General features: G+C 51.4%; 7 protein-coding genes across 8 annotated transcripts; 4 read left to right on the top strand and 3 right to left on the bottom strand.

Moving 5' to 3' along the window:
- The first annotated feature begins 45,420 nt into the window (after positions 1 to 45,420).
- LOC133346549 (charged multivesicular body protein 6-like) lies at positions 45,421 to 52,340 on the top strand. The gene is made up of 8 exons (XM_061558197.1): positions 45,421 to 45,620; positions 47,410 to 47,519; positions 49,296 to 49,383; positions 50,103 to 50,189; positions 50,583 to 50,648; positions 50,874 to 50,954; positions 51,626 to 51,689; positions 52,190 to 52,340. The coding sequence occupies exons 1-8, from the start codon at positions 45,552 to 45,554 to the stop codon at positions 52,279 to 52,281; spliced, it is 657 nt and encodes a 218-aa protein (XP_061414181.1). The 5' UTR covers positions 45,421 to 45,551; the 3' UTR covers positions 52,282 to 52,340.
- Positions 52,341 to 59,428: 7,088 nt separating this feature from the next.
- On the top strand, positions 59,429 to 108,617 carry LOC133346192 (brain-specific angiogenesis inhibitor 1-associated protein 2-like). The gene is given in 15 exon segments (XM_061557689.1): positions 59,429 to 59,529; positions 60,674 to 60,837; positions 67,157 to 67,232; positions 68,221 to 68,307; positions 91,915 to 91,976; positions 95,041 to 95,112; positions 96,240 to 96,371; positions 97,568 to 97,720; positions 98,397 to 98,580; positions 98,583 to 98,702; positions 100,364 to 101,117; positions 101,686 to 101,748; positions 102,946 to 103,057; positions 104,837 to 104,865; positions 107,870 to 108,617. Coding segments are annotated over 14 exon segments (1,962 nt in total). The 5' UTR covers positions 59,429 to 59,529; positions 60,674 to 60,789; the 3' UTR covers positions 107,940 to 108,617.
- A 7,093-nt stretch (positions 108,618 to 115,710) lies between these two features.
- Positions 115,711 to 131,009, bottom strand: LOC133346596 (membrane protein BRI3-like). Its single transcript, XM_061558273.1, has 3 exons — positions 130,723 to 131,009; positions 118,995 to 119,142; positions 115,711 to 117,506 (listed from the first exon to the last, which is right to left on the bottom strand). The coding sequence occupies exons 1-3, from the start codon at positions 130,784 to 130,786 to the stop codon at positions 117,374 to 117,376; spliced, it is 345 nt and encodes a 114-aa protein (XP_061414257.1). The 5' UTR covers positions 130,787 to 131,009; the 3' UTR covers positions 115,711 to 117,373.
- Positions 131,010 to 142,019: 11,010 nt separating this feature from the next.
- On the top strand, positions 142,020 to 153,213 carry SLC25A27 (solute carrier family 25 member 27). The gene is made up of 9 exons (XM_061558052.1): positions 142,020 to 142,350; positions 144,546 to 144,719; positions 144,996 to 145,080; positions 146,659 to 146,781; positions 147,082 to 147,194; positions 148,150 to 148,234; positions 149,187 to 149,279; positions 149,667 to 149,769; positions 150,957 to 153,213. Exons 1-9 carry the CDS (start codon positions 142,212 to 142,214, stop codon positions 151,026 to 151,028), a joined length of 987 nt encoding a protein of 328 aa, XP_061414036.1. The 5' UTR covers positions 142,020 to 142,211; the 3' UTR covers positions 151,029 to 153,213.
- Positions 153,214 to 154,225: 1,012 nt separating this feature from the next.
- Positions 154,226 to 162,551, bottom strand: ECSIT (ECSIT signaling integrator). The gene is made up of 10 exons (XM_061557782.1): positions 162,468 to 162,551; positions 160,504 to 160,674; positions 159,727 to 160,038; positions 159,138 to 159,498; positions 158,367 to 158,590; positions 157,560 to 157,617; positions 156,739 to 156,887; positions 156,205 to 156,307; positions 155,749 to 155,990; positions 154,226 to 155,292 (listed from the first exon to the last, which is right to left on the bottom strand). The coding sequence occupies exons 2-9, from the start codon at positions 160,615 to 160,617 to the stop codon at positions 155,767 to 155,769; spliced, it is 1,545 nt and encodes a 514-aa protein (XP_061413766.1). The 5' UTR covers positions 160,618 to 160,674; positions 162,468 to 162,551; the 3' UTR covers positions 154,226 to 155,292; positions 155,749 to 155,766.
- Positions 162,552 to 164,941: 2,390 nt separating this feature from the next.
- LOC133346092 (ubiquitin carboxyl-terminal hydrolase 36-like) lies at positions 164,942 to 186,443 on the top strand. Its single transcript, XM_061557471.1, is given in 21 exon segments — positions 164,942 to 167,217; positions 167,883 to 168,242; positions 168,628 to 168,858; positions 169,172 to 169,282; positions 169,735 to 169,837; positions 170,889 to 170,956; positions 171,582 to 171,652; positions 172,041 to 172,123; positions 172,674 to 172,785; positions 173,914 to 174,054; positions 174,522 to 174,622; positions 175,122 to 175,290; positions 177,449 to 178,186; positions 178,675 to 178,817; positions 179,093 to 179,818; positions 180,532 to 180,696; positions 181,053 to 181,239; positions 181,241 to 181,373; positions 181,802 to 181,939; positions 182,353 to 182,468; positions 183,537 to 186,443. Coding segments are annotated over 21 exon segments (4,029 nt in total). The 5' UTR covers positions 164,942 to 167,192; the 3' UTR covers positions 183,645 to 186,443.
- Positions 186,444 to 192,208: 5,765 nt separating this feature from the next.
- Positions 192,209 to 217,943, bottom strand: LOC133346526 (cytohesin-3). 2 transcript variants are annotated; one of them, XM_061558181.1, is made up of 13 exons: positions 217,025 to 217,943; positions 208,147 to 208,229; positions 202,761 to 202,825; positions 199,071 to 199,137; positions 198,191 to 198,309; positions 197,547 to 197,631; positions 197,339 to 197,447; positions 196,845 to 196,993; positions 195,775 to 195,887; positions 194,721 to 194,799; positions 194,304 to 194,375; positions 193,075 to 193,223; positions 192,209 to 192,342 (listed from the first exon to the last, which is right to left on the bottom strand). In XM_061558181.1, exons 1-13 carry the CDS (start codon positions 217,314 to 217,316, stop codon positions 192,264 to 192,266), a joined length of 1,461 nt encoding a protein of 486 aa, XP_061414165.1. In that variant the 5' UTR covers positions 217,317 to 217,943; the 3' UTR covers positions 192,209 to 192,263. The 2 variants fall into 2 exon arrangements, with proteins under 2 accessions (XP_061414165.1, XP_061414156.1); XM_061558172.1 differs by lacking the exons at positions 197,547 to 197,631; positions 198,191 to 198,309; positions 199,071 to 199,137; ... (1 more) ...; positions 208,147 to 208,229; positions 217,025 to 217,943 and having other exon boundaries at positions 195,778 to 195,887; positions 197,339 to 197,487.
- Positions 217,944 to 288,358: the final 70,415 nt, after the last annotated feature.

Raw genomic sequence — 288,358 nt, 5'->3', positions numbered from 1 at the left:
CCCCTCCATCCCCCCCCTCCGCCCCCCCCCCTCCATCCCCCTCCCTCCGCCCCCCCCCCACCCACCACGAGTTCGCACCACCGCTGATTCCTATCATCACTTCACTGCCTTCTCCCTCGTTTCGTCTCATCGCCACGTCACCGCTACTCATCGCTTTCTCTCTCTTACCCCCCCCCCACTACCCCCCCCCCACTACCCCCATCCCCACCGACCCCCCCCCCCCCCACAACCGTCACCACCCACAGGGCTCTTTCCCCACGCAACCTTTCCTATCTCCTACGTCATCGTGCGTCCCCATGAAAGGGGATTGTGAGCTCGGATTTTTCATCCTTTCCTTCATTATTAATAACTCCGAGCAAAGTGCGTAAACATCCCCTCCGCCCCCCCGCCCCTGACCCCCCCCCTCGCCCCCCCCCCTCGCCGCTCCCCCGGTGAATTATGAATATTTTTCCATGAGGTCCATGCTGAAGGCAGCGGCGCTACCTGGCCACCGACCTGACTGTCGTGTGCGGTGTGAGCGGTTTGTCATTGTTGCAATAATGTTTTCATATATATGTGTGTCATGTGTAAACTAAACGATTTTTTTTATTGACCATGTAAGGCCCGCTGAGTTGTGTAGCTCTTTTTTGTTCAGATGCGAGCTGGCCACACAAATGATAGCTCAGCGTAGTGGCGTATCATCACGTTGGAAATTTACTATAAACGCGTGATGCTGATTCTAGCGATGTTGATTCTAAACGTGGAAGGGAAAACCGGAGGACCCGGAGAAAAATCCACGTGACCGCAGGGAGAGAGAAAGAGAGAGACACCGCAAACTCCAAATATACAGCAGCAGGCCGTCAGGGTCAGGATCGAACCCACGACCTCCTGCATATCAGGCGAGGGAGTTAACATCTTTCCACCACGGAGTGTGTAAATGTATTCAAATCTTCGTGATTGATGATTGGTGCTGTTGTTCTTGTCAGTATTTGAGTGCCATCAATACAGAGAAAAAGGGCCCTTTCATATATACTGTACATGTCTGTCAGTTCAACAACAATTGGTTCAAGCGAGCCTGACAGCTGATGAAACACGGCGTGTCGAAACCAGTCTTCTCGCCTATAAACATCTGCCAGTTCTCCAAGACTTGGTTCAGGCAAAGCCTCGCTGCTGATGAGACATTCAATGTCAAAACCAGTCTTCTCGCCTATAAACATCTGCCAGTTCTCCAAGACTTGGTTCAGGCAAAGCCTCCCTGCTGATGAGACATTCAATGTCGAAACCAGTCTTCTCGCCTGTAAACATCTGCCAGTTCTCCAAGACTTGGTTCAGGCAAAGCCTCCCTGCTGATGAGACATTCAATGTCGAAACCAGTCTTCTCACCTGTAAACATCTGCCAGTTCTCCAAGACTTGGTTCAGGCAAAGCCTCACTGCTGATGAGACATTCAATGTCGAAACCAGTCTTCTCGCCTATAAACATCTGCCAGTTCTCCAAGACTTGGTTCAGGAAAAGCCTCACTGCTGATGAGACACTGAACGTGGAAACCGGTCCAGAGTTTTGGTGTTGAAAAGGCGCACTCCCAGAATGAAGGCCGTGCGCGTGTGGCTGATTGGATGTGTAAAAAATATATTTAACATTTTTAAAAAATAAGTGAAGCTTAACAGATGCGATGTGAATGATGCGCGAGGTGATGTCTGCTTATTAATGATCTCATCTGCAGACCAATTCAGCCTTAATAGGCGCTCGCTGACAGTCAGCACCTATGCGAGCAAAATAAATCTACGTATTCCTCCTCAATGGGCGAACGCGTGCATTTCTTATTGTAAAGTACAGTGAATACCATTAAAGCTCTTCAAACGTTTAAATGTATTCAGACATCAGACTTGCTTCTCCGCACGTGAAACACGATGTCCTTTCTTGCTCAGCAAAAAAAAAAACTTATTTCATTATTGGAAATAATTTCCACGGTGAATGATATAGATCCTAATTCAGTAACAGTCAGCCCGATTCTGCATGAGCCTTGCCACGCACGACACGACGGGGAGGGAACGAAAACGCGCAAGGCTTCGAGAAACGGAGAAGAAATTGATGCTCGAACGGCAGGGAGCGAGCGAGGGAGGGAGGAGTGACTGCAGCCTAGAGAAGATGGAAGACGTGAATATTGTGGTGGTGGTGGTGGTGATGATGATGTTTCACACCAAAACCACAGTTTTAGATTGGAGTTTAGAGAGTGCGCGTGCGTGTGTGTGTGTGTGTGTGTTGGTGGGGAGCGGCGTTGTAGCGGGTAGCGCGCTACGCTATGAACCCGGCGACCCGAGTTCCATTTCCGCTCACGGCTCCCCCATGGTCGACTCAGCCTCAAATGAGTACCTGGTGCGGTGCGTAAACATCGCCACTGGGGAGACAAAGGCGGTCGGGCGTGGTGCTAGCCACCCACACCCTCGTGTACCATTCCGGCCTTCATAGGTGTTCGCTAACAGCACTTTCCCCAACAGTCTGTTAAGGCTATACGGGGGATCTTTGTCTTTTTTTGTCTTTGGATGAGGGCGCTGCGCTATGAACCAGGCCACCCAGGGTTCGATTCCCGCTCAAGGTTACCATCACCAGCGACGATTATCTGCACCGGTCCTGGGGTTCTCGCCTGGGTCGACTCAGCCTCAAACGCAGCGTGTAAACATCGCCACCGGGGTGAGACAAAGGCGGCTGAGCGAGAATGGGGAATGGTAGCCACACCCAACAGCACGTGGTGGGCGTCATAGGTGCTGCTCGCTCACAGCACTTGAACCCAACACGTGGCTGCAGAGTTTGGTGGTACATGTTGTTCACGTCGTTTATTATGAAAATTCGGTCACAGTTTCTATGATCACTGTTTCATTGCTTTTATGGCTTTATTTTGGTGATTTTCGAAAAGTTTTTCAGTTTGGCCATGTTTGTTTGTTGTAGTACAGAGTTAGACTGATGGCCTTAATCTAAGTTGTCTTGTGGTTGTTGTTGTTTGACTTGCATCCCACTGAGATTTTTGCACACAGCGTTGGTGTACGGTGCTTTTTCTGCAATATTTTGCTGTCTTTTGTTGGATTTTCTGTTTGCGCTTAGTCACATATTCACTTTAAGAGGTTTTCTTGTTCACGTTTTTGTTTTTTGTTTGTTGCGGTTGCACCCGATTCAAGAGCCGAATGGCTCACAGGGCTATACCTAATAAATGAACTTGAACTATAACTCTTACGGGGGAGGGGGGCCTTTGTCTTTGTGGGGGGCCTCAACGATGAATGGGAAAGTAAAGCAGGTGTGGATGCGAGCTAATAGTGAGAGAGAGAGAGTGAGCGATTAGTGCCGTGTGTGTGTGTGTTCGTTTGTATCATTGTGTGTCGGTGTCACTGCGTGCGATTGCAAGCGAGAGAGAAAGAGAGGCGTAAACGCATGGCAGATGTAAGAGAGATAAGCGTTATACTAATCTCGTTCCACGCAAAGACAAAGTTCCCCCGTAAAGGCTTTGAAAGACTGTCGGGGACACATGCCGTTAAGGGGGCATCTACGACGGCCGGCACGGCACACGAGGTGCTGGGGTTTACGCACCGCACCAGGTACTCGTTTGAGGCCGAGTCGACCTAGGAGCTGGCCGGGATCGTCACTGGGTGTTGGTCGTCGGGATCTCGCCAGGTTCCTAGCACAGCGCGCCAACCGCTGCGCCACCGCTCCCCACATCTGGTCTCACGCGCCTACCGGATTATAAGACGCAACTCGAATATTTTGTTTACAAATACGGGTGGGAGTGGAGGGCGTGCGTCTTATAATCCGGAGGTTACAGCGCGCAGGCCAGGGAGTTCACGTCTCGCCCCCGCGGCGCGCCCCCTTGATACAACAGTGGATTGATCATGGATGGTCGTGATGGTGATGATGATTGTGGTGATGGTGGTGATGGTGGTGATGGTGGTGGTGGTGATGATGGTGGTGGTGATGATGATGGTGGTGGTGGTGGTGATGATGATGATGATGGTGGTGGTGATGATGATGGTGGTGATGGTGGTGGTGATGGTGGTGTTGGTGGTGGTGATGATGATGGTGGTGGTGATGGTGGTGTTGGTGGTGGTGATGATGATGGTGGTGGTGCTGATGATGATGATGGTGGTGGTGGTGATGATGATGATGGTGGTGATGATGATGATGGTGGTGGTGGTGGTGATGATGATGATGATGGTGGTGATGATGATGATGATGGTGGTGATGATGGTGGTGGTGTTGGTGGTAGTGATGATGATGGTGGTGATGGTGGTGATGATGATGATGGTGGTGGTGATGATGGTGATGATGATGATGGTGTTGGTGGTGGTGGTGATGATGATGATGGTGGTGGTGGTGATGATGGTGGTAGTGATGATGATGATGGGGGTGGTGATGATGATGATGGTAGTGGTGATGATGGTGGTAGTGATGATGATGGTGGTGTTGGTGGTGATGATGGTGGTGATGGTGGTGATGATGGTGGTGGTGATGGTGATGATGATGGTGGTGGTGATGATGATGATGGTGGTGGTGATGATGATGATGATGGTCGTGGTGATGATGGTGGTAGTGATGATGATGGTGGTGTTGGTGGTGATGATGGTGGTGATGGTGGTGATGATGGTGGTGGTGATGGTGATGATGATGGTGGTGGTGGTGGTGATGATGATGATGGTGGTAGTGATGATGATGGTAGTGGTGATGATGATGGTGGTGGTGGTGGTAGTGATGATGATGGTCGTGGTGATGATGAAAGTACGAGAATCACAGCCACCCTGCCCGCGTGCCCCCTGCAGTGATTCACGGGCGTCTTCAATCGGTGCGCGTGCGTCACGTCACGTGCGTCACGTACGGCTTTGAGTGGGAGCCGAGTGGGGAGAGAGTCACGCAGCGACACCGATGACCTCGCCTCGTCCTCCTGCTGCTGCTAGTCGCACAACAGTGAAGTAGCAACTACGTTGTCAGTGGTGTAGTGACTACATTATCAGTGACGTAGTGACTACATTAACAGTGGCGTAGTAACTACATTATCAGTGACGTAACTACATTATCAGTGGTGTAGTTACTACATTATCAGTGGCGTAGTGACTACATTAACAGTGGCGTAGTAACTACATTATCAGTGACGTAACTACATTATCAGTGGTGTAGTTACTACATTATCAGTGGCGTAGTAACTACATTATCAGTGGTGTAGTTACTACATTATCAGTGGCGTAGTGACTACATTAACAGTGGCGTAGTAACTACATTATCAGTGACGTAACTACATTATCAGTGGTGTAGTTACTACATTATCAGTAGTGTAGTAACTACATTATCAGTGGCGTAGTAACTACATTATCAGTGGTGTAGTAACTACATTATCAGTGGTGTAGTGACTACATTATCAGTGGTGTAGTAACTACATTATCAGTGGCGTAGTAACTACATTATCAGTGGTGTAGTAACTACATTATCAGTAGTGTAGTAACTACATTATCAGTGGCGTAGTAACTACATTATCAGTAGTGTAGTAACTACATTATCAGTGGTGTAGTGACTACATTATCAGTGGTGTAGTAACTACGTTATCAGTGGCGTAGTTACTACATTATCAGTGGTGTAGTTACTACATTATCAGTGGCGTAGTGACTACATTAACAGTGGCGTAGTAACTACATTATCAGTGACGTAACTACGTTATCAGTGGTGTAGTTACTACATTATCAGTGGCGTAGTAACTACATTATCAGTGGTGTAGTTACTACATTATCAGTGGCGTAGTAACTACATTATCATTGGTGTAGTTACTACATTATCAGTGGTGTAGTAACTACATTATCAGTGGTGTAGTAACTACATTATCAGTGGTGTACTAACTACATTATCAGTGGTATAGTAACTACATTATCAGTGGCGTAGTAACTACATTATCAGTGGTGTAGTGACATTACAGATGTGACGTCACCGCTCACTTGCCGTGCAAAATATATCCATTATTGCGCCACCCCCTGCCCCCCAAAATACAAAAGTCTATTTTTATACTTTTTGCATTGTGTACCGTCCGGAAGCTACCCACATGCCAAATGTCAAGTTTGTTGCATGTCGGGAAGTATGCTAAACATTTCGAACAGGCACACATATTCACAAATTTCCCTTTCGATTTAAAGCTTTCGTGACTGCAGGGATTCATCTTCTTGGTTCTTTCGGTAAAGTCACGTAGAAGGGCAGTAATATTATTTTATTACTTCCCTTCTACGTGACTTTACCGAAAGAACCAAGAAGAAGTTTCCCTTTTATATATATAGATAAACGACTACACCACAGACCGCATTCCATTCTCCTCCTCTCCCCCCTCCTCTTTTCCGAACAAAGATAGACTCGTCCATCTGATCAACTGACAAATCGCTGTCCGTGGTGCTGACGTTAAGAAAAAAACGCCACTTATTTCAAATTGTCTTGCTGTGGATTTCCCACCTGATGACGATTGCTTGTGTTGCAGTCGAAACGTCGCGATAATTTTATTGTTTTATATTTTTATTATTTTATTGTTTTCCTTCTACGTGACTTTACCGAAAGAACCAAGAATATGAATCCCTGCAGTCACGAAAGCATTAAATAAATAAATAACAAGGCTACACCAGCAGTTAGTGGCTCGGCAGTGCGCGTGTGGTGGGGATAAGGTGTGCGTACTTCCACACCTGCCAGGCGTGGAAGAGGAGACCAACACACACCCTCTGAACTACCTCCAGTGGAGCCGGCCATTGCAGGGTTGCGCCTAAGGGGCCGTCCATAAATGACGTCACGTACCTAGGGGGGTGGGGGAGTCAGACATTTGTGACGATGTGTGACGAGGGGGAGGGGGTGGTTTGAGAAATGTGACGTCACATCAAAATGCGCAACTTTAAATACACATAGACAACACGTTCTAAATAATTAAATAGACTTTTTAATAAATGTTTTCTCCGACAACATCAGAGTGCAGCGGCACATTAAATACGCACAACAATGACAATTAGTTTTAAGCGATTTTAAGCATGTTTTTTTTATTCTTTTTGGGGGGGGGGGCAAAGCTTTGTGACATCATATTTGAGGGGAGATCTGACTTTTTGTGACGCCGTGTAACGAGGAGAGGGGGTCAAAAATCGTCCAAAATCGCGTGACGTCATTTATGGACGGCCCCTTTGCGGTTCCTACACTTTGCGCTCCTATCGTGTTTCTGTATCGTTGGTTGTTGTTGTGGCGTTCGGACCGCGTGCCCCGACCGATCATCTGTGAAAGAGAGCTTGACAGCTCATCGGATTCATCCGGTATAGATGCACATTCTGATTCTGAGACCGAGTTAGGCATTCAAGTTGTTGTTGTTTCGATTTAAAGCTTTCGTGACTGCAGGGATTCATCTTCTTGGTTATTTCGGTAAAGTCACGTAGAATGGAAATAATAAAATAATAAAGTAAAACATATTTTATTATTTCCATTCTACGTGACTTTACCGAAAGAACCAAGAAGTTGTTGTTGTTGTTGTTGCTGTGGCTGTTATTGACGCTGATGGTTATGGTTTGACGCAATCCATTTCTAAATCCACCGCTTGCTGACGATTCCCTCCGACTCATCCTCATCCTTCCCTCTGCTCCCAATCAACCTCCTCCCCCCCCACTGCCCCCCCCCCCCCCCCACTGCCCCCCCCCCACTGCCCCCCCCTCTCCACCCCCGTGGCATTTGATCCCCTCGGGAGAGAGAGAGAGTGGAGTACGCACTGCGGGAGATGCCATTGGCTTCTATACATCACAGATCTCTCTCTCTCTCTCCCTCCCTTTACGCCTGGGGCGGTCGAGCAGAGTGTGGGAGGGGGGCAGCGAGAGTGCGGAGAGAGTGTGTGGAGAGTGCATGTATGTTGATCTTCTTTCGCACCGTACGTAGCCACGCGTAGCTAATCGGGAGGTGCTAGGGAAATGCGTTTTCAATCTGGATGATATCAAAAGGCAGAACGTTCCAGACGGCCGCAGAAGCGCATCTGGAAGCCACCGTCTTGATTCGATGGCTGAGCCAAACGCCTGCTGCTGCGATGACGAGCTGGCTGATGGTTTATGCTCGTTGACTACGTGCGGGGAGAGCGGGGAGAGCGGAGCGAGGGTGGAAGCCCCTGTCTCCATCGACTCGTCAGCTTGGCACGCTGTCAGCTTGGCACGCTCCCGACTCGCCACTCACTCGATCACCCACCGATCTGCTCATTAAACCGCCCCTCTCGTTCACTAATTCGCCCATTCATTAACCTGGCGACCAACTCACCCGGGCATTTGCATAAACACCCACACACCCGTCCGAGCAAAGGCAAAGATCCCCCGTATAGCCTTAACAGACTGTTGGGCAAGTGCTGTTAGCGAGTAGCATCTATGAATGCCGACACGGAACCAGAGAGGGGTGGGTGGCCAGCACCACACCCGGCCGCCTTTGTCTCCCTAGTGGCGATGTTTACCCACCGCATCAGGTACTGATTTGAGGCTGAGTGGACCCAGGGGAGGCCCAGAACCAGTTCAGATAATCGTCACTGGTGTTGGCCGTGAGCTGGAATCGAACTCAGGTCTCCGGGTTCGTAACACAGCACGCTAACCGCTACACTACCGCTCCCCACATCCACTCATTCACCAACAAACAAAAACATAAATACACGCACCCATCGACTCACTCACTCACCTACTCACCAATGTACCCACACACCCGTCCTAACATCCACTCACTCACCCACGCCCAACCCATAAACCCACCCACCGACTCACCCACCTACTCACCAATGTACCCACCCAGCCATCCGAACGTCCACTCACTCACCCACCGACTCGGTCGTTCCACTCATCCATTCACTCACCCGCTTACTAACCCAATACTCCCCCCGATCGCTCACTCGCTCACTCACTCACCAGCTTCCACTCATTCACCCACTTCGTTAACCGCGCACGATACCCGGCCACCCACTCATCTCACTCGGCCAACACCCGCGCACACCGATTCGCCCGCCCGCCCGACCGCCCGCTCGCACAACAAAGCAAATCAGGGTCCATATTCTTAGGTTTTTTCGGTTAAGTCACGTAAGTAAAACATCAAAATAAAAGACCTGTTCTTCACCCGAGGACGGCTGCTTGCGTTGTGGCCGAAACGTCGCGAAAATTATTTTATTATTATGTTTTATTTTTATTATTTTATTATTTCCCTTCTACGTGACTTTACCGAAAGAACCAAGAAGACGAACGAGAGTGTCACGTCTTTCGCATCGATCGGCGCGTGCAAAACAACATCGCAGCGCGCGAGTCTCGCTAAGGCTCGGCTTGTGTTACGGAGTCGAGAGCAACCGGCGCTTAAACCCTGCGAGGATTTCCCAAAAGATCATCTCCTCGATCCTCTCCTCGTGCCGTCGTCAATAAAGAGTCGCTTCTCCTGTCCCCTGCCGCTCTCTCTCCATCCTCCTCCCTCCCTCCCTCTCGCTACCCCCTCGCTCCTAACTCATCACCTCACCCGGCCTCTCCAAGGCCGATATTGATCCAGCGTGTTCAGCCTGATGATGATGATGATGATGCATCCTAATAAGGACGAGGAAATCCCTTCTGCTACTACTACTACTTATTCCTCCCCCTCCTCCTCCTCCTCCCACGCAGGAGCCAACGTCTTACTTCGCCTATCTGTGGGCAGTGGGGAGCGGTGGTGCAGCGGTTAGCGCAGCGCGCTACGGACATCGGAGACAAAGGTTGCCGGGCGTGGCATTGACCCCCCTCCCATCCCCCCATCGTTCGCCCTGCCGGACTTCGTACGTGCTCGCTAACGCCACTTGACCCCAACGTATTTGGGGGGGGGGAGGGTGGGGGGCGTCTTTGTCTTTGGTGCAGTGGTTAGCGCACTGCGCTACGAACCCAGCGCACGACCCGAGTTCCGTTCCTGCACGCACGAAACATTTGAATCGGCCTTTGCGCGTCCCATACCTCGAACGATTCAGCCATCAATAAATTATTCGTAAACCCGTTGCCGCGTGGCGCTTTGGCCACCCACCCACCCATCCCCCGCGTGTGCCGTGCCGGCCTTCATGGGTGTCAACTCGCTCACAGCACTTGCCCCAGTGGTCTGTTAAGCATATACGGGGGATCTTTGTCTTGTGTGTGGGGAGCGGTAGTTGTAGCGGTTGGCGCTACGCTGCGCTACGAAGCTGGCGACCCGGGTTCGATTCGCGCTAACGGCCACCGCTAGTGGCGATTATCTGAACCGGTCCTGGGTCACCCCCTCAGCCTTAAATGAGGACTCAGCCTTAAATGAGTACCTGGTGCAGTGTGTAAACATCCACACGAGAGAGAGAAAGGCGGCCGGGTGTGGTGCTGGCCACCCACCCCTTCGTGTGCTGTTCCGGCCTTCCTAGGTGCTCGCAAACAGCACTTACCCCAACAGTCTGTTACAGGCTATACGGGGGACCTTTGTATTTGTTTTGTCAGCAGGCATGGCTCTACCGTGTGTTGGCTGGGCTGCTAAGGCACATGCAATGATTCCACGTATTCTCTGCCTAATCGATTGCTTCCATTACGTTCACTCATTCTATCAATTACCCACACTGCTGCTTCAGCGAGTGGACCACACACACACACACACGCAGACACACACACACATACGTACACACACAGATACGTACACACACAGATACGTACACACACAGATACGTACACACACACAGATACATACACACACGCGCGTGTATTCTTATACTTCATTAAGCCCGTCTGTCCACGTGCAGGAGCTAGGGGGGGAGGGGCTAGTCCCGAAATGTCAACCCTTTTAAATAGGGCCATACATTAATAATATTGTATTTTGATGTTAGAAAATCCATGTACACCTATTTTACTTCTGCTAAATATCAATGCAATAGCAATGTTCTTGTTCTCAAGGGTAGAATGTTGGAGGGGTGGGGTGGTGGTGGTAGGGGGGGGCCTATTGCCCCCCACCGCCCACCGGCCCCCTCCCCCACTGCCCACAGCAAGGATCAACCGCTGCGTCACGTGACCAGTCCCTCCATCAGAGTCCTTGAGCAGGGGTCAGGTCAGGTCAGGACTCGGTGTGACCCGCAAGGCAAGGACCACGTGTGTTCAACTGCCTCGGCACGTGTGTTCAACTGCCTCGGCACGTGTGTTCAACTGCCTCGGCACGTGTGTTCAACTGCCTTAACACGTGTGTTCAACTGCCTCGGCACGTGTGTTCAACTGCCCCGGCACGTGTGTTCAACTGCCTTAACACGTGGATCTTGTGTATTTAGATATACTGTATTCTGGTGAAGTATGGGGGGGGGGGTTGGAGGGGGAGGGGGGCGTGTGCAGGACCTGGTTCAGGTATGACTCGCCATTGCTGTTAGCCGTATCCGAGAATCGATTGGAACTCGGGTCGCAGTATTCGTAGCGGCAGTGCGGCCACCATAGCGCCACCGCTCCCCCCCCTCCTCCCCCTCGCCCCGCCCCGTGCATAGATAAATATAGGGCATCAATTAAGAAGGAATGTCAATGGCCCATCACTTGGGTGATAATGGCATATGCATAAATAATGTAGGGGCAATGGGGACGACACCTGTACAAGAGAGCAAATACATCCCCGTGTCGCGATGATGAAGTCGAGGATGATCTGCAACGGTTGCTGTTATTACTACGACACTGATGATATCCGCGATCGGGAATCCAACTCAGGTCGCCGGGGCTCGTTTGCTGCGCGGTTGCGCTCGCCGCTGCGCCAGGGAAAACTCTGAAACGTCCGTAAACAATTCTTCACGGAGTTTATTTGCGACTTCATCATTCGCGAACGATCTCACGAAATGGTCCGTCCCAAACATTGGCCGTCTCGTGGACTGGTGATGAGTGGCACCTCTATGGCGAAGGCGCAGCGCTGCAATAGCTCGGCGTCGTCACTGCTGGCGGAAGGGGCCTCGACTGGGCAATGTCGCGATGAAGCAAATAAGTAGATGCTACTGCGCGACAGCGAATCTCGATGTGCACCCGCACGGTTAAACGCACCTCAATGATGTCACACGTGGTTAAATAAAGGATGCCAAAAAATAATGATTCTCCGCGGATCGCTCGGACGTCTAAGAAGTCATGGGAAATATTGAATCTCAATGGACTATCAATTAAAGCGCATGAATAATGAATCTCAAGGGGCCTCACGTGGTTAAATAAAGGGCAAGAAGACAATGCATCTCAGTGGGTTCTCAGATAGCCAAAGAGCAGTAAAAAATGTGTAATCTCAACGGAGTATAAATTAAGCGCTTATGAATAATGAATCTCAAGGGGTTCTCGCGTGGTTAAATAAAGGACTTAATTTATAATTAATCTCAAACGAGCGCACATGGAGGGTGACATAGAAAGGACGGAGAGATGCGCAGGCCTACAGATGACATTTCGAGAGAGAGAGAGAAAGAGGCACACGCCTGGATCAGAGAGCGCTCAGAGGCAGGAAAGTGTCGAGCAGAGGTCGCAAACGGGTTTTGATTCCTCACCCGTACCCGTACCCGTACCCGGCCGCACCAGGGTCGCAAACGGGTACCCTACCCGTACCCGGCCGGGTACGGGTAGGGTACGGGTATCGGGTACCTGATTGCGACCTCTGGGATGAAGCCATGTTGCAGGCGCGGCTGGGTTGATTCTAGGAACTTGAATTGTGAGAAGAGACAATACGTTGGGAAATGAATGACAAACGGTTACTCACCAGTGACTCACGGTCTACCCGTACCCGGCCGCACCAGGGTCGCAAACGGGTACCCGTACCCACGCCGGATACGGGTAGCCGGGTATCGGGTAGGGTACGGGTATCGGGTACCCGGTTGCGACCTCTGGTGTCGAGGCGTCGCGTTGACCATTCAGACGAGCGCTTAGCCACGGTTGTCTGCGAGCGGCTCGAAAGAAGTTCAACGTGCATTCATACGTACGTCGTGGCCTCTGCTCGAGACTAACGACGGAGCGTCAGCCACTGGGGATGGAACGAGCCCACAGACTGACCTGGCAGGCAATACGTCTTCCCTTACGTATCTGTCCCTCGACGAAAAACAATATAAACGGAGATTTCTTTATTTATCTGCACCTCCCTCCAGCCACAAAGTCTTCTGAGAGCGCACACATTCAGCAGCATTGTTGGTTCAGTGCAGGTACCGTAAACTCTGGATCGACTCCGACCATTTAGTGTCCGATCAGTCAGCCTTGCTTGAACAGCCAGACAGACAGACAGAGCGAATCTTAAACCTTACTTGGGCTTTGTTTCAACACGGAACACCGCCACCACCACGCAGTGGGTGCTCACTCTCGTAGACACGAGGAGGAACCAGGGTATGTTAACTCCCTCGCCTGGTATACAGGAGGTCCTGGGTTCGATCCCAACCCTGACGCCTGGAGTTTTGCGTGTCTCTCTCCCCGGTGGTCGCGTGAATTTTTCTCCGGGTCCTCCAGGTTTTCCCCTCCACATTTTGAATCAAGAACACGCGTTTAGAGCATTTGGCTGCTATACATTTCCACATGGTAAGCCACTTAACGGGGCTATCATGTGCGGCCAGGGTGCTTCTGAAAAGAGCTGACATAGCCCAAAGTCTGCGTTGTCAAGTGCGCGTCCCGGGGTATTGATCCCAACGCTTCTGCTGCCTTACCTGGTAAAATACAAATTTAAGTTTTAGTTTTAACCACAGACGAGCGTGAAATCAGCAGCAGCAACAGCCCCGCTGTGAAGTGCTGGCGGTATCAACAATTGGCTAAGCTCTGCGGTCCTATATATATTAAGGTGTTATCGGCCCAATAAATGTTAACACTTCTCAGAATTTGCAACAATACCACAATAAATGTACCTCCGGGCTCTGGAGACCACCTTGTTAAAATGCAAATAAATTTATAACATTTTTGACATGCGTTTTTCTGGATTTTGTTGTTGTTACTCTGTCTCTCACTGTTCAAAAAAACCTACCATTAAAATTCTAGATTGATCATTTCTTTGTCAGTGGGTAAACGTACAAATCAGCAGGGGATCAAATACTTTTTTTCCTCATTGTATATGAGTCCATGGGTCTACATGGGCGTCTATGGGTCACTATGTGAGGCTATGGGTGTCTTACTCTGTGGGTCTCTGCGTGAGTCTATGGATCACTATGTGAGTCTGTGGGTCACTTTGTGAGTTTTTGGGCGTCTTACTCTGCGCGTCTCTACGTGAGTCTATGGGTTTCTACGTAAGTCTATGGGTCACTTTTGAGTCTATAGGCGTCTTCTTTGTGGGTCTCTACATGAGTCTATGGGTTTTTATGTAAGTCTATGGGTCACTTTGTGAGACTATGGGCGTCTAACTCTGTGGGTCTCTGCGTGAGTCTATAGCTCACTATGGGAGTCTATGGCTCACTTTGTGAGTCTATGGGCGTCTATCTCTGTGGGTCTCTGCGTGAGTCTATAGGTCACTTTTGGAGTCTATGGGTCACTTTGTGAGACTATGGGCGTCTAACTCTGTGGGTCTCTGCGTGAATCTATAGGTCACTATGTGAGTCTATGGCTCATTTTGTGAGTATATGGGCTACTTTGTGAGTCTATGGGCCACTTTGTGAGTCTATGGGTGTCTTACTCTGTGGGTCTCTGCGTGAGTGTATGCCAGTGGCGTCGCGTGGTTGGTATGGTCTTTGGTGCAAGCAATGAAATGTCGAATTACTCTCCCACCCCGGCACCAGCCCCCCCTCCCCCCACCGCCACGCGCTCGTTACGGGTAGGTGGAGTGTGGGTGGAGACATTAGGAGCTCTGAAAAGTCAATTAGGAGGGGCGTCCGAGGCATTAATCAGGCGCACCAAGTGAGCCCTGATGAGAGGACGTGACAGGCAACCGCACAGCTGTAAGAGCAGCCCAGGGTAGAAAGAGAGGGGGGGGGGGAGAGGAAGAGAGAGAGGGAGGGAAGAATGTGGACATTGATTAGCATCATGCGTGTACAGGGCCGTACATAGCGGGGTTGGGGGGGGGTGCGGGGCCCGGGGCAAACCCCACCGTGCGGCCCCCCATCGACGCCTTCAAACAAAACCCGAAGTATCGCAGCTGACGCCGTGGCATCGAAATGTGCCGGTGGGTGGGGGGGGGGCAAAGTGCGGGGCCCGGGGCGATCACCCCGAATCGCTGTACCCTCTGCACGGCTGTGGACACTCCACGTGCTTGAGATGATTTCCAGAGGCAGCCTGTGCGGCAGTTCAGCTACGGTGACTCCACTCTGCCGATGTCGGGGAGAACCCGCTCTACAATCATCGCATCACTGCCACTGCTGCATGCTGCCAGTCAAATCTACGTTGGAGGTTGACCACAATGCACCTAAATTTCGATTTAAAGCTTTCGTGACTGCAGGGATTAATCTTCTTGGTTCTTTCGGTAAAGTCACGTAGAATGGAAATAATAAAATATTATTTCCATTCTACGAAGAACACAATGCACCTCTTCAGGAATTGCTGCCCCCACGGTCGCTTTGCACGGCGCACAAATGTCCGCGTGTGTCTCGTGTGAAACCGACGCTGCTGCTGCTGCGTTGCGTGTGCACGCATGGTTCTACTACCAACACATTGACACCTCCTCTCTTTAGCCCGGCCCAGCTCCACCCTCCACGCAGCACCGCTCCACCGCACTACATCACGTGCACAATTTAAATTTTGCCGCCCCCCCCCCCCCCCCCCAGTGATAGAGAAGGCAGTCAAGTCCCATCATGGGCTCTCTCCGTCTGCGCCAGAGGCAACGGGCAGCAGTTGGGGTTAATGGCGCAGAGGAGGAGGCGGGGGGGAGCAGGGATGGAGAGGGCGGAGAACGACAGAATGGGGGGGAGGGGGTGGAGGAGGGGATTCAAAGAGGCAGTGGAGGCGGAGGATGAGGGAGGTGGGGGGAATGGGGTTAGAGGAGGTGGGAGCGGAGGTGATGGAGGGAGGTGAGAATTGAGGAGGATTGAGATATGGGAGGAGGATGGTAAGGAAATGAAGAGTGGATGAGAGGAGGTGGAGAGAGAATGAAGAGCGGTTGAGGGGGGAGATGGATGAGGATGAGGGGTGAGATGATGGGGGGGATGTGGGAGGTTGTAAACATGGAGAGGGGGGAGGAGGGTATAGAGGATAAATGGGAAATGGAGGTGGTGGATGGGAGGGGGTGATGGGGAGATGGGAGATGGGGGGCGAGATGGGGGAGAATGTAAGAGAGATGGGGGGGGGGGGTGTAAGGGGGGGGGGGATGGGGTAGGTTGGAGAGGGGATGGAGGAGGGGGTGAAAGGGGGGAGGAGGAGAGAATATGGAGGGAGGATGAATGAGAAGCGGATGGAGGCAATAGGCCCATAAGGGATGGAGGGGGATTATAGGGAAGGTGGGGAGAGAATGGAGGGGTAATGAGAGAGGAGTGATGGAGACGGGGGGTAGAGAGGGGGATGGAGTGGAGGTGGGGGGGGGGGGTGGGGGGGGATTGAGAGTGTGATGGAGAGGGGGATGAAGTGGGGGGGGGTGGAGAGTGTAGTGGGGGGGGAGGGGGGATTGAAAGTGTGATAGAGAGGGGGATAGCGGGGGGGCGCGGAAGATCAGGGGGTGGAGGGGAGCGAGGTGAGTTGAGGGTGGAGAACAGAGAGGGCTGCAGAAGCTGCCTTGATCCCGCCACTGCCAATGTCAGCAGTGGCGGCGTTGGGGGATCGATATCCCGGGACGCGCATTGACAAAGCGGACTCTGAATTATAGGGAGGATATTGTGAGTTATGGAGCGTGCAGGGGTGGAGCGGTGGCGCAGTGGTTAAGCGAAGTGTCGCGATCGATCGCAAGCCACGGCTAACATCAGTGGCGAGTCAGATCTGAAACTATCCTGGGCCGCTCTTTTATCAACCCGCAGCAACCAGCGTGGTGAAGTATGGCTTTACAACCCCCCCACCACCACCACCACCACCGTGGGGAGAAACCTTTATGAAGCAGTAGATGATTAACAATGGTGTGTAAATTGTTATGGCTAGTATTGTGGTATTTACACGCTCGGTGTGGGTCTTCTAAAGACAAAGACAAAAGTCCCCCGTATAGCCTCTACAGATACTCTTGGGTTTTTTCGGTAAAGTCACGTAGGTAAAAAACAAGATAAAAAAAATAATTGAATAAATAATAGAAATAAAATCATAAATCACGACGTTTCGGAGGCAAAACAAGCTTCCGTCTTCAGGTGGAACCGTCACAGCACGATTGCTGTATCAAGTAAAGAGTATTATTATTTATATTATTTCTTCTATTATTTTTTATACTGTATTATTTATTTATTTTACCTACGTGACTTTACCGAAAAAAACCTAAGAGTATGAATCCTCTTCTTGGTTCTTTCGGTAATAAACATAAAACATAATAAAACAATTATCACGACGTATGAATCCTTGCAGTCACGAAAGCTTCAAATCTAGAGCCTCTACAGAGTTGGCGTTGGGGCACGTTGGTCTGCCCCTACTGCCCCCTACTGGACATCCGTAAAAAAAAACCACAAAAGAGCTTTGTAGCTCATCGGATTTTTCCCAGTGTAAATGCAGATGAACCTCATGGCGGTTTACACCGGGGTACCATAGTACCCAGGCTCTCGCATAATGTCCCCGTGATGCAGTAATTGTTAGTCTCTGTTGATGGTCGGCGACGCGGCAATCCACTCATCTTGACGAGCTGTACACGATGCAAAGTAGATTTTTTTCGATAACGGATTTTGTCATGTTGTTGTTCGGCGTTTCGACATCGCGAAGTCGTACCGATGTCGGATTGATTGGTACCCCAGTCGCGGAGTGAAGTACACCCCTGGAAAAAAGTAGTGTCCCAGAAATAAAATATTTAATTGCCTCGGCCCATTTTGTATTAGTTGCTTACCTCGGGGTACCGCCGTAAGGATCACATTCTGTATCCGAATTGGCGACATTTGAATCCGTCTCTGGGTCGACTCAGCCTTGAAACACGAGTGCGTGGCGCGGTGTGTGGCCATCAACGTTGGGGAGACAAAGGCGGCAGGGGGAGGGGGTGGGCAGGGGGGCTTTGCTGGGCACGCCATCTCCGTGCACGCCGAGAACACTGACTCCAACAGTCTGTTATCGAACGCTCGTCACAACACGCGGCATACCACTCGAGGGGGTCCACTCTCATATCCCCTCGTGGCCCGTCAACCCCGACCCGACCCCAGAGATTGACCCTAATGATCCGACGAGGGTTTTTCTTCCTCCCCTCCTCCATCCCCCATCCCCCACGCCCTCCCACGTAGCGCGATTGATTCATGAGCTGAGTACAATTCTCATCTCCTACCTACTGCAATGGATGTATTCAGTTGTGTGAACTCCACATTGCTATGGATGGATGGATGGGTGCGTAGTGATACTCTCACTCACTCGTCTACCCCACCCAGCTGCCCGCCCGACCGGTGACTCCCTCCTGATCTGCCTGCTCACCAGCTCACCACTCCCTCACCCTCCCACTCACCAACCCACTTAACCAGTCACGCGCTCACCTACCAGCACGCTCGCGCGCAAAAGCACTAACTCACCAACCCACTCATCCACCAACTCGCCCACCCACTCACCCACCCACCCGCCCACTCACCCGCCCGCTCACTCACTCGCTTACGCAACTACTCACCCGAGCAGTCGTTCATTCACTCGTCGTTCATTCACTCATTCACTCTATCAAAAACAAAGATCTCCCGAAAAGCCTCAACAGACTGTTGGGGCAGTGCTGTTAGCGAGTAGCGCCTATGGAGGTCGACACCGCACACGAGGGGGGGGGGGGTGGCCAGTACCATGCCTGGCCGCCTTTGTCTCTCTAGTAGCGACATGGTACTCATTTTAGGCTGAGTCGACCAGGGGAGGCCTAGAATCGGTTAAGATAATCGTCACTGGAGTTAGCCGTGAGCGGAAATCGAACTCGAGTTGCCGGGTTCGTAACGCAGCGCGCTAACCCGTTACACTCCCACCAATTCATCCTATCGTGCGCTCACTCACCCACCCACCCACGCACCCACCCACCCACGCACCCACCCACCCACTCACTCACCCACCCACCCACCCACTCACTCACTCACCCACTCACCTACTCACCCACTCACCCACTCACCCACCCACTCACTCACTCACCCACTCACCCACTCACCCACTCACCCACCCACCCACCCATTCACTCACTCACCCACCCACCCACCCACTCACTCACTCACTCACCCACCCACCCACTCACCCACCCACCCACTCACTCACTCACTCACCCACTCACCCACCCACCCACCCACCCACTCACTCACCCACCCACCCACCCACCCACTCACTCACCCACCCACCCACCCACTCACCCACCCACCTACCCACCCACTCACCCACCTAACCCGTTACACTACCACCAATTCATCCTATCGTGCACTCACTCACCCACCCACTCACTCACCCACCTAACCCATTACACTCCCAGCAATTAATCTTGTCGTGCGCTCACTCACCCACCCACTCACCCACCTAACCCATCACACTCCCACCAATTCATCCTATCGTGCGCTCACTCACCCACCCACTCACCCACCTAACCCATTACACTCCCAGCAATTAATCTTGTCGTGCGCTCACTCACCCACTCACCTACCTAACCCGTTACACTACCACTAATTCATCCTATCGTGCGCTCACTCACCCACCCACTCACCTAACCAGCAAACCTACATCTCTACTCACTCACTGCCAACGCATTTTACGTGTCTAATAATTGCGTGACTCACGAATCCACTCACTCATTCCCCCACCCAATAAGTAACTCATTCACCCACCCACCCACCCACCCTCACCCACCCACCCAACCTCACCCACCCCATCTATCCACCCACCCTCCCCTTACACCGCCTTCGGCACCGAGTGAATTGTATCACTCAACCGCACTCTGCTCGTACCTCATTTGCATATTCAGATGTTTATTTGCAAACAAGACTCGAGCTCTTCGCGTGGAATTATACGCAGTGCGTGCGGTCTGTGTCTGTGTGTTGGCGCGGGGTGGGGGGGGTGTTGCGGTGAGCGTTACGCTGCGCTACGAACCTGGCGACCCGGGTTCGATTCCCGCTCACGGCCAACACCACCGGTGACAATTATCCGAACTGGGTCCTGGGCCTCCCGCCTAGGTCGACTCGGCCTCAAATGAGTACCCGGTGCGATGTGTAAACATCGCCACTCGGGAGACAAAGGCGGCCGGGCGTGGTGTTGGCCACCCACCCCCCCTCGTGTGCTGTGCCGGCCTTCATAGGTGCTCGCTAACAGCACTTGCCCCTACAGTCTGTTAAGGCTACACGGGGTTCTTTGCGTGGCGGAGGGAGCGGTGGCGCAGTGGTTAGCGCGCTGCGTTACAAACCCGGCGGCCCGAGTTTCATTCCCGCCACCGCTCACGACCAAAAATAAGTACGTGGGCAATACCTGAATCGGCCTTGCGCCCGCCCCCCCTAGGTTGACTCAGCCTTAAATGGGTACCTGCTGTGTGTGTGAAAAGCAGCACTGGGAGAGACAAAGACGGCCGCGCGCGTGTGCCACAGGCTCTTTGTCTTTGTGTGGCGGGGGGAGCGGTGGCGCAGTGGTTAGCGCGCTGCGCTACGATCCCCGCTTGCAGCCAAACAGCAGCCACGACTAACCGAGCCCAGAGTCCTGGGCCTCCCTCCCCAAGGTCACCCAAGCCTCAAGTGAGCAAGCCCGGGGCTCGCGTACAGCACTTGCCCCCGCAGTCTTTTGAAGGCTATACGGGGGATCGTTGTCTTTTGTTGTGCGCGCGCGCGCGCGCGCGTGTTTCTGCTTTTCAACGCGCCCGTTCTCCGCTCATGCATATCAATAAGGTGAGTGACGTAATGGTTGCGAGTGCGTGTGGGGTTGGAGGGGTTCCTGTGCGGAGGAGGGATGTGGAGGGGTAGAGGGGTGGGGGGAAGGATCACGCAGGAGGCGGTGGTGGTGGGGGTGGGGAGGGGGACTTCCCTGGCTGTAACAAGGTGGTCACCGTTGCTGATTGATGACGGTGACGTTGCTGATTGATGACGACGACGACGACGATGATGCAACTCAAATTTAATTTGTATTTCAGAGTTTTGTGGGAGCAGAGTGGTGGCGCGGCGGTGAGCGCAGCCGCGCGGCGAACGAACGCGGCCGTCCGAGTTGGACTCCCGGTCACGGCTGACATCAGTGGCGCGTGATGCCGGCAACCGTTGCAGATCATCCTCGACTTCATCATCGCGACACGGCGCTGCATTTGCTGTCCCGCGCGGGACGGAGTCCCCATCGCCTCTCGCCCTGCATTATTTATGCATGTGCCATTATCACCCACGTGATCGCCCATTGACATTCCTTCTTCATTGATGTCCTATATTTATCTGTGCGCGAGGGGGGAGCGGTGGCCGCAATGGTTAGCGCACTGCCGCTACGAACGCGGCGAGCCGAGGTCGAGTTCCCTCTCTCGGTGCACGTGTATGCAACCCCTCACTGCTGCGCCCGGTACACATTGAAGGCTGAGTCGACCTAGGGGAGGTTCAGGACCGATTCAGATGCTCGTTCGCCGATATTGGCCATGAGTGGGAATCGAACTCGGGATGGCCCGGTTCGTAGCGCAGCGCGCCAACCACTGCGCCACCGCTCCCCCGATACGAACACACACAGAGGAATAAAGGCAAAGATCGCCCGTATAGGCTTTAACAGACTCTTGGGGCAAGAGCTGTTAGCCAAACGTATTAAGGCCGTGTGGTGTGGCCAAAACACCGCGCCCGGTCGCCTTTGTCTCCCCCAAATGCTGACGCTTACACGCCGTGCCAGGGACTCCTTTAAGGCTGAGTCGATCTACACCCACACACACACGCACATGGGGGAAGTTTCCAAAGAAGACAAGATCAAAGCGATCAATGAGACCCCATTATTTCCAAACAATTATACTACACGCCGTATACGCGTGTGTACGTGGGTGTGTGTGCGTGGGTGTGTGTGCGTGGGGAGCGGTAGTGTAGCGGTTAGCGCGCTGCGCTACGAACCCAGCGAGCCGAGTTCGATTCCCGCTCACGGCCAACATCAGTGACGATTATCTGAAACGGTCCTGCGCCTCCCCTAGGTCGACTCAGCCTCAAATGAGTGCCTGGTGCGGTGTGTTAAACATCGTCACTGGGGAGACAAAGGCGACCGGACGTGGTGATGGCCACCCACCCCCTCGTGTGCCGTGCCGGCCTTCATAGGTGCTCGCTAACAGCACTTGCCCCAACAGTCTGTTAAGGCTATACGGGGGATATTTGTCTTCGTAGTGCCTGAATAGTAACGCAGGAATTTAACTCAGACCCTTCCGTTTGCGAGTCGTTCGCACTTCCACTTATCCACCTGACCCGGTCATTTTTATTTCATTACATTGACAAATGTGTCTACATCCACCGCATATTTTATATATGGCTATATTACACATGATGAAACTTCCCGTGACTTAAAGACCACACAATCCCTAGACATTGCGGCCCGAATTCACTCTTGCCCAAGGCTGTTTCCGCACCCCCCCGCCGCCAGCCTCCCACCGTGTTATGTAACTTTCGGAGGGCCTGCCGGGGTAACGTGGAGTGACAGCGAGTGCTGGGCTGATCAAATATTAATTGAGACGAGAGCGACCAGGCATGCGCGCACAATCACGTGGAGTCCACACGCGCTGGCTCGTATCGCGGCAACACAAATGAAAGCGAGAGAGAGAGAGAGAACAACAATCCATCAGTTCCTGTAGAACTGCAATATCGGCACTTGTCTTTGGCCACCGTCAAAATAAAATTGAGCCAATGTGACCGACCGATTGACAGCAGCAGCAGCAGCAGTGATGCATTGAGATAGGAACCGTGGAGCGGATGCGTCCTGATTGGAACTCATCAGCACTCCGTGGTCCACCAATGTTTTCCGCCTCTGGGAACCATGTAACCTGTGTGGAAGAGCCCCAATTATGATGGCGGTGGGGAGCGCCAGCCATCTCAGCTGTCCCATAGCACCCGTGTCTGTGCCCTGACCTCCTGTCAGGGAGCCTTTGACACTTCGTGTATCCACATAGTTCAACGTGCACCTCGCCTGGCGCAAGCATCAGCAGCCCTTAGTGGAGAATGAGAGCTGGTGTGTGTGTGTGGAGCGGTAGTGCGCTGCGCTACGAACCCGGCTTCCAGATTCCCGTTCACGGTCAACACCAGTAGCGGCTAAACGAGTACCCGGTGCCACTAGGGAGACAAAGGCGGCTGGGCGTGTTGCTGGTCCCTCACTCACCTCGTGTGCCGTGCCGACCTTCAGAAGTGCTCGCGAGCAAGACTTGCCCCAACATTCTGTTAAAGGCTATACGAGAGATCTTTGTTGTACGTACTGTACGTGTGAATGTATGTTCCGCGCGAGGGTGTTTGTTTTACGCGTGATTAAATATTAACTTTCCAATTTTCTTCCTCTACCCACACTTCCCACCCAATGCGCCAACCCTAACCGTAAACCCAACCTAGATCTCTATGCCCCCCCCCCCCAAAAAAAGTCTCCAGTATAAAAAATGATTACGAGATGAAAGCAATGATTCCGCTCGATACAGACTCGGAGTTGCATTGACTGCGTTTGCGAAATAAGGTTATGCTTTGGATATAATATGAAATAACCTTAAGGAAAATAATCCTTTCATCTTCCAAACGACCACAGCTGGGAATTTGTTGTTGCAGTTATTTTATTTTATGTTTGCATTTTACGCTCTCCAATTATGTCCCAATAGTGCGGCTAAAGGCATCGCGTTGTGCACACGCTGAGAGGCAGAGAGAGAGGGGGGGAGAGGGACACGTGGATTTGAGAACGTCCGCAGGTAATAGTGGCGTCATCCCAACGTAACAAACAGACTTTCCGCACACATTCGTCAATAACGCTGCGTGTGCTTTTGATGTTAAGTTTCTTGTCCCCCCCCCAACCCCCGCGCCCGCATCTCGGATAAGCACGGTTGGCTACGTACGGTGCGAAAGAAGTCTAACGTACATACATAGAATCGCACAGAGACCCATAGCCTCGCACAGAGACCCATAGCCTCGCACAGAGACCCATAGCCTCACACAGAGAACCATAGACTCACACGGAGACCCATAGACTCGCACAGAGACCCATAGACTCGCATAGAGACCCATAGACTCACACGGAGACCCATAGACTCACACATAGACCCATAGACTCGCATAGAGACCCATAGACTCGCACGGAGACTCATAGACTCACACAGAGACCCATAGACTCGCACAGAGACCCATAGCCTCGCACAGAGACCCATAGCCTCACACAGAGAACCATAGACTCACACGGAGACCCATAGACTCGCACAGAGACCCATAGACTCGCATAGAGACCCATAGACTCACACGGAGACCCATAGACTCACACATAGACCCATAGACTCGCACAGAGACCCATAGACTCGCACGGAGACCCATAGACTCACACAGAGAACCATAGACTCACACAGAGACCCATAGACTCGCACAGAGACCCATAGACTCGCACGGAGACCCATAGACTCACACAGAGACCCATAGACTCGCACAGAGACCCATAGCCTCGCACAGAGACCCATAGCCTCACACAGAGAACCATAGACTCACACGGAGACCCATAGACTCGCACAGAGACCCATAGACTCGCATAGAGACCCATAGACTCACACGGAGACCCATAGACTCACACATAGACCCATAGACTCGCACAGAGACCCATAGACTCGCACGAAGACCCATAGACTCACACAGAGAACCATAGACTCACACAGAGACCCATAGACTCACACAGAGACCCATAGACTCACACAGAGAACCATAGACTCGCACAGAGACCCATAGACTCACACAGAGACCCATAGACTCGCACAGAGACCCATAGACTCGCACAGAGACCCATAGACTCACACAGAGACCCATAGACTCGCAGAGACCCATAGACTCACACAGAGACCCAAAGACTCGCAGAAACCCACAGACTCACACGGAGACCCATAGACTCGCACAGAGACCCATAGACTCGCACAGAGACCCATATACTCGCACAGAGACCCATAGACTCGCACATAGACCCATAGACTCGCACAGAGACCCATAGACTCGCACGGAGACCAATAGACTCACACAGAGAACCATAGACTCACACAGAGACCCATAGACTCACACGGAGACCCATAGACTCGCACAGAGACCCATAGACTCGCACAGAGACCCATAGACTCACACATAGACCCATAGACTCGCACAGAGACCCATAGACTCGCACAGAGACCCATAGACTCACACAGAGAACCATAGGCTCACACAGAGATCCATAGACTCACACGAAGACCCATAGACTCACACAGAGAGGTATATACTCACACAGAGACCCATAGACTCACACAGAGACCCATAGACTCACACAGAGAACCTTAGACTCACACAGAAACCCATAGACTCGCACAGAGACCCATATACTCGCACAGAGACCCATAGCCTCGCACAGAGACCCATAGACTCACACAGAGAACCATAGACTCACACGGAGACCCATAGACTCACACAGAGACCCATAGACTCGCACAGAGACCCATAGACTCGCACAGAGACCCATAGACTCACACAGAGACCCATAGACTCGCACAGAGACCCATAGACTCACACAGAGACCCATAGACTCACACGGAGACCCATAGACTCACACGGAGACCCATAGACTCACACAGAGACCCATAGACTCATACGGAGACCCATCGACTCACACAGAGACCCATAGGCTCACACAGAGACCCATAGACTCACACGGAGACCCATAGACTCGCACAGAGACCCATAGACTCACACAGAGACCCATAGACTTACACAGAGACCCATAGACTCGCACAAAGACCCATAGACTCGCACAGAGACCCATAGACTCGCACAGAAACCCATAGACTCGCACAGAGACCCATAGACTCACACGGAGACCCATAGACTCGCACAGAGACCCATAGACTCGCACAGAGACCCATAGACTCGCACAGAAACCCATAGACTCGCACAGAAACCCATAGACTCGCACAGAGACCCATAGACTCGCACAGAGACCCATAGACTCGCACAGAGACCCATAGACTCGCATCTACATCAGTGGCATCTCCATCTACAGGAGATGATACAAATGTTGAAGCCATTCCACCTGTTTAGTGTACACGCCGTACACAATGTTTGAAATCGACGGGAGTAAAGTTGGACTTACGAACAAATTGACGTTTGAACAGACCTCCAGAACCGAACTCGTTCGTAAGTAGAGGAATCCCTGTCCAACAAACACCTGGTGTACCCAGACAGCCCCCCATCAAAGGACGAGAGAGACAGAGCGCAAGAGCACGCCGGCCACTTTCAGGGGCCGTTGTTGGCAAATATTGGAATTGATGATGGGCTGATGGGTGGGTGGCAGGGCCGTCCATGGGGGCTTTGGGGGGGGTGCGGGGCCCGGGGCAAACCACACACGGTGCCCCCCCCCCCTACGCCTCCAAACTAAATCGGAAGCAGATTTGAAGCTTTCGTGACTGCAAGGATTCATATTCTTAGGTTTTTTCGGTAAAGTCACGTAGGTAAAAAAATTAAAATTAATAAAAGTTAAATAAAAATAAAATAAAAATCACGACTGCTGCATCAAGTGTTGATGCAGCAGTCGTGCTGTGATGGTTCCACCTGAAGACGGAAGCTTGTGTTGCCTCCGAAACGTCGTCATTTTTATTTTATTTTTATTTTACTTTCTTAATTTAAATTTCTTTTAAATTTTACCTACGTGACTTTACCGAAAAAACCTAAGAATATAAATCGGAAGCATTACATCTGACATCCTGATGGTGAAGCGCCCCCCACCCCCCCAAATCGCGGGGCCCGGGGCAGTCGCCCGATTCGCCGTATCCCAGGGACGGCTCTGTTGGGCGGTGCCGATGATCGATGGGTTTATTTTGTTTGTAGTGCAGTGGCGTCGATGTTGATGTTTGGGTTAAATGTAATATTCATCACGGCAAAACACTCCTGTGTGTATGAGCGCCCCAACCCCCCACGCCGCCCAATGACCCCACACCTACCTCGCCCCCACTTCCGTGCCCTCGTGACACGTGCAGAGTAAATGATGTGTGCGCACGACGCGTGTTTACAGACACGCTCAGAGAGAGACAGGCAAGTCCGCTCGCTCGCTCGCTCGAACGTCCCCCAAAGCGCACAAGCCCCTTCGGCAACAGGAACACAACTTCTCCGGTCGCCTCGACGCCCACCAATACTGGTCAACACACTTTTTTTCTGGCATAAGATATTCCAACGGTTTTGGGGTGCTGATTCCAAATCTGGCATCAGTTTTTGTCTATCACGTCAGGTTTTTGAGATGTCAAATATTGCATTTTCAATAAAAACTGCGGAAGAAAAATATTAAATAAATGTGGATATCCTCATAAAATTGTATTATAAACACACTATACTAAAAATACAGCACCATATTTTAACACTAAAGCAGTCACTGACTCGCAACAACTTGCAATCATAAGTGACAGAGTTAATTTCGGGTAAAATCAATGAAAATGGGGTATGCCGATAGCATAAAAATGAGATGTGATAGAGCAAATCTGAGATTTGGAATCAGCACCCTGAAATTAGTCTAAAACAGCTGCAAAAGTCCAGGCCAGAAAAAAAATATTTTTTTTGTTGACCAGTGCAATGCTCCGTGCCTCTGCGTTAGCAACAACAACAACAACAAAAGTGCATCCAAGTCCTCGTTTAACGCATCAGACGCGTTCCTCAAAAGTGCCGTGTTGGCACGAAAAACGCGTGAAGCGAAAAACTATTTACCCAGAAATAATGCAAGGGTAGAGTTTTGGCGATGCACGATGTGCTTGCTACTGCTGCTACTACGCGCACACTCCGCGAAATAGCGGGACAAAGAACTGAGGGTACTGTATGATTCCGCGTACTGTATCATACCGCTTGTCGTTTAGCTCAATAAAGCAGTTCATCGTCCACCCCATCAGATACTGTGTTGAAATGGGCGCGTTCCGCGTTATAACGGGCGCGTTCTGAATTATAACGGGCGAGTTTTGCGTTATAACTGGCGAGTTTTGCGTTATAACGGGCGAGTTTTGCGTTATAACGGGCGCATTCCGCGTTATAACGGGCGAGTTTTGCGTTATAACGGGCGAGTTTTGCGTTATAACGGCCGAGTTTTGCGTTATAACGGGCGAGTTTTGCGTTATAACGGGCGAGTTTTGCGTTATAACGGGCGGGTTTTGCGTTATAACGGGTGGGTTTTGCGTTATAACTGGCGGGTTTTGCGTTATAACGGGCGAGTTTTGCGTTATAACGGCCGAGTTTTGCGTTATAACGGGCGAGTTTCGCGTTATAACGGGCGAGTTTCGCGTTATAACGGCCGAGTTTTTCGTTATAACGGCCGAGTTTTGCGTTATGACGGGCGAGTTTTGCGTTATAACTGGCGAGTTTTGCGTTATAACGGGCGAGTTTTGCGTTATAACGGGCGGGTTTTGCGTTATAACGGGCGAGTTTTGAGTTATAACGGCCGAGTTTTGCGTTATAACGGGCGAGTTTTACGTTATAACGGCCGAGTTTTGCGTTATAACGGGCGAGTTTTGCGTTATAACGGGCGAGTTTCGCGTTATAACGGCCGAGTTTTGCGTTATAACGGGCGAGTTTTGCGTTATAACGGCCGAGTTTTGTGTTATAACGGCCGAGTTTTGCGTTATAACGGGCGAGTTTTGCGTTATAACGGGCGAGTTTTGCGTTATAACGGCCGAGTTTTGCGTTATAACGGCCGAGTTTTGCGTTATAACGGGCGAGTTTTGCGTTATAACGGGCGCATTCCGCGTTGTGCTAACAGTGTTCCGTAATGGAATAAGCGCAATTCTAAGCTTCGTCTTTGTGTCTTGGGACTGCGGTTCAAACAATATATACATATTTTCTCAACGCCCCAACAAACGCATTACATCCGAAACACGCTGTATTTGTCACAACATAATTATTTGGCTTCGTCGGTGAGAACATTGGTAACGAATCAACCTTGAAATCCATTACCTAACGCAGCGTGTTAACAAACAACAAATATCAACAAATGGGGGGGGGGGGGGGGGGGTTGGCAGAGGCGTGCGGGCGTGACGTTGACCACCCACCCCCTCGTGACCCGTGACGACCTTCACAAGTGCTACTCGCGATCAGCACTTGCCCCAGCAGTCTGTTAAGACTCGACGGGGGATCTTTGTCTTTGGTGAGGAGCGAGCAGAGGTGGCTAAGAGACCGGCGATGAGTCGTGACGGTGTTCGCTGGGAGTTTGTCATCACGACGAATGACTCATCCACTCAGACGCGGCATTTAATAACAAACACAGAGAGAGAGAAGCGTCTACATCTCCACACGGCCTCCCTATTCACTCTCCCTCTTCCCCTCTCTCTCGTCTCCCCCCCCCCCCCCCCCCCCGTGTCTCCAACACTGCCCGTGCGTCGCCTCCGCGCTCTGATGAGAACGCTTTCTAAACGAAGGTCACCAAACACGTTGGCGAGACGCAATGCGCCTGTCTGACTCCCCACGGCTGTCGCTCGACATCGAATATAGACATTGTTACGTTAGATTTGTCATTTTTTTTAATTCTTTATTAAATCCTTTATATTAAGTTCGCTTGCTTGCTTGCGTGCTTGCGTGCTTGCTTGCTTGCTTACGACCGTGCAAATCTTTCGGTCGTTTTTTAACCCACTTCCCGTCATCCAATCGAGCTGACATTTTGCACACAGACTCGTTGTGCGAGACAATTAATGTTCGTGAAATTTTTTTGTAACATTTTTTACACTGTTTAGGGAAAACAAATTAAATATTTAATTACCAATTGCTTAATGGTGGCAGGCATTCATCTGACCCATAGGTGGCAGCCATCTCAAGCCAGAGGACGAGAGGACTCTAGCCGCCACGCATATAAAGGATTTATAGTGAAAAACTTTGTTTTTACGGGTTATTAAATCCTTTATATTAAGTTCGCTTGCTTGCTTGCGTGCTTGCTTGCTTACGACCGTGCAAATCTTTCGGTCGTTTTTTAACCCACTTCCCGTGATCTAATCGAGCTGACATTTTGCACACAGACTCGTTGTGCGAGACAATTAATGTTCGTGAAAAAATTTTTCCTAAATTTTACACTATTTAGGGAAAACAAATTAAATATTTAATTACCAATTGCTTAATACTGGCAGACAATCATCTGACCCATAGGTGGCAGCCATCTCAAGCCAGAGGACGAGAGGACTCTAGCCGCCACGCATATAAAGGATTTATAGTGAACAACTTTGTTTATACGGGTTAATTTTTTTACACATCCCATCAGCCAAACGGAGTTTTGTCTCTGGCTGTGTGTCTTATTAGCGGCGAGGGTTTAAATGCGCAGCAAAGCAAATCCCGGCTTTTCGATATGCAGCGTCTCATCCCGTCTAGACAAGGATGCGCGTGGCCTGCCCAAACACAACTTTATTTCGCTACGACAAATTATGTTGGTGATGCTTCTTCTGCTGCTGCTGCTGCGTTGGCAGCGGTGCACAAGCACAGAACAAAGTGCAACTCGGCACACTCGTCAACAACAACGACAACTGTGTGTGTGGCCTTAAAAGAAAAAAAAACATGTAACAAGGGACGTTTCGGGCAATGGCCCTTCTTCGTAACGCAAAAATACGAGAGGCCGCACCTCCTATTAGCACGGTTGGACACGTACGGTGCGAAATAAGCCCAACGTACATACATAGACTCACACAGAGACACATAGACTCACACAGAGACCTATAGACTCACACAGAGACCCATAGACTCACACAGAGACACATAGACTCACACAGAGACCCATAGACTCACACAGAGACACATAGACTCACACAGAGACCCATAGACTCACACAGAGACACATAGACTCACACAGAGACACATAGACTCACACAGAGACCTATAGACTCACACAGAGACCCATAGACTCACACAGAGACACATAGACTCACACAGAGACCTGTAGACTCACACAGAGACCCATAGACTCATACAGAGACCCATAGACTCACACAGAGACCCACAGACTCACACAGAGACCCATAGACTCATACAGAGACCCATAGCCTCACACAGAGACCTGTAGACTCACATAGAGACCTATAGACTCACACACAGAGACCCATAAACTTACACAGAGACCCATAGACTCACACAGAGACATGTAGACTCACACAGAGACTCATAGACTCACATAGAGACCTATAGACTCACACACAGAGACCCATAGACTCACACTGAGAGCCATATACTCACACAGAGACCCATAGATTCACACATAGACTCATAGACTCACACATAGACCTATAGACTCACACAGAGACCCATAGACTCACACAGAGACCCAGACTCACACAGAGATCCATAGACTCACACAGAGACCCATAGACTCACACAGAGAGCCATATACTCACACAGAGACCCATAGACTCACACAGAGACCCATAGACTCACACAGAGAGCCATATACTCACACAGAGACCTATAGATTCACACATAGACTCATAGACTCACACAGAGACCTATAGACTCACACAGAGACCTGTAGACTCACACAGAGACCAATAGTTTGCTGTCTTTCCGCTGCAACTCCGATTAGCACGGTTGGCTACGTACGGTGTGAAAGAAGTTCAGCGTACGTATAGGCGAGAGAGAGAGAGTGGGTGATGAGAGTTGGAGACTTAACTTTTTCATACCGTGGGGCTTCGTCGTGTTTACATTTCTTACTTTTTATGATTTTTGTTTTGGTGACATTTCTTTAAAACAATTAATACATTTTTAATTTGCTTGGTAGTGGCTATAAATGAGATTTGGTCCTCATTTTCAAATACAAGTAACGTACATCGGTTGTGGGCTGCTGTTGGCATGAATGATGCAATACACTAAATGAAGGCATTACAATCTAAAGTGTAATTTTGATAACGATTCTTTTTCAATTATGAACAGTTACGCTAACAGCAAACTCCATGCACACATGCGTCTGGGTCGGCATCGAACCCACGACCTCCCTGGGTTCCAGGCGAGAGAGAAACCAATCTCACCACCACGGCGCATGCCCCATCAAAGCGATGGACAAGGTTTAACCAACCCCATTGATTTGCGGGCCATATCCAATGCTTTGCAGTGCCGGGTTAAGATAGTGCGGGGCCTGTAGCATATGTTCTAAAGGGTCCATAAATAAATAAAAAACACGTAAATATTAAAAAACACAACATTTTAGCTTGCATAGTAAAGTAATTGTATTTTTTCATTTTCTATACAGCCAGATAATACGACAAATCGCTCACCTTAAACACCCGGTCGTTCATAAAAGTTAAAGGCGGTATAGTACTATAGTAATAGAGCAAGTGCAGAATCACTGAACCGGAATTGATAGCTTGAAAGCATTTAGCGCGGGGCCCTTGACAATGCGGGGCCCGTAGCTACTACACATGTAGCTACTACATGTGTAGCTACTACATGTGTAGCTACTACATGTGTAGCTACTACATGTGCAGCTATTACACGTGTAGTAGCTACTACACGTGTTGTAGCTACTACAACTACAACACGTGTAGTAGCTACTACACGTGTTGCGGCTACTACACGTGTTGCGGCTACTACACGTGTTGCGGCTACTACACGTGTTGCGGCTACTACACGTGTAGCTACTACACGTGTAGTTACTTGCGCTACTGGGAACATCCGGCACTGATGCTTCGGATGATGTCACCGAACGCGATGCGTGTGGGTTGCCTTGAGAACATGTAAACGCGCATTGCGAAGCGTCACCGACACATCCCGTGCACATTCACGGATGCTCCTTCGTCGGCTCGTCCATCTGGCCCAAAACAATAAACATGCCCCCCCCCCATCCCCCGCCCCTCTGTTTTCTTCCATCGCGGAGTCTCTTGTAGAGCTCCGAGACGCTGCGTCGTTCGCACGTGAGCAATATTATCCTCCAAATCTCCGTGCGTTGTGTGGCAGTTCGACTGATGGCCTTAATCTAAGTTGTCTTGTGGTTGTTGTTGTTTGACTTGCATCCCACTGGGATTTTTGCACACAGCATTGGTGTACGGTGCTTTTTCTGCAACATTTTGCTGTCTTTTCTTGGATTTTCTGTTTGCACATAGTCACTTTAAGATGTTTTCTTGTTCATGTTTTAGATTTTTTGTTTTTTGCGGTTGCACCCGATTCAAGAGCCGAATGGCTCACAGGGCAAAACCTAATAAATGAAACTTGAAACGTGTACAGGCATGACACACACACACAGAGAGACTTAGATAACCAATAGGATTACATAGACTTACATAGAGATCCACATACTTAAATAGACTTAAGTGGGAGACCCGTACGCTTTCAAACACTCACATAGAGACCCATAGGAGGATATAGACTTACACAGAGATCCACATACTTACATAGACATAAGAGGGAGACTTGTAGGCTAGCATACACTCACACAGGGACCCACAGGATTACATCGACTTACACAGAGATCCACATTCTTATACATACTTACGTAGGAGGGCCCTTAGGCTCGAATACACTCAGATGGAGACCCATAGGATTACTTAGACGTCCCTATATTCTTTAGGCTCACCTAGACATCGTGACCTTTCATTCTGGACCATATCTAATTGAGTGCAGGATCTGGGTTTGAGCAGCGGGTAACGAAATTAATAGGAAAACTCCAGTGCACGAGCAGGAACAGAATTGGCGGAATTGAACCACCGCGCGCATCAATTGGCGGAGACGGAGCGATGGATTCCACGCGTGTGCATCGGCTGCGTGGATTGTTAGGGGCCGTCCATAAATGACGTCACGCACCTAGGGGTGGGGTGGGGGGGTCAGACATTTGTGACGATGTGTGACGAGGGGGGGGGGGGGGGTTTGGGAAATGTGACGTCACATCAAAATGCGCAACTTTAACTAAATATAGACAACACGTTCTACTTAATTAAATATACTTTTTTTTATAAATGTTTTATCCTACAACATCAGAGTGCAGCGCCACATTAAATACGCACTACAATGACAATCGTGTAAAGCTTTTGGAGAATGTTTTATTTTTTGGGAGGGGGGGGGGCAGAGCTTTGTGACGTCATATTTGAGAGGGGGTCTGACTTTTTGTGACACCGTGTTACGAGGGGGGGGGGGGGTCAAAAATCGTCCAAAATCGCGTGACGTCATTTATGGCCGGTCCGCACCTTCGTGAATCCTTTCGAAGGCCTGGAAAGGTGAGGGGTGGGGGTCAGCTAAATAGACAACGATACAAATGTAACGACGCAGATCGAAGGCAGAAATACTTTGAGGGCATCTCTTCATCCTTTACTCGCAATGGGGACTCTCCACCCTCTACGTTGTTTGACTTGCATCGCACTGGTATTTTTGCACACAGCGTCGGTGTACGGTGTTTTTTCTGCAATATTTTGCTGTCTTTTCATGGATTCTCTGTTTGCACTTAGTCACATGTTCACTTTAAGATGTTTTTTGTTCATGTTTTTGTTTGTTGCGGTTGCACCCGATTCAAGAGCCGAATGGCTCACAGGGCTATACCTAATAAATGAACTTGAACTTGAACACCATTATATAAATCTGTACACACACACACGACCGTCGATTGTCTGGCGGCACTAACTCAACAGTTGGCAGGCTGCCTGCCTAGCGACACCCAGCCATGGTGGTCACGTGCTGCCATGGTGGTGACGAACAGCGGCACGGCCAGGTGATCCACTCGCAGCAGCAGCAGCCCCGAGCTCCCTCTCAAGGCCCTCCTCTTATCCTCTTGGCGTGGCCTTGCTCCGCCCTCACCACGCCCCCTTTCTGGAACCTACCAGCAGGTGCCCGGGGCTTCCAGATGGCCCCATATGCATGAGCTTTGCCTTGACGTGTGTCCTGCCGTAGCTTGTAGTGTAGTGACACTTTGTAGACGGCGGCCAGCGCAATTGCACTACGCAAACAATTAAGTTTGGAGACGACGAGGAGTGGACTCTGCGTTGTGTTTCTGCCCTCCGGAGAAGTGGGGGGGCGACTAGACAACAGCTGATAACTTCAATGGATATTTTCTGGCAATAATGAACTGATGTATTGACTGAATGCCAGCCTCCCTATCAATACACACACATAGCCCATCCATCATTATCACCATCAGCAGCAGCCATGGTCAATCCACTGCTGGATGAAGGCCTCCCACCCCACCGCCTTTCGTTCACGGCCGTCGCTCTTGTCCCCGCTCTTCACCACGCCAGCTCTCACCATCCTTCCGATGGCAGCAGCAACAACAAATCCACACCGCGGCTTCGACTCCCGTCACGAGTCTCGGCCACGGGCAATCATCTCGGCGACCGTGGGGGCGCCACGGTGGCAAGGAGCTGTCAAATCCCTCGCCCCGCTATGAAGGAGGATCGTGGGTTCAATCCCGATCCTCGGGCCTGCTGTGTATTTGGAGTCTGCGTGTGTCTCTCTCCTCTCTCTCTCTGTCTCTCCACATTTAGAATCGACGCCACGCGTTTAGAGCATTCGGCCGCTATCCGTGTCCACGTGACGATAAGCCACTTCATTTGCGGCCAGGCAGCTTCTAAAACAGTGGGCCTTTGCCTCGTAAAATAAAAATTGTTTAAGAGATTAGTTCAGCATCGCTTCTCGCCACGACGTGTCCTGACCAAGAAGATCCACTTAAGTTTGCGTACCTTAACGGTCAAAATGACACAATCAAGATCAGTATTTAGACAGGAGGAGAAATCCAATGGAGGTCTGCAACTCAATGCTTCTTCACAGATGTCCAGTTCGTGGCCGGGGTCTCCAGGGCGTTGCATGAAACACACAAATGCAATACAGGATGCAAATATTAAGATAGAGGAAAGTTAAGCAAGTCACTAAAAGTGCATAATTAAAGCACGGACGTACAGATTGCACTTTACTTTACATACATTACAAATGCAGGCTCGGGCATGACAATAAAACAACACCACCAACAACGACGAACCAAGACAAAGATCCCCCGTGTAGCCGTCACAGACATTTGGGGCAAGTACCGTTAGCGAGTAACACCTATGAAGGCCAGCACGGTCTCCCCAGTGACGACAGTTATGCCCCTCCACGTGTGTGAGCACACACCAAGACAACGCGGTCCCCTTGAACGACGTTCCACCTTAAACATCAACCATCGGTTCGTCTCGACACCAGCGCGCGTCTCTCGAATCCGTGCCGATGTAATCATCATCATCATCGTCGTCGGCATCATCATCATCATCCACCTCGCAGCTGCAAAGCCACGTGCTGATTTTATCGCTTCATCTCTCACCCCCCCCCCCCCCCGGCGAAGGACCCTCCCAGACCCATTCTTTCCAAACGCATTATAAAAAAAAATTATAACAATGAAACACGCATACGTGAGTCATCCGCATATTTGTTTAATGGCAGAGCGAGCGAGCGAGAGGAGAGTGAGAGAAAAGGATCATAAAAATGTGGATAAAAAATGATGATAAGGAAACATTAATGCGAGTCCTACTTTAAAACTAAATATCAAGGACGGCGTGGAGAGAACGTAGCACGTGGCCCAGACATAGTCGCCCCCCCGCCCCCTACGGCGAGGAATGAAACATTCCAACCTGTACCGAGCACACGATAATAATGATGATGATGATGTTTTAGTTGGAAATATCGCGTCGTTAATCGTACAAATCTGCACTTCTCACAATCGCCGAGGAACCACAAACCCGAGCGTTGGGAGGCAGCTACCAAACAAGTGGCCACGCTCTCTGGCAGTCCTCCATATGTGAAGATTATTTTTTTGTTAGCCAATTCTAATTATTCGTACGATGGCAGCAGCAAACGGTGCTTCAGGAGATAAAATGCCAATATCAACGTCTGCTGCTGGCCGCGACGACACGGGGCTTCAGCGGAGAGATACAGATCGTGTCGTTTTAGTCTTCCTCCGTTGAAAGAGCGCACATGCCACAATGTGTGGATTTAACTGCGTGGCCACATCGCAAACTAATGAGTGGTTAACACGCGTGGGATAAAACCTTAGCAGCCGGAGAAAGCCCACGCGTGCGACGGGAGTGACACTGGGGCGCCACGGTTACTCGGAGATGTTAATTGCCTCGCCTGGTGTACAAGGAGGGCGTGGGTTGGATCCCGACCCGGACGCCTGCTGTATATTTTGAGTTTGCGTGTCTTTCTCCGCTTGGTCGCGTGTATTTTTCTGCGGATCATACTGTCCCCCCCCCCCCCCCCCCCACACACACAATTAGAAACATGCGTTGCTATTTTTCGATTTAAAGCTTTCGTGACTGCAGGGATTCATCTTCTTGGTTCTTTCGGTAAAGTCACGTAGAATGGAAATAAAAAAATAATAAAAATAAAACATAAAAAATTATTCTCACGACGTTTCGGCCACAACGCAAGCAGCCGTCCTCAGGTGGAGAACAGAGTCTGTCGAGAAGACAGACTCTGTCTTGGCAGTCCTCGACAGACCTGTTCTCCACCTGAGGACGGCTGCTTGCGTTGTGGCCGAAACGTCGTGAGAATAATTTTATTACGTTTTATTTTTAATATTTTATTATTTCCATTCTACGTGACTTTACCGAAAGAACCAAGAAGATGCGTTGAGATTGTTTGGCTGCTATACGCTTACACATGATAAGCCACTTCGTTGCAGAAGGGACGGATGATATTAGGCCGCACTTAGGCTATGCCGCCTTCTCCTGGCGAGGCAGGGTATGGCAATCAATGTATCGTTCCGGATGACCGCTGCAAAGTATGATCTTGAGTTTTGATTATAGTGTGCTGATCTTTAAAGGTGTACAGTGATCCCTCGCCACTTCGCGGATCAAGTTTCGCGGCCTCAGTGCATCGCGGATTTTTCGAACTGATTTAAAGGCCTCATTATACCTGTGCAGTAACACCACCATCATCATCATCATTCATCATCGCATTCATCGAACTGCACAGGTCTGTCATCGTCGTCATTGTCATCGTCATCGTCGTCATTACTGGAGTCAAGTCTCAAGATACTACTACTGTCATTGGTGAGTGTAGAACACCATAATACGTATCGTATGAGAGAGAGAGAGTGAATGTATAATATGAAGGTTTTATAATTAAATAAATTTACGTAAAAAATATATATAGTATAAATATACATATTTTAAACATTCTGGTACCCACACACACATATACGGAAATTCCTAGGGGGCCAATCCTACTTCGCGTATTTTCACCTATCGCGAGGGGTTCCGGTCCCCATTAACCGCGATAAACGAGGGATCACTGTATTGACAATTTTTGATTCTGCTACTGATACTCCTGCTGTTATGGAGTGACTCATGCAGCCAGCTATGGCTGCAAAGTTTGGTCGTACATGTTATGTATATCGCTTATTGTTAAATTTGAATCTCAGTTCCTATGATCACTGTTACATTGTTTGTATAGCTTTATTTTGGTGATTTTGAAAACTTTCGGTTTAGCCATGTTTGTTTGTTGTAGTACAGAGTTATCCTGATAACTTTAATCTACATTGTCTCATGGTTGTTATTGTTTGACTTGCATCCCATTGGGATTTTTGCACACAGCGTTGAAATGCGGTGTTTTTTTTCTGAAAGACGTTGCTGTTTTTTTTCCTGGATGTTTCTGTTGCGCGCAGTCACTTTAAGATGTTTCTTGTTCACGTTTTTGTTTTGTCGCGGTTGCACCCGAGTCAAGAGCCGCATGGCTCACAGGGTTATACCAAAATAAATTAAACTGAAACTGAAAACTTCCTCGAGTGTCGCTAAATCTGCGTGTGATCCACCAACGCTCGCTACTGCCTCCACACTGCCGGATTACAGGACACGTGTGCCACCGCATGGCTCTACCGAATAATTAGCGTGCTCGTATTTTAAGCGGAATATTATCCACACAATAAGCGGACACGCCGCCGGCTTGAGGACACAGTCCATCCAGCAGTGGATTGATCGTGACTGACAATGACCGCAATGACGACGCGCCTACTGATGATGATAGTTGGGCGGAAGAAAAAAAAATCGAAAGAATTTCCTGATGAAACAAAACCGAGAGCCAAAACCCGTTGATAGCCTACTTAGAAACGAGACCCATTTGGGCCATAGTTATTATATTGCTCGGATGTGTGGTGGTCTTTAATTCCCATCTTAATTACTTTATTACGATACACGTCCAGGGCGGGAGGTCGTGTTTGCCCAACGCAACGGGCGACTGTGGACTCTGCACAGAGCAGAGCACTTATTCCGTCACTCACGAATGAAATCATTAATCGTCGCCATGAGTCAGACTCGGTATTACCTCGCCCGCGCTCGCAGTCAAGAGACACGTGGACTCGCGTGTACGCGTGGGTGGTGGGGGGTGTGAGTCAATCAAATTTAGAGCGGTGGCGCAGTGGTTAGCGCACTGCGCTATGATGAACCCGGAGACCCGAGTTCGTTTCCCGCTAACGACCACGAACACCGCGGTCGCGATTATTTGACCCGCCCGTGGACATTCCCCTAAGTCGACTCAGCTTCAAACGAGAACCTGGTGCGGTGTGTAAACATCGCCACGTGGGGATACAAAGGCGGTCGGGCGTGGTAATTGCAACCCAACCCTCGTGCGTGTGCCGTCCCGGCCTTGAAAGGTAAACACTTTAAAGTATTTTTTTTTATTTTACCAGGTAAGGCCCACTGAGCTATCTAGCTCTTTTTCAGAAGCGACCAGGCCATCAGAGATGATAGCTCAACGAAGTGGCTTATCACGTGGGCATTTATCGCAGCCAAATGTGTTTCTAAATGTGGAGGGAAAACCCGGAGGAGCTGGATAAAAATCCACGCGACCACGGGGAGAAAAATACACGCAAACTCTAAATATACAGCAGCAGGCGTCAGGGTCGGGCTTGGACCCACGATCCCCTGTATACCAGGCGAGGTAGTTAACATCTCACCATCGCGACGCCCCTAAGGTGACCGCTTAGATAGGGAGGGGGGGGTCGATCTTTGTCTTGTGAGTCTATCACGAATCCTCTATAGACGTTTGTCAGTCCACTGTTGGATGAAGGGCATCCCTCACCCACCGTGCCGTCATAATCTCCCACGGCCCCGTGATGGAAAAATCCTACAGCCCATCGCGGTGTGCGGTGCCATCGAAGGTGTCATTACGGCCGGAGGCGATCATGTTGAGATGTTTCACACATCGGCCAGACAGACGGCGGCCTTAGTAGCCGTCATGGGAGTTATCTTCTTGGTTCTTTCGGTAAAGTCACGTAGAATGGAAATAATAAAATAATACAAATAAAACATAATAAAATAATTCTCACGACTTTTCGGCCACAACGCAAGCAGCCGTCCTCAGGTGAAGAACAGGTCTGTCGAGAAGACAGAGTCTGAATGAAAAAGTCATGGGAGTTGTTTGACTTGGCCATACATCACTGCGCTGGTCAGTGCGTGTTGGTGAAATGGGGCGGGGGGGGGCAGTGGGGGGGGGGGCACCCAGGCCAGGACCGGCTCAGATATCCCTGATCCTGATATTAGTCGCGGCCAGGAATCGAACTCGGGTTGTCAGGGTTCGTAGGCGGCTCAGCGCGCGAAGAGCTGCGTCATAGCTCCTGTGTCAATGATCATCAAACTCTGGACCGGTTACTGTGTCAATCATCACGACACGAGTCAATCATCCATAGATACAAAAGACAACGATCTCCCTATAGCCTTTCACAGGCTGCTGGGGCAAGTGCTGTTAGCGAGTGGAGCCTGTGAAGGCGGCACACGAGGGGGTGGATAACCACGTAGGGAGTTCAATTCGCCAACCACTGCGCCACCGCTCCGCTCGTGCAAGAGTCAGACCGCCCCCTGGCGTACGAATCGAAAATTCACCCGAAAATTGTTAAATTTGTCATTCGCACAGCAATTCGTTATCGTCGTCACCCCTACGAGCAAGACTTCATAAAGCCCGTTTGTAGGCCATGTGCAGAGTCACCTTGTGCACTAACACAGGGACAGCTTTCACGGGGGATGCCCTTTCTAATGTGTTGAGATGAGATGATGTAAAGTTGGCAGTGCGGAACCACAGGTGGTACATCTGCCAGTGATCTCAGTCCCTGGGGTTGATCTTCCACGAAGCTCGTGGTCCATCCTGAATCGCACCCGCACAAACCATGGCAGTAGATTCGGATACCCGATGCACAAATTGATCGTTAAAAACTTTCCAGGTGTGTGCCACTGCGATCATCCAGAACGGACCGCAACAACGTGTAACGAAATTTCGATTTAAAGCTTTCGTGACTGCAGGGATTCATCTTCTTGGTTCTTTCGGTAAAGTCACGTAGAATGGAAATAATAAAATAATAAAAATAAAACATAATAAAATAATTCTCACGACGTTTCGGCCACAACGCAAGCAGCCGTCCTCAGGTGAAGAACAGGTCTGTCGATAAGTCATTCAGACTCTGTCTTATCGACAGACCTGTTCTTCACCTGAGGACGGCTTTTGAGACTGAATGTGAAATCGTAGTCGTTGTTCTGCGTCTACATCAACAGCCGTACGAAAGAAAGTAGAAGAACACCCTAACACCTGATACCTGTCCCGTGTTTGCTGTTGTAACTTGCTGAACCGCCCAGACTGGACATCTGTCAAAAAGAACTTCATAGCTCATCGGATTCCTCCTGTAGTCTCCATGAAGTATCATGGGACCTTTTTTGCCAGGAAAAAAAGTAGGAACAAGTAAACCCGTAAAAACAAAGTTTTTCACTCTAAATCCTTTATATGCGTGGCGGCTAGAGTCCTCTCGTCCTCTGGCTTGAGATGGCTGCAATCTATGGGTCAGATGATTGTCTGCCAGTATTAAGCTATTGGTAATTAAATATTTAATTTGTTTTCCCTAAACAGTGTAAAATTTTGGAAAACATTTTTCACAACGAGTCTGTGTGGAAAATGTCAGCTCGATTGGATCACGGGAAGTGGATTAAAAAACTACCGAAAGATTTGCACGGTCGTAAGCAAGCAAGCACGCACGCAAGCAAGCACGCAAGCAAGCGAACTTAATATTAAAGATTTAAAAATAAGAATAGGTTTTACCCTTTCTGGCAATACAACAGGTATTAAGATGTTCCAACACCAAATAAGATTCATTTTGCAAGGAATCAAGTGTGCATTAACCACAAACAAGCATGCTCTGACAATGCATGTGTGGTGCAACGGCCTCGAAACCACTCTGCAAGCGACCCCCCCCCCCCTGGCCCCCACACTGAGTACACACACGCGCCACATTTAATACGCACTACAATGACAATAGTTTAAAGCGATTTGAAGCATGTTTTATTTTTTTTCGGGGGGGGGGGGCAGAGCTTTGTGACGTCATATTTTATGGGGGGTCTGACTTTTTGTGACGCCGTGTGATGAAGGGAGGGGGGGTTCAAAAATCGTCCAAAATCGCGTGACGTCATTTATGGGCGGCCACTTGGCCTACACCAGAGACAGCCTTCTTTAGGGCCCGATCTCCCCAGTGTCAGACCAGAGAACAACGCCGAAAGGCGAACAGCACAAGGACAATGCACGTGTCAGAGCATTTGTAGTTCGAGGCAAGGCCGTAGCCAAGGAGTCAACATTGGGGGGGACGAAATCTTCCAGGGGGTCTGGGGGTCCCCCCCCCCCCCCCCCCCCAGAAAAAAAAAATCTAAATTTGAAAACTCATTTTCTGCCAAGAATATATTTTTAAAATCCACTAACACATAGGATGGACTTTTTTTATTTATTTTTAACAATAATGTCTAATAGTGTATTATTGTATTACATTCCTCTGTTTTTTTATTTTTGACCTTTTCTGGTTTCATTGTATGTAATGGCAGAGATTAGGGATTAATAAAGTACAACCATAACCACAATCATATGAACAGAAATATATTTTTCGATTTAAAGCTTTCGTGACTGCAGGGATTCATCTTCTTGGTTCTTTTGGTAAAGTCACGTAGTTGGGAAGTAATAAAATAATAAAAATAAAACATAATAAAATAATTCTCACGACGTTTCGGCCACAACGCAAGCAGCCACTTTTCACCTGAGGACGGCTGCTTGCGTTGTGGCCGAAACGTCGTGAGAATTATTTTATTATGTTTTATTTTTATTATTTTATTATTTCCCTTCTACGTGACTTTACCGAAAGAACCAAGAAGAGAAATATATATTATAATTACGGCCTTGGTTCGAGGTGAGCAGCTCCATCATGAAGATTCTGAATTCCTGGCAGCAGCGGAGACGCCCACGTGGCCTCAAGGTGGCACCTCGCGCCGTGGTGATGTCACCGCCACGTGACGAATCGTCGTGTGGGCGGGGGTTGGTGGCGGGGGGGGGGTCACGTGACGACGAGGATCGCAAGATAATAACTTCGGATTTGAAGCTTTCGTGACTGCAACGATTCATATTCTTGGGTTTTTTCGGTAAAGTCACGTAGGTAAAAAATTTAATTATTTTACTTTTTATTAATTTTAATTGTATTTTTTTACCTACGTGACTTTACCGAAAAAACCCAAGAATATAAGATCTTCGTTTTATTTGTATATATATTTATACGTTTTTTTTTTTACATTTCCTATACTTTGCACCTCTTGCAGGTTTTTAACTCCTTTATATTAAGTTCGCTTGCTTGCGTGCGTGCTTGCTTGCTTACGACCGTGCAAATCTTTCGGTCGTTTTTTAACCCACTTCCCGTGATCCAATCGAGCTGACATTTTGCACACAGACTCGTTGTGCGAGACAATTAATGTTCGTGAAATATTTTTTCCAAAATTTTACACTGTTTAGGGAAAACAAATTAAATATTTAATTACCAATTGCTTAATACTGGCAGACAATCATCTGACCCATAGGTGGCAGCCATCTCAAGCCAGAGGACGAGAGGACTCTAGCCGCCACGCATATAAAGGATTTATAGTGAAAAACTTTGTTTTTACGGGTTATACTTATTTTTCTATTCTTGTAACGGTCTGACCTGCCACCTACTGGGCATCTGTGAAAAAGCTTTATAGCTCATCGGATTACCCCTGTGCTGTGGTTCTTCACCTGGAATGCACGCAGACCCCTGCGAGACATGGGCAGAGGTTTTTTTTTAAGAAGGTAAATCATCTCAAAACACGTCAGTTACAACTTAGTTTCAACGAACCCGATGTAATTATTAACATTATACATTTTTTTTGTTTTGTTTAAACGATTGAGAACCAAAGGGGTGCAAGGCTGCAGTAAATGTTAATGATGACTGGGGTTTCAATAAAGAATTGTGATTCTGATTTCTTGATGCCCGATTACGATCCCACCTCCCCCTGCCCCCTTCCCCCTCCCCCTGTCCCTTGCTCCTCCTCCTGCCCCTCCCCCTGTCCCCTTGCCCCTCCTCCTGCCCCCCCCCCTCGCCCTGCCCCTCCCCCTGTCCCTTGCCCCTCCTCCTGCCCCCCCCTCGCCCTGCCCCTCCCCCTGTCCCTTGCCCCTCCTCCTGCCCCCCCCTCGCCCTGCCCCTCCTCCTGTCCCTTCCCCCTCCTCCTGCCCCCCCCCTCGCCCTGCCCCTCCCCCTGTCCCTTCCCCCTCCTCCTGCCCCCCCCTCGCCCTGCCCCTCCCCCTGTCCCTTCCCCCTCCTCCTGCCCCCCCCCCTCGCCCTGCCCCTCCCCCTGTCCCTTCCCCCTCCTCCTGCCCCCCCCTCGCCCTGCCCCTCCCCCTGTCCCTTCCCCCTCCTCCTGCCCCCCCCCCTCGCCCTGCCCCTCCCCCTGTCCCTTGCCCCTCCTCCTGCCCCCCCCTCGCCCTGCCCCTCCTCCTGTCCCTTCCCCCTCCTCCTGCCCCCCCCTCGCCCTGCCCCTCCCCCTGTCCCTTCCCCCTCCTCCTGCCCCCCCCCTCGCCCTGCCCCTCCCCCTGTCCCTTCCCCCTCCTCCTGCCCCCCCCCTCGCCCTGCCCCTCCCCCTGTCCCTTGCCCCTCCTCCTGCCCCCCCCCCTCGCCCTGCCCCTCCCCCTGTCCCTTGCCCCTCCTCCTGCCCCCCCCCTCGCCCTGCCCCTCCCCCTGTCCCTTGCCCCTCCTCCTGCCCCCCCCCCTCGCCCTGCCCCTCCCCCTGTCCCTTCCCCCTCCTCCTGCCCCCCCCTCGCCCTGCCCCTCCCCCTGTCCCTTCCCCCTCCTCCTGCCCCTCCCCCTGTCCCTACCCCCTCGCCCTGCCCCTCCCCCTGTCCCTTGCTCCTCCTCCTGCCCCCCCCTCGCCCTACCCCTTACCCCCCTCCCCCCCCCAACACCGCTTTTAAAATCCATAGACCGGATAAGCGCATACCCGCCCAGGCTCGCGAGCAACGCCGTCGCCCCCAATTGGCTCAGGGGTCGAGGGGGCGGTCACGTGCTGCCGGCGGGGGGGGGGGGGCGTGGCGCTGACTCCTATGCCGATGCGCTATAGGGAAATGAAAGCGCGAGTTGACCGGGCGTAGTAGGAGGAAGAGGTGAAAAAAGGAGGAGGATTGGAATCAAGAAGAAGAAGAATAAGAGGAGGAGGAAGAAGAGGAGGAGGAGGGTGGAGAGTGAACGGTCTCCTTGTCATGGTGACGAGGAGACAATGGGGAATCTGTTTGGCAAGAAGCGCAGGGCGCCGTCGCGAGTCACCGAGCAAGACCGGGCGGTGCTGGTGAGTGGTGGTGGTGGTCGTGGTTGTTGGTGGTGGTGGTGTTGATGATGATGAGGGTGTGGTGGTGGTAATGATGGTGAGTGGTGGTGGTTGTTGTTGTTGGTGGTGGTAACGGTGGTGTTGGTGGTGATGGTGAGTGGTGGTGGTGGTTGTTGTTGGTGGTGGTGGTGTTGATGATGAGGGTGTGGTGGTGGTAATGGTGGTGATGATGGTGAGTGGTGGTGGTGGTCGTGGTTGTTGTTGGTGGTGGTGTTGATGATGATGAGGGTGTGGTGGTGGTAATGATGGTGAGTGGTGGTGGTTGTTGTTGGTGGTGGTGGTAACGGTGGTGGTGGTGGTAATGGTGGTGATGATGGTGAGTGGTGGTGGTGGTTGTTGTTGGTGGTGGTGTTGATGATGAGGGTGTGGTGGTGGTGGTAATGGTAGTGGTGGTAATGACATGGTGAGTGGTTGTTGGTGGTGGTGATGGTGGTGTTGATGATGATGACGCTGTGGTGGTGGTGGTAATGGTGGTGATGATGGTGTTTGTAGTGGTGGTAATGACATGGTGGTAATGACATGGTGAGTGGTTGTTGGTGGTGATATGGTGGGTGGTTGTTGGTGGTGATGGTGTTGGTGTTGTTGATGATGACGCTGTGGTAGTGGTGGTAATGGTAGCGGTGGTAATGACATGGTGGGTGGTTGTTGGTGGTGGTGGTGTTGTTGATGATGACGCTGTCGTAGTGGTGGTAATGGTGGTGGTGATGATGATGGTGTTTGTAGTGATTGTGAGTGGTTGTGTGGTTATGATGGTGTTTGTGGTGATGCCACGATTGTAGTGGTGGTTATGATGGTGGTGGTGGTGGTAATGGCATGATGGATGATCGTGGCTATGATGGTGGTAGTGGTGATTAATTTGTGTTGGTAGTGGTGGTTATGATTGGTGTTTGTGGTGGTGGTGTTGACATGATGGGTGGTCGTGGTAGTGGTAATGATGGTGTAGGTAGTGGTGGTGGTGACTGTGGTAGTGGTGGTTATGATGATGATGGTGGTGGTGGTGTTGACATGATGGGTGGTCGAGGTAGTGGTGATGATGGTGGTTGTAGGTAGTAGTGGTGGTTATGATGATGATGGTGTTGACATGATGGGTGGTCGTGGTAGTGGTGATGATGGTGGTTGTAGGTAGTGGTGGTGGTGACTTTGTGGTAGTGGTGGTTATGATGATGATGGTGTTGACATGATGGGTGGTCGTGGTACTGGTGATGATGGTGGTTGTAGGTAGTGGTGGTGGTGACTGTGGTAGTGGTGGTTATGATGACGGTGTTGGTGGTGGTGATGACAAGATGGGTGGTCGTGGTGCTGACAATGATGGTGTTTGTAGGTAGTGTTGTTGGTGACTTTGTGGTAGTGGTGGTTATGACGGTGGTGGTGGTGTTGACATGATGGGTGGCGAGGGTTCTGTGCCGCGTTGTGGACAGCCTGCGGCTTGCGTGGTAAACCCCCCTTACAAAAAAGTGGCCTTAAAATGTACAAACATAGGCAACATCTCGGGCAGGTGGCTCATGGACTCTGAAGAAGGGCCATAGCCCGAAACATCGCCTGTCCTTTCTGTATGTACGTCCAGCATCGTTCACCGCACGTAGCCGACCGTGCTCATCGTGCCAACCGATCATCACGGTCGCGCTACGCACGGCGCGAAAGAAGTTCAACACAGAGTTGCATCCAGAGCGGGCTGAGGGAGACTTCTGACACGTGGTGTACCCCTGCTGCCGCCCCCCCCCCCTACCCCCATTCCCGCGTGCGAGTGCAGCAGTTGAAGCAGCAGCGCGACAAGCTGCGCCAGTACCAGAAGCGGATTGCCCTGCAGCTGGAGAAGGAGCGCGAGCTGGCGCGCAAGCTGCTCCGGGACGGCAAGAAAGAGTGAGCGGAGGCGGCGGTGGGGGGGGCGGTGCGGTGTGTGAGGTGGTTGTGCAGTGGTGGAGGAGTGGTGCGGGTGCGCGGTGATGGAGCGCTGTGGTGCGGTGCGTGAGGTGACGTGGTGGCGTGCTGTCGGGTGGACTTGCGGTGGAGTGGAGTGGTGATGGAGCGCTGTGGTGCAGTTTGTGAGGTGGCGTGGTGGTGTGCTGTCGGGTGGAATGGCGGTGGAGTGGCGTGGTGATGGAGCGCTGTGGTGCTGTGTGTGTGCTGGCGTGGTGGTGTGCTGTCGGGTGGACTGGCGGTGGAGTGGCGTGGTGTGGTGATGGAGCGCTGTGGTGCGGTGTGTGTGGTGGCGTGGTGGTGTGCTGTCAGGTGGACTGGCGGTGGAGTGGCGTGGTGTGGTGATGGAGCGCTGTGGTGCTGTGTGTGAGGTGGCGTGGTGGTGGACTGGCGTGGTGATGGAGCGCTGTGGTGAGGTGGTGTGGTGGCGTGCTGTCGGGTGGACTGGCGGTGGAGTGGAGTGGTGATGGAGCGCTGTGGTGTGGTGGTGTGGTGGCGTGCTGTCGGGTGGACTGGCGTGGTGTGGCGATGGAGTGTCTTGGTGTGTAAGCGTGGAGCGGTGTTTAGATGTGGGGTGGTGTGTAGACATGGAGTGGCGTGGTCTGGTGATGGAGTGCTGTGTTGTGTGGGCATGGAGTGGTGTGTAGACGTAGCGTGGTTGTGTAGCCGAGGAGTGGTGTGCTGTGGAGTGTAGAGGCCGACCGAAACTGAATTTCTGGTTTCGGCCGAAACCGAAAGTAAAAAATTGACTTTCGGCCGAAACCGAAAGGTAACTTTTTGGCTTCGGCCGAAACAAAACTATGCCGAAAGAGGCCATTTGCCAACTTTCGGCGCCGAAAACGAAACCTAATTTCGGTCGGCCTCTAATTGTCAGACTTCGAATCTCGGTATGAACACGCGTGTAGACTGAAGCAAACGCAACACATCAAGCCAAGGCGGGCAGGCGGCTGGGAACAGACAACAGAGGCACTTTGTTGTCGTCCCGCCAAAGAGGCTCCACCCACGGATGGAGATGCAGGCTGCCGTCTGTTGACCGGTCGTATATACATTAGCAGACCGTGGTTGCGGCTGTAACCTCGCTCCCAAGCTGCTGCTGCTGCTGCTGCTGATGTGTGTGTGTGTTTGCAGCCTATCGCATAGGATTGCCTAGCGCCGACTGACCGGCCGATAGGCAGAGTGATAGACGTAACATTGGCGTTATATTCTAAAAATAGATCTTCGGTTGATGAATGACGACCGAAACCAGACCGAAAGTAAAAAATGGACTTTCGGCCGGAACCGAAAGTAAAAAAATCAAAAGTATGCCGAAAGAGGCCATTTGCCAACTTTAATGCGCTGAAACCGAATTTCGGTATGCCTCTAGTGGAGTGGCATGGTGTGGAGTGGCTTGTAGGAAAGGAGTGTAGTGGTGGTGTGACACGGGGTGTGTAGGCACGCTGCAGACGTGGTGTAATCTAGTCTGGCGCGGTGCTGGGAGATTCTTATAGAACCGGATTGAATTCACTGCCCGACGAAGCTCCCAGTACGTGGCGAGAACCCTGTGAAACACCGTGGCGAACGACACGCGACAACACGTCGGAAGGACGACGTGAAAATGTGCACAGCGCAACCTTAGAATGCGCGTCAAATTGTGGGGGTGGCGAGACCACAATCGCTCCTCTTGCATCGGTGCGTACTACGTCACGGTCTGCCCTTACCCTGTGCCTCGCTCCTCAACAGCAAAGCGATGCTTCTGCTCAAGAAGAAAAGATATCAGGAGCAACTCTTGGAGAAAACCGACACACAGATCGGAAATCTGGAGCACATGGTAAGGGTTTGGCAGAGCCCGCCGCCGGCATCGCACACGAACTGTGACCCTTAGTACAGCAATCCCCCCACTATAAGTTGCCACATTGTGTGTTCTAATAGGGTTTTTCTCCTTTTTTCTGGCAACAAAATTGATACCTTTTGCAAGGAATCATGCTTACATTAACCAAAGGAGGTCCCGTGATGTAGCGGCTCACCCCGAGCTCTCATTATTCTGATAGTGCATTGTCTTTGAACTGTGCGCCTTTTGGCGTCATCTGGTCGAACACCATATGAGACTAGGCTCTAAAGAAAGCTGTCTCTGGTGTGGACCAATCAGTTTCAAGGACAATGCATAAATTATCAGAGTATTGTTTTTTGTTTGCATTTCACTGCAAGTATTGTGGTTAATGTAAACATTATTTCTTGCAAAAGGTATCAGCTTTGTTGCCAGAAAAAAAGAGGAAAAACCCTATTAGTATATTTTGATACTGGCAAAGGAGGTCCCATGACACTGTGTGTTGTTTCAGGTATATATACATTGCTGATTAATTGAAGAGCACGTTTCCTTACGTGTGTCATTTTTCGCGTATGCGTTGTGCTGCTCCCCGTCCTCCTCGCCTTCCCACACCGGAGCTCCTCCTCTCTGCTGCTGCTGCTCATCTTGAGCCGTGCCCTCTGTCTTGAGAACTTCCGTTTCTCGGCAATCCCTCATTCCCTTTCGCTCGTCCCTCACCACAGGTCCAGGACATCGAGTTTGCCCAAATCGAGGCCAAGGTCATCGAGGGACTCAAGGTCGGGAACGAGTGCCTGAAGAAGATGCACGAGGTGAGCCGTGGCGTGAGAGGGGTAGCGCCCTCTTCTTATTCACTCCTCCTCTTCACTGCCCCTCTTCACTCCTCCGCCCAGTGGCGAGGGCCCCTCGGTTCAAGGGTGGCCGTCTTCACTTAGAGAAAAAAAACGTCCCTCGCGATTTGTGCCTGTGCAGCACTGCTGGCACAGCAGCACCACCACCGAATCGCTTGTTTAATCCCGTAGTTATCGACTGAGTTGTTGACTCGTGTGTTGAGGCTTGAAAGACCGAAAGAGCCCAAAGCTCAAATCGTGGAGAAGTATCACCACAGCGACGATAACGAGTGTGACGACAAACGGTGGCAGTGACGACAATAACGATGATGAGTGTGCGGTCCCTCCCATACGCCTGCATCACAACCCCCACAGATGATGTCGATCGAGGAAGTGGAGAGGATAATGGATGAGACGCAAGACTCCATCGACTATCAGCGGGTGAGCGAACAAACTGCGGCGTTTCGCATTCCCATCGGCACTTTTGCAAAACCGACGGCGCATCCGCGACACCGTCCCGTGTCGTAAAATCGGCAACGTGGCCTCGCGTCCCGCACTCCCGTGCTCGATGACGATGTTATTTTCTCGCTGGCTCGCGCGCGAGCGTTCCTGTCGGGGTCGGCTGACCGCGGCGACCGCCGTGTCCCGCTGCGATGTTCTTCCCAGCAAATCGACGACTTGCTGGCCGGCGGTCTCTCCGACGAGGACGAAGAGGCGGTGCTCGCCGAGCTGGACGAGATCACGAAGGTGCCACGTGCCGCCGCAATCGCCCCCCCCCCCCCTCGCTGGCTGGCTCGCTCACTCGCTCGCTCGCTCACTCACTCACTCGCTCACTCGCTCACTCACTCGCTCGCTCGCTCACTCAGCCGTTCGTGTACCGACTCTCGCACACACCCAAGTCACTTGCCGCCTCAATCACTCACACGCGCTGTCCCGCTCGCTCACCTTGCTCGCACACGCGATCGCTTGCTCACTCGTTGGCATGCTCGCTCGTTCGCCGGCTACCTCGTTCACTCACTTTGGCCATCACTCAACTGGCTACCTCATTTACACACTCATATCCTCACCGACACTCGCTCACCCTCTTGCTCACTCGTCGTTGTCGCATTCCCACTCGGGTCACCGCTCGCTCACTCGACCCACCACACGCACACATGTGTGGTCAATCAACATCTCACGCAGCTATAAGAATAGGTTTTACTCTTTCTGGCATTAAACAGGTGTTGAAATGTTACAAACACCAAACAGAAACCTTTTGCAAGGAATCGTGTCTGCATGACCACACGTACTTGCAGCGAGCACGCACCGACGTTAATCCTCGCCTGCTAATTAACTCGCCCGCCAGCGACACGCCAGTACGACCCGCTCGCCCGCTCTCACCCTCGCTCCTCTCGCCCTGTTGACGATGCGGTCGGCAGGACGCGGAACAGCAGCTGCCAGACGTGCCGGATGAGGAGCTACCTACAGACGAGGAGAGGGAAGGTGCGTGGCAGACGCTGCGCCAGCGCACACGGGCGTGCAGCTACTCGCGCGAGCGCCTACCCTCGTGTCACGTTGTAGAATGCACGCATTCCTATGCACGTGCCACAGACGTACTTACACATGCGCGTGCGCACGCAACGGCCGCCGTTCGCCATCCATGTGGCGTTTTACGTCACCAATGCGGCGCTTGCACCAGGCCAAGTGCGACTTGAGGCCGCTACGAGAAGTGTCAGTGCTGGGCCACGTGCCAACCACGCTCCGCCACGGGGTGTACACTTGACGGACATGCATGACGATAATGATGATTGTGGAGGATTGCAACGTGCCGCTTTTGCGTGCGCATTTGCGAATGCGCCTGTGCGTGCTGTCGCCTATATATTCTGGCCGGGCCTGTGTGCTAGCCACTCAGCCCCCCGCCCCCCCTCGCCCCCCACAACAGTCTACACGGCACTAGCGTTGTCTCTGTGCGTGCTCTCTCGATTCTCTGTCGTCCCCAACAGCGAGACGGGGGGAGCGAGCGAAAGCCAAGGGCAAGGCGGCGGCGGCGGCGAGCGACTCATCGAGGCGAGAGGAGGCAATGGTGGCATCGTGACCCAACGCTCGTTAAGGGGTTGGAGGGGCTATGGGGGGGGCTAAGTGGGGGGGGGGGGCTGTGTGTGGGACGGAGTGAGAGTGGGGGGCTAGGGGGGGTGGGGGGCCTGTGTGTGGGACAGAATGAGAGTGTTTTATAGGCAGCGATAAGGGCCATTGTGCCAGCCACGGTGTGATACGCGAGTGAACTGCTGTGCGCGTGTTCATTATTTCGTTGTCAGAGCGCCACCGGGGGTTTAATTTCCCACCCGATGCTTTCCAGAGCGCTGCAAGGCTTGGCTTGGAGTCTGGATTATTTTGCGTAAGGCACTACCACCAGACTATACGTTACGCCTATCTGTAATACTCCTTCATTGCCCTATAATCCTATGAACAGCTTTTTATAAACCTGATCACAGCCCACGTTTGTATAGGACTATAGGGGACACTAATATAAGATTATTATTGTACCCTTTATCACGATAATCGGACCGATATTGGGCGCCAAAATGATTCTCGGAACGGCGTTCTGGATTGTTCCGGCAGAACGTAATCTCCGTGTGTACATGCACATGCCTTTTTTCGTCAATCCACTGCTGGATGAGGGCCCCCGCTCCCCACGCCGTGTGGGTCGTGGGGTTTACGCGACCATACTTCACCACGCCGGTCAGTGCGGGCTGTGGTGAAGGTGCGTGGCATCGGCGTGGGAGCAGAGCAGTACGGTTCTGCACTGCCCTCTGCTGCCCACAGCGTGGCGCGTCGTGGCGATCACCCGCCACCCACGCGCTGCCCAGGCTCAAACCTTGCTTGGCTTCGAAGAGCCGACGGGTTTTCGGGCGCAAACCGGGTGACTTTGATCAGATGCCAGTTAGCATCTGCGTCAGCATGGCGCCTAAACTCTGCCCCTGTGACCAAAAACAAATGTACAATCTTGCAGTTCTTCCTCTCCGAAAGGCCCCCATCGTTCTCCCGAACAAAGTGCTACCGTCATCGCGAGGTGGGAAGATGTGCCGTCTCGCGCCGGAACCCTGTTGGCGGAGCGTGGCCGATTCCCGGCCTGACGTCGCTGCCGGAGGGAGGGGGCTTCCCACAACGCAGACTGAGATACGGTTTCATGATGCGGGTTTTTTTTTTGTTAGATCGCGTAAATATATAAATGTGTCATTAAACCTGCCACCACCCGACACAGCCAGGGTTGTCGTTCATGTGTTGCTTTCTCTCTTTCACCGCAGACCTGGGTTACAACAAGTTCTCAGTTGATTTTGTAATTATACTGGTAGGAACCTCCTGGTTACACCAGCCCACAGGGGATTATTGTGTTTGTCGTGCAGGGAGGGGCTGGGTGGGGAGGGGTGGGGCTGGGTGGGGAGAGGCTGGTCACCCCGTGGTGCCCTTATAAAACTCAACGTTTATCCTACTCACGCCGGCTTGTGCCCGCCCTCACAGTCGGGCATATTTGCGGAATACACCACGCCGCCGTTGACCCTGGCCATTGACCGAGCAACCCAACGTTCCTACCAGCTCCCTCCGCATGAATGTGTTTTTGTTTAACCAGGGTGAGAATTCGTGTGAGACCAGGATATAGAGTCATAGAGTCACATTTGCAAGAGCGACCTTGGTCACCAATTGTACAAAAACACAACGAACGGGGGGGAGGAGGGGGACAGAATTACAATAAAAAACGTGCACCATTTACAAACAAATGTACCGCCCGTCACGATGTCATTGTTGAGCCAGCTGCCAAACTGTGCACCACAAAGCAATTTTTTATCCAGCGGTTGTCAACATTTTTTTGGTATGGCGGGGGGCTCCCCCTTATCCCCCGCCCCCCTCTCCGTGTGCTGGCCTCCACCCACCCGCCGGAGAGAGAGACAGAGAGAGAGAGACTTTTGACTTTTAAACAACTTTTATTGCTGCCAGCAGCAACAGCACTGGTGGCGATTCCGATATGAAATTCACGGTCACCAGCAAACAAATAAACGCTATAAATCCACGCGCTGTGGCGATAAATGCACCGCGCACAACAAAGGAAGAAAAGTCACGTGGTGGTGGTCATTGCCGACGCCAGAGAGACAGAGAGAGAGACAAAGAGAGAGACAAAGAGAGAGACAAAGAGAGAGACAGAGAGAGAGACAGAGAGAGACGGAGGGCGATCGCAAGTCCTGGCCACCTCCAGTCGACGCAATGTTCGGCGTGCGGCGCGTCACGTGGTGTATCATCTGGCTGCGTCGTGGCACCAACATTTCCCCGCGCCTCCGAAATTTCTCCTGCACGGTGCCCATGCCTGCGCCGTACTTCTGAACAAGAAGAAGAAGAAAAACAGACGACGTTTCTTGCGCCCACCGGCTGAGGAAGCGCGCAGTTCTTGGCAAGGCAGCGATTTCGCTAGAGGGCGGTACACACTCGCTTCGCAGCGGCGTCCCGACAACACGCTGGGCTAATTCAGAGAACGGAGAGGGGGGGGGTGTGGGCCAGAGGTCGCAAACGGGTTTTGATTCCTTACCCGTACCCGGCCGCGCCAGGGTCGCTAACCGTACCCTAAATTTCGATTTAAAGCTTTCGTGACTGCAGGGATTCATCTTCTTGGTTCTTTCGGTAAAGTCACGTAGAAGGGAAACAATAAAATAATAAAAATAAAACATAATAAAATTATTATAAATTTTATTATAAACATAATAAAATTATTTTGTTTATAATAAAATTTATAATAATTTTATTATGTAAAATTATTATAAATTTTATTATAAACATAATAAAATTATTATGTTTATAATAAAATTTATAATAATTTTATTATGTTGTATTTTTAAAATTATTATGTTTAAAATTATTAAAAATTATTATGTAAAATTATTATGTTTTATTTTTATTATTTTATTACTTCCCTTCTACGTGACTTTACCGAAAGAACCAAGAAGATGAACCGTACCCTACCCGAAATGAGTGACAAACAGTTACTCACCAGTGACTCACGGCCTACCCGTACCCGTACCCGGCCGCACCAGGGTCGCAAACCGGTACCCGTACCCGGCCGGGTACAGGTAGCCGGGTATCGGGTAGGGTACGGGTATCGGGTACCCGATTGCGGCCTCTGGTGTGGGCCCTTGCCCCGCGCCTCCGATCAGAACACGGTTGGCTACGTACGGTGCGAAAGAATTTCAAAACCTTGGATTGCGAGTAACTTGGTCTGCGAGTGTTTTGCAAGACGAGCAAAATGTTTTAAATATTAATTTGATAAACGAGCGAGGTCTTGCAATACGAGTAGCGCGTGTATACGCTTTGTCTGCCGAGCGTCACGTGATCACAACTGATATACGAGTGCTTTGCATTACACAAACACGAATTATGCTCGCAATCCAAGGTTGTACTGTACATACAAAAACGACTTTTTTTATCTTCTGTTACCAGGTCACACGCGTTTACATTGTTTCGGGATTATTCAGAGACGGGGTGGGTGAGGGACTTCCCCCCCCCCCGCACCTTCAATTTGCACGGTTGGCTACTACGTACGGTGCGAAAGAAGTTGAAGCATACACACGTGTCTTTAGTTTACAAACCCCCATTGTTTGATTTACCAAAAAAAACGATAGCCCTGCTTATTTGTCGTGTGACCGACGGTAACGTTTCGGAATAATTTTGTCACCGTTGAAAATAAAATTAACCCGTAAAAACAAAGTTTTTCACTCTAAATCCTTTATATGCGTGGCGGCTAGAGTCCTCTCGTCCTCTGGCTTGAGATGGCTGCCACATATGGGTCAGATGATTGTCTGCCAGCATTAAGCAATTGGTAATTAAATATTTTTAAAGAATTCCCGAAACAGTGTAAAATTTTGAAAAAAAATTTTCACGAAAATTAATTGTCACGCACAACGAGTCTGTGTGGAAAATGTCAGCTCGATTGGATCACGGGAAGTGGGTTAAAAAACGATCGAAAGATTTGCACGGTCGTAAGCAAGCAAGCACGCAAGCAAGCAAGCAAGTGAACTTAATATAAAGGATTTAAAAAGCTGAGAAACTTCCTCGAACCACCGCCACCACCCCACCCGTGTCACCCGTGTCACAGCTGCTCCTGCCGCAAGGAGACCCGTGCGTTTTGGGTTGCGTCTGTCAGCCCACATTTCGGGCCGAACGTCGCCGCGACAACTCTGCTGCCTCCCCGAGTCGAGAGCCACCATGCCTGCGTGCCTGCCTGCCTGTGCCGGATGATCCTAGTAGCACAAGTAGCTACATATGTAGGAGCTACTACATATGTAGTAGCTACGGGCCCCGCACTTTCAAGGGCCCCGCGCTAAATGCTTTCAAGCTCTCAATTCCAGTTCAGTGATTCTGCACTTGCTCTATTACTCTAGTACTATACCGCCTTCAACTTTTATGAGCGACTGGGTGTTTAAGTTGAACGATTTGTCGTATTATTTGGCCGTATAGCAAATGAAAAAATACGATTACTTTACTATGCAAGTTACAAATTAGTGTTTAAGTATTTTTTTTTATTTAAGGCCCCCTTTATAACAACATCTGCTACGACAGGCCCCGGCACTGGCTTCGTCCGGCACTGCTGCCTTGCGTGCCGATGGCCAGGGTTGCGAGCGTTCTGGTGTCCGGGTCCACCCCCCACCCCCCCCCCGCGCTCACGGGAGTGCATCGTGCACAGAAACCCACAGCGGTTGTTCCTCTTCGTAATCGAACCGCGGCGGCGTCCGATGGCTATCGCTCCCCGACGAAAGATGATCAAATATTGAACTGAACGGCGCTTTTTTTCGCGCTCTCTCTCTCGCGCGCGCGCGCGTGATCGTTCCGTGTGTGCATTTTGTTTTCTGTGTATTGCTTTCATCGATTGGAGTCTCTCCCGAAAATGGCTTTCAACAACAAAAACTCGAGTAAAGTTTTCGACCTTTCAGAATCACAATCTTTGTTTATTCTGGAGGAATCCGATGAGCTATGGAGATTGTTTTTTTTTCTTCTTGGTTCTTTCGGTAAAGTCACATAGAAGGGAAGTAATAAAATAATAAAAATAAGACATAAAATAATTCTCACGACGTTTCGGCCACAACGCAAGCAGCCGTCCTCAGTCCTCAGGACGGCTGCTTGCGTTGTGGCCGAAACGTCGTGAGAATTATTTTATTATGTTTTATTTTTCTTATTTTATTACTTCCCTTCTACGTGACTTTACCGAAAGAACCAAGAAGATGAATCCCTGCAGTCACGAAAGCTTTAAATAGAGAGTGGTTTTGTTTTCTCACACAGATGTCCAGCCGAGGCTGGCCAGCGAGTTGTATCAACAAAACTTACAAAATAATCTCGTCTCCCCCACGTGGTGCGTTGCTGGTGGTGTTGTTGCAGGTCCTGTCATTCATTCCTCGTGGTGCCCACGTTGTTAGACGTTCAGAATTTTTTTTACCACCTGGTAAGGCCTACTGAGCAATATTCAATAGCTCTGTGTTTTTTTTTCAGAAGCGACCTGGCTGCAATAAATGTGTAGGGAAAAACGGGAGGCCCCAGAAAAAAATCCATGTGGTCACGGGGAGAGAGAGCGAGACACTTAAACTCCAAATATACAGCAGCAGGCATCAGGGTCCAGATCGAACCCACGACCTCCTGCACACCAGGCGAGGTAGTTAACATCTCTACGGGGAGATAGAGAGACACGCAAACTCCAAATATACAGCAGCAGGCGTCAGGGTCCAGATAGAAGCCACGACCTCCTGCATACCAGACGAGGTAGTTAACATCTCTACGGAGAGATAGAGAGACACGCAAACTCCAAATATACAGCAGCAGGCGTCAGGGTCCAGATAGAAGCCACGACCTCCTGCATACCAGGCGAGGTAGTTAACATCTCTACGGGGAGATAGAGAGACACGCAAACTCCAAATATACAGCAGCAGGCGTCAGGGTCCAGATAGAAGCCACGACCTCCTGCATACCAGACGAGGTAGTTAACATCTCTACGGGGAGATAGAGAGACACGCAAACTCCAAATATACAGCAGCAGGCGTCAGGGTCCAGATAGAAGCCACGACCTCCTGCATACCAGGCGAGGTAGTTAACATCTCTACGGGGAGATAGAGAGACACGCAAACTCCAAATATACAGCAGCAGGCGTCAGGGTCCAGATAGAAGCCACGACCTCCTGCACACCAGGCGAGGTAGTTAACATCTCTACGGGGAGATAGAGAGACACGCAAACTCCAAATATACAGCAGCAGGCGTCAGGGTCCAGATAGAAGCCACGACCTCCTGCATACCAGGCGAGGTAGTTAACATCTCTACGGGGAGATAGAGAGACACGCAAACTCCAAATATACAGCAGCAGGCGTCAGGGTCCAGATCGAACCCACGACCTCCTGCACACCAGGCGAGATAGTTAACATCTCCTAGCCACCGCGGCGTCTCTTCTACACTATCGCGTTTTTGTAACGGGTTTACTCGCCCCTACTGGACATCTGAAAAAGAGCTTCATAGCTCATCGGATTCCTCCTACAGTGTGAATAAATATTATAATCTTCTATTCAATTATCCCGGCTTAATCCCACTGCGACGTGGGATTAGCACAATGAGAGTTACACCACGTGCGACTCAAAGTATCGTCGCACAACAACAACAACAACACCCACCAATCGCCACGAAGTGGCGGTGACGTCACCACGGCGCCAGTGCCAGGCTAGGTGCACTTTTGAGGCCACGCGAAGTGCCGAAGGCTCGCTGACAGGAGGTCGTCACGGGGGACAGACCCAGCAAGGTACCGAGGTGACTGGCAGATGCACCAGCTGTACCCCCACACACAGACACAGACGCACACGGGCCCATCACCTCCGCACCCTGCATCTCCCTCACCCCTCCCCTTTCTCACCCCGCTCCACCCAGACCACCCAGCCCCTCCCCTCAATCCCCCTTTCCACCCCTGAATCCTTATCGCCTCCCTCCCTCTCTACCCTCCACCACCCTTACCGCCCCTCCCCCTTCTCACCCCTCCCCTCTACACCCACTACCACCAATCCCCCTCCCCTCAATCCTTATCGTGCCCTCCACCCTCCCTCTGAACCCCCCCCCTCCACCCCCTTTCTCACCCCTCCCCTCTCCACCCTTCACCACCCTTACCGCCCCCTCCCCCCATTTCTCCGCCTCCCCCCAGCCCCTCCCATCCACCCCCCCCACCAGCCCCTCCCCTCCCCGCGTCTCCCACTCCGCGGAGCGAGCGAGGGTTGGGTGAGTATCGATCTGAGCGGACCGCATGGAACAGGGGATCTGGGAGTGAGGCTCGGTCCGTTAGGTGAGCAACAGAACGCTATTTATTTCTTTGTTTGTTTGTTTCGCTCATGATGTGCTCTCTGCCCAAGAAGGGATATTGCCCGAAACGTCACCCATGATATGTTTGTTTAAGCTAAGGCCACGCGGTTTGAATGACGAAATGTTTTAGGAGTCGTGTTTTTTTGTTGTTGTGTCGATTGTGAATGCGCACCAAATGCCAATTTCGGCAGCATCGCCAATATCGTTTACCGCTGATTGGCAGTTTTTTTAAATAACAGATGGAGTTTGCATCACATTTTTTTCATTAGAAAATCATCATCAGCATCATCAGCATCAGAATATCGTGATTAGTGTTGGAATGTTCATCTTCGTAATTACATCGCTGTTAACGTCGTATATACCATACCATGTTTTCTGTTAAACAATTGTTTATTTTAAGGTGTGGTGCATTGTCTTTTGCAATATCGTCGACTTATAGTCATAGCATAATCATCTTATTGTAATCATCATAATCAGTATCCTCAGAATGTAATAATCAGTAAAGTCACCTAGGTATAAAATAACATTTTCGTCGTTAGCATATCATCAATAAAATAAACTTTTATTTTATACCTACGTGACTTTACCGAAAGAATCAAATAGTATCGATTCCTGCAGTCACGAAAGCTTCAAATCAAGAATGTAATCATCGTTTAATCGTTTTCGTCGTCATACCAGAGTCAACGCCACCATAATTTCACGATAGATGTTGGAATTTCCATCATAACCATCACCTCGCAATCATCATCACCATCATCGCAATCATCATCGCCGTCACACCGTAATCGTCGTTAGCATATCATCATCTTAGCATTATCACAAGCATCACCATCATTCAACTTCGCCGCCTCGAGCATCTCTGTGTTTGGTGTTCTAACGACTCCCGCTGTGACTCGTGTCTCGTGATCTGCCGGCACGCAGCTGAGTGTACTGCTAATGTTAAGTGTGCTGCTAATCGTAGTAGGTGTACTGCTGATGGTAGGTCTACTGCTATTGGTAGATGTACATCCACTGCTAGTTGTACTGCTACCTGTAAGTGTACTGCCTCTGCTGCTGCTGCCTGTAGATTGATGCACTGCTGCTTGTACTTGGAGTGCTGCTACTGACTGTGTTGCTACTGCTGGTAGCCTCTGCTTCCAAGGGAAGGTGGGAGGAGAGAGAGAATACTGGGCTCGACGCCTCCACCGAGACTCGAACCTACACCACCACAACCACCATCATCACCACCATCACCACCACCACCATGTCTCCAGTCGAAGAGGCTGCCAAACTGACGGAGAACGCCTATAAGGTGCGTGCGTGTGTGTGTGCGTGTGTGCGTGTGCGCGTGTGTGTGTGTATGCGCGTGTGTGTGTGCGTGCGTGCGTGTGTGTGACCTTCTTTATAGGTGCTCGCTAACAGCACTTGCCCCTACAGTCTACTAAGGCTATATGGGGGACCTTTGTCTTTGTGACCTCCTTGCCAGCAGCGAGCCTTCGACATTTCACGTTGCCTTAAGGTGCACCTAGCCTGGCACAAGTGCCGCAATTACGTCACCACAACTTAGTGGCTGCTGATGCTGTTGTATGTGTGTATTTGTGTGGTCGCTAACAGCACTTGCCCCAAGGCTGTTCAAGGCTATATGGGGGATCTTTGTTGTGCTTGTCAACGCAACACAGAAGGAAGTAGTGTGACTAGCACCACACCCAACCGCCTTTGTCTTCCCAGTGTTGATATTAAAATTCCATCTGGTGGCCGACTTTGGCTATCATCCGTAATGTACATCAATCATCACCTTCATATTATCACTATCAGCCGTGGTCTATCCACTGCTAGATGAAGCCCCCCCACCACAGCGTCATCACCACTCACAGTCTCACTCCTGCAACTGCTCACACCGTTCCATCTCCACGCAGGTCGCCCTTGGCTGGCATTCCATCATTCGTCTTGTTCATCTGCCATCATCCGTCTTGTTCATATGCCATCATCATCGTGGCCATCCCTTCTAGCCACGATGTGGCCTGCGGAAAGCCCACTTGACGCTCAACCAACTTGGGATAAAATCAGTACCAATTTGTGCGAAGTCACAATTTTCTTGTGTCTCATCAATGACGGTCCGTCACCTCTTCGTCGCTTTTCCATCGCTGCTACAATGGTTTCTTCATTTTACTCACGAACTTCACTCATTGATTCCTCCACCCGCTCACCACACTGCAGGTCACAACAACGCACTCACCCCCTTACCTACTCAACGATTCACTCACTCGCTCACCCGCCCATTCACCCACCCATTCACCACACTGAAGGTCACAACAACACACCCACTTACCCACTCACCCACTCACAATCCCACCCACTCACCACACTGCAGGTCACAAGAACGCACTCACAACCCCACCCACTCACCCACTCACAACCCCGCAGGTCACAAGAATGCACTCACCCACTTAGCCATTCACCCACTTACAAACCCACTCACCACACTGCAGGTCACAACAACACACTCACCCACCCACAACCCCACCCACCCACTCACCACACTGTAGGTCACAACAACACACTCACCCACTCCCCCACCCACAACCCCACCCACTCACCACACTGCAGGTCACAAGAACGCACTCACCCACTCACCCACTCACAACCCCACCCACCCACCCACTCACCACACTGCAGGTCACAAGAACGCACTCACCCACTCACCCACTCACAACCCCACCCACCACACTGCAGGTCACAAGAACGCACTCACCCACTCACCCGCTCACAACCCCATCCACCCACCCACTCACCACACTGCAGGTCACAACAACACACTCACCCACTCACCCACTCACAACCCCACCCACCCACTCACCACACTGCAGGTCACAACAACACACTCACCCACTCACAACCTCACCCACCCACCCACTCACCACACTGTAGGTCACAACAACACACTCACCCACTCACCCACTCACAACCCCACCCACTCACCACACTGCAGGTCACAAGAACGCACTCACCCACTCACAACCCCACCCACTCACCACACTGCAGGTCACAAGAACGCACTCACCCACTCACCCACTCACAACCACACCCACCCACCCACTCACCACACTGCAGGTCTCAACAACACACTCACCCACTCACAACTCCACCCACCCACTCACCACACTGCAGGTCACAAGAACGCACTCACCCACTCACCCACTCACAACCACACCCACCCACTCACCACACCGCAGGTCACCACATTTCTCCGTCTCCCCTCACCCCGCACCGCTTCACAATGCCCCCCGCCCGCCCCTTTACTAACAAACGTCGCTCAACTCAAGCAACGCATTCAACTCGTGGCCATTGCACGTCCGCTCGTGCTGCTTGTTGCTGGGCTCCTTGACGTTTTGGGCCAACGGGCCTGCGCTCAGCAACACAGCACGTGACTTATTTCCTTTTAAACCTCCCCGAACAAACCATAGCAACGTGGAATTGCCACTATTGTCGAGTGTGCGCGCAGGGCGGGTGGGGGTGTTTTTTGTTTCATCGTCAAGAGGAACCACTCGAAGAGAGCAACACTCCGAACTAACATCACGCTCTTCGCCCTAGAGCTGTTTGGGCTTTCCCCACGAGCCCTTTGATCAAGGGGGGGTTAAAGGCGCAGGCCCTGCAACGGCTCAGCTCACGCCACTGCTGACGGCTGGACGGCGCCTCCGCTACACGGGAGTCTCTAGGCGGAGTGTCCACCTCCTCTTCCACACCGACCAGACGCCTTGGAAGAGGTGGTGGGCGTCCCCGCACTTGACCCCACCACCACCACACGCGCGACCGATCCGATCTAATGACCGCGAAGTGCACGTTGGGTGGGCAGAGGCTGCGAGGTTGATTTGAGCGAGAGGTTGGGAATATTTAAGACGCGCGCAACCGATGGGTCGGGGAGACGGAGTTTAATCTGCGGCCGCTCGGCGCGCCGATAAGTCACCGCGGCATTGTCATCCCGACTTGATCATTGTCGTCATCGCCATCTGCCGTGTTGCTAACGCCGCTACAGCTCAAATATTCGCGTGCGTGCGTGGTGGTGCAGCGGTTAGCGCTACGCTGCGCTACGAACCTGGCCACCTCGGTTCGATTTCCCGCTCACGGCCAACACCGGTGACCGGTCCTGGGCCTCCCCTAGGTCGACACAGCCTCAAATTAGTCCTTGGTGCGATGTGTAGTCAACATCGCCACTGGGGAGACAAAGGCGGCCGGGCGTGGTGTTGGCCACTCACCCCCTCGTGTGCCGTGCCGGCCTTCATAGGTGCTCGCGAACAGCACTTGCCCCAACAACTTGCTGAAGGCTCTACGGGGGGACTTTGTCTTTGCCGGCGTGAGAAAGGGACGTGGTGCTGGCCACTTCGCACACAAGCACTCTTTAAATGAGGGGGTGACGGGGTGGGGGTGATGGACGAGGTGGAGAGAGGGGGGGGGAGTGTTTACAAGCCCCTGATGTGAGCAAGGGAGTTCAGTGGGCTGACACGTGGCATTCAGAAAGCAACAGTGGCAGCATCGTAAACATTATCAACATTCATATTATTAGGTTTTTTCGGTAAAGTCACGTAGGTAAAAAATTAAAATTAATAAAAGTAAAATAAAATAAAAATCACGACGTTTTGGAGGCAACACAAGTCTCCGTCATCAGGTGGGACCGTCACAGCCAGATTTGCTGTATCAAGTGAGGCAAAGATTCCAAGATACAAGATCTTAATTACAAGTTAATATTTGCCTCACTTGATACAGCAAATCTAGCTGTGACGGTCCCACCTGATGGCGGAGACTTGTGTTGCCTCCAAAACGTCGTGATTTTTATTTTATTTTTATTTTACTTTTATTAATTTAAATTTTAATTTTTTACCTACGTGACTTTACCGAAACAACCTAAGAGTATGAATCCTTGCAGTCACGAAAGCTTCAAATCTAGAATTATCAACATTCGTTTTCAGCAATCGTCAGCAAGAAGCAGCAGCAGCAGCAGCAATATCGGTGACGGTATCGGCAGAAACAGCACAAGAAGCAACGTTGTAAAAAGCTATCAACATTAATATCAACAGCAGCATCAAAACTCCCGATGTTAAATATCATCATGAGCGGTGGCAGCAAAGAGTACAGTACTGTACTATATAATCATGAATACCACGACCAACATCGCCATCATCACTATTTGGTGCTTTCGGTAAAGTCACGTAGGTAGAAAGAAAATAATAATTAAATAATAGCATACGACGTTTCGATTGCAACACGAGAAATCATCATATTTTCTTTCTACGTGACTTTACTGAAAGAACCAAATAGTAATTCATGCAGTCACGAAAGCTTCAAATCAAGTGATCATCATCACGACAACATCTCCCACCGGTTAGACTCATTGTCATAATTAAATCATCATCAATGCTTGAACCATTTCCAATTCCACCACCAGCATCACCGTCGTTTTCATCTTCATCACGATCAACGACAACCACCACCACTAACCACCACGACCACCACCATCATCACCTTCATCGCTTCCACCAGAACCTGGCCCATGAGACAAAGCAGGGCCTCGAGTGTGGATGAGACAAAAATCATTCTTGGGCCTCAGACATGAACGTGGGGGAGACAAAGGCGGCCGGGCGTGGTTATTTGCCGCACCAACCCCCTCGTGTGCCGTGCCGGCCATCACAGGTGCCACTCGCTAGCAGCACTTGCCCCTCCGTTAAGGCTACACGTGGGATCTTTGCCTTTATCATACATCACACGAAATCATCATTAGGTAAAGTCACTTAGAAGGAAAATAATAAAATAATAAAAATGAAACATAATAAAATAATTCTCACGACGTTTCGGCCACAACGCAAGCAGCCGTCCTCAGATGGAGAGCAGGTCTGTCGAGTAGACAGAGTCTGAAGGACTCTGTCTACTCGAAGGCAGACTCTGCCTTCTCAGACTCTGTCTTCTCGACAGACCTGTTCTCCACCTGAAGACGACTGCTTGCGTTGTGGCCGAAACGTCGTGAGAATTATTTTATTATGTTTTATTTTTATTATTTTATTATTTTCCTTCTACGTGACTTTACCGAACGAACCAAGAAGATGAATCCCTGCAGTCACGAAAGCTTTAAATCGAAAAATCATCATTAGGGTCACGGTGGAAATAATCGACAGTATACTGCAGATAGGCACGCGATGTCTCTCCGTCTTACGTCTAGACGTGTCTCCCCTTAAAATATATACTAGCCTGGCTTTACGCATCCCAGCAGACCCCACAGCCATCTCGGCTTACAACATTTCAGCAGCGTTGGTTCGGTGCAAGAAAAACTCCGGGCCGGTGATTGACATCCAGTGTCTCATCAGCAGTGTCAGCACTGGCGGAGCCAGTGGGGGGGAGGGTGGCACATGCCCCCCTCCCCCCCCCCCCCAATGATCCGATCGAAATCCCTAATTTCGATCGGATCATTGGGGTTTATTAGTAATACATCGGCATTTTGCGACCCCCACTGCCACTGTGTAGCATATTATTATTGTGTGCCTGCAGGGACTCTATGAGATCACGTCATTGAAATCGGAACTCTCCCAGAAAATTCGTTTGTAATTAAGAAATAAATGGAGTGAGCGATGTTGCACTGTTTATAACAACACGCAATGAGGAAGGGGCATTACCTGAAGCATCATCGCCTGCGGTATTGTTCTTGACGAATGTGTGCTGAATTTTGATTTAAAGCTTTCGTGACTGCAGGGATTCATCTTCTTGGTTCTTTCGGTAAAGTCACGTAGAATGGAAATAATAAAGCGTCATTCAGACGCTGTCTCCCCGACAGACCTGGTCTTCACCCGAGGACGGCTGCTTGCGTTGTGGCCGAAACGTCGTGAGAATTATTCTATTATGATTTATTTTATTATTTTATTATTTCCATTCTACGTGACTTTACCGAAAGAACCAAGAAGATGAATGTGTGCTGAGTTTGTGTTGTATTATTAATTATTAACTGTGCCTGTGCACCACCGCAGCAGCATCACCGAACGATTCGGTTTGATGTGCTGGTGCGAGTGAGCGAGCGAGTGAGTGAATGGATGGTTGAGCGAGCGAGTGAATGAATGGATGATTGAGCGAGCGAGCGAGTGAATGAGTAATTGAGAAAATGTAGTGGCTGGGCGGGTAGCTGAGTGGGTGAGCGAGCGAGCAAGAGAGTGAGTGAGTGAATTAGTGAATGAAGTTGTAGCTGAGTGAATGAGTGAAATTATGGGTGAGTGAATGAGTCGATGAAGTGGGTGATTTTGTGGCTGAGTGAGTGGGCGGGCGAGCGAGTGGATGATGCTGTAACTGAGTGAATGAGTGAAACACGTAACGGGTGGGTGAGTGAGTCAGTGAAGTGGGTGGTATTTGTGGCCGGGTGAGTGGGTGAGTGAGTAGGTGAGTCAGTGAAGTTGTGGCTAAGAGAGTTCATCAGTTAGCGGGCAAGTGAGTGCACGATACTGTAGCTGAGTTGAATGAGTGAAAACGTTACGGGTGGGTGAGTGAGTCAGTGAAGTAAGTGGTGTTTTGGCCGGGTGAGCGAGTACGTGATGTTGTGGCTTGCTGGCTGGCTGGCTGGTTGAGTGAGTGACTTTGCTCGTCAAATTCTGACCCCACAGACGATCATGGAGCAATACAATCCGTGCTTGAGGAATTTCGTGGCCATGGGCAAGTGCTACGAGAAGGCCCTGTCAGGTCAGTGTGTGTGTGTGTACAGAACACGTGTCACACAGCACGTGTACAGGATACACACACAACAGAGGCAAAGATCCCCCGGATAGCCTCAACAGGCTGTAGGGACCGGTGCCGTTAGCGAGTGGCACCTATGACGGCTGGCATGGCACCACACTCACTGCCCTTGTCTCCCGAGTGGCGACGTTCACGCACCACACCCGGGACCTCATTTGAGGCTGAGTCGACCTAGGCGAGGCCCAGGACCGGTTCGGATAATCGCCACCGCCGCTCCCCGCAAGTTGCACACAGTCACGTCCAGGGTACACGCACCAGCTCAGCTCGGAGCAATCGCCAGTGAACATCGTGGGGCCCTTACAAAAGGAAAACGTTGAGTTGGCCACGGTTCAGCGAACGGCGCCTTTTTCGCGGCACCCAAAATGAAGGAGGCCCGCCGCCCGAAACGTCGCCTGCTATCCGTGCATTTTTGTTGTTGTCGGCTACTCTTTGGGGCCACGCGGTGGCTCTTGCGAATGTGTCGAGGCTGTTTGGTTGTCAGCTGTCACGATGATTTGATAACAAAGCCCACACCCCCCCTTCGCCCCTGGTTTTAGCTTACACACATGTGTTGGGGGGGGAGCGGTGGTGCGGCGGTTAGCGCTACGCTGCGCTATGAACCTGGTGACCCGGGTTCGATTCCCACCTGTGACGATTATCTCAACCGGTACTGGGCCTCCCCTAGGTCGACTCGGCCTCAAATGAGTACCTGGTGCGGTGTGTAAACATCGGCACTTGGGGAGACAAAGGCGGCCGGGCGTGGTGCTGGCCACCCACCCCCTCGTGTACCGTTCCGGCCTTCATAGGTGCTCGCTCGCAGCACTTGCCCCTAGAGTCTGTTAAGGCTATACGGGGGGTCTTTGCCTTTGTTGGGGGGGGGCGAGGGGCAACACTGCTCAGCCGCCTTTGTCTCTCTCCGCCGCTCACCGAGTGTCTCCGTGCCGCCGCTCTGCAGGAGTCACCCACGCTGCCAAGGGGTACTTCGACGCGCTCGTCAAGCTGGGAGAGATCGCGAGCGAGAGCCAGGCGTCCAGGGAGCTCGGTGCGTACGTGGTGGGACGCGCGGGGCGGGGGGAATGATGGGCACGGACCCCCCTCCCTCTCACCCCCCCCGAGAGCGAATTATTGGCCTGAGTGGATCGCTGGGGGGGGGGGGGGGCTGAGTGGATCACTGGGGGGGGGGGCTGAGTGGATCACTGGGGGGCTGAGTGGATGATTGTGGGGGGCACACAGCCTCTTGAATGTACCCTATTTGTTAATACCAACACACGTACAGTCCTTCATCGATCCACTGCTGGATGAAACTCTCCAATACGCCGTGTCGGTCGAAAGGGCCGTTTGACCATACTTCACCCCCCTGGTCAGTGCAAGGTTTTTTTTTTTGGCGGATGGCCAGAAACCGACTCGGATATCGTTCGCCGCTATTTTGCCGTTCGTCGCGGCGGCGAGGAATCAAAACTCCAGGGCACTGGGTTTATCGCGCGCTGCGCTAACCACGGCGCCACCGCTCCCTGCCCAACGGTTGCTGATCGGGGTTTTACTTCCCCATTATCGGCCCGGGTGGCTCCAAGCGACTGTGCGAGCCGTTCGTAGCCAGAAGGCCGCGAGTTCCAATCCGGGTGTTTTTGAGGCGGGGTTCGCTCAGCCCATCTTCCCACCAGCTTCGACGGGGGGGGGGGGGGTCGATAAAATATGGACCGGTTAGTTGGGCAGAGATTGACAGCCAGTTGTCCACCGACGGGGCCGTCGACGGGCCATCAGCACCGCGGTGAGCCGGGAATTCAACTTGACTTTGTCACCTAAACTGGGCACGTGTGTATGGTTGGACTTCTTTTGCACCGTACGTAGCCAACCATTGTCATCGGAGGTGTGGGGGGAGGGCCACCGCCCCATCTCCGAATTAGCTCAGCGTTTTGTCGGGGTTGTATGGCCACAACCGCACCAGCACTGCCACTGAGGTCTCTGTATCGACACGGGGCTTCATGAGTCTCCGTATCTATCTCAGAGTCTGTATCTCTCTGAATGTTGAATTTCTTTCGCATCAATGACGCTAATAATCGGAGGGGCGGGGGTGGGGGTGGGACAACAATCTAAATGCTAAAAAGCAGTTCTAAAGAAATTGGTTTTCAATTTGGATTGAAAGGTGCACAGTGGCTTCACTAATATCGGATAGAAGAGTGTTTTGTACTGGTAGAAACCACCTGGTTCCCACAGCCCATAGGGGATTATTGTGTCCGTCCGTCCGTCGTGCATCCAAAAATGGGAGGGGTGGGGCTGGGTGGAGAAGGGAGGGTGGGGAGGGGCTGGGTGGGGACGGTGAGGCTCGGTGGGGCGTTGGAGGGGTGGGGCTGGGTGGGGAGGGTCTGGTCACCCTGTGGTGCCCTTATAAAACTCAACGTTTAACCTACTCACGCCGGCTTGTGCCCGCCCTCACAGTCGGCCATATTTGCGGAATCCACCACGCCGCCGTTGACCCTGGCCATTGACCGAGCAACCCAACGTTCCTACCAGCTCCCTCCGCAGGAATGTGTTGTTTTTCCAGACTGCCGTCGTCTTTGTCCGATGGTTCGCCTCCTTCCCTGTCCCAAGGTCAAGCCTGTCCCTCGCTGGGCCCTGGCCGGGCTTGTGTGCAACGGAACTCCTGCCCACCGCGACAAAAAATAATTAAATAAAATAGTAACGAACGCCTGCGTTGATATTTTTACCAAAAAGGAAACCGCTCCCTCTCGCACCGAAACGCACCACCAAGGTCTACCGCGTCGCTCAGCTAGCTCTCGAAGTGAACAAGCAACGCGCACTTGAGCACACGGTGGGGCCCACTGCCGTCGTGTTCGTGCGCGTGGCGGCGATGCGGCTCAGGCGCTCGATGTCGCCAATTGCCGAGGTCTGCTGATGCTGGCCACGGTGAGAGGGCTTCAGCAGAGAGAGAGAGAGAGTTTGTGTCCTGTCGCTGTTCCTCCTGCACAGACCGCAGTGGGTTGACTGTGTGGCTCCATAGTCATAATAAATGTTTTTGGGTTAGATCGCGTTATTTATAAATGTGGCGTAACCCTCCACTACCCGACACGGCCAATTAGTAAGATTTGTCACGTAAACAGAAAGTGTCAGCTGGTTACTAGTTCAGCACACCGGTGTATTGGAGAGTGATCCCACAACATTTACAATTCGTATTACCGTGACGTTTCGCCGGTAATTACAAGCAGCCTCATCAATAATAATGTATTTTATTTATCTGGCACTCTTCACACGCTCAAAGCACTGCACAGTAAACGTTTTCAATATTATACATACTGAAAATAAAACTATTGCATGAAAATAACAATGCACATGTAGAAAACATAAGGGGCAGCATTGAGAGCATTCAAGGGACAAATATATACTAAGTGAGAGAAAATTCAAGCCAGATTGTAAGACCTTTTGAACAGATGAGTTTTTAATTGAGATTTGAAGGCGCAGATTTACTCAGCGGATCTGATCTCAAAGGGCAGTGTGTTCCATAGCCCAGGGGCAACCGATGAGCGGGGCCCCTAACACCCATGGAGCGGAGGCTGGTGGGAAGAACAACGAGAGGACCATCAGGCGACAGTCAGATTTGTGGACAAAATCCTCCTTCTGTTTCGGTCTTAAACGCCAACCACTCTTGAACGCAAGCCCAGCGAGATCCGGCCACGCTAAGAAGTCATCTCGCTTTTGCCATCTCTCTCACTTTTTTGGGGTCGAGCCCGGGTGTTTCGCGGTTTCGCCTTAAAATGGCCTCTCGCCTGGCATTTAAATTTAACGAAAAAAAATCCTTCCTTGATTTAAGATTCCCCTTCTCCCTGTGCGGTCAGCGAAACTCGGCGCGAGCCGCCGTTATATTCCTTATTGGTCGGTCAGTTGTCGTCGTCGTTTTTTTTTCGGTTGAGTTCGCAACTCGGCATCTGCAACGTGGCAATTCGTCCGCCGCTCTTAATTTGTTCTGCAAGCTCCTCCGAGGGTCATTCTTGTGAAGCGGCTTACGGCCGAACTTCTCTCGCGCCACGTCAACAATTTACGATCGATCCAACGGAGCCACACGGAGGCCCATAGAAAGGCGTAGATTCAAAGAGATGCGTAGAGACACGTAGATTGAAAACGAACTTCTTTAGAACTGCCTTTTTGTCAGTGGGCCCCGCGTCTCTCCGTATATTTCTGCGCGCACTCTCGCGAGGTTTTTCGTTCGTTCGTGAATCGTTTTGTTGTGCACAAACGATTCACCGTTTCGCCCTTTCTCTCTCTTTCTACAGACAGTCGGTTGCTGCGCCGAATCGAGCCCTTTTGGTTTTTTGCTTCGGCGCACAATCAGTGCCCCCCCCCCCCCCTTCTCCCCCCTCCCCCCGGGGTGCCGTGCCGGACACCGCAGTGAAACAGCGCGTTTTATATTTAATTTGTTTTTTTTTTTGGATAATCGCCTATTTATACACATCCTTCCTTATTAAGGCCACGGCGCTGTTTTATTTTTGACGAACGCGTTGAGTTTAGTTTATAACTTGCTCTGCTGCTGTGAGTGTAACTCTTCATAGGCCACTCATTAAACAAATATAAAGAAATGAAATGGTCATCTGAAATAACTCGTTTACAAAAAAGAAATGTGGTTCTCATCAGGCCCAACGGTGTAAACAAGGGCATGATTCATATTCTTGGTTCTTTCTGTAAAGTCACGTAGAAGGGAAATTATAAAATAATAAAAATAAAACTATATAATCCTCTTTGGTTCTTTCGGTAAAGTCACGTATAAAGATAAAATAATACATTTAATAATAGCATACGACGTTTTTATCTTTATACGTGACTTTACCGAAAGAACCAAAGAGTAATTCCTGCAGTCACGAAAGCTCCAAATTTATGATCAATATAATCCTCACGACGTTTCGATTGCAACACAAGCAACCATCATCAGGTGTGAAAACCACAGCAAGAATATGAATCCCTGCAGTCACGAAAGCTTTTAATCGAAAAAGTGCACGAATATTGTTTTGTTTGTTAAGTTTTTCAGCAACATTTTTTCGATGCAGCTGGATTGGACAAAACTTCTTCCACCTTTCAACCAGACTCTGACCTCCCTTCTCTACCTGCTTCAAAGAGGGGCCCATTACCCAATAAGTCACCTCTTGCATATCAATCAACCATCATCGGCACGCTTTTCCCAACTGAATCTGTTCGCGGGGTGGGTGCGGGGGGGGGTGGTGGCAGCGACTCAGCCGAGGCCTCCATCCACGCTGCCCTGTCCACCACCTGCGGCGTCAACCCTGGCTCCCAAATCGACTCTCCCATCACCCCCCCCCCCCCCCCCCCACGGGGCCTTAGCTGCGCGATTGCCTCTGGTTCCTTTTGCCTGGAGTATGTGCTTCGAGCGTCACACACACACACAGTGTTGCTATTGACAGATGCGTTTTATCTTCTTGGTTCTTTCGGTTTAAAGTCACGTAGAAGGGAAATAATAAAGTAATAAAAATAAAACGTGATAAAATATGTTTTATTTTTAGTCGGTAAAGTCACGTAGAAGGGAAATAATAAAATAATAAAAATAAAACATAATAAAATGTGTTTTATTTTTATTCGGTAAAGTCACGTAGAAGGGAAATAATAAAATAATAAAAATAAAACATCTTTTATTATGTTTTATTTATAGAAGGGAAATAATAAAATAATAAAAATAAAACATTTTTTATTATGTTTTATTTTTTTATTTTATTATTTCCCTTCTACGTGACTTTACCGAAAGAACCAAGAAGATGAATCCCTGCAGTCACGAAAGTTTTAAATCGAGATGCGTTTCAGTTGACGATGATGATGATTTTTATAACGTGACACATTTTGCAGACAATTCGACAGCTCATAGGCGCGTCGAGCCAAGCTCAGGGATTCTCTAAAGCCCCGAGCCAACACACATCGAGAGAGGCCTGTAGGTGTTCATTGGCAGAGGTCAGAGTGCGTGCGATGTTGCGGATGTGCAGAGGGATTAGAGAGTCCCACGCCGAGGGGGCATCAGCAGAGAACCCACGTGAGGCTGTAACAGTGTAGTGTAAAGTGTAGTGTATAGTAGTGTAGTGTATAGTGTAGTGTATAGTAGTGTAGTGTATAGTGTAGTGTAGTGTATAGTGTAGTGTATAGTGTAGTGTATAGTAGTGTAGTGTATAGTGTAGTGTAGTGTATAGTGTAGTGTATAGTGTAGTGTATAGTGTATAGTAGTGTAGTGTATAGTGTAGTGTATAGTGTAGTGTATAGTGTATAGTAGTGTAGTGTATAGTGTAGTGTATAGTGTATAGTAGTGTAGTGTGTAGTGTATAGTGTATAGTAGTGTAGTGTATAGTGTAGTGTATAGTGTAGTGTATAGTGTAGTGTATAGTGTAGTGTATAGTGTAGTGTATAGTGTAGTGTATAGTTAGTTAGTGTATAGTGTAGTGTATAGTGTCGTGTATAGTGTATAGTAGTGTAGTGTATAGTGTAGTGTATAGTGTAGTGTATAGTAGTGTAGTGTATAGTGTAGTGTATAGTAGTGTATAGTGTCGTGTATAGTAGTGTAGTGTATAGTGTAGTGTATAGTAGTGTAGTGTATAGTGTAGTGTATAGTAGTGTATAGTGTAGTGTATAGTGTAGTGTTTATTAGTGTCGTGTATAGTGTAGTGTATAGCAGTGTAGTGTATAGTAGGGTAGTGTATAGTGTGTAATAGTAGCGTGTATAGTGTAATGTATAGTAGTGTAGTATATAGCAGTGTAATGTATAGTGTAGTGTATAGCAGTGTAGTGTATAGTGTAGTGTATAGTAGTGTAGTGTATATCAGTGTAGCGTATAGTGTAGTGTATAATGTAGTGTATAGCAGTGTAGTGTATAGTGTAGTGTATAGCAGTGTAGTGTATAGTGTAGTGTATAACAGTGTAGTGTATAGTGTAGTGTATAGCAGTGTAGTGTATAGTGTAGTGTATAACAGTGTAGTGTATAGTGTAGTGTATAGTAGTGTCGTGTATAGTGTAGTGTATAGTAGTGTAGTGTATAGTGTAGTGTATAGTAGTGTAGTGTATAGTAGTGTAGTGTATAGTGTAGTGTATAGTAGTGTAGTGTATAGTAGTGTAGTGTATAGTGTAGTGTATAGCAGTGTAGTGTATAGCGTAGTGTATAGTAGTGTCGTGTATAGTGTAGTGTATAGTAGTGTAGTGTATAGTGTAGTGTATAGCGGTGTAGTGTATAGTGTAGTGTATAGTAGTGTAGTGTATAGTAGTGTCATGTATAGTCTAGTGTATAGTAGTGTAGTGTATAGTGTAGTGTATAGTAGTGTATAGTGTAGTGTATAGTGTAGTGTATATTAGTGTCGTGTATAGTGTAGTGTATAGCAGTGTAGTGTATAGTAGGGTAGTGTATAGTGTGTAATAGTAGCGTGTATAGTGTAATGTATAGTAGTGTAGTATATAGCAGTGTAATGTATAGTGTAGTGTATAGCAGTGTAGTGTATAGTGTAGTGTAGTGTATAGTAGTGTATATCAGTGTAGTGTATAGTGTAGTGTATAATGTAGTGTATAGCAGTGTAGTGTATAGTGTAGTGTATAGCAGTGTAGTGTATAGTGTAGTGTATAACAGTGTAGTGTATAGTGTAGTGTATAGCAGTGTAGTGTATAGTGTAGTGTATAACAGTGTAGTGTATAGTGTAGTGTATAGTAGTGTCGTGTATAGTGTAGTGTATAGTAGTGTAGTGTATAGTGTAGTGTATAGTAGTGTAGTGTATAGTAGTGTAGTGTATAGTGTAGTGTATAGTAGTGTAGTGTATAGTAGTGTAGTGTATAGTGTAGTGTATAGCAGTGTAGTGTATAGCGTAGTGTATAGTAGTGTCGTGTATAGTGTAGTGTATAGTAGTGTATAGTGTAGTGTATAGCGGTGTAGTGTATAGTGTAGTGTATAGTAGTGTAGTGTATAGTAGTGGCATGTATAGTCTAGTGTATAGTAGTGTAGTGTATAATAGTGTAGTGTATAGTGTAAGTGTAGTGTATAGTGTAGTGTATAGCAGTGTATAGTGTAGTGTATAGTGTAGTGTATACTGACGTAAGGCTGTAACAGTTCGTGGGGAGTTGTTGTTGGTTGTGCTTTTCTACCACCGCCAACGCAGCAGCAGCGGTGGCGGTGGTGGCGGCGTCACCAAATAATTCCCTTGACTTCGAAAATCGGCATCGCTCTGCACGCGATTCCATTATTAGAGCATTTTGGAATTTTCCGTTTGTCAAACCCAAAAAAAAGTCTCAATGGCCATTTGCAATGCGCGTCACTCACTAAAAAATAGAAACGAACCCCACACACATATACAGTATATGCGGCACGCGGTTTGAACACTTTACGGTACTGCGGAGGACGGAGAAATTGTTGATCACCAGGGTCACGTGTTTTAGTTTCAGTTTATTAGGTATAGCCCTGTGAGCCATTCGGCTCTTGAATCGGGTGCAACCGCAACAACAACAAAAACATGAACAAGAAAACATCTTCAAGTGACTATGCGCAAACAGAAAAATCCAGGAAAAAACTGCAAAGTCTTCCAGAAAAAGCACCGTACACCAACGCTGTGTGTGCAACAATCCCGCACGTCTTGCCTGTCGACGACTTGTGATGCCCCCATTGATATTGCTGTGTCCGTATGAATGTATATTGCACTTCTTTCGCACCATACGAAGCCACGTGTGGTGGCCCAGCGCGTGGGTAACTCGCAACGCCTTAGAAGATTAGGGACCGCCACCGCCGCTTTGGAGACCAAACCCCGCGCGCATTGCTCAGTCAGCACCGGCTCCCTTATCGACAACCACGCAGCGTTTGCTGCGTTGGAGTCCGACCCGGCGACGCCGCCGATGACAGCTCTGGGCACGAATATCTTGCTGCTGCTGCTGACACCAGGAAACGCGCACGGTCGATTCAGCAACCATCTCGGTTAAAACCCGGACAGGTGGCAAACCCGAGACGTGCGGTCACCGTGGAAGAGTAGGCCAAGGTACCCCACGAGAGGGGGGCCTCTTTAGAGCTACCTCTAGTGGGGGGCTGTGTTTTCGAGAGCAATTATTAAACTTAAATTTAACCATTTTTCTTTTTCTTTTTGGTTCTTTCGGTAAAGTCACGTAGAAGGGAAGGAATAAAATAATAAATATAAAACTTAATAAAATAATTCTCACGACGTTTCGGCCACAACGCAAGCAGCCGTCCTCAGGTGAAGAACAGGTCTGTCGGGGAGACAGCTCGCAACGTCTTAGAAGCAGCAATGGATTCAGACGCTGTCTCCCCGACAGACCTGGTCTTCACCTGAGGACGGCTGCTTGCGTTGTGGCCGAAACGTCGTGAGAATTATTTTATTATTTTCATTTTTATTATTTTATTACTTCCCTTCTACGTGACTTTACCGAAAGAACCAAGAATATGAATCCCTGCAGTCACGAAAGCTTTAAATCGAAATGTATTTTATTATGTTTTATTTTTATTATTTTATTATTTCCCTTCTACGTGACTTTACCGAACGAACCAAGAAGATGAATCCCTGCAGTCACGAAAGCTTTAAATCGGAATTTGTATTTTACCAGGCAAGGCCCACTGACCTGTGTTGCTGTTTTTCAGAAGCGATCTGGCTATCACAAATGATAGCTCAACGAAGTGGGCTTATCATCATCACGTGGGAATTTATAGCGGCCAAACACTCTAAACGCGTGTTTCTGAATGTGGATGGGAAAAACCGGAGGACCCCGATAAAATCCACGCGACCACGGGGAGAGAGAGAGAGACGCAAACTCCAAATATACAGCAGGCATCGTCAGGGTCGGGATGAAGCCGACGACCTCCTGTATACCAGGCGAGGTAGTTAACATCTCACCACCGCGGTCTTGAAGGCACGATGGTGTGGCCCTGAAGCCAGTAGTTCAGGCTCTTGATTGTCAGCGTCCATCTTACTGATCCGTACGCCATGATGGGTCATCGTCCGCTGATTGAAAACTCTTTCCGTCTGGCACGTATGTTTATGAGTCTACGTTGAACTTCTTTTCCACCGTACTTAGCCATCCGCGCTAATCGGAGGTGCGGGGAAAAGGACAACGAACTAAACACAAAACGCAGTTTCAAAGAAATCAGTTTTCCATCTCGATTATTTTAAAGCACGTGGCTCCAGTGGTTTCCTCATTTTGGAAGGAAGAGCGTTCCAGACGGCCGCAGAAGCGCATCTGAAAGTGCGCGATGCGACGACCGCCTCCTCCGCTCGACTAGTTCGCCTGAAAGCCGCGAGGGTGGCCGTTTGAGTTCGCGTGATGATGTTTCAAATGCTCCTTTGACGAGATCAGCGAGGTGTCACGGCTCGCTTGCTGCAGGCGCTCTGCGTGTCCGCGAGCGAGGCCTTACGACGTCTTCGTTCGGTAACGGGAAGCCCAACGCGGCTCGGCGAGTATCCATGGCACGTTGCAATCTTCTTTATTTTTAAATCCTTTATATTAAGTTCACTTGCTTGCTTGCTTGCGCGCTTACGGCCGTGCAAATCTTTCGGTCGTTTTTTAACCCACTTCCCGTGATCCAATCGAGCTGACATTTTGCACACAGACTCGTTGTGCGTGACAATTAATTTTCGTGAAATTTTTTTCCAAATTTGTACACTTTTTAGGGAATTTTTTTTAATATTTAATTACCAATTGCTTAATGGTGGCAGGCAATCATCTGACCCATAGGTGGCAGCCATCTCAAGCCAGAGGACGAGAGGACTCTAGCCGCCACGCATATAAAGGATTTATAGTGAAAAACTTAGTTTTTACGGGTTAATTTTTTTGTCGCACGGCTGCTGATGTAGATGCAGAGCAACGACGACAATTTCACATTGAGGTGGTCAAGCCCAAATAACCGCGTCAGGAGCAAGCGGAGTCTGATCATCGCTGTGACGTCTCCTTCGTACCTTCGTATTTGTGGATCGGGCATTGCGTCGTTATAGGTTGTAAGATCTGTTCTGGATGACCACAGTCGCACCGCTGCTGGAGAGGGTATCCCGCATCTTCTACCTCCGTGGTTTGTGCAGTGGATGCGTTCAAGGATGGAACCATTCGCAGCTTCGTGGGAGATCAAATCCAGAGGATCTCCTGCGTTGGGTCCTGTCAATGAAATGCAATGAAGGTCTGAGAGCCGCACAGAAGTTCAGAGACACTGACCGCATTGGGCTGTTGGGCTCAGTAAGCGGTGGCCTCGGGCAGGGCTCAGCGCGGGCCAGACGGGGCGATGAACGATGGGCGAGAGCCGTGACCGAATTGAAGCCAAAGGTCCAAGTGTGGGGAGCACTCCCCAGAGTACGACCGACCACGAAGATTGGTGGGGGGGGGGTGATCACTTTCGGTGGTGCTGGCACCGTGTCCGCGGCATTTGAGATTCCACATTCCTATGACGGGGAGCGAAAGGGAAGGGTTTAAATCTGGGCTGGGTTCGGGGATTAACGCCACCGCCATGTGACTTGCCGTGGTTTTGGTGCGTGGGTTTGACGTCGCTCAATTGGCTCGGGCAGACGACTGGTGCACGAGGGGGGGGGGGGTGATTATTGCCCTCCACTGCGATGGGGGGGTAGGGGACGGGGGCGCGTTTGTTAGAGTCCTCGACACATTGCGGTACGTCCCAGTGGTGTAGTAACTACACTCTCAGTGGTGTAGTAACTACACTATCAGTGGTGTAGTAACTACACTTATCAGTGGTGTAGTAACTACACTATCAGTGGTGTAGTAACTACATTATCAGTGGTGTAGTAACTACATCATCAGTGGCGTAGTAAACTACATTATCAGCTCAGGGAGTTACAGCAACCTGTGAGGTGGGGCCCCCAATATTGTGATTTGTCTCGCACGGCCGCACCGAGGCTATTGTCAATCACGGCTCCTCCTGCCTAATCACGTCATTGCCCATGGTGCTTGTCAAGGGGGCCCCAATTCGTCGCTCTGGAGTGGGGGGCGGGAGGCTAAGGCACCTCCTGCCCCCCCTGCCCCCCACCGCTCGTTACGCTGCCGGAAAATCATCGGGAGCGCCACCAACCCCTAACCACGTGCTGCCGCTGCCATCGATCCGGTCCTGGCCCTCCCTCTCTCTGTGCGGGCTTCCGACGGAGTCCACAGAATGGAGTTTGAAAATCCTCCTCCTTCTGACCCATACGGCTCTCAACAAATCTCTTGACCCATTCTTCTCACCCCATCCTCACCATCCCCGCTAGCCGAGCCCCCCACCCCCACCGGACTTCTCGGCACGCTGGGGGGGCGTTGGGGGGGGGTGCCGTGTTTATCGATACGATACCAATTTTCTGGGTCTCAAGGAGGAGGAGGAGGAGGGGGGGCATTGCCCCATGTAATCTCTGTTTTATCTGACCAGGTAAGCTCCAACTGAGCTGTGTAGCTCTTCTATTTCATAGCTCAACCTCGCGACGTCTCGCCACGTGGAAAATTATAGCAGCAACCAAAGACTCTAAAGCCCATAGAGATCTTCTTGGTTCTTTTGGTAAAGTCACGTAGAATGGAAATAATAAAATAATAAAAATAAAACATCATAAAATAATTCTCACGACGTTTTGGCCACAACGCAAGCAACCGTCCTCAGGTGGAGAACAGGTCTGTCGAGAAGACAGAGTCTTTCAGACTATCTTCTCGACAGACCTGTTCTCTTTTAGACGCTGTCTTCTCGACAGACCTGTTCTCCACCTGAGGACGGCTGCTTGCGTTGTGGCCGAAACGTCGTGAGAATTATTTTATTATGTTTTATTTTTATTATTTTATTATTTCCATTCTACGTGACTTTACCGAAAGAACTCAGAAGATGAATCCCTGCAGTCACGAAAGCTTTAAAACCCATAGATATCCATAGAGACCCATAGAATAAACTACGTCGTTTACCAGGTAAGGACCACTGAGCTCTGTAGCTCTTCTTACAGCTAGCGACCTGGCCATCACTCGTTGATGGCTCAACCAAGTGCCTTGTCGCCACGTGGAACGTTATAGCAGCAGCAGCAGCCACATACTCAGTACTGAGGCCAGTCTGCAGGCAGTGAGAGTACTGCAGTGAGAGTACTGCAGGGTGAGTTCTTTGCAGACCGAGTGAGCTTATCTGGCGCGGGGAACTCTCGACGCAGTTGGGGAGAGGAGATAACGCGGCGGTGGGCAGCGCGGGCAGCAGATAAGGAAGGCCAGCCCGGAGTGGGGATGGTAACGATGGTGATGGTGGCAACGGTGGTGATGGTAACGATGGTGATGGTGGTAACGGTGGTGATGGCGGTGGTGTTGTTGCTCGTGGTGGTTGGTGGTGGTTGGTGGTGGTCGGTGGCGATGGTGATTCGTTTTTGGTGGTGATGGTGGTGGTGTTGTTGTTGCGAGTGGTGGTTGGTGGTGATGGTGGTGAGATGGGGTTGGTAGCGACGGTGATTGGTTTTTGGTGGTGATGGTGGTGATGTTGTTGCTAGTGATGGTTGGTGGTGGTGGTGGGGGTGAGATGGGGTTGGTAGCGACGGTGATTCGTTTTTGGTGGTGATGGTGGTGGTGATGTTGTTGCTAGTGGTGGTTGGTGGTGGTGGTGGTGATGGTGGTGAGATGGGGTTGGTATCGATAGCGATTAGTTTTGGTGATGGTGGTGATGTTGTTGCTAGTGGTGGTTGGTGGTGGTGGTGAGATGGGGTTGGTATCGATGGCGATTGGTTTTGGTGATGGTGGTCATGTTGTTGCTAGTGGTGGTTGGTGGTGGTGGTGGGGGTGAGATGGGGTTGGTAGCGACGGTGATTCGTTTTTGGTGGTGATGGTGGTGATGTTGTTGCGAGTGGTGGTTGGTGGTGGTGGTGGACGATGTTGGTGATGGGGTTGGTAGCGACGGCGATTCGTGTGTTGGTGATGGTGGTGTTAGAAGCCAGCGTTCTCCATTGCAAGGCCCAGCGGGCCACGGCGGGCCTCTGATGGCCTTTAGTGCGGCCCATGACATGCGAACCCCGACACTACACCCAGAGTCAAAACACCCCACACCCCACCCATCATCATCATCACCGTGTTGCTGTCAAACCTCACAATGGTTTAAAATGGTGTGGCAACAGTCCTCGGCACTGATGATGTCTTAATTATCGGCGAAAGTGGGATGATGTCCCCACGCCACACCTCTGAAACACATGAAGAACGCTGATCAAGAAAGAGGAGAACCTCTGATAACGTCTCCACCGTGTTCACGTGGTAATGAACCGGCAGAATTTTTATTTTTATTTTTACCAGGAGCAGGTCTGCCATGGACGCGAACGGCGGAATTTTATACACACGAGGGGCAAGCGGCGCAATGCCCCCCCCCCCCAAAACAAACACCTCTTGGCAAAATCCTCTGGCAATCTGGTTCAGCGGCTCGACGCCGTTGCATCGGAACACTGTTTTTGTTCAGGACCGGGGGAATCCGATGAGCTGTGAAGCCCTTTATTTTGTTTATTCACAGATGTCCGGTAGGGTTAGGGTCAGCAAGCTACAACAACAAACAATACAACAACAACAACAAACAATACAACAACAACAGACAATACAACAACAACAAACAATACAACAACAACAAACAATACAACAACAACAAACAATACAACAACAACAAACAATACAACAACAACAAACAATACAACAACAACAATACAACAACAAACAATACAACAACAAACAATACAACAACAAACAATACAACAACAACAAACAATACAACAACAACAACAAACAATACAACAACAACAAACAATACAACAACAACACAAACAATACAACAACAACAACAATACAACAACAACAAACAATACAACAACAACAATACAACAACAAACAATACAACAACAACAAACAATACAACAACAACAAACAATACAACAACAAACAATACAACAACAAACAATACAACAACAACAACAACAATACAACAACAAACAATACAACAACAACAATGCAACAACAAACAATACAACAACAACAAACAATACAACAACAACAACAACAATACAACAACAACAAACAATACAACAACAAACAATACAACAACAAACAATACAACAACAAACAATACAACAACAAACAATACAACAACAACAAACAATACAACAACAAACAATACAACAACAAACAATACAACAACAAACAATACAACAACAATAAACAATACAACAACAACAAACAATACAACAAACAATACAACAACAACAACAAACAATACAACAACAACAAACAATACAACAATGAAGGAGCACAGACTGAGCTTGTTCATTCCACGGCCCATTGTTTGGGTTGCGTGGCCACAACTTTATTTACAACTATTTCAACTATCTTCTTGGTTCTTGGTTCTTTCGGTAAAGTCACGTAGAAGGAAAACAGGCCTCGCGAGAAGACAGGCCCGTTATCCACCTGAAGACGGCTGCTTGCGTTGTGGCCGAAACGTCGTGAGAATTATTTTATTATGTTTTATTTTTTATTATTTTATTATTTTCCTTCTACGTGACTTTACCGAAAGAACCAAGAAGATGAATCCCTGCAGTCACGAAAGCTTTAAATCGAAATATTTCAACAATGTTTTACTTGACCAGGTAAGGGGCCCACTGAGCTATGGAGCTCTTTTGCAGAAGCGACATCGCTGTCGCAAATGTTTGCTCCACGAAGTTGGATTATCACCATCATCGTGTCGGAACTGATAACAGCAGACACATACTCGAAACGCGTGGTGGTGATGTTGATTCTAAATGTGGGGGGGGCGGATAGGGGGTAAAACCGGAGGACCCGGAGAAAAATCCACGGGGAGAGAGAGACACGCAAACTCCAAATATACAGCAGCAGGCGTCAGGGTCGGGATCGAACCCACGACCTCCTGTATACCAGGCGAGGTAGTTAACATCTCGCTATCGTACATTCTTTAATGTGTGTCTGTATCTCAATGGGTCTGCGTATTTCTCTGAGTCTCTGTGTACTTCCATTTGTCTCTACAATGTGCGTACGTATCCCTATGGTGTATACGATGCATACATAGAGATGCAGATACTCTATGTATGACCATGTCTTCTACTTCTGCTTGCGAATGGCAGCTGCGTTATGTTCAGCGGCTAGAATTCTCCTGCTGCCGTCCACAACGAGAGGGCTTTCGGAGTTCCTCCCGTTAGTTCTGCATATGGTCCATAGCACAACCATGAATGTCCTTGGTATTATTAGCTCGCGCGCGCCTGGTGATGTTTGTTTGATTTTGTGTTCTGTGCTCGCAGGAAGCTGCCAGTTTTTTTTGTTTCGGGAGGCGGGGGGGGGCGGTGGGAGTTTTATCGCCCGCGTTCTTACGCGAATTCGTTTCCTGAGTTTCGAGAGCGTTGCTCAGAAACGCATTCAAATCCCCGCCGCAAAAAAAATAAAAACCTCACCACACCCGATTTACTCACTACGTGGTTGCCTCCCCCCCCCTTATACATTGCCTCGGGAGGGGGGGGGGGCGTGTGGGGGCTCAGACGCCGGAATTCTCCGTTACTCTGACGGGGCTGGCAGGGGCTACAAGTTGGGTTGAGATGACCGTTCGTGAGTAGGGTCGGGACGGGTGAATTCGCGCTTAAAGGTTATTATTATCTTTTTTTATCTCACAACTATCGAATTATCTTAATTCTAGACTTGAAGCTTTCGTGACTGCAAGGATTCATACTCTTAGGTTTTTTCGGTAAAGTCACGTAGGTAAAAAATAAAAATGAAAATTTTATAATAAAAAAATATTAATATTTTTTATTATAAAAAAATAAAATAAAAAAATATTGTTTACCTACGTGACTTTACCGAAAAAAACTAAGATTTTGTATCGAATCATCGACACGACAAAAATGCCCAAGATATTCGTCACGTATATAATAGGCGACGTTTCGGGCTGCGGCCCCTTTCTGGATTTTGCCGCACCAACATCGTTTGTTATTGGCCGTGTTGAGTCGCTAACTGTGCTATCAACACAGCAGCAGCAGCAACATCACCAGATCGTTTTGCTTAATCACAATTAGACAGAGTGTGAGTGGAAATATGCATCGGTGCCAACATCCATCTTCATCACGAATATCCTCATCACCACCACCATCAATCACAAATATCCTCATCATCATCATCAGTCACTAATATCCACACCACCATCATCATCAGTCACGAATATCCTCACCACCACCATCACCATCTATCACTAATATCTTCACCACCACCGCCGTCATCGTCATGGCTAATATGCCCGTTGGTGCTAACAGCACTTGCCCCAACGTCCTGTTCAAGGCTATATGCGGGGTGGGGGGGTCCTTTGTCTTTGTGTGTGCGTGAGTGAGTTTTGTTGAAGTTGGAAACTCGTAAAAGCTGCCGACCTCGCCTCCTTCCTGCCCCCCCCACCGCCACTCACCCCCCATGAGAGTAGTGGGGCTGGGGGAAATCAGTGGCGTGGCTATTGAGTGTGCAGGCGGTGCAACTGCACGGGGTCCAACGCGCGCGAAGGGAGGGGGCAAAGCGCCAGGCTACGACGATGGTGGGGGGAGGGGGGGCGCGAGGGTGGGGGGGGAGGCATCGTGAGCATCGCACCAAGGCAAACTTCGCTACTCAGTCACTCGAATCGCCCATGGATGTGATTCCAAAAGGTCACGACCGCGCAAGACACCACAAGTCAGGAGGGGCATGTAACGGAAGAGACCTTCAGTGGCGGATCCATGGTGGGGGGGGGGGCGGTGGGGGTGGGGGGCACCTCCCCCCGCTATTTCCCCGACGCTGAAATCCCAAAATTTTTTTTGTGAAAATAAACTGGCATTGAAAAACAAAATCCAGACGTTTCACGACCGCCCCTGATCTCACAACACCCTCCACACTTTCGGAAGTTTTCGAGATCCGCCTCTGGTAGCTTTTGGAAGGCGACTTGACTGGTTCTTGTTTCGATTTAAAGCTTTCGTGACTGCAGGGATTCATCTTCTTAGTTCTTTCGGTAAAGTCACGTAGAAGGGAAGTAATAAAATAATAAAAATAAAACATAATAAAATTATTCTCACGACGGCTGCTTGCGTTGTGGCCGAAACGTCGTGAGAATAATTTTATTATGTTTTATTTTTATTATTTTATTACTTCCCTTCTACGTGACTTTACCGAAAGAACCAAGAAGATGGTTCTTGTTGTTGTTGTTGTTGGCCAGGGGCGCGATTGTTTGCGCCCCCGTGACTTCACCGCGCCTCGGATTAGCACGGTTGGCTAAGGTACGGTGCGAAAGAAGTTCAACGTTACATACCGTACCCTGTGGCGGCGTCGCTCACTCGCTCACCAAACGACTCAATCACCCACTCGTTCATCAACCAACTCGCTCACCCACTCGCTCACCAACTCACTCACCCACCCACTCGCTCACCAAATGACTCAATCACTCGCCCACTCGCTCACCAAACCACTCACTCACCCACTCGTTCACCAAACCACTCGCTCACCCACTCGTTCACCAAACCACTCGCTCACCCACTCGCTCACCAACTCACTCACCCACCCACTCGCTCACCAAACGACTCAATCACTCGCCCACTCGCTCACCAAACCACTCACTCACCTACTCGTTCATCAACCAACTCACTCACCCACTCGCTCACCAACCAACTCGCTCACCCACTCGCTCACCAATCAACTCACTCACCCACTCGCTCACCAACTCACTCACCCACCCACTCGCTCACCAAACGACTCAATCACTCGCCCACTCGCTCACCAAACGACTCACTCACCTACTCGTTCATCAACCAACTCACTCACCCACTCGCTCACCAACCAACTCGCTCACCAACCAACTCACTCACCCACCCACTCGCTCACCAACCAACTCACTCACCCACTCGCTCACCAACCAACTCACTCACTCACCCACTTGTTCACCAACTCACTCACCCACCCACTCGCTCACCAACCAACTCACTCACCCACTCGCTCATTCACTCACCCGCTCGCTCACCAAACCACTCACTCACCCACTCGCTCACCAACCAACTCACCCACTTACCCACTCGCTCACCAATCAACTCACTCACCCACTCGCTCACCAACCAACTCACTCACCCACTCGTTCACCAACTCACTCACCCACCCACTCGCTCACCAACCAACTCACTCACCCACTCGCTCATTCACTCACCCGCTCACTCACCAAACCACTCACTCACTCACTCACCCACTCGCTCACCAACCAACTCACCCACTTACCCACTCGCTCACCAATCAACTCACTCCCCCACTCGCTCACCAACCAACTCACTCACCCACTCGCTCACCAACCAACTCACTCACCCACTCGTTCACCAACTCACTCACCCACCCACTCGCTCACCAACCAATTCACTCACCCACTCGCTCATTCACTCACCCGCTCGCTCACCAAACCACTCACTCACCCACTCGCTCACCAACCAACTCACCCACTTACCCACTCGCTCACCAATCAACTCACTCACCCACTCGCCCACCAACCAACTCATTCACCCACTCGCTCGCCAATCAACTTATTCACCCACTCACTCACCAACCAACTCATTCACTCATTCACCCACCCACTCACTCACTAACCAACGTATTAATCCACTCATTTATTTTCCAAGTAACTCACCCACCCACTCACCGGCTCACTTACCAACCAACTCGCTCATTAACCCACAGACTCACTGACCCACTCGCCAAGAAACTCATCCGTTCACTCATTCACGTACCAAGTCACTGAGTAACTCACTCACCCACTCAACCACTAGAGTTGTGGGTCCTCTACGTTGAACTTATTTCGCAACGTTAATCGACAGTCGTGCTAATCGGAGGCGCGAGTTGCCACCTGTCCAGAAATTTGCATCGGGTTTATGTACCGAGATGTGGTACCGGCATCGCTGCGTCGAACTTTATCGCCATTTACTGCACGGTCTCGATAACAGACCTCACGCCGGCTGAGAAATGTAAAACTGCTTCCTTTTGTAATTCACCACTGAGCGATATAGATATTTGTCAGAAAACGACAGCTCAACGAAGTGGCTCGTCGTCGTGTGAAAATTTACAGCAGCCGGACCCTCGAAACGCGTGACGTTGATTCTCAAATGTGGAGGGAAATCCCGGAGGACCCGGAGAAAAATTCACGCGATCACGGGCAGAGAGACAGAGAGACACAGAGAGACACGCAAATTCTCAAATATACAGCAGCAGGCGTCAGGGTCAGGCTCGAACCCACGACCTCCTGTATACCAGGCGAGGTAGTTAACATCCCCTAGCCACTATGATGATGATGAGAGAGATACGCAAACTCCCAAATATACAGCAGCAGGCGTCAGGGTCGGGCTCGAACCCACGACCTCCTGCATACCAGGCGAGGTAGTTAACATCTCCTAGCCACCGTGATGATGATGAGAGAGAGACGCAAACTCCTAAATATACAGCAGGCGTCAGGGTCGGGCTCGAACCCACGACCTCCTGTATACCAGGTGAGGTAGTTAACATCTCCTCGCCACCATGATGATGATGAGAGAGAGACGCAAACTCCCAAATATACAGCAGCAGGCGTCAGGGTCGGGCTTGAACCCACGACCTCTTCCAGACCAGGCGAGGTCGTTCACATCTCCTAGCCACAAATCCGCGTGGTGTCCGTTCGGTCCGTAGGGGGGGGAAAGGTGGCCAGAGCCGAGATGGTGAGGCGTGACGGCACTGTTGATGGACACGATGTCACGTGCAGGGATGTTGATGGGAGCTGTAAGAGGGGAAGAGCGGGTGTGATGATGCTGATGGTGGGAGGGGATGGGTGGAGGGGGGGGTGATGTGGAGGGGGGGGCAGAGGGGGAAGGTCGTGGGGGATGTGTGGTGTTTACACGCAGAGGGGTGGCTCTCACACAGGAAGGATGCAGTGGGGATGTGTGGAACATGCAGGGATATACGAAGACAAAGATCCCCTGTGTAGCTTAACAGACTTGTTGGGGCAAGTGCTGTTAGCGAGCAGCACCTGTGAAGGCCGGCACGGCACACGAGAGGATTGGTGACCAGCACCACGCCAGGCCGCCTTTGTCTCCCTAATGGCGATGCTTACACACCGCCCCAAGTACTCACTTGATGCGGAGTCGACCTAGGGGAGGCCCAGAACAGGTTCAAATATTAACACACACACGTGTGTGTGTTTTGAGCAGGTATACTCAGCCTTAAAGAGCACCTGGTGCGGTGTGCAAATATAAGAACTGGAGAGACAAAGGCGGCCGGGCGTGGTGCTGGCCACCCACCTCCTCGTGTACCGTTCCGGAATTCATAGGTGCTCGCTAGCAGCACTTGCCCCACCAGCCGGTTAAGGCTATAGGGGGGATCTTTGTCTTTTTTTTTACCATTGGCGCAGTGGTCAGCGGACTGCCCTGCAAACCCAACGACCCGAGTTCGATTCCCACATCCACCATCAGTTTCAAATATCTGAAACAGTCATCAGATTTCGCTCGGTGCGTGCGGTGTGCAGTGAAAACAAGACAACAACAAAAATCGACCATCAGCACTGGGGAGACAAAGGCGGCCGGGCACGAACCTGCCCACAGCCGGCGTCTTTCACGTGCGCTGCCCAACAGCACTTGCCCAAAAAGCCCGCGTCGGCTACACGGGGGATCTTTATCTCTGCCCTCTGTGAGATTAAGACAAATGCCCCCCCACCCACCCACCCACCACCCCAGCTAAACTCCTCAGTAACTCCTTTGTGTGATTTTAGCTCGGGAGAAGTTTCACCTCTAAGTCTCCGTGTGAGCGTGACCCTGAATTCCCCCCGTCCCGATGACCCCCCCCCCCACCGAGCCGATAGAAGCAGATCCTGGTTACTTTTGAGAGCTCGGAATGTGCCAGGGCTGCCCAGCGGTGGCTCTCAGAGGGCTCGCGCGTGATGGCCTTGTCAGAGATGCTGAGCCAGAACCAACGAGGTTTTCTGCGTTTCGAATCCGGCTTCTCAGACCTCGGGTGCCAAAGCCGAGCGCGAACTGGGCTCCCACGTGCGGCGATTTGATAAGTCCGGTCAGCAACAACAACAGCAGCAACAACAACAAAAATCCATCGCGTTAAATTTGTACTCCTAGTTTTTTCGGTAAAGTCACGTAGGTAAAAAAATGAAATAAAAATTAAAAAAATAAAAATAAAATTCACAATTTTTTTACCTACGTGACTTTACCGAAAAAACTAAGAGCATGAATCCTTGCAGTCACGAAAGCTTCAAATCCAGCGTTAAGTTTGGTTCGACGCCGGATCCGGACCAAACAAAAGATGACGGCTCTGAGATTGAAACATCGGCGTCAAACGTCGTTCCCCAGACGGAGCTCTCCTCTCGTACGGCGGAGCGGATGGGCAAGTGCTGCCCCCTGCCGTGTGTGTGTGTGTGGTCTGGTGGTGTGGACCAGAGCGTCACTTGAAGAAGAAGAAAACGAAGAAAATGGATCTCAGAGGTAGTTTTGCGGTATCCGCTTCCGCGGGCCGTCCTCGAACACGAAGGGTCGCGCCGCTGTGCGAGAGATCCGAGACGTCTGGCCGGCGTGGAAATGTAGGCCAAGTACAGCTGCTGTCCCCCTTTAAACCAGAGGCCTCTTCCACAAGCAGTTGCAGGACTGCGCCATTACTTAGTTTGGCTAAATCCCCAGCTCTAGAGAGTTACTGCAGGGATGAGCCAGTTCATTTCGATGTAAAGCTTTCGTGACTGCAGGGATTCATCTTCTTGGTTCTTTCGGTAAAGTCACGTAGAATGGAAATAATAAAATAATAAAAATAAAACATAATAAAATAATTCTCACGACGTTTCGGCCACAATGTAAGCAGCCGTCCTCAGGTGGAGAGCAGGTCTGTCGAGTAGACAGAGTCTGAAGGACTCTGTCTAATCGACAGACCTGGCCGAAACGTCGTGAGAATTATTTTATTATGTTTAATTTGTATTATTTTATTATTTCCATTTTACGTGACTTTTCCGAAAGAACCAAGAAGATAAGCCACTTCGTTTAGCTGTCATGTGTGGCCAGGTCGCTTCTGAAAAAAAGAAGCTTATATCTCAGTGGGCCTTACCTCGTAAGATGAAAAAAAAATCAACCAGTTGAATTGTATTTGTACATTTTTGTTTCAAGATATTTATTGACCTTTCCTATTAGATTCGCACTCCCATCGTGCTTTTGCATTATTGTTGTACCGTTCTTACGTCGTGCCCATACTGGAGATAGAATGAAGATTGATTGACATGCGACTAACACCTCTGTAGCGCGGGGCTCGTGATGAGACGCACCACCACCCAGTGTGGCTAAGGGGCGATTGGAAGCGTCGCAAGAAGTAGAAGCCGTTCTCTGTAGAGGACGACTGAAATTCGGTTTCGGTTTCGCCGCCGAAAGTTGGCAAATGGCCTCTTTCGGCATAGTTTTGGTTTTGGCCGAAAGTCAATTTTTTACTTTCGGTCTGGTTTCGGTTTCGGCCGAAACCAGAAATTCAGTTTCGGTTGGGCTCTAGTTCTCTGTTGTGTCTTCTCGTCTGTGGTTGTGTCTTGTTGATGTTGCGTCTTATACCTACACTAGCATAAGTACCCGGCGTTGCCCGGATGAAAAATATATTTCTTAATAACCTTACATATATACACAGATGGGCTGCTACCCCTGCCCCCCCCAGCCACGATCTCCTCGGCCGCTGTGCAGTAATATGTACAGCCTATAGTGTGGTGGGGTGTCGAGGCCTAGTACCGTGCAGAGCCTCCGGCCTCGCCTAAATTGCCCACCCGGCTGAGGCTGGGTACGGGTGCCGTCCCCCCCCCCCCCCCCCCCGCGCTACAATAATACTGTCTAATCGCTATAATTTTATTATCTACCGACCCTATAATAGTAATTGCACACATTGGGGTGGGGGGGAGTGAAGAGGACGTGAAACTTTGATGAATTTACCTCAGAGTCGCGTGGTGGGTGTCGAGGCCTAGTACCGTGCAGAGCCTCCGGCCTCGCCTAAATTGCCCACCCGGCTGAGGCTGGGTACGGGTGCCGTTCCCCCCCCCCGCTCTAATAATACTGTGTAATCGCTATAATTTTATTATCTACCGACCCTATAATAGTAATTGCACACATTGGGGTGTGGGGGGAGTGAAGAGGACGTGAAACTTTGATGAATTTACCTCAGAGTCGCGTGTTAATGCGTGCGCATATTTTTAACGTGAATTAAAAATGGCGTCCACCCCGCAGCAAATGCGTCGCTACCCGTTGCCAGGGGCAACCGCCGTGGAAAACCAAACGGACCAATCGTGTCTCGCAAATCCCTCACGTTTCGTCCAATGAAACTGCGTATGGTCTGGCGACACACAGACAGACAGACACACACACAGACACACACACAGACAGACAGACCGACAGACAGACAGATTTGCGATTTTATATATATAGATGACTTTACCGAAAAAACCAATGAGTATGGATTCCTGCAGTCACGAAAGCTTCAAATCAAGATTCTTGTCTGTGGTTGTGTTCCATTGTTCGCTGCTGTGTCTTTTTGTGCGTGTTGGTGTGTCCTGTTCTTGTTGTGTGTTATTGTTCGTTGTGTATCACTGTTGTGTTGTATTATTTGTTGGTGTGTGTTGTTGTTGTTGTTGTTGCAGTCTTATTGTTTGTTGTTGAGTCTCGTTCTTTGACGTTAAATCTCATTGTTTGACGTTGTTGTTGTTGTTCAGGTGATACAGTCTTCCAGATGGCCGAGGTTCACCGGCAGATTCAGATCCAGATGGAGGAAGCGGTGAGTGCTACGCTTCTGCACGCGGCTTTCAGCCCGTAGTCCAGCACCGCTGTGGAGGCAGCAGCGGGAGAGGGGCTTGGTGGATCACCGCACAGACGCTGCGGAAACTCCCTGGCTCGCCTGGAGAAGGCGGCAACAGCAAAGTGCGGACTGACATAGTCTCCCCCATTTCGTGCGGGAGATCGAGCGTTTCCCCCTCGCACGCGTGGGGGCTACAGTTTACTCCCACTCGTTTGAGCACCCATTGGTTGGCCGCTAACACCTTCGTATAGAGAGGATCGCGGAGCTTGGGCAATTGTTGACAGCGCCCGCACACCGTCCGGCTGCCTTCCAGCTTGTCGGTGGTTCCTCGCCGATGTTGAGATGCTATTTGCGTGAAAGATTACGGCCGTATGGAACTAGACGTCGTTTATTATTTTATTTATTTTCATCACCAAGTTCACGAGTTATCGCAACCAAAGTCGTCGTCAATGTCATCATCAACAGCAGAAGCATGAACATCAATATCATCGACAGCAGAATCATAAACGTCATCGACGGCAGTTGTGATCATCATCGTCGTCGTCATCATAAACAGTATCAGCCGAGTGACTTGTTGAATCGCGATGAACATGATGCAACAAAGAATCCATTTGTGAACTCAACTGCGATCAGGAATTATTTAAAGTCGTCAAATCACTACGCTGGGGAGAGGGCCAAGTCACCAGAAGCATCATCACCATGACCTCATCATGACCACATTGTTACCTCATCATGACCAAATCGTGACCTCATCATGACCACATTGTGACCTCATCATGACCAAATCGTGACCTCATCATGACCACATTGTGACCTCATCATGACCAAATCGTGACCTCATCATGACCTCATCATGACCACATAATGACCACATTGTGACCTCATCATGACCACATCATGACCACATCATGACCTCATCATGACCACATCATGACCTCATCATGACCACATAATGACCACATTGTGACCTCATCATGACCACATCATGACCACATTGTGACCTCATCAGGACCACAATGACCTCATCATGACCACAGCGTGACGAAATCATGACCTCATCATGACCACATCATGACCACATCATGACCTCATCATGACCACATAATGACCACATTGTGACCTCATCATGACCACATAATGACCACATCATGACCTCATCATGACCACATAATGACCACATTGTGACCTCATCATGACCACATCATGACCACATCATGACCTCATCATGACCACATAATGACCACATCATGACCTCATCATGACCACATCATGACCACATTGTGACCTCATCAGGACCACAATGACCTCATCATGACCACATCATGACCACATTGTGACCTCATCAGGACCACAATGACCTCATCATGACCACAGCGTGACGAAATCATGACCTCATCATGACCACATAATGACCTCATCATGACCTCATCATGACCACATAATGACCACATTGTGACCTCATCATGACCACATCATGACCACATTGTGACCTCATCATGACCACATAATGACCACATCATGACCTCATCATGACCACATCATGACCACATCATGACCTCATCATGACCACATAATGACCACATTGTGACCTCATCATGACCAAATCGTGACCTCATCATGACCACATTGTGACCTCATAACCAAATCATGACCTCATCATGACCACATCATGACCTCATCATGACCACATGACCTCATCATGACCACATCATGACCACATTGTGACCTCATCAGGACCACAATGACCTCATCATGACCACAGCGTGACGAAATCATGACCTCATCATGACCACATAATGACCTCATCATGACCTCATCATGACCACATAATGACCACATTGTGACCTCATCATGACCACATCATGACCACATTGTGACCTCATCATGACCACATCATGACCACATTGTGACCTCATCATGACCACATAATGACCACATTGTGACCTCATCAGGACCACAATGACCTCATCATGACCACATAATGACCACATTGTGACCTCATCATGACCACATCATGACCACATTGTGACCTCATCATGACCACATGACCAAATCATGACCTCATCATGACCACATTGTGACCTCATCATGACCACATAATGACCTCATCATGACCTCATCATGACCACATCATGACCACATTGTGACCTCATCATGACCACATGACCAAATCATGACCTCATCATGACCACATTGTGACCTCATCAGGACCACAATGACCTCATCATGACCACAGCGTGACGAAATCATGACCTCATCATGACCACATCATGACCACATCATGACCTCATCATGACCACATCATGACCACATTGTGACCTCATCATGACCACATCATGACCACATTGTGACCTCATCATGACCACATAATGACCACATTGTGACCTCATCAGGACCACAATGACCTCATCATGACCACATAATGACCACATTGTGACCTCATCATGACCACATCATGACCACATTGTGACCTCATCATGACCACATGACCAAATCATGACCTCATCATGACCACATTGTGACCTCATCATGACCACATAATGACCTCATCATGACCTCATCATGACCACATCATGACCACATTGTGACCTCATCATGACCACATGACCAAATCATGACCTCATCATGACCACATTGTGACCTCATCATGACCACATAATGACCTCATCATGACCACATCATGACCTCATCATAACCACATCATGACCACATTGTGACCTCATCATGACCACAAAATGACCTCATCATGACCACAAAATGACCTCATCATGACCACATAATGACCTCATCATGACCACAAAATGACCTCATCATGACCACAAAATGACCTCATCATGACCACAACCAGATCGACATCACTACGATGACATCACAGCCGCATCATGCACACCACCCTCACCACCACCCTCACCACCACCCTCACCCCTACCTTCACCCAGGCCAGCTCACTCTGACTTCTCACCCTGACATCCCACCCACTTGCCCTGACCTCTCGCCAAACTTACCGTGACCTCTCACCTCTTGACCCCTTGCCCGTAATCAGATCAAATCTCTGCACATGGAGCTGCTGTCACAGCTGGAGCAGAAGTTGGATCAGGATGTCAAGTATGTGAGTGTAAGTAGATGCACGAGTGAGCACACGTGTGTGTGTGGGTTATAGTCGTGTGTGTGGGTTATCATGTGTGTGTGGGTTATAGTCGTGTGTGTGGGTTATCATGTGTGTGTGGGTTATAGTCGTGTGTGTGGGTTATCATGTGTGTGGGTTATCGCGTGTGTGTGGGTTATCGTGTGTGTGGGTTATCGTGTGTGTGTGTGGGTTATCATGTGTGTGTGTGGGTTATCATGTGTGTGTGTGGGTTATCATGTGTGTGTGTGGGTTATCATGTGTGTGTGGGTTATCATGTGTGTGTGTGGGTTATCATGTGTGTGTGTGGGTTATCATGTGTGTGTGGGTTATCGCGTGTGTGTGGGTTATCATGTGTATGTGTGGGTTATCATGTGTGTGTGGGTTATCATGTGTATGTGTGGGTTATCATGTGTGTGTGGGTTATCGTGTGTGTGGGTTATAGTTGTGTGTGTGGGTTATCGTGTGTATGTGTCGGTTATCGTGTGTGTGGGGGTTATTATGTGTGTGTGTGTGTGGGTTATCATGTGTGTGTGTGTGTGTGGGTTATCATGTGTGTGTGTGTGGGTTATCATGTGTGTGTGTGTGTGGGTTATCATGTGTGTGTGTGTGTGGGTTATCATGTGTGTGTGTGTGTGGGTTATCATGTGTGTGTGTGTGGGTTATCATGTGTGTGTGTGTGTGGGTTATCATGTGTGTGTGTGTGTGGGTTATCATGTGTGTGTGTGTGTGGGTTATCATGTGTGTGTGTGTGTGGGTTATCATGTGTGTGTGTGTGGGTTATCATGTGTGTGTGTGGGGGTTATCATGTGTGTGTGTGTGTGGGTTATCATGTGTGTGTGTGTGTGTGGGTTATCATGTGTGTGTGTGTGTGGGTTATCATGTGTGTGTGTGTGTGTGGGTTATCATGTGTGTGTGTGTGGGTTATCATGTGTGTGTGTGTGGGTTATCATGTGTATGTGTGTGGGTTATCAAGTGTGTGTGTGTGGGTTATCGTGTGTGTGGGTTATCATGTGTGTGTGTGGGTTATCATGTGTGTGTGTGGGTTATCATGTGTGTGTGGGTTATCATGTGTGTGTGTGTGTGGCTCGTTGCCTTCTCCCCGTGGCCGCGTGCAGCTGACGCTCAAGCGGTTCCAGGTGGAGCACCGCGCGCACTCCGACGGCGTGGAGAAGGTGCGGGCCGAGCTGAAGCGCGTGAGTAAGAAGAGCAGCAAGAACCCGGGGAAGTACCGCGAGCGGGAGTCAAAGGTAGGGGGAGACACCCAGCCCCAGCCCGTGATTAAAGAAAAACCGAATCGAACCCCTAACCCCCCCCCTACCCGCCGAATCTGATGGCTTAAACCTAAAGCCGTGAATCTCAAACGCTAACTCTGGCCCTGGTCTGAACACACACATTCACACGAACCCCAACACTAAACCCCTTTCATAACCCTAACCCCAACTCTAAACACTAACCCTGACCACAACAAAAACATCAACACTAACCCTGACCACAAAACTAACCCTGACCACAACACTAACCTCAACACTAACCCCAACACTAAGCCCCATTCCTAACCCCAACTCTAACCCTAACTCTAGATTTGAAGCTTTCGTGACTGCAAGGATTCATATTCTTAGGTTTTTTCGGTAAAGTCACGTAGGTAAAACATTAAATCATTGACTCACTTGATGCAGCAAATCTGGCTGTGACGGTCCCACCTGATGACGGAGACTTGTGTTGCCTCCGAAACGTCGTGGTTTTTATTTTATTTTACTTTTATTAATTTTAATGTTTTACCTACGTGACTTTACCGAAAAAACCTAAGAATAAGAATATCTAACCCTAACCCCAGCGCTCATCACAAATCTAACCCCAACCCCAACGTGAATCACAACACTGTTTCCAACACACTGAACCATTTCCTAAACCCAACACGAAACCCAACCCTAACCCAAGTCTGTCCAAGGCTACGTGCGGGGGGGGGGGCGAATATTTTGTCTGCGTGTGTTGCACCCAAAGGGGCCGCCCATAAATGACGTCACGCACCTAGGGGAGGGGGGGGGGTCAGACATTTGTGACGATGTGTGACGAGGGGGGGGGGGGGTTTGAGAAATGTGACGTCACATCAAAATGCGCAACTTTAAATAAATATAGACAACACGTTCCACTTAATTAAATAAACTTTTAATAAATGTTTTCTCCTACAACATCAGAGTGCAGCGCCGCATTAAATACGCACTACAATGACAACAGTTTAAAGCGATTTGAAGCATGCTTATTTTTTTTGGGAGGGGGAAAGGGGGGGGGGGCAGAGCTTTGTGACGTCATATTTGAGAGTAGTGGGGGGGGGTCTGACTTTTTGTGACGCCGTGTGACGAGTGGGGGAAAGGGGGGGGGGGTGGTCAAAAATCGTCAAAAATCGTCCAAAATCGCGTGACGTCATTTATGGACGGCCCCACAGGTGCTGAGCCACATGCAGATGCGCCACGCGGAGCTGCAGCAGTTTGTGAGCGACGGCTACCGCAGCGCGCTGGTGGAGGAGCGCCGTCGCTACTGCTTCCTCGTGGACCGCCAGTGCGCCGTCACGCAGGTGTTCGCACAGTATCACGGCAAGGTACGGCCGCTCGCAACAACAACAGCCACAACAACTATATTATATTCTTAGGTTTTTTTTTTCGGTAAAGTCACGTAGGTAAAAAAAAATTAATAAAAGTAAAATTTAAATAAATATTTTTTTTTAAAAAGCGGAATAATCGCAACTCGTAAACACCAATAGTTGTCGTGGCAAGCGGTGGCGCGAGAGCAGCTACCACACCAACAACCGCAACGGCAACAACAACAACAACAGCAACCACAACACTCGCAAACGCAATAATCGTGCTAAGATGGCACGAACAACTACCACACCAACAACGGCAACAACAACAGCAACCACAACAACACTCGCAAACTCACTAAGCGTGGCAAGGTGGCACGAACAACTACCACACCAACAACCACAACCGCAACAGCAACCGCAACAACAACACTCGCAAACGCAATAATCGTGGCAAGATGGCACGAACAACTACCACACCAACAACCGCAACAACAACAACAACCACAACACTCACAAACTCAATAATCGTGGCAAGGTGGCACGAACAACTACCACACCAACAACGGCAACAACAACCACAACACTCACAAACTCACAATAAGCATGGCGACAACACCAGCTGCTCCACCCGCAGCGAAATGCATCCTCCTCCCCCCCCCACCTCTTCTTTCTCCCCCACCTCCTCCTGCAGTCCAAGGAGCTGATGACCCACAAGATGGCCTCGTGGCAGACCTGCTGCCTGAGCGCCTCCACGCTGCCCCCCCGCGTCTCCGTGCTCATGCAGAAGCTGGAGGGCCCTCCGGCCGACGCCCCCGGGGAGACGGACGACCCCCACGTGGCCACCTCCTCGTCCTCCTCGTCCGTGACGAGTCCGGGCGGTGGCGGTGGGGGGGCCCCCCCGCCGGGGCCACCGCCCCCGTTCATCTCGGCCCCCGTGCCCATCGAGGCGGCGCTGCCCGTCCCGCCGGAGCTGGCGCCCTTCGTCACCGGCGCGCGGGTAAACGGGGGGCAGGGGGGTCGTTAATTGGGCGCCACGGCGGCTAGGAGATGTTAACTATCTCGCCTGGTGTACGGGAGGTCGTGGGTTCGATCCCGACCCTGATGCCTGCTGTATATTTGGAGTTTGCGTGTCTCTCTCTCATTATCATCACGGTGACTAGGAGATGTTAACTACCACGCCTGGTCTACAGGAGGTCGTGGGCTTGATCCCGACCCTGACACCTTCTGTATATTTGGAGTTTGCGTGTCTCTCTCTCTCAATATCATCACGGTGGCTAGGAGATGTTAACTACCTCGCCTGATATACAGGAGGTCGTGGGTTCGATCCCGACCCTGACGCCTGCTGTATATTTCCAGTTTGCGTGTCTCTATCTCTCTCTCTCTCTCCGTGGTCACGTGGATTTTTCTCCGGTTTTTCCCTCCACATTTAGAATCAACGTCACGCGTTTAAGGTATTTGGCTACTTCTATAAATGTCCACGTGATGAGCAATTTAGTTGAGGCATCATTTGTGACCAGATCTCTTCTGAAAAACTTCTCTATAGCTCATTGAGCCTTATCTGGTTAAATAAAAAATATAGTTAAATAGTTAGTGAATTGGTCATCACAATCCTAGCGTTGTTGGTGTTGTGAGGAGTGGAAGTGTGAACGCACTGCGCGAGGAGGTAGGTGGCCACCACCACGCCCGGCCGCCTTTGTCTCTCCAGTGGCGACGTTTACACATTGCACCAGGTCCTCATTTGTGAGTCGACCTAGGGGAGGCCCAGGACCGATTCAAATCAACGTCGCCGGTGTTGGCCGTGAGCGGGAATTGAACTCGGGTTCCTGGCTTTTGTAACCCAGCGTGCTAACCATTGCGCTTCCGCTCCCCATACAATTGTCGTTATATTCACAACCACCACGACCACCATCACTGCAATCGCTACCTCTTACATAACCCGCTGCTACCACCAGCGGCAAAGACAGCATCACGCCCGGCCACCTTTATCTCCTCAGTACTGACGTTTACACGTCATCAACATCATCATTTTCTATTCATTACCATCGTCCTCATCGCTGCCACTCCCCCAGCTGCTCTCTCCAGCCGTAAAAGGTGCTCGCTCACGCCCGTTTCCTCACTCGCTAACAACAACAACCGCCATTCGCCACTAAGTGGCGGTGACGTCACCACGACGCCTGTGCCAGGCCATGTGCACCTTGAGGCCACGTGAAGTGTCGAACGCCCGCTGGCAGGAGGTCACGGGGCAGACCCAGGTGCCAGGGGTCGACTGACTGAGATGACCGAGATGACTGGCTGATGCACCACCTTTGCCCCCTACTGTACCAACTTTCTGTGCTTTAGCCATCCGGCGCTCCGCTCGTTGTTGTGAGCGTCGCTCCTCCGCCCTCCATTGTTGTTGGAGGGCGACTGCCTCCAACTGCCCAGTAGCGTCCTTCACGAGCCTCCTCCACAGAGGCCGATCTTGACACCGCTGGTACCAGTCATCGGCAAGTCCACTCAGCTCCACATCCTCCTGTGCCACGTCACTCCATCTCTTCTCTAGCCCGTGCCGCGCCCATTTAGCCCCCTCGATCCACCCGCTCGCTCACTAACACCCGCTCGCTAACGCCCGCTCCCTCTCGCCACGCTCGCTCTTCCTTTCCTTACGTCCCTACCCAGAGGCCCGAGCCGCGGCCAGCGATGCGCCGCGAGCTCCCGGCCGTGCCCAACGGCGGCATCCCGGCGGCCGTGGCGGCGCACGCCAGGGGGGGCTCCTTCGGGGGCGGCTCCCTCGGGGGGGGCTCCAGCAGCGGCTCCGCCGGCTCCGTCGAGGAGGAGGTGGGGGCCCCGAGCAGGGGCCGGGCCGGGACCGGGGACCGGCGGGCACCTCCGAGGGCGACGGCCAATCAGGGGGGGCCACAGCAGCAGCAGCAGCAGCAGGGGCCCGACCTGCAGTACCGCACGCTGCCCGCCAAGCGCACGCCCATCGGCAGCACCGGCGGCGGCACCGGCGGCGTCGGCAAAGCAGGCGAGAACGGGCAACGTGCCTCTCCTCCGTCGCCCATTCTGTCCCTCGTCTCCGTCGCTCATTCCCTCGCCCTTCTCTGTTGCGTGTGATTCCCTCCGACCGGGTGCTCTGTGCGGTGTGCGGGGGGTCGGTGGACCGCGCAGGGAGCGCCGTGGCGGCCGGCGGGTCGCAGCTGGCGCGGTCCAGCTCGGCGTCGGCGGGCCTGGACTCGGTGGGGGGCGGTGGCGGCGGCGGCGGTGGCGGGTCGTCCGGTGCCGTGGGGACGCAGGTGGAGGCGCTGTTCCAGCACGTGGCCGGCGCGCAGGAGGGCACGCTGCTGAACTTCGACGTGGGCGACATGATCACGATGCTGGCGCCGCAGCCGCAAGACGGCTGGCAGTACGGGGAGAACGCGCACACGGGCAGGTGGGGGCCGCCGCCGTCGGCGAGTCCGTCGTCGTGGTCATCGTCATCGCCAAATGTCCGAGTCGCATAATCAATTTCATTGTCGCTGTCGTCGCCGCCGTCGTCGTCGTGATCAACGTTTGTTGTCATCGTCGCCGTCGCCGTCGTGATCAACGATTATTGTCGTCGTAGTCGTCGTAGTCATCGTCATCATCATCGCCGTCAGCTCTGTTGTCGTCGTTCTCGCCGCCGTCGTCGTTGTCATAACCATAGTCGCTCCTGCTATCGTAATCATCATCATTGTCATTACCACCATCGTCATCTTTATCATCGTCATCCTTGCTGTCATCATCATCACCGTTGCTCACAGTCATCGTTGCTGAGAACTGTTGAGGGGACATCGTGGCCATCATCGTCGCCGCCATCACCATCGTTGTTCACCGAGCATCGGCTGTTGAGGCATCTGCACCCCGCCGCAAAGGAAAACTTTATCTGCGATCGTCCCATTGTCACGGTGCAGTGGATGGACTGGGCCCGGGTCGTAGAAACGTAGCGACGCACGCCTGTCCTCCGCCTTGTCCCCCCGCAGGCGCGGCTGGTTCCCCGTGACGTACACGCGCCCGCTGGATGCGGACGACGACACCCACTCCAGGTGAGAAGCCCTCGCTCCTCGCGGCTCCGGGGGGACCCCAGAGAATGACCGAGTGGGTGGCGGCAGCGTCTCGCGTTAAGCCGCCGGATTTTCTGGGAGGCTCAACGGGGACACCCCGGAGAGGCCGGGGGCAGCCCCTCCCTCAGCCACGCCCACTTTCACGTGACCACGCCCACTTTCACGTGGCCACGCCCACTTTCACGTGACCACGCCCACTTTCACGAGGTCACGCCCACTTTCACGTGGCCACGCCCACTCAACCGCTATCCTCGCCTGTTTACAAATGAGTGCAATGGCCAACCACGCTGCATTCGCCTCGTGTTCCCGTCACTTACTTTTGACGAGTGTGCCGTCGGGTGGCAGCAGTCTGCCCGAGCGGGCTCGCGCCACGGGGTGTGGGTGGAATTCATTATCCAACATCGACTCACGTTCGCGTGGCCAATCGTTGGAGCTTTTCTCGCGCGATATCTATCCCGCTAACGCAGCGGTTCTCCTTAACCTGGGGTGCACGCACGGGGTGCGAGATGCCCTTTACCACGCACGACTTGTGCTTTACGAGTGTAATGACATGATGACACCTGCTGGCTGGGAAAGGGAAGCACGGGTACGGGCACCGCTAAGACAACATCCAATCTGAAAGGGAGAGGTATCTGTGGCGAAGGTAACAGGTGGGGTTGGCCAAGATGCTCCGGGAACCTGCTGGAAGGTTCCACGAGAGGGCGTGGCCGGAGGCGGAGCCTAGCTGCGCCTGGGGAGATGTAAGCGGGGGCGGACCCGGGGCTCGGGGTCCGCGTGTGGATTCTCGGCTCCTGGCTGCGTCGCTGCTCGCCGTCATATCTCTCTGTCGTCCGGCTACGTGGAAGAACTCCTGCGGAGTTTCCATCACCATCCTCGCCACGCCGCCAGCCAGCGGAGTGGCCGCGTGATCGGCCGTGTGTGTGTAGCCAGACGAGACGTGAATATCTAAGCGTTGTACTCAGAGTGAGAAGGATAAGGTTGGCCTGTGCTGTGCCCAGTGTAAGAAATCAAATAAGAAGTACCCTCTACACGACGTGTCGCGGAAGTCGCTCATTACACGAGTAAAGTTTTACTTGATTTGCACTAAAGGTTAAAAACCATTGCCCTAACACTTCGATGTACTGCGACCCCCCCCCCCCGCCCCGCTTGTCCGCCGTACCTCCGCTTGTCCACCTTCAGCCACGGGGAGCCTGACACCCTGAGCAGCGCCGGCAGCTACCACGAGGGCGGGGAGCTTCCTCTGCCCCCCACCGATTACTTCGCCGCCTCGCCCTACGACCCGGAAACCCAGGTGAGAGAGAGGCAACGCCGTTCAGGGGGTCAACGTGAACGAGCGGAGGCAAAGACCCCCCTCCCAGTGTAGTCTGTGAAGGCCAACGCAGGGCACGGGTGGAGTGTTGTGGCCGTGAAAACAAAAAACACCCCCGGCCATCTTTGCCTCCCCAGTGCTGACGCTTTTACACATCACTCCGGGTATTGATTTTAAGGCTGAGTCGACCTGGGGGGAGGACCAGGATCGGTTCATATAATCGTCACTGGCGTTGGTGGCCGTGAGCGGGAATCGAACTCGGCTCGCCGGGTTCGTAGTGCAGCGTAGCGCTAACCGCTGCACTACCGCTCCTAAAACACTCCCCAAAGACAAAAACAAAGAGCCCCCGTGTAGCCTTAACATACTGTTGGGGCAAGTGCTGTTAGCGAGCACCTATGAAGGCCGGAACGGCACACGAGGGGGTGGGTGGCCAGCACCACGCCCGGCCGCCTTTGTACACATCGCACCGGTACTCATTTGAGGCTGAGTCGACCTAGGCGAGGGCCCAATACCGGTTCGGATAATCGTCACTGGGTGTTGGTCGTGAGCGGGAATCGAACTCGGGTTGCCGGCTTAGTAGCGCAGCGCGCTAACCGCTGCACTTCCGCTCCCCACACACACACACACTAAGATAAAGATCCCCCGTATAGCCTTAACAGACTGTTGCGGCAAGTGCTGTCAACAACAACAACCGCCATTCGCCAATAAGTGGCGGTGACGTCATCACGACGCTTGTGCCAGGCTATGTGCACCTAGAGGCCACGTGAAGTGTCGAACGCCCACTGGCAGGAGATCACGGGGCAGACCCAGCAGGTGCCACGGGTCGACTGACTGAGCTGACTGAGATGACTGGCTGATGCACCACCTGTACCCCTACCGTGTCACACACACAGACGCACATGTACCGCCCCTGACTCTCGCTGTGTGTGATGCACTTCCTGCTCGTGATGCAAGTGAAGGCGACCATGCCGCAGGACCCTTCCAGGAAATTGACGTAAAAAAATAACGGAACGCAATTAAACTCTCCCGGACTTCCCAAATTCGCAACGACAAACAAACAAACAAAAACACGCGGCCGTTGCCCGAGCTGCTCATTGCGGGTTCACTCCCGCCACATCATCTCCGCGGGGCGCGAGACAAAATGAGCAGCGGTGGGTTGTCTATGCGAAAGTCGCTGGCGCCTGCCATGGGAGTGTGGAGTTTCCAATGCCTGCTCAGGGCCCGTTGCGTATGTATACGTGTACGGGGAGCGGTGGCGCAGTGGTTAGCGGACTGCGCCACGAAATCCGACGAAGAGGGTTCAATTCCCGCTCACGGCCACCCACGCCAGTGACGATTATCTGAAACGGTGCTGGCCCTTCCCTAGGTCGATTAAGCCTCAAATGAGTACCTGGTGCGGTGTGTAAACATCGCTGGTCGAGAGACAAAGGCGGCTGGGACACGGTGCTGGCCACCCACCCCCCTGGTGTGCCGTGCCGGCCATCATAGGTTCTTTCTCGATAACGGCACTTGCCCCAACCGCGTGTCAAAGGCTACACGGGGGATCTTTGTCCTAGTATGCGCAATGTGCGTATGAGCGATGGCCAGGAAATCACCGTGACGGCCCCACCAGGGATATCCGACAAGCCCTTTGGCAGTCGCGTGGACAGGGCTACACATTGCTGATCATCTCTAGTTTGGGCGGTGGCCGTGTCTCCTTACCCCTCACCATTGTACCTGTCCCCCCCTCTCCCCTTCTCGCCCTTCTCGTGTCTCCACCAGGAGGAAGATTCAAGCGACTCTGCCTTGAGGTGAGATGGACGCATGAGCAAGGATTTGGAGATGAGTTGATGTGTGTATGACAAACCATGGTGCAAGCGCTGGTCGCGAGCATCTGTTGAGGCCAGTAGGGGTGAACAGGGGGGTGATGTGGCCAAGACCACGCCTGGACGCCTTTGTCTCCCCCGTGCTGGTGTTTCCTACACCATACCAGGTATTCGCCACTGATGGTAGCCGTGGGTGTATGCCGTACTCGGGTCGCCGGGTTTGTTGGCACGGTGCGCTAACCACTGTGCCGCTGCTCCACTGCATGCGCTGTGTGCGGGCGGATGAAGCTCGTGCGGGGCCTGTAGCAAATGTTATGAAGGGGCACCTAAATTAAAAACATGCATAAATATTAAGACACGTAAATGTTTAACTTGCATAGTAAAGTAATTGGGTTTTTTTTTATTTTCTATACAGCCAGATAATACGATAAATCGCTAACCTTAAACACCCAGTCGTTCATAAATTTGAAGGCAGTATAGTACTATACAGTGAGGGAAAAAAGTATTTGATCCCCTGCTGATTTTGTACGTTTGCCCACTGACAAAGAAATGATCAGTCTATAATTTTAATGGTAGGTTTATTTGAACAGTGAGAGACAGAATAACAACAAAAACATACAGAAAAACGCATGTCAAAAATGTTATAAATTGATTTGCATTTTAATGAGGGAAATAAGTATTTGACCCCCTCTCAAATCAGAAAGATTTCTGGCTCCCAGGTGTCTTTAATACATGTAACGAGCTGAGATTGTGAGCACACTCTAAAAGGGAGTGCTCCTAATCTCAGCTTGTGACCTGTATAAAAGACACCTGTTCACAGAAACAATCAATCAATCAGATTCCAAACTCTCCACCATGGCCAAAACCAAATAGCTCTCCAAGGATGTCAGGGACAAGTTTGTAGACCTCCACAAGGCTGAAATGGGCTACAAGACCATCGCCAAGCAGCTTGGTGAGAAGGTGACAAGAGTTGGTGCGATTATTCGCAAATGGAAGAAACACAAAAGAACTGTCAATCTCCCTCGGCCTGGGGCTCCATGCAAAATCTCACCTCGTGGAGTTGCAATGATCATGAAAACGGTGAGGAATCAGCCCAGAACTACACGGGAGGATCTTGTCAATGATCTCAAGGCAGCTGGGACCATAGTCACCAAGAAAGCAGTTGGTAACACACTACGCCGTAAAGGACTGAAATCCTGCAGCGCCCGCAAGGTCCCCCTGCTCAAGAAAACACATATACATGCCCGTCTGAAGATTGCCAATGAACATCTGAATGATTCAGAGGACAACTGGGTGAAAGTGTTGTGGTCAGATGAGACCAAAATGGAGCTCTTTGGCATAAACTCAACTCGCCGTGTTTGGAGGAGGAGGAATGCTGCCTATGACCCCAAGAACACCATCCCCACCGTCAAACATGGAGGTGAAAACATTATGCTTTGGGGGTGTTTTTTCTGCTAAGGGGATAGGACAACTTCACCGCATCAAAGGGACGATGGACGGGGCCATGTACTGTCAAATCTTGGGTGAGAACCTCCTTCCCTCAGCCAGGGCATTGAAAATGGGTCGTGGATGGACATTCCAGCATGAGAATGACCCAAAACACACGGCCAAGGCAACAAAGGAGTGGCTCAAGAAGAAGCACATTAAGGTCCTGGAGTGGCCTAGCCAGTCTCCAGACCTTAATCCCATAGAAAATCTGTGGAGCTGAAGGTTCGAGTTGCCAAACGTCAGCCTCGAAATCTTAATGACTTGCAGAAGATCTGCAAAGAGGAGTGGGACAAAATCCCTCCTGAGATGTGTGCAAACCTGGTGACCAACTACAAGAAACGTCTGACCTCTGTGATTGCCAACAAGGGTTTTGCCACCAAGTACTAAGTCATGTTTTGCAGAGGGGTCAAATACTTATTTCCCTCGTTAAAATGCAAATCAATTTATAACATTTTTGACATGCGTTTTTCTTGATTTTGTTGTTGTTATTCTGTCTCTCACTGTTCAAATAAACCTACCATTAAAATTATACACTGATCATTTCTTTGTCAGTGGGCAAACGTACAAAATCAGCAGGGGATCAAATACTTTTTTCCCTCACTGTAGTAAGAGAGCAAGTGCAGAATCACTGAACCGGAATTGATAGCTTGAAAGCATTCAGCGCGGGGCCCTTGAAAGTGCGGGGCCCGTAGCTGCATATGTAGCGACTACATGTGTCACTACTACATGTGTAGCTACTACATATGCTACTCGGATCATCCGGCACTGGGCGTGGTGCTGGCCGCTGACCTCTTGTGTGCCTTTCCGCCCTTGACAGGGGCTAACAGCACTTGCCCCAACAGCCTGTTCAAGGCTGTACGAGGGATCTGTGTCTGTGTCTCTATGTATATGGGTGCCACGGTGGCGAGATGTTAACTACCTCGCCTGGTATATAGGAGGTCGTGGGTTCGATCCCAATCCTGACGCCTGCTGCTGTATATTTGGAGTTTGCGTGTTCTCACCGTGTACGCATGGATGTGTTTTCCGGGTCTCCCGGTTTTTCCCTCCACATTTTAGAATCAACGTCACGCCTTTAGAGTGTTTGGCTACTAGAAATCTCCACATGATGAGCCACTTGAGCTATCGTTTGTGGCCAGGTCGCTTCTCAAGAAGAAAACATAGTTTAAAGAGTAAAATATGTCGATAGTGTGTGTGTGTGTGGGGAGCGGTAGTGTAGTGGCTAGCGCGCCGCGCTACGAGCCCAGCGACCCGGGTTCGATTCCCGCTCACGGCCGACACCAGCGACGATTATCTGAACCGGTCCTGGGCCTCCCCTAGGTTGACTCAGCCTCAATTGAGTACCTGGTGCTATGTGTAAAAACATTGCCACTAGGGAGACAAAGCCCCACCCACTCCCTCGTGTGCCGCGCCGACCTTAATAGGTGCTCGCTAGCAGCGCTTGCCCCAACATTCTGTTACAGGCTATCCGGGTGACCTTTGTCTTTGTTTTGTGTGCGTGCAGGGAAAATCCTTTCTACAGCATTCATCTCAAGGCAACGGTCACGAATGATCGTTCAGCACCACACATGTGACCGGGTGGCCGGCTGCGTTTCCGACGAACACAGCAAGACTCGCACACACAGTCATGTGCATCGTTTAAACACACAAATACAAAGATCCCCCGTATAGCCTTGACAGACTGTTGGGGCAAGTGCCGTTAGCGTGAATACACAAAGACAAAGATTCCCCCGTATAGCCTTGACAGAATGTTGGGGCAAGTGCCGTTAGCGTGAATACACAAAGACAAAGATCCCCCGTATAACCTTAACATACTGTTGGGCCAAGTGCCGTTAGCGTAAATACACAAAGACAAAGACCCCCCGTATAGCCTTAAACACATTGTTGGGGCAAGTGCTGTTAGCAAACACTTATAAAGGCCGGTATGGCACAAGAGAGGGGTGGGTGGCCAACACCAGGCTGAGTCGACCTAGGGGAAGCCCACGACCGCTTCAGATAATCGTCACCGGTGTTGGCCGTGAGCGGGAATCGAACCCGGGTCGCTGGGTTCGTGGCACGGCGCGCTCACCACTGCGCCACCGCTCTCCGCAAAGACAAAGACGTACAACACACACGTGCATGAAGAGATCAACAAAGATCCCCGTATCGCCTTCAACAGCCTGTGAGGGCACGTTCTGTTAGCGAGCACCTATGAAGGCCGCCGCTACGGCACATGGGAGTGGCGGGTGGCCAGCACCACGTCCAACTGCCTACATATCAAATCAAAGACAAAGATGCCCAGTAGAGCCTGAACGGACTGCGTCTATGAAGGCCGGCACGACCTATACGCACACGCAGGAGGGTAGCGTCACAGCAGCGAGGAGGGGAGTCGCGACCTCCTCCCGGCAGTAGCGACAGCGCCAGTAGCCCCCGGCTGAAGCTCATCCTCGGCCATTAAGAGCACAGGCACGGCCTCGACCCCCTCATACCGAAACCTCAACCCTAACACGAGCCGTCGCCATGTGCCTACCCTTCGCCTAAACCCCAACTATACCCCTAGTCCTAACCCCTAACCCCATACCCTAATACCTAATTCCATCGCTAACTCCATGCTTAGCTTTATCCATAACACCAAGGCCAAATCCAGAACCCTAAACCCCGAATCCCATCACCGAACGAACAATCTTTGCGGGGGTTTTTGTTTCACAACCCCCTGCAATGAATCCGGGCAATTTTCATTTCTATCGCGAATTTTGCTCGCAACCAAAGGGTTCGACGTGGACGAACCGCGCGTATTTTACATTTTTTTCTCCACTAATTTTGTATTTTACCAGTTAAGTCACCGCTGAGCTGCGTAGTTTTATTTCAGAAGCGACCCGGCTGTCACACAAATGATAGCTCAACGATGTCGCTTAGCATCGCGTGGACATTCATAGCAGCGGCCAAATAAAATACACAGGCGTCGTCAGGATCGGGATCAAACCCCACCACCTCCTGTATACCTGGCGAGGTAGTTAACATCCTCGCCATCCGCGGTGTATGGACGCGACCTTCCGGACAGAGAATTTCGCTGATTTTACTTTTTTTTTAAACCTTCGCCGTGTGCGCGTGTGCGTGCGCGTGTAATTTAGGACGTAATATAAAGCACGTGTGTATGTACACACATACACATGCGTGTGTATTAATAGAATATGAGATGTTTAGCGTTGTGAAAGTTGCGTTTTGATGGAGAAGTGTTCACTCACTCACCCCTCTGCCAATTCCCCCCCCCCCCCCCTTTGCCTTGGCTCATGGACTCTAAATGCCACGTTCATCATGGGCGTCGTTTGACCATACTTCACCACGCTGGTTATTGCGGATTCCTAAAACAAAGGGGTGAAGGTACAGCCCTGCAATTTCTCGCCCACGCTCCTGTTGGCAGAAAGTGCCTTTCAGAGGAAGCTCTCGAGAGCACCCCCCTCTGGGGGGTATTTGGCCTACTCTTCCACGCTGGCCGAGATGTCTTGGAAGAGGTTGCAGATTGCTAACATCTCGAAATGCACAGGACGACTCATATATTGTGGCTACCTATATATACACACCGTGTCCGCTGGGCTGTCGGGCACACGTTTAAAGCTTTGTTCATGGGTCAGGAGCGCTGCAGTAAAGTCATTGGGTGTCGTCAATCGACTGCCGTTTAATAGACACGGGGGGCTATTTTCCTGAGAACCAAACTCTCTGTCCCAGTTGTTGTTTTGTTAAGTTTCGGGAAGTGAGCCGATTACACTTCAGTGGAGTCCAGACAGCCCTGGTAGTAGTAGTGCTGTGCGTGTGAGCTTCGTGTGACGGGCCCACTCAACGTTGGTTGCACTACTGCACGCGCGCGTCCATTGTGAGCAGCTAACATCTCTCTGCCCGCTTGTTGGGAAAGTCGACGTTACTGTGACGGGGACCTGGATATCCACTGCACAGCCACTCAAGACTCGACTGTAGCAAGCGGCTGTAAGCTCCGTCCAGGGTCGACCCCGGAGGGATGATTGATGATGATGGCAGTGATATTGAAAATGATGAAAGTAATGATAGTAACGATGACAAAGCCGATTAAAGCAACAATGATCGCGGTGATGGTGAAAATTATTGGGATGCTGCTGATATCAATGATCATGATCGCGATGGTGGTGACTTATTATAATAACACTGCCGATGATGATGACTGGTGCCTGAAAGTGATTCGGGAAATGACAGTGGTGGTGGTGGTGATGGCCGTAATGATAGCAATGATGATTATGACAATAACGACAGTCGTGATGGTTGCAGCGACAATAACAAATGTATGAATCGCGACGATGTAATGTAATGATAACAATGATGGTTATGCCAATGATGAGTGACGATCACACGGATGATTTCAATAATGGCAAATGAATAAAAAAAAAATATCGAATTTAAGCTTTCGTGACTACAGGGATTCATATTCTTGGTTCTTTCGGTAAAGTCACGTAGAAGATAAATAATAAAATAATACAAATAAAACTATAAAATTCTCACGACGTTTCGATTGCAACCCAAGCAATGATCATCAAGTGTGAAAACCACAGCAATATTTTTTTCTGTGGTTTTCACACCTGATGATGATTGCTTGTGTTGCAATCGAAACGTCGTGATAATTTTATTGTTTTATCTTATTATTTCCATTGTACGTGACTTTACCGAAAGAACCAAGATGATTTTAAAAAATGATTGTGATCATGACAGATGACAATGATATCAATGATGATGATTGTTATCATGCGAGGACTGACTATTCCAGGGCCATGCCTCTCACAATCAATGGCCTTCCTGTATCCCGTACAGTATTATTATGATTCAACACAGTTGCAGTCTCAGAAGACACAGAGCGTTTCTGTGCAGCTCTTAGCAATGCTTTACCAAGTCGGAACGCTTAATAATCGACCGCTTTGCGTGAGCGCTGTCGTTTCGCTTCGAGCTTTGTGTGCGCGCGTGAGCACCGTGCCAGCGAGCAGAGTCTGCGAGTGGCCTGCCCCCCCAATATAAGAGCGCTTTGCTTGCATTTTTTAAGTAGAGCGAAAACGAGGAGCGCGGATGAGCGGAATCACGGGATCATTGCGACGGTCAATCCAGCCGCTGGACGAACGCTTTCCCAAGCCCACTTCTGGGGTTATTGAGAGTCGTTTTGACCATACTTCACCATCACGCTATTGGTCAGTTGATGATAAAGAAGCCCCCCCCCCCTCCCCACACTGCGTAAGGAGACGTGTGGGATGTTGTGATGGATTGTTTTTGTTCCCTTCAAGGATTGTGTGGACTCGCGTTTTGCGTCGTATCGTCTTAAAGAGGATCAGTAAAGGTGTTTTTAAAGTGTTGGTCATCTTCTCCGCATCTCTCCGGCGTGGTCGCTTGTATTGTTTTTGTTTGCATTGGTGTTGTTACATTTAAAATAAGTAATAATTGTAAAAAAAAACTTTTTTCTAAACACGTTTTTATGAAATGTTCTAGTAATGGCAGAACTCCACGACTCCAGGAAGTGGCCCCGAAGCTTGCCACAACGTAAGGGGCCGTGGACAATTACAGCCAACGTGAGTTGAGCGTGGACAATTAGACCCAAGCCGAAACATAACATATAAAAAAGATTGATTACAAAACATTTTTTATGATAGAATATAGTATTGTCATCAGTATGACATAAGTATACCAAGTTTGCCGTCGATACCACATTGGGAAGTGGGTTAAAATTTAGTTACAATATTTGAGGATACAACAACAACAGACAGAGTGAGTTAAATGACAGCGTGTAAAAACTAAAAAAATATCTCTTCCGCCGTTGGTTGTAATCCCTATTACCGGCTTCGGCTGTCCTCAGCGTTGAGAGAGCGGCCCGCGGAAGCCGATACCCTAGAACTACCGCCGAGTCCCCTTTTTACACGCGACCCTTTTGCCAATCCACTGCTGGACTGAATGTCTCCCCCCCCCCCCACGCTGTGTCAGTGGCGAGTTGTAATCTACCATATTTCACACCACGTTGGTCAGATGCGGGTTAGCCAAACGTGAGTTTGAGGAGCATGGTGGTGGCCCTTGAGAGCTGTGGGGGGAGGGGGGGTGGTATCGGCTCGCCACTCACGTTGGCCACGAATCGAAATGAATTCCACCGGGGCTCGGGACTGCAACCCGCTCAACCACTGCGCCACCGCTCCCCGCGTGCGCGCGCGCCCGTTTACGCAATTTTATCAACCGACAATTCGTTGCCGTTCGCCCGTGAGCGCCGGTAGCGTCAACCACGGCGCTTGTGCAGGGCTGGGTACGCCCGGGGGCCACGTGACGTGTCGAAGGCTCGCCGGCGTGAGGTCACAGGACTGACACGTGCGTCAAGGGTTGTTGACCAGCGGCTGGAAATGAGAACAAATTACTCGTAGATGTGAGAAGACATTTCTCATAAATACCCCCCCCCCGCCGCCCCAGCTAGATGTGGGCCGTGCACTCGATGGTGGAGGAGCTTCGCTCCATTTTTTCGACTTTGTGCGCGTTTGTGGGTCTCTGTGTGAGTCTGTGGGTCTCTGTGTGAGTCTGTGGGTATCTGTGCGTCTATGTGGGTCTCTGAGTGTGTCTGTGGGTCTCTGTGCGTGTCGGTGGGTCTCTGTGTGAGTCTGTGGATCTCTGTGCGTCTATGTGGGTCCCTGAGTGCGTCTGTGGGTCTCTGTGCGCGTCTGTGGGTCTCTGTGTGAGTCTGTGGGTCTCTGTGCGCGTCTGTGGGTCTCTGTGTGAGTCTGTGGGTCTCTGTGCGTGTCGGTGGGTCTCTGTGCGTGTCTGTGGGTCTCTGTGCGTGTCTGTGGGTCTCTGTGCGTGTCTGTGGGTCTCTGTGCGTGTCTGTGGGTCTCTGTGTGTCTATGTGGGTCTCTGTGTCTGTTGGTCTCTGTGCGCCTCTGTGGGTCTCTGTGTGTGTCTGTTGGTCTATGTGCGTCTATGTGGGTCTCTGAGTGCGTCTGTGGGTCTCTGTGCGTGTCTGTGGGTCTCTGTGTCTGTGGGTCTCTGTGCGTGTCTGTGGGTCTCTGTGCGCGTCTGCGAGTCTCTGAGTGCGTCTGTGGGTCTCTTGTGTGTGTCTGTGGGTCTCTGTGCGTGTCTGTGGGTCTCTGTGCGTGTCTGTGGGTCTCTGTGCGTGTCTGTGGGTCTCTGTGCGTGTTTGTGGGTCTATGTGCGTGTCTGTGTGTCTCTGTGCGTCTATGTGGGTCTCTGTGTGTGTCTGTTGGTCTCTGTGCGCGTCTGTGGGTCTCTGTGCGTGTCTGTGGGTCTCTGTGTGTGTCTGTAGGTCTCTGTGTGAGTCTGTGGGTCTCTGTGTGTATGTGGGTCTCTGTGTGAGTCTGTGGGTCTCTGTGTGTGTCTGTGGGTCTCTGTGCGCGTCTGCGAGTCTCTGAGTGCGTCTGTGGGTCTCTTGTGTGTGTCTGTGGGTCTCTGTGCGTGTCTGTGGGTCTCTGTGCGTGTCTGTGGGTCTCTGTGCGTGTCTGTGGGTCTCTGTGCGTGTTTGTGGGTCTATGTGCGTGTCTGTGTGTCTCTGTGCGTCTATGTGGGTCTCTGTGTGTGTCTGTTGGTCTCTGTGCGCGTCTGTGGGTCTCTGTGCGTGTCTGTGGGTCTCTGTGTGTGTCTGTAGGTCTCTGTGTGAGTCTGTGGGTCTCTGTGTGTATGTGGGTCTCTGTGTGAGTCTGTGGGTCTCTGTGTGTATGTGGGTCTCTGTGTGAGTCTGTGGGTCTCTGTGTGTATGTGGGTCTCTGTGTGAGTCTGTGGGTCTCTGTGCGCGTCTGTGGGTCTCTGAGTGCGTCTGTGGGTCCCTCTGTGTGTCTGTGGGTCTCTGTGCGTGTCTGTGGGTCTCTGTGCGTGGCTGTGGGTCTCTGTGGGTGTCTGTGGGTCTCTGTGCGCTTCTTTTGGCCTCTGTGCGTGTCAGCGGGTTTCTCTGTTCGTCTAGGGGGGGGTCTACCTGTGAGTCGGGTTCACATTCCCACTCCCACCACGGCGTTCCTGACACATTTCCATCACTGGAGTTGACGCCGCACTGATGTCGACTGGCCGATTCATCAACTTGCTGCGGGTTTTTTTTTTGGTGATCCACCCGGCACCCCCCTCCTTTAATTATTTTTAGTCACTTGATCTTTAATTATTATTATTATTTATATTCACTTGATCTTTAATTATTATTATTATTTTTATATCGACGTGACTTTACCGAAAGAACCAAAGAAGACCCCCCCCCTCCCCGCTCCTGGTTGTGAGCGTCGCTCCTCCGCCCAAGCTTTGCTTCCGACAGATGGCGCCAAACTCGTGCGGAAGACGGAGAGAGAAGACAGAGAGATTGAAGAGAGAATGACCACTTCGAAAGGACGAAAACCTTCTCACACGCTGTGTTCGTGAACAATGGCGGAGCCAGGATTTTTAGGGAGGGTGGGGGTGGGCAACCCCTCCAGCAATGAAACATGATAGAGGAGTTGTTAGTGAGTAAGGAGTTGTGAGCAAGTGAGGGCTTGTCCTTTGCTTTTTATTCGACGCGTGTGCGGCGATGGCGCAGCCGTCGATCGAGGGTCGAATTCGAACCGCGTTGTGTGATCGGCATCGCGCTCGCTGAAGGTGAATGCCTTCAGGGATGTCGTGGACTGTATACGCAACTACGCACAATTCTGTGAGTCACTAATAACCGCTTTGTCGTTACTTATCGCCAATTATGGGCTCAGACTATTGTCCTATCATCTCATAGAGTCCCTGGCACACAATAATAATATGCTACACAGTGGCAGTGGAGGTCGCAAAATGCCGATTTATTGCTAATAAACCCCAATGATCCGATCGAAATGAGGGATTTCGATCGGATCATTGGGGGGGGGGGCACGTGCCACCCCACCCCACCAGTGTTCATGAGTATGTCTTAAACTGTTCGGAAAAAGCTTCGCCGGGGGGTTGGCCACCTTTTGCAAAGACCTCAACCCAGACATATTTCTCGGTCATTCCCAGATTTATCAAAAGCTGCGCAGTTTACTGCGATAAAGTTCAACGCAGCAATAACCATTACCAGGTCTGGGCACAAATCTATTCCCGCCACCTGAACGCCAGATGTACGTTGAACTTCTTTCGCGACGTATATCGCCAACCGTGCTAATCGCATGTGCGAATGCCCTGGATTGCCCGTGCCAAAACCCAGACCGGGCGGTGAGTTGAGTGGATGGGTGAGTTACCGAGTTCCAAAAGCACGTGGCCCAGCGTTGGGCTGAACTTCGCAGCCTTCCAGGGTGTGCTATGTGCGCGCCGACTTAGGAAACTCTCCTACTCCGGGCACATCGGCATTGTAACTCGCGTGACATTAAAAACAAATAAAAGCGTAAACAAAACAAAACCAATTAACGTAAAACTTTATTTATGACGGGAAAAAAAAAGCACTTCGAGACACATTCAGCAATTTCTTCCGGAATGAATACACGCGCAAGATGGTGGCCGAGACAACTTGGGTTGGTAGCTCTACTGTCGCTCACCTCCAGTTTACTGCCCTGAGCCAGTGGGAGGAAAATCCACATTCCCATGACGGGGGCCGGTCTCTACCACAGGACAACCGCTGTTCACTTTCCCCCCGCGCAGGGGTACTCGCATTATCGTCCTCGACACACCCAGGCAATCCAACGTGGGTGTGAAGTTGCGTTACTGAGATAAAATACTTAAAAAGCAGTGGTTTTTTTTTTTGGGGGGGGGGGGGGGATACGGTGGCCCCTCCAATCGGCACCACTGTCACCCCGACCCCCAAGCCCCTCCACAGGTCGCGAAGGCCACAACACAGAGGGGTCACAACCTCCTCGCCTCTGGTCGACGCGGTGTTAGCACGGCATTCGTTTCGCGTTATGTATCCGTGTGTGCAAGTGTGTGCGTGCATGTGTGTCCGTGTGTTTCTCACGCACACACAGATACTGATTCCCCCCGTATAGCTTGAACAGACTGTTGGAGCAAGTGCTGTTAGCGAGCACCTAAGGCAAGAATGGCACGCGAGGGGGTGGGTGGCCACCACCACGCCTGGCCGCCTTTGACTCATCAGCGGCGATGTTTACTACACACCGCACCAGGTACTCATTTGTGGCTTAGTCGACCTAGGGGACCGGTACAGATAATAGTCACTGGTTATTGGTCGCGAGCGGGAATCGAACTCGGATCGCCAGGCTCATAGCGCGGCGCGCTAACCGCTAGGCCACCGCGTTAAGTGACGGTAATGTCACTACAGCGACTGTGCCAGGCTAGGTGCACCTTGAGGCCACGCGAAAGTGTCGACGGCTCGCTGCTGGCAGGAGGTCTCGGGACAGACCCAGCAGTTGCCGTGGGTTGGCCGACTGAGATGACCGGTAGATGAAACCAGCTGTACCCCTGCCTAGCCGAGTGTTTCTCCCACAACAACAACCGCCATTCGCCACTAAGTGGCGGTGACGTCACCACGACGCTTGTGCCAGGCTATGTGCACCTTGACGCCACGTGAAGTGTCGAACGCCCGCTCACACACATAGATACACACATCTTAAAACCTAGTTTACCTCGGCTTGGCAGGGTTAAGCCTCGGCTAGATGCTAGCTTAAAGACTAGTTTAATCTAGGATAGACAGGGCTCGGCCTAGGCTAGATACTCGATTAAACTAATTTTAACCAAGCTAAGAAGTGCTATAGGCTGCATTAAACAACATTTTTTTTTCAATCTCAGCTAGGCAGGGCTCGGCTTAGGTGAGTGACTCGGTTGAACTAGCTTGACCCAGGCTGGGAAGTGTTATGTCAAACCGACTTGGGCTATATGCCGGACTAGACACTAGGCTATATCAGGCTGGAATTGGCTATGACTTAACACTGGGCAGCAACAACAACAACAAACAATGGTGGCTTGAGTGTATTGATTCAGGGCAAGGTGGCTCGGGGGGGGGGGGGGGGGGGGTTTGGGGCAGAGACACCTGGGCTAAACAGGGAGGGTGACCTGGGCTAGACAGAGAGGTTGACCTGGGCTAGACAGGGAGGTGGGCAGCCAGGCCGGTCCGCTAGCCCACGGTGTGACCACAACTGGCGCAACGCTTCTGGCGCAGAGCGTAGCAGCACAGGATGCCCAGGGGAAAGAAGCAGATGGCGAGGAAGATCCCGCAGCACGTGAAGTCGTCTTGCATCACGCCCATCCTGCAGCAAGGCACGGCATCATCATCGACATCGTCGTCATCAGGGCATTCACATCGTTAGCGCGACGACGCCCGCCTCAACGCGACATGAGGCTGGAAATTGGCTATGATTTAAAACTGGGCAACCACAGCAAACGACGGTGGCTTGCGTGTATTGATTCATGGCAAGGTGGCTCTGCGGGTGGTGGGGGGGGGGGGTGCAGAGACACCTGGAGCTATATGGGGGACGTGGGCTAGACAGTTGTTATCGGGGCGACGATGGCGAGCCAGAACGCGGCGCGTGAAGCAAATGGCTCCCGCGTGTTTCGGGTTGAGGAACACTCAAGGCCTTCTCGGGTGAACCTCCCTCAGCGAAGCGCAGAAGAGTCTTGGGCAAAAAAACGTTGAACGTACGGTTAGGACGTTGAGAATTCGGTCGTGAAATTCTCAAGCCGCCTCCGAGCTCCAAGTAGTCAGGATTCGATCAGAACGTTGGCACGTGTTTACGATGATTATGATGATGATGATAATAATAACAGCTTTGCAAACGTGACTATCTTATTGGGTGGTGGAGGGTTGTTGACAAGATTGTTTTTGCGTGAAACAAGCACCACGCGGCCCAAGTCAAAAAACAACCGTGGCTACGGAAACGTCGGCTCCTATCTCTGAAGTGTATCTGGTGAGACAAGGCCATAAGAGGCCAATCAGTTTCAAGGACGATGCAAATAATATGAAAGCATGTTCCATTTGCATGTGTGTATGGTCAATGCAGACTTGATGCCTTGTGATAAAGGGCTATTTGGTGTTTGAACATCTTAACGCCTCCGGTATTCTTGCCATGAAGGGTAAAGCCTATTATTTTTTTCATCATCATCACAAATGAACAAAGTTCAGGCGAGCCTGACTCTCCTGATGAGATACTGAATGTCGAAACCGGTCTGCACAAATTAACTTGCGCTAAACCAATGCTATGATGCACTTCTAGACGGCCGTGTGGCTGATGGGATGTGGGGGGGGGGGAATGTGTTAAGTGCAGGGCTAGATGTGTGAAGGAGGCGTACGGTCTGCTTATAATATGCTCCATCCTGGGTAGAGTTGCCACCTGTCCAGGCATTGGCATCTGTGTTCAGGTCGTACCGAATTCTGGTACCGGTATTGCGTTGCACTTTCCTGCAGGATGTATACCAAACTTGTTTCGCACCATACGTGGCCAAGCGCGCTAAATGGAAGGACACCACACAGGCTTGATAGACCTGGTGCCCCAGAGTTTAACTTCATAAACCGATGCTTCTGGATTAAAATCTGAGCCCCGGAAAGCCCATAGGCCGACGAACTGAACGCACGCGTCGATTCGCGCGTTGCGAGCACAAGCATCGATTTCAATGGACGACTCATTTTTCACGCGGCTCGTCGGGACAGGTGGCGGGGCCCCTGCTCCATCGCAACCAGTGTTGGAAATTCCACGTTACCATGGCGGAAGGCGGGGGGGGGGGAGGGGTGGGGTTCTCACCTGCAGGAAGGGCAGCTTCCGGCCATGATCACCACGGCCGGTGTGGGCTGAGGGCCCGGGGCGTACGCAGGGCCCGCTTGACTTGGGTAACCGAGGGGCTGCGCGGAGACGGGTGGATACTGGGGACCATACTGAGGGGGGTATGCGGCTGGGGGTAGGAGCGGGGGTGGGGGGGGGTGGGCGAGTGAGAGAAGGGGGGTAAGGGAGAGGAAACACGGTGCATAGATTGAGACGTTTTCAAAGCAGATACCCGACTCGAACCGCTTCAACGTAAATCATTCGGAGACGCTGCTGTCCGCCGAGATCGGCCGTACGGATGAAGCAGAAGCCACTTTCACGAGCGTTTATGTCCACGTGGGAGGGAGCCGGGGATCACGTGGAGAAAACCCACACATCGCGGGGAGAAGTGGGGGGGGGGGCAACATCCATTTAGAAGGCTTGGATGACATCAGCCCACACTTGGCCACGCATTCCCCCGGAGAGGCCAGGGGACCCGGCGCACCTCCTCGACGCCCACTTTGAAGGGAGTTTCGCAAAACACTTCCACATCCCGCTGCCTCTGGATTTTGCGGCGACACGTGCGGAGCGTGGCCGCCGCCGCCGCCGCCCCCAGGATCGCCGCTCGTGAAAGATCCGTCGGGTTTTTTTTTTGACTCTCGCTCGCTCGCTCCGGGGTCCTAATCGTGAGGATGCCACGCGCTAAACAAGGCGACGCTGTCTCCGCTAAAAAATGCAAGTTACAACTCGGAACAGAGGCGTCCTCTGTTAATGTTTTACCCCACCACATATGCATCTCCCAAAATTAAACCCCCAAGACGAAGATCCCCCAGCGTGTAGCCTTGACAGACTGTAGGGGCAAGTGCTGTTAGCGAGCGCCTCGTAAAGCCGATTTTTTTACACATCGCACCAGGTACTCATTTGAGGCTCAGTCGACCTAGGGGAGGCGCAGGACCGGCTCGGATAATTGTCGGTGTTGGCTGTGGGCGGGAATCGAAGTTGAGTCTCCGCCGGATTTCATAGCTCAACATGCTAACCACTCCACTCCTACGCACGCACACACCCACGCACAGAGATGCCCCGTATAGCCTTAACAGACTGTAGGGGCAAGTGCCGTTAGCGTTCACGCTCGCACGCACACGTTGCCCGCATGTGTGGACTTTATCTGGTTTCCTTGATCGACGCTGGCTTTCGCAACCACGAAACGTTTTCATATTTATGACAGCTGCCCGATGAAGCCGGTTGTAACTACCAGCGTGAACGTCCGCACGCGGTCGTTGATCATCGCGCAGATCGCTCTCCAACAACACACGCCTGGTGCTGCTACTGCTGCTGCTGCTGAAGCGATGATAATCTGGCACGTTTCTTCATCACGTGACAACTTTATATATTGGCCGTGGCGGAGGGTTTACGACGCAACAGTCTCACCATTGGAACCTCATTTGCCAGTAAAAAATATGATAATGGTTTTTTACTCTTCTATCTGGCAACAAAACTGAAAAAAATGTGTCAGATTTGTTGCCAGATAGAAGGGTAATAAAACAATTATCGACGCAACATCTGTGAAAAAGAGCTTTATAGATCATCGGATTCCTCCAGTATAAATATTTCGATTCTGACATTTCACTTACGCGATCTTAACTCAACTATCAATTGTGAATCATAAATTGGTTGAAAACTTTTTAAATAAAAACCAAATTTAGCCAGAACCTCCCAAAAAAGAGTCCTTGGGCTTTTCTGGACGAAGAAAACACTTATCATTTTGATTATTATTAGGTTATTATATTATCACATTTGACATGCTGTTAGCGAGCACCAATCAAGGTTCGATAGGCTCACATATGAGCTAGGAGGAATAATGGGGCCCACTCAGGCGCGTCATCAGCAGTATCATCAGCAGCAACATCGTTATCTTAATCTTCAACAACAACAGCAGTGGATTATCAGCAACGGCATCCGCATAGGCCAACAGCATTGCCAGCGATGCAAGCAGTGTGAACAGTATTAGCCACAGCTGTCATCAGTTTCTGAGCACAGGCCCCCAATAAAGTCTAATGGCCAGCAAACAAACAGTGCCATAAAAATTGGTGGTTTGCTCGGAAGCTTCGCTCTCTCACTTAACTTTCAGTCCGGATTCCCACCAGAGACCCCCCCCCCCACCCCCCACCATGCCCTTAACTCGCAACCGTTCTTACGGTTGTGGCGAGAGGGAGGGCTGAGGCTAGGGTCAGGGGTCACCGGAGCCCCACGCGGCCCTTTAAGGACCGCCATCTCGGATTCACCACGTGCATTGGTGGCATCTTGAAATATTGAGGCTTGTAGTTGACTAACAGAATTCGAGAACAATCGCTCTTCTTGGTTCTTTCGGCAAAGTCACGTAGAATGGAAGTAATAAAATAATACAAATAAAACGTTATACAATTTATTTTTATTATTTTATTATTTCCATTCTACGTGACTTTAATAAAATAATAAAACATAATAAAATTTCTTTTTATTATTTTATTATTTCCATTCTACGTGACTTTACCGAAAGAACCAAGAAGATGAATCCCTGCAGTCACGAAAGCTTTCAATCGAAACAATCGCTCTATCTGTGTTAAGTTGGTTGCCGACCCGGGCTAGTGTTAGGGCCATAAATGCTAGAGGTATAGTGATTGGATTGTGGCTACGAGAGCTAAGCGTAGTGTTGGGGGATATGGATAGAATTCATGCTTGGGTTGGAGCTCGTGTTGGGGTTAGGAATGAAGTTAGGGATCGAGTTTGGCCCAGGGCTAGGGTTGGTTTCAGAGCAGCGGTGGCCAACTGGCATCTCTCCAGCTGCGTGCGGCTTTTTAGTCCACCACACGCGCTCTATAGAAGGGGCGTAACGTATAACAGACTTAAATTTCGATTTAAAGCTTTCGTGACTGCAGGGATTCATCTTCTTGGTTCTTTCAATAAAGTCACGTAGAAGGGAAGTAATAAAATAATAAAAATAAAACATAATAAAATAATTCTCACGACGTTTCGGCCACATACTTGACAGCCGTCTTCAGGTGGAGAACAGATCTGTCTACTTGACAGACCTGTTCTCCACCTGAAGACGGCTGCTTGCGTTGTGGCCGAAACGTCGTGAGAATTATTTTATTATGTTTTATTTTTATTCTTTTATTACTTCCCTTCTACGTGACTTTACCGAAAGAACCAAGAAGGTATAACAGACTATCACAGTCGTAGCAAAGAATCATGTATCCCGTGCCGTGCCAAAAACTGTTAATATGTTTTCACACTTATATATCCACTTGGCTCTTTACGTAACTCGTGGGCGAGCACCTTTTGGTTCTTGGTCTGTTACGCTTCCGCTTACTAAACGTTTAGTTCACTTAGCAAATGGCTTTTTAAAATGTATTAATAATATTTGTATTTTAATGCTAAGTGTCTGCTGATCGTCGTCATGTACAGTGCTTCGAGATCCTTGATGACAAGCGCGATATCAATGTAATTGTTATTATTACAGGTTTCCCACCTCCTGGTCTAGAATTTGGGCACGGCTATGGCTATGAGGCTATAATCGCGAGGCGAAAGGGCAGAGGTCGCAAACGAGTTTTGATTCATCTTCTTGGTTCTTTCGGTAAAGTCACGTAGAAGGGAAGTAACAAAATAATGAAAATAAAACATAATAAAATAATTCTCGCGACGTTTCGGCTACAACGCAAGCAGTTTTAGCCAAAACGTCGTGAGAATTATTTTATTATGTTTTATTTTTATTATTTTATTACTTCCCTTCTACGTGACTTTACCGAAAGAACCAAGAAGATGAATCCCTGCAGTCACGAAAGCTTTAAATCGGGTTTTGATTCCTTACCCGTACCCGTACCTGGCCGCACCAGGGTCGCAAACGGGTACCCGTACCCATACCCGGCCGGGTACGGGTAGCCGGGTATCGGGTAGGGTACGGGTATCGGGTACCCGATCGTGACCTCTGCTATAGGGCTTGGGTTCAGCCAAGGGCTCGGATATACCATCTCGAGCTCGAGCCAGGGTTTTGGCTCGGACTTGGACTGAGGCTAGGGTTATGGTTAACACTTGAGCTATAATTAAGACTAAGGCTATATAGGATGAAGGTTATGGTCAGGGTTTCAGGGCATGGGTAAATTTAAGGCAAGGGTTAGGGGTTAAGACTGGGCTTAGTGATACAGCTGGGCATACGGTTAGGGGCTAGGCACATGATTTGGGCTATGATTAGGACTATGGTGCCAGGGATAGGATTATGTACACAGGGAAATTAGTTCCATTTTTGCAACATCTCCCTTGTGGGTTTTTTACGTTCATTCGTGTAAACAGATTCCAGCTGCTTGTTGTTAAGAGGAAGATATCCCGGTTTTTTTTAAATACCCCCACGCGTTACAAGGAAACCGGGTCCGCGTTTATAGGAATTCGGCCACGCGCGCAGAAACCCATTGGACGAGCCACGGGGCTAGTGGTTGACACAGTTTGCTGAGCAGCAGGAGGCCCGAAAGGCCCGAAACGTCAAGCGGTCAGCAACAAACAGCAACAACTGTCGAAGTGATGGGCAAGAGTGCGTAACAGAGGTCGCAAACGGGTTTTGATTCCTTACCGGTACCCGTACCCGGCCGCACCAGGGTCGCAAATGGGTACCCGTACTCGGCCGGGTACGGGTACCCGTTCGCTACCCGTACCCTACCCGAAATGAGTGACAAACAGTTACTCACCAGTGACTCACGGCTTAACCGTACCCGTACCCGGCCGCACCAGGGTCGCAAACGGCTACCCGTACCCGGCCGGGTACGGGTAGCCGGGTATCGGGTAGGGTACGGGTATCGGGTACCCGGGTGCGACCTCTGGTGCGTAACAACTCCGTGTCTTGAATTGAGCAAGGTTATGATAAAAGCTCGGGCAAAAGAGGGACGATCGGGGAGGGTTGGAAGGGGGGGGGGGAATTCAAAAGCAGGGCAGAGCAAGAGGAAGTAATATAAGTGTTTTGGACTTCAGTATTGTTGGTGAATCGGTGAGTTAAGTGTGCGAGTTAGTGCATGGGCGAGTGGGTGGGTGGGTGAATGGGTAGGTCATTGAGTGGGTTATTAAATTAATGGTTGGGTGGGTCAGTGTTGTTGTGACCTGAATTGCCACGGTGGCTAGGAGATGTTGACTACCTCACCTGGTATACAGGAGGCCGTTGATTCGATCCCGACCCTGACGCCTGCTGCTGCGGTATATTTGTTGTTTACATGTTCCCCTCGTAGTCGCGTCGTCCTCTGGTTTTTTCCTCCAAATGTATGATTGACATGAGGTTTAGAGCATTTGCCTGCTGCTATACATTTCCACATAAGCCACTTTGTTGAGACTTCATTTGTGGTCAGGTCGCTTCCGACAATGAGCTTTATAGCTCAGTGGGCCTTACCTGGTAAAATAACAAATAGTTTCTAGTAATCTCCAGCGAAACGTCACTTTTTTCACATTTTCTTGCTGCGGATTTCACACCTGATGATGATTGTTTGTGTTGCAGTCGAAACGTCGTGAGAATTTGTATTGTTTTATATTTATATTATTTTATCATTTCCCTTCTACGTGACTTTACCGAAAGAACCAAGAATAGAGTATAGTATTGTCATCAGTAAAACATAAGCATACGAAGTTTGCAGTCGATACCACATTGGGAAGTGGGTTAAAATTGAGTTACAAGATTTGAAGATACGACACCAACAGAGTGAGTTAATAGAAAGCGTGTAAACAGATTGTTTAAAAATATATTTTTATGATAGAATACAGTATTGTCATCAGTAAGACATAAGCATACGAAGTTTGCAGTCGATACCAAATTGGGAAGTGGGTTAAAATTGAGTTACAAGATTTGAGGATACGACAACAACAACAACACCAACAGACAGAGTGAGTCATCTTCTTGGTTCTTTCGGTAAAGTGACTTTACCGAAAGAACCAAGAAGATGAATCCCTGCAGTCACGAAAGCTTTAAATCGAAATTTAGACAGAGTGAGTTCAATAAAAGCGTGTATCTTCTTGGTTCTTTCGGTAAAGTCATGTAGAAGGGAAATAATAAAATAATAAAAACAAAACATATAAAATAATTCTCACGACGTTTCGGCTACAACGCAAGCAGCCGTCCTCAGGTGAAGAATGACGGCTGCTTGCGTTGTAGCCGAAACGTCGTGAGAATTATTTTATTATGTTATATTTTTTTATTTTATTATTTCCCTTCTACGTGACTTTACCGAAAGAACCAAGAAGATGAATTCCTGCAGTCACGAAAGAAGCTTTAAATCGAAATTTAAAAGCGTGTAATCAACATGAACGAGTGCAGTAGCGACAGTAGAGGGATACGGAGACGACTGTCTACCGGTGAGCGAGCGAGCGAGCGGCCGGAGTGAATCGGCGGATGTTGGAACAACAAATGCGGGCCCGCGCGAGGTTATTGGCAGTCGGGTGCTGAGAACGTGACCTTTAGCCTGCGAGAAGAAAAGCCTTTCTTCTTTTGCAGCTTTTGTGGTGGTGGTGGTGGCGTCTGCAAGTGTGCTTGTAGGGCACGTGCGTGGGAGGGAGTGGAGATGTAGTGGTCGGAGCAATGCGCACAAAATTAAACACAGTGACCTCGTCGATCTAGTTTATCAAGAAGGCTGATTTCTTTTTTAAACATTTATTTAAAGGTTAAGACCCACATTGTGAGCAAGAGGACAGTGTGCACCAAAAGTTTGCGCTGTACGCGAATGCTCCCACGTCTATGGGGCCGTCCATAAATGACGTCACGCGATGTTGGACGATTTTTGACTCCCCCCCCCCTTCGTCACAAAAAGTCAGACCCCCCCTCAAATGTGACGTCACAAAGCTCTGCCCCCCCCCCCCAAAAATAAAACATGCTTCAAATCGCTTTAAACTATTGTCATTGTAGTGCGTATTTAATGTGGCGCTGCACTCTGGTGTTGTAGGAGAAAACATTTATTAAAAAGTCAATTTAATTAAGTAGAACGTGTTGTCTATATTTATTTAAAGTTGCGCATTTTGATGTGACATTTCCCACCCCCCCCCCTCGTCACACATCGTCACAAACATCTGACCCCCCCGCCCCTACGTGCGTGACGTCATTTATGGACGGCCCCTATGCTAGCTGCTTATTATGGTGAGCTTAGAGAATGCCACGCACGACACGTACAGTTCGCTACTGTGCAGTACAGCACGCACGAAAACTATACGCACAAACGATGTACACACGAGTGCTGTACACACACAAACGTACACAGCAGTTGGCCAAACAGCTGCCAAATAACCCCATCGCATTATCCGGGGGCAACCATTGCGAGAAAACTTGGCAGGGCAGGGCCCTCCTCGAAAAATAATGGGTCACCATTCCTCGGCGAGGCTTATTTCGTTGTTGTTATTGTTGGGAAAACGCCACGTCGGCGTTGACTCGTTAACAGTCGAAGCCACTGGGAGTGAGAGTCGTGACATCACGGCCAAACGCACCTTGACCCCGCGGTGTTCTGTGAGCTCAGGGTTGCACGAACCCTCACAGAAATGTCCAGCAAAGTCGCGAAGCTGTTACCCCCACACCACCCCCTGCCTGGGTCCGAGACAGAGCCGTCCCTCCTTGGCTCACGATGAATCGGGGAGACTGCCCCGGGCCCCGCACTTTTGGGGGGAGGGGGCACCCCACGGACCCCGTTGTTCTTCGACGTAGGCGGGTTGGCACGCAAGCTGATTTGCCCTCAGGCCCCCCATCTCCCTATGGACAGGCCCTGGCCGGAGATAATAGGTGTCGCGCTGCACATTACTTCCATGAGCGAGTCATTCGTGATCGTGAGCTGCCGAGGGAAATTCCATCCGACCGGCGACTCGTGAAACCACCGCCTTTGTCCTTGTAGCGGTCGCACGGCTCGCTGAACTTTCCCGAGCGGAGGTTGCGATTAAACTCCTCCTCATTCTTGGGTACGTGGGTTTTCATAAGATGGGAGTGGAGCTGTTGTCTCAGCTTGGCGGAGCATGCCTCCGTCAGCCAGCGTTTCTGAGAAGCACTAAATTGCGTGCCCATTTCCGTTTGCGTTGAGTCGTCACAGGCCTGTTGACTCACGATGGTTCTAAAACCGGTTAGCCGGGTCCAAGGCTTTTGTGGGATTGAACGGGGTCACTAGTTGGACGCCCACCACAGCGGCAGGCACACCGTACGGATGACAGGCCGATGGCGAGTGGGCAGATATCAGCTCCACGGTAGGTCCTGGCATCAAGGACATGGGCCCGTATTCTTTATTCCATCGCTCCATATTCCGTATGTTCTCGCTTTGACCCGGCGCGTATCCATGAACAGCGTGTTGGCGATTACAAGCCCATGGGCTGCACAGAAGTCTAGCGGCCTCCTAACGTTATTGAGCCGATCTGGCCCATGCCTTCCAATCACTTTGGATTCAGCTACCTGCATGCACCAAAACGTACTGGGGCTTAAAAGTCACCCAACAAGATGACTTTACCCCGGGGTGCCACTTTAGCTGGCGCCTGGGACAGGTCATATAAGGCATCCGACTCATTATTCTGTCATGCATTCATCCACTGATGTTCATATTCGGCGGTTGCATAAGCCGCCAACGGCCACCACCGGCCACCACCAACATTCCCCACTTGTTGTTGATGGAGAGGTGGGATTCACGACTACCCCCACACACCCTCACCGCCACGCTCCGATGCACCGGCTCCTTCTTCACTTATTTGTTTAGATCTTGATTTAAAGCTTTCGTGACTGCAGGAATGCATACTCTTGGGCCTTTCGGTCAAGCCACGTAAATAAAAAACGCATAGATCGAAACGTCGTGATCTATTTTTATTTTTAAATCCTTTATATTAAGTTCACTTGCTTGCTTTGCTTGCGCGCTTACGACCGTGCAAATCTTTCGGTCGTTTTTTAACCCACTTCCCGTGATCCAATCGAGCTGACATTTTGCACACAGACTCGTTGTGCGTGACAATTTATTTTCGTGAAAATTTTTTTCCAAAATTTTCCACTTTTTAGGAAAAAAAAATTTCATATTTAATTCAAAATACCAATGTGATAAAAATGAAACTCTTACTCAAGAAAAACACATATGAATAATAAAATAAAACCGATGCCACGCATATAAAGGATTTATAGTGAAAAACTTTGTTTTTACGGGTTAATTTTTATTTACGTGACTTAACCGTAAGACCCAAGAGTCTTTGTTTAGACTTTAGCAGAATGGGTTTTTTTTCGTTGCCCTGGAGTTTTCGCGCTGGCCAAACCCTCGTGGTGAAAACCCCAGCGTGTAAAGGAGGGCCCCGAGGGGAGGCGCGCGTGTCCATGAAAGCCCCCTGGCCAAACTCTATTTGCTGGGGAGTATATGGGGGTGACAAACGGATACACGCATCACCACACGAAGGCGGAGATTTTACCCCGTATCGCTTTAAAAATCTGTTGGGCAAAGTGCTGTTAGCCAGAGTAGCACCTATGAAGGCCAACATGATGGTGGGGGGGGGGAGGTCAGTACCACGCCCGACCGCCTTTGTTTCCCCAGTGCTGATGTTTACACACTGCACCAGGTAATATTAAGGCCGAGTCGACCTAGAGGAGGTCGAGGACCGGTTGAGATGCTCGCCACTAATGTACGGTCGTGAGCGGGAATCGAACTCGGCTCACAAGTGCACGAACCACTACACTACCGCTCTCCCCCATATATACATACGCATGTATATATATACAGTATCGATAAATCCACTGCTGGATGAAGGCCTCCGCAAGCCGTTGCCATCCCTCGTGATCCTTGTACCGCAACAACAATCCACCGAGCAACCCGTGCACGACATCCCATCGCTCCGTCTCCGCGATGGACGTGCAAATGGGACGCGTCCCATCGGCCACCACCCCCGCCTGATCTCTGATCCACGTGTTCCTCTCTCTCCGTCTCAGTACAATTCCAAGCTTGCATCTCTCCATCTCTCCACGCTTCGTTGCGCACTTTTCCCTTTCTATTCGTTGATGTCCCGTGTGTGTTTGGGTTTTTTTAGAACGAAAGACACAAAGATCCCCCGTATAGCCTTAACAGACTACAGTATATAGGGGCAAGTGCTGTCAGCGAGCACCTATGAAGGCCGGCACGGCACACGCGGGGGTGGGCGGCCAGCACCACGCCCGGCCGCCTTTGTCTCACCAGTGGCGACGTTTCACCAACCGCATCGGGTGCTCATTTGACGCCGAGCCGACCTAGGGGGAGGTCACAAGACCGGTCAATCGCCCCGACGTGGCGGTGACGTCACCGCTAAGGTGCACTCGCATGTGCGAAGCAAATATGAAAGGCTGCCGCCGCGGAAAGTCAGACAAGGCCGTTTGGGTGACACGTGGTCTTGAGCAGCACCTGTGCAGGTCCGGCCCGGTGCACGAGCCCGCAAACCACGCTCGGACGACTTTCATCACTGCCCAACTGGCTGCTGTTTGAACACCGCAAATTGAATGCAGAGTCCACCTCGGGTCGGAGCCGTGCACCGTCGGTTTAGATGTGTTTACTGCGTTAGCCATGAACAATATGAAGGAAAAAATAACGTGGTTTTACGCGTTCAAACACCACGCAGACACGATGTTGCGAGGGATCAAGTCCTGCATTAACCGCGCGTGCTTTTGGTGAACATGGAAACAAAAACATGCTCCGATAATATACCTACTCTAAAACAATGTGCATACTTTGAAAGTGTCAACAACAACAACAACAAAAAGTCAGGTGATGTATCAAAGATGTTGGCTCGGAGCTGGAATTAAACGGAACGCGTGAGTTTGTACGCTAACCACTGCGCCACCGCTCCCCCCCCCACACACACACAGCTGTGCATAAACACAGGTACTAACCATGCACCAACAATATAACCTTTTCATGGACTTTCGTGGGAAGTGCTGTTAGCGAGCACCTATGGAGAGGCTTGCGATGCTAGGGGTGGGCGGACAGCAACCACGCCGGGCCGCCCTCGCGACCCCAATGCTGAGGTTTACACAACTGCAATAGTTTAAGGCTGAGTCGACCAAGGGGAGGCCCACGCAAACATTCGCCGCCGGAATTGCGTCACGAGCGGGAATCGAACTCGGGATTTTTTTTGTTTTCCTCCGGGATTCGTAGCTTAGTGCGCCAACCACTGCGCCACCGCTCCCCCACAAAAAACACACACACGCACACGCTTAGCCGCCTTATACCCCACGCGTACACACACACTGATACACACGCACAGAGACACGCACACAGAGACACACATACAGAGACACACACACACTCTCGTGCATCTACTTGCGGATCAGGGGAAGGGTGGTGGGAGGGGGAGCGGGAGAGGGGGAGAGGAGGGGGGTGAGGGGGGTATTTTGACCATACTTTATCAATTATGTACACACACACAGACACACACAGACACACGCGTGCATCCACTTGTGGATCAGGGGAAGGATGGTGGGGGGAATGAACGGGAGAGGGGGGGGAGGAGGGGGCGTAAGGGTGTATTTTGACCATACTTCATCAATTCTGTACACACGCACACAGCAGTGCACACATACAGACACACGCACAGAGACACACACACAGACACTCTCGTGCATTCACTTGTGGATCAGGGGAAGGGTGGTGGGGGGATTGAACGGGAGAGGGGGAGAGGAGGGGGTGAGGGGGGGGGCGAGGGGGTATTTTAACCATACTTCATCAATTCTGTACACACGCACACAGCAACCGTTCCCACTCCTCACCCTGCGGAGCATATCCTGGCGCCACGGGTGGCTGCGAGTAACCGTAAGGAGGTGGGGCGCTCATGTCTTCTTCCCTTTCTCTTCAGCGCTTCTCTCTCTCTCGTCTCCTGATGCCCCCTGTTCGTTGCTGGGCCCCGTTCTCCTGCCTCGTGTCTCGTCCTCCTCTCAGTCGGGTCTCTTGTCTCTGCCTCTCGAGTCCCGTTGCGTGTCTGCGACCTCGCGCCTCCTCCTCCTCCTTCGCCTCGCAACTGGCACGAGTGCAGCAGAAGCTCGCATCTGCACAAAAGCCAGATTCGATTATGGGCGCGGCTCACATTCCCCCTCCCATCCCTCCCACTCGCCCCCCATCCCTCCCTCCCCCATCCCTCCCTCTCGCCCCCCCTCCCCTCCCTCTTGCCCCCCCCCCCATATTTGCCTCTCGCCCCCCCCCCATCCTATCTCGCCCCCCCATCCCCCCCTCTCGCCCCCCCCCCCATATTTCCCTCTCGCCCCCCCATCCTATCTCGCCCCCCCATCCCCCCCTCTCGCCCCCCCCCATATTTCCCTCTCGCCCCCCCATCCCTCCCTCCCCCATCCCTCCCTCTCGCCCCCCCATCTCTCCCGCCCCCCCCATCCCTCCTTCTCGCCCCCCATCCCCCCCTCTCGCCCCCCATCCCTCCTGCTCCCCCCATACCCCTCCCGCTTCCCTGCACGGAGTCCGCGCACTCCGCCCTCTCTCTCTCTATCCACCCTCTTTCTCTTCCACCTCTCTCTCCCATAACGAGTTTACACCACCAGCAGCCCCTCCCCTCCTCCGCCCCATCCTCCTTCCCCCCTCCCCTCCTTTGCGGGGGGGGGGGGGTTAAGAGGGTTGGGGCACCATTTCCTGTGTGGGGAAGGAGGTCGGTCAGCCAGAAGCAGCGCAAAACTCAACATCGCGTGCCCGCGTTGTGCAGATGCGCGTGGAGCGGTGGTACAGCGGTTAGCGCGTTGCTGCTAAGAACCAGGCGGCCCGAGTTTGATTTCCCTGCTCACGGGCCACCACCGGTAGCGATTATCCGAACCGGTCCTGGGCCTCCCCCCGTAGGTCGACGCAGCCTCAACATGAGTACCTGGTGCGGTGTGTAACCATCAGCGCTTGGGGAGACAAAGGCGGTCGTGTGTGATTCTGGTTCACACCGCCCCTTCGTGCGCCGTTCAGGCCTTAGCAGAGATGCTCGCTAGCAGCACTTGACCCAACCAGCCCGTGAAAAGCTACATGGGGGCATCTTTATCTTTGCTTATGAGCGCCGGAATGTATCAGGCAGGGAGTGGGTTTCGTCATGAGGACTGTGCCACGAACGACACGGCCAACGTGAGTGGCGAGTGATCAAATACATTGTCCTTGGCATCCTCTAGGTCGGCTCAACCTTAAAAAAGTGCCTGATGCGATGTGGAAAATAGCATTGGGGAGACAAAGACACTTCCGATAAGCACTGTTGGCTACGTATATGGGGCCGTCCATAAATGACGTCACGCGATTTTGGACGATTTTTTACCCCCCCCCCCCCCCCACTCGTCACACGGCGTCACAAAAAGTCAGACCCCCCCCCCCTCAAATTTGACGTCACAAAGCTCTGCCCCCCCCCCCAAAATTAAACATGCTTCAAATCGCTTTAAACTATTGTCATTGTAGTGCGTATTTTATGTGGCGCTGCACTCTGATGTTGTAGGAGAAAACATTTATTAAAAAGTCTATTTAATTAAGTAGAACGTGTTGTCTATATTTATTTAAAGTTGCGCATTTTGATGTAACGTCACATTTCTCAAACCCCCCCCCCCCTCGTTCCACATCGTCACAAATATCTGACTCCCCCCCCCCCCCCCCAGGTACGTGACGTCATTTATGAACGGCCCCTATACATAACCTAGGTGTAAAGCTTTCGTGACTGCAGGGATTCATCTTCTTGGTTCTTTCGGTAAAGTCACGTAGAAGGGAAGTAATAAAATAATAAAAATAAAACATAATAAAATAATTCTCACGACGTTTCGGCCACAACGCAAGCAGCCGTCCTCAGGTGAAAACAGGTCTGTCGGGGAGACAGCGTGACTTTACCGAAAGAACCAAGAAGATAACCTAGGTGCTTACAAAACTACACTTGCCCCAACGCTCTATAAGCAATGTTATACCGGGGGAATCTTTACTTCTGTTCTTGTAATAAAAAGGTCGTAAACCGACTGGGCCCCCATCGTAGGAATGTGCAATTTCCAGCACTGACTCAGAGCTGCAAGCGGGAGATTAGCAATTCCTCATTGTTTAGTGGAGCAAAAATCTGACTGTTGACTTTATACGTGAACAAAAACGCAATTTGCACCATCGCTATGACTGTCGCTGTGGACTACAAGGGTGAAGACTCTCCAACCCATTGAACCGTAAAGTCAGCAGATTCGCTCGTAATTTTGGGGAAGTCCTGGGGGAGGTGGGGAGAACAGGGAAATGCATTAATACTCCGAATTACGTCTCCACCTTTTCAACGTCGTTTCACAAACACCTGGCCACCTTCATTAAGACCCGCACCCTATTTGCGTCGCTTCAACTCCCCTCCCCACTCCAACTGACTTCGCTTGGTGTTTGAACGCTCCGCTCTTCACAGCAGCCGCTTTACTACCCCTCCTCCCAGCCTCGGCTCTTGCGATCCAGCGTTGCCGCAACGATCTGGAACCATCATCGCTATGACTGTCGCTGTGGACTACAATGGTGAAGACTCTCCAACCCATTGAACCGTAAAGTCAGCAGATTCGCTCGTAATTTTGGGGAAGCCCTGGGGGGGGGGGGGGGGTGGGGAGAACAGGGAAATGCATTAATACCCCGACTTACATCTCCCATTTTCAACGTCGTTTTACAAACACCTGGCCACCTTCATTAAGACCACCACCCGATTTGCATCGATTCAACGCCCCCACACACTTACGTCGCTTGCGGTTTAAACGCTCCGCTCTTCACAGCAACCGCTTTACTACCCCTCCTCCCAGCCTCGGCTCTTGCGATCCAGCGTTGCCGCAACGATCTGGAACCATCATCGCTATGACTGTCGCTGAGGGCGAATCTCCAACCCATTGAACCGTCAAGTCAGCAGATTCGCTCGTAATTTTGGGGAAGTCCTGGGGGGGGGGGGGGGGGGTGGGGAGAACAGGGAAATGCATTAATACCCCGTCTTACGTTTCCCCCTTTTCAACGTCGTTTCACAAATATAACTGGTCACCTTCATTAAGACCCGCACCCGATTGGCGTCGCTTCAACTCCCCTCCCCACTACAACTGACTTGGCTTGCGGTTTGAACGCTCCGCTCTTCACAGCAGCCGCTTACTACCTCCCCTCCCAGCCTCGGCTCTTGCGATCCAGCGTTGCCGCAACGATCTGGAGACGCCTTGCCGACCGGTGATCCGGCAACGCTCACGAGCCTCGGTGTGTTTAGGAGCAAGCGCGGAGAACTCGCCGTTTTCTCAGTGGCTTTTACTTAAACGTTGTTTTTTTTTTTAAATCGTCTTTGCATTTTATTTCAGTGCGCAATGCGACGATACCCCCCTTGAGTGGAGGCGATATTACATTTAAAGTAAATGCGATTTAACTCTTAGCATCGTCCCTCCTGTTCTCGTATCCGTCGCTTCTCAGCCTTCGCCTCCACCCTACCCTGTGCACGAACTGCTTTGCGCCGCGCGTGTAGGAATGTCGCCGTCAGGTCGAGCATGACCTCTGGTGACATCCACGACCAGACTAGGCCATCCGCACCGCGTGTCTCTCTCTCTCTCGCTGCCTCTCGTAGCTGAGTTCGCGTGAGGCCAGCGGTGCGCTTGATGTTGTCCATCCGCCTCCTCCGAGGTCGACCCTCTGCCCCTGCCACCTTCTCCATTCCTAAGCAAAGATCGAATCCTCTTGGTCCAGAGGTCCTCACAACGGTGGCCAAGGTTTGTCAATTTCTGCTTCACGAATAGGGCCTCATGATTGCAGGCAGGGCGCACGAGTGCTCGGATTGTAAATGTTGTGGCTTGGGTCTCCAACACACCGGTTAGTTTTCGATGTAAAGCTTTCGTGACTGCAGGGATTCATCTTCTTGGTTCTTTCGGTAAAGTCACGTAGAATGGAAATAATAAAATAATAAAATAAAACAGAATAAAATAATTCTCACGACGTTTAGGCCACAACGCAAGACAGCGTCTAAATGAAACAGCACCATGCTTGGAGCGTATATTTAAGCTGGGTTGGAAGGGCGCCTTGACAAAATAATTTGCATATCAAGAGGAATTTAGCATATTTATGGTAAATGCAGGTATGTGATTAGTACTACTTATGCCCGTGCATTATGCAGGATTAGCAGCCGGTTAGTGCTGTACTAGTATACTACACTATACACTACACTATACACTACACACTAGTGCTGTACTAGTGACGAATTGGCCACGTTCTGTTTACGTGACAACCCTTACTAGTTGGCTGTGTCGGGTGGTGCCGGGTTTAACGACACATTTATATATCTACGCGATCTAACCCAAAACACCTCTGTTAGGGGGTACTACTGTAATAATTTACACTTCCATAACGACCCATCATGAACATGATTTACCTGGCGTGGTATGTACACATCAGCGCTGGGGAGACAAAGGCGGTCGGCCTTTATGTCGGCCACAACACCCACTCCCCCTCGTGTGCCGTGCCGCGGCCTTCACAGGTGCTCGCTATCAACACTTGCCCCGACATATTGTGCAGGCTATACAGGTGGTCTTTGTCTTTATTTTGTGCGTGAACACCACCGACTCGTGCGCCCTGCCAGCATTAGTAGGTGCTCGCTAAACAGCTCTTGCCCGGCAGTGTGAGTGACCTATACGGGTCGTCTTTGCTTTGCGTGAAAGGTTTGCAATGCGCTTTTTTTTACGATCAAAGGTTTTTGAGTTTTTTTTTCAATTATTTGCTTTATGTGCCTCCCCACCCCCCTGTTTCAATGAAATATTTCACGAAATATGTCACGCTCTGCTCTCCTCCTTCTCACCCCTTCCCTCTCTACCCCGCTTTAAATGTGCGTGTGTTCTTCGGAGTGTGTATGTGAATGTATGCGGGCGCGTGCGCGCGCGTGTAACGTGGTCCAGTGGTCAGCACACTGCGCTTTGAAGCCGACGACTTGAGTTCGACTCCAGGAAACGGCTAACACCAGTGCAAGCGGTCCAGAGACTCCCCGTAGGTCAACTCAGCCTTCAGACCTGCCACCATAAAGTGGTAAACATCACCAGGGGAGACAAAGGCGGCCGGAGTTTGTGTTCGCCGTTCGTGTCCAAAACAGGTTGCTCGCAAGCAGCGATTTCCCCCGACGCCTCCGATCAGAACGGCCGGCTATACGTACGGTGTGAAAAAAGTTCAACGTACGTACAACATGCTCTGCCGTGTCGCGGCACACCGAGGGTGGCACGTCCACCCAGGAAAAGCGGAAAATCGCCTTGATCTCGCCTACGGGAGCTGTCGCACGCCGTCACCCGTTTGGCAAGGTCATAAACGAGTTGCCCTGCGTGCTGTGCGCGGTTGTAAATTTCAGCATATCTGGTGAAAAGGGTGGCTATGCATCCGCGTCACTGGTCCAAGTCCATAGATCACAATCTTTAGACGTATACTCTGACTCACTTTACTACCCGGCTTCGCCCGAGACTTGGATTATTGTCTTGGCCATTCTTTGGTTCTTTCGGTAAAGTCACGTAGGTTGAAAAATAATAGATCACGATGTTTCGGATCGGCAACACAAGCAATCGTCATCAGGTGGGTCAACCAGCAGCAACAGAAACATCCACGATCAAACCAGCACCATCTACCTGAAGAAAAACAACACACCGTGTTAACAAGGCTGTGTGCAAAAATCCCAGTGGGATTTAAGTAAAAAACAAATAACAACCGAAAGACAATTTAGATTAACGTTATCAGGCTAACTCAGCACTTCAACAAACAAACCATGGTTTGTCCATACGGTTTTTTTTCCACAGATGTGACGTCACAGCTCACTTGCGGTGCAAAATATATCCATTATTGCGCCCCCCCCCACTCCAAAAAAAAATACAAAAGTCTATTTTTATACTTTTTGCATTGTGTACAGTCTGGAAACTACCCACATGCCAAATTTCAAGTTTTTTGCATGTTGGGAAGTATGCTAAACATTTCGAACAGACACACATATTCACAAATTTCCCTTTTATATATATATATATAGACTAGCTTTACTACTCGGCTTCGCCCGGGACTTGGATTCACCACGCCCGGCCGCCTTTGTCTCCCCAGTGGCAATGTTCACACACCACACCAGTTACTCGTTTGAGGCCGAGTCGACCTAGGGGAGGCCCAGGACCGGTTCAAGTAATCGTCACCAGTGGTGGCCGTGAGTGGGAATCGAACTCGGGTCGACGGATTTGTAGCGCAGCGCGCTAACCACTACACCACCGCTCCCCCCACACATACACACACGCGCGCGCGTCCATAGGTACACATACACGCGCTTGCTGCAGACACACACAACTTTCAGGCTGCGTACGGCAGTAAACGGCTCAAATAATAAAGCAGCAATGCTGCGCGAAGAACGCCTTAGACCTGCAACGCATTTGTATGGCACTTTACTCGCGGAGGGTTCGGGGAGGGATGCGTGACATCAGCAGGCACACTGCGTGACGCTTCCGCATGCGGGTGACATCACAGAAGTGACGTCACAGCTCACTTGTCGTGCAAAATATATCCATTATTGCGCCCCCCCCCCCCTTCCCCTCCCCAAAAATGCAAAAGTTTATTTTTATACTTTTTGCATGGTGTACAGTCTGGAAACTACCCACATGCCCAATTTCAAGTTTGTTGCATGTCGGGAAGTATGCTAAACATTTCGAACAGACACACATATTCACACATTTCCTTTTTATACATATAGAATAAGATAAGCGCACAACTGTATCTATCTGTGATGAACGCTGCACTTTCCGTCGTTTTCATGCAGGGGGCGCTGCAAACTTACGCGGCCCCTGCATGAACGACGGAGTCGCAGGGACAGACGTTCGATTACGTAGGAATCGATCTGCAGACGGCGGTCTTCTCGCACGGCCAACAGCTCCGTGTCACCTTATCTCGATCCCGCAATCCACAACGGGTGAAAGTCCGCATCGAACCGAACCCCCACCAAGGCCATCGACTTAACGACGAGAGAAAATTCACACGAAATATCCTTTTCAATGAAGTCTTCCGGATGTAAAATGAGAAAAAGCTTCTAATGAAGAAATACAATTATCTCATTCAAAACATAATACAATTCAAAGATGTTTCATTTTAAAACTTCAAAACGGAGCATCGGGTGCTTGCGTCAATGCGTCGTTCGTGTGCAACTTTTTTCGTGATTTTCCTGGCCGAATGCCGTAAATGGTTATGAGGGGGCGTCATAAGCGCCCCCAAACAACCCATAGTTTGTAATAGTCATTCATAAACAGCGTCTGGAACTCGGTGAGTGTAGGCCCTAACTAGAACGAGTTATATTCGAGGTGGCTGTGGTGTTTGTGTTTTATACGTGTGCTTGCGTGCATGTGTGTTGGGGCCGTTGATGAGCATCGTACATGCCAGTGCGCACGTGATCGTCTCTGTGCGCCACACCGGCCTGAAGTGAAGACCGAGACTCGTTTGTGTAACCAGGTGAGGACCGCCAAAGAGACCAGGGATGGGAGCCTCATTTTGCAAGAGCGACCTAAGGAGCATTAGTCTGCTGCTAGCAGGGGGCGACGTTTGCCGCTGTATGTGTAATCCCAATTGAGTGATTGGCAGTGTAAGGGTTTTTGTTTTTCACCCTGATGCCTGCACACAATGGCCTGCTCTTACGAATGACGTCAGGGGGATCTTTCTTCTTGTTATTCTTCTTGTTGTTCTTCTTGTTCTTATTCTTCCCCAGTACGGCTACCGATGTAGATGCAGAGCAACAACGCCAATGTCACATTGTTACGCTGGTCAAGCCACAGACAAGGCGCGTCAGGAGCAAGCGGAGTTGTTATCGCTGTGATGCCTCCTCCTTCGCCTGCGTGGGTCATCAACGCCCGCTGTGAAGCAGACGGCGCGTAGGTGTTTACGAAGGTTTACTACGCGAACCGCAGTAGTAAAACCTAAGGTCCTCCCTGAAGCGCCGACAAAATCAGCCTTCAAGACTGGGAGCAGCGGCGGGCGATGCCGACCGCCTAGGGGTGGCGCCGCTGCATCCACCGGGTTGCGGGTCCACGTCAAGACCCAAACGTCTCCCACTTCCGCCTGGGACCGCGTGGCGCCCACATCGCACAAAGATCTGCAGGATACACAATTGGACTTCTCAGCCACTTCAAGAGCCACCGCTAGACCTGATCGACGTCATCCTCGAACCTCGAGGGACTGCCGACGACGAGTAACCAGGGCGGCCGCTGGATTCGAACCGCGAAGCTCAGCAACAAGATGCAAACGCGCCACGTTCGAGATCCCATGACGCCACCGCAACAGTTACGCCGTTTGCCACGTTTTGAATCATTCACTTGGAATATACAAGGCGAGCGGCGACCCCCCCCCCCACACCCGGTACTGGGTAAAAACGTGGCCGGGCCCTCCTGAAAAGGTGTCATGAGACTCAGTGAAACTATCCTGGGTCAACAAGCGTGATAAAAAAGAGATATATATAAAAACAATTTAAGCCACTGAGTTAACATTTGTGAATTTCTCGGTGGGACAATTATTCATAATACTGTAGAGGTTTTTTGGGTTATTCTTCAGATGTGTACACGAGGTGGCCCACCCATTAATGGGGGTTGCTCATTTTCGAGCCACTTCAAAGCCACATTCATCACCTGTTGCCCCACTTTTGTTGTAGACACACCGTGTGCGTTCGCGTTTACTCGCCAAATGCGTCCATGTACGCACGCGTACGCCCACGTGCACCCACGATACATGTGCAGGAATATCCATGTCCACCCACGATCACCCATGCATGTGCAGGAATATCCATGTACACTCATGAACACCCATGTCCACCCACGATCACCCATGCATGTGCAAGAATATCCATGTACACCCATGAACACCCACGTATGCCCATGATCACCCACGTACGCCCATGAACACCCACGTACACCCACGAACACCCATGTACACACATGTACACCCATGAACACCCACGAACACCCCAAGGATGCGCGCGGATGTACGCGAGTTAAACCCGACGAGTTGAACCAATAAATCCCTTGGCCAATTGGCTGCGTGAAATCGGTGTCCTGTGCGCTCCCAGAGGGCCGTGTGTGAGAGAGGCATTTTTGTGCGATTTTTTTGTGTGTGTGTGTGTACGTGCAGGGACAGATATAATACAGTACGCATGGGGAGGATTTTGTTACTGTATCGTGCTGCGTGTTGGTTGTGTAACTTCCTCTGCTGCGAGATGACCGGGAGGTGAGATGGATGAGATTGGGGGGGGGGAGAGGGAGGAGAGGTCACGTGGTGTTCCAAGGAATGTTTCTTGTTCAGAGAAAGTATTTGGCCATGCTCCGTTTGGCAAGGGGGTGCACAAACACATGCAGCAACAACAACAAACCGCAACACGTGCAGTCAATAACAGCGTGGCCTTAAGATAACAGTGTATTATATAGTGGGCGACGTTTCGGCCAATGGGTCTTCTTCACAGCACCATAGGCCAGAGAGGGAGTAGAGTGGCCTCAACGGCGTGCCGTGAAGAAGGGCCACCCCACCGCCCGAACCGTCGTCAATTATACACGCCTTCTTTTTAAGGCCACGGCGTTACTGGCCGAACGCGTTGAGTACTTTTTTGTTCGTGTTTTCGACGAGGCGGGGTAGATACACGTGGGAGGGGAAGGGGGAGAGTGGGATGCGGGTTGGAAGGGAAGTGAATCTTGATCAGGAATACAGTTCTTGAATTGAGGGAAGCGAAAGTGGAAATGCTGACGCCACTGACTGCATGCGTGCCCGAGGAGATGCACACGTGCCAGTGTGCAGATACGTTTGTGTGCGTGCGTGCGTGCCAGCCATGTCAGTTTATTTATTCGGTATAGCCCTGTGAGCCATGTGGCTCTTGGCTCGGGTGCAATCGCAACAATAAAAAAAACGTACACAGAACATCTTAAAATGACGACACTCCACAGAAACATCCACGATCAAAACCAGCAAAATCTTGCTGAAGAAAAAAAACACACCGTGTCAATAAGGCTGTGTGCAAAAATCACAATGGGATTTAAGTTACAAAAAAGAACAACCAAAAGACAATTTAGGTTAACGTCATCAGGTTAACTCAGTACTTCAACAAACAAACCATGGCTTAACCGTACGTTTTTGAAATTAGCTAAATAAAACTATAAAAACAATGTAGCAACGGTGATCATAGGAACTGTGATTCAAATTTAACATGAGCCCTCTTCAGCAGTTTTTTCTCGCTGTGGCTGTCCCACCTGATGACGATAGCTTGTTGCGCCCGAAACGTCGTGATCTATTATTTTTCTACCTACGTGACTTTACCGAAAGAACCAAAGAGTATAGATATACATAACGTGTAGACACGCAAAAAACCGTTGTAGCCATAGGGGCCGTCCATAAATGACGTCACGCACCTATGGGGGAGGGGTGTCAGACATTTGTGACGATGTGTGACGAGGGGGGGGGGGGTTGAGAAATGTGACGTCACGTCAAAATGCGCAACTTTAAATAAATATCGACAACACGTTCTACTTAATTAAATAGACTTTTTAATAAATGTTTTCTCCTACAACATCAGAGTGCAGCGCCACATTAAATACGCACTACAATGACAATAGTTTACAGCGATTTGAAGCATGTTTTATTTGGGGGGTGGGGCAGAGCTTTGTGACGTCATATTTGAGGAGGGGGGGGGTCCGTCTTCTTGTGACGCCGTGTGACGAGGGGGGGGGTGGTCAAGAATCTTCCAAAATCGCGTGACGTCATTTATGGACGGCCCCACAGCCACCAGCAGCAGGACGGCGTGGGTCACTCGCTCCATGCCCGACCCACGCTTGCGGGCAACGGGAGCTCTCCGCCTTTTCGATTGCAACACAAGCAATAATCATCGGGTATAAAAGAAATAGCAACAAAAATCTAACCAGAAAACTATAGATAAAAGAAATAGCAACTATTTGTTGCTATTATTTAATTTATTACTTTATCATTATACGTGACTTTACCGAAAAAAAACAAAGAGTCATTCCTGCGGTCACGAAAGCTCCAAATTAAGATGTAATCTCCCCTCCGCCGTCGATGCCACGTCGCCCTCTACCGACGGACCGATCATCACGAGACTCGGCACGGCACGCACGACGCTCCGGGCGTTCGTGGTGCAACACTGCCCCGGCCGTGTGACATCACAGGAAGCGTGCATTTGGGGGGGGGTGGGGATAGACCCCGAGAGAGGGGTCACCTCTGGTCCCGCGCCGCCACCACCATCCTCATCATCATCCTCGTCGTCGACGTTAACTGCGGCCGCCGATTCAGGAGCTCAGCTATGGGGGAGGGGGCAGCCGTGCCCGCAGGGAGGTTGCCCATCGCTTCTTCCTCCTCCTCTTCGTCGTCGTCGGCTTCGCTTCACCCCCTGGTGGCAAAGTTCGCGCTGTCAGCCTGTGCCGCGGCCGTGGCCGAGATAGGTGCGGAGTGGCGGTGTTGTTCACGGCTGGGTGCTCTGCTTGCATGGCTGTCATTGCACGCGCTTCGAATCGATTATCCGCAAAGTTCGCAGATAGCGGGGCACGCGGTCCTGGCTGTGTGGCCGAGATAGGCGCTCTGCTGGGTTGACAGCTTTGGTGCATGACCACGATTGCATGGGCCAATTGCTTTTTCAGGGCGCCACTGTGGCGAGATGTTAACTACCTCGCTCGGTATACAGGAGGTCGTGGGTTCGATCCCAGACCCAGACAAACCTGGGTGTTTGGAATATGCATGTCGCTCCCGCCGTGGTCGCGTGGATTTTTCTCCGGGTCTTTCGGTGTTTCCCCTTCCACGTTTAGAAAGGCGCGTTTAGAGCGGTTTGGCTGCTATAAATGTCCACACGATGATAAGCCACTTCGTTGAGCTATCATTTTCGATATCCAGGTCGCTTCTGAAAAATAGATATATATGGCTCAGTGGAGCCTTACCTGGTAAAATAGAAAAAAATATTGAGTTTTTTAGTGATGCTGTTGTTGTACGGAGTGGTTTAGACATATGTGCTGCATTGCATGGCCAATGTTCTTTAGCATCGGTTTTTTTTTGTGTTAATCCGTGTTTGGAAATATTGTACTGCAGAGCAGCTGTGGCTGAGATGGATGGACGTGATTTGGCTCCTGACGCTGCTGCGTGGCCTTATAGTTGCACACGTGTCAATGTCCTCGTCCCCAACTTCATAAATAACCCCGTCAACACGCAACAGTGGGCCAGCTCTTGTTGACGTTCGGGCGACGTCCACCAACCGACGTCGGCTCAACGTTGCATGTTTACTGCGAATAGATTGTCGAGCGGGTTAATCATTTCACGGCTATAGGCGTAAGTGTGTACGTCGGTGGCGTGATTATCTAGCAATGCGCGCTGTACTCTGGACCCGGCCACTCGAGTTCAATCCCAGACCACGGCTAACGCCAGTGGCGGGTGAAATCTGACCCGGGACAGTCATTTCCCCCGCCCCCACTCCATCCAAAACAAAAAAAAACTCAAGCCACGCCAACAACCCGCAATAAGCAGCGTGGCTAAGTGTGGTCAAACAATCCCCACGATTATTATTGTTATTCTTAGGTTTTGTCGGTAAAGTCACGTAGGTAAAAATTTGTAATTAATAAAAGTGAAATAAAATACAAATAAAAATTACGACGTTTCGATTGCAACACAAGCAATCATCATCAGGTATAAATGAAATAGCAACAAAAATTCTAACCAGAAAAGCTTCAAATCTAGAATTATTATTGTTGTTTTCTTCTCTCCCCAAGCATTTGTTGCAGTGTAGTTGCTGTGTTTTGAAATGTTATCGCAGAGTCTTATGCTATTCTGTGTACCTACGGTGAGCATGAATATGACGGTCCATAAATGTTGCCTCGATACAGTGGACTCCACATTAGCCTTGCCAATGTTGCATTATAATCAAAGCAACTTTAGGACAGTCTATATCGCACAACATGCAACCATAAGTCAGAGGACCCAAGTTCGAATCCAGTCGATGTGAATGTATGCACGCAGGCCTCCTGACCATGGGTGTAGTGGTCACGAGTTGACCAGGCGGAGCGGGGGGGCCGTGTAGGACCTCCGCAATCTGTCTGAACTAAACTAAAAACTAAACTTGTTTTTATTGTACCAGCTACTGCATAGCTCTTGTTCAGAAGCGACCTGGCTATCACTAATGAGAGCTCAACGAAGTGGCTTATCATCGTGTGGAAATGTATGGCGTTGATTCTAAATGTGGAGGGAAAAACCGGAGGACCCGGAAAAAAATCAACACGGGAGGAGAGACACGCAAACTCCAAATATACAGCAGCAGCAAGCGTCAGAGTCGGCATCGAACCCACGACCTCCCGTATACCAGGCGAGGTCGTTAACATCTCCTAGCCACCACGGCACCCCTAACGGATCTCATCATCAGCTGGGTCCGGCTTGCTAAACATTCTGTTGAATCACGTTGGTGTTGGAAAACCAATAGGCCAACGGCTAAAACGCGTTTGTGAACACGCGGAGATGGAGCTCTGCTCGCGTTTGTCGCCTACGACGATCCACTACGACGGAAACGTCTAGTCGAGGGAGTCAACATCTCGCCCGCGCGTCTCCCACTCTCCCTCTGCCCAACTCTCTCTGCGTCTCTCTCTACCCCCCGGTCCGACAGTGACGTTCCCCCTCGACCTGACCAAGACGAGGTTGCAGATCCAGGGAGAGGCGCGGTCCGGTCCGGGTGGCGTGGAGTACCGAGGCATGGTGGGCACGGCGGTGGGCATCGCCAGAGAGGAGGGTGCCCTCAAGCTGTGGCAGGGAGCGACGCCGGCGGTGTGCCGGCACATCGGTAGCAAGGGGCCCACCGGAGCACCAGCCCACGCAGACCACCGCTGCCTGTAGCACTAACACGTGGCACTAACACGGTGGCACTAACACGGTAGCACACGCAGCAGCAACATCGCCCCCCCCCCCCCCCCTTCTACTGCGAACCCCTGGCAGGTGTCTCCTGAACACAGAGCCTTGAGACTCAGGGAGGCCTCCCTGGGTAAAACAATACTATTATAATCATTCTCATACCGTTCTCCTCTCCCCCCCGTTACCCCTGTTACACCTGTTACCCCAGTGTACACGGGGGGCCGCATGGTGGCCTACGAACAGCTGCGAGAACGCGTTCTGCTGCGCAGCGCGGACGGCACCTTCCCAGTCTGGTTTGTCCCGACGCTCCTCGTGAAACCCGCACGCACGCACGCTGTCGACCGCGAACGCCTCGCATTCACCGTGCACGCCCGACACCGCGACGAAGGGCGATCAAAATCCCGCCGTGGTCGCGAAACCGCCGCCGGCGAAATGTTCCCTCCGGTGGTTTTTATTCCGGCGGTGGCGGCAACGGCGGCGGCGGCGGTAGCGCGCGCCGGTCGCTGGCGGTGAGCGCTCGCGGCGCAGAACGAACGGTCGCCGGGGTACGGCGACGGTTCGGCCGTTTCGTGAAGATTGCGCTCCAGGACCCTTGCGAAGCTCGCGTGCCCATTGGCACCGCAGATGCCCGGCTCGCTCGCCGTCGCCCGAGATGGCCCCAAACGTTCAATAGACCGCGCTCATTCGGGGCTCGCTCGTGCCGTTATCGGCTGCTCCTCGCTCGTCGAGGGTCGGCGAATCGGTGCCCAAGCGAACCGATGACTCTACGAAGCAATCTACACACGCAGACGCGTTCTACACGTTCACCACCGTGCTACGTAGGTGAATAATAAACACGCTGCCTGAGCACAATTCACCACGTCAAAAACGTTATTCGCGTGCGTTTTATGCGGGCCACCCCTCCGCCCCATCACCCCAGGTAATCCAGAGTCAACCGCATTACACACGATCGCACTATCGACAATCCTCACAACTAAAATGCACTAATTGGACACAATCGTGAGAATCGTTCTTCAACTTTACCGGTGAGCTGAGCCGAAACGATCGTAACCCGGCGGCGCCGTTTAACGCTTGTGCGCCACTCGGCAAATTTAATTTCTTTGGGCTGTGTTGGATGGTGGAGGGTTTTCAACAACGCAAGTCTCGCCAGATCGTCACGTTATGGACCGATCCCCCAAAAATATATATACATAGCAGTTACGATTCATGATATTGCAAGCGAAAGCTTACGTATGGATGTATGTTGAATTTCTTTCGCACCGTACGTTACCAACCGTGCGAATGCCACCATTCACTAAATCAATGCATGAACGTGGGAACAAACTTTCAGTGGTTTCCCACCTACATGACATGCGGGACATCTCTCGTCTGCTGCTTGTGATTCTTAATATTATTATAAATAATAATGACACTGATAATTGTTTTTTACCCTTTTATCTGGCAATAAAACTGACACCTTTTTACAAGGAGTCATGTTTGCATTGACCACAATACCTGCGGTCGGAACGCAAAAAAAAACACAACTCTGATAATGTGTGCACTATCCTTGAAATTGATTGGTCCGCACCCGAGACAGCTTTTCTTAGAACCTAGTCTCACATGGTGTTGGACCAGATGACGCCAAAAGGCGTGTTTTTTGTTTGCATTCCGACCGCAGGTATTGTGGTCAATGCAAACATGACTCCTTGTAAAAAAAGGTGTCAGTTTTGTTGCCAGATGAAAGGGTAAAAAAAACTATTATCATATTTTGCTACTGGCAAAAGAGTTCCAATGGTGTAAATAATGACACTGTTACAGCCCGTTGTCGCATCACTCCGTGGCCTTTACCCCAAAAGCAAATCACGAAAACTGATGGACGTCCTCTGGTGCAGGAAGGCGGTGCTGGGGGGCATGATGGCGGGTGCCATCGGCCAGTTCTTTGCCAGTCCCACCGACCTGGTGAAGGTGCAGATGCAGATGGAGGGGAGACGCCGGCTGGAGGGCAAGGCACCCAGGTAACCCCAGCTGCTCGGACCGCTCGCTCGCTCGCTCAATCGCTTGCTCCCCCGTTAACTAACTTCAAGTCGTACGTGTGTGTGTATGTTGAACGTCTTTCACACCGTACGTGGCCGACCGTTGAACCAATGCTATTGAAATGGTGCACGTCCAGAAGACCGTATGGCTGATGGGATGTGAGAGATAAAAAAAAATACGTGGAGGGAGAGATGTGTGAAGGAGGCGTATAGCCTGATTATTTATGCCGTCCTGGGTAGAGGGAGGGGTATCGGCCTATAACGGGAACCGCGTGTCGGCAGGGTGCGCGGGGCCTGGCACGCGTTCGCCCAGATCCTGTCTCGGGGCGGCATGCGAGGCCTCTGGGCCGGGTGGGCGCCCAACGTGCAGCGGGCAGCGCTCGTCAACCTCGGAGGTAACAACACCGTTCCTCTTCTGGGTTCTTTCGGTAAAGTCACGTAGAAGGGAAGTAATAAAATAATACAAATAAAACATAATAAAATAATTCTATTATGTTTATTTTTATTATTTCTTCTTGGTTCCTTCGGTAAAGTCACGTAGAAGGGAAGTAATAAAATAATAAAAATAAAACATAATAAAATAATTATATTATGTTTCAAAATAATAAAAATAAAACATAATAAAATAATTATATTATGTTTCATTTTTATTATTTTATTACTTCCCTTCTACATGACTTTACCGAAAGAACCAAGAAGATGAATCCCTGCAGTCACGAAAGCTTTAAATCGAAATAAAACCGTTCCTCTCTCTCTCTCTTTTCTACGAGCCTCCAGTAAGTCACGTGACCTCCGCGTATGCCCCTCCCCCCACTCTGAATCCATTCCACCCCCCCTCTCTCTCCACGCCGCTACCGCCGCCCATTGTGACGACAGACGCTGCTCCTCCTTCGTGCAGCTCACTTCTTCTGCTCGCCCCTCCCTTCTCTCCCCCCCCCCCCCCTCTATTCCCTCCTCCCCTCTCATCATCTGAAGCAGTGGCTCTTAAGCCTGGGGTGCACGCACGCCCCCCTTCTGGGGGTGCGAGACATGGTCAGATCTTAGTAGTAGGTTTTTACCCTTTAAACTGGTACAAAACTGACAGCTTTGTACAAGGCATCATGTTTGCAATAACCACAACACAAGTAGTCAAAATGCAAACAAAAATAAACAACTCTGATAATGATAATAATATGCACTGACCTTGAAGTTGATTGGTCCACACCCGAGACAGCTTTTTTTAGAGCCTAGTCTCCATTGGTGTCATCTGGTCCGGTTGTTTTCGGTGTTCACACGCGGCGACGCTTCGACGCGTCGTCGCCTGCTGCTTCGCCCCTCACCTGCTCGCGTGGTGTCGCGACTTCTCCACAGATCTCACGACCTACGACACGGTTAAACACCTGCTGCTGCGACGCACGACGCTGCAGGACAACTGGGTTTGCCACGGACTGTCGAGGTGCGAGCGAGACTCCCGAGTGCTGGGCTCCAGAAATTTTCGTTTTTGTTCAGCGTCGCGTTGGCGAGATGTTAACCACCTCGCCTGGTGTACAGGAGGTTCATGAGTTCGGTTCCGACGCTGACGCCTGAATATTTATTTGCGTGTTCTCCCCATGGTCGCGTGTGGATTTTTGTCCGGGTCCTCCGGTTTTTCCCTCCACATTTAGAATCTGGCTGCTATAAATTTCCATGTGATAATAAGCCACTTCGTTGAGCTATCATTTGTGGCCAGGTCGCTTCTGAAAACGAGCTACATAGCTCAGTGAGCCTTACCTGGTAAAATATATATTTCACTCATCCCGTTCATCCGTGGGCTATGACCCAATCACCACAAAATTGCGCCCAGATCTCAGAAGCTAAGCGGGCTTTGAGCCTGGACAGCGCTTGGACTGCCGACAGCCATGCCTAATGATTGTAGGTGGCGGTGGGAGCAATGTGGTGGGCAACAGAGGGCAGTGCAAGAGGGCAGTGCAGCATAAACCATTGACGCGCTGTACTGCTATGCTGCATGCATTCACCATGCTGCACTGGGTAACGCGGTGTGTGCGTGTACGTCTGCTGTGTGTGCGTTTGTGTGCGTATGTATGTGTGCACACGTCTGTGCTTGTGCGGGGAGCGGTGTGGCAGCGGTTAGCGCACTGCGCTCTGAAACCGGCGCTCACGGCCAACTTCAGTGATTCAAGTCCCTCCTCTGGTGGACTCGAGCCTTAAAAATGAGTATCTGGTGCGGTGTGTAAGCATCAGCACTCGGGAGAGAAATTCCGACCAAGCATGGTGCTGACCACCCACCCCCTCGCGTGCCGTGCCGGTCTTCATAGGCGCTCGCCTACAGCACTTACCCCTCACGAGTCTGTGTCAGACTACACGGGGGATCGTTGTCTTTTGGTGTACGTCTGTGCGTATGGATGCAGTGTATTCTCAGGGTTAGTAGCAGCGACGATGAGTACACCCGCGGATGTCGTCAAAACCCGAATCATGAACCAGCCCACGGACCGGAATGGAAGGTGACTCTGCGAACGTGTGCGGCCCGTTTTCGTCAATCTGCTTGCCGGAGGAGGGCCTCCCCACGCCGTGGGGGTGTCATTTGGCCATACTTCACTACGCTGGTCAGAGCGGGTTGGTGAATCTGGGGGATTGTCGCTGCAACACCGCAGCACCCTCTAACAGACCTACAGGTCAATCCATCCCCAACGCTATCCAGGCTCAACCACTGCTGAGCGTTCGAGATCAAACCGCATTCTGGATGACGGGGTCATGGGCAGTTCCTACACACCCTGCCGTGGTATCGTTGAAAGCCAAAGACCCTCCCTAAGGCCTTTAACAGACCGTCAGGGCAAGTGCTGTTGGCGAGTAGCACCGGCGAATGGCCACTTGCCTCTGTGTGTGTGCAGGGGAGTCCTCTACCGCTCCTCCCTCGACTGCCTCACGCAGACGGTGAGGGCTGAAGGCTTCGTAGCCCTCTACAAGGGCTTCCTGCCCACGTGGGCACGCATGGTAATCATCGCATTCCCCGCACCTGTGGCTCGGGGGAGCCCGCTTGTGATTCCCTCGGCACACTAGAAAGCGCCTTAGAGCGAGCGCATCTCAGCTCAGGGGGTGCGGCATTCGTTCAAGGGGGGTCCCAATATTTGATTTGTCTTGCTCGGTCGCACCTAAGCTATTATATATCGTGGCCCTCATTTTGCCCAATCACATCATTATGTAAATTTTTGTTAGTTTAACACTCTTGTTGAAAACATATCTCATGGTGGTAGTCAAGTAGGCCCCAAACTCATAGCTTTGGCCACCAGGCAGGGGCCAAGGCACTTCCTGCTCCCACGCTCGTTACGCGACTGGCGTAAGTTTATTAGTAGCGACGGGGGGCGGTCATTGCCAGGTGTAAATTAGTAATTTGAATAATTTACGGTGTGGTTCGAATTTCGCGGGTATGGACCACGATGCCAGCACACAAATGGCCCACCCTCACGAACGACGCCAGGGGATCTTTAACGTCCAGTCCATTGAGAATCAGTGGACGGTTAATACGCACACCGCGATAATAACCAGGGCAGCCTACCGGATTCGAACCGCAGACCACTGCAACGCACGACCACTGGACCAGGGGTCGGCAACCTGCGGCTCTGGAGCCGCGTGCGGCTTTTGAAGGAAAGCTACTTGGTGAGGTTGCTTATTAAGGACAACCACCGTCTCATATTCACCACACGGTGCATCGCGGCTCTTGAAATATTGAGCGGGGTATTTACTTAATTGGACAAAAAATTTTTATCTTGTTATTTTGAGTTGCCGGCCCCATCGTGTGACACCTCTTGTTGAGTCATGCCATTGCCCGAACAGTCGTAAAGCTTTTCCTGGGGAAGACACGCAAACCTAACTTATTTACTCTCGTTGGAAGGCGCTTACTTGGAGCAAGTGTAAGAGCACTTTATTATGAGGTCGCACTCATCCACACACCAGGTGCTTTCCACAAATGAACCACAATACCTTTGCTGATATCGTCAAGGAGCATAAACCATCATCACGCGAATTCCCGGTCATCCTCGCAGCACCTTTTGGCTAACCATCGAACAAAGGCGGGTCACCACATCGCGAGCTTTCACATGCGCATCTGTGGTAAGTTCAACATACTTACATACACGTACGTTAATGCGTATTGCGTTCGTTCAACTGCCGCGTGCGTGCAGGCCCCCTGGTCACTCACCTTCTGGATCACCTTCGAGCAGATCCGCAGGCTTACCGGCGTAAGCTCCTTCTGAGCGTCGGGGGGAGGCCCCATCGCCCGAGCCACCGTCCTCCTCGACTCCGCTTCGACCCGCCTTCACTTTGCCTCGTCGCCGAGTCTCCGGACACCAGGCTCTCGTGGTCAGAGGATTTTGGCGACGGCCCCGCAAAAAGGAATGGTGGCTGGTGAGCGGCCCGGCTGTTCACTGCTGGGCCCCGTGCCCTCCCCGTGTACGACATGAGGTTCGTTGCCTAGTGGCAGCGTGAGACGCAATGCCACCTTGAGCAGGGGTGGGGAAACATTCTCCCAGACCGAGGGCATCCGAATAGGACATTCGAATACCTTTGGCAGGCAACCAAGCATTAAAAAAAAACGACGGACTAAGATCCTCCCATATAGCATTGAAAGACCATTGGGGCAAGTGTTGTTAGCGAGCATCTATTGAAGGCTGGCACGGTACACGAGGGGGTGGGTGGCCAACACCACGCCCTGGCTGCCTTTTTTCTCCCCAGTGGCGATGTTTGCACACCACACCAGGTACTCATTTGAGGCTTTATCAATCTAGGCGAGGCCCGGTATAGGTTCAGCAAATCTATACTGATATTAGCTGTGAGCGGGAATCGAGCTCGGGTCTCTGGGTTCGTAGCACAGGACGCTAAACGCTACACTACCGCTCCCCACCAAACATTAACACGCATGAACACAAACACTCCATTCAATGCATTAAGGCCCTTGTAGTGACAGAAGCAACTGAGCATGGCGCTAATATTGTAAACGCAGACTCATTGCCAGGCTGCGACTATTCCCTTCCACTACGTGATTAGCGCAGCTAAGATGCTTGTAACTTCCTCCAGGAGGAGGGCTGTGAAATATCGACATTTTGAGAAGTCAACCATTTTCAGTTTCGTTTTCCGTGAAATATGTAACCCGAACACGTGTTTTCTATCATTTACGTGAACAGAGCCAGTGTTTGCTAAGCCCTTTTTGACAAAGGCCTACCCACTCCGGTCGTGAGGGTTGTTTGACCATACCTCACCACTCTGGGTCAGTGCCTGGCAGTAATTACCTCAGTGGTCTACAATGTTCGATTTAACGCTTAAAGCAGTCAAGATTACTCGATGCACCTATTGAAGACAAGAAGTACAGCATTGCATAGCAATTTTACGCGTAAATGATAGCAGCAATATTCATAATTGCACATTGCAGTTAATCGCACGATGCATATTGTATTGAATGTAGCGCGCGTGTCATCAAGTGATATTTATTTTTGTAATTGTGATCATTCAAAGCCTCCGCCATCTTGGTTCCACTGCTTGACTAGCACTGACCAGCCAAAATGGTGGATTGTGGCTAGGGTTGCCAACTATCCGGGTTTTGCCAGGAACTTCCTCTTGTTGAGGAGGTAGCTGCTGTTCTGGGATGTTCTTTAAGCCATCCCAGGACATTTTTAAGTCCAGGTGTTTTGTCATTTGCCCAATAATAATAATGAACCACCACTTACGACAATGCATTTTCAGTGTTGAGAAATATTCTTCATATGTCCAAAGGTAGCAACTCTCGTTTTGATGAGCCGAGTAGTTAACACTATTTGAGAACTCAGGTGTGCAAATATAGTATTTAATATCTAGATGAATAATTGCTTTAATGTGATTTTGATATTTTTCTTTACATATTGATATTTAAAAGCAGTGACAATTTGGCCAATTTTCCATTGCCACATCCGCGCTGTGCCAGGACAGGAGCCAGAATTGTACGGGTATTTTTTTCCACTGGTTATTTGCCGTGCCGAGCCAGAAGCAAACTGTGATACCCGGGCCTCACAAGAATACCTCTGAATCTGTCCCGGGCCAAGCAGGGCCAGGGGCGGGGCAAAATGACGCATTCAATCGCGTATGACGTCAGTCAGTCGACTGTGAGGCCATAGAATCACTACAGCCGTCTCAATTCCGTACGGTTGTGCGTGACGACATCGTCACAGCCCAGCTACCGTGCTACTTGTTTATATGGCGGTGATTCCTTCTTCAAATAGTGTATAGCAATAACTTTTGAAAATATAGAGAGCTGCCTGAGCATGTGCCTTAATTTTCTTGTTGCCATCAAGACAAAATTATTTTGCGGGATGAAATATACCTCGAGTAATTATCACCAGCGTTATAATTGTATTTGATTTGCTTGTTATCCATAAAAAAAGTCTTGAAAAACCGTTCACATGTTTGCATTTGACCAATGGCAGAGCAGGGCAGGGGGGAGTGGGCGTGGCCTGCTTGTGGTTTTGGCGGGAAAACGACATCGGCTTCACCCTCTTTCCGCTGGCCGTCCAATCAGACGCCCCCATGTGTCCCCGTCACGACAGCAACGTCACTATGGCAGCAAGATGGGTTCCCGCGCAACCGCGTGGAGTACGAAGCGTCACTCAAGAATATCATCGCATCGTTTTAAGTAGTTTTTAGGATACCACGGTGGCGAAATGTTAACTACCTCGCCTGGTATACAGAAGGGGGTTCGATCCCAACCCTGACGCCTGCTGTATATTTGGAGTTGGCATGTTCTTTCTACGGGTTTTTTTTCTCCACATTAGAAACATGCGTTTAAGAGTATTTGGATGCTATGTCTACGTGATAAGCCACTTCATTGAGCGATCATTTGTGGCTAATTCGCTTCTAAAAAAAGAGCTATGGGGCCGTCCATAACGTCACGTACCTAGGGGGGGTCAGACATTTGTGACGATATAGACAACACATTCTACTTAAAGACTTTTGAATGTTTTCTCCTACATCAGAGTGCAGCGCCACATTAAATACGCACTACAATGACAATAATTTAAAGCGATTTGAAGCATGTTTAATTTTGGGGGGGGGGGGCAGAGCTTTGTGACGTCATATTTGAGGGTGGGGGTCTGACTTTTTGTGACGCCATGTGACTGGGGGGGGGGGGGGGGTCAAAAATCGTCCAAAATCACTTGACGTCATTAATGGACGGCCCCTATATAGCTCAGTGGGCCTTACCTGCTAAAATAAAAAGTTTAGTTTTTGCTTGAGGAATTATTGAATGGTTCCATGCTCAACCGACAACATGTGCGTTTTAATCGTTATCGATTGTGACGTAATGGGTGGGAAGACTGGGATTCTCCTGCACCGTGAAGTGTGGTGTGGTGTAACGGCCATTACTCGCGTCTGTACAATCACATTACAACCCAGCGTTACGAACAAGCAGACCAACCAGCAATAGGTAGAGGTTTCAAATACATTTTAATTTAGATTAAAATTATATTTTTACACTCACGAGCCAACAATATATTTCGAGTTGATGTATCACTAAAATACAACCCTATAACAATCTGGCCCATTGTCCTATTGTGCAAGGTTCTGCTTAATTGTTGAAAGGAACACATAACCCACGCAAGTTTTGTTCGGATTTTTAAGGACAATTTTGGATCTCGTTCCGATCACCAATACGGAATAAATGAACGCATCTTCATCGTCGCAAAAGTGACGTCACCCGATGCCACAGGGGCATATTGACGTGATCATCGTTTGTGACGGCGCAAAGTCGGTGAACAACTTAAACGCAACGTCACGGCGCCGCCTACGCGCGCCTCGACTTTGTTCCCTCTGTGAGTGACGTCGGCGGCACTACTCAAGACTTCTGCGGTGGAAACACAACTCAGTGGCCTCTTGATTCGTACCGAGCTGGATTGGCACGGCCCCGGCACGACTCGGTTGTGCAGTGGGAAAGACCTCGGTGAAGAGCTTGTGTCGTTTTTTAGCAGCTGTCTTCCCCTCTTCCTGATGACGAACGCTTGCGTTGCGATCGAAACGTCGTAGTTTTTTGTTATTTTTTGTTCTTTTCTTTGAACCTATCTACGTGACTTTACCGAAAGACCCAAAGAATAAGCTTACATTATTTTTCGTTTGTATTTTATTTCATTCCACCGTAGTCAGCCCCTTTAGCAAGCTGGCTTATCTGTGGCTTTACAGGTCCACACGTATGTTAGTGCCACCACGAGCCCACGTCGCCAGCCGCACGGGACCTCCAAAACCCACTTCCAACCAGGGGCATCGCAAATCTCGCAACAGGAGGCGGCAGCGGTGGTGGCTGGTGCACGGCGCCACCGCGCAGGCGTCATGGGGGCTGGGCGACCCGGTGCGTGGTACACAACCACGTGGCAAGCGCAGTGGTGGTGCTGGTGGCACGATTTGGCCGGATGCCTCCGTCAGCAACCACTAAGAAGTTCTCCCTCTTTACGGTGCCGTCGGCCATGACCGATCGGTAGCGGCTCCCGTGCTCTCGAGATGAGGCTGCACAAACAACAAATGGATTCAGTAAAACTTATCAAGAGTGGGACACAAGCAAGCCAGAATTCAGAGCAAGCCCGAACATTACCCGAAAAAAATAAAATAAAGAACATTTTAAATAAACCCCAAAATTCCCGCCGGATGTTAATTAAGCTGCGCACACTTCGAGACAGTGTGTGCGTGTGTGCACCGGCAATTTGAAAGCTGGTGTTGCACATGCAATGCCAACGGCACATTCCCAGAGTCCGTTGGCTCGCCCTTGAAATCTCGCGAGGACTGGCTTTGGGAAAACTCTGCACCAATGTAAATTCCACCTCGGTTGGCACTAATCCTCCTGCCAGTGGACTTAGCATTTTGTACGTTGCCACCACGGCCATCGCTGCCGCTCCACCAAGAGAGCCGCGATCTTAACAACCGTCCTTTAACTTTCCTCCGCATCGTAACATAAGATGACCTCACCTCCTCCGACCCTCGGCGTCACTTTGTCCGCTCTTCACCGGGACCCCCTTCGCTGTCGTTCCCTCGTCCCCCGTGGCTCCCACCGCCCGGCACGAGGTCGCTGGGCGTGCTCTCCAGACGGAATATGATGGGCGTGCGGCCCAACACAGGATTGGAGAGCTGCAGGCCCGAGAGCCAGTGCCCTAGTGTGGCCTGGTCACCACGCCCCACCATGCACATGGCAAAAACGGGGCCCTCCTCCACTGCGGGAGACACACGGGGCAAATGCTTACTCGCCTGCTCGCTCACCCGCTCGCTCACCCGCTCACTGCGACCGCCCGACAAGCAAAAATACGGCGAGATGAACCACATGGGGGTGGTGCAGATAATGGGGGAGGCGGTGGTCATGTGTTTGAGCGGAGAGGGCTCAGGCTGACGGGAGTGTGTGGTGACCGTAACCGGCAGGCAACCACTCACCCTCCTGAACATCGAAGGAAAAGTCATCGGCGAGGTCGAGGGTCAGGTCAAGGTCAAGCTGCAGGGGGTAGTAGAGGCTCCGCTCGGGGTCGACGGGGGGGTTCTGGGGACACATTGCAGTCGCTGGTGAACGGGCTGAGACCTTTGACTAGCTACACTCAAGAACCGGGTTTGATCACGGGCAGTGACCGAGACACGGATTTTAAAACCATGCACCCGAGTGATTCCTGCTCAGTGTCTCTGACCTCCGAGCCACCCGGTCACCTCTCAACAATCGATTCTTGTTGGTACCGCCCGATGCACGTATCGCTCGCCTAAGGATCGATTTTTTTAACCCACGGACATAAGGAACCGCGACGTGTCCCCGCAGCAGCCTCCGAACAAGATCGTCGTTTTCATTCAGAACCGTGCAGCCGCCCCAACCGCGTCCGTGATCGGTTGTGGGTGAGCGATGCTAACGAGCGACACAGCGAGGCGGTGTCTCATTAGAAGGGGGCGGGGGGTGGGGCGCACAAGATGCGAGACCGCTAGCACCTTCTCGTGGGGTGCGAGGGGGTCACCGCGGAGCACGTAGTAGGAGACGTTGGTGTCACGCAGCCACAGGCGCGACGGCCCCTCCACGTACACGGGCCGCTCGGGGCGGTGCCGCGACAACAACTCCTGCTGATCGGGAGTCTGGATGCCTGCACGCACGTGCCCGTACACATGAGCACACAATGTACACGCGTGTAAGCAAGGACGTACATTCTAACCTTACTCCCTCCCTTTGATACTGCTAATCCTGCATAATGCATGGGCATAATGACTTAAAACCCCTCGCCAAACCTCCTACGCATTTCACAAGTAGTACTAATCGCATATCAGCATTTCCCATGAATATGCTAAATTCCTCTTGATATGCAAATTATTTTGTCAAGACGCTCTTCGCCCCTCCATCCCAGCTTAAATAGTCGCTCCAAGCCTGGGGCGTGCCATTCAGACTCTGCCTTCTCGACAGACCTGTTCTCCACCTGAAGACGGCTGCTTGCGTTGTGGCCAAAACGTCGTGAGAATTATTTTATTGTTTTATTTTTATTATTTTATTATTTTCCTTTTACGTGACTTTACCTAAAGAACCAAGAAGATGAAGAAGGACGTACATTTCAAGGTTGCCACATTGTTGTAGGGTTGTCATATTTCCCCCGTACAACTTGATGAGATGCTCGCAGTTGATACATAAGTAACAATTTCAGGCCATTTCGAAGTGCTAGGCTTCATGTGTCCGTGGGTAGAATTAAACAAAGTCATGGGCCATATCTGGCCCATGGGCCGTAGGGTTCCCCAGCCCTGACCTACAGGATACATCAACGCCTTACCGACAATGTAGGGCTTGGTCACGTCACGGCCGTCTTCTGTGACATCATTGTACGAACTCTGCGGGGCAGACGGTTGCAACGAAAATTAACAGAAGCCGTATTTAAACGAGACAGAAAACACCAAGAATGTGCACGTACGTTGAATCGCTTTCCACCGTGTGAGGAACTATTTAATTTGCGATACGGAAGCCGATGTGTTCGGAGCCGTCAGGGTAAAATTTGATTGCATATTAGCAAATGGTTCATTCGGCTCTTGAATCGGGTGCAACCGCAACAAACAAAAAACAAAAACATGAACAAGAATACATCTTAAAGTGAATATGTGACTAAGTGCAAACAGAAAATCCAAGCAAAGACAGAAAAATATTGCAGAAAAAACACCGTACACCAACGCTCTGTGCAAAAATCCCAGTGGGATGCAAGTCAAACAACAACAACAACCACAAGACAACATAGATTAAGGCCATCAGTCTTACTCCGTACTACAACAAACGAACATGGCCAAACCAGTAAACTTTTCGAAATCACCAAAATAAAGCAATGAAACAGTGATCATAGGAACTGCCGGGATTTTCACAATAAACGACAAACAACATGGACTACCAAAACCCTGCAGCCATAGCTGGCTACTTGCGAGCAGTCACATGAGCATGCAAACGAGCGAGCGAGTGTGAAAGTCGATCGGGTGAGCATGCGAAGAAGCGTGCGAGCAATCACATGAGCAGGCCAACGAGGAATCGAGCAAACATGCTATCAAGCAGAGCTTTCAAAAGAGTGAGCGGGTGGGTGAGCGGGCGGCATCCTTGCCTGGTAGACGGTGACCTTGGCGTCAAGGTCGTCGGCCATGCGCGTGAGTGCGAGCGAGGCGAGGGTGACCGGGTCGCTGGGCAGCGTCACGGGCACAGGGTACGGGTTCATGTGCTTCATGCGTGGGAACCAGTAGAGGATGCGGCGATACTTGCGGTACGGGTGGCTTAGCTGCCCGTAGATCTGGATGAGCAGCGACCGCGTCTCCTTGTCAGGCATCAGGCCTGGGGGGGAGGAGGGGGTCAGGGGAAACCATTGGGGGATGTGGTTGGTGCAAAGTTTGAAGGCATGGAATTATCCATCGGTTAAAATATTTTGAATTAGAGTTATTTATTTTTTCCTTCCGATATTTTCCCCAATTATTCTCCAACTGTGCTATCGTTATCTCGTTACGAGATGAAGTATCCACTCAGCTCTCTCGCAGTGTTGTACAACCCTTCGCGTGTGGAAGCAGATATCACATAGCTGTCTTATGGGACTAATATTCATCACATGACAGTCGAACAAATGTTTTTAATTCTCAGTGTTGGGAATTAAACGAGTATGTAGGCAAGCGTCTGGTTAAGCGGGCAAGTGAGCAGGCTGATGGATGATGAGGCTAAGGAGCAAGCAGGAAAACCGACGAATCGACGATTAGGCAAGCAGACAAATCGGCGAGCAAATTTGTGAGCGGGAAAAATCTATTGATTGGCGATCAGATGAATGGACAAGCAAACGAGCGGATAGATAAGCGACCGCGCTCCTGCACGCAACGCCGCCGCCGACTCTCACCATAGTTCTCCATCTGCTCGAGCACGGCGATGCCGCACTGCTGCTGGCGCGGGTAGTGGTTGAACGTGCGCTGGATCACGTTGCGCGGCACGAACACCCCCTTGGGGATGATGTCGAGCAGGCGGTTGTAGACGGCGATGTCGCGGTGCACGCCGTAGTCGCGCATGCACCGCAGTGCCGCGTATACGAAGTCCACGTGGCCGCGGCGGCGTGGGTCGTCCCGGCAGAATGACTCGATGACGCTCGTGAACGCCGCCTTGGTGCGGCCGCTATGCCCCGCCGCGGCCGCCGCGGCCGCCTCAGCAAAATGGTGCTCGTAGATGGCGAGAGAGGTAGCGGAGGTATCGGTGTCAGCGCGGCCCTGTGGAGAGAAGAGGCAGCGACATAAGGGGGGAAAAAAAGTGATGGATGTAGGATGTGGGGCTTTGGGACAGGAGCGATGCAGCCTAACAACAAGGCCGAAGTTAGGTATCTTTGCCTTCGGGGACACGAACACTCAGCCACTCACACAATTCTGTTATCATCCGTCAGTCTACCCCCTCAACTCACCCGCTCAGCCATTCGTAAGATTGTTCGCGAGTCCGCCTACCTCTGTCGACTCTTTGCTCCAATAATATTGCTTCTGCTGCTGCTTCATCGCAAGCTCCTGATGCTCCTGCTGTTGCTGCTGATTTTGAGTCTGCTGCTGCTGCTCTTCCTCCTGCTGACTCTTCTCCTCCTGCTGCTGCTGCTTCTCATATTGCTGTTGCTGCAGCCGTTGGTGAGCTTCGTCGTCGCTTGTGACTCTGCTGCCGGCGCTCGAGCTGTCTGTGTCGGGCTGCGCCCTGGAGAGCCGGTGCTTCTGCAGCGCTGCGCGGCCGATGAACACGCTCCTGCAGGCGACGACCACGACGGTGGCAGCCTAACGGACACGGGCACGATCAATAGAGAGTCCCACGATGTCAATTATTTGTCGAGTTGCTGACTTGGCTAACTACTGTAAAGTATTGAAGAGATAGTTAATTCATAGCAGGCCCCAGTTCATTATATGGACCCCTGTGGTAAAAAATGTAGAAGAGCAAGGACTCCACCACCCCTCACTTCCCCCAAGGTAAGAATGCTTTAGGGTTATGGTTAGTGTAGGGGTTTGGGTGTCTATCCAAGGGTTCTTGCAACCCACTTCAAATTGGCTTTTGTCAATATTACAGCGCAAAATAGATTAGCTCCAAGTGTACTTACAAGTATGTGAAGAGAATAATGACCCATATTGGCAGGGGTGTTAATCTGCCACAGCAGGAAAAGGGTTTTAATAAATCATAGACTTTTGACGCCAGGGTCAGAATTCGACAGGGGTCAAAAATACTTTCTCACACTGTGACTCACGTACATGGGGCCCCGTGCTGTGACGTGAAGGGACCCCCACGGGCCCTGTCACGGCTGAAGCGGTGCGGGTCCAGACCCCAGCGAGCAGGGACGACAGCCCCCGTGTGTAACTCATCATCGTCAATGGCGACGTGGTAAACCCCTATTCGGCCTCATCAACGCGAGCAGCTCAGTCCTGAGGGTGCATACAGACACGTCCCTCCGTGTCACCACGCTGCATCGTGCGGGGTTGAACAGATACCACCTGCCACTGATGTTAGTCGTGGCCGAGAATCGAACTCAGGTGGTCAGGATAATGACATGGTGCAGAAGTCACTGCACCACTACTCCACACCCCATGTACAATATGTGACCGTAATTCACTCATGTTGGTCAGTGTGGGTTTGTGAAGTCAGGGAGCAGAGGACTTTACAGCAAAATTTATTTTGCCGCACTGCCCCCTTGTGCCCACCACACGGCAGAGTATGTACAGATTAACATAGATACCACTTAAAGAAAAAATAAACATTAGAAATCTTAGGACCAGAGCTAGGGCAGCTCGGGCTTCCTGCTTGTCTATGGTTTCCACACACAACAAAACTGCCCTTTGCAAATTATAAATGATCGTACTTATGAAACTAGAGAAAAAAACATGTAACTTCCAGGTCCCCATGTCTCCCACCAATATCAATAGACTAACACACGTATTTTAACACTATCTTCTGTAAGATACGGAGCAATTGATTTGACAAAGTTCAGTCCCGTGTTGAGAAGAAATGCGCTCGGAAGAAATCAGTGGGGTATCTATAAATGTATCACTGTCAATAGCGGGCCATTCATTTGTGCAATGCAAGTGTTTGTATATAGATCACACTGCGATAACCCCGTCATTTGTGCATTTGCGATCATCTGACATCACGAAGGTGCAGCGACGTGGTGGTGTCCGTAGGTGGTGGTACAATAAGTAAAACACATTATTTGGTGATACTGCGTTGGCCAGTGTGCGAAAACAATTTACAAAAACCGCAATTCATTCGTCAAGAACACTGTGGCGTTCACTGGAAAAGATAACAGGGAACGTTTCGGGTAATGTGCTGTGGCACAGTAAGTAGGTTGTTTCTGAGTGGCTCAAGTGTGTACGGTGAAGTTTGAGTCGACCCCATCTCACGCGGATGGTTTGACTCCAGACATACTGCGGATTTATCGCACAATCTCGCGGCCCCGTCGAGACGGAGGCGGTCAGGACACTAGATGTCAGTACAGAAAGTACCGCAGGACATTACTGTACAGGAACACCGCCCGATTAGGAATTATATCACAGGCGACGTTTTGGGCAATGGCCCTTCTTCAGAGCACGTAAACAGGTGTGCAAATAATTACATACGTTCCTTCTAAGGCTGTGTTATTGACGTATGCGTTGATTTGTGGTGTTGTTGTTTGTTGATTGTGCACCACCGGCAAAGCGGCATCGCCAATATAATTTATTTTAAGGGAGGGCAAGTAGGTACTGGACCGGTAGTGGGGTCTCCCACCCCCGACGCCTTCGCCAACCCTCAGCACCAGCGAGGTGAAGTATGGTCAAACAACGCCCGCCACGGACTGGTGCTGCGTCAATCATCATACACCCGGCAGTTTGATTTGACAAAAATGCCTTCCGCCACCAACAACGATCAATCCACTGCTGGATGAAGGTCTCTCTCCCAAGCCGTCGCATTGTTACTACTATTACTATTAAGACGATTGCTATCATTGACTAGTATTACATTCAAGAAGCTGCGAGTCTCAAAAATTGACGCTGGCTTCTTGCGAGCGAGCCAAAGGTCAGGGAGGCCTCGCGCAGGATGAGACTGCGAGTTCCCTCTCAAGCGGCCCCACCCTCCTTCATCGCCTCTCTCGCCTTTGCGCGACGAGGCGAGGAGCCAACGAGTTGTTTAGACTCGAAGATGAGGAATGATGATGATGATGAGGCGGGAACACGAGGACACTCACGCGGATTAGCAGGGTGGCATGGGGGCGGCCATGTTGTTGCCGCGCGGGGTTGTGGGTAGTAGGGTTGTCACGATATGACGATATACGACGATATCGCACGATACGATATATCGCACGATACGATATATCGCACGATACGATATATCGCACGATACGATATATCGCACGATACGATATATCGTACGATACGATATATCGTACGATACGATATATCGTTCGATACGATAATTGTGAGAATTGTTTTATTATGTTTTATTTTTATTATTTTATTACTTCCCTTCTACGTGACTTTAAAACATAATAAAACAATTCTCACAATTGTTTTATTATGTTTTATTTTTATTATTTTATTACTTCCCTTCTACGATACGATATATCGTTCGATACGATAATTGTGAGAATTGTTTTATTATGTTTTATTTTTATTATTTTATTACTTCCCTTCTACGTGACTTTAAAACATAATAAAACAATTCTCACAATTGTTTTATTATGTTTTATTTTTATTATTTTATTACTTCCCTTCTACGTGACTTTAAAACATAATAAAACAATTCTCACAATTGTTTTATTATGTTTTATTTTTATTATTTTATTACTTCCCTTCTACGTGACTTTACCGAAAGAACCAAGAAGATGAATCCCTGCAGTCACGAAAGCTTTAAATCGAAACAAGCAATCATCATCAGGTGGGAAACCCACAACAAAAATGTATTCACGAAGTTCATAGTTTCAGTTCAAAGTAATGCTGTGATTCACGCCGTGTGTGTAAAAGTACAATTACGGCTTGCACCGCGATAATCGTTATATAGCGATAATGTTAATATTGCGATAATGGCTATATCGTGATAATCGTTATATCGTGAAATTGAATATCGAAATTATATCGTGCGAGCGGGTGGCGGAGGCCCCCACCCCCTATCCCCCCCACCCCCTATCCCCCCCACCCCCTATCCCCCCCCACCCCCTATCCCCCCATACCCCCTATCCCCCCATACCCCCTATCCCCCCCCACCCCCTATCCCCCCCACCCCCTATCCCCCCACCCCCTATCCCCCCATACCCCCTATCCCCCCATACCCCCTATCCCCCCCCACCCCCTATCCCCCCCCCACCCCCTATCCCCCCCCACCCCCTATCCCCCCATACCCCCTATCCCCCCCCCCACCCCCTATCCCCCCCCCACCCCCTATCCCCCCCACCCCCTATCCCCCCATACCCCCTATCCCCCATACCCCCTATCCCCCCCCACCCCCTATCCCCCCCACCCCCTATCCCCCCCCACCCCCTATCCCCCCATACCCCCTATCCCCCCCCCACCCCCTATCCCCCCCCACCCCCTATCCCCCCCCCCCACCCCCTATCCCCCCATACCCCCTATCCCCCCCCCACCCCCTATCCCCCCCACCCCCTATCCCCCTCACCCCCTATCCCCCCATACCCCCTATCCCCCCCCACCCCCTATCCCCCCCCTTATCCGATTCCCCCCCACGACCCCTCACCCCCCACCCGATCACCCCCAACCGACACTCCCCCCTTGACCCCCCCACACCTGAACCCCCCCCTGAACCCCCCCCCCCCTCACCTGAACCCCCCCACCTGACACTCCCCTCACCAGACCCCCAGCCGACTCCTCCCCTTGACCCCCACCCGACCCCTCACCCCTCCCATCAAGTCGGATATCCGCAGCACGTGCGCCACGTCACGTCGGTTCACAATCACCCCCCCCCCCGTCTCCGAGGGCGGCCATCTTACGTGAGGTAGGCGTGTGTGGACAACGCCGCTGAGTTTGCGTGGCCCCTCCCCATCACCCGGATGACGTCACGGCCACGAGGGCGAATCAACGTTGGAGTGGTGGGGGGAGGGGTGGGCGAGTGCTTGGGCGGCTTCACCACCCTCAGGTAAGATGGCCGCCCGCGTGCTCCACCGATTCCTCTGACGAGACCTCGTGGGCGGGAGGCGCGCGTGGGAAGCATTCCCTCGTCTCGGCTTCCACCACCACCACCACCAACTCGTCCCCACCGCAACTCCTCTTCGTCACCTCTTCTCGGCAACCACCTCGTCGGGCTGGTTTAGGTCTTCAAGTCAAGGCCTTGGGCCAGCGTTGGCTACGGTGAGAGGCGCCTGTGGAGGGGTGTTGCGGTCCACGTTTTCGATTGCGGGCTGCTAGGGTGAGGGCGGCGGGGGGGTCGAGATGGATCTGGTTCGAGTCTGGATGTGAATTAGTTGGGTACGGATTGGAGCCTGGAACGTTATTAGTCTGTTGGGTGCTGTGGTTGGCTTGTGGATGGGTTCAGTCGCGGTATTAACAGGGTCTGGATCGATGGTGAGTCGGTCGGGTGTCAACGAGGAGGGCACGTGTCCCGCGGAGATGGAGCGATGAAATGACCACGTGTACAGCTGCCCCCGGTGTCCTCCTGCCACGCGGGACCACGAGGGGATGACGACTGTTTGGGGGAGAGATGCCTTCATCAGTGGGTTGATGATAATGATGGATGATGTCTGCTTGGTGTCAGGATGTGTCTGCTTCGTTTCTAAACGGGCTTCTGATTCGGCACGAGGTGGAGCTTGCTCGAGTTCAAGTTGCTCGTGAATGTTGTCTCGAGGTCTATATGTTCGGGTCTGCATAGCCAGCTAGCTCCGTATGAGTCTGCATGTGGTTTGTGTGTGGCCTGCCTTGAGTAGAGATGGGGGGTGGGTAGGCTGCTTGAGTCCAGATGGGTTTATCGTGATCAGATTGCATCAGAAGAATCGGTCTCGCTGCACATTCGGTGGCCGGAGTGATTCTTGTGGAGATCGCCGTTTCTCCAGAGAGAGAAGAAAAGAGATGAGAGAGAGATGATGGACGGGTGTGATGATGGTGGTGGTGGTGCTATCGGTGGCACTTGCCGTTACTTTAGCTTTGAACGTTAAGGAGTTCCGAATGAAGGGCAACGTCGCACTCGTTGTTTGTTGATTTGTTGTTGTTTCGTCTTCTTGGTTATTTCGGTAAAGTCACGTAGAAGGGAAGTAATAAAATAATAAAAATAAAACATTATAAAATCATTCTCACGACGTTTCGGCCACAACGCAAGCAGCCGTCCGTTGTGGCCGAAACGTCGTGAGAATTATTTTATGTTTTATTATTTTATTACTTCCCTTCTACGTGACTTTACCGAAAGAACCAAGAAGATGAATCCCTGCAGTCACGAAAGCTTTAAATCGAAATTGTTGTTGTTTGTTTGTTGTTTTGTTGTCAACAACAAATAATGATTTTTTTCGGCAATACATTTACAGCACTCGTGCGTTGTATACCCGAATGAACCGCCCACGTTAAATACGTTGCTGATAATCGTGGATAATAGGTACAGTGGGTTCGTGAAAGATGTTGTCGAACAACAATTAAACACGAGAGACTATAGCAATGCTGTATTATCACGGCATATTCGTGTGCCGGTTATAGATGGATTTTTTTTTACATCACAGGATCGCGAGGTGGGAAACGCCTTAGGTGAGACCTTCATCCAGCAGTGGATCGATGATGGATGATGATGATGATTATTATTATGGCGAGCACCCCTTAGTACAAAGAGTCTCTTATTTTAAGACCTACACGAAAACTGAGAACACATTCCGCACTATGTAGAAAACACAATGTGTAAAAACACAATGCGGAAAGCTACATTAAAACGTGTACAACGCATAATACGAATTTTAATAATAAACGCGTTAATGTATTGAATATTAAGGCAGTGTTTATATAATATACTTAATTAAGCCGTGACTATCACCAACTGCTTCCGGGTTTGGCTCGCCTCCTTTAAGGTTCCAGCATGGAAGGGAAAGTAAAACGGAATTTGAACTCAGTGATTTGCTCGACTGGGCCATGCTGCCATGGTGACACATCTGTCTGGAGATATTGACTACCTTGCCTGGTATACAGGAGGTCGTGGGTTCGATCCCGACCCTGACGATGACTGCTGTATATTTGGAGTTTATGATGTCTCATCATCATCATCATCACGGTGGCTAGGAGATGTTAACTACCTCGCCTGGTATACAAGAGGTCGTGAGTTCGATCCCGACCCTGACGATGCCTGCTGCTGTATATTTTGAGTTTGTGGTGTCTCATCATCACGGTGGCTAGGAGATGTTGACTACCTCGCCTGGTACACAGGAGGTCGTGGGTTCGATCCCGACCCTGACGATGCCTGCTGTATATTTGGAGTTTGTGGTGTCTCATCATCATCACGGTGGCTAGGAGATGTTAACTACCTCGCCTGGTATACAGGGGGTCGTGGGTTCGATCTCGACCCTGACGATGCCTGCTGTATATTTGGTGTTTGTGGTGTAACAAATCATCACGGTGGCTAGGAGATGTTAACTACCTTGCCTGGTATACAGGAGGTCGTGGGTTCGATCCCGACCCTGACGATGCCTGCTATATATTTGGAGTTTGCGTGTATCTACCCGTTGTCATGTGGATTTCTCAGGTTTTTCCCTCCGCATTGAGAAACGTGCATTTAGACTATTCGGCTGCTATACATTTCTACATGATAAGCCACATAATTTGGCTATCATGTGTGGCCAGGTTGCTTAAGGAAAATAGAGCTATACTGTATATAGCTCAGTGGGCCATGGTAAAATAAAAATAGTTTTTAGTTCATAGTCTCCTCTAGCAACGTTTTGCATTTCCCTAGCAATACTTTGCAAAAGCGACGAGCAACGCATCTGGCAAAACAGGACATGCAGATCGAGGAGCAGTTTGCAGGTGTGTGTTGAAGATTCTGTGCATGTGATGCTCGAAATAGTCTCGTGACATTTAATACCTGTCAACCCATACGGCTTTACCTGTATTCTTAGGTCTATACGGCGTACAGCCATTTCGATACGGGCAAAAATAAATACGCAAATTGTTCTACTTGTGTGTCTCTCCCTTGTGATGGGACTTTGTAGGATGAACGTTGAGATTTATAAGGCCACGGGGTGATCAATAAGGTCTGAATTGGTCTGTAATAAAGTAGTTACTGATCAGGCGTGGACAGGTTTGCATTTTTTCTTGAGACGACGTTTCACGATTTTGAGGTCCACGCCAAGGCTTATTTTCCTCACTGAATTTCTCCCAGGCCGCTGGTAAGACTGTAGTAGGATGTGAATACAGGACGGTACTGAATAACGTCAAAGCATATTTTTTGTAATCACTATTTTAATAAGAGCACATACACAATGATTTGTAATATCGCATTACAAATTGTTGTTGGGCTTTGAGACGTTCACCGTTTATCTAAAATAATTAGGATGTTTTTTTACATTCCAATTATAGTGACGGGAGCCACGAAGCAGTCCGTAAAGAGCCGCACGCGGCTCCGGAGCTGCAGTTCGCCGACCCCCGACCCAGACAGACCCGGCTGAAATGAACCCGACTGCTCTTCTCAGGTCCAAGCTTCGTGACAATGGCCATCGTGGAGCGTCTCAACGCGACCCTGAGGCCGGGTGGCGGCAGCGGTGGCGGCGGCGACCTCTGGTCTAACAAGGGTCGACGTGCGAGCACTGGCACGGACAGTGGCAGTGCCAATGAAAGCGCCGAACCGGACCTGGACCGGCTGCTGGCCGCCTCGGCCTCCCAGGTTCTCCGCTCGCGGTTGGAGTTCGTTCCGGCAGCTTCGAGCGGCGACGCGAGCTCCCGTCTGGCGGCGCTTAGACTCAAGTACAAACCGCTCGGACGCCGAGGGGATGCCGCCATCGCGCCGTCTGCTTCCTGGCCGGGCGTCAGCAGCACAAGCATCCCACCGTCAGGTAGGGGCAACTCTCCCTGGCGCAGGCAGTGGCCTAGTGGCAGTGTGGGACGACGAGGGTCGATTTGCACTGCGGATCGCAGAACTTAAAATTATAATTTTTATTGAAGGGGCGGTGAGTGGTGGTACAGTGGTTACCACACTGTGCTATGGACATAGTGACCATGGTTAATATCATTCTGTCACCAGTCACTCATCAGCTAATGCCTTAGCATCACCCCCCACCCTGAGCCACTGCCTGTCGGTGCAAATTAGACTAGAGAGCTCCCGATCTCGGGGATATGTTCATTGCAACTCTGTAGGTTTTTGTTGTTGTATAGTGCAGCTCTCTAACGTGTGTTCGGGTCGTGCCGCGTGTTGTTCGGCATGGTGTCCCATCCCGGCAGGCGGCAGTGGCAGAAGCACTGGTCCGGGCCCTCCCCAAGATGGGATCCCAGCCCCCCAGAAGGTGCTGTTTGCGGCGGAGAGGCTGGTGCTGACCTGGGAGCGGGTGCAACGGGTGGGCGCGGGCCTGCACAACCTGGGCAACACGTGCTTCCTGAACTCCACGCTCCAGTGCCTCGCCTATACGCCCCCGCTTGCCAACTACCTGATGTCGCGCGAGCACACGCGCGCCTGTGAGTGAGCCGCGCGCACCCGGGAAACACAAAGACAAAGATCCCCCGCTTTAGCCTTAAGAGATTGTTGGGAAAGCGCTGCTACTGAGCACCGATGAAGGCCAGCATGGCACACAAAGGGGTGCTAGCCACCCACCTCCTCGTGTGCCGTCCTGTCTTTCGATATTGTTTAACAGCACTTGCCCCAACTCTATTTTAAGGTTATAGGGGTGATATTTGTTTTGTGCTTGTTAGCAACACTTGCCCCAACAGTCTATTGAGGCTATAGGGGTGATCTTTATCTGTGTGTGTGTGTGCGTACTTGCGCCTACAGGCACGCAGAGCGGGTTCTGCATGCTGTGCATCATGCAGAATCACCTGGTCAAGACTTTCTCCAACCCCGGCAGTGCCATCAAGCCCCTCTCTGTGATCAATGACCTCAAGAGTGAGTGTGCAACCCCCTACCCCCACATCTCACGCCCCGCTTTACCTCCACTCTACCTTGGAATAGGTGGACTACCCACATTTTACCCCAGCACACGCGACCTGCCGATCGACTCCTCGATGTGGTGTGCACCCACGTATACTGCTGGATAGACAGGTGGTGGGGGGGGGAGGTAGGGGGGGTGGGATTTAATAAACTTAAAAAAACGCTCTCATTTAACTGCCGGCGCCGCGATGTGAAATCGAACCGGCGACCTCTGCACTACAATCCCAGCGTGGCAGCACACCCCACCCCCCCCCACTACGCTCGTGTCTCCATGCAAGGGGCTTTTCACGACTCGTCTCGACAGCGCGGTTGGGCGGGCAGGGTCGCGCATCGTGGTTTTGTTGACGCCCGCCGCGGTGTCTTGCGCGTTCATTTCTTTATTTTCCCCCCCTCCCTCTCCGCCGAAGGAATCGCGCGACACTTCCGCTTCGGCAGCCAGGAGGACGCTCACGAGTTCCTGCGCTACACCGTGGACGCCATGCAGAAAGCCTGCCTGAGCGGGCACACCAAGTGAGAGCCCTCGCCTCGCGCAGCAATACTGGAGCGTGTGCTCTAATGCCCTCTGCTATACCACGCAGCGCTACACAATGCATGGCCGAGGGGTGGAGGGTGGGGTAGGGGGAGACTTAATGACGTCGGCATGATGCAAGAATCCGGCTTACCGCTTACTGGATATCTGTAAAAAAAGATTTGTAGCTCATAGGATTCCTCCAGTATCAATGAAGATTAGGATTCTGAACGCTGTGGGATGTGGGTGACGTCACCACACGGATTTGCCTTTTGACTTCACCACCCTGGCGCACTTGCGCGACCGCTCAACAGCCAGCAAAACTCTTTTTTTCTCATAGTACGATGATGCCCTCTAGTTGCGCACACCGCAAAACAATAATGATGCCCTTTACCAGCACTGCAAAAAGGCCAACTTCTTCTTTGTATGGCCTATAGAGAGCACCTGTTAGAGGTTCACTTGTGGTGGATTCAGCCATTCTATTGCCTTCTCTGAGAATTGGTGAATTGTAGATATAATCACTCACCACTCACCCACTGATCACCTACTCACTCACCCATGACTTTCACGGGCACATTTGGGGCAGCGCGAGGTCACATGGTCCACGATTTGGAGTTCGTAGCGGAAGTCGCACACAGCAAGAGGAGAGAGTCTTTGATTCTCCACGTGTGCACCAGGTATCAACATCATCCGTGGATTGTGCAGATCTGGCTGACCGTTGTTTCCGTGGAAGATCGAAACTGGTGTATTGTCGTGCGTGCCATAATATAATCACAATTGTCATGGTTGTGATGGCACACAGCAATGCTGTAAGAGTGATTCTCTTTTCCGGCACACACATGGCGGAGGCCTTCATCCAACAGTGTATTGACGTAGGGTTGCAGTTGACATTCGTTATGAAACCAAATATAGTCACACTCATTCACCAGTTTCTGCCGACTGAATTTCAATTTAAAATTATCGTTAGCTTCCTCCCAATGTTTTTTTTGTAACTTGCATCTTGCAGTTGCTGCTGTGTTGATGTGTTTTTTATTTTGTGTGATATTTTTATAGGCTGGACAGGCAGAGCCAGGCCACCACACTGGTCCATCAAATCTTCGGCGGTTACTTAAGGTCAAGAGGTCAGAAGTCAAGACATTTACCTGCGTTGATCACGCACACACGCACGCATTTAACATCGCTTGTTTCTCTGCGCCGTCTCTGCGTCTGTCCTGAAATGCAAGGGGCCTGTTTTGCACCGTTTGGCAGGTAATGTGGCCCAGCGGTAGCTGCAGAGGTCCACGGTTTGAATCCAGCGGCCGCCCTAGTTAATTCTGCGGTGTAAATTGACCGTAATAATATTACTACTCGCCATCTGCTTCACAGTGGACGTTATAGATTAATTCACGTCATTCGCAAGAGTCGACCATCGTGTGCCGAAGTCACGGTCTAAAGTTGAAAAATTTGCCGCGAGTTATTTAATTGGAATCCCTACATCGATCGTTGCCTTCCTACTGTGGAAACTTGGAAGGACCCTCCTGAAAAAGAATCATGTGATTCAATGAGGCATTCCTGAGTAAACTAGCGGAATGATTAAAAAACCTTGCCACCTCTGCCCCTCCAGAGGTCAGCGCTTTTGGGTCAGAAGTCTGGCACAGGTACCCGATCTTAGAATTTGGGCCGAAATCCGGCCCTGGTCAGCACTGTGGACATGCGGCCTTCTTGCGTTTGCTGACACCGTTTCCTGTCTCTTGTCCTGCGCTGCAGTGAAGTGTTCAGTCTGCAAAGGTGTCTCGGACACTTACGACCCGTACCTGGATATCGCCCTGGACATTAAGGTGCGTTCAATGACCTCGGTCACATTAAGGGTGAACCATTCATGTGCGCGAGTGTGTGTGTGTGTCTTCCTCGGGCATGGGGAGCGGTAGTGCAGTAGTTAACGCACTCCGCTAACCACTTTTCCGCTCACGACCGATAACGGTGGCGAATATTTGAAGCGGTCTGGTCCGCTCCTGTTCCTTCAGCACTGCTTGTCTTGCAAGTTCTGGTGGGATCGGGCACATTCCAGGCAACTTGGTCATAGACACTCACATTGGTATTTGATGAATCGATGACTTATTAGCTGTCTGATTGATCCCTGACCTGAGCTACCTTCCGGAATAATTATCGCTTCCTTTGCTCCATGTGTCTCTGCTCCCCCCCCACCAACCTGCCCTCCTCCCCTAGCATTCGAGTGACGTGGTCCGAGCCCTCGAGCATTTTGTCCGGCCCGACTTGCTGTCCGGAGACAACGCGTACATGTGCCACCGGTGAGCGAGAGTCCACGCGCCAGGACAGGGAGCGGCCCCGTCAGCTGGGGTTGGCCCCAGAGTAGCGAACTTGCGTGGTCTCGCACGCACGCACACGTTGTTCGCCAGATGCTCTGGTGGAACGGCAACTTTAGCGAGGGAAGCGATAGACAATTTTGTACACAATATAAAAAAACACGGTATGCAGCTTTGATAATTGTTAATTTTTGTACACTTTCTGTTTTTCCTAAGTGGCCCACAAATATCGGCCGCTACTGGTGCGCAGTTATGATGACCACGATAATGACAACGATCTTAATTGGTGATGATTTTGATGATCTGCCTGGTCGCATTTATTATCTTGTCGATAACATTGGCGATAATGATTTTGATGACAATGATGATCACCGACAATTTTTGTGATCAACTATAGTCACGACGATGATGGTTGATTTTATTGACGATTATCACAATGATAATGGTGATAATTTTGATCGCAGTGACGACGACGATGATGATGACCAAAATTACCTTTGTCTCCACTGCCCCCCCTCCTCCTGTCTCAACTCAGCTGCCACAAGAAAGTTCCGGCCTCCAAGAGGTTTTCCATTCACCGCGCTTCCAGGGTCCTCACCATCTCCATGAAACGCTTCGCCAACTTCACCGGCGGGAAAATCAGCAAGGTGCGTAGGCGGGCAACTCCCCCGGAGCCACTCCGCGGGCTGTGCGGGCGCCTGGGTCTTGTTTAATTCCGTTATCGGTGGAGTCGCCTTGGTGGTTATCCCCCGGGGGTGATGGCGTGGGAAGGGGGCGGCCCAGGTGAAGCGGAAACCACACGGAGGGGCGAGCCTCAGCGCCTGTGCCAAACTGGTTGATGGGGAAAGGGGCCACTGGAGGTTATAAGGGAAGAGCGATCGGAGAGGCGTTTAGTGTATTATATTTTGGGACTGGCAAAGGAGGTCCCATGATGTAGATGCTCACCCCGAGCTCTCATTACTCTGACAGTGCATTGTCTTGGGGCTGTGTACGCCTTTTGGCGTCCTCTGGTCTAACACCGTTTGAGACGAGGCTCAAAAGAAAGCTGTCTCTGGTGTGTTTCAAGGACAATACATATATTATAAGAGTGTGTTTTTTATTTGCATTCTGACCACAAGCATTGTGGTTAATGCAGACATGATTCCTTGTAAAAGGTTTCTGTTTGGTGTTTTAACATCTCAACATATTTTGGTACTGGCAAAGGAGGTCCCATGATGTTTAACGTTGTACATGAGTGCCGTCAGCTGTCAATCGCCTACAGCCAAATGAGTGGGGAGCAATGCCCGGCGTAAAAACAAAGCCGCCAATCATGCAAAACGCAAGCCAGGCTATAAATAAATATTTAAATATTTACCTGATGGAAGAACTTCATCGCTAAACATTTGATCGCCGATGAGATCATTCCGAGGACAAACGCGACGGAAAGTGTTTGCGTAATCCTCGCGCATGATTTTTACTGCTGCCCGATTAGGCAGTAGATTATTTTCCGAGCTGAACAAACATCAACGTAGGACCACAGAGCTTGGGGAAGTGTTGGCACCAGTCCTGGCTGCTCCTTTCTGCTTTGCCTGTGGCTTCCCGCGCGTCTTTGAATCTCACTTCTCTGTCTCTCACGCAAAGGGGGGGTTGAGCAAAACCTGCGCGTCACAAACTCTGCATTATTATTGTAACATGTAAACGAAACGTTCACGAGTGGAACAGGTGACGCTAACATCGCCCACCCACACACCCCCCCCCCCCCCCCAACATCACCCTGCGCATCCGTCGCCCCGCAGGACGTGGGCTACCCCGAGCGGCTCAACCTCCGGCCGTTCATGTCGGTGCCAAACGGCGCTTCCCTCCACTACAGCCTCTACGCCGTGCTCGTGCACTCCGGCTACAGCTGCTACGCCGGGCACTACTACTGCTACGTCAAGGTGGGAGGCGACCGGTCGCTGCCCCTGAGTGGTCACAAGCCGATAGCCGTGTAGACTGGTGGGCCAAGTGTGCTGTTAGCGAGCGCCTATTATTAAGGTCTGCACTGCACACGAGTGGCAGGTTTGCGGGCAATGTCACTCCCCTGGCTGTTTTTGTCTCCGATGCTGATGCATGCATACTGCACCAGGTACTCGTTTAAGGCCGAGTTGACCTAGGAGAGGCCCAGGCCCATGAGTGGGAATCCAACTCGGGCTGCTGGGTTTAAAGTGCAGTGCGATGAGCACTACACGACCGCTCCCCACTTGCGGTTGCACACGCACGACACGCACGCATACACTTGCACGCTGTGCGTAACGCATCGTCGGTGTTCAGGATTGTGATTGACGTGCGCTTTGTTTATTAAGAGGCCGGCTATAATCCGTCCGCGTTGTTCTCCCACCGTTCAACACCATCCCCTCCCGAGCAGGCGAGCAACGGGCAGTGGTACCAAATGAACGACTCCCACGTGAGCCTGAGCAACATCAAGGTGGTGCTCAACCAGCAGGCCTATGTGCTCTTCTACATCAGGTACGCTACTCCCCTCCCCCGCATGCCGCCCCCTCTCAGTGCCGCCCCCTAAACCCCAGTGCTGACCCCATGAACTCCACTGCCATTTTGTTCAAGTGCCGCCCTCTTCCAGTGCCACTTGTCGGAGCAACGTTGTCCTCTTTGTAGCCCCCTCTCACTGCCACCACCTCCCAGTGCCCCCCCTCTCCCGCTACCCAGTGCTGCTCCCTTGAAGTGCCATTACCTCCCTAGTGCTGCCAGAGCCCTCAGTAATTTCAACTCTTGGTGTTATCCCCAAAATTCCAGAGCCATTCCCTTAAAGTGCTGCCCCTTCAACTGCTGCCCCTTCAACTGCTGCTTCCATCCTGTGCCTTCCCCTCTCGTTGCTGCCCCATACCGCCAGTCCCACATGTCCATCACCCCACAGGGCCAAATGGAAATTGCTGGATTAAATGGTCTGCCCCACCCCCTCTGCCCCACGGACGCGCACACGCACAATCACGCACGCACACGGACGCAGGGTCCAGGATGCCAAGAAGCCTGGGGATGGAGGGCTTGCCCCCCAGGGGAACGAGACCCCCGCGCGTGCCCTGGCGGCCGGGCAGCACGATGGGGCCGGCGGCAAGGACGCACGATCGGGCGGCGCCCCCCCACCGGGCTCGTCGCAGCGACCACCGCTGCTCCACAAGGTGGCGCCACACTTCTGCTGCTGCTCCTTCTTCTCCTCCTCCATTCCAGCCTTCATGAAATCCAATGCTGGGTCCATGGACCACAAGCAGTAGTCCTCCTTCGCCTTTCTATCGTAGACGAGCCGTTGGCATTGCGTCCACGTGAGTCCCCGTCGTCTTTGCCCAGTGCCTCCAGAACAACGCTTTCATGCACATATATACTAGGGTTGTTCACCGGTTGGCTACGTACGGTGCGAAAGAAGTTCAACATGCATACGTACTTGCATACGAACCGGTTCCTAAATGGGTTTACCGTTCTTTTTTTCCCAAACGGCGTCTGGAAAAACCGGTACCAATGTGCCGAGTGGCCGCGCGAGCGAGCCTACGAACCGCACGGCGGCCCGAGTCACCGCGTGCACTCGTTTGCCGACGCTTCTCGGTTACAAGTTTAAAAAGGCGCCGCCCTGCAATCGCTCGCTCGTGCCACTGCTGGCAAAAAGGGATTCCACCGCAGCGAATTCTACAGTGGGGGGGTATTTGGTCTAGGGCTCTAGGCTCACCAGACGGCTCTGAAGATGTGCGCGTACCCACACCGTACCCCACCGCACGCAGCCTGCTTGAAGCCGTTCGTAGACTTTGATGCCTTGCAATAGGCGTCTATTGGGTGTTTGAACATCTTCACACGTTTGTTTTATTGCGAGAAAGGGGACAGCCTCTTATATTTCTGTTATCATATTGGTACTGGCAAAAGGGTCCCGATGAGATCATCATTCGCACTGCTGTGTGGACAGGGGCGGTGGGGGTTCTAAGAATCTCGCCCCCAATGTTTAAACTGTCGCGCCAGGAGACGGATGGCAAGTCCAGTGCGCTGACCCCGCAACACCACCACTGTGGCAGCTCCCCCTTTCTTTTCTCCTTTATCCAAATGTAACTGTGTTGTGTTTATTGCCGGACAATTCTGAACGTGTGGCAAACTGGTTTCCCGTTTTAACATCCTTTTCCACGTAGTTAAGAGGAAAAAAATATTTTCACAACCCTATTATATATACGTACATACACACACGATACGCACATACTACACACAGTGCACACTTAGGATACACGATACGCGTGTCATACACTCGATAAACACGTATGATGCACGAAGCAAACATGATAAACACATACGATACACACGATACACATGTGCAATTCACACGTAATAGGCTCGATAAACACGTATGATACACGAAGCACACATGATAAACACACAGATACGCGATGCACACAATACACGATACACGTGTACGATTCACACATAATAGACTCGATTAACACGTATGATACATGAAGCACACATGATACACACGATACGCGATGGAAACAATACACATGATACACATGTACGGCACACGATGCGCACGTACAATTGACGACTCGTACGATATACGATGCACACGTACAGTTCACGATACGTGCTTGCACACGAACTGTTGCTATTGTCTGCACGTCGCTCCTGTGCCTCTGTCGTCTTCCGCTGCGCTTGTCGCCGGGAGCCCGTCAGGGCTGCAGCTTGGCTCAGCACGGCGAGGCCACCAATCGGTAGCGTGCCACCGTCGAAGGAGTTGCAAATTTTTGACGTGTACGGACGAGCGGCGTGTTTGGCATGGGGGTAGTGGCGGCGGGGGGTGGGGGGCGGTGGCGCTGCCAGGGTTGTCGCGCTGCGTCTCGAATCTGGCGACCCAAGGTCGATTCCCAGCTACGACCGACGTCGGTCTGAACTGGTCCTTGGTCGGACGATCCCATGATTGGCACAGCGCCGGGAGGCCTTCACCCAGCACTGTTTGACAGAGAGATGTGGATGAGTTCTATGTTTTAATGTTCCACGAGGTTCTTTTGTACAGCACTCCAGTGCCACCCTTTTAAACCGGTCCGATGGATGAGGTTGGACAAACGTGTTTCCGCGATTGCACTTCTCTGGTGTTGGTGATCGCTTCCTGTAGACCTACGTTTTTACGTTTTAAGCACTCGTGCCACCGAGTCCCCTCTTTGCTTGTACGGCCGAAGCCAGTGCCAAGGGGATAATAGTCGTCTTCAGCGGTAACCGGCCAACGAGTTGTCATCGGTCGGCTAATTGTTAACGAGGTCGTGAGGGTTTACCACTGTTCCGTCCGTTAACTCGCCCCGCCTTCCGCTTCAGAATTTCGACTCTGTTATCGTGGCAAGACCGGACCAGCTTGGAGTTTCCGTGCAACGCGGCCCAAACACCGGGGCGTCCACCCCGTCCACCGCGCCGTTCGGCCCGCCCCGCTGCCAGCCGAGAGTGACGAATGCTCCGGCGTTTATCGACATTTTCGCGAAGAAGCCCAAAGCGCCGCCGGACGCAGCCGATACTCCGCGGCTCTCCGTTTCCGCGCCTCCTCCGGCAAAACCCCCAGCTCCGCCTGCCACGGCCAACGCCACCGCCGCCGACGTGCCGCCCAGAGAGAGGATCGCGGTGGCGGTGTCGCCACGCCCCACGCCACCAGGCCTCGACGGGGCCGCGGAGGGCGGAGGGAGCGCGGGGAAAGCGTCGCGGGAGCCGCTACCCAAAGAGGCGCTGGTGGCCGACAAGCAAAAGCTGAAGACCCACGGCTCCGCCGATAAAAAGTCTCCGGAGCCGAGCGGGAACGGCGCGGACAAGACGATCGTCGGTGCCACCGAGCGACAAGGCGACGGCGACGGCGGCGTTGGCGGGGCCCTCGCGAGCGCGCAGAGCGAGGACCCGGTCGGGGCGTCCGAGGAACAAGCTGGCTGCAGTGCCCGACAAAGGGCCCACTCAGAGGCGGCGAGCGCGGGCGGTGAAAAGACGACCGCCATGCAATTGTCGCCCAGTCCGATGAAGATTGCGCACAAGCCCAGGCCTCTGCTCGGAAAGCTCTTCCTCGTGTCGCCGAAGGTGACTGCGGTGTTTCTGCGTCGAGGCTTGGAGTGGGTCGGTGTCTGTTTTGTTCGTGTGTGTCTCGGGCTTTGTGTAAGCGTTGTGATGTTTGTGTACAGTACGTGTGTATATGTGGGGAGCGGTGGCGCAGTGGTTAGCACGCTCCACTACGAACCTGGCGACCCGACTTCGATTTCCTGCTCACGGCCAACACCGGTGACAATTATCTGAACCGGTTCTGGGCCTCCCCTAGGTCGACTCGGCTTCAATTGAGAACCTTGTGCGGTGTGTAAACATCGCCACGAGGGAGACAAAGGCGGCCGGGCGTGGTGTTGGCCACCCACGCCCTCGTGTGCCATGCCGGCCTTCATAGGTGCTGCTCGCTCACGGCCCTTGGCCTGACAGCCTGTTAAAGGCCGCACGGTGTATCCCTTGTCTTGTGTGTGTGTACGTGCGCGTGTGTTTATGCCCTTGCCTGTGCACTGCCCGTCCCCCCCCCCCTCCAGGCCACTCTGCAGGTGGGCCGCCCGGCCTGGCGCGTGAACGGGGCCTCCGTGCCGCTATCCCCGCCCCTCGTGGTGGCGACGCCGTCGTCGTTGCCGGTCGGAAAGTGGTCGGTCTCAAGCAGCCCCGTGCGCTCCCCCTCCAGGTGGTTCCCCGCATTCACCGGCGCTCCACTGCCTTCCTAACGCTACTCAACCACATTACCACATTGGCTCTGTCCGTCTTCCCATAACCAAGGGGGAGGGGGGTGCTGGGGGGCATGATAACACTTGTGAAGATGATCCGATTAGCACCGTTGGCTACGTACGGTGCGAAAGAAGTTGAGCATTCATTCATTCATACATACAACTGAACGTCCGTATGAAGTTGTGCAGCTATTTGAGACTCACTCCATCTTGCCTCCCTCCCCCTTTGCACCAGGCCGTCGCCTCTCAGCCCTGGCTGGAACATCACCCCCGCGTTCCCATCCTTGTGCCGTTCCCCGCCCGGGAAAATCAAATCGGATGCTCTGTCCAAACCCAACGGAACCGCGCACAGCGGAGGAGGAGGGGTGGCAACTCCCAAGTCATCGTCGTTACCGCCGCCGCTGCTGTCGCCTCTCGTGGCGAATGGAAGCCACGAGGCTGCGGCGCTCGGGAAAGCGAACGGCAAAATTAAACACAACCAGCAACAGCAGCAGCAGCACAAGCAAGGCGACAGTTTAACCAAGAGGAATGTCACCCCGGCGGAGACTTCGGCGACATTGGCCGTGGCGACAGACGTCAGCACTGGCGGTGGTGACAACGATCGCAGCAGTACCACGGCACCGAGGGAGAAGCCTTGGGGCGCAGGCGGGAGGTTGGAGGGCATCGGGCAAGTTGAGAAGGCGGTGGCGGCCGAGGTGGTGGTGGAGGAGGAGGAGGAGGTCACGACCGAATCCACTCCCAAGCCCGCCTCGGGCAAACGCAGGAAACGAAAGAAACGGAAGCGAAACCGCGACAAGGAGCGCGACGACGACCTCCAGCACCACCGCGGTGAAGAAGGTGGAGACGGAGGAGAGAGAAGCGGTGCGCCGCGCACGGAGACCGGGGAGACGGGAGACGACACGGCCGACAGAGCGAGAGGGAAGAAGAGGAAACGCGCGCCTGTCGAGTCCCGCCAAGACGCGTAAGTTCAATTTCTAAACGTCGACGTTTTACCGTCGTGACGAGTGTTTAAAATATGAATATTCCACAGCCACCTTGTCAGTCCACTGTTGGATGAAGGCCTGGGTGGTTGTTGTTGAACACCATGCTGGTCACTGCAAGTTGATGGAAGGGTAAGGGGGGAGGCATCACTTGACATTGAAACTCAAGTTTCCAGGTTCATAGCATAGTGAAAATAACCACCGTGTAATAATGGTTACTATTGCACATTCCAAGTAATAATTCAAAAAAATACTGTAGCACACAGCCCTTAGTTGATCCATTTTCTTACTCGGGGTTGTTTGACCATGCTTCATGATTTGGTTAGTTCTGGTTGGTGAAATCAGAGGGGGTGCCCACCACAGTGGCGAGATGTTAACTACCTCTCCTGGTATGCAGGAGGTCGTGGGTTCCATCCCCACCGTGACGCCTGTACAGTCTATTTGGAGTTTTGCATCTTTCCCCGTGGTTGCGTGGATTTTCCTCCGGGTCCTCCGATTTTTCACTCCACATTTAGAATCAACGAGCGTGTGGAGAATTTGGCTGCTATAGATTTACGCGCGATAAGCCACTTCGTTGAGGTATCATTTGTGGCCAGGTCACTTCTCAAAAATAGCCATATAGCTCAGTGGGCCCCTTTCCTGGTGAAATAAAAATTAGTTTGTATACGATGCGGCTCCCGGGTGTCTTTTTCAGCTCCGTTGCTGCTGATGAGGACTCGGAGCCGAAGAGCGGTGGGGAGGGGAAGAGACGACACAAAAAGAAGAGGCAGAGGAAGTCGAAGCGGGAAGCCGAGACTCCGGAAGGATCCGCGCTGGCCGAGGAAGTCGTGACAACCTCCAACAACAACGACTCGGCGACGTGAGTAAACCGACGCTGCGGCCAGGGAGACTTAACGATTACTGATTTTAGTTTAATCTCAAACTCGCCAACAAAAACCCTAGCCCCTGGCCTAGACCCAACCCCCCCCTCCCTCTTACTGCCCGAGCTCCAACGCGAATAGAAACCAACAGCCGTGTTCTCGCCCGTCTTGACCAGCATGGAAGAGTAGGCCAAACACATGCCCTCTTGAGTAGAGGGGCTCTAGAGTCTCCGTCCACTCGAGGAGCTCTCGAGCGTTGCCCCCTCCTCCGGTGCGGGAGGCCCTTCTGCTGGCCGTGGCGGGACCGGAGCAGTTGCAGGGGCTGCACCTTTACCCGTGTCTCCTCCACCCACAGCGAGTTCCATAACCTGGAGGAGCGTTCTGCCACCGGCACCGCACCGCGTGACAAGACGAAGAGGCGCAAGAGAAAGCGCCACCAGGAGGAGCTCCTCGGGCCTGACACCACCGAGCGGACGAAGGCCGACTTCCCGGAGGCGGACGCCGGGCCCCCTAAAATCAAAAAGAAGAAACGGCGGCACTCCGGAAGAAGCGGGCGGCCGTGAGCGTGGGGCCGGCAAGGTGGAGGAGGTGGTGGAAGAGGAGGCCGATGCAGGCCAGGAGGAGCAGCTGCCGGCACTGATGAACGGGCAGGCCAGCGCGGCAGAGCGAGCACACGGTGATTGTCCACGCGCGTTTCCATTCGCATTGGCCCTGTCCTTCTGGTTTCTCCCGGTTGCGTAACGGTTGCGTGTAACTTAGATTTTAGGCTTTACGCATCTATTACTTAAATGTTAAACTTTATTCGGGGGTGTGGCAGGACGTTTGCGTGTATGCATGTTGAACTTCTTTTGCGCCAGTACGTCGCCGACCGTGCTCATCGGAGCCACGTTTGACTTCATCGCCAGTTGTCGCAGAGGTCAAACGGCGAACTCGAAGTGCGGATGTGGCGTGATGCTGAATTTCACCGCAGAGTGCCACTGTAACGCTCACCGCCAATTTAAAAAGGGTGCGGTCCGCTTGCAAAAAGTGGCACCGGCGTTTCACCGCCAACGCTCATGCCCGTGTCGCCCCGTGTGCCCCTGTGCCCCCACGCCGCGTGCGCAGTGGCGCCGGTGCGGTGGGACAGACACGCTCGTGATCGCCGCGGCCTGGCGGAACCCGAGAGGGCGATCGCCCCGCGGAGGTCGGACGTGCTCGGGGAGCTCCTCCGCCGATCGTCGGACCGCGCGTACGGCACCCCAGGTAATCGGCGCTCGCCACCTAATAACCGCACGTGGTATTTCATCGTGGTTGTTGTGGTAGTCGGGATTGTATTATTTTATTTCATAGTCTTGGGAGTTTCGTCGCCAGTGCAACCTGTGGATTTAGGGATCGAGGCTTTGTCCAAGAGTTTCGTTGTTACGGAATTTGGTGGTGGTGGCCATGATGGTGTGGCGGTGCTAGTGGTAGTGCTTTTGGTGGTGGTGCTATTGATGGTGGTGGTGTTGATTGTGGTGGTGGTGGTGATGGTATTAATCGCGGTTGTGGCAGTGCTTGCGATGGTATTGAATGACAGTCATTTCGTGGTGGTGCTGATGGTTTTAATCGCGGTCGTTTTGTTGTGGTCATGCTGCTGTGGTATAATTGTGGTGTTGGCTGTGCTGCTGGCGGTGCAGTGCTCTCGTGGGACGGGCAGCCGTCCCTGGTGAGTCGCGATGCGCAGCGCGACGTCGCGATGTGCAGACACGACCGCGTCACGGACGAGTGGGACGAGGACTTTGACCTGGGCAAGGTGAGGAGCGCTCCGCTCGCAACCCCTCGCCCCCTGCAGCCTGTGCCGTCTCGCGCGACAAACCCGGCGACACGAGTTCGATTCCCACTGTCGTTGTTGCGTCGTCTGTGTGTGTGTGTGGGGTGCGGTAGTTCACGCTGGTGCAGTGGTTAGGGGCCAGTGGTCGTGAAGTGGTTAGCACGCTGTGCTGCAAGCTCAGCAGCCCGAGTTCAATTCCCAGCCGGTCCTAAGTTTCCGCTTGGTCGACTCGGCTCTTAAATGAGTACCTGGTGTGGCGTGTAAACATCGCCGCTGGGGAGACAAAGGTGATCGGGCGTGGTGGCAGCTGCAGCAACCACTTGTGGGCCGTGTGTTCCGTTTAGGACCATTAAATACCTCGTTGGTTGTGCAATATCCCTTAAGGCAGGGGTCCCCAACCCCCGGGCCTGCGGACCGGTACCGGTCCGTGGCCTGTTAGGAACCGGGCCGCACAGCAGCAGGAGGTGAGAGTAGTGAGTCCGCGCGTGGAACCCGCCCCCATTGTTTTATTATTGACCACTTCCGTCCGCGCCTCTTTCCCGCACTGCGCGCTCGTCTCAGTCAAGGTTTTGCTAAGCCCACAAGCTGCTAACCCTAGTAGCCAAAATTAGTAAAAAAACTAATGTCGCTGGAGAGCTTCTTTGAAAAAGGGGAAAGGCCCAATGATCAACCCCCCCCCCCACCCCGGTCCGTGAAAAAATTGTCTTCCACGAAACCAGTCCCTGGTGCCAAAAAGGGACCCTCTACTTATTTCTCTGCGATGTCGATGTCTACCTGTTTGGTTTGTTGCTGTGCTTGCACAGCACCACGGATATCCCGTGTAAAATACATCTGGGCAACCGGCTTAACGGGACCAGCATCATCCGTGTAGCAGATCAAATAAAAAAATGTTAGCTCAAGGACGGCACTCTCCCCAGCAGCCTCTCTGTGCGTGGCCGGATGCGCGGTGCGGTGGTTGGGCTCGCCGGCTCGTCCTCTGTTGCTGTGTGAATGTGTGTGGAGGCGTTAACGAATCCCGTGCTGCTGCTGCCGCTGCTGTTCACGTTGCAGACGAAAAAGGTGAGGAAGAAGTCGCAGCAGTGGAGGCAGTCGCAGGGCAACCTCTTCCAGCAGACGCTCGACTCCAGGGGCCGAGGAGGCCACGCCGAGAGGTTTTGAGGCTGGCACGGACGGAGACCTCGCGGCACAGAAAAGCGTCTCTCTCTCTCCTTCTCTCCGAGACAACACGGACAGAGACATAAACATATCCCGGAGAGCCCCCACACGGGCTGTCGGGGTCAAGTGCTGTTGGCGAGTACCTATTAAGGACGGCACGGCGCGTGAGAAGGGGGTGGTGTTGCTGCAACCGCACCCGCCCGCCTTTGTCTGCCCAGTGCTCAACCTAGCGGAGGCCCAGGACCAGTTCGGATGTTATCCGTGGCCGGGAATCAAACTTGGGCTGTCGCTGCAGCGGCGCCGCTCCTCCATAGGCGGCGGCACATGCACGCGCGCGCATTGAGCGGGCGGAGAGACAAGCAAGTGGGTGTCCTCCCAGGCCACCCAGCGCGCCACCTTCGCCAGCTCTGCTCTATGACGCTGCCTCGCATCGTCGTCAACGCGGACACGCGTCGTCGGCGCCACCGCTGCGAGTCTGGACAAAGCCGCGTTGCGGGGGGCCGGAAGGGAAACCTTCGCCCATCTGAGCCGTCGATGGCCGCGTCGTGACGTCCTCAACCGGGCGGCCGAATCGGCGTCACCTTTGCCGAGTTGTGCTGCCCGTTGTTGGTGGAGGAAGGAAGGAAGGGAGAGGCATCGTCGGCACGGTTTCTGCCAAAAATGCGACGCACCGAAAAAAAGGGGCGGGAGGGGGGCGGCGTTTTGAGAACGTGCGGATTGACGCGTTCGCTCGCACAAGGTTCATCGCGATGGGGCTTTGTGGTGGGGGCTTCGTGGTGGGGGCTTCGTGATGGGGGCTTCGTGGTGGGGGCCTCGCGACGCGGTTTGAGTGCCCACCATCCCCCCCACCTCTCCCACCACTGCACGACGATTGCTTTCATCCGTGGCAGCCGTTAAGTGGCAAATCTGTGGAGGCTGATGAGGGAGGGGGGCGGTGCGGGGAAACTCGGCCGATATTTTCTTTATTAATAAGTGCGCTTTCCGCATTTTTTTATTTTCATACAATTTATTTTAGGTATTATTTAGTCTATAAGAACAAAGAAAGAAAAAAAACACGTAGCAGGATGCCTGTGAAATCCTCTATACTTGAAAAATATAAGCTCGTGTATTAATATAAGACGCGTTGCGGAGAATTGCGGAGGGAAATTAACCGTCGATTTGAAAATTTAAATGTTGTGCATTTTCACACTGACTGTTTTACTTCGAGGGTGCGGAGAGACACGGCAGCAGGTTTGGTGGTTTTAAATCTGAAAACTCGTGGTATTACCACTCGGTGCTTTATTGGGACAGCTGTAATAAGGGGGTATGTCCCCCCCTCCCCTAGGCTTAACAGGAATGACAGCTGAGCATTGGAATTATTTAAATGAAATGTGATGTCATGAGACCCTTTGAAATGTTGGGGGGCATTTACACGGACCCAGTCGTGCGCATCTTTCGGCCTAATCGTAGGCATGTAGTGATTCTTCACCCCTACGTTAATATTAATTTTAACGATATGGGGTTCCAGTTCAATCCGGTAAGTCGGTTATTTTTATTCTTATCAGTTATTTTTATCTCGTTTATACGGTCTCATTTGTATTGTCCGTCTCGTGTGTTCTGTCCAGATCTGCCTCATTAGTTCCGTTCACACGAGTGTCACATTTCCATACAATAATTCGGCGCATGAATTTCTGAAATATTAGATTCTTGCTTGCACAATGCGATGGATGTTCGATACGTATCCATTGCACAATGTGATGGAATAATCATTGCCATACTTGGCAGCATGTTGACAAGTTTTGTGTTACGCTTGGGATGGGGAACCTATACACCCCATGGTCCAGATATGGGCCCACATCTTCACTTCAACAGTCCGTAACCTGACTTCACACGGCCCGTGACTCCCTCACGTCTTGGGCCGCACTAATCGGATATGCTGGAGGAAAATGTTTCCAACACCGTGTGTCTATTAAATACGAGCCCTCGTTATCTTTTGCTTTATTCATCCGGGCGTTCACAAAATAGGTTCAGACAATGCCCTCCACATATCTCGTGCTCTCCACGTAAAAACAGTGCAAGCATTCTTTTGCGCAAACCCATCTTGCCCCCCACAGCCTTCCCGAAAGGCCGACGGGCGTCGTAAAAAAGTTTTTTTATTTTTGTTACATGCCGACGGATGAGCAAAGAGGAGCCATTGTCCGCTTATCATTTATATTCTTTACAGGCGCGACGTCTCGGTGGTTATTCCGAGTCGAGGTGTGCGGCTGGTTGCCCTGGTCCTGTTTGGCCGATTCCTCTGCAAGCGTCTGGTTTCCCCACTTGAGATCCGCAGCGGCGGCGGCGGTCTGTGCCGTGCCTCCTCGGTGTCTCGCGCGGGGAGGCCGGCCGTAGGAGATGGATCCATCTGCTCGCCAACGTCCTGTGTCGCACAGCGTGCCCGGTTGGCACCTCTATTACTATCAAAGCCTTACGGTGTACCGTCCATCGCTATTGAAGGACTCGAGCATTGGGACCGTGTTGATTGCTGGTCTGTAAAACATTTTTATATGCAATATGGTTGTCTTAAGCAGCTGTTAACTATGCAAAATATATATATATACACGTGCCATAGTTAATACGATTTTCTGTACCAAGTGCACGTGAAGCCGTGTTCACATTTCAATGCAGGTGTTTGGGTTGTGCTTGCGGTTAAACCTTTTTTGTGTTCATGAAATAAACCTTGCAGATGGCGCCCCCACCGTTGGGTGTTCCCAGAATCGAGCAAGAGGAAGGCTCGCGGCAGAGGTCGCAATCGAGTACCCGATACCCGTACCCTACCCGATACCCGGCTACCCGTACCAGTAGGGTACGGGTAGCCGTTTGCCCTCCACCTGCTGTACGGACATCGAGACGATGGTTGAATTCGTCCCTAACGCCTCTCAAAGTGTCTTCTTCCACTGAAGTCACCGCTGCCGTGATTCTGTTTTTAGGTCATCCAGATTGGTCGCTAAACACGGTCTTTTGTGCCACCATGCTCTTTGACATTGGTGGATCAATGCCAAAACGCCGTTGAAACACGCTGCACCGCAGTTACGGATTCAGTTTTGCTGAACTGCAGAACGCAAAACTCCTTGTGTTGCGGGGTCACCATCTTGCGAATGACTGAGGCTCGGGGTTGTTTGTGCGCTGGGAGAGGCATCTCACGATAATCATTTGAAACTCTATGCCCCGCCCTTTCAAGTGGTAAGAGTTTCATTCATGGGCGGTTAGTGGTTGCAGAGATGTAGCGATTTCAAATAGGGTCCATCTTTTTGAAACGCCCTGTATAATATGCCCGGTCACTCTTGCAAATGAAACTCCATTTCCCTGGTCCCATGAGTTCTCTCACCTGCTTGCACAATCAACTTGAAACATTGGCTCTTGCCAGCTACTTCAAGCCCTCATTGGGTCCTGGGGGCAGCACTCTGAAGCCACAAGCTCTGCACCTTGTTCCCATCCCAATAATTAGGTTTAAAATCTATAATATAATCAGTCGCTCACAAGGCTTACGTGTTCACGGTAAGAATTTATTGTTATAAACAATAATTGGCAAACAAAAGCATTGACACACAAGCAGTATAAACAGAACGTTATTATCTTAATAGCAACATACTTAACACGGCACGATTATGTACATTGACACGTCACACGGTGGGCAGTCCTACAGCATCGCAGCCTCCGGGCTGGGAAAGGACTCGCCAATGTCCATGTCGGGTTCTCTTTAACAGCACCAACAACTGCAACTCCTCTTATTTGGGATGTGGGCGACAAAACACCACGAGGATCCTATTACCCGCAACGTTATCTTGCAAACTCGCTCCGCTTGTCCGTAGTGATGCATTTTGTTCACTAATAAAATCGCGCGAATTTGCAAAGACCTTGGCGGATAATAGGAAGCCCGTTCCGCAACGCAGGATGGGAAACCGCAGATGATTGCGGTTAACAGGAAGAATGTGGCCGTGGACTTTTTTCGCGGACCACACGGAGTGGTGGATAAAAGGGTTACGGATAGCAGGAGTTTTACTACATTATGCCTTTGTTTTATTCCCGTAGTCAAAGGCGTACAGGAACAAGGACACATTTACACGCGGCAGTAAAGATGTAAGAATCGTTTGATTTATCGATTAACAAACACAATTCGCGTTTAAACTTTATTACCTTTATCTTGTTTTCTGACAGCCAGAGGACCTCCGTCTTGGCCATGGTGGCTCGGCAATCGGAAACGTTGCGAGTTCAAATCGTGGTTCAGAGACTTGACTCAGCCCATCTATCCTTCTGCGCTCGGTAAAATGAGTGCCACTTGGTGGGAGAGATCAACAGTGAACGACCTATGGATTCAACTCCCACAATAGGAATGTGGAATGTCCTCACCACTGGCTCAGGGCTGTAAACACAAGACGAGCACCGCTTCAATGCTCACTTGAGCAGGAGATCTCTGGCGTTTCTGTGGATCTCCAGAGTCAATCCGATAGAAGATTCGGTAGGTGATTTTAGTTGTGGTGGTGTTGGCGAAAGCCCGGGATGGATTCATTGAACCTTCCACGGCGCTCGGAGTCTGGATTCTGCCGACGACGGGCACACGCTAATTCCTAGAGGTTATACTAATTCACGTAACACTGATCAGGGGTTAAAGTTCACCAACAATAAAATAAAACATTGCACATTTGCTCGAGAATACTCAAAACAGAGCTTCTCAACTCCCAGCTCTTATGACCTGCAGACCTATCCATGCGTGTGCAGTGTCGTGTTGCTTGTGTGGGGGGGTGTGTTTGCACTGTCCTCGCAATATCGGGCTAATTCAGGGTTGGTTTGGCCTCCACTATACCAATTTCCCCTTCCCAAAACCACATCATTACCGTGAAGGCCAACTTTTTTTGCCCCGTTTACATTATTGATATTGCTTTTATTGCATACGTACAAGTAGAAACACATGTTTCATGTATAATCATTATTGAAAAATCACACGAGCAAATTCTAGATCGCACAATCCAATTTTGCTGCGGTAGTAGTAGCGGCTGCTGTGCCGTGCGGGATTCGGCAGGGACCTGTACGGGTCGCATCACGTTTTCGCGCGGCGTGAAGACCGGGGCTAACGAGAACAACTTCATCAAGGCAGCGGTCGTTTTGCACGGCGCAAATTGTCTGAGCTCACCTGAGCGCGATAGAAATGTAGAAAAGTTATCAATAATAATGACAGTGTGGACACAAGCCCAGAGCTGCCCGAAAGCCTGACCAAATTACATAGAGGGCCTTTAGATCATTTTTTAAGGTTCCACCAAAAAAATATAAAAGCCTGCTTTTTTCGATTAAAGCTTTCGTGACTGCAGGGATTAATCTTCTTGGTTCTTTCGGTAAAGTCACGTAGAAGGGAAGTAATAAAATAATAAAAAAGCATAATAAATTATTAAAATATTATTTTATTATGTTTTATTTTTATTATTTTATTACTTCCCTTCTACGTGACTTTAGAAGGGAAGTAATAAAATAATAAAAATAAAACAATAAAATATTGAAATATTATTTTATTAGTTTTATTATTTTATTACTTCCCTTCTACGTGCCTTTACCGAAAGAACCAAGAAGAGGAGAGCCTGCTTTTTCCTTCGCCGTTATTTTGAGGACTCGCTGTATTTGTGTACAATTGTGTAGAACAGTGCAGGGGTGAGCTCCGCGCAAGTGGCGTGGCGCGTGTGGTGGGTCTGTGCGGTAATGCTGGGGTGGTGCAGCAGCCACGAGCTCTGACGTTGATGGGACGCGCTACTCTCGCCACCGAAAAAAAAAGTTCGTATTTAAACGGCGACGACGACAAAAAAATCTCGGTCTAACGACGAACGCTCGCCCGTCTCGACCTTCAAAAGATAAGGAATGCATCTCTGTTAGCTGTGCAAAAAGAGTTCGTTCGCTGACAAAACCGGACACGTGGTCCAGAAGGTCGAGCACCTGGAATCTGGGACACACAACAGCTTCGCAATTTTCAACTTCATATCGGCTCGCAGCAAAAAAAAAAAAATCGGGGGCTCCGTTATTTTTATTCGGTGCCATTCCACACACACACACACACGGAGTGACAAAAATAATTTTACAAATGCGCCCGATCTACAATTACTCCTTCTCCACTGGCACACCCGAGCCAGGCCAGCGCCGGGCCATCACGGCACAAGACTTGGAGGATGTCTGAATCTGGCTTGTGGCACTGCTCTGCCTCTGCAGTGGAAAAGCAACCCGGAGCCTCCAGAGCCGTGCCAGGCTGGCTCCGTGCCAGGCTTGGCTCCGTGCCAGGCTTGGCTCCGGCTCGGCTCGGTTGTGCGGCGGAAAAAGAGATATATAAGATGTAGATTGCAATATTGATATATATCCAGCTTCTACGAAGGAATACTTTTTTATATTATAAATTAATAGCGTATTGTCGATTTGAAAATGGCAAATCATTGGTGGGGGTATGGCAAGTGGATAAAAAAAAACTTGCTTTGAAAGCATTTTACAGGCTCGGTTTAGAGCAATAACCATTGTACCCACAAAGTTTGTGCAGGTTCCGCTCACTGAACTTTGGAACGTCAACGTCACTTGGGAACGCGAGGGATGCCGCCGCGCGACATGACGGGCTAACGCGACGCCGACTGTCGGCCGGCTCCATTCGGTCTCCGGGCACGGGCGGTCGAGGTTTTTCTCAAAATCCACCCCCCCCCCACCCCCCTCCGCCTCCGTCCGCACCCACCGACATAAATGGGTCGTCCACGGCGGCCGCGGCCGATTGGCAAGCGGCAAGCGGGCCGCGTGTGCGGTGGGGGCGGTGGAGGTTGTTTTTTAGGGTCTCTCCCGCACGTTTTTTGCGCCCCGATCGACACAAACGCGTGGCCGGCGTGGAAGAGCGGGGCAAAAGAAAACTCTCCAGAATTTCCCGCGATCGCGCTCAGCTGGTCGGCCCTTCCGCCAGCGGTGGCGCGAGCGAGCAGTCGCGGCGAGGCCGGCACCAGTTTTGGTTGTCCAACTTTGTAGCGTCGCGCAGAAGGGGGGGGGGCCTCGGTATGAACCCTCGCGCGGAGAAGGCCAAAGTCCAAAGCCCTGCGGGTAAACGTAACCGTAAAGGAGCCGACCCTTAGCCAGAAGCTTTCCACGTATGGAACGCTCTTCGAAGTAAACTGCAGCGCGTCCCCCGCGTCTGCACGGGCGCGCAAAACATTTCCCTCCGCGCGGACATCGATATATATGTGTGTGTGTGTGTAACTCGGTTCTATCCAGACGAAAGTAATAATATAATAAAAAAACGTTATAATAACCGATTAGAGTTCTATATAATAATAATATTACTACTACGTACAAATAGAAAATGAGGATCGCCATTCACGCTTCCCACCACTCGTGACCTCGCATCGCGACGGCGCCGTCGGGCGCCAACGTCGCGCTCTCGTCGCCAACGTCGCGCACGACGTCCCGCTCGTAATTTACTTTGCGGGTCAGGTCGCAGGAACACAATCGCCGCTGTGTGTGTCGTGCTCACTCCTCCACCCGACGCGGCCGGAAACCCCACCCCCACCTCACACAAAGTTGTCAGCACCTCCGATTAGCACTGTTGGCCACGTACGGTGCGAAAGAAGTTCAACATACACACACGTACGTAGCACGGCCGTATGTTGAAGAGTAATCCGCACAGTTGCTAAACGTGTGCGGATCACTCCCGATCGTGCCGGCGGTCGTCTGCGGCGACATTCATTTGGAGGTGTGCATATTGTCTTCCAGCCGACACACACACAATGACACTTTTTTTATCAAGTGCTCCGGAGAAGACTGAGAGAACCAGGACGGCGCGGCGACCCTGACTGGCGTGGGTGACCGAAACGACGGACGCCGCGAAGAGCCGCCGCAGCGCAACCGCAAAATAAAAACCGCTTACACGGTCAGTCTGTCAAACATCCTGGGAATTGACATACTCCATGTGAATTCACATGTGCACCTCCCCCCCCCGCCCCCTTATAACTCCCCCATCACCGTGGCCAAGGTGAATCGTTAACACTCGTCATGCTACACGGAAGCCTCGCTGGGCATCCACCCGAGGCCCGGCAGGGGCAGGCCTCGGCAAGTCCCCATGAGGGGTCGCTCTCCTCTCCTCTCTTTAAGAGAAAACAACAACGACGACGTGCGGGGCACGGACCGCACGGCACGTCCAGCGGTGCCCCTACCCCGCCCCTGGCATTCGCCCGCCCGCTCGTGCAGGCGCATCGCAATTGGCACTGGTTTGACGCGGCTGTCTCTCGTGGGAACACCAGCCGACTCCCGCGTCCGCCCGACGCTGCTCCTCTCACCCGCGTGTCGCTCTTCCCTCCCACCCACGCACAGATTTCTGACGCGAGCCTTAACATTTTTTGCACAACTTTGCATCCGGAACCGCCAACAGTCACCCTCCCCCCGCCCCCCCGCCCCCCCCACCCCCCCACTGACATCCACCCTCACGCACGAGCGGCACACCACCGTGGAAAAGTTACAGCCTCTGTCCGGCTTTTGTCGGAATCGTGCGCGGGGGGGCCAGAAGGCGTGCAGACGGTCGCCGGGGGAAAGGGAAAAAGAGCCCCTCCCCCCCCCCCACTCCCCCCCCCCCCACCGCCGGTCCGTGGCTCGACGCGGCGCATCTTAGCTCGACTTCTTGCTGGCCACCCTCTTTTTCCTCGCCGCCAGCATCTCGTAGAAGGGGTCTTTGCTGATGCTCGCCCTGCAGGGTGGGAGGGGGGGGCACAGAGCGAAAGCGAAATGGTTTTTTTCGTGCGATTCGTATGCAGCAACAAATGATTTGGCGATCGCCGCCGCTGCCGCATTAACAGCGGTGCACAAGCACGGTTGACGACAATGGCACTGAAACAACAACACCGTGTGTTCGCGCGTGTGTGCGGCCGAGCGGTAGAGTAGTGGTTAGCGCGCTGCGCTACAAACCCGGCGACCCGAGTTCAATTCCTGCTCATGACCAATGCCGTTGGCGATTATCCGAACCGGTCCTGGGCCTCCTCTCGGTCAAATGAGTACTTGGTGCGGTGTGTAAACATCGCCACGAGGGAGACAAAGGCGGCAGGGCATGGTGTTGGCCACCCACCCCTTTTTGTGCCGGCCTTCATAGGTGCTCGCTAACAGCACTTGCCCCAACAGTCTGTTAAGGCTATACGGGTGATCTTTGTCTTTTTGTGCGGCCTGAAAAGGAAAATTAAATAATAGGCGACGTTTCGGGCAATGGCCCTTTTTCATAGCACAACGCTGACCCTCGCACATTCGCTATGACGTCGGGCCCAGAAGGGCCTTCTCCCAACGGGCCGACTGCAAAGTGCGACCCCTGAACCTTGGTGTTCCCGTCACCGCCCCTCTGGGGGGGTGGGGCGAGGAATGGGGGGGACGGGGACGGTGGGGTGGGGGGTCGGGTGGGAGTGGTTCGGCGGTGGGATGGGGGGGCACTTACTTGATGCTCTTGATCCACTCGTCGCGCTCCTCCGGCGTCGGCGCGGAGATGCGGTAGACCACGTGGTTGCCCTCCACCACCCGGCCGTCCGCCTCCGTCTTGCACGCCTTCACCAGCCCGCCGCCGTCGTTGTACAGCTCAAAGCAGTTCTGTGTCGGCGGCAGCAGGGGGTGGCGGCAGGGGGCCGAACAAGGGAACGATTGAGAGTTGGAGCGAGCGGTGGAAATTCCACGTTCCCATGGCCGGGGGGTGGGGGGGGCAGGGGGAGTCTATCGAAAGGACAAACCCGCTCGTTGTATCGATCCCGCAGTGACGATGGACCGATGTCAACGCCACCACGGTCAGAAGTTCAACTCGTGGCCTTCCCATCGTGAGCTGGCCTGCGCCTGCGTTAAGCTCCGGGAAATATTTCCCCGCCCCTTCCCCCCCCCCCGAATGCACAGCCCTTTTGTTAGTCCACTGCTGGATGAAAGCATCTCGATCGGGGGGGGAGGGGGGGGGGTTGTTCGACTATACTTCGCCATACTGGTCACGGAGAATGTCACTGAAAACCGCGGCGAGGATTCGAATGCGTGGGTCGTCGGGTTCGTAGTGCAGTGCGCTAACCGCCACACCACCACTCCACCCAGGACAGGCGCCCGTCGCGCCCCGCGCGCTGCGATTCACATTCATTGTCGTCCGCCGTGGGGGGTGGAGTGTGCGGGGTGGAGTGTGCGGGGCGTGGGGTGGAGTGCGCGGAGTGGAGTGCACGGGGTGGAGTGTGCGGGGTGGAGTGCGTGGGGTGGAGTGCGTGGGGTGGAGTGTGCGGGGTGGAGTGTGTGGTGTGGAGTGTGCGGGGTGCGGGGTGGAGTGTGCGGGGTGGAGTGCGTGGGGTGGGGTGCGTGGGGTGGAGTGCGTGGGGTGGAGTGCGTGGGGTGGAGTGCGCGGGGTGGAGTGTGCGGGGTGGAGTGTGCGGGGTGGAGTGCGTGGGGTGGGGTGCGTGGGGTGGAGTGTGTGGGGTGGAGTGCGCGGGGTGGAGTGTGCGAGGTGGAGTGTGTGGGGTGGAGTGCGTGGGGTGGAGTGCGTGGGGTGGAGTGCGCGAGGTGGAGTGCGCGGGGTGGAGTGCGTGGGGTGGAGTGCGTGGGGTGGAGTGCGTGGGGTGGAGTGCACGGGGTGGAGTGCACGGGGTGGGGTGGAGTGTGCGGGGTGGAGTGCGGGGTGGAGTGTGCGTTGTGTGGTTGGACTCTCACCGGCTTCTTGGGGTCGTCCACCTCCCGAATGCTCAGGTTTTCCAGAGGGATGATCCCGCGAGGTTCCTTGTCCTACCCAGACACACGCACGCTCCCCGCGGTCAATTGTCGCTCCCCACGGCCGCTTTTAAAACACTGTCGGTGCGAGCCTTCTCGCCACTCCACCCTGGCCTCAATGCGCACCTAGCCTGGCACAAGTGCCGCCGTAGCGATGTTTCAGACGTAGTGCGGATAACCTTCGACTGGACATCCGTGAAAGAAAAGAGCTTTACAGCTCATCGGAATTCCTCCGGTGCAAACAAATATTCTGTTCGTTCATTATTGGCGAACTCGCATGGGTGCAGGTGTAGACTGGGGCGGGGGGGGCGGGCAGGGGGGATGGGGGCAGGATGGGGGGGCACCCCCGCACTCACTCACCGTGGTGTACTCAAAGTAGTAGAGGCAGTTGTCGGTGAGGATGAACCACCGCCGCTTCCACGTTTTTACTCGGCCGCCTGCAGCGAACACAACAGAGCCCCTGGCGTCAGCTTCAGATAAATAGATGAATGAATGCGTCACCGTGCCGACGACGCCGTAGGATCCATTTGCAGGCACCCCACCGATTTGCAACGAGGCCCTCTCGCACTCTCCCCTCAACGGCCGAGCGGCGAAGAGATCTAATGACGGGCGACCCGAGCCAACGTGATTTTGGTGCCCCGAGCCAGCGAATGGAACTCCCATATTTGTATGGCTGGGACAAGTCTATCCTGCCCTCTCACCGTCATCGCCAACCCTGTCATCCCTGACATCTTGGCCTTGATCATTCCTTACTCCTCCTCCTTCTTTCCTGCCCAGCCCTCCCCCTCCTCCTCCTCTCTCCCTAATGCTGCTCATCTTGAGCCACGTCCACCTCCTCTTTGTCCGTCTCTGGGGGGAGGGGGGGGTGTAGGGGTGGGCATTCGTACCCGGCCTCCCTTTCCCTCGCCCGCTGCTCTTCTCCCTTTCTCCCCAATCATTCTGCAACATCCGTGACTCGGCCGCCCTTCCCCGTGGTGGTGCCGTGCCACGGCTACAACGGATTTGTTTTTTGTGACAACAAAACAAGAAGAAAACGGGGGGGGGAAAAAAAGCACCCGAGGTGGAAACGGAACGACGGCGTCGCAAGGAGCGCATAAAGTGGGGGGGGGCGAGGTGGGGGGGGGGGCGAGGTGGGGGGGGGGGCGAGGTGAGGAGGGGGGCGAGGTGGGGGGGGCGCGAGGTGGGGGGAGCGACGCGAGTGATCGCACGTACCTCCTGCAGCGGGGAGCAGAGAAAGCAGTGAACAGGGAGACAGAAAGCAGCCGTCATTCGTCATTCACCAGGCAGCCGTCACACGTTGACATTATCACCATAGTCATTGTTATTATTCGGAATATCTATTAATACCGGAGGAATCTGACGAGCTCTAAAAAAAAAGAAGCTCATCGTCTGAAAGTCCTCGCCGCGCACCCACCCTAGCTTGAGGAGCCAGCCCTCGCGGTCGGGATTGAAGAAGGTGTGCGTCAGGTCGTTCCCGTCATCCTCGGGGATCTTGAACGGCTCGTTCTTGATGCTTTCGTACAGGTTCTGAAAACGGGGGGGGGCGGGAGGGGCGGGAGATGAGACGCGGGTCGCACGGAACAACGACGACGCCAGGTCAGCCACACCGAGTCAGGCCAGGCCAGGTCACCCACACCGGGTCAGCCACGTCAAGTCAGCCACGCCAGGTCAGTCAGGCCAGGTCAGTCAGGCCAGGTCACCCACACCGGGTCAGCCACGCCAAGTCAGCCACGCCAGGTCAGTCAGGCCAGGTCCACCCACACCGGGTCAGCCACGCCAAGTCAGCCACGCCAGGTCAGTCAGGCCAGGCCACCCACACCGGGTCAGCCACGCCAAGTCAGCCACAGCCAGGTCAGTCAGGCCAGGTCACCCACACCAGGTCAGCCACGTCAAGTCAGCCACGAGGCAGAAAGCCCGGCGTGCACCGCCCCTGACGATGCCCCTCCACCCACCAACCCCACCTCCAGAGCCGTCCCCTAAGGGTACGGCGAATCGAGGGGGCGACCTCCCCGGGTCCAGAACTTATAAATTATGTTTTGGTCCCAGCCCACTGCCAGGGTAGCCCCACCCATTATGCCGGTAGCCCCGCCCACTGCCCAGATAGCTCCGCCCACTGCCCAGGTAGCTCCACCCACTGCCCAGGTAGCCCCGCCTACTGCCCAGGTAGCTCCACCCACTGCCCAGGTTGCTCCACGAGGCCAGATCATTTGGAGCGGGACGACAAAACTCAGATTTTTCACAAATTCTTCACAAATTCTTCATGCGGCCACCAGGGACCGACCCAGGGCCAAGCCCAGGGCATTCGGTGGCCTCGATAAAAAAAAAATGTAAGAGATTCCAAAACGGGCGGTGACGGTGATTCTGCGCCTGGATGGAGCTCGCTCGGTGGGGTTGCTGTGATGGGGGGGGCTGGGGGTGGGGGGGTTGGAGGGATCGGGGGGGGGGTTGGAGGGATCGGGGGGGGGGGGGTGCAGGGCCACCCACCCGGAGCAGCTCCTCCGGCAGGTCGCCCCCGTCGTTGATCCCGCGGTTCATGATGACGAAGCGCTCCACGGTGAGTTTGTCGCGCACGTTGGGGTTGTGCAGGCTCGTGTTGAGCATGATGATGGCGAAGGAGAGGACGTAGCAAGCGTCTGCGGCACAAACACAACAAGGTCCCAACACCGCCCCTACAAACCCCTCTCCGCCGTGTGGCCTTTAACGGACTGTCGGGACGTGTGGCGACGGCGAGCACACGTCGTTGTGGCAGAAAATGTCATGATGGCGAGCTGTAATGATGGCGAGCTGTAATGATTGTGAAATTAATGATTGCGAGCTGTTTTTGTTGAGTCAGCGTACGTGTGTACGTACGTGGATGCGTGTGTGTGTGTGCGTGCGTGTGTGTGTGCGTGTGTGTGTGTGCGTGCGTGTGCGTGTGTGTGTGTGCGTGCATGTGTGCGTGCATGCGTGCGTGTGTGTGTGTGTGTACGTGCGCGTACCGGTGGACTGGAACACCCCGGGGTTGCACTGGCAGTAGCGCGCCGCAAACGCCTCCATCATGCGGTCGATCTTCTGGGCCTCGCCCGGCAGACGGAAGCTCCACAGGAACTGCCTGCATGGACACGGACACCGACACGGTCACGGTCACCGACACCAACGCTGACACCGACATCGTCACGTCATCGACACGGAGGAGATGCGAAGAACTCGCCTGAGAGCTTGCACCAGGTTGAGGTTCGTGAACTCGTGGAGGTCGACAAAGGCCTGCAGCACCTTCAGGTTGAACTCGTCCCTAGGTGGATGCGAACACGGGAAAAGGGTGGACGCGGATCGACAGGCCAAAGGTTAACTCAAGTAAGTTTGTTAAGCGCTTACAACACAACGCCTTCAGTACTCCGATACAATTTCCTCACTACCCATCTGGTATCCAATTAAACGAAACTATTTTGTATTTCGCCAGGTAAGGCCCGGTGAACTTTCTAGCTGTTTCTCGGAAGCGACCTGGCCGCAGCTCAACAAAGTGGCTCATCATCGCGTGGGAATCTAGAGCAACCAATTACTCTGAACGCGTATTGATTCTAAATGTGGAGGGGGAAACCCGGAGGACCCGGGGAAAAATCCACGTGGCCACGGGGAGAGGGACACGTATGTGTAAGGGTTGGGATCAAACCCACGACCTCCTGTGTACCAGGTGAGGTAGGTAACATCTCGCCACCGTGGCGCCCGTTGATGGATAAAGGCCGTTTGCAAGCGGCAAGGCCTCGCTCGCGTGACCATGGGCCGTGTGAAGTGAATTGGCGGCCGTCTCCGGTCCGTGGACCGTCGGCCTCCACCCCCCGTTAGCGCCGCACCTCTCTCCCAGGTAGTCGCCGATGGCCGTCTTGTTCAGCCCTTCACCCTTGTAGAGGAACTGGGCGATGTCTTCCGGTGAGCTCTTGAGCAGATCGTTCTCCACCAGGTAGCGAATGCCCTGTGAATAGAAGCGACGCGATCATTACCATCGTCATCATCATCACCGATCATCGTCAGCCACCGTCCATTGCTGGGCGTAGGCCTCCCTGCCAGGCCGTCCCGTGATGCAACGCTCCACCGAGCACCCTGCACACGAGCTGATTTATTCGCCTCCATCTCCGCGGGGGCTTACGTCCCCTTTGGCTGCCACCCCCGTCATTCATTTTCCACCGTGCTGCAACAGTTAAAGAGTCTTCCGCGTGCATTGGTTCTGCTTCAAGCTCACGACTTCATCGTACAGTTGTGGCAACGAGAAATTGCGAAAGAAAAAAAATCGTGACGTTTAGTTAAGTGCGGCGATCCTACTCTGTGACGATCAAGGAGGGGCCACGTATTTTGATCGTCACAAAGCGAGCAGCCTCCTCCGACACGCCGGGCGCACACGCTGCTCAGCGCGATTTCTGCACTGGGTTCTACGCTCCGACGACACGACGCCGTTATTTTTACGAGTGACGTAAACTGGCGGAAAAAATAAAAACCGCAATTGTTAGATATTTTTTTAACGAAATTTTCGTTTATTTTGAGAAAAGTGAGGTCAGCTGATTTTGGGATGATAATGCCGAACAAAGACTGGTGGAAAAAATAAAAAAACACACAATTGTAATTTTTTTTTTACAAATTTTTTTTTACAATTTTCTTTTTTATTTTAGAAAACTTCTCGAACATGATGAGGGATGCTAATGCCGGAGAAAGAGTGGTGGCGACGGGAGTTCCGCTTGCCTTTTTCGGGTCCATGTTGAACTTCTTGCGACCGGCTGTCATCTGCTTGTTGCGCTGCATGGTTTTACTGCAGGGCAGAGAGAGAGAGAGAGAGACCAGAGATGACGCTTCACCATCACCGCAGGGCGTTTCGCTCACGTTCAAGCCACACTGCCCCAGTCGCCAACAACGTTTAACACTGGCGGTGAAGAACATACGGAGCCACCGCGACTTTGTTCGACGCGGTGGAGAGATGTTCACTCCCTCGCCTGGTACAGAGGAGCGCGTGGGTTCGATCCCAACCCTGACGCCAGATGTATATTTGGAGTTTGCGTGTCTCTCTCCCCGTGATTTTTCTCCGGTTCCTGCGGTTTTTCCCTCGACATTTAAAAGCTTGCGACTTAGAGTATTTGGCTGCTATAAATGTCCACGTGATGCTAAGCCACTTCGTTGAGCTATCATTTGCGATAGCCTGATCGCTTCTGAAAAAGAGCTATACAGCTCAGTGGGCCTTACCTGGTAAAAAAATATATATATTTCATTTATCCCTTTCATCCGTGGGCTATGACCCAATCACCCTGACGCCTGCTGTAAACTCCAAATATACAGCAGGCGTCAGGGTCGGGATGGAATCCACGACCTCCTGCATACCAGCCATCGGGCGCCCCTAAACAACTTCGAAAGGGCCCGAGAACGACATTTATCCATCCCTACGAGCGTCCTCCCTCTGTCCTCCCTTCCGTTTCGCTCCGTCCGTGGCGATTTACTCGAGAAACTTGGCATGACACACTCCTCCCAGCTCTCCTCCCCCAGCTTCTTGTAACTCGTGTTTGAGAGGCATCATTTAAAACTGGCAAACGGCACTGTGGTATCAATTTTAGAAACACGCGCTTCCATCACCGCAGGAGGCCTTTTCGTCGCCATTGGCTGCCGGCCACTTGCATTCGAAAGTCCGATTGGGCCCTAGGTGGGTAGTGGGTTTCCCCCAATTCGTTCACACCGCAGCTGCTCGCGTACGGCAAGTGGCCCGGCTATCGAGTGCGCAGGCGGTGCAACCGCGCCAAGGGCTCGTGGACCGGAGGGGGGGAGGGGGGGGGACGGGGGAGCACAGGTTTTCCAGGCTACAAAGAGGGGGGCCGGGCATAATAGGGTTGACCAAAAACGAAATTTCGATTTAAAGCTTACGTGACTGCAGGGATTCATCTTCTTGGTTCTTTCGGTAAAGTCACGTAGAAGGGCAATAATAAAATAATAAAAATAAAACATAATAAAATAATTCTCACGACGTTTCGGCCACAACGCAAGCATCCGTCGTCAGGTGAAGAACAGGTCTGTCGGAAAGACATCGTCTGAAATAATAAAATGATATTTTTTTTTTCCCTTCTACGTGGCTTTACCGAAAGAACCAAGAAGACAAAAACGAAATGTTAGATCCTCGCAGCATGGCCCGTGCCAATCAGAGGGTGTTACGACACTGTGGCGTGCAGCTGTCTTTGTTGAGAGTCGCAACAAGGAGTGGGACTTGGAGAGCCCGTTGTAACCCGATCGTCCACTGCCAATAGCACGGGGAGGGGGCAGGGGCGAGCGTGCCTTGGTGCCAACACGAACAGGCTCCTGCGTTCAACAGAGGCCTGATGCTGTCAGGGTAGTCCAGCTGCTTGCGGCTGCTGTGCCCCCCCCCCCCCCCACGACCTTCACACTTTAGCTCCCACACCATTCTGCCAATGTGAGCCGGATCTGTCAAGTGGCTCAACGTTGCCAAAAGGCTTAAAGGTGGCAGCGGGCAAAGGCAGCTGCAATCCGCCTGTCATCCCAGGCCAATATCAATAGTTACTCCGTGGCCTCGCCCCCCACCCCCTTCCTGAATAGTCCATCCTCAACACCAAAGACAAAGGTCCCCCCCTGCCGTGTAGCCCTTAACAGACTGTCGGGGCAAGTGCTGTTAGCGAGTAGCAACCTTTGAAGAACGGCACGGCACACGAGCGGGTGGATGGCCAGCACCACGCCCGGCCGCCTTTGTCTCCCCAGTGGCGATGTTTACACACCGCACCAGCTGCTTATTTAAGGCTAAGCCAACCCAATGTTGGCCACGAGCAGGAATCGTACTGGGGTCACCGGGTTCGTAGCACAGCAGCGCGATCATCACTACACTACCGTTCCCCAATACCAACACCAAAAAACAAAGATCCCCCGTGTAGCCTTAACAGACTGTTGGGGCAAGTGCTGTTCAGCGAGCAGCTATGAAGACCGGCACAGCACACACACACTCACAGAACAATTCAGATGTACATAGCGTCTGAGCACAACAGCACAGCGGTACATAGCTGTTGGAAACAGTGCGACTCACGCGCCGTGTACAATCTATTCTGTTCTATTTCGGATTGACAACGCGCCTTTGCAAGGGCGCTTTAAAATGCAAGCCGACGTCGTTCAGAGAGGGAGCTGACGGAATGGATGGAGGGGCTAGGAATGGGGCTGCTGATTGTTGCTGGGGGTAGGCCAGGCAGAGTAAGGTGGAGTGTGATGGTGAGTGACGCTGTCCGATGGGTGCAGCGTGGACGAGAGGCGCTGGGGAATGGCAGCACGAGCGTGAAGTGGTGAAATGGGCATGGATGAGGGGAGGTGATGGGTGGTCGGGGCAGAGGTCTGATGGCCGGGTAGTTGAGCTGATGGAGGAGCACAGCGTAGGGCTGGAGAAGAGATGTGGTTAGATGCACAGCAGTTCCCGAAGAAGCTCCCGACGGTACGTGGAGAGAAATGTCGGACATCGTGCCGAACGACGCGCGGCAGGGCCCGGTGGGGGTGGCTGGGGGGGGCGGTAGTGTGGTGGTTATCGCGCTGCGCTACGAACCCGGCGGGCCGAGTTCGATTCCCGCTCATGGCCAACACCAGTGACGATTGTCTAAACCAGTCCTGGGCTCCCCCCCCCCCCCGAGGTCGACTCAGCCTGAAATGAGGACCTGTGTGCGGTGCGTAGTAAACATCGCTGGCCACCCGCCCACACGTGTGCCGTGCCGGTCTTCATAAGAGCTCGCGAACAGCACTTGCCCCTACGGTCTGCTAAAGCTACGCGGGGGATCTTTGTCTTCAGGGGGGGGGCGGTGGGGGGGATGGGGGGGCGGGGCCGGGAACACGAGGCCTCACGGTCTCACGGTCCCAGTGAAGCGGACCACAACAATAGCAGGCCACCGCTAACCGCCTCCGACACTTATTAATCCGTCCCACGCTTTCACCCCTGGGCGACACCCCCCCCCACCCGCTACCTGCTCCACCTCATCCAGGCCTCGTTTTTCCAGCCCCCCCCCCCCCTCCAAATCGGTGCTAGCTCAGGCATTTGTAGCCGGTGTATAAACAAAGCAGCTGTTAAATTTCGATTTAAAGCTTTCGTGACTGCAGGGATTCATCTTCTTGGCTCCTTCGGTAAAGTCACGTAGAATGGAAACAATAAAAATAATAAAATAAAACATAATAAAATAATTCTCACGACGTTTCGGCCACAACGCAAGCAGCCGTCATCAGGTGAAGACCAGGTCTGTCGGGGAGACAGTGTCTGAATGAAACAGCACCATGCTTGGACGGCGGTGGTCTGCTGGAAGTTGCGGTTGTCATATATCACAAAAACACGCGCGGCTCTGCAAATTCTTGAGCATTTAGAGGAATGAGGGAGCGAGGGAGGGGAAGGACTTTGGGCATATGCACGCACACACGTACCTTCCATCCATGAATTCAATGGTCTCCATCTCATTCATCACGTCCGCTATCTCGTTCTTTAGTCGCTGTGAATCGACAAGACACAAGCGCACGCAACGTGTGCGTTAGACGACGATTCAATTCCCACGCGTTTACGTTTAAACAAGGATTTTAAAAAGATGCAGGCAAGTATTAACAGAACCCGCGTCTCTGCATATAAATACAAACGCGTTTTTAAGTCCATTAGCCCTATCGGTTTTCCAGATGAATACCATCACCACCACCACCACCACCACCATCATCATCATCATCATCGGTAGTAGCAGCAGCAGATAGCCACCACGCTCCAACGTTGATCAACATGTCTGCCTTTACATCATCATCGTCATCGTCGTCGTCACCATCATCCCCCAGCGAGTCGTATACACGACGTCGTGCCCTACTTTGCTCTACTGCTGGACGTTCCGTCAACTCCGCTTTAACCGCCCGTCTGTGGTGCGGTGTGGAGGTGGGGGGGAGTCCCAGTGGGCTTGCTCCGAGTGATTGGGGAAGGCCTCCCCCCCCCCTCCCACAATCAATGACCCCCCCCCCCGCCCAGGAGAGAGAGCGGTAATCGACAAGCGGCGAGGTTAAGAACCCATGACCGCTCGCGAAGGGCTCGAATTTGCATTTCAGAGAGGATGACATTCGCGCCCACGCGCTGAGCCCGGGTGTGGGGCGGTTCGTCGGACAGGTTCAGAGGATGTGCGGCGTCGCAACAGCGGCTGGCGAACTTTGTTGCGATAAATTTCGATTGAAAGCTTTCGTGACTGCAGGGATTCATCGTCTTGGTTCTTTCGGTAAAGTCACGTAGAAGGGAAATAATAAAAATAAAACATTATAAAATGTCGATTTAAAGCTTTCGTGACTGCAGGGATTCATCTTCTTGGTTCTTTCGGTAAAGTCACATAGAAGGGAAGTAATAAAATAATAAAAATAAAACATAATAAAATTTCGATTTAAAGCTTTCGTGACTGCAGGGATTCATCTTCTTGGTTCTTTCGGTAAAGTCACGTAGAAGGGAAATAATAAAATAATAAAAATAAAACATTAGATATTGTTATATTATTTTTTTATGTTTTATTTGTATTACTTTATTATTTCCCTTCTACGTGACTTTACCGAAAGAACCAAGAAGATTGTCGCGATAATAAATCATAGCCGTCAAACCCCTTATCAGTGGCCCCCACCCTACCTTGTTACAGACCAATTCAGACCTTAAAGGTCGCCCCCTTGCCCCCTTAGAAATCTCATCCTGCAAAGTCCCATCACAAGAGAGAAACGCAAACAGACAGACGCATTTGTGTCGCCCCTATTGAAACGGCTGTCCGCCGTATGGACCTGAAAACTCAATTTCCCTGCACAAGAATACGGGGTTGACAGCTGTCATAAATCATAAACGTGGCGGAGGTGCTCCTGCGTTGGCAGTGGTGGTGCACAGTCAACAACAAACACTTTCCGCGTTACTAACGCTGCATACAATCGACAACGATTGGGACAATGGAGGCGACTTCATAGTGCACTGTGGGTAAATGTTGGCGTGAACAGAGGCGCCAGGATATTTTACTCTCCCACGCGCGCCCCCCTCTCACTCCCCACTCTGTCACCCCCCCCCCCCCACTAACCCCCCCCCCTTCTACCCACTCTCACTCTCCCACCCTCTCACTCACTCCCCACTCTGTCACCCCCCCCACTACCTCCCCCCTTCTCCCCCACTCTCACTCCCCCCCCCCACTCCTCCCCCCTCTCATTCCCCCCCCCCTCCTCTCCCTCCCCTCCCACACTCCCCCTTTTTCACCCCCCCCCCCCATCCAACCCTCACCCACCTACTCCCCCTCTCACTCCTTCCCTCTTTCACCCCTTTCCCACACACTCCCCCACCCTCACCCCCACCCAACCCCACTCCCCCCCTCACACCCCTCCCACACTACCCCTATTTTCACCCCCAACTCACCCCCCCCCCACTCTCACCCCCCTCTCACCCCCTTCCCACCCCCCCCTCACTCCTCCCCCCTCTCACACCCCACCACCCCCACTCCCCCCCTGGTAGGTCCGAGTCCTCCGTACGGTTGGAGCTGTGTGCGCTTAGAAGGACACAGCGTGTCAACCCACACGGTTTACCCCCCCCCCCCCGTATTCTTGTGCAGGGAAATTGAGTTTTCAGGTCCATACGGCGTACAGCCGTTTCAATACGGGCAAAACATTTTCTGTCGTCTATTTGTTTGTGTTTCTTCTCGCTTGTGATGGGACTTTGCAGGATGAACGTTGAGATTTTGAAGGGGCACTGATAATGGGTTGACAGCTATGTAGTGGTGAGTGTAGTGGTGAGTGTACTAGTGGTGAGTGTAGTGGTGAGTGTACTAGTGGTGAGTGTAGTGGTGGTGATTGTCTATTTGTTTGTGTTTCTTCTCGCTTGTGATGGGACTTTGCAGGATGAACGTTGAGATTTTGAAGGGGCACTGCTAATGGGTTGACAGCTATGTAGTGGTGAGTGTAGTGGTGAGTGTACTAGTGGCGAGTGTAGTGGTGAGTGTACTAGTGGTGAGTGTAGTGGTGAGTGTACTAGTGGTGAGTGTAGTGGTGAGTGTACTCGTGGTGAGTGTAGTGGTGGTTAGTGTCTATTTGTTTGTTTCTTCTCGCTTGTGATGGGACTTTGCAGGGTGAACGTTGAGATTTAGAAGGGACACTGATAATGGGTTGACAGCTATGTAGTGGTGAGTGTAGTGGTGAGTGTACTGGTGGTGAGTGTAGTGGTGAGTGTAGTAGTGGTGAGTGTAGTGGTGGTTAGTGTACTAGTGGTGAGTGTAGTGGTGGTTAGTGTCTATGTGTTTGTGTTTCTTCTCGCTTGTGATGGGACTTTGCAGGAAGAACGTTGAGATTTAGAAGGGTCACGGGGTGACCAATGAGGTGAGCGTTGGGCCGTGATAAGTGATAAGGTAGGGCACTGCTATGGGGTTGACAGGTACGCGCAGGGGTCACGTGTCCATACTTCACCACACTGGTCAGTGTGAGTTGGTGACGGCGGGGGCGGCGGCGGGGGGGGGGGGGCAAAGACAATGGGGGGCGTGGTAAGGAGTGAGAACAATGGATTGTGGCTGCACTGCCCTCTGCCGGCAAACACTGATTGACAAAAGGGGGGGACGGGGTTTGGAAATTTGTATTCCTATTTTATATTCGAGAAAGAGATGCAGATTTTGTGTTGTTGTAGCTGTTGTTGTTCGTGCAGCGACAGCGGGCGCACGTGCACGGCTACCTGCGCGCGTGCGCCACAGGGAGAGAAGGCGGCAGCGAGAGGCGAGAAAAACTGACGGTGGCAGAAGCAGAAGACGACGGAGGAGGAGGAGGAGGCAGAGGTCAGAGGTCAGGGGAGGCAGGAAGGAAGGAAGGGCGGGCGGGCAGGCGAGCGAGCGAGGAACAAGAAAGGATGGGGAGAGGGGTGGGGAGAAGGGGGGTCGCAGGGCCACAATGGAGGCGAGGTTTCACCGCATGAGTCACGGGACGCGGCGTCCAACCCACTTCCTCTCCGTTGGGACTGCCAGCCTGGACTCACACGGCAAGGCCGTGGCGATAGATACTCCGTGTGATACATACTCCACGTGATACGTACTCCGTGGCAATACATCTCACTCGGCTTCATGGGGATTCAACGCGAAGCAGTCCGGTTGACTGATGAGCCAGAACTCACCGATTCACTCTCGTTCACTGGCGGGTCAGTCGCCCCCCGTATCACTCTTCTATCGCTACTACCGTGGGTCGCCCTGCCCGTGAACTTGACCCGTTGGTTCCTCTGACCAGACCCTTGACTGTTTAGTCACTCGTGCTGTGTTCAGCTTCTCCTGGGCTCACACGGCGAAGCCCGTGGCGATACGTACTCCAGCGTAAAAGCTTCGAGCCTCGAAGCCACCCGTAGGGCATTGCCCCATCGTGGTAAGTATCTACAGTTAGGGATCGGCCGTGGTGAGTCAGAGGATCAGCGATATTTGTACGCGCGGTCCTGTTGAACTGCTTTCGAACCGTACGTAGCCAACCGCGAAGGTGCGGGGGAAAGGACGACAAACGTCAACACAAAAAGCAGTTCTAGAGAAGTGAGTTTTCAATCGAGATGATTTACAAGTGCACAGCTCCGGTGACTTTTGAATATCGGAATGGAAGAGCGTTCCAGACGGCCCCAGAATCGCATGTGAAAGCGCCGCGCGATGCGGTGACCACCGTGTCTGTTCGATGTTTCAGCCAAAAGCCGCCGCCCGCCACCGCTGCTGCGAGGGTGAACGGAGTTTGCGTGACCGTTTACGCTCCTTGACGAGATGCAGCGAGGACTGCGCGTTTTTAAATCCTTTATATTAAGTTCGCTTGCTTGCTTGCTTGCGTGCTTGCTTGCTTACGACCGTGCAAATATTTCGGTCGTTTTTTAACCCACTTCCCGTGATCCAATCGAGCTGACATTTTGCACACAGACTCGTTGTGCGTGACAATTAATGTTCGTGAAAAAATTTTTCCAAAATTTTACACTGTTTAGGGAAAAAAAAGTTAATATTTAATTACCAATTGCTTAATGGTGGCAGGCAATCATCTGACCCATAGGTGGCAGCCATCTCAAGCCAAAGGACGAGAGGACTCTAGCCGCCACGCATATAAAGGATTTAGAGTGAAAAACTTTGTATTTACGGGTTAATTTTTTTTTTGTAAAGTCACAAATCAATTTAGTTTAACAGGGCGCGAACTCGGGGGAGTCGAGGATGAGACGCAGTTGCAAGCGTGACCTGGGTCACCGAAATGACAAACCGCAATCACCAAAAAAAATAAGTTCGCCAATTAAACGGAGACGATCCAGTTCAAATGACATCCAGGATAGAGATTACATCGACAGTAGAGTTGTTTTTTTGGATTGGATCGCGTAAATATAAATGTGCTGTAAGACCCATCACTACCCGACACAGCTAATCAGTAAGGTTTGTCATATGAACAAAACAGCACACCGCTGTGTGTTGGCGAGTAAACCCACGACATCCACAATTCCAGTACTGTGACGTCTTGCGTAATTACAATAACCAGCATCATCAGGCGACAGACAGAATTATGGAGAAATCCTGCTGTTTTGGTCTTACATAGAGGTGGGGGTGAATGCGATGTCGTCGCTTGTGAAGAACGTGGGGGGGAGGGGGATTAGTGTAGTCACATAAATTACAATGTACGTTGGGTTATTCACAGTTAATCAACATACTTAATGTGATGTGTGCACATTACCAATATTAGATCGCCCTCAGCGTGCCGATCAATGCCCCACAGCGGTTGGGGGGGGTATTGATTGGCACATTTGGGGGAAAAGGGCTTCGCCAACAGATGATCGATTCCGCTCGGGGTCTCTCACCTCGATCTCCGCGAGTATCTCCTGCTTGCGACGGCGCACATTGCTCAGCTCCAGCTGCTCCTCGGGGGTCAGGTCTGTTGGCACTGCAACGGCAGAGGGGAGGGGGTGTGAGCCCACAGCCAGGGCATCGTCATGGTCCGGAGTCGGCTAAGTTTGACACCGATCGAGCATCGTTGAGCGCCGCCGGTGGCGAGATGTTAACTCCCTCGCCTGGTGTGCAGGAGGTCGTGTGCTCGATCCCGACCCTTGATGGCTGCTGCTGTACGTTTGGAGTTTGCGTGTCTCTCTCTCTCTCTCTCTTCCCGTGGTCGCGTGGGTTTTTCTCCGGGTCGTCCGGTTTTTCCCTCCACATTTAGAATCAACATCACGCGTTTGGAGCATTTGGCTGATATTTGCACGCGGTAAGCCACTTCGTTGAGCTATCATTGTGGCCAGATCGCTTCTCAAAAAGAGATCTATAGTTCAGTGGGCCTTACCTGGTAAACTAAACAAGTGTTTTATATGAGAATAGATTTTTCCCCTTTTATCTGGCAACAGATATAAGAATAGGAAAACAACTATTCTTATTTTTCGATTTAAAGCTTTCGTGACTGCAGGGATTCATCTTCTTGGTTCTTTCGGTAAAGTCACGTAGAATGGAAATAATAAAATAATAAAATAAAACATTATAAAATCATTCTCACGACGTTTCGGCCACAACGCAAGCAGCCGTCCTCAGGTGAAGACCAGGTCTGTTCATTCTACGTGACGTTACCGAAAGAACCAAGAAGATGAACTATTCTTATATTTTGGTACTGGCAAAGGAGGTCCCATGATGTAATTGTTTTATTATTTTTAGTTTACTACGGCGTGGTCTTTGAAACTGACCGGGCCACTCCAGAGAAACAACCTTTGGAGTAGGCCCTCGTCCCACCAGCGGACGTATGTTAAAAACAACATCATCGCTCATCGGTTTCCTCCGGGACAATTAAAGGGTTCACACCATTCTGATAAACCACGGCGGGACTCTAAGTGACTGTGCCATCGACACCGCCCGGCCCGGGTCGAGACAAATGGAAACAAACCCACAGAGAGAGGTGGGGGGGCCACTTTCACACTTTCAAACTTTCCACGGAGTCCATCAGCGACCGGTGCTGAGCCCCGTCAAACTCGCCCGGGTTTAATCGCAGCCGACGGCTCAAACAGCCGGGATTCGAACCCAGGGCTCTCGACGGTGCCAGCCGAGGCCACCGGGACCCAGAGGACCATGGGCCCAGGGCCCCAAGGGCCCGCTTGCAGGGCAGCGGCAGCGGCAATTGCCCCCCAGAGACCCCTATGGGTGAGTTCGCCCGCTGGCCCTGGGACTCTGCTCATTCGTCGGCAAGAGGAGCGTCCCCCCCCCCACCCCCCGCCGCTGCTGTTCACGAACCGCTGTGCTGAGTGCCGGCGGAGCGTGCCGTGACGTATGTGAATAGTACGTCGAACCGCTTGCGTACGTAGCCAACCGTGCAAATCGGAGGTAATGGCTTCATCGTGCCCCAACACCCGCGCCCGCCCGCCCGCTCGCCTGCCATTTAACTTGAGAGACAATGGAAAAAAAATATTTTACAAATATTTAGGGGGCCACGCACCCCTCCACCACTGACACTGCTTTAGAACTCAAGAGGCGCTATTCAGGTGGAAGGGAACCAAGCGGTGAAATGTGTCGCAGGGATACATCGCAGATTCATAAAAGGGACGATCGACTCCTCGGGGCGTGTTTCCTTGTTGCCGGTACAAGTCTGCGGGTCTTGAACCACCGTCACCATACACAGCCGCGATGGCAAAGTTTACCCAAAATGATCATCCACTCATTGAATTTTCATTTAATTTTTGTTCATCGCTTTACACAGCGTCACTCATGCCAACAGCATCTCACGACACTCATTCTTTTCCCTTCCATTCCATGAACCCCTTGAAAAATTACGCCCCTCTCTTGCCCCGCCCCCCCCCCCCCCCACATCTTTCCTCCTGAAGGAGGGCAACCCCCGTGCAAACCCGACGGCTAACGGCCGCGCAGCCGCCAGCGATGCCGATGATGTCGCCAAGCACCGCCCATCACCTGCCGTCCAGCGGCACGCTTAGGAACAGAGGTGCGACTTTCCACCCCACCCCCCGCCCCTGCCTCCCCCCCCCAATTATCGTTGCGTTGTCCTATTGAGTCGAGTAATGGAACCAGCAATTGGTAAAGGAGCCAAGGAGGGATTTCTGAAATAATCGGAAGAGCCCAGCCGGACCGGAGGTCTTCGATCACTCAAGTCCCTGATGAACCCACAGTTTGTTCTACCCCATTAGAATCCCGCCCCCTACCCCCCTCTTGCAGCTCGCTCATGAGATAATGTTGATGAAATCTGTTCATCCCAACGTACGGCCGTGCTTATCGCGAACTGGGACTCGGTGACCTTATGTTCTTGAAGTCTAAAAAAAAAGCGCAGCGGCCAGTGGAAACGAACGTACAGTGCATAAACCGCGCGCGCACGCAACACACGGACGCACACGCACGGACGCACACTTCCTGTGCCCAAACAGGAAATTATTTAATAGCATTCACATTTCCTGGCCTCCGCCCGCTGGGGATCAGGAACTGGATCAGATCGAAGAGGCAAGGGACGAGAGGCCCTCCGGAGCCGCAAACCCGCGTGACCGTTTGATTGCGCAAACGGAGCCGATTGAAGGCGTCGTGTCGCTGCGCGCTGTGGAGACGGAGTTGGACATCGTTTCCTATGGACACGTGAGAAGACCAAAAATAAAATATCCTTTACATGAGCGGTTCTCAACCCGTGTGGGACTCGCCCGCTCACTCCCGACCCCCACCCCAAGCCTTTCACAGTTGGACGGGAGGGTGCAGTCTGCGGAATGGACACCGTGCAGGAGAAATTACAAATGAAAACGCTGCCACCGTTTAAAGTTTTCACCGACGATGGGGTTTTTTTTGGCTGTTGGTCAAAACAGCCGCCGCCGGGGCAATAACTGGCACACAGAGAGAGCGAGCGAGAGAGAGAGAAACGCCTCCGAGGAGGGAAAAAAAAATCAGGGCAGACCCTGGGAAGAAGATCAATATCGCAGAAAGCCGGAACAGGGGCGAGAACTTTATGTGGGGAGAGCTACAAGCATTGTCTTGGGCGGTACATTTTTATCATTATTTTTATTACGCCGCTGACAAAGACCGGGACTTTTTAACGTCTCAGGGAAGACTTCCAGCTTTCCCAGGACGGCCGCTGCCTCCTCGACAATAAATCGGACGATCCTGGGATTTAAAAAATAAAAAAACCAGGACAGGTGGCAACCCTGGTCCGGAGAGGGCTTGGACGGTTGACCGTCGTGCGCAAACAGGGAGTCGTAGGGCTGCAGCAGGGATAACCCTATTAGCAGAGGGATAGTGCAGCGTAATCCACTGTTGCGCTGAAATTCCAATCATCTACGCGTGGCTTCACCCGGCCTCAGGTGGCTATCGTGGTTTTGCCAGAGTTGATCCAGGCAAGCCCGACTCGTGCTGATGAGACGCCGCGTGGGCGAGTTTGCTTGCATTGAGCCAACGCCGCTGAAAGTGTGCGCTCCTTGAGAGAGAGCCGCGGGGTCGTGTGAGAAATAACTACTCTCAATGCTTATTATCTATGCACGTACGTTGAACTCCTTTCGCACCGTACGTGGCCGACCGTGCTAATCGGAGAGGCGGCTCTGCGAAGGAGAACGCGCCGTCTGAGAAGCGAGGTCAAACACACCCCCGCGCCCCCCCCCGCTCCCCCGTTCCCCCCACCACAACTTGCAGGGGCGCGGGGCAGAAGAGAGGCCCTCATCAAGCAGTGGATTTGACAAAAGCGGCCAGACGTGAACGCACGCGTGCAAGTCAAACCTGCCAACAAAAAGTTCAGCAACGGCTTGAAATTGGCACACAGCCTCCGTCGCCATCGTTGCCATTGTCATCACCATCGCACCTTGCGCTAAACAGGTGCGCTTCTGCGGCCGTCTGGAACGCTCTTCCTTCCGATATTAGCAAGCCACTGGAGCTATGCACTTTTAAATATAGATTGAAAGGCTCACTTCTTTAGAACTGCTCTATGTGTTTTAAGTTTGTTGTCCTTTCCCCCGCACCTCCGATTAGCACGGTCGGCTACGGACGGTGCGAAAGAAGTTCAACATACACGCGTACACGTACGTACGTAAACCCACCGGGGTAAGCGCGTGGCAGAAGAGCCAGGACTCGGACACATCGGCTCTGTCTGCCCGTCCGTCCATACCTGGGGCGCTAGAATCCACATACAAATGGTGCAATACGAATGCAGTGTAAAGTTGCATGCATTACGCCCGTACGGTTGAACTTCTTTCGCACCGTACGTAGCCGACCGTGCTTATTGGTGGCGTGGTGGTGGTGGTGAGGTGGGGTATTACGTCGTTGAAAACCGGACACGAAACCGAAAACCGGACACATTGATCAAAAGGGAGTGTGCAGTAAAAGAGGTCTTTGAAAAAAAGTCACTTGTTTCCCTGGCTGCTATGGTTGGCTCTGTCTCTCTCTCTCGCGCGCTCGCGGGACAGGAATCGCCTGCAGCCTCGCTCGGCAGAGCCGCTGTTACTGGGAGCCCCGGCTTCCAAGCCCGAGTGCAGACAAGCAGAAAATGAACATTACATAAATGCGTTGAGCCCACACGCGCAAACACACCGGGTTGGCGGGGCTGTCTGTTCATCGAAGCTTGCAATCAAGAAGGTGGGGGAGGCAGCAGGAGGAGGAGGAGGATGATGCGGAGGAGTGACGTTTGTCATCAACTTAGCCGCGGTGTATTTCCACGCCGCTGAAAGTCGCTTCAGGGCTAAGAGAATCAAATGCTCGCATCGCAGAAAAATGTAAACGCTGGACCGATTTGCGGTTGAAGATGGGTGGTGTTGTTGTTGACGCGCTTGCCGAGCACAGGGCCCAAATGGGCAAAAATGGCAATCGGTCAGCAACAAGCGGCACCGGTAACACTTGCAACAGGTTTTATTGGAATTGAGCGAAGTTAGTTTGTTGTTGTCAGAGCTTGGGATGGGGACGACGACGACGATGATGATGACGGGAGGAGAGGATTCCAAAGTGGAGCGGTGCGAGGGGAAGAAAGGAAAAATGAGAGGTGCGGTGAGGTGACCAGCAGTGTGGTGAGCGGTGGTGGTGAGCGGTGGTGGTGAGCGGTGGTGGTGAGCGGTGGTGGTGAGCGGTGGTGGTGAGCGGTGGTGGTGAGTGGTGGTGGTGAGCGGTGGTGGTGAGCGGTGGTGGTGAGTGGTGATGGTGAGCGGTGATGGTGAGCGGTGGTGGTGAGCGGTGGTGGTGAGTGGTGGTGGTGAGCGGTGGCTGGACAAAGGACGGCCCGGATGAAACAGTCAAGGGTACCAACTGCGGCTCGCAATTGGTACCCTGAGTTGTGACCAACGCTCAGATTAGTTTTTCCATTTTAGTTTTACTTTCATCAAATTGTTCCAACTGTTAACGCTATCCATCCGTGCATGGGGGGGGGGGGGGGGCGGGTAAATGTGGGGGGGGGGGGGGCATTATCTCCCTGGAGCGCCCTTTAGTGGAGTCACTTCTGCCAACAGTGGCATTAAGCAAGCAGTTGCAGGGCTGCCTCCTCTTTTTTTCAGCAGCGACCTGGGCCGCAAACGATAGCTCAACGAAGTGGCTTAACGTCGCCGTGGAAATTTAGAGCAGACAAATGCTCTAAACGCGTGATGTCGAGGAGGACCCGGAGAAAAAAGATACATGCGACCACTGGGGGAGAGAGAGAGAGAGACGCAAACTCCAAATACACAGCAGACGTCAGGGTCGAGATCGAACCCACGACCTCCAGTATACCCGGCGAGGTAGTTAACATCTCACCACCGTACCTTAGTCGACTGGTCAATGTGACACACACACACACACCATGGTGGTATAGCAAAGTAATCATGTATGCACAGACGCAGCCTACATAATTGATAGACTGGAGACACGGACTTGACAGTTTATGAATTAAGCGTCACCTGGCAAGCTGCAGAGCATCTGCCGCACGAGGCAACGGGCCGACTCGGCGCACAGAAACAGCCGGAACACCAACATTAAATGGCAATAAACAGAGCTCTTTCCCACCACGAGACTTGGGATCGGAGCGCATGTTGTTCGGCACCATGTCAGAAGTTTTTCTGCAGGTGCTAGGGCGCCACGGTGGCTAGGAGATGTTAACTACCTCACCTGGTATACAGGAGGTCGTGGGTTCCATCCCTACCCTGACGCCTGCTGCTGTGAATTTGGAGTTTGCATCTCTCTCTCATCATCATCACGGTGGCTAGGAGATGTTAACTACCTCGCCTGGTATACAGGAGGCCGTGGGTTCGATCCCATCCCTGACGCCTGCTGCTGTATATTTGAAGTTTGCGTCTCTCTCTCATCATCACGGTGGCTAGGAGATGTTAACTACCTCGCCTGGTCTACAGGAGATCGTGGGTTCGATCCCATCCCTGACGCCTGCTGCTGTATATTTGGAGTTTGCGTCTCTCTCTCATCATCATGGTGGCCAGGAGATGTTAACTACCTCGCCTGGTCTACAGGAGATCGTGGGTTCGATCCTGACCCTGACGCCTGCTGCTGTATATTTGGAGTTTGCGTGTCTCTCTCTCATCATCATCACGGTGGCTAGGAGATGTTAACTACCTTGCCTGGTATACAGGAGGTCGTGGGTTCGATCCCATCCCTGACGCCTGCTGCTGTATATTTGAAGTTTGCGTCTCTCTCTCATCATCATGGTGGCCAGGAGATGTTAACTACCTCGCCTGGTCTACAGGAGATCGTGGGTTCGATCCTGACCCTGACGCCTGCTGCTGTATATTTGGAGTTTGCGTGTCTCTCTCTCATCATCATCACGGTGGCTAGGAGATGTTAACTACCTTGCCTGGTATACAGGAGGTCGTGGGTTCGATCCCAACCCTGACGCCTGCTACTGTATATTTGGAGTTTGCATCTCTCTCTCATCATCATCACGGTGGCTAGGAGATGTTGACTACCTCGCCTGGTATACAGGAGGTCGTGGGTTAGATCCTGATCCTGACGCCTGCTGCTGTATAGTTGGAGTTTACGCCTCTCCCCCCGTGGTCGCGTGGATTTTTCTCCGGGTCCTCCGATTTTTCCCTCCACATTTAGAAACACGAGTTCAGAGTATTTGACTGCTACTGTAAATCTCCACATGATGATAAGCCACTCCGTTGAGTTATAATTTGTGAGAGCCAGGTCGCTTCTGGGAAAGAGTAACGCAGCTCAGTGGGCCTTACCTGCTCAAATTTCAAATTGTTTAGTTTGGTTCTTTCGGTAAAGTCACGTAGAATGGAAATAATAAAATAGTAAAAATAAAACATAATAAAATAATTCTCACGACGTTTCGGCCACAGGTGGAGAACAGGTCTCTCCACCTGAGGACGGCTGCTTGCGTTGTGGCCGAAACGTCGTGAGAATTATTTTATTATGTTTTATTTTTACTATTTTATTATTTCCATTCTACGTGACTTTACCGAAAGAACCAAGAAGACGAATCCCTGCAGTCACGAAAGCTTTAAATCGAAATTTCTAGTTTCAGTTCAGCTTTTGCAGGAACTGAACCGAGCGGCTCGCTGTCAGTTCCCGGTGAAGCTCCCGGCCGTGTGCGTGCGCACGGCACGAGCCGCCAACGCCGCGTGCGGCTCGACCGCGAACACTCAGCGCGCGCTGCAGCGTCAACAATTGTTACGTCGAGGAACACAAACCGTCATCACGCCAACTCCGCTCAGCCTCGCAGCAGCAGCAGCGGCGGTGGCTTTGTCGCCTGGCCACCGAACAAAGGCGGTGGTCACCGCATCGCGCGGCGCTGTCGGGTGCGCCATCTGCGGCCGTCTGGAACGCGCTCTTCCTTCCGCATGTTAGGAAGCCTTTGGAGCGGTGCACTTTTAAATCGTCTGGATTGAAAACCTCATTTGTTTAGAACTTCTTTTTGCGTTTAGTTTGTTGTCCTTCGCCCTCCGCCTCTCCCGCAGCTCCGATTAGCGCGGTTGGCTTGCGTACGGAGATGCGGAAGAAGTCCGACGTACAGTGCATACGGACGGCGAGAAAGTAATCTGATGTTCCTTATCTCCAGGAGCTCACTGCCCTGGACACCGTTGACCTAACGAATGCGCACCACGAGGCAACCGAGCTCACACATTGCCTTCGGAGGATCTGTCCCACTGCGGTTGGGCAATGCATGTCGCACACAGCGCAGCGCACTCTTTGCCCGTCAAAGACAACCGCACACACGGGCGAGGGCTAAAGTCAACAACAGCAGCAGCAGCAACCGCAGTTTCCATTTGCCACTAAGTGTAAAAAAATATCGGCTGTTCGCTACAAATTGACAGTGATGTTGCCACAGCGCTTGCGTCAGGCCAGGTGCACTCCGAGGCCACGTGAAGCATCCAAGACTCTCCGCGCCACGCCGCCCCCACCGAGGAGAGAGCCTCCAGGAGCTGAACGAAAACCAAAGCAACGAGGCAATGCCTACAGCTGGCCACGCAAGAGGCCAGGATCCGATACAAAGCGAGAAAATAAACGAGTGCGCAGTTGCAGCGTGACTCGTGGTACGCACGACGTGTGAGTGTTGAACTTCTTTCGCTCCGTACGCAACCAACCGTTGCCAATCGGAGGTGCGGAGTAGCCGCAGCCGTCGCGGTGAGAGGCACTACTGAACGTGGTGTGCCGTGCGTGCGTGCAAATATTTTCCTCTCGCTGCCCGCGACTAAAGAAAGGTGGAACGCAATGACAACGACAACAACAACAACCGCCGTTCGCCACTAAGTGACGTCTGCTGCGGCGCTCGTACCAGGCTAGGTGCACGGACGCGACTGACCGGCTACCGACCTCTGCGTCTGCGCGGGGCCCCCTTGGCCCCGTTGTGGTTGAGGCTGTGGGAGCGCTGCACGGAGACTCGCGTGGTCGTGCCGGTGCCGCCACCGCCGTCGTCATCGTCACGCTTCTCATCGCGGCCTCGCAGCGACGCGGTCCGCGTGAGAAAGCGGGCCACGCGGCCCCCCGAGGAGGAGGACGTGGAGGTGGTGGTGGAGGTGGAGGAGGACGAGGAGAAGGATGAGGACGAGGCGAGGCGGCGCTGTATGCTGGCTCTCACGTGCGACATTCGCAGCTTGCCTTGCATGGCCAAAACTTGAGCGCACTGATTTTATACGCGTAAAATTTCGCTTTTTTTACTCTCGCTACGCGAGTTGAAAAACAATTGTACGTAGAATCGGAAGAAAAATATATTAATTGCCTACGTTATAAATTGGACGTGAGAAACAAAAATCTGACGGACTCGTTCAAATGTGCACGGAATACGACGTAAAACTCAGAAATCAATAAATAAAAGCCGATTTGCATTGACGTTCGTCAAGCAAAAAAATATTGCTAACAAAAATAAATACCGCCGATCTAATATTTAACAAAACATTTTTTTACCGACTAACGCTCGCGTTCAAACCGAACACGACAAAAAAAACAACGCTCGCTCAAGAATAAATACAAACGCAACAGATCGTGCGCTGGGCTACCGACACTATCCCTGACTTAACAACAACGGAGCTTCGCCAATCCGCCAAAACTCGCTTAAAGGTTGGCTAACGATCGAGGGCTGCCACAGCGGACGAGCGGAGCGGAGCGTTGCGCTCGTAGGCACGGGAGCCGGCGTGTGAGAGGCGAGCGTCAGAGCTCGCTGACTCCAACGCCCGCCGTGACTCACGCAGCAGAGCGTAAAAGTTCACTTCCTTCAATTGGACCTCGCACAAATGTACGAGGTGCAGGGTGGAGCCACGATAGAACTTGGTGGTGGTGGTGGTGGGGGGTGTTGGTGGCGGTGGTGACGGTGGGGTGGGGTTGGGTGCTTTCCAACAACAAAATAAACGATTACGCCATCGTTGACAGATTTGTCGACGTCATTCACAGCAGCAGCAGCAACGGTCGCTGTGGACAATGGTGAATGTATAACGTAAAAAGGTGTAAAACATATAATATAAAATAGGCAACCGACGGATAACAAACGCACGCTTACTGCATTAAAGGACTGCTGCCCCTCTTCTTGGTTCTTTCGGTAAAGTCACGTAGAAGGGAAATAATAAAAGAATGAAAATAAAACATAATAAAATAATTCTCACGACGTTTCGGCCACAACGCAAGCAGCCGTCTTCAGGTGAAGACTAGGTCTGTCGAGGAGACAGCTGTCTGAATGAAACACCACCACGCTTGGAGCGTCTATTTAAGCTGGGGACGGCTGCTTGCGTTGTGGCCGAAACGTCGTGAGAATTATTGTATTATGTTTTATTTTTATTATTTTATTATTTCTCTTCTACGTGACTTTACCGAAAGAACCAAGAAGATGAATCCCTGCAGTCACGAAAGCTGTAAATCGAAATTTGACTGATGACCCGTTGGGATATTTTTTTAGCCGGTGCCCAACTTTTCGGGGATACAACCAGACCCGTAGCGTCTGGCTGTCCGTCTATAACCGTGTGTGTGGGGGGGGAGGGGGGCTGTCACGATAAACTCTCGCACAGTTGATGGACTGTGAAATTAAATACGAGTTCAAAGTTGTGTTGATACTCCAGTGGAGACCTATCCTAGAGAACGCAATACTTGGTGATTTTTTTTTAAAAACCGGTTACAATAAGTTAGGCTTTCCGTCCAATGGCGCGTGACATCAGAGGTCACGTTTGTCGCTAATTAAACGCTGTATTTTGCGAGGACGCAATCACCTTTTTGGAAATCGTCGCAGAAACCCGTGGTGAGAGGCGTTGGTTGTTCTAGCCTCAGATGGTGCGTTCTCCCTTCACATAGCAGTCTCTCCGATGAGACGGTTGGCTACGTACGGTGCAAACGAAGTTCAACATACGTACGTACACAGGCATACACTCGTGACCGACATCGGGCCGGCCACCTTTTCCCACTGCGACCTCTTCTTGTGAAACCTCATGCCGCAGTAATCACGCAAAACATTTCAACACAAGGAAGACCTCTAGCAGGTCTCGTGCCGCACACCAATTCCTGCTGCCACTCCGAACGCGAATGACGCCAACACCCGGACCGTACCGGGTCACACCCGGACAGGAGACAATGCTAAGACTGACCTCTGCTCTCAGTGCATTGACACCGGTCCCCCCCCCTCCACTCAACACCCCACAATTCACCCGCAGCTTTGCGGCTGCAGGTGCTGCAAGCGGCAGGCCGCACGTAGCCCAGGTGGAAGGTGTTGAACTTGGCGGTCCAGCGATGCGTGACCGGTGCGTGTGTGTGCGTGCGGGTAACAGAGCTGGAGCCCGAATGAAACTTCACGGGCAAACGGAATGTTGGTGCTCCACTTTTTATGTACACACTGGACTCTCTTTATCTCTCCGTCGGTGAAAGCCCCTCCCGAGTTTCGGCCCAGCAGTGGTTTGACAAAAAGCGAGTACGTTTAACGGAATTTTTGTAACGTAGGGCGATGTTACATTGTCTTCACGACGACGACGTTTACCGCCATCATCAGCCATGGTCAATCCACTGCTGGATGAAGGCCGCATTAATCCAACGCCACCGGGAACCACGGTGTTAACAATCCACCCGGCACCTGCACACGAGGTTATTCCATCGCTCCATCTCCGCGTTCCCTCCCCTGGCTCCAGACTACGTCGTTAGCCTCGACCACCGTTTCATTCTCCCTTGCCAGTGACGTGTGCGGCCAAAACCCGCTTTTGTGAACGGTCAAAGTGACGTCTCAGGCTTGCGCGTACGCACGTGTACGTACGCACGTGTACGTATGTTGAACTTCTTTTGCACCGCACGTAGCCAGCCGTGATAATTAATCGGTGGTGCGGGAGGATGGACGACAAACCAAACACAAAAAAACAGTTCTAAAGAAATACATTTTCTATTCAGGATAGTGGTGTAGTGTATAGTGCAGTGTATTGTAGTGTATAATGCAGTGTATAGCGTAGTGTGTGTAGTGTATAGTGTAGTATGTACGTTAAACTTCTTTCGCACCGTACGTAGCCAACCAATCGCAGGTGCGTGAGAAAGGGCAACACAGCAAACACAAGAGGCAGTTCTAAACAAATGCCTGCCGCGTCCACGCTTCCGTCTGTCAGCCACTGGCGTGAAATGGGAGCAGCAAAACAAAGAACCCGCTGAAATGTGAGCAAAGAAGCGGCACACACTTGGAACTTCACCGAGAGCCAGACGCCCTCGCGAACTTCCCTTGGCGCACAGGGAAATTAAGATAATGCGAAATACGGTGAACGTCAAACCGATTCGGCGAAAACATTATTTGGCACCGTGGTTTTTTTCGCCCACCCCACTGCGAGCCCTGATCAGAAAACATAAAAAGGGCATTCCTGGATAACACCGCCTCCGTACCGAATTAGACTTGTCGCGACACGCCACAAAGCATTTGCCCGCTCGCTCAGACGGAGACCTCGGACAGAGAGGGAGAGAGGTGTGGGGGGCCACAGATGAGGAACCTGAAGTTCGATCCCAGGGCGAGTGATAGCTGGGCACCACCGTGGAGAGATGTTAACTACCTCGCCTGTTATACAGGAGGTCGCGGGTTCGATCCTGACCCTGACGCCTTTTGCTGTATATTTTGTGTTTGCGTGTCTCTCTCTCTCATCATCATCACGGTGGCTAGGAGATGCTAACTACCTCGCCTGGTATACAGGAGGTCGCGGGTTCAATCCTGACGCCTTCTGCTGTATATTTTGTGTTTGCGTCTCTCTCTCATCATCATCATCACGGTGGCTAGGAGATGTTTACTACCTCGCCTGTTATACAGGAGGTCGTGGGTTCGATCCTGACCCCGACGCCTTTTGCTGTATATTTTGTGTTTGCGTGTCTCTCTCTCTCATCATCATCACGGTGGCTAGGAGATGTTAACTACCTCGCCTGGTATACAGGAGGTCGTGGGTTCGATCCCGATGCCTTCTGCTGTATATTTTGTGTTTGCGTCTCTCTCTCTCATCATCATCATCACGGTAGCTAGGAGATGTTTACTACCTCGCCTGTTATACAGAAGGTCGCGGGTTCGATCCCGACCCCGACGCCTTCTGCTGTATATTTTGTGTTTGTGTGTCTCTCTCATCATAATCACGGTGGCTAGGAGATGTTTACTACCTCGCCTGTTATACAGAAGGTCGCGGGTTCGATCCTGACCCCGATGCCTTCTGCTGTATATTTTGTGTTTGCGTCTCTCTCTCTCATCATCATCATCACGGTAGCTAGGAGATGTTTACTACCTCGCCTGTTATACAGAAGGTCGCGGGTTCGGCCCCGACCCTAACGGCGGGATTTTTTTCCGGGTCATCCGGTTTCTCCCTCCACATGTAGAATCAACGTGTGTTTGTGGCCAGGTCGCTTCTGAAAAAGAGCTAAATAGCTCGGTGGGCCTTGCCTGGTGAAAATAAAAAATAAAAAAAAGTTTAGTTTTTTTAGAATCGGTTCTTAATGCCCCCCCACCACCACCTCTCCAACTCTCACTGACCAGCGTGGTGATGTATGGTCACACAAAACGACCACAACGACGCGGATGATAAAAAGAGAGGTCGCGTCACGATGGTGCGTACGAGCAAATGAAAATATCAAATCGCACGAACAAACCTCTGGATATTTCAAGGGAAATATCGATGAACGCCGATTTGGCACCGGTGGAGTCCCGATCCCTCGAGGTCACCGAAAGAACCCCGGAAAATCCCCACGACGACGTGAGGGGGTTAAACCCGGCGTTCCGCGTACAGTGCTGCCTGAAGCGAATACGTAGATAAACTATTTGTGGAATTTAATAACAATTACGCCACCCGACGACCTTCGCGATGACGCTTGAGCTTCGGGCGTAATCCGAGACTCGTGGAGAGAACCAAAACAAGGAGGCCACCGTCGCTGTCAAAAGAAACCACCCTCGCGGTGACGTTTCTACGAAGCAAGAAAAGGTATTTTAACAACAACCACCACTTTGTTGGCCACTTAATACGTGCGGCGTGACCTGGTGCGGTAGGCAAGGTGAAGCACGGGTGAGGGAGTGCCACGTCTGTCGATTGCATACGGACCCACGACTTCACTTTGCACGGCCCATAACTTCACCTCACATGGCCCATAACTTCACTTCACACGGCCCACGACTTCACTTCACAAGGCCCGTGAACTTCACTTTATGTGGCTCGCCGTCACCTGAAGCCAAACGGCCCACAAACGATGATAAACTAAAACTAAACTATTATTATTTTACCAGGTAAGGCCCACTAGAATCTCTCCAAAGAACATAAAAAGCTCTTCATCAAAAGCGACCTGGCAACAAATGATAGCTTAACGAAGTGGCTTGTCACGTGGACATTTCTAGCAGCCAGATACTCTAAACGCGTGATGTTCATCCGAAATGTGGAGGGGGAAAAACCGGAGGACCCGGAGAAGAATCCACGCGACCACGGGGAGAGAGAGACGCAAACTCCAAATATACAGCAGCAGGCGTCAGGGTCGGAATCGAACCCACGACCTCCTGCATACCAGGCGAGGTAGTTAACATCTCTACGGGGAGAGACACGCAAACTCCAAATATGCAGCAGGAATCAGGGTCGGAATCGAACCGACGACCTCCTGTATACCAGGCGAGGTAGCTAACATCTCTACGGGGAGAGAGACGCAAACTCCAAATATACAGCAGCAGGCGTCAGGGTCGGAATCGAACCCACGACCTCCTGTATACCAGGCGAGGTAGTTAACATCTTGCATTATAACCGCACGTCTAACTTCGGAACTGTAACTCGTCATCGCCGCGGCCGTGAGAGGAAAGCAGACGCAGCCAACCAATTAGTGCGGTGAACGTGAGCGCTAATTCGTGTTCGTATTGTTGGTGGGCAACGCCGAAGAGTTGTGTGCGTGTTAAGGAGTGGTTGCCCGGCCAAAGGTATTTAAAAGTCATAATCGGTCCTATGTAATTTAAGTTTTCCCCGCCCCTGATGTAAAGAGGAAAAGTGATTTATGTTATATCACACCTGTCAAATTCTTTATCAGTGCTCCCTACCTTATTACAGACCAATTCAGAGTGTATTTGTCACCCCCTGCTCCATATAAATTTGAACGTTCATCCCACAAAGTCCCATCACAAGGGAGAAACACAAACAAAGACATTTTTAAATCCTTTATATTTAGTTCGCTTGCTTGCTTAGGACCGTGCAAATCTTTCGGTCGTTTTTTAACCCACTTCCCGTGATCCAATCGAGCTGACATTTTCCACACAGACTCGTTGTGCGTGACAATTAATGTTCGTGAAAAAAAAAATTACAAAATGTTACACTTTTTAGGACAGAAATATTACATTTAATTACCAATTGCTTAATGGTGCAATGCAATCATCTGACCCATAGGTGGCAGCCATCTCAAGCCAGAGGACGAGAGGACTCTAGCCGCCACGCATATAAAGGATCTATAGTGAAAAACTTTGTTTTTACGGGTTATACTTATTAATTGCCCGTATTGAAACGGCTGTACGCCGTATGGACCTGAAAACTCAATTCCCCTGCACAAGAATACGGGGGGGGGGGGGAGGGGGTAAACCGTGTGTGTTGACAGCGACGTTATATAGCCCCTGTTGTGTAGCTTCAACCCAAGGTAAGGCATTCCATGTTGGTGTAGACCAGGCATGTCCAAAGTCCGACCTGCGGGGCAATCACGGCCCGCGGGCAGATTTAAAACGGCCCGCAGCTTCGGTCTTAGAATGTGTTAGTTATGGCTCGCCAGCTTTGTCAGAATAAATACATCATAAAACTCATGGAAATTTAAGGTATTCTATACAGTTTGTTCAACGTTATCTGACTGAATGAAAGGCAGACTTGCGTTTGTAGAGTTGTTCCCGTTTGCCCGAGTGGCTCATATTTGGTTACATTGTCATTTGAAAAATAAAGGTAATCGTGACAATGAAAATTTTTTATAACAGTGTGTGTATTCCCACGTAACTTTTGTGGTTAAAACAATGTCAGAAGGAACTATTGGCCCCCGGGGCATCTTCACTTTATTAAATGTGGCCCTCTTTGCAAAAACGTTTGGACACCCCTGTTGTAGACGGTGTGACCAGGGGGGCGGGGAGGTGGGGGAGGTCAGGCGACTGAATTTCGCCCCAACAAAACGTTGCCGCTTTCACCCACCCGTGCAGCAGCGGATCGATCACGACGCACGATGACAACGACGATGACGCTGCAGCGTGGCGTGCTATTTTTGGCTAGGGAGGTCGGTTGGTGTTTTGTTTCAGCTGAGCCTGGGTGACATTGACAATCGCCTTTGTGGTGAGTCTTCTCCTGAGCACGTGGGCGCTCACGTGGGCACGCGCCCACGTGGCCACGCGCAGAAAGGGGGAAATGTCACGACTTGACACAGAGAGAGAGAGACAGAGAGAAAGAAGGGCCCGGCTCCTCCTCGCGACCCTTCGAGGCACAATGCACGACGACGCACGGCGCAATCACGTCACCCACCACCGATGCCGCAGGGTCCGACCTACACACACACACGCGCACACCACGTGCGCGCAGACGATAAACAACACCGCTGCGTAAAGTGCTATTTATAGAAACCCCACCTCTCTCCCCGACCCCCCACCCGCTTTGTCAGGTCGTGTTTGCAGTTTGCAGGCTGTGTTTGCTGCGGGCACACCAGACTGTAGAGCTTGAACAAGATTGGCCTCTGGGCTGCTTCGTGCCACGCGAGAAGCAGGCAGGGGCTTGCTTTTGGCCAGAGTGTAGCAAACACCAGGACTCGCTCCGAGCCCTGTTGCGGGATTTCTTGCGCCGCATGAAGGAAAGAGGCGCAGCCCTGCAATGGCTTTGCTTACGCCACTGCAGGCAGAAGGGTCTCCACTCGGGGGAGCTCTAGAGCCCTACCCCCCCTCTTACTAACCAGCCTCCTATCCCCGCACCTCCAGAGGCTCTTTGACCCAATCTTCCACACTCGCAAGATGTATCGGGAGAGAGGTTGAGGGTGGTGTGTGGGGGATTTAATAAACTTGCCCAGCGTATCGAACAACCGCTAAATTCCACGTGCGGACACCGTTACACCGGAGTAGCAACAACGGCAGCAGCATCCCAACATTCGCTTGAGTCTGTGATGAAAGAGTTGTTCACCCAGTACAATAATATTTTTATCATCATTGCCAGTGCCGGATTATCCTCGTAGCAAAAGTAGCCACATATGCTACGGGTACCGCACTTTCAAGGGCCCCGCGCTGAATGCTTTCAAGCTATCAATTCCGGTTCAGTGATTCTGCACTTGCTCTATTACTATAGTACTACACTGCCTTCAACTTTTACGAACAACTGGGTGTTTGTTTAATGTTAGCGATTTGTCGTATTGTCTGGCTGTCTAGAAAATGAAAAAATACAATGACTTTACTATGCAAGACATTTTTTACGTGTTTTAATATTTACGTGTTTTTATTTTATTTAGGGCCCCTTTATAACAAATGCCACAGGCCCCGGCACTAGCTTCGTCCGGCACTGCCACAACCACCACCGCCGCTCAACCCCAACTCGGAAGCGTCTCGTTCCCCCCGTGAAACTTCCACCCCCCCCCCCCACAACTGCCGTGCCACGTAACACACCCCAACCGGTGGAGAAGGCGGCGTGGCCTCAGCCCCTTCGGCCCCCCGGCCTCCCTGCAGGCTGCGGTACCCACAGACAAACGCGGCGCCGTTGAAAGACAAAAAAAAATTAACCCGTAAAAACAAAGTTTTTCACTCTAAATCCTTTATATGCGTGGCGGCTAGAGTCCTCTCGTCCTCTGGCTTGAGATGGCTGCCACCTATGGGTCAGATGATTGTCTGCCAGCATTAAGCAATTGGTAATTAAATATTTTTAAAAAATTCCCTAAACAGTGTAAAATTTTGGAAAAAAAATTTCACGAAAATTAATTGTCACGCACAACGAGTCTGTGTGGAAAACGTCAGCTCGATTGGATCACGGGAAGTGGGTTAAAAAACGACCGAAAGATTTGCACGGTCGTAAGCAAGCAAGCACGCAAGCACGCAAGCAAGCGAACTTAATATAAAGGATTTAAAAACGAGACACTGGAGAACCATGCGCGGGTTTCATCGTCCGCGATGGAAGCTCGCGGTCCTGCCCTCAACCGCGTCCGGTGCACACAAAAAACCCACGGCAGCAGATGCGGGGATGATCGATACCTGATGCTCGAATGGAAAATAACTAATTGGCTTCTTCTATTAACGTGACAAACCTCACTAGTTGGTTATGTCGGGTGGGGTTATATATTTACGTGATCTAACCCCAAAAGCCTACGAAGTGTTAAAGCAGCGACGATACACTACTCCCAACGCCGTTGTCTGACCAACTTACAATGTGAAGCCGAGCTTGTTTGCTCTGCAATCGACACCAGCCGTACGTACGAAAGAAGAAGAAGCAGCAGCTGCGGTGTACACAAACACACAGACAAAAGCACGTTCAGCTCCTCCGCTAATGGTCGGGCAACGCCAACGACAGGCGGATGGCCGGGTGGGTGGCTGGCTGGCGGGTGGCTGGCGAGTGGGTGGGTGGTGGGTGGGTGGTGGGTGGTGGCTGGGTGGGTGGTGGCTGGGTGGTGGGTGGATGGCTGGTGGGTGGCTGGTGGGTGGTGGGTGGGTGGTGGGTGGGTGGCTGGCTGGTGGGTGGTGGGTGGCTGGTGGGTGGGTGGCTGGTGGGTGGTGGGTGGGTGGCTGGTGGGTGGGTGGTGGGTGGGTGGCTGGCTGGTGGGTGGTGGGTGGGTGGCTGGGTGGTGGTGGGTGGATGGCTGGTGGGTGGTGGCTGGGTGGTGGGTGGGTAGCTGGTGGGTGGGTGGTGGGTAGCTGGTGGGTGGGTGGTTGGTGGTGGGTGGTGGGTGGGTGGTGGGTGGGTAGCTGGTGGGTGGGTGGGTGGTGGGTAGCTGGTGGTGGTTGGTGGGTGGGTGGTGGGTGGGTGGCTGGTGGATGAGTGGGTGGGTGGCTGGTGGGTGGGTGGGTAGCTGGTGGGTGGGTGGTGGGTGGGTAGCTGGTGGGTGGGTGGGTGGTGGGTAGCTGGTGGTGGTTGGTGGGTGGGTGGTGGGTGGCTGGTGGATGAGTGGGTGGGTGGCTGGTGGGTGGGTGGTGGGTGGGTGGGTAGCTGGTGGGTGGGTGGTGGGTGGGTAGCTGGTGGGTGGGTGGTGGGTGGTGGCTGGGCGGTGGGTGGTGGGTGGTGGCTGGGTGGTGGGTGGCTGGTGGGTGGGTGGTGGGTGGGTGGTGGGTGGGTGGTGGGTGGGTAGCTGGGTGGTGGGTGGGTGGGTGGTGGATGGGTAGCTGGTGGGTGGGTAGCTGGTGGGTGGGTAGCTGGTGGGTGGGTGGTGGGTGGGTGGTGGGTGGGTAGCTGGGTGGTGGGTGGGTGGTGGCTGGGTGGTGGGTGGGTGGGTAGCTGGTGGGTGGGTGGTGGGTAGCTGGTGGGTGGTGGGTGGGTGGTGGCTGGTGGCTGGTGGGTGGTGGGTGGATGGGTGGATGGGTGGCTGGTGGATGGGTGGTTGGGTGGGTGGTGGGTGGGCGGTGGCTGGGTGGTGGGTGGCTGGGTGGTGGGTGGCTGGTGGATAGGTGGGTGGCTGGTGGGTGGGTGGCTGGTGGGTGGTGGGTGGCTGGTGGGTGGGTGGGTGGTTGGGGGGAGATTGGGAGGGGGAGATTTGTGAGCCACACAAATAATTAAACACCCCGCGGCATCTCAATTTCACGGCCGACACCGCAGCGGGGAGGCTGATCCTGGCGCACGTGACGAGTCGATAAGATGTTTAAATAAAAAACGAAAGAGAGTTTGCGGTTTTTTTCTCTCCTGCTGACAGACGGCTGTGCGCATGGAGAGAGGGGGATGGGGCGCGGGGGGGAGAGAGATTTGCGGACAAAGAAAGAGCGAGAGACGAAATATAATCAATCAGTCGGAAATAGACGGCCCGTTTTCTCTTGCCACAATTGGTGCAGTGGTTCGTAGTACAATACTGTACCGTCCACTGAACGCGTCGCTCCCCTATTGGCAACCCCAATCCGCCCGTACGTCGCCCCCCCCCCCCCCCAAAACCCACCCACTGACCACCGACAAAATAAGAACGGCACTCACGCCGAACGTGATTCGTTGTCTTTCTTGTTATTATTGCTGCGCTACTGCTGCAACAGATGTTTGCCGCAACCGCCCTCTGCTGACAAAGCCGTTCCGCGTTAGGTCGTGGAGCGGAGGGGCTGGGGCGGGGGGCGCGGGGGTCTTCCAGAGGATGCCCAAGGAACGGTGGGGACCAGCATCGAACCACGAACCTGGCTCCCTCCTGCTCAGCTTCCGAAATCCGTCCCGTTGTATGTCGCGCGGCTCAACGCAAGAGTCCCCTTCGTGTGAACGAATTTGCCAAGGCGCTGTAATTGTAATTGGATTACCAATATGCCTCTCAACGCTAATGCTACTCGCCCGCGGTGCCCTGTGACCACGACCCATCTGTTCAACCTGTTGCGGAGTTAGTGTAAGAGAATTGTTGGTGTTAGTGTATAATTGGATTATTATTCATTTGGCGGTACGGATTATAGAGGGTTTCCTCCCTCCCTCCCCTCACATCCCCACCTCCTATATGCTGGTCATTTTGCTTGCTTCCCATTCATAAATATCAGACACCACCTTGGCTTGCAGCGTTCTAGTCCTGGCCAGGTGGCAGCAACAGGGCAGGTATGTGAACTTCTTCCGCACCGTACGTAGCCAACCGTGCTAATCGGAGGTGCGGGGGAAGGACAACAAACTCAACACAAAGAGCAGTTCCAAAGAAACGAGCTTTCAATCTAGATGATTTAAAAGTGCATAGCCCTAGCGGCTTGCTAATACCGGAAGGAAGAGCGTTCCAGACGGCCGCAGAAGCGCATTCGAAAACGCCGCGCGATGCTGTGACCACCGTCTTTGTTCGATAGCTGAGCCGAAAAGCCGCTGCTGCTGCGTGGATGATCGCAGTTGGCGTGGCGATGGTTTACGATCCTTGAACAGCGGCAGAGCGAGCAGCTCGAAATTAGACGGTTTGCGAGTTCACAGCCTGGTTCGGGGAAGGGAGGGGGGTTGACTCAGCCCATCATCCCTCTGGGGTCGATAAAGTGAGAACCAATCTGTAGAGAAGTCAATAGTAGTTGTCATATGAATGTGGAATTTCCTCCACCGGCTCAGCGCTGCAAACGTGAGACGAGAACCATCGTTAATGCTCAAATGTTCGTTTGGGCCCCAAATCACTCGGAGCACTATAAGCATGCACCCAGCACTAGGAGTTGCGCCTGCTGTCCGTTAGTGCGAGTTAGCGGACCGGTTAGAGCGCCCGGGCACAGAGGGCAGGGGTAAAATCCATGGTGAAATCCACGGTGAAAAACGTTAGGAAAAACATGGTGAAATCCACGGTGAAATCCAGAGTCAAATCCACGTTGAAATCCAGAGTGAAATTCATGCTGAAATCCATAGTAAAATCCATGGTAAAATCCATGGTGAAATCCACGGTGAATCCATGGTGAAATCCATGGTAAAATTCATAGTGAAATCCATGGCGAAATGCATGGTGAAATCCAGAGTGAAATCCATGGTGAAATGCACGGTGAAATCTACAGTGAAATCCAGGGCGAAATGCATGGTGAAATCCAGAGTGAAATCCACAGTGAAATCCAGAGTGAAATCCACGGTGAAATCCACGGTGAAATCCACAGTGAAATCCAGAGTGAAATTCACGGTGAAATCCATGGTAAATTTCATGGTAAAATCCATGGTAAAAAACATTGTGAAACGAGTGCCGTGGTAATCAGTGGCAATGGCCCACTGAGTTCGGTATCTTTTCCCCCAGGAAATCAGAGCAGGAAACTGGCTGTCAAGGATTCCTGTGTTTTTTTTTTGCTGTTAAAATATACGAGCAACTTTTTTTTTAGCCGTGGCACACACCAGGGCAAGAGGGAATAGAGAAAGAAATGGCAAATGAGAGGAAAAGGATTTGAAAAGGAATGGAGAATCGGGAGCAAGAAGGGCCAGGAGCGATGAGGAGGAGGAAGAGGAGGCTGCATCAAGGACTCTACGCTGCTGTTGCTGATGCACGCAGGAGGAACGGCGTCTGTTTTCACAGTGGGCGGCGGGGAGGAGAGGGGGGAGGGGTTCAGAGTGGGGGGACGGGTGGCCACACAGGAGGCACGAGCTGATTTGAATCGAGAGAGAGAAATACTTCTCTTCAAATAAATGCGTTTAATTTTCGATTTAAAGCTTTCGTGACTGCAGGGATTCATCTTCTTGGTTCTTTCGGTAAGGTCACTTAGAATGGAAATAATAAAATAATAAATATTGTTTTCTTTTTATTATTTTATTATTTCCATTCTACGTGACTTTACCGAAAGAACCAAGAAGATAAATGCGTTTAAGTCGCAGCAAATGAAGATTTTTGTTGGTGTGTACGTGCACACCCCCCCGCCCCCCGCCCGCCCTCACCCTTGTCACTCCGCTGCTGGATGAAGGCCTCTCCACCGATCCACCGCCCACCCCTCGTAACGTTAGCGATGCAACAACAACAACAACAACGACGACAACAACAACAACAGCCTGCGTACAGTACTTCCTGTAAACAAACATGACGCAATTCAAAGACGAGAATGAACATCGTTGTAGCGAAGAGCGGCGGATGAGTAGCAACGGGTTTCAATCTGTGCCTCTGCAGCAGCAGCAGCAGCAGCTTCCGTCTCTTGTGAATAAGAAGACGGTAAACACACACTTAGCGTTAACTGCAACAACAACACAACAACAACAATGAACTATAACAACAATGAACGTTTGCACAGGGCGTTTGCTTAGCGTGCCACTGACGCTCCGAACACGAACGCCAAATGCCCTCTCCGAAAGCCTAAGTGGAGGATCTGCAGCCAGACACAGCAAACACAATACCCCTCCCCCTCCCCCTTGCCACCACCCCCACCCACGCCCCCACCACCCTCTTCATTCCTTCTCTCTTCCTTTCTTCTCTCAGCCAGCCAGCAGCAGGGCAGTAACAACAACATCAACATCAGCAAGCACCTAAGTACTTCGTCTGATCTGCCCGATCAGGCAGGGGCGCACTCGAGTGATGTGCAAGATAACGGCAGTCCCAGACTCTCTCCGCACGCTGCTTGTGATTAAAGGACAAAGCGGCCGCCTTTAGACGAGGGGGCGCTGTCGAACGGAGACGCAGGAGACCACCCGCGTGGCCTGCAACGCACCGTTGGCACGAGCGCTGCTAACGAGTCACCCATCGGCACACGATGGGGGTGGACGTGGCAATAGCACCCCCACCCCCCCCACCCACCCCCTGGTGCTGATGGTTTTTGTTGGTGTTGAGCACCGCAGCCGCGTGCTCAGTTGAAGCCCAGTCGACCTTGGGGAGGGCCCAGCAGCCGTTCGAATTATTTTGGCCACCGTTCGTTGGTCGTGAGCGGGAATCGAACTATGATCATAGCCGGGTTCGTAGCGAATCGCGCTAGCCGCTGCACTGACGCTCACCACAAAGACAAAGATCCCCGGTATAGCCTTAACAGACTGTTGGGGCAAGTGCTGTTAGCGAGCACCTATGAAGGCAGGCACGGCACACGAGCAGGTGGGTGGCCAGCACCACGCCCGGCCACCTTTGTCTCCCGAGTGGCAATGTTTTTGCACGTCGCACTAGGTACTCATTTGAGGCAGAGCCGACCTAGGTGGAAGCCCAAGAACGGTTCAGATAATCGTCACTGGTGTTCGCCGTGAGCGGGAATCGAACCCGGATCGCTGGGTTCGTAGCACAGCGTAGCGCTAACCGCTGCACCACCGCTCCCGACATACACACACAGCCACGCACAGATCACCACCACCATCACTCCCGTGCAATTGCCTGTCACCCCACCATTGATCAAACGGGCTAAACCTATCACGAAGGGCATTTTCACGCACGGAAAAAAACACCCTTACAACCCCAGAATCAGAATCTGTATTTATCCTGGAGAAATCCGATGAGCTATGAAGCTTTTTTTGTTTTGTTTTAGATGTCCAGTAGGGGACGGCTTTATAAAGTTACAACAACAAAACCGTCCCCTTCCCCCCCCCAGCAAATGTTCATCACACGAATTGAAAACGACAAACCCGAAGGCCCTCTCTATCTCATTCGTTATCAGCCACGGGCCCACCGTGTGGCTTGGTGTCTATGGGCTCTCTGGGTGGTACACAAAGCCACGATAATGACACCCCCCCCCCACCCCCGCAATCATTATGACATCACGGTGGGATTTAATTCGCAGTTGGGTAAAGATTCGGATGGAGGCAATTCACGCAGTGGAGAGCCTTCGATTTTTGTTGTTGCTGCATGCGACAGCTTTCGCTCTGCGTTGCAATCGACGCCATCCACCCCTCTTTATCTCTTTAAATTAACCAGCGCGGTGGGGTAAAACGTGGGTATCCGTGCCTCCTGAAATACTTGAGTGGGATTTACCTGGTAAGATTTAAGAAGATTATTTAGTTTTAGTTGTTTAAATATTTTTTTGTTCGTGGTTTGTTCACCTCCCCTATACTTTGCACTCCCGTCGTGTTTTTTGCACTGTTTAACGTTGTCACATGCCGATCCTGTGCCCCTTACTGGACATCTGTGGAAAAGAGCTTCATAGCTCATCGGATTCCTCCTCCAGTATACGTATTCAAGTATTCTCATTCTGACATCATCTGCCCAGTGCGGCATTGCAGGGCCAAAGTGACCCTCTTCGGGGATCCGCTGAGAACTCCCTCTAGTGGAGACTCTCTTCCTTCCTTCCAGAAAAAACAACATTTGGCGATGCTGCTTCTGCAACTGCTGCTGCGTTGGCCGTAGTGCACAAGCAGCGTTAACACACACAGACTCAAGCCAACACCATCGTCAGTCACAACGCTGTGTGTGTGTCTGTGGCCTAAATTAACCCGTAAAAACAAAGTTTTTCACTATAAATCCTTTATATGTGTGGCATCGGTTTTATTTTATTATTCATTTCTGTTTTTCTTGAGTAAGAGTTTCATTTTTATCACATTGGTATTTTAAATAAAATATGAAAAAAAATGTTCCTAAAAAGTGGAAAATTTAGGAAAATTTTTTCACGAAAATTAATTGTCACGCACAACGAGTCTGTGTGCAAAATGTCAGCTCGATTGGATCACGGGAAGGAAGTGGGTTAAAAAACGACCGAAAGATTTGCACGGTCGTAAGCGCGCAAGCAAGCAAGCAAGTGAACTTAATACAAAGGATTTAAAAAAGGTGAACATGAGAAAACAGGTCAAAAGTTGTTTGGGCCAATTCTATTCTAGTCTCGCGGGTGGCGCTATGCGCAGGAGTTTGACATCACCGATGTTGAGGTCTGCTGCTAGTCACGATGAGAGGGCTTCAGCAGAGAGAGATAATTCGCGTCGTTCTGCTGTTCCTCCTCCGTTGAATGAGTGCAGACCACAGTGGGTTGACTGCACGGCCCATAGCTTGCGTTGCATGGCCACAATGTCACTCCTGTGGCTCTGTCTTTAATGTATTGCTATGGGTCTCTATGCATCTCCATGGGTCTATGCATCTCTACGTGTCTCTATGGGTTTGTTACACGGTCCATATGTTGAGTTGCATGGCCACAATCGCACTCCTGTGACTTTGTCATCAACGTGTCTCCATGGGTCTCTATGCATCTCCATGGGTCTCTATGCATCTCCATGGGTCTATGTATATCTACGTATCTCTATGGGTTTGTTACACGGTCCATATGTTGAGTTGCATGGCCACAATCGCACTCCTGTGACTTTGTCATCAACGTGTCTCCATGGGTCTCTATGCATCTCCATGGGTCGATGTATCTCTACGTGTCTCTATGGGTTTGTTACACGGTCCATAGGTTGTGTTGCATGGCCACAATCGCACTCCTGTGACTTTGTCATTAACGTGTCTCCATGGGTCTCTGTGCATCTCCATGGGTCTCTGTGCATCTCCACGTGTCTCTATGGGATTGTTACACGACACATTGTTTGAGTTGCATGGCCACAATCGCACTCCCGTGGCTTGTGTATTGAATGTTTCCATTCGTGGAGGAGATGCATGCGTTGGTGCCTGCTGATGTTCTGATGCGGTTGATGGAGGAGGAGTGCCAAAGCCAGGAGGTGCGACTGCTTCGGGTCTCAAAATTGCCCTTGCTCACGGCACTTCATCGAGCAGCAGCACTTGCAGGGCTGCGCCTTTACCACGGCCCTGGTGCGGTGGCGGCGAGGAGGGTAGAGGGGCTAGTGGCGGGGGAGACTCGGGGAACTGGTACCAGTTGGCTCTAGCGTCTTTCCCTCCCTCGCTTCTCCGGAACAAAACGCCGCTCTCTGTGCACGCAGGCGAGGGGACCGCCATCAGCTGTCGCCCTCCGTCTCGCTCGTCTCGCCGGGCCCAGCTGTTGCCCACGTGCCACCACGGCGCACTGCGGCGGCGGCGGCGTCAGCGCGCTAATGAATGGGCCGCCCTTGTTGCGCACCACCGGGGTGCGGATGAGGGGGAGGTGCGGATGAAGGGGGGGGGGGGTGCAATCGTGGGCGCGACGTTGGCTTTAACGACGGGCGCACAAAATGCCAACAGAAGAGCGCACCAGCCTGGGAAATGGGTTTACATCTCGGTGTGAATTCACTTAGGGAGTGTCCGGTTGTGTTGTTGAGCCGGGTGGCGGGGGGAGGGCGGAAAATCGAACGGTATTTGGATGTTAAATGTTTCTTTCAGCGCTCCGATATGGTCACGTGCTGCCCTGTCGTGTTGTTGTTGCTGTTGGGCACGATTGCCCCCTCCACCCCCCCCCCCGACGTTTCGCTCCACGTGCCGAGAGCGTGCACCTTCGGGAGCCGAGTTGACGAAGCACGCCCCTGGCGAGTGGAGCGGAACGTCGGACATCGCGCCGAACGACGCCCGTTCGATGGCAGCCGTGGGTCGGAATCGAACTCGGGTCGAGCTGTTCGTAGCGCAGTGCACCGACCACTGCGACACACACTCCACCCCCTTGAGCTGAGTGCAGAAAACTGTACTGTACCGGGTTTTGTCGTTGTTGTTAAAGAGTGGATATATTCATCTTCTTGGTTCTTTCGGTAAAGTCACGTAGAAGGGAAATAATAAAATAATACAATTCAAACGACGTTTCGGCCACAACGCAAGCAGCCGTCCTCAGGTGAAGAACAGGTCTGTCGGAAAGACAGCGTTATTCCGACGCTGTCTTCCCGACAGACCTGTTCTTCACCTGAGGACGGCTGCTTGCGCTGTGGCCGAAGCGTCGTTTGAATTAATTATTTTATTATGTTTTACTTTTAATTATTTTTTTATTTCCCTTCTACGTGACTTTACCGAAAGAACCAAGAAGATGAATCCCTGCAGTCACTGAAAGCTTTAAATCGAAAAGTGTATATATATTCTTTGCGTAACGAGTTTCGGTCACCAACTCTAAATCGTCAACATCGAGGGCACCGCAATGTTTGTTCATTATTTTAACCTCTCACGAAACGAAGGGGAGGGGGGCCTCGTGACGATTGCCCCCCCACCACCACCACCGCGAAATTATGAAACGTAACGATGACTCAGTTGCGCGCGGCGTTCCAACAAGGTTGTTGTTCTCTCGTCACAACGGGAGCCGGAATTGCTAATCTAAACGTGGTGGGTGGGGGGTGGAGGGTAGGGTGGGGTGGAGGTGGGGGGTGGGGGGGTTGGGTGGGGGGGTTGGGGTGGGGGGTTGGTTGGGGTTGGGGGGGGTTGGGGTGTTTTGGGTTGCGGTTGAGGGTGGGGGGTTGGGGTGGGGGGTGGGGGGGTTGGGGGTTGGGTGGGGTGGGGGGTGGGGTGGGGGGTGGGGTTGGGGTGGGGGGGTTGGGGTTGGAGGTGGGTTGGGGGTGGGGTTGGGGTGGGGGTTGGTGTGGGGGGTTGGGGGGGGTTGGGGTGGGGTGGGGGCGCAGCGTGCGACCGCTGGAGCGCTCCTCTGCATCCCGCAATGAGCAATGTCCCCCCGACGACACCAAACAACGCAGCCCACGCGCCACATTCCTCCTCCTCCTCCGTCCGGAGCACTCCGTTACATTCACCGACCACCAGAGGTCGCAAACGCGTTTTAATTCCGTACCCGGTACCCGTACCCGGCCGCACCAGGGTCGCAAACGGGTACCCGTACCCGGCCGTACCCGCACCCTACCCGTACCCGGCCGGGTATCGGGTAGGGTACGGGTATCGGGTACCTGATTGCGACCTCTGGGATGAAGCCATGTTGCAGGTACCCGTACCCGGCCGTATCCGTACCCTACCCGTACCCTGCCGGGTATCGGGTAGGGTACGGGTATCGGGTACCTGATTGCGACCTCTGGGATGAAGCCATGTTGCAGACGCGTGTGGGTTGATTCTACGAACTTGAAATGTGAGAAGAGACAAGACGTTGGGAAATGAGTGACAAACGGTGACTCACCAGTGACTCACGGCCTACCCGTACCCGGCCGCACCAGGGTCGCAAACGGGTACCCGGCTACCCGTACCCGGCCGGGTACGGGTAGCCGGGTATCGCGTAGGGTACGGGTATCGGGTACCCGGTTGCGACCTCTGCCGACCGCTTCGTTAACCGAGCCGCCGCGGATGACCCAAATGCGACTAAAATGAAAACATACTTTGACATATTTTGTGACGCTACCCGCTTGCAAGCTGCGTCGGTGGTGCACAGGTGCAGCCAACGATGACGTGAAAGCCCAACGCGTTCCTCAATAACATCCCCCGTGCGTGGGGGGGAGCGGTGGTGCGGCGGTTAGCGCTATGCCGCGCGGCGGAACCCGGCGAGCCGAGTTTCGATTCCAACACCGGTGACCGATTATTTGAAACGGTCCTGGGCCTCCCCTAGGTCGACTTCAGCCTCAGTTGGGAGACAAAGGCGGGTCGGGCGTGGTTGCTGGCCACCCACCCCCTCGTGTGCCCGTTCCGGCCTTCATGGGTGCTCGTTAACGGCACTTGCCCCAACAGTCTGTTAAGGCTATACGGGAGATCTTTGTCTTTTTGTGGGTGGCCTTGACAGTGAAAATAAAATATAATCGGCGACGTTTCGGGCAACGGCCCTTCTTTCATAGCACGTAAATAGAGACGCCGGAAGACCGTTAATTGCCACGCTTGGAGACTGCACTTAACAGCATGGGGCCTGATGAGAATTAATTTTCTGTCAAAATACATATTTGCTGACGGACCAGTCTTTTTTTAAAATAGGCGTGCGAATTTACACGAACAGCACCTCGTGACCGAAATAGATAAGCGGACGATAACGTCTCGTTCGTTTAATTGTCCCCACAAGATCTATTAAAGCATTTTCTTTCACAACTCATCGGCCCCAGCGGCAGGCCTTCTGGGACCGCGTCATTGCAGCAGCACTGATTCAGAAACTGACATTCACCACAGATCACTCAGTACTTGGGTCTATGTTTAAGTCCGTGGGTCTCCCATGTAATTCTCCGGGTCTCTGTGCCAGTCTATGGATGGCCGTACAAGTCTATGCGTCTCTATGCGAGCCTATAGATCTCCGTGCGAGCCTATGGGTCTCTATGCAAGTCTACGGGTCTCTATGTGAGCCTATGGCTCTCTATGCAAGTCTATGGCTCTCTATGCGAGCCCATACATCTCTGTGCGAGCCTATGGCTCTCTGTGCTCGCCTATGGCTCTCTGTGCTCGCCTATGGCTCTCTATGTGAGCCTATGGCTCTTTATGCGAGTCTATGGCTTTCTATGCGAGCCCATACATCTCTGTGCTCGCCTATGGCTCTCTATGCGAGCCTACGGCTCTCTGTGCGAATCGATGCGTCTCGAAGGCGCCCCGGGCGTAGTTGCTAGCCACCCACCCTCCTCGTGTGCCGTGGCGGCCTTCACAGGTGCTACTCGCGAACAGCACTTGCCCAAACAGTCTGTTGAGGCTACACGAAGGGGGATCTTTGTCTTTGTTTCGCGATGGGTGCACGGCAGGGAGAGAGGGGGGACGTGCTGCAAGTGTGGCGCTTTGATCGCGAGCTCAAGGAGAGCTCGCTCACATCTGGAAGTCATTACAACTCGTGAGGGTGGCCAGCCCCGCCCCCCCAACCCCCCTCCCCCCGCCCCCCAACCCCCCTCCCCCGAGCCCCCCCCCCCCGTCTCCACCCCCCCCCCCGACAACCAGGTCAACAGGGGTCACAGGTCATCACATGGAAAATGTTTTTTTTGCTAAACTTGGCTAAGTCTTCTTCTTGGTTCCTTTCGGTAAAGTCACGTAGAAGGGAAATAATAAAATAATAAAAATAAAACATAATAAATTATTTTGTTTTATTTTTATTACTTTATTATTTCCCTTCTAGGTGACCTTACCGAAAGAACCAAGAAGATGAATCCCTGCAGTCACGAAAGCTTTAAATCGAAATTGGCGAAGTCTGTTTAACAAGCGGGCTTTCGCAGCAACCAATATCATTCGTAATAGAGGTTTCTTATGGGTTAGATCGCGTAATTATAAATGTGTCGTTAAACCTGCCACCACCCGACAGACAATTAGAAAGGGGTTTATCACGTAACCAGAACGTGCCAATTCGTTACTAGTACAGCACTCCGGTGCATTGGAGAGCAAATCCACAACATTCACAAATGTTGTGAATTTACTGGTTACGTGACAAACCTTTCTAATCGGCTGTGTCGGCTGGTGGGCGGGTTTAACGACACATTTATATTTACGTGATCTAACCCTAAAAAAAAACTGTATTATGGATGATATTGCTTGCGAAAGCCTACGTGTTAAATAGACTTTGGCAAGTTTAGCAAAAAAAAATGTTTGCATGTGATGACCTGTGACCTCTGCTCGCTCGAGGTGCGGCTGGCCACAGGGCGATTATGATGCGCGCCTAATTACATTATAATTGTTGTTGTTGCTGCACTAGTTTACTCATAGGAAGCTTCGCCTGATGCTGAAAAACTTTTTTTTTTCAGAAACAGATTCTTGATTTATCCCGCAGGAATCCGATGACCTATGAAGCTCTTCTAGATTTGAAGCTTTCGTGACTGCAAGCTCTTGTTTTCACAGATGTCCAGCAGAGGCGGGCCAGAAAGTTACAGCAACAAAACGATACAAAGAGACAATAGGAGAGACTATAGGAGTGCAACGTTTAGGTTACACAAAGACGATCACCCCTCTCTGTACCTGGGTTGCTCTCTCTATGTATCTTGGTGATATCTGTCTGCTTATATGTCTGTCTATAGTTTTCTGGTTAGATTCTATGTCGCTATTTCATTATACCTGATGATGATTGCTTGTGTTGCAATCGAAACGTCGTATGCTATTATTTAATTTAATTTATTATTTTATCTTTATACGTGACTTTACGGAAAAAACCAAAGAATAAACTGAAACCTATTTTTATTGTACGAGGTAATTCCCGTTGCGCTGCGCAGTTCTCTTTTTCAGAAGCGACCTGGCCACAAATCCGAGCTCAACGAAGTGGCTTGTCATCACGTCTGAGTTTATCGCAGCCAGGATTTCACAGCGGGGAGCGAAGTTGCTTTGTTAAAATGCCCCCACCCCCCGGTTTCCCCACTAACGTGCAGTGTATATAAAAAAAAAGCCCCACACACACATGGACTCGCTGAAACATCTGAACATACAGAGAGGCCTGCAGAACTTGGGGAATTGCTGGTACGTGCCGCGTCACAGCCTGCCCCCCCTCCCTCCCCCTCATCTGTGGTTCATCGGCGATCGTGAGATGCGGTTTGCGTGGACGATGATGAATGGTGCGGAATATGAATCTACGAATATTTAACTCTTCATTATTGTTATTAAACATTAGAGAGATCGCGCTAATTGAGGAAGTCACCACGGCCACACACACACACGTTAAGGCTGATGAAACGAAACGTCGTAACTCCCATGGGGGAGGGGAGGGGGGGCTAAAGCCCCCCACCCCCACACCCACTTAGAATGAATTCATTAATTGCTCAATCAATCAATCATCACCAAAGTGTATCCGTGCCCGGCACGGCACGGAGTTGGTTGCATAAGTGGCAGCGTGTGTGCGACCACCGCATGAATACCATTCTCGATTTACGATCTCACCTCCCCGCTAAGTCTGCAAAGCCAGCGGTGATTACTTCCACCCCCCCCCCCCGCGTTTATCCTCTTACAATCCAATAACGACACGGGCAGCTGTCTCTTCGCTCTGTCCCAAACCTTCATCATCCTCATCATCATCCGCCGTGGGTAAGGTTCTGGAGCCACGCGTGGCTCTTCAAGGGACTCCTTCGTGAGCGTTAATTTGTCAAAGGAGCCGCCGTGTCTCGTATTCGTCGCGTTGCATTGCGGCCTCTTTAAATATTTAACCGGGCGTTTCCTTTAAATACCGAATTCAAACAAAAGCGGCCCCATCTTGTTATTTTGGTGGCCGATCCCTGGCCGTGGTCAATCCACTGCTGGATGAAAGCCTCCTCCAAGCTACTGCCACCTCTCATCATCATCATCGTCGTCATCACAATCCATGGGTAGATATCCCGCAGATGTTCACTGCATATTTCGTCATTCGTGTCCACTTTCCTCCGTATTTAATCTCTAGTGGCGCACACCAATGTAACAATCCACCCGGCACCCGTACGTCAACTCGGTTCATCGCTCCATCCTCTGGATGGAGAAGGTGTGCGTGCGGTGGTGGACATGCGCGTGGCAGCCTGCAATCCACCATTGTGGAAGCAGCAGCGAGGATGGGCGGATCACACACACGCGAACCGCTATCTGTTTCCATCTGTATGGGGATCGAGTGTTGCGCCCTCGCGCAAAGGCGTGGCTTTTTTTTTCTCTCTCCAGGTGCTTCGGTTTCCTTACTCCCACTTGAATAATAAACTCGTCATTAAATGGCTGAAAACATGTGAAAGTAAAAAACTAAAAACAAATTTGGCAGTACCCTCCTGAAAAAGTCGTGGCCTCTCCTTAATAATATCTTCAGCAACGTCGCAATGCCTTGCCGGGGCAAAAAGGAACTTGAGTACCTTGTGGTACTGGATTGGGGCACCCGTACCAGTGAGGTAGAGACGAAATAAGTGGATTCTTATTTTCCCTCCAGCAGCATTGGTTTGATACCAGCAGAACCCTGGACATTCTGTGTCTCATTAGCAGAGGCAGTCTCGCTTGAACCAATGCTGACAAACAGCCAGATGGTTGTGTGTGGCACATTAGGAATGAACCACTCTTTTAATAAGTCCTCATGTGCTGCGCAGTACATCAAAGCACGTGTGTACACCAGCATGTGATGACTGAGTTGAGCCTGTGGGGGGGGGGGGGGGGGCTGGCAGGGTTAATAATTAACCGGACGTGTACTGCTGTTGCATTCTACAGATTAACCACAATGAATGTGTTTGCCCTCAATTTGGCGCACCTTCATTTTGAGTGTGCAACATGTGGGAAAAGGACCCCTCTTTGTTAGACGTGGATGGCTTCACTATTCTGGCAAATCGCCCGATGATGCTGGTTGATGTAATTACCAGCAAAACGTCGTACTACTCAAATTCTAATTGGTTTGTGGATTTACTCTAAAACACACCGGTGGGCTGAAGTCATCACTAATTGGCGCGTTGTTTACGTGACAAACCTCACTGGCTGTGTCGGGTGGTGGAGGAGGGGTACGACGCAACATTCATACTTACGCGATCCAACCCGCAAACCTTTATTATGAATAATATTTCGTCCCGAAAGCCTCCAGCGTGTTAAACTGATGGGATCCCAATTCTAGATTTGAATCTTTCGTGACTGCAAGGATTCATACTCTTAGTGTTTTCGGTAAAGTCACGTAGGTAAAAAATGAAATTAAAATTAATAAAAATAATAAAAATCACGACGTTTCGGAGGCAACACAAGTCTCCGTCATCAGGTGGGACCGTCACAGCCAGATTTGCTGTATCAAGTGAGGCAGGGATTCCAAGATAGAACGTTCCATTCATTGGCTACTACATTCTGATAAGCTCCCCACCTCTCCTCCCCCTTAACTTGTATTTAAGAACTTGCATCTTGGAATCCCTGGCCGGTCCGTGCCCGCGGCGAACGCGCTGGACACCGTTTCCGCAGAGGGCCAAGCCCACAGGCGGCGGGGAGAGGGGGTTGAATTTGTGCCGAGCACCGAATTCCTTCTCTCCCCGCGGATGACATTTTTGTTAGTTTTCAGACATTCTCTCCCTCTCATTTTTAGAACGCTCGGCACGTGCGGCTCGGGATGTAGACGTCAACCGGTGTGACTCGAGTTTCACACGTAGGCTTTCGCGACAAATATTATCCTTAATAAAGTCAAGTTTGTCACGTAAACAACACGGGACAATTAGTTACGATTTCGATTTAAAGCTTTCGTGACTGCAGGGATTCATCTTCTTGGTTCTTTCGGTAAAGTCACGTAGAAGGGAAGTAATAAAATAATAAAAATAAAACATAATAAAATAATTCTCACGACGTTTCGGCCACAACGCAAGCAGCCGTCCTCAGGTGAAAACCAGGTCTGTCGGGGAGACAGCGTCTGAATGAATGAATGAATTCATTCAGACGGCTTGCGTTGTGGCCGAAACGTCGTGAGAATTATTTTATTATGTTTTATTTTTATTATTTTATTACTTCCCTTCTACGTGACTTTACCGAAAGAACCAAGAAGATGAATTAGTTACGAGTTCAGGCCACCGTTGTGTTTGTGGCTGCGCCTTTGACGTCGATTCCACAACGAAGCCGTTTCACAATGAACCAAAAAAATAAAATTCGCCGCGCGGGATTCAAGATTCCCGCAAGAAGCGTCTTCAAAAGCACTCCCGCCTTCATCCGCTCCGATCTTGCAAGGTCGAGCGGCGAAGGTCACGACAGCAGAAAGATGTAAATCTTCACACACGATTCTATTTCTGTTCATTTATTTTAATTTCTTGACACCGAAGCTAATATCTGATTAACACCTTCCCCTCTCCAGGAGAGTCCCACACACACCCTCTAATTGGCACCACGTGAGCTTATTTACAATTCACCACCACCCCCCCCTGCCCAAACCAAAACGCAACCTGTGACCAAACCACCCAGGGGCCCGAGGTGGGTTCACGATCCGAAGGTTGCGAGTTCGAGTCCTGGCTGGTAGGGAGTTTTGATGGAACCCTCGCACGCTAGCACGAGCTACATTTGAAAAAAAAAGAAACGGTGAGAAACAACGGTAACCAAATCTGGGCACCAAACCAAAATCCTGCCACCCCCCCGACACACACAGATCATGCCAATTTCCCTGCAGATTGGTCCGGGGGATTCAAAGCCATGAGAGGTAGCGCAGCCACATTCCCACGCCCGCCGGAGCAGAATGAGAATATTTATTTATACTGCAGGAGGAATCCCAAGAGCTATAAAGCTCTTTTGTCGCAGATGTCCAGTAAGGAGCGGGTCAGAACGTTGCAACAACAAACAGTACAACAACACGATTGTTGTGCTGTGCAAAGTACAATGAAGGTAAGCAAATCGCCCAAAAAAACCATACGAATAAAACTAAACCATATTCTTAGGTTTTTTCGGTAAAGTCACGTAGGTAAAAATGTTTTACTTGATACAGCTGTCGTGGCTGTGACGGTTCCACCTGAATACGGAGGCTTGTGTTGCTTCCGAAACGTCGTGATTTTTTATTTTGTTTTATTTTACTTTTATTAATTTAATTTTTTTTACCCACGTGACTTTACCGAAAAAACCTAAGAATATGAATCCTTGCAGTCATGAAAGCTTCAAATCTAAAACTAAACCATCCCCATTCTACCAGGCAAAGCCCATCGAAGTATTAACTTATTTTTCAGAAGCGACCTGGCCACAAACGACACCTCAACAAAGTGGCCTCTCATTCGGACACTTACATCTCAGCAGAATAACCGAAATCATAATCTAAAAGGCACGTTTCTAAAAATGTGGACGGGAAAAAAGAAACAAACCAGAGGACCCGGGAGGAGAAAAAAAAACCGACGGGGAGAAACCGAGAGACGCCCAAAACTCCCAAATATACAGGAGGCATCGTGAGGGCCGAGATCGAACCCACGTCGCCCCCAGCGCCACCGGCCACGACCGATCTCTGACCGACCTGACGAGTCGTGTAGAGCCGGCGCGAGGAGCGAGTGGAGGCTGGCAGCACACAGCTCCGTCACACTGCCCATGGCGCGCACACGCACACAAGCTGGCACCGCCACCGCCCGCTGCTGGGAGCGCCGCTGAGAACAAGCGACGCCTCGCCGCTGCTGCTGCTATTGACGACGACGACGATGGTGGTGGTGAGAAAATGATGCTTTGGACTTAATCCTCACACGTCGCAGCTTCTCATCTCCACTGGAGGTTGAGTACTGCTACTGACGATGCTGATGATGATGATGCTGCGACTGATGATGCTGTTACTGATGCTGCTGCTACTGACGATGCTGATGATGAGCCTTTCCCTATCGATGATGCTGTTACTGATGCTGCTGCTACTGACGATGTTGATGATGAGACTGATGATGATGCTGTTACTGATGCTGCTACTACTGACGATGCTACTGATGCTACTGATGATGCTGCTACTGACGATGCTGCTGATGATCAGTTAACGTCTTCTGTGTCGAGTTACTCGGACTACGGCGAGACGGAGGCAGACTTCACGATCACCAACAGCGCCGCCTCCGAGGTGCGATTGCCACTGACAGCAGCTCCACCAAAGGCTGTATCTCCTCCTCCTCCTTCTGCTGCTGCTTCTGCTGCTTCTTCTGCTGCTTCTGCTGCTTTCTGCTGCTGCTGCTTCTGCTGATTCTGCTGCTGCTGCTTCTGCTGCTGCTTCTGCTGCTGCTGCTTCTGCTGCTTCTGCTGCTGCTGCTGCTGCTTCTGCTGCTGCTTCTGCTGCTGCTGCTTCTGCTGCTTCTGCTGCTGCTGCTGCTTCTGCTGCTGCTGCTTCTGCTGCTGCTGCTTCTGCTGCTGCTGCTGCTACTACTGCTTCTGCTGCTGCTGCTTCTGCTGCTGCTGCTTCTGCTGCTTCTGCTGCTGCTGCTGCTGCTTCTGCTGCTTCTGCTGCTGCTGCTTCTGCTGCTGCTGCTGCTACTACTGCTTCTGCTGCTGCTGCTTCTGCTGCTTCTGCTTCTGCTGCTGCTTCTGCTGCTGCTGCTGCTGCTTCTGCTGCTGCTGCTGCTTCTGCTGCTGCTGCTACTGCTTCTGCTGCTGCTGCTTCTGCTGCTGCTACTACTGCTTCTGCTGCTGCTTCTGCTGCTGCTGCTTCTGCTTCTGCTGCTGCTGCTTCTGCTGCTGCTGCTTCTGCTGCTGCTGCTTCTGCTGCTTCTGCTGCTGCTGCTGCTACTACTGCTTCTGCTGCTTCTGCTGCTGCTTCTTCTGCTGCTGCTTCTGCTGCTGCTGCTGCTGCTCCTGCTGCTGCTTCTGCTGCTGCTGCTTCTGCTGCTGCTGCTGCTGCTGCTTCGTTAACTCGTGAGGCTCCTGTGCGGGAACGCGGGTTTCGGCTCCCTGGCCGCGCTGCCTTGCCCGATCAATCGATCGATCTATCGATGGTCTTCTTCTTCCTCCTCCTCCTGCTCGCTTGCTGCTGCCTCTGCAGCTACGCATCAAACGGAGTCCGAAATCTCGAGTGTCTCCGATGGATCCTGCCTTTTACCCCGCCCCCTTGAGCACTTCTCGTTGTTTCGTTTCGCCCGTCAGTCGATTTCAGCTGCCCGGGACGACGTGGAATAGGGGAGAGAGGCGGGGGTGGGGGGCACGAAGCTGCCACCGCCCCCGTTATTTCTCAATGAGCCGACGAGCAAAGGAAGCCGCCGCTGTCATGAAAAAGCGCCCACGGCCACCACCGATCCCGGATTTTCGCACGAAACGCAGAGGACGGGAATCCGGAATGGGGGGGGGACCTCGGTGTTTGCGAGGTACAGAGAGAGAGAGGGTGGGAGAAAGTGGGGGGCGGCTTTCCCCCTTCGCACACACAACCACCACCAACCACCACGTAACCACCACCAACCACCACGTAACCACCACCAACCACCTCGTTCCTTGCGGCTGTCCGAGTTTAGTTGAACGCGCGCGGCCTCGTGCCGAATTCACTCACGCAAACTCGCAGCCCCCCCCACCCACGTGTTGTTTTCTCTTCGACTGCCCCCCACCCCACCCTACCACCACCGCCGCCACCGTTTGCTCATTCACTTATTCATTCTCTCATTCATTCCCCCGCCCCACCATACGCGCACACACGCAGCGCACACACATGCAAACACGCACAAAGGTAAAGATCCCCGTATAGCCTGTAACAGACTGTTGGGGCAAGTGCTGTTAGCGAGCACCTATGAAGGCCGGCACGGCGCACGAGGGGGTGGGTGGCCAGCTCCACGCCCGGCCGCCTTTGTCTCCAGTGAAAATGTTTCCACATTGTACCGAGTACTCATTTGAGGCCGAGTCGACCTAGGGGAGGCCCAGGACCGGTTCAAATAATCGTCACCGGTGTTGGCCGTGAGCGGGAATCGAACGAGTCGCAGGTTCGTAGCGCAGCGCGTTCACCGCTATACTGCCGCACGTGCACACAGACACGCACACACACGCGCACACACACGCACACACGCGCGCACACACACGCACGCGCGCACACACACGCACACACACAAGCACACACACGCGCACACACACACGCGCGCACACACGCGCACAGACACACACACGCACACAGACACACACAGACACACGCACACCCACGCACACACACACAGACACACACAGACACACACACGCGCACCCACGCGCACCCACGCGCACACACACGCGCACACACGCACACACCCACGCACACAGAAACGCACACACACGCGCACAGACATACACACACGCACCCACGCGCACCCACGCACGGGTTTGTTTGTGTTGTACTCGGCAGCTGTTCGAGACGCCAAGCGATCGCCAGGCTGCGCCCACGCGAAGGCTCAAATGGGGGAGAAACAGGCGCAGCCCCTGCAATTACCGGCCCCGGGCACCGCTGGTGGGAAAACCCCCAGGAGGACGGAGCTCCGTGGAGAGAGAGCCATTCCCCCCCCCCCCCCCCCCCCCGTTGTTCGACGGGAGGATGACTTTACCGAAAGAACCAAAGGAGTATAAGGATGAAGAAGCATGTTTCTCCCGCTCTTGCAGAGCTGGTCACGTGCCGCGAGAGAGAAAGAGAGCTCTCGGGAGGACCCCACGACACGTGGACAGCCCGATCGTTGACGGTCGGGTACTGCGAGTGCCAAACCGTGGTGGTGGTGGTGGTGGTTGTGAAGCCCTCTTGGGCTCACCACCACCACCACCAGCTCGGAGCACCCGCGTCGCATCACCGTTCATGATGTTCTCACACCGCTGTGCGTTCCCAACCATCCCCGCCCACCACCACCACCACCTTGTAGACTGTAGAGGAAGATGATGAACGGCCCAGTTCCATACTAATTCTGATTTTAAAACTGCCGGCGATCATCCCTGGAGGCGAAGATAACGGGACGGGAGGGGAGCGCTCGCGGGTATTTCGCCCGCGGCGGGGCGATGTTGGGTTCAAGCCGGGACGTCCGGTTGTTGTTGTTGTTTATTTTGTACAAATCGTCTTCGCAGCAAATGAGAAGGATGGTGTAGTAGTAGTAGGATAATAAGCGTGCGTATTTATTCAGATGCCGTTTAAAAATAGAGACTCCTTCTTGGTTCTTTGGGTAAAGTCACGTAGAAGGAAAATAATAATAAAATAATAAAAATTAAACATAATAAAATAATTCTCACGACGGTTCGGCCACAACGCAAGCAGCCGTCTTCAGGTGGAGAACAGGTCTGTCTGTCAGACTCATCCTTCTCGACAGACCTGTTCTCCACATGAAGACGGCTGCTTGCGTTGTGGCCGAAACGTCGTGAGAATTATTTTATTATGTTTTATTTTTATTATTTTATTACTTCCCTTCTACGTGACTTTACCGAAAAAACCAACAAGATGAATCCCTGCAGTCACGAAAGCTTTAAATCGAAATGCAATATGCTCTACTGCCCTCTACGGATCGCCACGTGGCACTGCTTGGCACGCGACTGCCCCCTCCAAACGACCGCGCCGGGCTCGCGCGCCCGCTCAGCCGCCCACATCCGAAGATGAACGAGAAGGTCGCGAACGCGCCGAGCGACGTGGGAGCTCCCACCCTGCCGCTTCCGTGTGAACACGAACCGACGTTGCCGCACAGAGGGCTACAGAGGGCTACGTTGTTATCCATTTGCCTATTTTTGCATCGGAGATGCGTTCTCTCCGTCGACGCCGGCACGACTGGAGGCTGCTAAAGACGCGCGCACGCACACGGCGTGATATCATCCGCGTCCGGGTCTCAACAATTGCGTGGAGCGCGCGCGCGTGTCTGTATGTGTCAAGATCGGCCTCTGTGGAGGAGGCTCGTGAAGGACGCTACTGGGCAGTCGGAGGCAGTCGCCCTCCAACAACAACGGAGGGCGGAGGAGCGACGCTCACAACAACGAGCGGAGCGCCGGGTGGCTAAAGCACAGCAAGTTGGCACAGTAGGGGGCACAGGTGGTGCATCAGCCAGTCATCTCGGTCATCTCGCTCAGTCGACCCGTGGCACCTGCTGGGTCTGCCCCGTGACCTCCTATCAGCGGGCGTTCGACACTTCACGTGGCCTCAAGGTGCACTTGGCCTGGCACAAGCGTCGTGGTGACGTCACCGCCACTTAGTGGCGAATGGCAGTTGTTGTTGTGTTAGGTCGACTCAGCCTCAAATAAGTACCTGATGCGGTGTGTAAACATCGTCACGAGGGAGACAAAGGCGGTCGGGCGTGGTGCTGGCCACCCACCCACTCGTGTGCCGTGCCGGCCTTCATAGGTGCTCGCTAAGAGCACTTTCCCCTACAGCCTGTTAAGGCTATACGGGGGATATTTATCTTTGTTTTGTTAGTGGGGAGCGGTGGTGTAGCGGTTAGCGCGCTGTGATATGAACCCGGCGACCTGGGTTCGATTCCCGTTCACGGCCAATACCGGCGACGATTATCTGAACCGGGTCCTGGGCCTCTCCTAGGTCGATTCAGCCACAAATGAGTACCTGGTGCGATGTATAAACATCGTTAACAGCACTTGTCCCAGCAGTCTCCGCACAGGCGAATGGTACGCGTCAGTATACGAACAGCTGAGTTTATATTGAGGAACCATTAAAGAGGGCGTCATGCAACGCATCCGTCAAGACAAACCCGAGGTGACGACCCAACGATCAATCGTCGGAGTTTTCCTCCGTTCGTAAATACAGCACGGAACCCCGCATGTAACAAACAAAAAAATTAACCCGTAAAAACAAAGTTTTTCACTATAAATCCTTTATATGCGTGGCGGCTAGAGTCCTCTCGTCCTCTGGCTTGAGATGGCTGCCACCTATGGGTCAGATGATTGCATGGCAGCATTAAGCAATTGGTAATAAAATTTAATATTTTTGTCCTAAAAAGTGTAACATTTTGGAGAAAAAAAATTCACGAACATTAATTGTCACGCACAACGAGTCTGTGTGGAAAATGTCAGCTCGATTGGATCACGGGAAGTGGGTTAAAAAACGACCGAAAGATTTGCACGGTCCTAAGCAAGCGAGCAAGTGAACTTAATATAAAGGATTTAAAAATGTTTTAACCGCCACGTGGTAGGGCCGCCAGAGGTCGTAAACACCGCTCCCGAGAACGACCGGCGGACAAACGCGAGCACTGAGCACGTGCTCGTCCTTTGGGGCCGTCCATAAATGACGTCACGCGATTTTGGACGATTTTTGCCCCCCCACCCCCCCATCGTCACACGGCGTCACAAAAAGTCAGACCGCCCCCCCCACCTCAAATATGACGCCAGGTGCGTGACGTCATTTATGGACGGCCCCTTTGTTTATTATTTAAAAAATAAAAATGAGAGAGGCGGCGAGGGGGAGAGAACAAATACATTGCGCTGCGGTTACGACTTTACTCAAAAGAAGATGACACATCTCTCATAGCGCAGCGCGTGGTACATCAAGCCTGGGGAATGCGGTGCAGGAGACACGTGGTGGAAAGAAGGTGGGGGGCGGGCTACGGGGCCGTCCATAAATGACGTCACGCACCTGGGGGAGGTGGGGGTCAGACATTTGTGACGATGTGTGGCGAGGGGGGGGGGTTTGAGAAATGTGACGTCACATCAAAATGCGCAACTTTAAATAAATATAGACAACACGTTCTACTTAATTAAATAAACTTTTTCATAAATGTTTTCTCCTACAACATCAGAGTGCAGCGCCACATTAAATACGCACTACAATGACAATAGTGTAAAGCGATTTTTTAAGCATGTTTTATATTTCGATTTAAAGCTTTCGTGACTGCAGGGATTCATCTTCTTGGTTCTTTCGGTAAAGTCGGGTAGAATGGAAATAATAAAATAATACAAATACAACATAATGGCCGAAACGTCGTGAGAATTATTATGTTTTATTTTTATTATTTTATTATTTCCATTCTACGTGACTTTACCGAAAGAACCAAGAACATGTTTTATATTTTTTTGGGATGGGGGGGCAGAGCTTTGCGACGTCATATTTTAGGGGGGGGGTCTGACTTTTTGTGACGCCGTGTGACAAAGGGGGCGGGAGTCAAAAATCGTCCAAAATCGCGTGACGTCATTTATGGACTGCCCCAGCCCCCCCCCCCTGTCTCTCTGCGTGACATCCCCGCAGCTCGATAAGCAACGGCGGTGCAGCGACTGCGAAATGTTTCGCACGCGAACGAGCGGTGGTGACGCGCGCCACCCTCTCTCGTCCCGCTGCACACATCACGAGTCGTGTGCGGAGCTGCGCGGATTTCTTTTTGTGTGTTTATATCGGCGAGCAGGAAAGAGGGCTGGTCCTCTGACGAAGCGAGACCGCCGTCTTGCACCATTAATCAACCAATCAACGGCGGGTAAAGGACATCGCCTTTCCAGCCCGCACGTTTTGCGATGGAGCCTTTTTAAAATCCTTTATATTAAGTTCGCTTGCTTGCTTGCTTAGGACCGTGCAAATTTTTCGGTCGTTTTTTAACCCACTTCCCGTGATCCAATCGAGCTGACATTTTGCACACAGACTCGTTGTGCGTGACAATTAATGTTCGTGAAAATTTGTTTCCAAAATTGTACACTTTTTAGGACAAAAATATTATATTTAATTACCAATTGCTTAATGCTGCCATGCAATCATCTGACCCATAGTTGGCAGCCATCTCAAGCCAGAGGACGAGAGGACTCTAGCCGCCACGCATATAAAGGATTTATAGTTAATTTTTTATTTTTCCCACCACACAAACCGAGCCGCGCCGGTGCTGTGCCGAGCCACGGCAACCGACGCGGCTCATGGAGCCGTTTTTTTTCCACTGCAGAAAACCGAGTTGTGCTGGTGACGTCACGCGTTCATTGCGGGGTGCAGGGGTGGGTGGGTGGCGGTGGGTGGGGGGATTTTAATAAACTTCGCCCCCCCCCCCACCGTTCGCCCCCCCCCACCACCATTCGCCCCCCCCCCCCACCATTAACCCCCCGATCGCCCCCCCCCGCCCCCCACCGTATCAACTACCGTGTCGGAACCAGCGACCTCTACATTGCAAACCCTCTGAGCCGCGCTGCTAACCATGCCACCCGCTGTTGTAGCATTGGGTAAATGAACGGTAACGTATCATTACCCAACCGGCAATGGATATCCATTGTAATTTATATGCATTCGTTAACCCCCCCCCCTACCCCCCCCGATCTGGCCTTCGCACAAGAAGGGCTCACAAGTAATGCCATCACACTTATCCCTCGAGTTAAGGAACGAAACAGGAGGATTTGTCCACAACCCTGGCTGTCGCCTGATGATGCCAGGTTGTAATTACTGGCGAAACGTCGTACCCGAATCGTAAATGTTGTTGATTTACTCTCGTAACGAATTGGCACGTTCTGTTTACGTGATAAACCTCACGAATTGGCTGTGTCGGGTGGTGGTGGATGTAACAACACAATATTCATATTTACGCGATCTAACCAAAAACAAAACCTGTATTCATCTTCTTGGTTCTTTCGGTAAAGTCACGTAGAAGGGAAATAATAAAATAAAATAGAACATAATAAAATAATTCTCACGACGTTTCGGCCACAACGCAAGCAGCCGTCCTGCGTTGTGGCCGAAACGTCGTGAGAATTATTTCATTATGTTTTATTTTTTTAACTATTTTTTTATTTCCCTTCTACGTGACTTTACCGAAAGAACCAAAAAGATGAATCCCTGCAGTCACGAAAGCTTTAAATCGAAACAAACCCTGTATTATGGATGACATCAGTCGCGAAAGCATAAGTGTTAAACTAACTTATTATTAACGAGCTTTACTACCCGGCTTCGCCCGGGACTTGGATTCTTGTCTTGGATTATACACAGCCGATGCGGAGAGTGGGGGGGGGGATGCGTGACGTCAGCAGGCACACAGCGTGACGCTGCCGCATGCGGGTGACGTCACAGTTGGGACGTCACCGCTCACTTGCCGTGCAAAATATATGCATTATTGCGCCCCCCCCCCCCCCAAATACAAAATTCTACTTTTATCATTTGTGCATGGTGTACAGTCTGGAAAGTACCCACATGGCAAATTTCAAGTTTGTTGCATGTCGGGAAGTACGCTAAACATTTCGAACAGACACATTCACAAATGTCCCTTTTTTATATATAGATTGTTACTACGACTGCTATTGCTATACAGTCCCAGGCCCCCCGGGCCGTGTTGACAATGCAACGCCCCAACACAAACAGTGGAACCATCCAAAGGCCACCACCATCGATCTGCGTGCGTCCGATGCAAATTTTGGAGGAGAAAGGCCCCTTTTTATACATCCAGTTTTGGACGGCATAACCCCTCTCCTCCCCCACCACCACCACCACCCCCGCAAACTCCAATGAAATGCCCCACTTATGCTTGGCTCTTGGCTACACATAGCTGGCGTAGCGACAAGTACACAGCTTGGGAAGGTGCGTTCCACTTTTACGCACAGCCCAATCCCTTTTGGGCAACACGGCGCTCAACCTCAAACAATGCGAATTCAATGCCGATGAAGCCTCGGAGGAGCTGAATGGGAGTTCAAAAGAACTCGCGAACAAACACCGCGTTGTGAGAGACCCAAACGCAGAAGATCCCCTGGGGTTTTGACCGTGCACCACGAAGGGCCGTGAGTCCACGCCGAGATCGCACACCCACCGCACAAAATCCCACGGGGCAGCAGATGCGGATACCCGATGCACGAATGGAAAACTAAAAAATTAACCCGTAAAAACAAAGTTTTTCACTGTAAATCCTTTATATGCGTGGCATCGGTTTTATTTTATTATTCATTTCTGTTTTTCTTGAGTAAGAGTTTCATTTTTTCAACATTGGTATTTTAAATTAAAATGAAAAAAATGTTTTCCTAAAAAGTGGAAAATTTAGGGAATTTTTTTCACGAAAATAAATTGTCACGCACAACGAGTCTGTGTGCAAAATGTCAGCTCGATTGGATCACGGGAAGTGGGTTAAAAAACGATCGAAAGATTTGCACGGTCGTAAGGGCGCAAGCAAGCAAGCAAGTGAACTTAATATAAAGGATTTAATAAGTATAACCCGTAAAAACTAAGTTTTTCACTATAAATCCTTTATATGCGTGGCGGCTAGAGTCCTCTCGTCCTCTGGCTTGAGATGGCTGCCACCTATGGGTCAGATGATTGTCTGCCAGTATTAAGCAATTGGTAATTAAATATTTAATTTGTTTTCCCTAAACAGTATAAAATTTTGGAGAAAAATTTTTCACGAACATTAATTGTCTCGCACAACGAGTCTGTGTGCAAAATGTCAGCTCGATTGGATCACGGGAAGTGGGTTAAAAAACGACCAAAAGATTTGCACGGTCGTAAGCAAGCAAGCAAGCACGCAAGCACGCAAGCAAGCGAACTTAATATAAAGGATTTTAAAAGAATTAAGACCTCACCGGTAGCGGTGCGACACTGTGGGTCATCCACAACCAGGAGCGTACACAACGCACGACGACGTATGCAATGCGCCCAACGTCACAAATACGAAGCCGGTGACATCGCAGCGATACCGCCACCCCGCTGCTCTTCACGCGGTTATCTCGGCTCGAGCAGCTGAATGCGAAATTGCAGTCGCTTGCTCTGCATCGACATCATCCGCCGTACGACAAGAATAAGAAGAAGAAGACACGAGCTCGGAACGGAATACGTTGCAGAGCCGGGCATAAATGAAACCTAAAAAAAATCATCTTGCAGCGTTGTTTCAACTGCCGCGCCAGCGAGAGATCGAACCCCGGTGACCCTTGAGATTGGCAAGTCCAGAGCGCCGACCATTCCACCACTCTGGTAGCTCGCCCCGTCGTGTTCAGGACCACGCACATATCAAATTCTGCTTTGCCATGCGTCAAAACAAAAAGACTCGGTGGGTTGCCGAGCGCAACTTGAGATTCGGGGAGGGTCCGTCTAGCGCCGCCTCGCGACTGATTTTCGGTTCGTCTCTTTTGACTTTCCAGCTTGGAGCGTACCATTCCACACAGAGGGGGGTGGGGGGGGGTCCATGAGGTGGAGGGATCATTTGAATGGCCCTCTTTGTCGAAGCGCACCCCCCCCCCCACACCACATCATCAAGAATGGACTGGCCTTCTGAGAGCCCCTTAGTCTGATGTTATGCATTCCACACATTCCTTTTCGCAACTCGCCTACCCCCCCGCTCTTCTCCCTTGTATGTAGGTCTCCAAGCTTAGAATCAAAATGTATTTATACTGGAGGAATCAGGTGAGCTGTGAAGCTCTTTGTTTCGCAGACGTCCACGACATCATCTATTGCGAGGCATGGGCACGAGAACGGCTCCTCGGGTACCGGGGTGACAAATTGCGAGCAAATGATTTTCTCGAAGAACTTCATCTGCAGCTCACGACTGGCTATGATAGCAATGCCCTCGTGGTGGCTTTTAACGAGAACATCGTGTCAATGACGGGCACTGGAGGCTAATTCACGGAGGGTGACTATGACGACAGACGGGAAGAGAGTGTATGAAACAGACGGTACGCGCGTTAAGACTTCTGCCCACTGTGGACACGAGCCATGGTAGATACCAGAACTGTTTTCGAACCCCTGGTGTTACCGACCACTTCCCACATTGGCTCGTGGTCTAACAGACCCAGTGTAGCGAGCGATGAGTGAGATGGAGAGGGGGGGGTCAGAGGTTGAAGGAGAGAAATATTGAAGAAAATATTTTAAAATATTAAAAGAAAAAAAACACCCACTACAGCCCGACCGCCAACACAAACTACTACGGTAGAGTGGTGGCTACTATCACTTCGTACAACACTACAAAAGCGTTGCATTGCAGCTGTTGAGAATTGTAAAAAAAAAACAAATGCCTCCCCCCACCCCCTTTCATTGCTGCTGGACAACACTGGGTCCGCAATGGCAATCAGCTGCTCGACAAAAATGCGGAGATACAGAACGGAGGCTAGCTCTGCTTATAGATGCGTTTAGCCACGATGCTCTACAGCAGTGGTTCAGCAGTGGTTCTTTACCTTTACTGCAGCCTTTGCACCCCTTTGGGATTCAATAGTAATTTTTATTATAAATATATATATAATGTTAATACATACGTGTGATTAAAAAAAAATTCACCCGTAAAAACAAAGTTTTTCACTATAAATCCTTTATATGTGTGGCGGCTAGAGTCCTCTCTTCCTCTGGCTTGAGATGGCTGCCACCTATGGGTCAGATGATTGCCTGCCACCATTAAGCAATTGGTAATTAAATATAATATTTTTTTTCCTAAAAAATGTAAAAATTTGGAAAAAAAATTTCACGAAAATTAATTGTCACGCACAACGAGTCTGTGTGCAAAATGTCAGCTCCATTGGATCACGGGAAGTGCGTTAAAAAACGACCGAAAGATTAGCACGGTCGTAAGCAAGCAAGCGAACTTAATATAAAGGATTTAAAAATATACATAAATATATAGAATGTTAATACATACGTGTGATTTAAAAAAAATAGTACAAACGTGCCCATACTTAATTTGTGTGTTAGATGATTTACCTTCTAAAAAAACCTCTTCCCTTGTCTCGCACCCCCAGAAGGGGCATCTCGCCCCCCCCCCCCCCCCCGGTGGGGATGGGGGTGGGGGTGGGTGCACTCCAGGTTAAGAACCACGATGCTCTACAGTTTGGGTGGGCAACGTCCGGCCCACGGGCCGTACGAGGCCCTCGAAATCATTTTGGTGTGGCCCTGCCAAGGCAATCGCAGGCGGGACTCGAAATTCAATAAATCTTGGAGCAAACCTGGAAAAGCAGTTGCGAGTAGCAACATCTTCTTGGCTTTTTTTGGGTAAAAACCAAGAAGATGAATCCCTGCAGTCACGAAAGCTTTAATTCGAAAAAAGAAAAGTAGCAACATCATCAATAGCCAGCTAACATCACACGCCTCGCCAAAGAGAAGCAGTTCCAGCCGTCACATTAGGGGGGTGAGTTAATTTAACGTTTGACCAAATATAACGGGCAAATTTTTAAGTTGATCATGTTTGTATGGCCCGCGAATGACGTTATAAATATCCAAATGGCCCTTGGCAGAGAAAAGGTTCCCCACCCCTTGCTCTACAGCAACGCACGCATGGGTCTGTGTGCGGCATTGTTTGCTGCATCGAAGGTGGCGGTGGAGGGAGTGGTTGATAGCGAGCACTCTGGCTAATAATATCTGCCAAATCAAACGGCATTTGTTCATCGAGCCTGACTCTGCACTGGGGGTCCATAAAAACCGTGAGAGGTGGCGATGATGGTGATGGTGGTGGCGGCGGCGGCACGGGGAGGTCTTCATCCAACAGTGGATTGACCACGGCCGACTAGGACGACACAGTCATTCAGCTCACACGGGTTTTTTTTATAACAAGCATTGGCTGGGCTCGGCTGGGCAATCTGGAGGGCACAACAAAAGCCAGCGCTGTGGCAATGGAAAGAGCTTTAAGCACCACCACGCCCTCAACGAATGAATTGCATCGCGGGGCTGAGGCTCAGAGGGCATTCATCAAGCCCACGCCCTCAGCCCGTTAACCCTCACCGCGCTGGCTGGCTGATCAAGCTGGGCGCGGGGTGCCTTGAAGCCAGAGGTCGCAACCGGGTACCTGATACCCGTACCCTACCCGATGGCCGGGTACGGGTACCCGTTTGCGACCCTGGTGCGGCCGGGTACGGGTAGGCCGTGAGTCACCGGTGAGTAACCGTTTGTCACTCATTTCGGGTAGGGGAACGGGTACGGGTAGCGTACGGGTACCCGTACCCGGCTACGTGCGCGGTGCGAAGGAAGTTATGCAGACATTCCTACTTACTGTACGTACCTCTCGCCCTTACCAAGGGGCCCGATCGGGCATTCAGATATTACCTTTGGCGGGCAGCCGCACATTAACGCACACGCGTGGTTACCTAAATACTAGACACACACGCACGCACGCGTTGTTGATGCCACTGGACCTATGCACTTTAAAACCGTCTACGTTGAAAACTCATTTTTTTCGAACTGATTTTTGCGTTGAGTTTGTTGTCCTTCCCCCGCACCTTCGATTCGTGCGGCTGGCTACGTACGGTGCGAAAGAAGTTCGTCGTACTGTATATGCACGTACAAGGCGCAGCCCTGCCATTTCTTGCTCACGCAACTGTTGGTGGAAGGGGCCTCCGACAGAGGAAGCTCTGGAGAACCCCTCCCCTCTCTCTCTAGAGTGTATTTGGCCTCCTCTTCCACGCTGGCGAGACGTCTTAGAAGAGGAGGGAGTACCCACACTTTACCCCACCGCACGCCACCTGCCGATCGACTAACTGCAGAAGGAGCGACCGAGAATGGTCAAATGAGACGTGCTTCGAGCCAGGCACAATTAATATTTCCCCTCCAGGACCCAATTAGTGCGGCTAAGATGCTCTGAGTGACGGGTAAATATCGTTTGCAGGCCTCATGTGGCCATGGGCCGTGTGGAATGACGTGGGCAAGCAGGATCTCGGATCGACGCGTTCGTAGCGCAGCGCGCTAACAACTATGCCACCGCTCCACCCCAATGACAAAGTTGCCCCGTATAGCCTTAACAGATTTTTGGGGTAAGTGCTGTTAGCGAGCACCTATGAAGGCTGGTACGGCACACGAGGGGGTGAGTGGCCAGCACCACGCCCGGCCGCCTTTGTCTCCCCAGTGGCGATTTGAGGCCGACCTAGAGGAGGAGGCCAAGGACCGGTACAGATATAATCCGTCACTGGTGTTGGCCGGGAGCGGGAATCGAATTCGGGTCGCCTTGTTCGTAGCGCAGCACAGCGCTAACCACTACACCACCGCTCCCCACACACGTACATCAACACACACGACGCTTGCACACTCTACCCCCACCCCCCACCAGCCAAAGCAAAATGTTTGGCATCCCTGCGGCAAGAGAGCGGAGCGGCGGGACGACGCTGACACAAAAAACACAAAGGGGGCCGTAGTGGCAACCCCACGTGACTCTCGGCCCAGCTGTGCACAGGGAGGACGCGCACGTGAACAGCCCCCCACCCCCCAGTGCCTCCCACCGCGAACGCCTTCCGCACTGACAAGCCAGACCGCATGGTTGTGGGGAGCAAGCGAGGCAAGGCAGTAGGGGGGGGGTGGGTGGTTGCTGTTGCTGCTGCTGCTGTCTAACCGGAGGGAACGCTGAGGAATGCCTGGCTCCTTTTGTTTCGATTCTGCTCCCCGTGAGAACGCGTCTTTGCCAATCCACTGCTGGATGGATAAGGACCTCTCTCCACCCCCCCCCCCCACCCCACATGGCTTGTAGAGGTTTGGTTGGCCGATTCCTCGCTAAGGCGGGAAGCGTGCACACGGACGGCATAGATGTACAGTACAACAATCGATATCTATCGTTCGAATGCCTATCACGTATCCCCCAGCGCTTAGACCCCCCCCCACCGCTTCCACGCCGCCCCCTGCTTTCCCCTCCCTCCCCTCCCCAATAAAATCCAAGACGACATGTCTCTTTATAGCCATCGCCCATACAAGCACTTATCCAGGATAAACCTGCTTCGCTTCCCAGATCTCACGAGATCGGGGAAATGTCCAGGCGATTCGCTCCATCGGCAGGAGCAAGCAACAAGAAGGCATTCTGACGATGAACGCAACGTCAGGTCAAATTTAATTTATTTTTAAAAAACATTCTCATCCTGGAGCGATATACATTGGTCGCCTTCAGATTTATATTTGGAGGTCACGTGGGCGGCCATGGTTTGGAGTTTGTCGTCGCAGGAGAGCGAGAGCTTTTGATTCCGCACTTTGATAATACTGGTCAACAACAACAAAAAACATTTTTTTCTGGCCTGGATTTTTGCAGCTGCTTTAGACTAATTTCAGGGTGCCGATTCCAAATCTGATCTCAGATTTTCTCTATCACATCTCATTTTTATGCTATCGGCATACCCCATATTTTCATTGATTTTACCTGAAATTAACTTATGATTGCCAGATGTTGTGAGTCAGTGACTGTTTTAGTGTTAAAATATGGTGCTGTATTTTTAGGATAGTGTGTTTATAATATCATTTTATGTAGATATCCACATTTATTTAATATTTTTCTTCCGCAGTTTTTATTGAAAATGCAATATTTTATATCTCCAAAACCTGATGTGATAGACAAAAACTGATGCCAGATTTGGAATCAGCACCCCAAAATTACCTTAAACCCGTTGGAATACCTTATGCCAGAAAAAGTGTGTTGACCAGTGTAATTATTCACTTCTTAACTCGTGGATCGGGCATCCACATATCCCTTTGAGGTTTTTGGAATAGCCGGTAAACCGTGCGCGCGGATGCCAAGGGTGACGAACGCGTGACACGAAGAGGCCCGGGTCACGGTTGCTGGCGACGACGCGAGACTTTCGTCGAAAACTGCGGGCTGCGATCGCGAAAAATCGGCGCTCACTGGCACGCTCCCTCGCTCCCTCACTCGCACTATCGCTCCCTGGCTCGCACGCTCGCTCACTCACTCACTCGCACGCTCCCTCGCTCACTGGCACGCTCCCTTGCTCACTGGCACGCTCCCTCGCTCACTGGCACGCTCCCTCGCTCGCATGATCGCTCCCTGGCTCGCACGCTCGCTCACTCGCACGCTCGCTCCCTGGCTCGCACGCTCACTCACTCACTCCCTCGCACGATCGCTCCCTGGTTCGCATGCTCACTCACTCACTCGCTCACTCGCTCGCTCACTCACACGCTCGCTCCCTGGCTCACACGCTCACTCGCACGCCGGCCTTCCCTCGCGATCGTTTGCGAGCGTCAATAATTCAAAGAGGCAATTAGCAGCGCCCCGACAATCGGGAAGGCGCGGGGCCGACAGATGTTTCACTTCTCACCGTGCGCCCCCTTCTCCCGTGGCAGAACAACAGCGTCGCACGAATTACACGGGGATGATGGCCGGGGGGGGGGGGGGATCACCGCAGCCCACGGTGCTGTCTCTCTCGTTCTGCATCAGGTTTCTGGCAGAAATATTCCGCGTCGGCGCACGCGTTGCGTTCTCGTCGGGGGTTGCGCGTGCCCGGCGTCGTTTTTGTTTGCGTCTCGCCGCTCTGATAGCGCTGATAGCGCTGATAGTGCTGATAGTTTTTTTCGATTTAAAGCTTTCGTGACTGCAGGGATTCATCTTCTTGGTTCTTTCGGTAAAGTCACGTAGAAGGGAAGTAATAAAATAATAAAAATAAAACGTGACTTTACCGAAAGAACCAAGAAGAGTGCTGATAGTGCTGATAGCGCGCACATTCTTCTCTGATGACACCAGCGCGGTTATCTGCGACGGATCTGGCGAGCGAAACATTGACACCCCCCCGCCCCCCACATCTTTGCGGAATTAATCTTAGGAGGGGGTTTTATTCCGGTTTGTTGTTGTTGTTGTCTTACCGACAGGACCAGTCGTCCCGCATTGTTTCCCCGACCCCGCGTGCACAAAACGCACGGAATGCGCACAATCTCGTCGCGTCTCGGAGCTCCGAGCCGGACTCAGCCTGCCGAGCACTTGACCGTGCTCGCGTGACCGTCATCCTGCCCCCACCAAGAGCCCACGCCAACTACGACGACGCGATGGGGGGGCCGGGGGGGTGCGCTCCAGCTGGCTCTCGACCCAGGATTACCGCAACTCCGATTGGCACGGTTGGCAACGGGCGGTGAAGAAAGACGTTCAAAGTGCGTTACGTTAAACGATTCGACTGTGTTTTACTTTGCCGGCTAAGGCCCACTGCGTTGCGTGGCGCTCTTTCAGAAGCGACCTGGACCGCAAATGATGGCTCGACGAAGTGGCTTGTCATCACGTGGAAGTGTCTAGCGGCCAGAACCGGCCCTAGACCTTTGAGGGCCCTAAGCAAAATTTGGTTGGAGGCCCCTTTGATGTATGATTTTTTTCACCCACTAGCTAGCAGTGACTCTAGGGGGCCCTCTGCTGGCCACGGGGCCCTTTGCAATTGCAAGGGTCGCTTAGTGGCTGGGCCGGCTCTGCTAGCGGCCAAATAGTCTTGAACGCGTGTTGATTCTCAACGCGGAGGGAAAAAACCCGGAGGGAAATCCACGCGACCACGGGGAGCGGAGAGACACGCAAACTCCAAACACACATTTGTCAAGGTCGGGTTCGAACCCACGACCCCCTGTACATCAGGTGAGGTAGTTAACATCTCGCCACCGTGGTACTAGCACGGACTACGACCGTTGCCGTCGCTACGGGCACCTGGACCGCAGCACCAGGTTACAGACGCTGCGCTTCAAACACAACCGCGACGGCATTGGTCGTGACTCCATATCTGGAGTGAGTAATGCCGTCCTGCCTGCCGCGGGACAGCCTGCGACGAGACAACCGGGAACCAGCCACAGCCAGACGGGGCTCTGCAGTGGCTAGGGAGATGTTGACTACCTCGCCTGGTATGCAGGAGGTCGCGGGTTCGATCCCGACCCTGATGCCTGCTGTATATTTGGAGTCTGCGTGTCTGCCATCATCATCACGGTGGCTAGGGAGATGTTGACTACCTCGCCTGGTATGCAGGAGGTCGCGAGTTCGATCCCGACCCTGACACCTGCTGTATATTTGGAATCTGCGTGTCTCTGCCATCATCATCACGGTGACTAGGAGATGTTGACTACCTCGCCTGGTATGCAGGAGGTCGCGAGTTCGATCCCGACCCTGATGCCTGCTGTATATTTGGAGTCTGCGTGTCTCTGCCATCATCATCACGGTGACTAGGAGATGTTGACTACCTCGCCTGGTATGCAGGAGGTCGCAGGTTAGATCCCGTCCCTGACGCCTGCTGTATATTTGGAGTCTGCGTATCTCTGCCATCATCACGGTGGCTAGGAGATGTTGACTACCTCGCCTGGTATGCAGGAGGTCGCGGGTTCGATCCCGTCCCTGACGCCTGCTGCATATTTGGAGTTAGTGTGTCTCTCTACTCGTGGTAGCGTGGATTTGTCTTCCGGGTCCTCGGGTTCCCCCCCCCCCCTCCACATTCAGAATCGACATCACGCGTTCAGCGAATTTGGCTGCTGCTGTACATTTCCACGTGATGGTGATGATGAAGATGATGAGCCCATTCTAGATTTGAAGCTTTCGCGACTGCAAGGATTCATACTCTTAGTTCTTTCGGTAAAGTCACGTAGGTAAAAAATGAAATTAAAATTAATAAAAAAATAAAAACAATAAAATCACGACGTTTCGGAGGCAACACAAGCTTCCGTCTTCAGGTGAAACTGTCACAGCAAAAAACTTGATACAGACAGTTTCACCTGAAGACGGAAGCTTGCGTTGCCTCCGAAACGTCGTGATTTTATTGTTTTTATTTTTTATTAATTTTAATTTCATTTTTTACCTACATGACTGGAAAGGAGCTACGTAGCTCAGTGGGACCTTACCTGGTGAAATAACCAAACATAAGTTCAAGGGTAGTAGGTGGGTTGGGAGGGCCTGGCACGGTCCAGGGTTTACTGCCCACGCGATCCGGCTTACTGCAGCTTAAACGTCGGCATGTTGCTCGTGCCTGCGCGTGTCTCTGTACGGTCCACCGAGGGCTGCGTCGTTTCAACGGCGCAGCTTCACGTGTGGATTCTTTCTAGATTTGAAGTTTTCGTGACTGCAGGAATCCATATTCTTTGGTTCGTTTGGTAAAGTCACGTGGGTGCAAAATAAATTAAGTCACGACGTTTCGGGCGCAACACAAGTGCCCAGCAATTAACAAATTGCTGAAGTGGGCAAAAGGTTTTTTTTCTCCTTATGTCCAGTTCAGCAATTGTTTATTATTGCTGTGGTTGTTTCCACCAGATGACGGGCGCTTGTGTTGCGCCCGAAACGTCGTGATTTTAATTATTTTATACCCACGTGACTTTACCGAAAGAACCAAAGAGTATGTGGCTTCTTGTTTGTGTGGGGGGGGGGACGGCGGTAGAGTGGGTGGAGGAGGTTGACGGGGTCCCGGTTTGCAACAGCGGTGGGAAAAGCGAATGGCAAAAAGAATCGCGGCTTTAACCGTGGGACATTTTCTCACGGTGGGGTTGGGGGTGGGGGGAGGCGAGGTCGGCCCACATCAGTTTCTGTCCCGTCAGAGGAGGAGGGGGGGGGGGAAGTAAAAACGTTTGGACCGGATCCAAAAAAAAAAGCGTTCACATCTATCGGTTAAAAAATTAACCCGTAAAAACAAAGTTTTTCACTATAAATCCTTTATATGCGTGGCATCGGTTTTATTTTATTATTCATTTCTGTTTTTCTTGAGTAAGAGTTTCATTTTTTATCACATTGGTATTTTAAATTAAATATGACATTTTTTTTTTCATAAAAAGTGGAAAATTTTGGAAAAAAAATTTCACGAAAATAAATTGTCACGCACAACGAGTCTGTGTGCAAAATGTCAGCTCGATTGGATCACGGGAAGTGGGTTAAAAAACGACCGAAAGATTTGCACGGTCGTAAGCGCGCAAGCAAGCAAGCAAGTGAACTTAATATAAAGGATTTAAAAAGAACCCCACGTAGGAGCGGCCTGGTTGACGTGCACCCTGGTGCAAGGAATTCATCGTCCAATTCCTCCTCCCCTTCCCCTCCTCCTCTTTGCCGTCAGGCGCCTGCGTCCCTTCCACCTCCGCACGTGGTCCCCGGTGCAGCTGCACCGCCTGCACACTTTTAAAAGATAGCTACGACGTCACTGCCACCAACAAACCAGCCAGCAATGTGAACTCGCGGCTGAGATTTGGAGCCTCCCGGCCGGATGTCCCATGAGTCACTGCGGGTGAGGAGGGGGGGATTTCAAAGGAGCTTTCTCTGCGCATCGTCGACAATCTACAAATAGCCAAGACTGACCTCACAGTGGTCGCAGCGCAATGATTGACAGAGCAGCTTCGTTTCATACGGCCCGTGGTTTCCGTGAGTGTCCATGCGAGTTTGTGGGTCTCTATGCGGGTTTGTGGGTCTCCATGCGAGTTTGTGGGTCTCTATGCGAGTTTGTGGGTCTCTATGCGAGTTTGTGGGTCTCTATGCGAGTTTGTGGGTCTCTATGCGAGTTTGTGGGTCTCTATGCGAGTTTGTGGGTCTCTATGCGAGTTTGTGGGTCTCTATGCGAGTTTGTGGGTCTCCATGCGAGTTTGTGGGTCTCTATGCGAGTTTGTGGGTCTCTATGCGAGTTTGTGGGTCTCTATGCGAGTTTGTGGGTCTCTATGCGAGTTTGTGGGTCTCCGTGCGAGTTTGTGGGTCTCCGTGCGAGTTTGTGGGTCTCTGTGCGAGTTTGTGGGTCTCTATGCGAGTTTGTGGGTCTCTATGCGAGTTTGTGGGTCTCTATGCGAGTTTGTGGGTCTCTATGCGAGTTTGTGGGTCTCCATGCGAGTTTGTGGGTCTCCATGCGAGTTTGTGGGTCTCCATGCGAGTTTGTGGGTCTCTATGCGAGTTTGTGGGTCTCTATGCGAGTTTGTGGGTCTCTATGCGAGTTTGTGGGTCTCTATGCGGGTTTGTGGGTCTCCATGCGAGTTTGTGGGTCTCTATGCGAGTTTGTGGGTCTCTATGCGAGTTTGTGGGTCTCTATGCGAGTTTGTGGGTCTCCATGCGGGTTTGTGGGTCTCTATGCGGGTTTGTGGGTCTCTATGCGAGTTTGTGGGTCTCTATGCGAGTTTGTGGGTCTCCATGCGAGTTTGTGGGTCTCTATGCGGGTTTGTGGGTCTCTATACGAGTTTGTGGGTCTCTGTGCGAGTTTGTGGGTCTCTGTGCGAGTTTGTGGGTCTCTATGCGAGTTTGTGGGTCTCTATGCGAGTTTGTGGGTCTCTATGCGAGTTTGTGGGTCTCTATGCGAGTTTGTGGGTCTCCATGCGAGTTTGCGGGTCTCTATGCGGGTTTGTGGGTCTCTATGTGAGTTTGTGGGTCTCCATGCGAGTTTGTGGGTCTCCATGCGAGTTTGTGGGTCTCTATGCGAGTTTGTGGGTCTCTATGCGAGTTTGTGGGTCTCTATGCGAGTTTGTGGATCTCTATGCGAGTTTGTGGGTCTCTATGCGAGTTTGTGGGTCTCCATGCGAGTTTGCGGGTCTCTATGCGGGTTTGTGGGTCTCTATGTGAGTTTGTGGGTCTCCATGCGAGTTTGTGGGTCTCCATGCGAGTTTGTGGGTCTCTATGCGAGTTTGTGGGTCTCTATGCGAGTTTGTGGGTCTCTATGCGAGTTTGTGGATCTCTATGCGAGTTTGTGGGTCTCTATGCGAGTTTGTGGGTCTCTATGCGAGTTTGTGGGTCTCTATGCGAGTTTGTGGGTCTCTATGCGGGTTTGTGGGTCTCTATGCGAGTTTGTGGGTCTCCATGCGAGTTTGTGGGTCTCCATGCGAGTTTGTGGGTGTCTATGCGAGTTTGTGGGTCTCTATGCGAGTTTGTGGATCTCTATGCGAGTTTGTGGGTCTCTATGCGAGTTTGTGGGTCTCTATGCGAGTTTGTGGGTCTCTATGCGGGTTTGTGGGTCTCTATGCGGGTTTGTGGGTCTCTATGCGGGTCTATGAACATCCATGTGATTCGCTATCATCTTGAACCACGGCCAAAAGTCACTCCATCGTTCGCCGGCAGATTTTCGGATATTCGCCAGGTCACTCCCGAATCGGACTCTATGTGTCTCTGTGCAAGTCTCTTGGATTTTTCAAGTGAGTCTATGGGTGTCCAATTAAGCCGACGGAACTCCATCCGAGTCGATCATTCGCTGGGCAGCGTTGCAGATATTCGTTGGACAACTCCTGAATCCGTCCAACGGCTCATCCCGCAACCTCGACACAAACGTAAAAACATCGCTGATCAAACTCACCCGTCACTGGAAAGTAGAACACAGTCTCCTCGAAGAAGCCATCACAATCACCAACCACTGCCCTGCATCACAGCAGTCCGCATAGCGACGGCCAGGGCTTAATTTCAAGGCGGGTCTGTCCGGGTCAGCGACCCGGGATATATTTCCGCACCCGGCACACCACATCCAGTATACCCCTCGCTCTGGCTGCGGCTACGACTTGTCACATGCCACCTACTTCCAGACTCGGACTTTAATCCGACTCGTGAGCAGCTCCGGCAGAAGGGAGGACCACAGACGAAGATCGTCGGCAGTGGCGGGAGTTACAGAGACGGCACTTTCAGGGTGGGGACATGGGAACTAACAAGTCGACCAGCTACCCGGGGAAATATTCCACGAGGAATTAGCCCGTGGTTAAGGCTAAGCACGGCTCGCACACACGCAAAGATACCATCTCCCACCCTGCCGTGTCACCGTCTCCCACCCCGACGGCGCCACCATCACACCCACACCGCCGCCCTGATATTGCACCGCACAGACAAAGCGAGGTGGCAGAGACGCAGTGCGCCTGGCACTGACAACTATCCGCGTCCGATGCCCTTATGGCCCCCGCATCAAGGACGATCAGTGGGCACATTTATTAATTTAATGACTCACCGCATCACCGAGCCTCGCCCAAGCCTGGTTCAGCGACCCCACCACCAGACTTGCAGCGGCTTCAATCTTCTGCGGAAATGGGCAGCGCTTAATCGGATCCACGCTAACCACGGATGATGTCGATGCCCGATCCACGAGTTAAGAATACAACTGCAGAATCAAAGAATCTCGTTCTCCTGTGGCTACAAACTACAAACCATGGCCCACGTGACCTCACGCTGCCCCAAATATAAATCTGAAGGCGGTGGGTGAGTGGGTGGTGGTGGGTGGGTGGGTGAGTGGGTGGGTGGGTGAGTGGGTGGGTGGGTGAGTGGGTGAGTAGGTGAGTGGGTGGGTGAGTGGATAAGTGAGTGGGTAAGTGAATGGGTGGGTGACTGGGTGAGTGAGTTGTGAGTGAGTGAGTGAGTGGGTGGGTGGATGAGTGAGTGAGTGGGTGGGTGAGTGGGTGGGTGGGTGAGTGGGTGGGTGGTGAGTGGGTGGGTAAGTGGGTGAGTGAGTAGGTGAGTGGGTGAATGAGTGGGTGGGTGGATGAGTGAGTGGGTGGGTGGATGTGAGAGTGGGTGGGTGGGTGGATGAGTGGGTGGGTGGATGAGTGAGTGGGTGGGTGGGTGGATGAGTGAGTGAGTGGGTGGGTGGGTGGGTGGATGAGTGAGTGGGTGGGTGGATGAGTGGGTGGGTGGATGAGTGAGTGGGTGGGTGGATGAGTGAGTGGGTGGGTGGGTGGATGAGTGAGTGAGTGGGTGGATGAGTGAGTGAGTGGATGAGTGAGTAGGTGAGTGGGTGAATGAGTGGGTGGGTGGATGAGTGAGTGGGTGGGTGGGTGGATGAGTGAGTGGGTGGGTGGATGAGTGGGTGGGTGGATGAGTGAGTGGGTGAGTGAGTCAGTGGGTGGGTGGGTGGATGAGTGAGTGAGTGGGTGGATGAGTGGGTGGGTGGATGAGTGAGTGAGTGGGTGAGGAGTGGGCGGATCTCCCATTCACCAACTCTCAGACAAGACAATTGAATGGCCGAACCACTGACAAGTGAATCCCGAATAGTTGCTCTCAAAAAGCTCCAGCCAACAAAGGAATGCCGAGAGCTGATCCAGCATCTAAGCATTTGCTATTGTTCAGCAGCACTGTGGAATCCATGGTATGCGCGCGTGTGTATGCGTTTACGTACGCGTGTACATATGAAGGAGAGGTCGTGTAGTGGTTCGACCCCCAATCGCAGCCAACATCAGTAGCAAAGCGTCGGATATGGTCCCGGGCCTCGACTAGGTCGACTCAGCCTTCAAATGCTTATCTGCTGCGATGTGTACCTATCAGCGAACGGGGGAGACGAAGGGCAGCCGGGTCTGGTGCTGGCTACACCCATAGCCTCGTGTGCTGCTCCGGCCTTAATAGGTACTCGCTGACAGCACACAGGCGCACACACACACAGACACCACACACACACAGGCACACACACACACAGGCACTACACACACAGGCACAGGCACCACACACACAGACACCGCACACACACACACAGGCACCACACACACAGGCACAGGCACCACACACACAGGCACCACACACACACACACAGGCACACACACAGACACACACAGGCACCACACACACACACAGGCACCGCGCATACACACAGGCACCGCGCACACACAGGCACCACACACACAGACACACACACACACACAGACACCACACACACAGGCAACACACACACAGGCTCACACAGGTACACAAACACAGGCACGCACACACACACACACAAACACACACACACAGGCAACACACACACACAGGCACACACACAGACACACACACACAGGCACACACACACAGACACTCACACAGACACTCACACAGACACCACACACACACAGGCACTACAAACACACACAGACACCACACACACACAGACACACACACATGCTCCGCACGCACCGCGCACACGCGCTCGTCTCGTGTGCAGGTGACAGCTCCTGCTCCTCCTTCACGGCGGCGCGGCGGGTGGCGGTTGGTGGTTGGGGCCCGAATGCAAAGGAATTAAATTGGGTGACCCCTCCCCTGACCCCCTCCGGCCACGTGGGGTCAGGCGCAGTTGCATCCCCTTGCACCAGAGGTCGCAAACGGGTTTTGATTCCTTACCCGTACCCCTACCCGGCCGCATCAGGGTCGCAAATGGGTACCCGTACCCGGCCGGGTACGGATAGCCGGGTATCGGGTAGGGTACGGGTATCGGGTGCCCGGTACGCGACCTCTGCCTTGCACACGCGATGCCAATGTCCCACTTGCTCCCCGTATCTCCACCCCCCTCCCATCCACCCCCCTGGCAGCCATCCAATCATCACGTTTCCACAGTCATCGCCCCTCCACCACTCTCACCATGTCAATCCATCCCCCCCTCACCACCCCTCCCACCCCACTCCGACCAGTGGTGGAGCGTGGTTGATTAAAAAAATGCCCGGGCACTCGGGATGATACGAGACCGCCAGTCCCAATATCTCAGACTCCTCATAATCAACGTTTTTTTTGGGTTTAGATCGCGTTATTTATAAATGTGTCGTAACCCTCCACCACCCGACACGGCCAATCAGTAAAAAAAGTGTCACGTTGACAAAAGACAAATAGTTCACTGCTTTAGCCCACCGGTGTGTTGAAGCGTGAAACCACAACATTTACAATTTTTGAGTAGTACGACGTTTCGCTGGTAATTGCATCCAGCATCATCGGGCATTTCGCCAGAATGGTGAGGCTCTGCTCTGTCTCCCGTTCTTATATAGAGCAGCAGCAGGGTGACGTCATCATTAACTCATCAAGTGCAACGATTTGAGGGGGGGGGGGTTATTGTAATTATATACTAGATTAGTAATAAGGCATTTGTTACGATGCGAGTTGTAGATTAGTAATCAGTTGGAATGTGTTTTATTGTGATTCTTCGTAGACCGGAGCCCGGGTCCATCGCCCCTCTTGGCCCATACAGACCCCTTGTGCAGCTACACCGCCTGCACACCCATCGAGAGCCACGCCACTGCCCCGTAGACTCACGTAAGCCCAATAGGGTCACCAGGAGACCCGGAGAATTCCGTCGAGAACCACGGACTCGCATAGATCCACGCAAACCATAAACGTACGGACCAATGACCCACACGCACGTGCGGGCAGGGACCTCGTTCAGCAGTGGATTGACATCGGAGGCTGCACATGTCACATTGCAAATGTAAGGCACATTGGTCGTAGTTTGACTGTTACTGTCACCAAGAAATGTTACCAACTCTCAGACAAACGGCATCACCTTAGTGATTACCATTAAAATTGCTATTACAGCAGCAGCAGCATCGTCGTCATCGCCACATTGGAATTTACAAGCGGATCAGGGTGGTGGTGCAATTGCACGGTCTGTGTGTGAAGACTCACGGCCATAAAGATTACACACACAGACAGAGAGGGACCTTTGCATCCACTGTGCATCATCGCGCCTGGGTTAGTAATTCAGTGACAATTAGGAAGGAATGCGTGACGATGCTGGAATCTCAATCTGCGCGGCGTACGTGCATCGTTTGCATACCAAGATAGATGCATCATCATCATCATCCAGCAGCAGCAACAGCTGAGGTGTATCCACTGCTAGATGAAGGGCCGGCCCTGAGATTCCCCAACCCCAGTAAACGTGCAATGCTGGGCCAACGTTGGTACGTGATGGGAACCATTGACCCAACGTTGGTTCAACGTTGGCGCTTGATGGGAACCATTGACCCAACGTTGGTTCAACGTTGGCACTTGATGGGAACCATTGACCCAACGTTGGTTCAACGTTGGCACTTGATGGGAACCATTGACCCAACGTTGGTTCAACGTTGGCACTTGATGGGAACCATTGACCCAACGTTGGTTCAACGTTGGCACTTGATGGGAACCATTGACCCAACGTTGGTTCAACGTTGGTACGTGATGGGAACCATTGACCCAACGTTGGTTCAACGTTGGCACTTGATGGGAACCATTGACCCAACGTTGGTTCAACGTTGGTACGTGATGGGAACCATTGACCCAACGTTGGTTCAACGTTGCCACTTGATGGGAACCATTGACCCAACGTTGGTTCAACGTTGGCACTTGATGGGAACCATTGACCCAACGTTGGTTCAACGTTGGCACTTGATGGGAACCATTGACCCAACGTTGGTTCAACGTTCCATGCTTACTGGGAATCCACATCCATTCCGCTGCTCGTGAATCGATCCCATATATATACATGCACAGATATAATAATTGATCCGATTGCCACATCTCCGTGGTGGTCGTATTCCATCATTTGGAAGTCGTTCTGTCACCAGTCTCGAGCATCAATCCCTGTCCAAGCCCACTCACTGAACACATTTTTAAAAAACACCTTTTGCTCTTTTGTCAGAATCAGAATCAGGAATCCGATGAGCTATGAAGCTCTTTGTCGCAGACCTATTGTAAGGTACGGGGTCAGCAAGTAAAAACAACACTTATTGTCCCCTAGCTCACCCCACGACCCCTTAATCCCCCCTCCCTCATAACCGCCACTCTTTGACTTTGGCCGCTCTTCATATTCTCATGATACAGCTCTCACTCATTCCCCATTAATTCAATCCATTCATCGTTGCTCGCATCATCACAGAGTTGCCTCCATCGCCTCCTCTCACCCATTTCATTCACATCGTCTCCACCACCATTGCATCCATAATGTACCACTGTTCATTATGCGTAAAGCGCCTTGCACGAGGCGCTTTTAAATGGTTTAAGGTAAGATACCCACTCAATTTCGCTTCGCTGCTTAGCTTCCCAGCATGTACCTCTCGCTGCACCTTCGCACACTTGTCCTGTGACGGCTTATAGTTAAGTGATGTCGCAACAACAACAACAACTAAAATTGTTGTCGTTACCATTATCGTCGCGAAAATTTGACATTTTTGTTCTCATATTTTCCGCCAGTATCCGTGTGTGTTTTGACACGTGTAACATAGCTGGCATGATGCAACGACTGTAAACTTTTCTCTTCGGGCCACGGTGAGTCCTTTACGCTGCCTTTTTATTTACCACTCAGCTCCGTGTTCCCAAAAGCATCACAGACCCCTCCTCATTTAATCATTTTCGATTTCACGTATCCGTCAAATGTCACAAACAACAGGGGTCATGGAAAAAAACTGCCGCCGGGGCAATATTGGCACGCGTGTGGATTACGGTGCAGTTGATGGTCATCGCCGATGATGGTGTCGATGATTGTGGTGGTGGTGATGATGATGGTGTTGGTGTTTTCTTGAACGCCGTGCTAATTAGCAAGCGCCACCCCAGGACCGGCGCTGTCCTCACAATCACTCGGGGTGTGACTGACGGTGATGGGTTGATGGGTTATCATGTCCCTTCGGAGGAACAATTTTCTGACAGGGCAATACATGACCCGCCGGCAGTGATGATCATCCCATCGTAACATCTGGTCGTTCGATGATCAAACCCGAACTGGTATAATAATGGTAATCGTGCTATGCCGTATTGTGATAATGATGATAATGTAGGCAGACCGGTGGCGCAGTGGTTAGCGCACTGCGCTTTAAACCCGGTGACCCAATCAATGTTCGATTCGAATCGTACGGATTCAGCCTTGATTTGCGAACATCAAAGTGTTATATGCACCAGTCCTCGGTCGTTCCCGTCCTTCAGCAACCCGTGATGACCAGCGTGGTGAAGTATGGTCAAATAACCCCCGTGTTCGATACGGCTTAGGGAGGCATTCATATGCAGCTCTGAACTGACAAAGGGGCCGTGCACGATGCATTTTAGGATTTCGATGCCGATGCTGCTGCTGATGATTTTGCTGCCGCTGATTCTGCTCCTGCTGATTCTGCTGCTGCTGATGATGATGGGACACGAACTGGTGGTACGATGCAGACGACGAGACGCAATTTAAAGATCGCGAAGGGAGACAAATCCACGAGACGCCCTCGACTCGCGCGACGCAGACGCACAATGGAACTGCAGCCTCCATCCCTCGGGACCCAAGTGTCGCAAGGCAACACGCGGACTCAAGGACGCTGCTGATGATGATGATGCTGATGATGCTGCTGATGATGATGCTGCTGATGATGCTGATGATGATGATGCTGCTGATGATGATGCTGATGATGCTGATGATGATGCTGATGATGCTGATGATGATGATGCTGATGATGATGCTGATGATGGTAATGCTGCTGATGATGATGCTGACGGCGACCACGACGATTCTGACGATGATCCTGCTGCTGATAACGATGATGATACTGCTGCTGATGATGATGATACGGTTGTTGCTAATGCTGACGATAATGCCGCTGCTGCTGCTGCTGATGATGATGCTGACCATGCAACCGCTGCTACTGATTCTGCTGCTGATGAAGATGCTGCTGCTGATGATGATGCGGATGATGATGCGGGTGATGCTTGCTGCTGCTGCTACTGAAGATGCTGCTGCTGCTGATGATGATACGGATGATGATGCGGGTGATGCTTGCTGCTGCTGCTACTGAAGATGCTGCTGTGGCTGATGCCGCTGCTGCTTGTTTCTACCGATGGTAATGCTGCTGATGATGATGATGCTGCTGCTGCTGCTGATGATGTTGCTGCTGCTGTTGTTGATGCTGCTGCTGTTGTTGTTGAAGCGACACGACGGGGCGACGACTCACCGGCAGAGTCGTCCGCGTCCATGGCGGTGAGTCGGTGCAGAGGCTCGCCGCGTCGCGCAGCCACGGCTCTCGCGTCTCTCTGTGCCCCGCACCACGCAGGGTCCCGGTTCCCCCCTCGCCCCCACCCCCACAACCCTCCTCCTCCACCCCCACCTCCAACAACCCCCTCCTCCACCCCCACCCCCACAACCCTCCTCCTCCACCCCCACCTCCACCACCCCCACCTCCAACAACCCCCACCCCCACAACCCCCTCCTCCACCCCCACCTCCACCACCCCCACCTCCAACAACCCCCACCCCCACAACCCCCTCCTCCACCCCCACCTCCACAACCCTCCTCCACCACCCCCACCTCCACCACCCCCACCTCCAACAACCCCCACCCCCACAACCCTCCTCCTCCACCCCCACCTCCAACAACCCCCTCCTCCATCCCCCCCTAACATTCCCCCCCCATCCAATCCCCCCACCCTCAACGCATCCCCCACAACCCCTCCCACCCAATCCCCGCAATCCCCCCACCCTCAACTCCCCCACCCTCAACCCCCCCACAACCCCTCCCACCCAATCCCCCGCAACCCCCCCCCCCTACCCTCAACTCCCCCACCCTCACATCTCCTCCCCCACCCCCCATAACCCCCACCCTCACCAACCCTCACCCCCCAACAACCCCACCCCCCATAACCCTCACCAACCCCCACCCTCACCAACCCCCACCCCCCCAACAAACCCTCCCCCCCACCCCATCACCGCCAAACACCCAAACTCCGCCCAGCTCAATCGCGATTGGTCCAACAGACGCTCGGAAACTGCGCCTCGCTGGCCAATCGCAGCGCGTCGTTGCCGCGCCACCCCCACCCCCTCCGGGCGAGACGCGATTCTGATTGGACGAGACAGACGTAGTAATTTGCATATCGGCAGCGTGAAGGAGACGGGGGCAGCCATCTTACGTAGGGATTCAGTTTTGCGTGGAACAACTTTAACGCAAGCGGGTGCTGGGTGGATTCCAACATCGCGTGGCATAGAAAAGGTCTTAATCCAGCAGTAGATTGGCCATGACTGACGATACTGATGAACAATAATCAGCTCGTTAACTCTCGGAAGCTAAGCGGGGTTGCGCCTGGATAACGCATGGATGGGCGACCACAATGCATACCGATTTGTCATGGACTCGCATAGAGACCCATAGACTCACACAGAGACCCGTAGACTCACACAGAGACCCAGAGACTCACACAGAGACCCATTGACTCGCACAGAGACCCATAGACTCACACAGAGACTCACACAGAGACTCACACAGAGACCCATTGACTCGCACAGAGACCCATAGACGCACACAGAGACCCAGAGACTCACACAGAGACCCAGAGACTCACACAGCATAGACTCACACATAGACCAAGAGACGCACAGTCTCAGAAACTGATAAACTCACATAGAGACCCATAGACTCACACAGAGACCCATAGACTCATACAGAGACCCATAGACTCACACAGAGACCCATAGATTCACACAGAGACCAAGAGACTCACACAGAGAACATAGACTCACACAGAGACCCAGAGACTCACACAGAGACCAAGAGACTCACACAGAGACCCATAGACTTACACAGAGACCAAGAGACTCACACAGAGACCCATAGACATACACAGACCCACAGACTCACACAGAGACCAAGATACTCACACAGAGACCCATAGACTCACACAGACCCACAGAATCACACAGCATAGACTCACACAGAGACCCACAGACTCACACAGAGACCCCATAGACTCACACAGAGACCCATAGACTCACACAGATACCCATAGACTCACACAGAGACCAAGAGACACAGAGACCCATAGACTCACACAAAGACCCATAGACTCGCATAGATACCCATAGACTCACACAGAGGCCCACAGACTCACACAGAGACACATAGACTCACACAGACCAAGAGACTCACACAGAGTTCCATAGACTCACACAGAGACCCATAGACTCACACAGAGACCCACAGACTCACACAGAGACCAAGAGACTCACACAGAGACCCAGAGACTCACACAGAGACCAAGATACTCACACAGAGACCCATAGACTCACACAGCATAGACTCACACAGAGACCCATAGACTCACACAGAGACCAAGAGACTCACAGTCTCAGAAACTGATACGGCTCACATAGAGACCCATAGACTCACATAGAGACCCATAGACTCATACAGAGACCCATAGACTCACACAGAGACCCATAGACTCGCACAGAGACCCATAGACTCACAGAGACCCATAGACTCACACTGAGACCCATAGACTCGCATAGACTCACACAGAGACCCATAGACTCACACAGAGACCCATAGACTCGCATATATACCCATAGACTCACACAGAGACCAACAGACTCACACAGAGACCCATAGACTCACACAGAGACCCATAGACTCACACAGACCCATAGACTCACACAGACCCATAGACTCGCATAGATACGCATAGACTCACACAGAGACCTATAGACTCACACAGAGACCCACAGACTCACACAGAGACCCATAGACTCACACAGAGACCCATAGACTCACACATACCCACAGACTCACACAGACCCATAGACTCACACAGAGACCCATAGACTCACACATAGACCAAGAGAATCGCACAGAGACCCATAGACTCACACAGAGACCCATAGACTCACACAGAGACCCATAAACTCACACAGAGACCAAGAGACTCACAGTCTCAGAAACTGATAAACTCACATAGAGACCCCATAGACTCACACAGAAACTGATAAGCTAACATAGAGAACCATCGACTCACAACAGAGACGCACATTCTCAGAAACTGATACGGCTCACATAGAGACCCCACAGACGGATTTACCGACAAAAGGATGGAGTGGTGGGCTAAACGAGGTGGGGGATATTTCCCCAGCATTTGGGAAGTTATAGACGCACAGGTGTAACAACAACAGCGGTGGTGGTGGTCCCGTATTATTTCCCAATGAGCTTCAATGCTTAGGGGTCATACATTTAGTACGGACGCATGGAGGGTGGAGGGGGGTTAACCCAAATTTCAGGGGGTCTACTGACAATGCATAGGAAACGGGGCAGGTGGGGTCAAGTTTTGACAGATTTTTGCGTACCCACTAAAATACTAAATGGATGGCCCCTTAGCCGACCACACAAGTGTCGTGATAAACGACGTTATCAGCTCGGTGGGGGGGGGCAGCGATCGGTCAGGTCAGGGCCCCAATATTTGATCTGAGAAATTTGCGGAAGCCAAACGTCACTGCTCTAATTAATAGATAAACAAAATGAATGAAGGCGTTTTAATTGATGAGATAAAAAAAAATCTAGATTTGAAGCTTTCGTGACTGCAGGAATCCATATACTCTTTGGTTCTTTCGGTAAAGTCATGTAGGTATAAAATAAAATTAAAATAATACTCTTAGGTTTTTTTAGGTAAAGTCACGTAGGTAAAATAAACTAATAGTATTAATCCTTGCAGTCACGAAAGCTTGAAATCTAGAAGAAAAAAAATTATGAATCACAACGTTTCGATTGCAACACAAGCAATCATCATCATCTGATGATACCTACGTGACTTTACTGATGAGAAAAAATTAACTAATTTAAACCGCGCTTTAAATACGCGGTTTGTTCTTTGAGACACTGTTGAAAAAATGGTGATTCATCAAGAGGGCCTCAACTCGTCCCGCATGCCTGCCCCCACGCTCGTTATGTGACGCTGCGACCACCACTTTGCTTGAAGTCAACAAGGGGTCATATTTTTACTTTTCTATAACCAGGTAAGGGCCTACTGAGGCTGTGTAGCTCGTTTTTTCAGAAGCGACCCTGGTTGTCGCAAAACTATTTAAACGAAGTGGACTTATCGTGTGGAGTTTTACAGCAACCACATAATCTAAACGATGTGATGTTGATTCTAAATGTGGAGGAACGGGGAGGGTAAGCAGAGACACACAAAATCCAAATATACAGCAGGCGTCAGGGTCGTGATCGAACCCACGATCTCCTGTATACCAGGCGAGGTAGTTAACATCTCCTAGCCACCATGATGATGATGAGAGAGAGACGCAAACTCCCAAATATACAGCAGCAGGCGTCAGGGTCGGGATCTAACCCACGACCTCCTGTATACCAGGCGAGGTAGTTAACGTCTCCTAGCCACCATTATGATGATGAGAGAGAGACGCAAACTCCAAATATACAGCAGCAGGCGTCAGGGTCGGGATCGAACCCACGATCTCCTGTATACCAGGCGAGGTAGTTAACATCTCCTAGCCACCGTGATGATGATGAGAGAGAGACACACAAACTCCAAATACACAGCAGGCGTCAGGGTCGGGATCGAACCCACGACCTCCTGTACACCAGGCGAGGTAGTTAACATCTCCTAGCCACCGTGGCGCCCCATTGTATCCACCCTGTAACGACCGATGGACTGAATCGACCCCCCCACACCAAAACCACCACTCATCCATGCCCCCACCCTCTAAACTTCACACGACCCAGTTAATGTTTCACCCGAGCATTTGTGCCGTGACAAGGGAGGCAAGCTCGTGTTTACGAGTTCGTGACCATTGCGCTTTGAATGACGGGGCTGACCGGAATGTTCCCGGATCTCAACGATGGCTAGGAGATGTTGACTACCTCGCCTGGTATGCAGGAGGTCGCTGGTTCGATCCCGACTCTTGACGCCTACTGCTGTATATTTGGAGTTTGCGTCTCTCTCTCATCATCATCACGGTGGCTAGGAGATGTTGACTACCTCGCCAGGTATACAGGAGGTCGCTGGTTCGATCCCGACTCTTGACGCCTGCTGCTGTATATTTTGAGTTTGAGTGTCTCTCTCATCATCATCACGGTGGCTAGGAGATGTTAACTACCTCGCCTGGTATGCAAGAGGTCGCTGGTTCGATCCCGACTCTTGACGCCTGCTGCTGTATATTTGGAGTTTGAGTGTCTCTCTCTATCTCTCCCCGTGGTCGTGTGGAATTTTCTCCCGGGTTCTCAGGGTTTTCCTGCCTACATTTAGACATGTATTTGCCTGCTATACATTTCCACATGATAAGCCACTTCGTTGAGATATAATTTGTGGACAGGCCGATTTTTTTTTAAAGAGCAGTGCAGCTCAGTGCGCCTTACCTGGTAAAATAAAAAAATAGTTTATATATTTTAAAAAGTGTATCTCGCCTTCTTGTCTCGAATGCAAAGCAGCTTTTGAGCCTGGATAGGGTTGGCTGAGGTCACCGCAGCCCTCTGCTGACCAACCCACACAAAGTCTGACCATACGGGCTTGTAGTTCGCTTAGTCTGTCAGGGTCAGGGGTCGCCTAGAGTTTCGTTGCCGAGTTGGCTCGGTGCTAAGGGCTACAGCAGTGGTACTTAAGTGTTTGGCATTGGTTTTACGCGTGTGTTAGTCACGCGTTCGCCTCGCGTGTATTAGTCGTGTGTGTTGGTAAGCAACGCTTTTATGGTTGTGTATCGGTGAGTTGTGTCACGACGTGGTTCCTGAGCGTTGTCCCGTGCACCATTCAGCGTTCGTCCTGCACGGTATCCACGCCGCAGCCTTCGCCTTACCCTCGACAACTCAAGTGTTATTGGCGAGCTTGTTAGGGTGAGTGGGTAAAGTTTTATTGGCTAATCAATTTAGGTTCGAAAATGGGCACACATTTCGCCTAACTCACATATGTTTGTAAGTATTTGTGTACACATTTCATCGGCCACGCGGGTTTCCTTCTGGGAGAGCATAATTTCAGCAGCACTGGATGAACGCAAGCAAACCTAGGATTGAATTTTGATTTAAAGCTTTCGTGACTGCAGGGATTCATCTTCTTGGTTCTTTCGGTAAAGTCACGTAGAATGGAAATAATAAAATAATAAAAATAAAACATAGACTCTGTCTCCTCGACAGACCTGTTCTCCACCTGAGGACGGCTACTTGCGTTGTGGCCGAAACGTCGTGAGAATTATTTTATTATGTTTTATTTTTATTATTTTATTATTTCCATTCTACGTGACTTTACCGAAAGAACCAAGAAGATGAAACCTAGGATTGGTTTAGACAAGCAGTGTCTCATCGGCAGAGTCAGCCTTACTTGAACCTATACTGGTGAACTATCAGCTGTTTGGAGAACTGTCAGCTGTTTATAGATAAGGACTGGTTTGGCATTTAGTGTCTTATCAGCAACGTCATGCTTGCTTGAACCGATGCTGCAAAGGTTCGGGCTAGATTTTGATTGGCTAATCTGGGCCACGACCTGACAGCTGTTCCTGTTGAACTTCTTTCACACTGTACCTAATCGACTGTGCGAATCGGAGGTGCGGGGGAAAGGACAACAAACGAAATAAATGAGTTTTCAAACGAGATTTTAAAGTGCATAGCTCCTCCAGTGGCTTCCCGACATCGGAAGAGCGTTCCAGACGGCTGTAGAACAGCACCTGAAAGCGAGCGTTGCGGTGACCGTCTTTGTTTGATGGTTCGCCAGAAGCCGCTGTTAGGATAGGGGAGTTCGCGCGATGGTTTTTGCGCCTTGGCGAGATCAACAAGCTATTGTGATTTATTTGCGGCGAAGCACTTTGTGTCTATACAGCCTTGTCACTTGCAATTCACGTTTTCGGTATTGATGTTCGCAGCGCTGACATAGAGAGATAGGGCGGGGTGAGGGGAGAGCTTTTGGAAAGCAGGAATTCGCTGACAAGACCAGTTCTTTGGGATCACGCGTGAGAACCAGGAAACACATTTTTTGGTTTTATCTGGAAAAAAAACGAAAGCTAAAGGACACCGCTAATTTCTCAAAATTAATTCTAGATAGCGAACCATCGCCACCCTACCGCGAAAACGTGGCAGGGCCCTCCTGAAAAGGAGTCCTGAGACCCCAGCGAGATTTTCCTGGCTAAACGAGCCTAATAAAAACAAAACATCTTCTTGGTTCTTTCGGTAAAGTCACGTAGAAGGGAAGTAATAAAATAATAAAAATAATTCTCACGACGTTTCGGCCACAACGCAAGCAGCCGTTTTCAGGTGTGGCCGAAACGTCGTGAGAATTATTTTATTGTTTTATTTTTATTATTTTATTACTTCCCTTCTACGTGACTTTACCGAAAGAACCAAGAAGATGAATCCTTGCATTCACGAAAGTTTTAAATCGAAAAAAAAAAAACAATTTGAGAGATTCTAGATTTGAAGCTTTCGTGACTGAAAGGATTCATATTCTTAGGTTTTTTCGGTAAAGTCACGTAGGTAAACCCCCTCCATCTCTCTCTGCCCCCGCCCCCTCTGCCTATTTAAGGCCACTCAACAGAGACGATCTCCCTCTCTGTACCTGTGTTACTCTCTCTCTCTATGTATCTTGGTGATATCTGTCTGCTTATATGTCTGTCTATAGTTTTTCTGGTTAGAACTTTTTGTTGCTATTTCATTTATACCTGATGATGATTGCTTGTGTTGCAATCGAAACGTCGTGATTTTTATTTTTATTTTATTTTAATTTGATTAATTTTCATTTTTTTTACCTACGTGACTTTACCGAAAAAACCTAAGAATATAATTTGAGAGATTTTAAAGACCGGCACAAAACTTGCCGGGGTGGAGGGAGGCCGGGATGGTGCCGAGCTGGGAGCGTGAGAAACTCCGACAAGGTCTTGAGACTCCCGTGAGAGCCCCTTTCCTCTGCTGCTTCTCTCCTCGTCATCCTTTCTGCGCCCCCTCCCTCCCTCCCTCGTGCTCGGCTCGCTCAGCAAAAAGGATCGTTCACACGAGAGGACATTCCTGGCGAGACTGGCATGGCTGGTGGATAACTCTTCACCGCACGCTTGCATTTGACAACCGGGGGGGGGGGGGGTGGTAGGGCGGATATGTTGCGGCGCTCTCTGTTTAAGCTGCAAGTCCCTGAGTGAAGGGGGCATTGTGTAGAACACGTGGACTTCGACTCAGCGTCTCTGCCGTTGCAGAGAATAGCAAAGTACATTGAAATTACAAATCATTGGAGATTAAGGTCAGAACCAAAATGTCAAAAGTGGGTGCGGGGGAGGGTTTCTGCACAAATGAGCAAACGAGGCATCGCTGCGCGCCTCTCGTTTTTCAGCCCTGGGCCAGTGGTGGAAATTCCACGCTACTGTGACGGGCGCGAGAACGCCCATAACACGACCATTGCGCTTACACTGCGCTACCGCTACACCCCCCCCTCCCACCTCCATTAAAGTTGCTACGACTTTTCCGATGATGGAGAAGCACCCCCCCCCCACACTACTCCCAGGCCAGCCGGTCTGGCTGCTCCCCCCCCCCCAACACCGCACATCGCTCAGGGTAAACAACTCTGAAACTTCCTTCCTCCATCGTTAAACATTTACCCGCCGTGCATGGGCGTCAACTCACTGCAGCTCAATGTCCAGAGCAAGGCGGAGTGGGGTGGGTGGGTGGGTGGGGGAGCTTTATTCCCCCCCTAAGCGAGGGCCCAAGTATGTCTTTCAAATAAACGTCACAAAACTATTTGAAAAGTACGGTCTGTTTCTCCTAGGACGCGTGTTTTTCATAACGCGAATCGGATATAACGCGATGAATGTATTCGGGAACACATTTTTGTTTGTTACACAATGCGCGAGTCGGAATAAGCGGTCACGCGGCTGCATCTGCGTAGCGTCATCATCTCACAGGGCATTGGGATTCTGCTGGATGCTTCTGGATGCTTCCCAGCTCAAGGTCGGACAGGATGGAGTTGGAGCCAGAGACCTGCGATTTGTCAGAGGACAAAAAGAACGAAATAGCACCCAAGTACAAATGCATCTCTTCACGAGTTACATTGAGTCCATGTACAGACAGACGTGCAGGGCGAATGCTTTCACGTTTACCAACCAACCTAAGTTGTTTGAGAGCGTCAATGCAAAATCAAATAAAAACATACCAAAAAAAACCGTACTTGGGTCCGTCAAAATCAAGAGTCAATCCCAGAGCGGACGATCCGACACAAAGGCAGTGGAAACAAGTATAACCCGTAAAAACAAAGTTTTTCACTATAAATCCTTTATATGCGTGGCGGCTAGAGTTCTCTCGTCCTCTGGCTTGAGATGGCTGCCACCTATGGGTCAGATGATTGTCTGGCAGCATTAAACAATTGGTAATTAAATATTTAAAAGAAATTCCCTAAACAGTGTAAAATTTAGGAATTTTTTTTCACGAAAATGCATTGTCACGCACAACGAGTCTGTGTGCAAAATGTCAGCTCGATTGGATCACGGGAAGTGGGTTAAAAAACGACCGAAAGATTTGCACGGTCCTAAGCAAGCAAGCGAACTTAATATAAAGGATTTTAAAAAACTGCAGCGTGCCGGGCTAAACCGGAGCAGCACGAGCACGTGACGTGGAGACGCAGGCGAGTTTCAACATTTTATCTTTCAACTTTTTGGTTATTTTATGGGCCCCTCGATACCCCCCCCCCCCCCCCATTAAATGCAGGACCTGGGACATCCATCCCCCGTTGCTTTAGGCACACACGACAGCGCCAGCCGAGTGCAAGCTGACCGCAGAGCGATGGCTATGAAGAGGAGGAGGAGGAGACCAAGAATTGTGACCTGGACTTACTTTCGAGACCTAAAATGACCTCACGTCATGCCCAGGTCTTTCAAAGCTTGCCAGGTGCCGTGCAGCGGAATAAAGGTCACACACACGCACACGCGCGCACTACCGGCCCAAGATCTCGATACGAATCAGTTCCATTCCACCCAAACACAGGCCCCGTTTCCCAGACTGTCAGGGTTAAACCAGGACAGGTGGAAACGCCAACCACAAAGCACCCACGTGTGCGGGCTTGGTTGACATTTTGACTCACGTGTCAAGCTTTAATACGGCCGCTGTGCACGCAAAGTGCACCTACTCTGCTACAAGCTGCCGAGGAGGTGATACAACATCGTGGTTGTGCCGAAGAGAGTGTTTGGCTGGTAGAAATGTCCACATGATGATATGCCCACTTCGTTCAGAGATCATTTGTGGCCAGGTCGCTTCTGAAAAAGAGCTACATAGCTCAGTGGGCCTTACCTGGTTAAAAACAAAGTGTATAATGTGTATAGTGTAATAACTCTCCCACGTGATAATTATTTTTTTACCCTTCTATCTGACAACAAAACTGACACCTTTTTTTTACAAGGAGTCATGTTTACATAGACCACAATACCTGCGGACATAATGCAAACAAAAAACATAACTCTGATAATGTGCACTGTCCTTGAAGTTGATTGGTCCACACCCGAGACAGCTTTCCTTAGAGCCTAGTCTCGCCAAAAGGCGTCATCTGGTCCAACACCATGTGAGACTAGGCTCTAAGGAAAGTTGTCTCGGGTGTGGACCAATCAACTTCAAGGACAGTGTATACATTATCAGAGTTATGTTTTAGGTTTGCATTATGACCGCAGGTATTGTGGTCTATGTAAACATGACTCCTTGTAAAAAAGGTGTCAGTTTTGTTGCCAGATAGAAGGGTAAAAAACCAATTATCATATTTTTTTACTGGCAAATGAGGTTCCAATGGTGTAAACTCTCCCACGTGTTTTCGGGCTGCACTGCGTGCTGTTTGGCGTGTTGTCCGACGTTTCGCCCAGCGTGCTGGGTCATGGAGGGATTTTCCACTCGTTTGACAAAAGTGAAAAATGGGACGATTGTTTCGATTTAAAGCTTTCGTGACTGCAATGATTCATCTTCTTGGTTCTTTTGGTAAAGTCACGTAGAAGGGAAGTAATAAAATAATAAAAATAAAACATAATAATTCATTCAGACGCTGTCTCCCCGACAGACCTGGTCTTCACCTGAGGACGGCTGCTTGCGTTGTGGCCGAAACTTCGTGAGAATTATTTTATTATGTTTTTTTTTATTACTTTAATACTTCCCTTCTACGTGACTTTACCGAAAGAACCAAGAAGAGGGACGATTGTTGTTTCCCAATTAAGTGACGTGCAAGAAACCTTAAAAATGTGATGAATTTGGACCGCGACGCAGGCACACCTCTTCCTTGAATGACATCACGGGATTTTCAACGCCCGCTGCGAAACAGACGGCTCCGCAGCCTGGCACGCGTTAGGCACCCGCAGTGTGACCCGGGGCGACCCGCCGGTTTCTAATCCGCGAACCGCCTTGCAACAAGTGGTAGACGTGCGAGCCCCCACCACAACTCACCACACTTTTTTAGACTTGGACTCAGTACCGGATGATGCTAGTGCGAGGCATGTAGCATATGTTATAAAATGGGGCCCTTGCATAGTATACGTGACTTTACCGAAAGAACCAAAGAGTAATTCCTGCAGTCACGAAAGCTCCAAATTTAAGATTGCACAGTAAAGTAATTGTATTTTTTCATTTGCTATACAGCCAGATAATACGACAAATCGCTAACCTTAAACACCCAGTCGTTCATAAAAGTTGAAGGCGGTACAGTACTATAGTTCTAGATTTGAAGCTTTCGTGACTGCAAGGATTCATACTCTTAGTTTTTTCGGTAAAGTCATTATTTTATTTTTTATTAATTTTAATTTCATTTTTTACCTACGTGACTTTACCGAAAAAACTAAGATAATACAGTACTATAGTAATAGAGCAAGTGCAGAATCACTGAACCGAAATTGATAGCTTGAAAGCATTTAGCGCGGGGCCCTTGAAAGTGCGGGGCCCGTAGCTCCTGCATATGTAGCAGCTCCTACATATGTAGCTGCTGCTACATATGTAGCTGCTGCTACATATGTAGCTGCTGCTACATATGTAGCAGCTGCTACATATGTAGCTGCTACTACATATGTAGCTGCTACTACATATGTAGCTGCTACTACATATGTAGCTGCTGCTACTACATATGTAGATACTACATATGTAGTAGCTACTTGTGCCGCTGGGATCATCTGGCACTGCTTGGGGCTCTGTGTGCACGCGCGGTCCACAGCCGAGCGAGTCGAAGGGAAGCCTCCAAACACGGCGCACAGCGCCCCCTGGGGGAACTCGTCGAGGGCCCAAGCTGCACAGCGATCCGGAGGGTCGTCGTCGTCGTCGGAATTGGGAGAACTACAAATACATGGGCAGACTGGAAAGTTTCCTTCCCGCACGTGTCTCTCGAACCAAAATATTTTTTTTATAAAAAAGATATTTTAGTAAAAAAATTGTTTTAAAATGTTGTACATTTTTTTCCCCCATCGTCCACGCAGCCTTCTGGGAGTGCATCTGAGCGGCAGTATTGGTTCAATGTGCAAGCAAAGAGCTCTGGACCGGTTCCGACATTCAGTCTCTCATCTCGCAGTCTGCTAAAAGCTCGAACAGATGTGTGAAAACCCTCCCCCGTCGAGGCGGATCAATCTTGATTTGAAGCTTTCGTTTTATACCTACGTGACTTTACCGAAAGTAGCAAAGAGAATGGATTCCTGCAGTCACGAAAGCTTCGAATCAATAATATATAGAACTATCGCCCGCAACGTTGTGGAGAATATAACAAAATGAATAAGCAGACATTTCACATTCTTCCCACATCCGTCTGTCCACGTGACCAATGCGTGCACGTTGGTAGCCCATCCAAGCACCAACCCAGGCTCTACCCTGCTTAGCTTCGGAGATCCGATGAAGAGATGACCAAGAAAAGCAACATTCGTCAATAAGCCGACAAACAGCACGCAGAGGACAGAGAGGTAGTGCGGCCTAGGTGCTGCGAAGAAGGGCCATTGCCCAAAACGTCGGCCATGGTATACTTTTCTTTTTGAGGTCGCACACGGTGTAATGGACGAATGTGTCGAGTGCATTGTTGTTGTTCATTGTGCTTGTGGCACCACTGCAAACGCACCTCCGGTTTCCCCGCACCTTCCATCAGCACGGTCGGCTACGTACGGCGCGAAAGAAGTTCAGCATGCGTACACAGCAAGCGAATGATGTGTTTAACGTTGCCGAGGTCGGCTGAGATTCCGACGCATCGCGGGTGAGTGAAGTCACACGTGGGTGAGAATCTCACGGGGAGTGCTGAATGAAGAAACGAGGGGACAGGGAACGTACGTAAATCAAAACCATTTTAATATACTGTAAAAAAATGAAACATTTTCCTTGCAGCCACATTACATTTTTGTTAACACCTGAAAACCGGCAACTGACACGTTAGAACAGTAGTTTACCAATATCTGCGCGTGTGTAATTGAGCTCTTTTGAAAAATGTAAATCTCAAATGCGCCGTCTGGTTTCTCGCTTGCCGATTGTTCGCGAGCTTGTGACTTCGCTGCCCACGAGCAACACGCAGCGGATGTTTCAGGCACCGAGAATTGGCCCGACACCTTGGTTAACACACCTGGCACGATTCGAGAGAAATGCGATTCAACAACGGCTCCCTCGTCAAACTCCTATAGGTTGCAGCGGTCCCCGTACAAGGGTCGTTACTTGTTTGCCGCCAGTACAATCACGCCACAAGTCCAAAAAAAAAAAGTGAAATTATTCTCAACGTTACAAAAAAAATTCACGGCCCATTGACTTGTATGAACACCCAGCTGTAGTCTATGAAATACCTCTGTTTTCCACCTGCACATCCGAGCCGAGCCAGCGCGTGGCCCTCGTGGTACGGATGGTTTTTTCCCCACCTGGCTATTTGCTGTGCTGAACCAGAACCAAACCGCGATATATACGCGCTGGCCTCGCGAGATGACGTTTGAATCTGGCTCGAGGGCCCGATCAGGGCCAGGGATAACCACGTGTGCTGAATTGTCGGCACACGCAACGTAAGACACAAGGTGGTCACGGGGGCAATCGCAACGTGACGCGACGAGCGCGACCGTCAGGGGCACGGCTCGGTTTCTGTAGTGGGGGTGGGGGAAACTCGTTGGGAGCGTTCCCCCCATTGGCACCGGACTGGCTCGGCACGGCTCAGTTGTGCGGTGGAAAAAGAAGAGGCATAGAAAGGCTCTGGCCTGAGTCTTAACTAAATTGATCGGTTGAACTCTTGAATAGAATTGTGAATTTGGTGACCCAAAGGGAGGTTGAAGCACTCGATTGCTCAACACGTCACTGCCAATGGAGTCAATGCTTGTTGCCAAACGTTAGTATTATATACAATCAATATTTCAATCAATATAGAGTAGAATAGTACTGCCTAGGTTTTCCTGGTTGTGCTTTGCGGCTCCGACGTGTTTTCGTGGTTAGCCCGCGCGTCGTTCGGCACAATGACTGACCTTTCGCTCCATGTGCTACCGAAGGAGATCCGAGCACGCGGGCCGAAACGTCGGACCTCACGTCGAACTCGTGTGCGGCACGACCGGACAAACACATCGGGAGAGCGAGAGTCGTGGGACGCTCCCGAACATTCGAACTTGGCGCGTGTCACATTATTAAGGTCACACACGTAGGGCTCTCTAAATGAAATGGCTAAAATAAAATAAAAACATGCAAAAGTTCGATTGTTCTCTTGGTGCAAGCTGCTACGACTCAATCTAATTCGAACCCCGTGTATATATATAAACTAAGCATTGCCATTGTCGCAGAGCCGAATGTTTTCCACGCGGCGTTTAATATACAACGCTCAAATGGCCCCTGGGGATACAAGTTAATAACCGGCGCCGATTAAAG

This window comes from Lethenteron reissneri, chromosome 3 (assembly GCF_015708825.2).
Source record: "Lethenteron reissneri isolate LAM-NWPU_2019-01 chromosome 3, ASM1570882v1, whole genome shotgun sequence".
Taxonomy (NCBI): Eukaryota; Metazoa; Chordata; class Hyperoartia; order Petromyzontiformes; family Petromyzontidae; genus Lethenteron; species Lethenteron reissneri.
This window is presented reverse-complemented; position numbering and strand designations above follow the sequence as displayed.

Bases quoted from the DNA above. Each gene is read 5' to 3' on its own strand.
- ECSIT (XM_061557782.1), bottom strand. From the start codon at position 160,617: ATGATGAGTTACACACGGGGGCTGTCGTCCCTGCTCGCTGGGGTCTGG. The intron at 159,499-159,726 runs GTAGGCGGACTC...TTCTCTCCACAG, and splicing joins GGAGCAAAGAGTCGACAGAG to GGCCGCGCTGACACCGATAC. The intron at 158,591-159,137 runs GTGAGAGTCGGC...CCTCCCCCCCAG, and splicing joins CGAGCAGATGGAGAACTATG to GCCTGATGCCTGACAAGGAG.
- LOC133346549 (XM_061558197.1), top strand. From the start codon at position 45,552: ATGGGGAATCTGTTTGGCAAGAAGCGCAGGGCGCCGTCGCGAGTCACC. The intron at 45,621-47,409 runs GTGAGTGGTGGT...GTGCGAGTGCAG, and splicing joins AGCAAGACCGGGCGGTGCTG to CAGTTGAAGCAGCAGCGCGA. The intron at 50,955-51,625 runs GTGCCACGTGCC...TGCGGTCGGCAG, and splicing joins AGCTGGACGAGATCACGAAG to GACGCGGAACAGCAGCTGCC.
- LOC133346596 (XM_061558273.1), bottom strand. From the start codon at position 130,786: ATGAGCGCCCCACCTCCTTACGGTTACTCGCAGCCACCCGTGGCGCCA. The intron at 119,143-130,722 runs GTGAGGAGTGGG...TCCTACCCCCAG, and splicing joins GCCAGGATATGCTCCGCAGG to CCGCATACCCCCCTCAGTAT. The intron at 117,507-118,994 runs GTGAGAACCCCA...GCCTTGCTGCAG, and splicing joins GGAAGCTGCCCTTCCTGCAG to GATGGGCGTGATGCAAGACG.
- LOC133346526 (XM_061558181.1), bottom strand. From the start codon at position 217,316: ATGCAAGGCAAGCTGCGAATGTCGCACGTGAGAGCCAGCATACAGCGC. The intron at 197,448-197,546 runs GTTCTTCGCATC...CCATGCAGGCAG, and splicing joins TGGTGCAAGCTCTCAGGCGA to TTCCTGTGGAGCTTCCGTCT. The intron at 195,888-196,844 runs GTGGGTGGCCCT...CCCCGTTTTCAG, and splicing joins TGCCGGAGGAGCTGCTCCGG to AACCTGTACGAAAGCATCAA.
- SLC25A27 (XM_061558052.1), top strand. From the start codon at position 142,212: ATGGGGGAGGGGGCAGCCGTGCCCGCAGGGAGGTTGCCCATCGCTTCT. The intron at 144,720-144,995 runs GTAGCAAGGGGC...CTGTTACCCCAG, and splicing joins GGCGGTGTGCCGGCACATCG to TGTACACGGGGGGCCGCATG. The intron at 145,081-146,658 runs GTTTGTCCCGAC...CCTCTGGTGCAG, and splicing joins GACGGCACCTTCCCAGTCTG to GAAGGCGGTGCTGGGGGGCA.